This window comes from Balearica regulorum, chromosome 7, assembly GCF_011004875.1.
Source record: "Balearica regulorum gibbericeps isolate bBalReg1 chromosome 7, bBalReg1.pri, whole genome shotgun sequence".
NCBI lineage: Eukaryota > Metazoa > Chordata > Aves > Gruiformes > Gruidae > Balearica > Balearica regulorum.
In genome coordinates, this window is record NC_046190.1 from 7,422,173 (window position 1) to 7,696,398 (window position 274,226).

The window sequence follows — 274,226 nt, forward strand, 5'->3', positions numbered from 1 at the left end:
CATCTCCTTACAGGCACTGCTCTCTTTTTGCTGTACAGATAGATAACTATTCACTAAAGTCCAACCTTTCTGTCACTGAAATAAATGAGCATTTTCGCATTGACTTCATTAGGAAAAGATACGGATCCAGAACCCAGCTGCCAATACTAATATTGCCTCAAAAATACCACTTCATGCATATAGAATTATAGTTAATGAGCAAACTAAAGTAGGTGGGTTCATTTGGTATTCAGAGATAAGCTTCCTAAATGTGTAAATTAAAATAAAAATAAAATTTTGATGAGTATAAGGGAGCTGTTTTCTGTTCTTTTGTGTGGATGTGATTCACGACTTTCCCTTCCCATGCATAAAAATAAAAGAAGATTGAAAATACTTGCCGTTGTTTTAAAAAAGCCTGCCCAATATCAAGAAAAGTAATAGCTGTAATGTTAATTTTGTTGCTATGAGCACAGACCGATATTCCTTGCAAAGTGTATGTGGTCAGTTGTCCGGAAGGTCTCAGCTACGGGCAACGCAGGGACTCACCTGCGCGTACCGAGCTCCGTGCTGAACGTCCTGCTTTCACGTGTTTTAATCAACCCCATTACTGGTTTTAATTAGAGATGCTTAGGAGAATAATCTCTGAGTTTTGATCTGCTCTTTCTAACACGGAACCGGCATCCAAAGGGGTTTTAGTCGTTTCCCCCCCCCCGTAGAAATGATGAGTCAGCATTTCCAGAGGCCCGTTCATGCACTTTCTGCGTACGTGGGAAACAGCAGAAGGGTAACGTTTTCCCGCCCATCCTGCGCAATTCCCTGGAAGGCAGCAGACTGGAAACTAGCGCCGGAGCTCGGCAGCAGCACCGTCGTGCCGGCGCGAGGGGTTGCCCAAGCTCCCCAGTACGCCAGCGTGGAGTGCTGCCAGCTCGGCGCTGGAACGAGTTATGTAGCTGTACCTCGGGATACCTGAAATTAGCCCCATAAGGGCAGACTTTCCAAAATGTTTTAGAAAAGAGCAGCAACATTATCAAAAGAGCTAGGATGTCAAACTTCACTTTTGAAAATCTCCCCAGGAATCCCATCTATCTGCCTTTTTAGTCACTTTGAAGGTTGGTGATTAAATCCATACTTACAGTGTGATTCTCCCACACATGGGGAGCAATGGGAGCTTTGTCATCACCACTAATGGGGACAGGATTGCGAGGAATGAAATATGCAAGGAGTATGCGAGGGGGAAAAAACTAGGCTTGAAAATCATCAAATGAAAAGAGCCAGCGGAGTTTTTAATTTTTCTTCATGCTTTAATTACTGAAAATGATATAAGCACTTTGCCATTTTTTAAATGGTTAAGTTTTAAAATGTCTGGGGTTGTTTGTTTGTTTCTTTTGGGAATGGCTTACAATAACCAAGAGATATAAATCAACCCATGGTTTTGCTTTTCTTTTCTTCTGCAGCCACAGCTTAAACAACCAAACAGCGGGGCAGCTCCTCCGCAGCCTGAATCCACACTGAGCGCTCTGGAAAGGCTGGTGCGGGGCAGGCAGCACTGCTCAGCCCACGGTGTGCGCCGGCACCGGCACGAGGGGCCGCGAGCTTTGCCGTTGCGGAGTTGTCTCACAACATGCTGGATGCCCTCCTGGTTAGGGGGCCCACAGAGCCTCCCTCACCCCCCCAAGAGGCTGATTCCCCTTTGCTATCTTCTTGGCACCTTTCTCTCCTTGGTTTAAAAAGGAATGGTGCTGAAAGTTGAACGATAGCCCAGATTTTGTGATTATTTTGGGTGAAGTTCTTACTCCAATTTAGCAACTCCATAGGGCTTGGCTGAGAAACGTATCGGGTGGTGTACCCAAATCTTCCTCCACCTCCAGAACTCTCTTGCACCTTCTCCCTCTCCCATGTAGGCATCAGATTTTAACCTGCTTCTCCCTCTTTTGGGGTGAGAGCCCGCAGTGCCCCTCGGTCCCTGGGGAAGGAAGACCACAGAGCCATCCCCAAACCTGATCAAAGCAGCTGCCTTGGGTACCGGTGGCAGTGCAGCTGTGCTGGGTGGGACGCTGGTGCAGGCCAGCTGCATGGACACTTACCTGCTGTCATGGATCCTCTAGGATGGCACAGTTGTCTTGCTTCTACTGGCCACAGGGACTGTCACAGTCTGGTTTTTCTCTTGGATCCTCAAAAATGGCTTTCCTCCAACCGCCAGACACAGAGCATCGATGAGCTCTCAGGTGGTGAAAATCCACTTCGTTCTCTGAAGACCACTGAAGTCATGGGACGTGCCACCAGACTCTTCACTCACCCCTTTGTTTCTAAAACCTTCCTTCCATCAACAAAACACACTAGATGATTGGCAAACAAGCCCCTAACGTCTGATACATGAAACCACATCTCACAGAGCCCGGCACTTTGTGCCTGTTTGTAGGAACAAGCCAAGGCAGGACCAGGTTGCGGTTCTCCGGGCAGCTGAGCTTGGGAGGAGGTTTCTGCTGTCGTGTCTGCAGGAGGTCGGCCTGCCGGCTTTCTCCCTCGGTGTTTCAGTTTTCTGTTTGCAAAATGCAAATAGTAGCTCTTCTGTTTCTCACAGGCACACTGTGAGGATAAATGCATTAAAGATGTGCAGTAGTCAGAGTCCACATCAGGGCAAAAAATCTCAGGGAAAATAAATACGCCTGTAGACATCAAGTTGTGTCTTTGATGCTTTAATGCTTTTATGGTCAACAAAGAACCCTTGAGTTTTACAAAGGCTGTCTGGCAGTTCTAATGTTAGCATCCTCACCACAGCTACTTCTCGTTGGTGATGTCGGTATCTCTGGGTGATGCTGATGTTGTTGGTAACATTTTCACGTACGATAAACCAAACTACAAACCTGGTTTGTGCTTGACAGTGAATTGGTTTGCAAAAATGAAGCAAAACACGGTTCAGTCATGTGAGAATGTGAGGAGGAGATGATGCCACCAATATTTCTGTGTTAAATGAAGAGACGTGGAAGTCATTTCTTCATAGGAAGTGATTGAGGGAAAAACCTTATAACTTGGTAAAGGGGTAAATATCATTTAGTTGAAATGCCAGTGGATATTTGTATTTCCCTTGGCTTTGGTTCAACCAAGCTAAGAGCTTCTTGCGATAAATTTAGTGAAAGCCATCACTGGATGAGACTGAGCCGCTGGGGACCCTGTGCTGGGTGGCTGCAGCCCCAGCTCTGTGAGGCAGCCCCCGCTTGCAGCCACTGCACCCACCGCACATGGGAACGGGAGCGCAGCCTCGCCGTGCGAGATGCCACATACCCTTAACTTGGCCATATGCATCTATACTGGAGCATGAGTGATTGTGCAATCAATCAACCACACCAGGGACGAAGTTAAGCTGCATGTACGACTTTACTGTTCTCCTCTCTTGCTTCTGCAGTCTTACCCACGCAATCGCAGCTGCCTCAAAGGAGAGTTTGTGTGGGTTTTTTTTTTTTTTTTTCTTCCCTGGAACATTTGACTAAATCACATTTGCAGGTATTTCAAATTTTTCATTCACGTGACACCTGAGCTTTATTTACTTTTGAAATAAGTCATCTCATTAACAGAATTCATTATCCATTATTACTGTCATGTCATTCTCCTAATAAAAGGAATGACTGTAGAAGCATTCAGTGGCTTAGCTGGTAGCATAGTGAGCTATTATGCTGCAAACCTGCATTCACGCTGTACATTGGTATGCCAAGGCTGGCAGAGACTAGGAGCATCAATGAGGTAATAGTCTTAATCTCTGAGGGGAGGATTATGTTGTGCTGCACTGCAAATACCTCCTACTGTTAGCAGGATAATACTTCAGATGGAGCTATAAATTGTTCAACAAATAAGGACAGGTGCTGGGAAGAGGGTGAAAAAAAACCCTGCCATGTTCCACCATTATCTCCAGATAAGAGGTGGAAAAACTGTTGTTCTCACTGCTAAACTATTATCACTCTTTCTCCATTTAATTTGCCGGCATGGCATGGCCAGCCACTTAAAAGTGAAGTGCATTGATAGTAGTTGAGTCTCTTCTTCCCAAAAATGCTATTTGCTTTTGTTGACTGAACAAGCTGGTTGTAGATATGTGTGGCACAAAGTGATCACAGGCAGCGCGCCCTAGCCACGCTCTCCCACCTCCCTGCGTGAGCCCCCTACTCCAGAGTGCTACAGCACATCTGGCCCTGGCTAGGCTACGCTTTTCACCCTTTTCCTGCTCAGAAAAGAAGTTGGCCGTCATTACTGTCCTTGGCATGATGAAGTTCGTAACCGCTATTTTCATGTTTTATAGACCTGGTACTCTAGGTTCACCTTGACTGGCCTGGGAGGACACAAGCCACCCAGTTGAAGCAGATGTATGTATATCTTTATTTTGGTTTCCTCCTATCTCACAGTAGGTATTAGCATGAGAAAGAGATTTCTCATTTACTAGTGGGGAAAAAAAAAAAAAAAAGTTGGCACACTTTCTACAACATCTTTTGCCATAAGATGTCAATGAATTTCACACAGCTGGCATTACTCCCATTTTACAGAGGACAGTTATGAGATAAACATTAAAAAGTATTTAAGCAGTGCTCGTGCTGGGATAAACTTTGTCCAGTGGCCCCTATAAGATGTTGCTCTGCCAGAAGATAGCAGAAGAGAGGAGAGGACATTTAGTGGCAGCGTACAGATCACCAGCTCAGGGTTAAACATGTTCAGAAATTTGCTCCTGAACACACGTTGAATTTTACAGGTAGCAGTGATTTACCATGGCCCCAGCACTTGTCCCTACCACTATCTTGGTATTCTTCCCATTGCTAGAATTTGTGCTTGACCCACATCCAGCCACGCAACAAATCAGTGGTGGATTTTGAGTGGGAAGCAATGCTTCCAGCCTCATGGGTTATTACTGGAGTGTAGCTGAGAAGCTTTATTCTGGACCAAGTCAGCATTCATTTATATTTGCCTGACTGACTTCTCAAGGAACAGAACCAGATTTCCCCCAGGTGTGCAGCTGTAATTAAGGGACCTCTTCTTTGCCCAGACTACATCTCCCATGGTGCAATGAGGACCTTCTTTCTCTCCATGTGAAACACCTCCTTTTGATTAGAAATATCCAAAGAAACGTTTCCATATCCCTGGATCAACAATTTTTAAAAGGTTTTTGGCCCGTGGAAAATGTCTGCATTTGCAAGCACTGTCCTGTTTGGGGATTACAGCAAATGCTGAAATATTGAACTTGCCCATCAGATTGAAATACCTTTTAAAATTTTATCTAAGGTCAAACTTGTTCAGCCCTGAGAAATGGGAAGAGAGACCTCTTTTGGGCAAACTCTTAGCAACATGTGATTTAAAAGAATGTTCAGACTGTGGCTCTGACTCCACTCCCAGTCGTGCAGATGGAGGCAGTAGGTAACTCCCCCAACACGAGTGGTCTTTCCTACGTGTTGAACCATTAAAGGCTAGAGGAGAATCAAGCACACAAAGTAGTTGAGGATATAACTAAAGAGATTCATCTGCCAGAAGCAATGGAACAAATGCAAATCTTGATGCACTGGTTTAATTTTTTTAATTTTGTGTTGTTGCTTCTTCAGATGTGTGCAGTAGAGTGCAGAGCAGCAAGCAGCTATCACTTTTCCTTGTAGAAGGGTTGACCTGCTGCTCACCGCAAACTGATTTCATCCTTTCCATGTCTGCATCTTCCTTTCCATAAATTTCTCTCACTTTATTCCCCTTCCCCACAGAAATGCCTGTTTTCATCTGTTGGAAAGTTAAACAGTTCTCTTCATAATTGCAAAGACTAGCCAAAAAAAAATTCTATCCGATCTTAAGCTCTTGCCCTGAAGATTTGCCTTAATACCTACTCACCCAGTCATAGCAGCTTCTCGCTACACAACTCAAAGCAAGTGTTTTCTTCAAGAGAGCGTTTTAGCTTGATGTCGTGCAGCTTTGTGGCTGAGCACATCCACTCCAGCACATGAACTCTGACTCCGCAGTTTATGAGGAACTGGGGCCTTTTTTGAAGTAAAGGGGAACTTTCCCCAGGCCAGGCTGCAAGGTCTGGCCTACAACCGATTTGCATTTACACCAGCTTAACCACTGCCGAAGGTGGTGTAAAGGGTCTTTACGGTGGTTGTAAATTTAAAGCCACCTTAGCAGAAGCAAGAGCGGGTTTTGCAAAACTCTAAGCAGAACGGCTTGGCTCAGGTCATCCTGCAGCCAGGTGAGAGAAGCTCAGAGAAAAGCAGGAGCCAGTGAAAGATGCATTAGGACATAAAAACCAATAGCGAAACCCAAACAAAACCTGCTTTACCAACATTGCAAGAAACTACCCAGTGCATCCCTGTCCTTTGGTTGGTTTTCAGCAGTCTTTGTAAGCGTTTTTATCTTTCTGCCACTCTGATTTAAGATACAGTGTTACTTAAAACTCCCTAACAATCAACTATATGTCAAAAGATGAAAAAAAATTTCCGTCAGCCTCTGCTTTTTATAAAAATATATCAATTTAATAACTTGGTTTAAAAGAAAACAGAATGATCATGTTAAAATACTGCCAAATTTATAAACTTTGACAGTCCCACATACGGAGATGAACAGGCAAATTTATTTAATAAGAAATAAAATACATTTTCTCCCTGCATTCATTGAAATAAAAAGACAGAGACATCTGTCCCAAATTTCTTTTAAGGAACAGAATGGCTGCTAGTAACTAGAAAATAGTGCCTTTCTGCTGGCTTACCTCAAGATAAATTTACAGCTTCGCTGTAACAGTATCAGAATTCAAAATGTAATCAGTTCAAGTAGAATAAGATCAAACATTTCTGTCCACATTAACTCTTTGATGTCACGAATCAGTATGTCACAATAAAAGACGGGGATATAAAATGCAAGAAAGTTTATGCAAGTTCTTGTTGTTCTCAAAGTTGAAAAATCTGCAGGGGTTTGTACCTTCCCCTAGAAACGTGTGGTGAGCATTGTAGAAGGTTACCCGACCGCAGGAGTTGCATGCTTTTTGAGAGATACAGTTCTTACCGTTGGCAAGACCTCCCCACATCATCGTCAAGTAGCTGCTTAAAGGCCTAAAACAACAACTAGGAGATGAAAAACATCCCAGGCGTACTTGAGTGCAAGATATTTTTGCAGTTAGAGCACCAACCGATTTCAAAATTATTTCAGGAAAGGGATGATTCTTCTATCATCTGAGCTCAGAGGGGGGACAGCCCACTCTCACCCCAAAACAGTGCCGAAAATGGAAAACACTAATTGCAGCCATACAAAAGAAAGACGGCACATTTTGAAGACAGGTAACAGTCGTCCTTCTCTATCACAACAGGTAGTTATTACACAAAGTGTCCCTACCTCTCCAGAACAAGGGATTTATGCAGTGCCCCACATCAAATGGAAAACCCGTCTTTATGAATTCCTGCTCTCCTCCCAGACCAGAGATTTCTTCTTGATCTAAAGCCTTCAGTCTTCTCTGTTTCCCTTGTGCTTCTCAGATGGCACCAAGGGGATACCAAGAAAAACCAGCAAGGAATTTCCTTATTTATAAAGCTAGAATCAGATCATGCAAACCGAAACTAAACATGCATGTTTAGTTTAATGTGGCATTCCCTCTGTGGGGAAAGAACATATACTGGCCCCGTATTTTGAGGACCTGAGCGCTAAGAACCTGAACTTTAAGAAAAGTTTTAAAGCCTGAAGGCAGGAAAGGTGTGCCAATACCTAGCTACAATGGTGAACCTTCCTAATGGGAACCAAGGAGGGGTTTACTGAGGGTAAATAAGGGTCAGCGTGAGGGGCTGGAGCTCCCCACTAGCACCGCCTGATGAAGTCCGTGTTTGTGGGTTGATAGGACACAGCTGCACCGTGTACGTCCTGGCACACGCTCCGCTTGTGCTGGCCAAAGAGCGCTTTTCTGCTCTAGCCTGAAACAGTTCTGCAAACAAGGCAAGCTGTATGAGCAAAAAATCACTTGATGCCAGTATAAGCTGTTTTCCTGAAAGCTTTTGCCAGTGTGAAGTGTTCTTAAAAACTGTAAAAATAAAAAACAAAAAATGTCACACCCTTGGCTGGCATTGGCATGTGTGCAGACATTTTAAAGATATATTTGGCCCAGGTTTGCTTTTGCTGGATAAAACTGTACCAATGTAATTGAAGAATGTTATGTTAATAATAAATGTCATGTTTATTAACATATTTAACAACATTAATAAACGGGAAGCTGTCAAACTGGTGTTACCCTGAGGAAAGACCGTAATAACACTAAGTGGTAACTCTAGGGGACTACGTGAAAACAAGAACCTTTCTTCTCATGGAGGTGCAAGGCACTCTAACTTAAAAATAAAGCAATCTCTCTCCTACCTTTGTGAAGAGCAACTTTTAGACAGGGAAGGTTACCTTGGGCAGGGTCTAGAATGTACGATGAAAGCAGGGAAGGAAAAAGAATGAGCTTGTACTATAGCAGGTCAAGGTCTTTGGATTCCCAAAGGCTATTTCTTTGCTAATAAAAGTTCTTTGCTGTCTATGAAACAGAGATAGTGTATGTACTTGTCTACTGAGAAGCACCTAAAGTGATTCAACCTGCCACAGTGGAATGAAGACTTCCATGACATAGTCCCAGAGGAAACATTAGTGGCCCTGAATATACCTGCCTGGGACAAAGTACGTGTCCTCCAAGGAATAGACAGACCAGACTCTGCATCTGCCCAAGAAGTCTGAATACAAATCCTTGAAAATGAAAATTAAAAAGTAATTACCTGAATAAGGGTCACAGAATCCTTTACTTTGTAGATAGGGCTTATTAGAACAAGAGAATATCAGACAGCTACAAATATGACCTGCCATAATCCAACTAAACCACAGCTGCACATAAAAATGTACTGGTTTATTCTGCCGAGCTGCCTGATTTTCAGCGCATTGCTAACACTGGAGTATAGCTTTGCTCTATGGCACACAACTCTACTGCAAATTGACTGGCTGTCTTCTTCAGAACTGGCATATACCAGGGGCTATAAACTGGGGAGACTAAACAGTTGTGATTCAGAATAGACCATTTGCCAGTTGAGGTTTGGAGAGGGGAGGATTTAAATATGTTTTAGCACCACAACTTTTCCTATTCAGCATGGACTTTTTTCCATAATTGCTTGCAGGTTAGGAGGACCTTTGGACCCTGACCAGACAAAGCTTGTGAGTATTTCCAAGTCAAGAGCTTGGAAGTCAATAGGCTTACTCACCTATTTGAGAGCTTGAAGGAGCAAGGGAGGCAAGGTTTGTAGGGAGAGGTAATGCATTTTACGAGGAAAACTGATATCACTGGAAAAAATGGACAAGCTCTCATGGACAGGAGTTCAAAGTGTGAGCCCTGTCAAAGGCTTTCACTTCTGGTGTGTATGAATTACTTGGTTCACACCTTCTGTTGCCTTGAAACACCTCAGGGCCAGTTTCCTCCCATTTTCAGGCATTTGGCTGTGATGCCTTTTCCCACAGCCTCGTCAATGAGATCTGAACTGCTCTCTAGATGTACCTTTCTTTTTTTTTTTTCCCAGGGCACCTGAGGCACCTCCTGAATTACGTGCTGATAATTCAGGGGGATTTAGGACACCTGACGTGTCATGTAGTTACACAATTACATCCCAGATCCTGGCTTTCAACATCTAAAATCCAGCAAACCCAGACGAGGTGATTTCAGGCTCTTTCTTTGTGGTTCCATTATGGTTTTTTGGACAATGATTAGCTGTAACATAAAGCAAATCTAAAAAAACCTGGCTCTGAATTCTCTATATACTCAATCCTCTAATCCACCCCCACATAATCTGTTATATCATACAGCCCTTGGTGTAGGTGTGTAGTTCAGATCTGATGACTGATTGCTATTATGTGAACACCCACACAGTGCTAGCAGACGGAGCGATGCTGCAGTTCTTCCTTCTGCACAGCAGTCAAGCTCGAGCATCCTTACTCCCCACACACACCCTTTCACCCCATCTGTGCTCTCTTTAGCACACTTCAGTGCCAGGGAATTGGTTTCTACAGACCAGACTGGTGTCTCTGCTCAATTCCCTGCTCTGAATCTGCTGCAGCAAGATGGAAAAAGGTATGTGTTTGACGTCACCGGAGCAGCAGGCTCCCAGCTCTACAGGTGAGAGTGGAAAGTATGATGTACTGTGCTTTGTATTGCCCAAACCCATGAGCTGAAGGTTAGTCTTTGTGAAGATGAGCAAAAGGAGAAGAGGACAGGGATAGGGATTTCAATTCCTTGCACGTTCCCCAGATATTCCACTGCATTTGACATACAAGGTCTTCATTTAGTTCAGCTACTGCTGGGAGATTTAAATCCTACTAGAAGTTACGCTGGCAAAGTAGCTGCTCTTACAATTTATATACATCAGCATATTCCCATTTCCTGTTTTCAAGAGAAAATCATGCATTTTACTTACAATATAGCTCACAGTCTTAGTTCATTCCTACCTCAGTGTATTTTATTTAACTTAGAACTGCAACTTTGAAACCAAGTGCCTTCGTATATGCATTTATATTTACCAGCCTTCACAATATGTACCAAACACAGTGTTCCTGAAAAACAAAGGCCTGCTGAACAAGTACTACTGCCTACCAATAAAATAAGTTGTGCTGCAGAAACTTAATGGGAAGCTTGTTGAGTGTGTTAAAAAAAATACCAACAACCTACACCCACCCAAGTATTAATTGAACAAATTGGCCAAAAGCCTCATATTCTTACATAAATCTACTTTATCATTAAGAAAAGATGTACTAAGGAAGATTCAGTCACTAGCAGGATGCAGCTTAAGAAATGGGGAAGTAGCAAAAGGGAGCTTAGCAAAAGCAATGTCAGCGAGACATAGGACAATACATCCCATAGATGTTATTTGTCTAAAGGAAACCCTTCTAATTTTGAAAGCTAATTAAAACATGTTAGCAAATATCACATTAACTGATTCCAAAATCTGTTTCATCAGCTCAGAACTTTTTCATATCACTGCGACTGCACAGGTGCATACAAAGGTATAATTTGAATTTGTTTCTTATGAAACAGCTCTTAAGTAAAAAATACCCTGTTTTAGCTATTATCAGACATATTTTTCTAGGTGCCCATAATGGCAAAACTAGCGTAAACCATTCACGTCGTTAAAGCTTTGGGAGCTGACCAGGCTTGATACACAGGCTCTATGAGACCATAAAGAAAATATCTGCAAGCAAATTCCTATCAAGAAAGAATCAAAACTCTGTGTGAAAGGTAATTTCAGCATTTCTGGCCTAGCAAAGTAATGCCAAGTTAATTATATAGGACAGATTGCTTTCCGCTCTTGGCCTAGCTGAGTGTGACTTCTTAGGCAAGAGAGAGGGCTCAGAGCAGGAGTCTGCGTGCACTGAGGAAAGAACAAATCAACCTGTGTCATAAATCAGCTTTATTCTTACAGGAGCCAACCTCAGAGGTTCCTTTGTGAGCTCTGGAAGTAAACCCAAAGCAGTCAAGCTCTTGTTTAGGCAGTTGTTAACCAGGCTGGCGTATTTTGTCCAGCCATGCACCACTGACCCAGAATTCCAGACAAATGACCAAAGCCTTTCTATTCAAATATTTCCAAGCAGAAAAAAAATAGATTATGCTGTAGGAAACCGGGGTGTGTGTGTGTGTGTGTGTGTGTGTGTGTGTGTATTAGTCCTTTTTATTATTATTTTTTTAAGTAATAACACATCCTCATTCTAAAATTCACAATCGTATCATTTAGTGGGTATAACTTGTGCCAGCTCTCTGGATTAGTAAATCAAAATAATGAAATTGTGAAATATCTTCCCACCATCAAGAAAAGAAAAAAAAAAAAAAAAAAAAAGGAGTTTTAGGGCTTTCCCAAGCACTTGCAGTGATGAGCTTGCCAATCAATTCTTGTTGTTTAGTGAGCAGAAAAGAACTAATTAAGTGACTTTTTTTTTTTTTTAAATTTCAGAACAAAGAACATATAATAATTGTTGGTCTTAGAAACTTAAATATAGAATATACTATAATCCAGAGTTCATTATGACTTGAGGGACTGGTAATAATAATAAGGCATTACGCAGTCCTAAGGAGCTTCATATCTAGAAGGTAAATACTTAAAAGCCATGGTACATCAGCAAATCCAGAGGCAGGTATAGAGATTATTATGGTTTTAGGTGGGGGAACATTATAATTCTTGTTTTTAAATCAGCTTTAAATCTGATTGCAGAAGAACTTGATTTCAAAAGGGAGATTTGGTGTTCAACAACATGGGAAGGACCTGCATTTCAGGTACTTTCTACCTCTTCTCTGTTGGTATTCCACAGTAAAATGAGCCTGAAAATCATTAAGAATCAAACAAATGGAAGTTAAAAGCTTTGATCATGTAGTAGAAATAGGAAGCAGATAAGTGTGTTGTACCTTCCTTTATTGTTCTGCCCTCAGACCAGGATGACTGAAATTTAAAGTCCTTGTTTGCTGATTATTTTTTTTTAACATTTTAATCTATAAAGTATAATGTTTTGATCATTTCAGTTTAGTTCTTCATATAGAAGGACCCTCACTGCCAAAAAGCAACCACAAAACGGCCCTTGTTTCGGACAAGCTACAAAAACTGGCTGGTTAGAGTTATTAAATTACCTCCTTATTCTCAAAGCAATGAATAGCATCTGAGCCATAACTCTACGTCGATAATAACATATAATCTATGTAACTCTAGCTATCGACTCTAACTACGGTTACTCTATAACTCTAGTAAATATATTATCGGTAACTAACTAAGGGTTGCAATGGCATGTTCTGTCTCCTGAAAAGCCAGGCTGCCTTTAGTCACCTGCCCTGTGCTTTGCTTTGACCCCAAGTAACGCGAGCCTCGTGGAGGAGAAGGAGAGGTGAGATCACCTTGGGGGCACTCCAAAGTTCTTGGAAGTGTCAGTGGTTTCGTAGTCCTGCTCCAAATAAGACAGAGGATTTCAATCACGGGCTACCCACCTTCCAGCTACATCTGCTAGCCATCGGACTGCAGGAGAGAGGGACTAGGAGAAGACTTTCTCTTTGAAATACAAATTTGGGTTAGAAATTAATCCTACAGAACTGGCTTTCCTATCCGTTGTGTTTCTGAACAGCTGAATTAGCTAGCTTGGCTGCTGCGAATGCTCTCGTTGAGATGGCACCTCTCCACAAATACCAGGAGTAGCACAGGTCGCAGAGCCCATTAGTCAGCATCGATATTCTCTTTCCATAACGCTTGGCATTGGCTGTAAGTTGCTTTCTGGATTTAGCACTGAGGAGCGACAAAGAGTGACCAAAGCGTCTTACAGAAACGAGCCAGCTCCTGCAGCAAGGGACTCTCAGGCAGATGCTCTGTAAAACTAGGGGTGGAAAAGACAAGATGAGAAAAGCATGCTAAAGGAGCCCCTGAATTGAGGGAAAGGTAACAGCTGGATTAATGTTCAACTGCTTCATTTTGGGGTTTGCCATGAATAATTAAGTGCAATTAATAAATAGTGCCCTGAAGATAGGATCAAACTGACTTTGGGTGTGGTGCTTAATCCTTCCTGAGTTGGAGAGTAAGGCCAGCAGCCTATAATGGATTTAACTAATTCTCTTAATTGCAGCTTCATTTGCCTGATCTTTCTAAATGGTATTAATCTAGTGATTTGCAGAATAAGCACTTGGAAAAGACTTACAAAAATCACGTTAGAATCTCAAAGATATATTTCTCTCCTTAGATTTTTTTTCAGTGGGATATTTCATTGACAATGCAAATTCTATTAATTTGGCTAAGCATTCACAGTCTTTGTTGCTATAAAATAAGAATTTAAAATGTCATTAACAAATTCAACCTTTAGAATCAATTTTTGTAATGACAAATTCTGCAAGGCTCCTAATCAGTTAGTTATAGATTAAATATTTTGTAAAAGACAAAACTGCAGCATTTCACTCTCATTTCTGCGCTGGGTACTGAAGCATTGCACAGATTTCTGCGTCTCACAGAAGTATCACAAGAAACACCTCCCGTGTGTTGGCAACGACACTGGGAGACCACGAGATAATCACATTTCTTTATCACCCTTTGCCTGGATGGCAACAAATCTGTACAAGAAGCCTTTAGCTCTGAAAAAATTCCAGCTAACACAAGTTATAGCTCATATCCTCAGGTTTTCCATATCAGATCTGCTCTCTGCTCCCACCACACACCACCACTCAGGTGTTCAGTTCCCTTCTCTGAAGAGCTCCCTAAGTTGAGCCCAGCAGAGCTAAAACAATTAACGAAATTTTGAGATGCAGACTACTGCCAACACTTTCTCTCCTTGGGCACAACAGAACAATTCTTCTCCAACAGGGGTTTGTCTGAGAAAAACATAATGAATTGCAGCTCACGGGAAAGAAGTGAAGCTCAGTGAATGCCGTTGACTTGCCATAGGTGGGTGACTGTGTCAATTTTGACTCTTGAGCCATTTTAGTTTGATCCCGTTCATAACTACTGCAGAGGTAACTTCTGTTCTCCTTGCCTGAAACTCCACACCAACATTTATGCTCTCACCGGTGCAAATGAACAGCGACGTTCCCACTGGCATCTACCAGCTACGTCCAGTTCTGCCGTGTCTTCATCTCACGGGAAGGAGCCTTCTATCTTTTAATTACAATTTACAAATAAGATACATAAAACAACTTAATCAAACACGAGTAACGTGGGCTGTCCAACTGTGGACACAGCTGTGTTGGCTTAATGTAGGTTCACGCTGCTTCTCCTTTTCCTTCGTATGGTTTGCCACATCCATTGCTGTCTTTTGCCTTCAGTTGGGCTGCAAGTTATTAGGAAAGGCTTTTTTTTTTTTTTTACTCTGTGTTTGTACAGCATCAAGCACAGTAAGACTCCAAGGGCCTCTCACCCTACTGTACTATTAATAATTAAGATCAGTCATTATTTTATTCTCATTATCAAATCAAAGAAATAACACAGCTTCGAACCTACACGTGCTGTTGCAAGTAGCAAAGTGCTTGTGATACCCATGGCCCTTTTGCTGCTCTTAGCTAGCCCCTAACTCACTTAATTTTGTGTAGTTTAGCACATTACAAGATTGTTCAAGAGTGCCATAAATGATGTCAGGCACCATCAGAAACCACTTCAGAAAATCATTGCCTGTAGCCAGATCAAAAGGTGAACACCTGGAAACTTGCAGTTCTGGGAAAGCAGAATAAATCTTTTTTTCTTTTTTTTTTTTTTTCCTTTCTCTTCCTCTCGGAGATTTGTTTCTTTTTGCCTTAAAGAATTTGAAAGGTTTATTTACAGCTTTTCAAATGACCCCTAATCTATTTAGAAAAACATAGCATGGCAAATTCATCTCGGGTGTAACTCCATTTGTTGACTTAAGCAGACTTGTGCCAGAAGGGAGCCTGGCCCAGGAGTTTCTCCGCACAGAAAAACAAAGCATTTGAATACAACGCTTAATTGGCTTGTTGAGTCCCATCACAGACTGTCCTGGAATATATTTATTAAAGGTAATTCTCTTATTTTTGTAAGATTGTATCGGTAACTGAAACTCATGCTATAGCTTTAAACCTTGCCTTGTTCCCCAGGCTTTGCTGCTTGAGGCTGATAATTTTTACAGCACCTGACAACATTTAAAGAGACATTGTATTATGTAGTTTAGTGAAATCTAAGACCATAAATAACTGGGGAAGTTGCTTATTCTGTCAGATATCAGCAATATAATTAATTAAACAATCCATCAGGGTCAACTTTTGGGAAGTAATATAAAGAGTTATTTACTGTGGTACTGCAGAATTTAGAGACGTGCTGGGAGCCTGTGGCAAGGACTCACAGAGTCCACAAGCAATATTAAAATGATGCCTGCTATAGACTATCTTTTGATTAAATTATTGGTTTATTTAAGCTTACAAATTGCTGGCATTCTTCTCTTGACCAGGTTTATGTATCAATTCATTATTTTTCTCAGTGAGCCCCAAATTGTGGATACTTTTATGAACACATAAACCCCAGAAAAAGAGTCCAGGGCGCACACAGTCCCATCAAAAATAGTCACTGCCACTTTCCATGTGAAACTGCCCTAAATATACAGCATGAATCCTGCTGTCAGAGCTCTCTCCATATGTTGTATACAGAGCAGGGGCACAGGGGAAGGGATTGGCAAAAAGGATAAGGAAAAGAGACAAAGCAGAAAGCAGGGAGAAAATTAGGAAGGGGGGAAAGATGCCTTGAAAAGCAGAAATAAGCAAATGAGATTGGAAGGTAACAATGAAGCCAAAGCATCAACAAATAACAAACACTGCTCCCCACACAGCTGCTAAGTGGATATACCAATTTATAGCATGAATCCTCCCTGCCCTGTCCCAAAAAACAAGCCCTAATTTCCAAACCAGTGATGAAGTCAATAGAAAACTGGTGAGTAACTTGTGTGTGTTTTGGAAGAATCAGCTGCTTTGCTTTCATTTGGATGCTAACGACATCGTGATTGCATTGGGGTAAGCTGGTTTTTGGTTTTCTCAAGTACAAAAAATTTGGTACAATTTTAATTATATTACTATGAATGGGCTCACTTTAAAGAGCAGCATTTCATGTAGCATTTCCATCCCTTTCTTCTGACTTTAATATACCAATGTGAGAATTGTACTTACTATACTCTTCTGGCCTTTCACCATGGCTTTATTCACATAGTTTAACAATTTACAAGAAAATCCTGAGGCCACAGAGCATAGGCAAACACCTATCAAGCTGAACTGATGGAGACAGCACTAAGAGGGAAATTTGTTTCAGAAATGATAATGACCTTCCATGTCCATGCAAACTGATTTGCAGGAAAAGAACTAATAAAACAGAGTCTTTTGATGAGACATCAAAACAATATTTTTTTACAGACCAACTTCTTGCTAAAGAAGCTGGCCGGGCATGTGCATATGTATTGCTGCTAAAGCCAATTGGTTTACTACATATGCTAATAATACCTATGTATTATCGGCAAGTACATACACTAATAATTCATCCAGGGAAAAAATATTAAAGAAAAAAAAAAGTAGTATTCTGTAGAAGGCTGGTTTGATATATCCAAGAAACCTTTGAATTTTACACTGCGGGAGAACATTTTTTCTCATACGAAACAACAGCAGGTAATTTAAAAGTAACAAATAGAAAGAGTATCAACCTCCAAACAATTCTTCAGTTCTTTTAAGATAGAGTAAATGAAATGCCCAAATTATTTCTGTATCTATATTTGATCCAGCATCATTGGGATTTTAAAACTGACTTCATGAGAGCAAAATCAAGCTCTGTAGCAACAATGATACTGTAGACTCTATTTTGATCTGGAATTACAGTCTGAAAACTTTTGTTTTCGCTCTGGTGAGCTCTCCTGTGTGAACCACACTTACAAGCCTTTCAGTGGTTCCAGGTTACAAACAGCAAACCTAATCTGAAGAGAAACGTTTATATGTTTGATGTTAACTGTAATAACAGCTTTATTCAGTTTGACCTCTTAAACCTTTTAATAAAGCAGATACTTGGCATATATTTTTTTTTTATAATAGATGTATCCCCAAAAAGTCTGAAGTGATAAGTAATCTGAATACAGAGTAATATTTCTCAGTATTTCCCATATAGTTTGTACGTATTACCATTGCATAATAAATAGATGTTTTAAATATTTTTTGTAGAGGTCTTTCCTTGAACTTAAGCATAAGTTATCTAAACAATTGAAAAAAGATTTATAGTTATGAAGAGGCCTATATGTCAAGCAAAGTTTTATGATATGTTCCATAATAAATTAGCAATAAATGGATACAGGTGACTGTGGAATTTATGGCCTTTAATGTTTTAATGCTTCACTAAAGAAAAACCTATTATTAAGGTCCTAAAGGGTAATACAGGAATACCATCTACAAATTGTCAAATTAAATAGTTGTTGCCAGGTATTTGAACAGTGGAACATTTTGGCTTGACCAGCAGCAGAGGTAGACAGCAAAGAAAGTAACAGAAAACTGGATCATTTCAGAAGTACAAATGAAGATTTCACCCTGCAAGCCCCGCTCCAGCCTGTCACCTCTGCTCCAGTCGCACTGAAAATGATGGGCCTGATCCTTAACCATCTCTCTTTCGAAAAATCCGTAATTATCCAGGTAATCTAAATCTACTCATAGGGCTCCAAATTACTCATGGAGATAAAGGTTGCAGGACTCATCCCGGTTTAATTGATGGCTAAAAGCCGGAGAATGAAGCACCGTACCCTGCTTTGCTTGGCAGAGACCTTTTCAAGTGTTTCTATCCACATAAAAACTATTGCTTGAATCCAAGAAATAACACAGTTTGGGAAAGAAATGGATTTCACTGTCCTAACACTGTGGCCTCAGGCAACACTGGAAATTGCACTAAACCAGATTCGGACAAATGCCGAAACTAGATGATGCACCTACCGCAGACGCTTGCAAACCCTTTCTGCTAAGATCTCTTGAGTGGTTAAACCCCATCAAAAGACAAAAATACAGATAGAGCTGATGAGAATCTGACCAGAAGGGAAACCAAACCGAGATGGTATTTGGCGGGGTAGGGAGATTTCTCTTTAAATGGAAATCAGAGCTGGCAGTAAGGAGTTAAGATCCCGGCGCCTGCCCGCTCATGGGAAACAGCCCCCAGAGATGTAACACAGACCCAACCCAGCACTCAAGAAAAGACTGGGTCAAAATTACTTTTTAAGATTAGGCACATCCAAGCCATTAGCACGATGTCTGCACATTAACACATCAGCACAAAGATAGGGCAAGGGGGAAGAGGAAAGAGTTATGCAAAAGTGCTCTGTGACTGCCATTGGGGCAGTTCATCTCTAAAAGGAAACACATGTTATCCAACCCTCTGCCTAATAGGGTTGGACAGTAATTAAAAAATATCTTTTATTTGGAGAGCTGGGTCTTGAAACTACCAACTCACACCATTAATCTTTTTGATCTACTGCAAAGATCTGCAGCAAGGGTCAGTGAGCAAGATCTCTGCCATTTATAGAGGGACAAGCTCACTGACGGGACAGTGAACTGTACAACAGATATAGTCATTACATACGGTTATCGATTAACCGTGGTTGGAAAAGCAATGGTAGGTAACCATTGCCTGATCACATCACCATCTGCTCTCATATCACTGGGCTGCCATTGGTAAATCACCTCAAAAACTACCAGCAGCTCCTCAGAAGTAAAATATAGGTGATGCAACTGCATGGGGAAACTATTTGGATTGAATGGGAAGCGAGAATAGGGCTCAGGGAAAGGCATCGTTACCCCCAGACTGCCTTGCTCTGCTCGTCAGAGATGGCAGAGCAAAACCTACTGCTAGGCTGGGAATCTTGAGATTTGCTCAAGACATTTACACTCCCACTTGCGAATGTGTAAAATGGGTTGTCTAAACGTTGTCTAAACTTCAAGCTACACCACGTTAACTGTGCCTTAACAGTTAAAGCAGTGAACCCAACTTGTCTGTCCCATGCCACACGCTTTCCTCCCAGCACTAGCATAGGTCTGCTCCATCAAATGGTCATGTCCATCCGATTTGCCCCAGCTGGGGAACCCTTCTGGTCTAAAGCACCTTGAGATCCTCTACCAGCAAACCTAAATCCACAGAGGGGCTACTGCTGGTATAACCAGGCAGAGTTTGTGGTCAGGGGAAAATCTATCCATAACCAGAACAGTCACCAAATAACAGTTTCCAGGCAGAGCCTGGAGGGCAATGTTTTCACCAGCCTCCAACATTATCTTGAAGATGTGTCCGTTTAAACCCTGTTGTCATTCAATTAATCTCCAGCATGGCTTCAGTAAAGAGAGAAGCTCTCCACTCCAGATAGCTGGGATAATCATTAATTAACCCATTAGTCTCGCTCACTTCACAGTTCCTTTCCTTTCTCTGCTCTACTGTCATGACACCACTAGATGTTTTTCCTTATTTTGACAGGGCTAAGAACCTCTCTTTGGTTTTTGGGGTTTTTTTGTTTGTTTTTTTTTCCTTGGATTTTGGGGTGTTTTTAAAAAGAATTTGATGAACACCTGCAATTTCATCTGGAAGTTGTTTTGATCCTCATGCTGTGAAGAGCTAACTTCCAGATCACCCTCCCATCCATATGTTTATCAGATGTGTTCTTGTTGTGCTGGGTTGGGCAGGGTGGGGTGCGGGTTTTTTTCACTGTGAACTATGAGTTTAAATGACCCTTAGCAATGACTGCTGCAGGTGAGTTGTAAAGCTGTTCAGATAAAACTCAGCTGCTACATTACAGGTACAGTCTTCTGCTGTGCTCTGTCCAGAGGGCCACCAGCCATCGCTCCCTAGGGAAGGCTCCTTTGCCCTGAGGGAGCCTTACCAGCTGCAGCGGAGTCAAATATTATGGAAACTCTAAATAATTGCTATGTTTCCTTGTACTTTTATTTGTTAGTTATCACTTGCCCTACAAATTCTGTATCACTGTAAAAGATAGATTATTGAGTAAAGATCCCATGGTTATTTCTTTGAATTCTTTCTCCCTCAGGACAGAGCAAACTGAGATGATTGTGTGAGCAAAAGATTAGTTTAGCTTGAGCAAGTGTCCCCAGATCTGGCTCTAGGGCATAATGTTACCTTTCTGTTGTCTCTGAAGTACTTCTACTCAGGAAATATGGGGGAAAAGACACCCTCAGATTTTTATTTTTATTTTTTTTCTCCTTAGACAATAGCAGTTAGAAGACTTAGATCTAATCGTGATCCCTCTTAGGTTAACAGTGTTTTTATGACTGACTGTAGTAGCTGTGATGAAGAGTCCACATACAGAAACACTCTGGAAAGGTCAGTTCACAAAAACACTCAGCTTCTGGAGACAGCGAGTAAAACGACTCTGGTTTAAAGACAGTTGATAGCTTCTTCTAAATAAAGTTGCAAAAAAATTAGGACAGATTTGCTGGTTCAAGCCAACATTTATTTAATTTACATATTTAGCTAGTATACTTGTGCAAATGAGATAAAAAATGCACTACTCCTGCACTGCAGGTAAGGTTCTTCATTATAACTACAGAATTCTAAAATATAGTTTTCAGGCTATTCTGCCTCTATCTACTATTCCACCATGATAAATCTTTAAATATACTATATAGCTATGTTTCTGGAGATTTCCAATGTATGGGTATTTTAATGGCATCTACAGTAGTGTTTAAATGAGTATGAAGAAATAAAATTTATGGATTTCAGATGCTTCCGAGTTTAAAAGCAGACTGAAAAATATGAAGCGATGAGGTATAATGAACTACAATTGCTTTGCATTTGGGATTTTCAAACATGTTTAAACCATTGAAATCTCTTGGTGCATTCAGACATATATCCAAGAGCTTCAAAGATTACTTCTTCATATAGAAGCTGTGCATTGGGAATGGGTGTGAACCAAAGCCCTACTCTGGACGCTCCGGTTCCACTCCAAGGCTCTGCATCACAACCTGCATTTTGCAGCTGAGGTCCCTCCCTGTCATGTCCAGGACTGCCAATTCTTGTAACACTTTGTGTAAGACGCTTTTTCGAGTACTAAAATTACATCAGTGACCTCTGAGGGCTACAGCTGGGAAGGAGGGATGCTGAACTTCAGCTGCGGCCACCAGACTGCTGCTTGGAGACTGGACTGCAGGGACAGACGGTGTTTCCAGTGGTTACCTGTGGAAACCGCAGTATCGCTTCTCACGTCCTGCAAAATATGACTGCTTTTCTCCCTGAGCAGTGCGTACGGAGCTAAAAACCAGTACACGCTGAGGTGAGTAAAGATACAGGAGGTGTGTGGCCTTCATGCCCAGGCTGCTGGAACCACTGTCAGAGACTAACTGGGACGGGAGGGAAAGGGGAGCAAAGTCTGCTTCTAGACACAAAGGTGAAGTGAGCAGGATGCAAACAGGAGGTCTTCTACCTTCAGGTGAAGCAATGGAGCAGGTGATTGAAGGAATACAAGACAAGCCATGTCCAAGTAAAGATGAAGAAATTAAGATGGGGATTTTTGTTCTAGGAAGAAGACAGGGCTACACAAAATCAGAAATAGTGAGAAGAGGTTAAGCCTACCAGAAGGAAGGAGTTGCTGTTTGCAAGATGAGGAGGAAGATGCTGAGATACAGAAGTGTTTGAATGAGTTGCTGTACATGTATCATATTGATGAAAAAAAAAAAAAAAAAGGAAAAAAAAACAGAAGAAAAAAGTGATGTCAGTTCATGTGATTTTAGACATTTCAGGAGTTACTGTAAAGCCTGCATGGGGGGGGGGGAAAAAAAAAAAAAAAAAGCCAGTGATGCTGAAAAAAGGAAAAATAAAACAGGACAGAGAAGTGAATGAGTCAGCCTCAAGATCTGTGATGCTGGTGACACTTTTCACATGCTCAGTAGGGGCTTCCTAAAAAGCAGAGTGTCTTCTAATGCTGAAAGAGAATCAGGTAAGAAAAGCACCAGTAGCTACAACTGTATCTCCATAAAACTTAAGGGTACACTTGCACCTACAGCTTCCCTAAGAGCAACAGTCTGAAAGGTCCGGCTTACTGCCTGACTTCCTGGGTTAATTGATTTCCAGTCTATTTTTTTCATGATAAACATTGGTGATAATGGAGTGTAGTGCTTTTTTTTCCTTCTCCTCTCCTGAAGGTATGCAGCAAGGTGAGTTTTGTACCCAAATATGTGTGTCTCATTTGATACTGGCTTAATGGCTGCTTTCCCGAATAACGCTTAGCCTCAACAGCATTTCTACTGTGATTTATATAACAGCCAAGTTCAGGGCCATTTCTCTTTTTTTGCTTTCACTGACAATATCTCCTCACCCTTTTTTCTTCTTGTTTATTTCAACTCAAGAGGGACTCGGGGGAAAAAAATAAAAGTGGAAGTTATGCTAATGAAATTCTGTGCTTCCCTTTTAAAGATACAAGCATAATCTTTCACTGACATGCTTATTGCAAATTCAAGCATGCAGGATCAAAACTCAAAATTATTCTCACTCTCAAAAATAAAACAAATATATAAAAATCTCTAGAACACAAATTTAAATCACAGAAGAGAATACCATACCTTGAAATCAATAGTCAAGTTCAAATATAGACCTTGAATTCCACCCCTAAAGATACTGCGTGGTGAATCTAGCCCAAGATTTTGTCCGTAGATGCACTTTATCAAACATCTCCACCCTGGGACTGGGAGAATGAAGCGACAGCAGAGAGTCACCTCTCCAGGAACCAAACTGACTGCAGCTCTTCTGGAGCTGGATGTCTGGTTCTGGTTTTATTTCTACAAGGCTGAAGTTAAAATATATATATTCTTGCCCTCTCTCATTTGACAGAAGAACGTACTCAGACCCCTAACATTTGCGCTGTCTGTCTTGCTGCCATCGTTAAGAGAACCTACTGCCTTGTAAAAAATGTAACTACACGTGTTTCATAAAAATCGATATAAAAATAACAACACTAGGGTACTTACATCTTTCTGGAACAATTGAATTCTGAAATAAGCATCTCTGGTTCTTCATCCTGCAAATGGATCAAATTACATTTCATTAGGTAATAAAGCGTGGTACAATAGCCTGCCCAATCTGTTTTCATCTTGTCTTGTACAAAGGCTCAGATATTCTTACTCATTATTCAACCTAATGGGCCTGCCTTTGGCATATATTGAATGTTAGTGCTCTCCTTGGAAGCTGCAGAGGTTAACTGCTCCTAACAGTCTCTTTCCTTCCTCTCCGGGCATGTTTTCACCATGAATAATAGAAACAACAGAACTGAGTGTCACAATACCCTAGAATGAAGGTGCTGGTACAAACCGCAGTGATGAAGTAATGGTAGCATTTTTTTGTCTTAATCCCTGATCATCCCAATGGAACCTTGTTCATACCTGGAAATATTTTGAAATGCATCAGGGAAGGAATCTGCTCCTGACAAAACGCTGGCAGAATTGAAGGGCCACGTTATTAAGTATTATTATCATTCTTTATTCACTTTATTGGTAGTGTTTGCGTGATTGTGGCTATGCATGAGAAGAAAAAAATGCTGTCAGAAGCTGAACTGGAGATGTTACACCCTTCATTCAACTATCATTTCAGAGGAGGAAAAAACCTTTCTAAATACAGATGACCTAATTTAATTTCAACTATGAGCTAAATCATGGTCATTGTAGTCCTGTAAGTGGTCTTGCTGCAGCAAGTTAAAAACAAAATTACTTTTGAAAGCAGAAGCTTGAAAAATATTATTTGTATATATTTGTATATAACTCCTAGGCTCTACAGCAAGAAATGACACAAATTGCTAATCACGCACAAAAATGAATAAACAGTTGATACAGTTGAAATGTTTTCTTTGCTCTCGTTTTGTGCTATAATAGTTTTGTAGTCAAAGTAGATACATCACATTTTGATGTAGTTAGGCTCTTTTCAAGGTGTGAAATTGGTAAGTACCAACAGCAAAGGAAAAAAATTCTTTTAATACTGCGCCGTGCCACTTGAAGCAGTATTACCCTTTGGCTTCCAGCCAGCAAACTCCAGTGAGAACTATTTTATAGCACATGACTATAATAAAAGATATTTAAACATGGCCTAACAATGGATTAAACTAGTAAGACATAGTTTGTGTTAGATCCCAAGGATGAATATCAAAAATAGAGGCAATAGTTTTGAAACAACAGCCAGCAGTGAAAAGTTTACTTCTAATATAAACCAGACAGTCCCCAAAATAATTTGTGGTTTATTTAATTCTTACCGTTCATCTTGTGTTCTTTTGAGTAAGCTAAAGTAAGACACCCGCCTAAAAACACCAGCTGGTTTCGATTTTGATTCTGGATCTCTAGTGAACTGAAAAACTGTAATCTGCATCTGCAAGGGTGGGGAGTCATTTCTGTAAACTGGAAAAATAAGGATTTGCTGGGGGGGGCGGGGAGGGGAAGGGCAGCTTATGAGAAGGTGCATTTTGGGAGAAGAAAGAAAAACCAACCTCGCTAATATATTATAATAAATTACTGTTTTGTCATTATCTGGTTATATTTGCACAAACATCAATTGCATGTGAGCCCTGAAAAAGAATGTCTCATTGCCTTTAATATGCACTGCAGTGTGCACCCATACAAAATCATTACTGCAACAAAACCAGCTGCGTGTAATAGAAAGCAAATGATTTACAATGTTACTATAAGAAACTACTTTATTTCATATTATCATAAAAAGAACAGCACTGAAAATTTGCATGACAAACACAAGAATCCAGGAAATTCCAAATCTAATTCATTTTTAGGTTTTAATAGGTATTAACTTACAGAGGTGAATTGTTAAGAACATTTCTTGAAGAATATTTCCAGAGAGTTTAGCTGCAATATTGGAACTCGTATTTAGTGAAACGCATACTAGTCCAGTAGTTGAAGAAAATTCATAAACCTTAAATAATTTGGATTCATAGCTGGACCTAAGAAAGTACATTTATTTTTATCACCATGCTCTGGCTGAAGGTTCTGGTCTATCAAGGATCTCTCTGAAGTCATTGAGACTTCACTCCCCTGAACAAAACCTGCTGGATTAGATGCTGTTCCTTCCTAAAATTTCAGTTCTTTTATGAACTTGCGCAGTTACTGTTTTCAAGTATTGTGAAATTACCACAAATAAACATAAGCAGTTTCAAATTCATGTTCTGCCCGGTCGTATGGAGTAGCTGGGTTACTCAAGTAGATTATGGAGGATCAAGTCCCAACTCCATCTGATGCAAGTCATGAAACAAGTTTCTGCTGTATCATGGAAGGTAAGCCTATTTTATGTAACTACTAAAGGAGATAACAGCTGTTACCAAAAAGGTGGCAGCCATGTAAAGCAAAAACTAAAGTCTTGAACAAATGAAGCTTTATAAGACCCAGGCAGGACTCAAACAAATGTTCAATGAAAGTCACTTTTATGACTTTACTTTGGTTTATCGCAAGGCAGTAATAAATGTGTCTCATTAAAAGCCAGTAAAAGAACACCACCTACACCACCACTTGCTGTAACTGCAGATATAGCAGATCTGGAATAGTTACCTAAAGACCCTCATTTCCTAGCATTTAATGCTTCCCTGTCCATATAAACTAGCCTTCTATGGATTTAAAGACTGTTGGATGCTAAAAGCAGCAGCTGTTGCTGGGAAAACACCACTTTCAAAGCCCTGTTTCTTTCTCGAGGTGAAGGTAGAGGGAAGTTGAATGAACATGGAGCTCTCCTTGGGTAAAATATTGCCAGAGGAGAACATGCCAACAGAAAGACAAGCAATTCCCTCATTCTGGATAGAGAGTGTTCTGCCTCAGCGTTATTGCTCAGCGGGTCAAATTCATTGCTGGTGAAATGGCAGTTCCCATGGTGAAACTGCAGGAAAATTCTGAATCCTTCTGGCACCTGTCAAGAAATGGGGATGTGAAAGTGGGGGGAGGAACTGGCATGTAGAAGCTGGGATTAAGGGTGGGAGCCACCACATAAAAGGTTATTCTTGTTCTAGTTGTTAGAACTTTTTTATTGCGTAGAATTTACATACATGCTTATTAAGTGGTTTAAAAAAGAAGCCTGACAGATATTAAACAGCATGCCACACTCTTTATGCTGCTGCCATACAGATGTGTCCAAAGCATAAACAGACTTACAGTCAGCACTCGGTTGCTCTATGGGAGAGTATCTCTGCAATTCATTTCTCCAAACTTTTCAGGACAATTAACTTGAGAATTGGAAACTTCCCCCCCCCCCCGCCCCGCCCCCCAGATTTGATCCTTTGCTTGATCTCTCACTGCTTTCCAATTATGCAGGGAAAATATATAGCAAGTGTTTTAATATCCTAGATTGAATTTCCTAGACCTAAGCTAGCAGCAGAATTACTGGGCTAGGGATTCTGGCACAAGAAGTACAGCTGTGTATGAGCTGGTGGGAAAACTACTGGAATATCATGACTAGTCTTGGTGTTCACACTTCAAAGAAGCCATGGAAAATTGAAAATAGATCAGAAAATAATGATTTCAAGATCGGGAATATCTGCCTTGTAGGGATAGATGTATGCAGCCTAATCTGTTTACTTTATCAAAAAAAAGGTTAAGAGACTTGATCATGATATATTAATACCTACATGTGGAGAAGATTTGTAATGGCTCTGTAATTTAGCGCATAAAAATGAATCAAGACCTCAAAGCTGAAAATGGACTAATTCAGATTATGGATAAAGCAGACAGGATTAACAGTGAGGTTAATTAATTACCAGCAAAATTTTTACAAAAGGATTGTGTGTTCTTCACTCCAGAAGAGACTGGTGGCTCTTTGACATCAGAGAAAACATTGTGTTTGACTTGTGAACTGGGCTGGGTGCAGGATTCCCAGGTGAGGCACTCCAGCCAGGGCAAGTTTGTTAATTGTGATGATCCCTATGACCAAGGATGTCCTGAGGCAGGTCTTATTCAGTTGGACTAGTTGGCAAAATCAATGCCAGTATATGAACCACACTAAAACCAACATCTTGAATGGTCCCTTCTTGACAGCAACACTGATGCTCTAGGAAGCCCTGTCACCTGTGCTTGGCTTGGTGCTCAGCTCCCTCTTTCCCTTCCCATGCCCTCCATGCCTGGACTTTTCGGTAGAGAATATAAAAATGGAGCCAAGTAATCTGCTTCACCCAATCCCACTGGTACCATGCACAACCCAGCTGCTCTAATCTTTCTTCTACCTCTCTACCTCTTTTCTCTCACAGACTCTTAAATTTCAGGCTTGCCACTGGGTAGAAAAGTCTGGAAAAAATGTCTTCTTTGGGAACATATGCTGGATACTTAAATGTGGAAGTGAATCTCTGTTCCTGTGATTTAAGTAATTTCAAGGATGAGCCTGAAAAGTGGTATCTTGGCTGGGATGCTATTTAAGTTAGTACTTACAACTGCCTGGGAGTTTTCCTGATAAAGGTTATTTGCACAGTAATGCTAGTCTTGTGCCTCTTCAGTCAGCACTCTCTAGGCACTATCATGCTGCTCAAACCCAGCAATGGTGCAATTATTAACACCTTACCTAAAAATTTCTGTGACCTCTTGATATTGTCACTAGGGATGGAAGGACCCACGTAGTGGCAGGACACTGTGCAAAAGATCCAGAGAGAAATTAGTTAGCAAGAAGACCTGATTGCCAAAGTGGAGCACTTAATTATATAGCCTTTTCTATCACTGAAAATGAAGGTGGAAATGCTGCTGCAGTAGTATGGGGGAGAGAAAAAATGAGATTGAGCAGCAGCAAAGAAACAAAGAAGCTGAAGGAAAACAAAATATGGAGATGATTTAAAATCACTTATGAGACCTGTGCCTGCTAATGTATTTTTTCAAATGATTATGACTTACATAAAATACATTCAGACATCTTCTTCTCATTAGAAATACTGAGTTAAAAAAGATATAACCAGTATCCCAGTGTGTTCCTCTTACATGAGCTTTTGAACCACAGCTACAAAGTCGCATCCAACACTGGTATGCCTTAACATCGTATGTTGCTGGATGATGAGACATCTGTGTTCTTACATGGACAATCATATTTACTCCAACATCAGTGAGAGTGTTTCTAGAGAACACTTTCTGGTGTGTTAGCATGGTTTCTTTTTTTCTACTGAGACTGGGATGCTCCATCTTTGATTTCATATTTTTCTGGCAGATGGGAGTTTCAAAACAGCTGCTATAGTGAGCTTTTACTGTTATTCACTGCTTTTTCACACTTAGACAATGCTGTCAAACATCAATGGAAAAAGAGGGAGCACCATTGGCTTAAGCCATGAAGATGCAGTGAAAACCCTAAGGAAATGGCCTAAGTAAGAAAACAAATAATTTTTGCTAACTTAAGGTCCATTCAAAGTGGTGGGTGAAGAAGTTCAGAGGATGACATCTGTATCCTAACACTGTTAGCATTGACTTTTTCAGCAAGGCTCAAACCAGAGACAGTTCTGGTGGCAAACTTCCACAGCAATTCCTCTTTTAGAAGCAAAGACAAAGGAGCATGAAGAGCAAAGCTATATATCCAACAAGAGATTGTAACACCAGGTAACTGTTTTCATTTTTATTTACTCAGACTCTAAAAAGAACTAAATGTGACTGCCACGCTTTCCTTTCACGAGCAGGTACATTTTCTGAGCACAATTCTAAAGCGATAGTGGACAAAGTGACAGAAGACCCTCAACAGATTTCTAATGTAGGGGAAAGGGCTCCAGAGCTGCAAATAATAGTCGGAGGCAAAATTCTGCGCTCCATCGCACTGGAGAAAATTCAAAGTAATTACCCCACTGACTTCAGTAGAGTGATCCTAGATTTATATTACTGTAAATGACAGCAAAAATTGGACCCAATATAGAAATAATTTATCTAAGGCCCTAAGTATAGTTGCACAATTCAATCTGTAAATAATGCCACTAATGCACATATGGCTAATTTACATCCAGACTATGAGAACATATCCAGTGCTGATTTCCAGGATGCTTGAAGCACTAGGCAGTGCCAAAATAAATTTGCAGTATTCCCATAGCCCTCACAATCTTTCCAACTTTTGGGGTTGGGAAGAAGATGCAGTACAGATATTTTGGAAAAGTGAAATTTTATCTGTTATATGACTAGGTATTGGATAATTCTTACAAAAAAGGCATAGAAGTCTGTCAAGCAGTACGTCACGTCTACTTGCATGAGCTCTGCAAGCTCTCTCCTCTCAATAAGTTGTTTTTATCTAATTTGTCTCTTACTGGGAGCAGAATTTTAGAAGCAGCTTGAGTTTTCTAAGAATAAACCATGCTTCAAAGAAAGGAGGGTTGTAAGTAACATTGGAGAAGAGTGCTTGGAGTACATACATTTAATGCACATAAAACTTAACTATAGCAATTTAATTCAGATTCCTTCTCTAATCACATATTTATATTAAGACCTTGCTGAAGCCAACTTGAAATTTATATTGCTAGGAGGCAAAGATGATATAAAATCTGAATTATTCATCAACTCAGCAAGAGAAAAAAAATTCTCCCAAAATACCAAATATTGTTCCGGGATTTATATCATCAGCTCTGCAATGTGGGATGAAGAGTTAGAAAATCCATGTCTTGGTTTACCAGGGCTTGAAAGGAGACATGTTAAGTTTAAATGTAACAAATACAGCAACCCTCCTTCCTTCCTTCCTAAAATATTTTAATTTATGTTATGTTATTTTGGTTTTGTGTTGTTTGTTTTGTTTTGTTTTGTATCATCAGGGAAGAAGGGTTCTCCTGTTACCAACACACCGGAGGTGTTGAGACCCTGCAGTTAACTGCAGATTAATCACGGCTGACTCAGTGCTGCAGGTGGATTCCATTAGACCCTTCAACAACAGAAGAGACATGGGGTAGTCCTCTCGTAGAAGAAAGTCCCTGGGAAGAAATTTTGGGGGCAGCTAAGCCTGGGAAAAAGTCTTGGGAATGAGCAGAAAGTTTAAATGTCTTGTTTCAGTTAAGAAGACCAAACTTCAAGAAGGACTTTTCAGTCTTTTCAAGGAGCATGCTATGCTTTAAGGTGGGTAGGTATTTCACCTGCTTGCTGTAACTGCTAACTTAGTGCACAAAGGAACAATGTAAGTATAACGATTTCATCTTCTTGCAAGTAATTCCTTTTTGCCTGATCGCATATGGCAGCCTACTGATGTTGAATGTGTATGTCCTGTAAAGCACTTTGAGGTCCTAGAGAGGGAAAAGAAGTAGAGAAGTTTGGAACTTCTACTACTAAGATCTCTTTTTAGGATATAATTTTCTGGTATTTGCTGAGATTCTCCTTAAGAGAGTTGATAACCTTGGGTAATTTCTGAGGTAATGGTCTCTGAGATCCTTGGAGACCTATAAAGAGAGAATAAATGCATGAGTTATTTAAACCCAGGAAAAATACCTCTGAAGAAGCCTCATACTCAGACAATGATAAAAATCTTTCTTTTTTTTTTTTCTTCTCCTAGTTCATTAGGAAACAAGAAAGAAGGTCATAATTTTCAAGTAATTTTTTTCTATTGTTGATGTTTCTTAGTTTCTGTCAAGTATGAAAAAGATTATTCTCTGTAGAAGTGGTAAAATTATCCTTGACTCTCCTTATATTATTTATGTCCATTTCCAATGCATAAAAGTTGTTTGTGACCTTCAAGCATCAGACATGTACTGAAAACAAGAGAAGAATGTGCATATTTAAGTCTGAAAATAGATGTCATATAGCCTATTTCCATTTCTAATGTAACTCTTTAGTCTGAGACCCAGTTTGTGTTTCTATGATTTTTGAACATATTTCTCTAAGGGTCAACTTGGAGGCTCCCATGAAGTTTTAGGACAGCCAACAGCAAATTGGAATCTGGCCCGTAGTGTTCAGTTTTAGAAGAGTCACGCTGGTCGTGTCCCCCGCGGAGGTGTTGCTGAAGACAGGCAGAATCCTACCAGGTCTAGGGCAGGGCTACGATACCTCGGCATGCCTGAGGTATCCCGCGGCTCCTTCAGGTTAGAAGTGCTCAAGGAGTTTGCGTGATGGGGACACTTTGACAGAAGAGCAAAATGGTTTGCTTGCTTACGATTTGTTCAAAAGCTGCTGAGAGTTACGTGTCTTCATGTCTTTAAAAGACTGAATTGAAATCTAACTCAGACACCTGACTAACATCTTGAGACACAGGCAGTTTGGGTCAAATCTGGATGACTGGCAAGTTTAATTATAGCATTTGATGACTGGTTTACAGCATTTAAGCCTCTTTGAACTTCACAACAGATGACAGTGTGGAAAGGCTGTGAAATGAGATCAGCTAAAAATGAACAAAAAAAATGATGCTTCTAACACTGTTAGTGGTACCTGGTGTTTATTTGAAGTCTGACATTGTACAAAATCATAGTGTATCGGTGACTCTGGGTTTCTGGTTGAAAAGTACCAATTTCTGTCAAAGCAATGGACAATTCCATGGGCTTCGTTTCAAGCCCCCACTCTCCTTTTTAGAGAGACATTTCCTTTGCTATTTGTTGTATGATCCTGTTTATTGCAGTAATGCAAGAAAGACAGTGAAAAACGAGGCAGAGGAGACATGAACTGTATCTTAAGCAGAGGGGAGAATAAACCCATAGCTGGCTAAAGAGAACAACGGCGCAGAAGTGATGACAGCGGCAGTACCCGAGAGCTCAGTATGGGTGAGAAAGTGCGTGTAGGGCTGTCAAGTGCTATCAGAGAGGATTCAGCCCTAATGTCGAGGCCAAAGGCAGCTGGAGGATGAGATCGTACTTCTGACAAGATGCTCCATAAGAGTGAGTGTAAAGGGTAAGAGACCATGCAGAGCAGTACAGTGCTGAACTCACCCAGCCTTAGAAAACCTTCAATGATTTGGGATGCAAAATTTGGGTTCAGGACAGAGAAGTGATGAAGATTCATCTAGTTTTTAATATTTACATCAAAATACTTCCCAGCTTAATGAATTCTTTTCAAACCAAGAGAGCAGACAAACAGTAGCTTGAGAAAAACTTTCCGATACACAGCAGTGGGTTTGAGCCCAGCAATTTCATTTCTGCAATCAATTAATTCTAGTGAATTCCTGAAGAAGTCACTAATTGAAAAAATAACGACAGCTAAGATAAAGTTACCAGACAACAATGCTCAGTCTCAAAATTTGCAGTGTCTCCAGAAAATGTGTAATCTGGACAGTTGCAACAGCTACCGAAAGTTAGTCAGATAGGCAGAAAGCAGAAGCTCGTTACATGTCTAGACAAAACGAGCCTGTGCCTCACAACTACATAATGTTCAAAACAAACACATCGCCCAAGATCTGCCAACAAAGAATTATTCAGCAAATAATTTCGAAGAAGAGATAGCATTTTCAAAAACCAACCAAACAAAAATGCTTCCTACTTCATAAACAGAAATCAGGGAGAAATTAAATCACCAAATTATCCGCTACAGTTTACCACTGTAAGCACAACTGCTCTGATCCTCTTTAGCAAGTACGCAACTGGAAATGAGAAGCAGAAGATGGAACCGTCTCAGCAGCAGAGGCGAAAAGATTTTCTTGCATTTTCTTTTGGAAGGGCAGCCAGAATATCAAGCCTGATGTTTAATCAGATGTACTGTTGGCTCAGGAAGGAGAATTGAGAAGGTATTTCAAATTACTGAAATTGAAAAAAATCCATCATAATTCTTGGAATTCCCTCTTTCAAAAACAATGTAGATCTCCTGGGCCAGAAATGCCTGGAAGAACGTGTAATAGAGATAGATGGCACACATGAGGATTAAGGTTCAGTATTAAACATACCATAGATATCCACTGTTGTTCTGTGATAAAGTCATTTTTTAAACTCACTCTCATCACTGTATCATGTTTTCTGTCCAAGTCCACTCACTCTAGCACAAATTTCCCGGTCCTTGGGTTTGTTTCTTTCAGAAGACTTTGAGCTCAAAATGTTACATTTGGAGCTTGCAATCAAAAGTATCTCCCTTGAGCGCTATATCATGATAAAAAGGATTTCTCTCTGAGGATGGCTGGTAGCTCCTGTATTGTTTTCTGCCTTGTCCCTTTTCACCATCTTCCCACCACCTGTGTAGGGTAGCAGAAAGACAGCTGAGAAAAGCAAGCTCATAATCCTTGCTGAAGAAAAAGCCATCAAAGCTGGAACATGTGGCCTCAGAAAACTTTCTACATTTCTGATTTGCAATATCTATCCCATGCTCCTAGTGGCTGCTCCAACATCCCTTCTCCTTGTAGATAACATCCCTCTCTCACACTGTTAGTTCACTTAGCTATTCTTTCCTAAATAAACCACTCAAACTTCTGGGATTAAGGAACAGTTTGATGACGTGAGCTAGCTAGAAGGAGGAATATGGTGACCTTGATACGTAAAAAGTCCTAAGTGCTTTTCACAGAGAAAGTATGAATTACCAGTCTTGCCAAAACCCAATCTAAGAAAAATTCCTCCCTTTACCCAAGAGACATTCCAGTTTTAATTATCTCTTGCAGAGTCCCAAGACTTTCCTTCTCTTGTATCTATTTTTGTCCACGTATTCTAATCAGCGAAGAGACAGTGAAAACAGAATTTGTCCATCACTTCCATCAGCTTCACAGTATCCTTCCCCACGTGAACTATTGTTTAGTTAGTGCCTGCTTCAAATTCAGGCAGAAAAAATGGTTTCTGAAAGATTAGTCATCCTCATTAGCATTCCCACTGTAGTGCTACGGCAAAGTATTTAATATTAATGTCCACTGATATTCCCACATTATTTGTCCTGCATCCACAAAGCTTGATCTCAACACGGGGAGGAAAAGAAAAAGAACAGTATGGTCTTGTAACCAAAAATGGTGCATAGAAAACAAAATGGATTTTCTAATATAATATTCACTAAATCATGGACAGTGATGAGCAAAACCCACAGTGCATGCAGGCGCTGAGCGGTGGCAGTGGTCTAGTAAGCGGGAATCTGAGTTGTTTCTGGATTAATGCTCTAACACAGTGCCAGGGGACACTGTGTTGCTGGAGATATCATTATTTCTCTGAGATGTTTTGTCATTTATATCACACGTTACATTCAAGAAGACGACAATGTCCCTATTCCAAAGAGAACGAAATCAAAAGGCTGGATTGCGACTTGACCCTAGAGGGTCTAAGAGGGAATAAAATATATCTGGTGCACCTTTGAGCAGAATTCACTTCAAGCAGAGGGGTGGGGGAGTTGAGAGGGCATCTCCCCAGTGCCTGCTCCACCAGCCGAGCAGAGAGGAGAGACGCGAGAAAGGGAGAAGGGCTCCACTCCCCTCTTCTCACATGCCAGATTGCGTGTAAGGAGGAGAGGACTAATAATCTGCTAATTTTTGAAAGCCGGAAAGGCAGATTGGGTATTGTATTGATATATTGTATGCAGAGGTACAAAAGCTCTTGCCCTGTTCAGCTGCGTGCATATGTATTCCAGTCAGCCCCTGTTTAGAAAGAGACAATAATAAGAAATTATAGAATAGCAATAAAAGACAAGGAAAAAGCACAAATCCTGCCTGCTGTAAGAACTCATAAAACTTTTCCTAAGACACAGCATGCAAGACATGATGTTTGACTTAAATTTCTGATTAAATAAATACATTCTGCCTACCTAAAATTAATTTCTTGTTTTGATTTGACGAGTGCATCGTGTTTGCTTTCGATTTAGTGCAATGAAGAATATACTATTAAAACAGAATTTGTATGTGGTAAAATTCATTTAAGAAATAAAGCGATGTACATATGTGTCCCCGGTTTCCAACAAGAACCCCGTGGCTTTTCCCCATGGCCTAAGTCTCTTGCAGAACGCTGTCACCATAATCCTTCCTGGCTCTTCCAGCCCAAAATACTGCTGCTCCTTCCCCACGCGCAGCAGTTCACTCTGGGAGCTTCGCTGACAACTCATTGCGAAACTTTTGGGAAAGGTACCCGAGGATGTGGGACACTGGCAGCTGGAGAGGAGGGGAAGCAATTTTCAGGTGAGGGGGATGGCGATTTATCCCAAAGAGTTGACATGCAGCCTTAATTTGACCAGCAATACAAACCACAGCTGATAATCATAGCATTTATAACTCTCTAAGAAATTACTACCCTAGATAATCCATTTATGTGCTTTTGTCTAAATATGGTCCCAAGGCGTGTTCTGAAGTTATCACTTCCAACTGGACCATCTATTTTCCAACATCAACAAAAATCAGATACAATGTGGAAGAGGAAAGAAGTGCCAGCACTGTGTTAATTACCACAGCACGCAGACAAATATCATTCCCAGTCAAAACTTAAGTAGTTATTTAAATTGTGTACAAAGATAACATGAGCTGGGACTCAGACGAATGACTCTGTGTAGACCGGCGATACCCACACTTTTCTGACCCTGGACCATAACTCGCTCAGCATTAGGTGTTGTGGGCAGTATCACACTTTACTCTCCCTAATGGCCTTCAGCTTTAACTTTTTAATTTCCTGTAGGTCTCAGCAGTATGAGAAGGTCTCCCAAGTTTTTTTGTTGCTCACTAACCCATGAGCGGTGGATTGGGGACTCATGAGTGAGGGGTGGTGGATGAAGTATTATCTGATTTGGCTGCCGATTTCCCCCCCTTGTTACGAGCTTTTGGGGGTGGGATACGGAGCCTTGCAACCCTAATTGTGTGTGGGCTTCTCTTCTTTTTCTGTAGAAACAAAGTTAATACCCGTGACTCTGCTTACTGGTGTGCATGTAAACGCAGACATACACACACAGCCTGCAGGTGTACCACCAGCAAAATTATGTGTCCTCGAAACATCTGACAATTATATCCGCTTTGTCATTTGAATCCAACAGGGTTGCCAGGGAGGGCAGATGGGATGGAAAATAAGTTCCCGAAGCGGCTCGCAGCAGGACGGCTCCTCAGCCGCCCCGAGCCCCCGCCAGCCCCCACTGCCAGGCAGGCAGGGACAGACCCTGCGCTCCCCTCCTCTGCCCCTGAATTTAAGGGGGGTTCTTTCCCTTGCTAAATCACTGTATCACTATTACTATATTAATAAATACAATAATAGTATTATCCATGTAACACTGGTTAATGCCTACAGAAGTTCCCTCCTGCCCACAGCTCCAGTAGAGATCTCCCTCCTCTCCAGAAATATAAATATGGTAAATTAACGAGTCGGGGAGCTCAGGCGGGAGGGGACCCCGAGGGCCCACCTCTCCGTTACCCCCGGGGGGACCCCGGCCTCTCCCCGCCCGGTCCCCGGGCAGGGCTGCGGGGAGGGGGGGTCCCTCAGCAGCGCCTGTCCGGGGTGACCGGCCAGGGGAAGCGGCTGCCCGCCCGCCCCGGCGGCGGCGGCGGGGAGGGGGCGAACCCTGCCCTCTGCCCTCTGACCGCCGCGGAGGCCGCCGCCGCCGCTGGCAGCATGGGGAAGGCGGAAGCGGCGGAGCCGGCCCGTCAGGCCGGGCGGCGGCGGGGGGGGGACCGCGGCGAGAGGCTGAGGCAGGCGGGAGGGCAGCGCCGTGACGGCCGCGGCAGCCGGGCCCGACATCCCCGCGAGAAGCGGGGCGGCGGCGAAGCCCCCCCCTCGCCCGCTGCCCTGAGGCACCAAGCTGTGAGGGGCAGGGGGAGGCCGCCGGCGGCCTGCGGGGCCCGCGCCGGGCCGGGCCGCGCTGCGCTGAGGGACCGCGGCGCCCCGGGCCGGGCCGGACGGCGGAGGGGCCCTGCCCGGGGGATGCCCTGGGGGCGGCGGGGAGCCGGGCCGGCGGCAGCGGCGGGTGGGGGGAGGCCGGGGGCAGGAGGGGAGTAGTGTTGGTGCTGCGGGGGGACCCTGCGGCCCCCAGCCATGGAGTCGCAGGTAGGGCTGCGTGGGGAGGGGGGAACCTGAGGACTGGTGAGTGCCACCCGCGGCGAGGAGCGCCGGAGGAAGGACCGCGGCTGAGCCCCTGACAGGTGTCTGCGCTGTAAGTGCCCTTATGCAGTAACTCGAAGACTTACAGACTTTGTTATTGCTGCTGCGATCTTCAAAGATGATGTTGGCAGAGCAAGCCCAGAAGTGGTTCCCAACTCACGTGCAAGTTACGGTCCTTCAAGCCAAAGGTCTGAAGCCAAAAGGTAAAAATGGTAGCAACGACGCCTACACCATCATACAGCTGGGCAAGGAGAAGTATTCCACCTCGGTGGCTGAGAAGACCCTGGATCCCATCTGGAAAGAAGAGGCCTCCTTCGAGCTCCCTGGATTACTCATGCAGGAGAATCCAGAAAAATACATCCTGTACCTGATTGTCATGCACAGGTCGCTGGTGGGGCTGGACAAGTTTTTGGGACAGGTGGCGATAAGTCTGAATGATATATTTGAGGACAAGCAAAGAAGGAAAACAGAGTAAGTGATGGTTGTTGGTTTTTTTAATTATAATTTGTGTTCGTTGTGAGCCTGCACTTGGGGAGGGTGGGAAATAGTAGCCTAACTATCAATGTAGTTTGAAATGAAAGTAGTATCCACCTTTCTGCTGTGGTGTGTTCAGAGCCCCTAACGTATAGAGTTATGGCATAGACAGCCTGATCTCTTCCAAGAGGAATTTACTGTAATCACAGTGGTCGTCCTACGCAGGGAAGGACTGTCAGTAACATTAACATTTTTTGACAAATTCTTGTGTGCAATGTAAACTCATTACAGTCTGTTTTTCTAAATGTTTTCCTTTGTTCTGCTCAGGCCCATATCCCCATTCAACTCCTACCTTGGTTTGAACCATATATGAGACTCGGACTCCCTTGAAGCCTGGTGTCGTTCTCTTTAAAAATGTTTTCCTTCAAGCTGCAACCCAGCATCTTTAAATAGTCTATATGTTTTAGTGGTCAATGAACTGTGTCTTAATGCAGGCTTACCACAGCAGCACAGTGCTTTTCTTATCCTCATTAGTCTTAGGCTGCGGTCGTGCACACTGCTGTGTACAGCAGGCCTCAATGGACAAGACTGAAGAGAAATTTCTGCTATTGTAGTAGCCTCCATCATTACCTACATACGTCTTTGTCAAATAAAATTGCCATTTGCCAGCAAATCCTGGCACTGGAATGCAGAAAAATAAAAAGGGATCACAGCAGTTTATTAGGCTGAACTGTATACATATGTAACTTTCTGGTGTTTTCAACTAAATTAGTAAAATTGTTATAATTTCTAGTGAGGACATGGTTGCACGAAGATATCTGGTACCGGTGTAATCCTCCAAAGTGTATGGGAATGAAGTGTAGGTATAAGCATACTGCAGGCATGCCTGTGACTACATGATTTGTGTTTGGTTTAGCTATGCATGTCCCATGGAAGTAGTCTGAGAGCAGCATGGAGACCTCCAAGGTAGTTTTATGTAGGCAGTGACATATAAGCGCTGACAAATCTTCCGGCCCCAGGTGCCATTCCTCCTCCAGTGTCTCTGCAGTAGAGTAGAAAGGCTCCTGTGCCCAAATCTCAGCTGTTAAAGTCTGGTGTTTCTTCTGTTGGTGATGGTAGGTCTATGGTAAGATGCTGGACTTTGCATCAAAGTGGCTAAGAGGCTGGCATCGTTTGTCTGTTTGTTGAGGTGTGAACCTCCAACAGGGTCGCAACAGACAGTTGGAGGTGGAAATCCGCAACTCCAGCCAGGTCTTGTTGATCAGACAACTGCTGTAGAAACCATCTCAAAACCTGGTCCTGCTGATGTGCAATGGCTGAGGTTGAAGGACCACCAAAGACAAGGCAAAGCTGTCTTTGCCCTGGTGGGTTTGTTGGGTTTTTTTAAAGTAAATTTTTAGCAAAACAGTATGTTCACTAACAATAGAATAGGAAAGAACGTGTCAGTGCAGCATCTCTTGTGGGTTCAGGGTCTGAATTGCTTATCTTTTTAAGGACAAACCCGTTATCTTGATGCAATACATGGTAATGCCTGTAGCCTTAGGGTCTTAATTTCTATTTACACCTGATTCAGGTAGTTTCAGTGCTTTTTAGACATGCATCTTAAATATTCTTTAATCATTAGTTGTAATTATCTTGCAAGTCAGTAGGCAACTGCCTTACTTTAAACACCTAGCTGCTCTACAGAAAAAAAGGTGAATGAGTCAAGTGAACACTAGTAACTGTAAAAACATTGTAAATCCAGGTAGAAATATGTATTCAGAAAGGGGAAGAAAATATATAAATTATTCATGTGAGTAGCAAAACCTCTTCTCCCTTTGGGGAACCATATGCTTTTGCACCAATTTTAGCAAAAGTAGTATTGGAGTCTTACAAAATTATTGCAAAAATTTGTAAGTGGGGTAATTAACATAGTCCTTGTGGTAGTTAAATAAACATTCAGATCTCTTTGGTATTTCTCTGTGAAGTTGTGCTTAGCAGGGCTTCTTAAGTGTTCTTTATTTTTTCATTTCTTTCTCTGAAGTGTGGAGAGAGGAACTCACATGATGTAAATGTGCAGTGGTGCTTCCCTAGGCCACGGCTGAAATTACCAGGGCTCCCCAAGAAAGCTGCGCTCTGCCTGCGAGCTGTACTGCAGACAGTGGGGGCCTATGGGGAAATTTTTTACAAACAGCCTAAGTCCTATTTTCAGAAGTTACTTGAGCATTTAAGATCGCAAATCTTAGTAAAAGTTGATGGGTGTTAGGCTTCTAGAGTCGAACAGCCGTACCTGTAAAAGTCTTATATATGTGTAAAAATGCGGATAGGCGGTTAGTGGGATTTTTGGCAGTACATATTCACTTAATATCAATTTAAATTCTTATGAGATAAGAGCCACTGAAAGTCCAGTTTTCCCATCAGTGTCTTCAGAAGCCTAGAAAATGTCCTTTTTAGAAACCTAGAAAATGTCCTTTTTGAAACTCACTTTTGAAAAAATAATTCAGAGTCCTTAAGTGTTTAGATGTTTTTGAAAAGTTATCATGGCTGTATGCTTCTGTGCCTTCGTGGGATGCATGTGTGTCGTTGCTGTCTCCTTTAAGCTTTAGTTGGAGATGTGGATTCAATATTTGTACATGTATGTGGGAGGAGGGCAAACTTTCAAGAATATATTTGTAAATGCGATCTCAAACAAAACACTCTTTCTTATTCTCCTTTTATTAAATCCTTTTTGATACAAAATATTCCTAGTCCTGTGTTGGCAGTAAACTAAGGGTAATATATTAGGACCCGAAGACCTTCTAGCCGTGACTGTGGTGTGGGAACTGAGATACCCAGTGCCTTTCAAGACCAAGTCCAATGTCTTTATTACCAGAGCATTCTGATGGTTGAAAGCTATAGTCATTGTTTCAGAAACACTAATCTGTTTTATTAAGCAATGTTTTTACTTTCAAATATGTTCAACAGGCTTGTGGTGTTATTAAATCCAGAGTTATTTTCTCATGTTGATGTAACCTTAACATTTCTTGCTTTGTTTGGGGATGAATGAGATCCAGTTATTTGATGAAGTGTCTATTGGTAATATTTCTACTTTTTAATATATTTAATAGCTTCCTCTTTCCAACACAGCTGTACATATGGTGCTGTAAGAGACAGACTCAAGAGTCACCAGGGTATTGCAAAAAAGATATTTAATATTCTGCACAATGCTGAACCCTGTCAGCAATTCCCTAGTGCTTTTTTAGTAAGGAGGTATGAGAAGTGAAGGCTACTAGCTGATTTTGAATTCCCAGGAAGACCGTGGGGTGTGTGACACTCAGCTTTTTGTATATTCTTACTTACTTAATATTTTATAATTTGGAAGAAATAAATTTTAAAATTCACTGCAGCTTCAGAAACATTATATTAGGGAAAAATAATCCTGTTTTCTGGATAGCTTTTTTTCTTACTTGTAACACCTTAAGAAAAATATTGTCTGCAGTGAAGTTTTCAGGCAGAGGCCTCATGATAGGATTTGCGCATCTTGTGTTCTACTAAACTTAATTTCACACAATATTTAATGAAACAAAGCAGTACATTTACTCTAATCTGATAAGGAAAATTTTGTACACAATGTCCTTTCTCTTTCTTTCTGAAACTGATTATTTTCCAAATTCTTAAAAGTGAAAATTCCTGGAACGGTTAGATCCAGATGTGGCTCAGATGGTCTCTTACTAGGTCTCTTCCTGAGACCTCAGCCAAAGCATCTGCAGGATCCTCGTTCGTTTTCTTTCTGTATTGGTGCAAAAGTGCCCATCACACTGTGCTGACTTTGTAAAGTTGTCTCTCTGGCACAGGCCCTTTTTACTTCTTCTGTTCTTTTCTCCAGAAAAGAAACTAGGCTCCAGATGCTGAGAGATTTTACTGAATTGTTGAGGTTTTTTTAAACAGTTCAAAAAGCTTGGGAGATACTGCTTTATTGGAATTATATTTAGCATAACTTTTCAGATCTTGGATTTCTGACATGGTTTTATTTTTTGCTGTAAAATCCTATGGGTTTTTTTAATTCATCCTGAGAAGTACATGACAATTTTTTTGGTCTGCTGTTGCAGAATAAATATGCCTCTTTTGTTCTTACAATTTAAATGTAAATGATGTTCAATGAATGTGTTGTTTTAAAGGATATATACGTTTTTGTAATAATTTCAATTCAGTTATAATTCATAGTTGCCTTAATACTGCTGGTGATCTGACAATGCATAACATCAAAACGAATTTTTGAATTATCATGGAATAAAAAAATACTAATTTACTGACATGTCTTAATTTACTGAAGTATTTTTCAGTAGTTTTTTCTTAATGACTGTGCTTTTTTTTTTTCTCCTGTGTGCTAAACGAACACAGCGATAGAAGAACAAATTTCAGTTAGCTGTCACCATGATGTTACTTATTTTATCGGCATTTGCTTCATCCTTGTTGTTCTTTAATTCCACACTATTTATCGTCCGTTCCTCTATTAGCTTTCCTGGAGAGCTAATTTTATTATACGTTCAGCTGATTTAAGATGCAACACTTGTCTGGAATGTTATAAATTTGAAGGGGGCAGGCGATGGTAGAGTTATTTCTTAGGGAAGTTTTGTTGGAGGAGACATTTTTTATTTGTGACTTAATTCACCTTCTCTCTGGTTTCTATAATATCTCAACACCCTCCCATCCAACCCCCCCATCCAAATTGCAGCAGTGCTGTAAAAAAATGCTTATTTGAGCATAATACAGTAAAGGAATCTTGGCCTTTTCTAAGACATTTCTCATCTGCTTACATTAGTCAAACCCAGCTTCTCAGTAAACAAACAAAAAGAATTAACGATTGACCACAATCGATACCCCTGTGTTGTAAGCACTTACCCTCTAGTGCTGCTGAGCTTCCTGAAAGATAGGAAAATTGTGTGACTTCCTCCAAATTAATGTGAATTCCTTCTTGACAGCCTCCCTCTTGGCTATGGACAGGTTCCCCCTTCGACTGCCTTTGCCCTGTTCTCTCACATCTGTAGCCACATAAGCAAGAGGCAGGCGCTTGAGGAGGTGACTTCAAATGCAACTTGAATTATGAACAAGCAAACAACTGTTAGTAAACAGATAGTATGATTTTTAAGGACTCAGTGGTTGTTAATGAATAGTGCCTTTTTAAAAATAATTCTACAAAACGTAATGCATTATAAACATTATTTACTGTTTTTGAGTCTTAAATTTAGTTTAAATCAGAAAAATGCAATTTAGGTGATAAAACTCAATAGTAGTGGAAATGGCAGGCTGTAACACAAATTATCAAAATGTTGTGGTTAAAGTAAGGGAAGAATCTCGGTCCACTTTAGTCAAAAGTGGGAGGAGTAGTAACTGAGAAATGTGTCAAAGGCACAGAAATAATGAGCAGCCTGGAGGATCCATATGGATTTGTGCTGTTGCCTTCATGGTACCCACTCAGTAAAGGTAAAAAAGTAATGTTAGTGGCGAGGAACAGAAGAGAAAGATGATTATTAGGGAAAACAAAATGTTGAGCCCAGTTGTAGCTTTATGGGATTATAGTAATATTTTGAAATTAACTAGTAATATCCCCAGCATTTACATTTCTACAACAAATGCAAGCACATCCTCTGAACAAGTCGTAATTCTGAGTCAGAGTCTGAGTGCCATCTGGACTGAAATTCTTCTCCATTTTCTGTGCACACACACACATGCTTGCACACGCACTCAACTGAAATAACTGGCCTTAATTCTCATACTTCTAGTTATTTTGTTTCTAAAATAAAAGTTTTCAGACATAGTCTTTAGCCAAAATAATAAACTGAGACCAGTTAATTCCTTTGATTCTAGCTGATGTTCGCTACTCCCTTAGTAAGGGTGTTAGGATATGTGTCAGTTCCCGTATGTTTTGTGATGTTACTGTGTCACTCCGTAGTATTTATTTTTAAACTCTACTTTGTATATCTCATTTCATTTGGCTTCCAGAAAGTAATAGTATTCAACTTTGTGAATGTCATCACTTATTTAAATAAATAATCTATTTTCTTCCTCATTTCCCGTCGTACACAATGTAGTCTGTGCGCAGCCCCTTGCCTTAATTTTCCTACTTGCTGACTTTTAGGGCAGTCTTTCAGTGTGGTATCTGCGTGATTTATCACAAAACATACTTCTACATTTTTTTCAAAGTGCATTTGCTGCTAATGAAAATGTTAAACAGTTCTGGGCTTTGGATGTTGGTTTTTTTATCCATTAGCTGTGAACATTTATGTAAGTGGGAGTTTCTTCAGTGTATCTAGCTTGAACATAGTAATCTAAGATGAAGAAGTACTTTTTTCCCTTGACAGTTGAGGGACATGTTGTATCATTGAGATTTTGATGGTCTTTTAGAGGGGTAGAAGTACCTGCCGGTGTAGAAAATTCTCCTCATCACTGTGTAGCAGATTAAAGTTGCTTAGTAGATCAGGATGCTTGTTTTTACCCGTAAAAGCAAGGTTAGAAGCCTTGTGGATGCCGTGATTGTGTGGCTTTTTTGCAGAATTCCTCCAGTAATTTGTGAATTGAAATCAGGATTTTGCAAAAATCTTTGGGTGCAATCTAATGATTTCAGCAAAGTGAAATTAGATCAGCTCAATAGATATTTACTGGTAGAGTGAAGGCAGAGTGGTGTATTTGAGAAGCAGCGAAATGAGTGGGAAAATTCCTTTGGTAGTTTCTATCTCCGACACTGGCAAGAAGATGGAGTCAGAAGGTTATCTGTCATCCACAGGTTGAATGTGCTGGCTAGAAGACTTCTAATTCCTCTTGAAATTGTTAGACAAGTATCCCAGTGGTTTTGGAGACTGTTAAAGTTTTAATTAAAATGTAATTAAAGTTACATAGGGGTTTTTCTTACCCGTACTGTTGTTATTTTTCTTACCCATACTCTTATGTGCTCACTGTTACATGCTGAGCAGAATAGGTTGAGTGATGCTTCTTCAAAGAAAAGAGAGGGCTAAGACTTGGAACTGTCAAATTCCATGGCAGATTTGGAATATAAGGCACGACGTCAGCTTCCTGCTATTAGGAGAAGAGAAACAAGATACTGGTTTCAAAATATTTGTTGAATGCAGGATGAATGGTGCAATGAGAGAAGTGTAGATAAGGAAAAGTGAGTTGGAAAACCAGGTTCATGGAAAGAAAATGACATCAGAAAAAGGGAAGGAAAAGAACAGTTAAAAAAAGTGTGGAAAATATAAGAATGTTTGTAGATCGCTAGCTATTTAGATGGAACAAGCAAGCCAGAATCTTGTAACTTGCTCATTTACAGTAACTTCAGTTTTATCGTTCACTCTACCTGTCCACTTTTTCTAAGTTAAAGGGTTCAATGCTGCTAATAATACACAATTTATTTTAATAGTATGCAGAAGATGGTTGCTGTCTTTGATAGAAATAAGGGAGTTTGCTTTTTCCACCCCTATTTGTAGATATGGTCAAAATCGACTAATTTTGTCATGGTTAGAAAGTAGCCATGTTTCTTCAGAGAGGAGTTTAGTTTTTCAGGGCTGGCTGGGAAGCAGGGTTTTTCCTATTCAGCCTTGAATCTTGATCTTCAATTTATGTGTTCAAAAAAATTGTCAGCAATACAGAGTGGCAATTGATATAATACTTACAAAACAAAAATGATCAGAAACCTGTGCAAGACAGGCAAAACCCATTAGCGCACTCAAAAACAGATGAGAAAAAGAAGCAAATGCTGTTCTGATGGAAACCATAGGGGAAAAGTCAAAATTAGAGGGTGTACGGAGGACCTTGTCCTACAGAATATTTGAAGGTGAGAGCAAGAAGTATGAATGTGATTCAGAAGGCAATAGGACTTCCTTTGAAGTTGGGAAAATTTGCTAGACTTTGTACAAGGTCTGTTTAAATAAAGATTGTCTGCAAGACTGGATGTAATATTTGGTTATTAAATAAAAGGGCATCTGCTCTCATAAAAGCCACCCTGTTTTGTTCATGTATGTTATTGGCTATTTTCCTGCTTTGTACAGGCTTTCGATAGAATAAGCTCATGGCAGCCTGACAAATGGAGCATTTATTGTGGCTAAAAGTACTGTAAACAAAACCAAAATAGCAAGTTTTATTGGCTTTTATAATACATTACAATTTTTTAAATTGGCAGTGGTATAGTGGAATTTAGTATTTTAGGACCGAAATGTTGTTATCTGAAAACAGTGGACTTCATTTTCCAATTCTTTTTTCTATTATATACAGTGCTGTTTTTTCTATTTGTTGCTCACGCCCATGTGTTGTAGAAACAAATTCTAATAAGAAACATTTACAGACTCAGTTGCTCATTCACGTGCAGCTCCACACAAATGCATTGCCTGCATTTGTTCTCATCTGTTTAAAAAAAAAAGTAATTATTCGCTTTTGAATTTGAGGAAAATCATGATTTGAGTCTGCTTCTCATATTGTTCTGTTACGAGCTGAAGCATATGGAACCTTCATAATAACTAAAACAAGATAAACTCTCTAAGGTAACAAAGAAACCTCCTTGAAATGCCAATGAAAATTAAATATCTGTGTTTTATATAAAGATTTGATGCAGCAATCATTATTCAAATAGAAATTCCATTGAAGTCCAGAGGAATTTTGCTGGAGTAAAGAGTTTATGATTAAATTCTATTGGAATCAGTGGTAGTGTTGAACCTGGTCCCAGCAGGTATGAGGTCCAGTCCCTCCGTGCCAATGTGTTCGCTTCTTAGGGTAAGGAGAGTTCCTTTGTTTTCCCAGCGGAACTTCTTTTTAGTGTCAAGTTCTTCAAAGTCTGCTTTGAAAAATAAATCTGCAAATGCAGCATATCACTTGTGTGCTGGAATTCTCTCCTTCCGACCTGGTGAATGTCAAAATAACGCCGAGGTATGCCCGTAGCAGGTGAGTACTGATAGTGACACAGAGTGGTTGTTGATTCATGATAAGAATGTCAATAATTGAGTTAAATTAAGTTTTAAAAGAAAAGGCTTTCTTCCACACAGCAAAAGCTTAAGAATTTATGTCTTGATATTGTTCTAAAAGAAGTTAGGAAGTGTCATACATCAGTTTAAAGTTTCGCTAATTCCCAAGTAGAACCACAGGAAATTTCAGCCATCTTATTAGAGATAGAGTAATAATGTTTCAGACCTATGAGGGGAGGGGAAGAGGGAGGAGGGGGTATGTTTTCTTCCAGTGCAGGCTGAGCCATTACATTTGCATGTCAAAAAATGAGGTCCTCTCTGCCTATTAAGCCTCTAAAACCAGTCATAAGCCTTATTTATATTTACATTTATGTTTAGTGTTTGTCTAAGGAATCAAGGTGAGGACTTTCTCAGTTTCAGGGTGGGTTTTGGTTTGGGTTTTTTGGTGTATTTTTTTTCTGCACAGACAAGATCTGTCTGAGCAAGGCCTTGCTCATTATGGCTGTGTATTTTTATTTTTTTAAGAGAACATATGAACATACTGTCTTTTAAATAAGAGTTTTAAAGAACATAGGCTATCTCATCTTCCAGTTTTTGCAATATTATATATCGCAAAAAAGATTTACTCATTTCTATTGTGTGTTTTCTGTAATGACTCTACAGATGACTTAAAGTGTTTCTGGAATCAGTTACCAAGACGTGAAACGTTATTAACTAAAAGGAAAAATGATCCATCTTCTTCAGACACATAACATATTTCAGGTTTTGCATTTCAGTAAAAACGCATAAATGAAGTTACCTCCCAACGCAAGAAAAACTTTCTTCCTAAAGGTTTAGTTGTCTGCTTACCAGTTTGAACTTCTGGATCTACTGGTCTGGATTCATATTGTCCAGTGCTGGGACAGAGAAAGTCTGATATTTCTTCATTATTCTGCTTTAATATGAGATACAAAACCTTTCAGACATTACAAAGTAACAAAAAAAGTCGTAATACTCTTTATCCTTTCATTATTTCTTTGGCGGGTCACTTTTAGAAGTACTTTTTCAACTCAAAAGTAGTATCTCTGCCTGAAAATTTGATTTCAGCTGTCATCTTTAAAAATATTTATGAAATCTGAAAGGAAATTGAGGGTTATTTTTCTCCTTTCCTGACCTTGTTTTCTATATTTGGCAGTATTGAATAATGTATGTATAACTGCATAATCAATTTTGCATCTGTGCTGATAGGCAATTTCATTTCTCAGTCTCCAGTTCCAAAGTTACTTCATCGTGATGCTGCGCCATTGTGTTAGCACGTGTGCTTGCATTTCGCCTGACAGTGGGTTTAGAGCACTTCTTTGGAGCTGACAGATCTGAAATACGTCCTTGTACCCTTTCTTAAATAGGAAGAGGCTGTTGATGGTGGGTGTGGAGAAGGGATTGTCTGTCAGTCATTCATTTAGGTGAAGGAAGATTGAGCCATAATTCTGCAGATGTTTCCATGGGAAAATAATGGATCACATTAGGGAATGGATAAGACACTTAGATAATGATAAAGCCTTTGCTGGACCTGGCAAAAAAGCACACTTGGCTTTTTGAAACAGGTGATCACACCTTTGTTCTCTTTTTCAAGGAGTGAGGGTTTATGTCGTGGTTCTAAAGCCTGTGGAAACGTTTCTGAAGTTAATCCTACTGGTGACCTGCCAAAGAAGGGACAGGTGTTAGATACACCTGCACACTCACTGTTCTACCACCAGTACTCATGGAGTTACCATCAACGTTAGTAGGGGTTGCAGTTGCAGAAGTGCTAGTGCAGTTGACATAAATCTTAATCAGTGGGTAGAAGGAAGGGACAGAGAGGAAAAATGTTTGCTAGTGTATAAACCTGAGCAAAATCAAAGAAGGAAGGGTTAGTATATGAAGTATTTGCCACATAGTATATATTCATGTAATATACATCTCTGCTAAATAAAGGCCACTTGAAAAATATCGTGTTCTTTTAAATAGCAAAATAAAATCTATTTGTATTTATAATTAACATTAGATACATCTGCTTACAAAGGAGAATTTGTGAGCCCATTAGCTTTGATGAAGTTTAGTAAGCTTCCATGGAGTTGACACTGGTTCTCGAAACAAGTAAACAGTGCAAAGAGCTTTGTGCTCGCTTAGTTATTAAGTGTTCTCTTCAAATACAGACAAAAAAGTTTTGCAATACAGAAATGTTTTAAATTTTGGTATGGAATTTGTTTTTTGTATTTTAAATTATATTAGCCAGATAGATACATTAACCAACCAACCAGAGTTTTAAGACTAGCCTCCAAAAAACACAACTTAACTTGCTTTTTTTCTCCTTCAAGGTGGTTTCACCTAGAGTCCAGACAAGGGAAGAGAACTAAAGACAGAGGAGAAATAAAGGTCAATATTCAGTTTATGAGGAATAACATGACAGCAAGTATGTTTGATTTGTCAATGAAGGACAAAACTAAATCCCCTTTTGCTAAACTAAAAGACAAAATGAAGGGTCGAAAAAATGATGGGACATTTTCGGATACATCCTCTGCAATCATCCCAAGTACTCACATACCTGATGCAAACATAGAGGTATGTAGTGGTGAAGTACAAATGAAATCAAAACCAAAAAAACCTTTCCTTTTGGGACCTCAGCGGCTATCCTCAGCTCATTCGATGTCAGATTTAACGGGATCGCATGTCTCCTCAGAAAAAATAAAGTCTGGCACAGTTGGCTACTCTCATCTTTTCAAGCGTCAGCTAGAATCTTTTGGCTCAGTTGATGAAGGTGGTAAGTAAATCTCATACTACTTAATCTTGACCATTATAATTACAGCTGACCGCTATTAGAGCGTTCAAAAGTCTATTTCTTTAGTTTATGAAACAATTATAAGGCCAAAAAATTAGGAATTATTGCTGGCCTATTTTTTTTCACGTCCATTAGTTGGTGCTAACTCATAAATGGTGTTTCAGAGCATAAAGAATAACTAACATTGGTCATAATTTAGGATAATTTATAATTTTTCTTCTTATATCCTCATTTGAGAGTATGTTGTAGTGAAGCATTGCATTCTAGAGGGACTTCTAAGCAAAATAACACCTTGTAAAAAATAAAAATCTGTTTAAAAAGTTTAAAACTCTCACCAAAGTTTTAAACCTTATTTATATGAAGAATTGAAAATACTTTGCATTATTCAAAGTTCTTATGCAGCAATAGACTGCTGTTGCTTTCTGGAATGGCACTCTAGTCACAGCTGTCTTCTTTGTAGAACTTAGTTTTCACACAGGAAACAAAAGTTTGCTGTAGTGCCTATCCGTAAACATTTCTGGACTACGAAGTCAAGGGTACAGCTGTTAATTTATTTTTTTTTAAACAGCTTAGTTACTCAGCAGTGTTTTGAACTGCAACTCAATTGCAAAGCTTCTAGACCTAAGCTAAAATGGGGTTTCTGCATGTCATAAACTATGATACAGTGTCTCATTGATAACATACTAATGACAGATTGTTTGCAGGGAGCCTAAAATCTCCACATAGAAGGACATTAAGTGTTGATACTTCTAAAATGAACCAGCTTGACAGCACAGTTGAATCTGCACTTGAAGCACAAAATGACCCATTTACCAATGTGAGTGCTTCGTTACCCCAAAAATTTGCTACACTGCCAAGACAGAAGAATCCATTTGAAGAAAGCCCAACAACATGGGATCAAAACATAAGTCTGTTTTCCAAACCTGTCGAAATCAGAAAAGAAATTAAAAAAGAGAAAAAAGAGAAAGTTAGTCTTTTTGAAAGAGTGACTGGAAAAAAAGATAGCAAGAGGTCAGATAAACTTAGTAATGGGGGATCAGACAGTTCTACTGACTTGAAGTCACCTAGTGCGTTTGGTGAAACTCAACAGCAGAGTTTTGATTATGATTCAACTAATCCATTTATGACAAACTTCAAGCCTACAAGCATGTTGCCATCGTCAAGGTACGTTTTTGTAGTATTTCGATCTGATATCTTGAACATGTTATATAAATGAAAATGTGAAGTGTTGAGGAACACAGTCTTTGTGCTTTACATACATTTATATCATTGCTTATCTGTTTCTGAGTAAAAGTTATGAACATTTATATAGGTTGATCTTTTCTTACTTCATTTTGAAGTTACATTTGTATTACTAGTATGTACTGTGAATGTTCTTGGGTACTTGCGTTTATGGAAGACCTTGTTTGTGCTTCAGAATGGGTTCTTCATGAAAGTCTTCTGCTTTCACTGAACACTCATTGCTAATTATTACACTGCCCTAAGTCAAGGTTTTAGAGGGAAGGGTTTCAAAGTGCTCCAAACTGGAATTTTCAGCTTGTAAAATAAATCAGTTTTAAATGGAAAACATGGTTCTAACAAATTTGCCTTTCCCTGTTAATCCTTAATTAATGACACAGTAGCATTTTCTTTAAAAAAAAAATAATAAAAAAATTGTCTCTTGTTATCTTGTTCTTTAAGGTTTTAGAACAGATTGATCTTCTTATATCCTAACTCAGTTTTATTCGTAGGTTAGAATGAATGCACTCCTGATTTAAACTTATTTTCTCAGCAAAACTAATCATGGATGTGAATTAGATAAATGAACTGAAATGGAACTGCGATAGAAAAGATTCGATTCCTAGAAGCTCATACAGACTTCAGTGAATTATCTTCTTAGCATCTTCTATGAGTCAAGACAGTTCCTAGTGTCTTAAATAACATGTTTACAGAGTCTTAGAATATTATTTATTTAATAAAGGATTTCTCTAGATTAGAGTAAGGTTAGGATGTAGCTTGGTTTGTCAGAAGTTAAACTTCCATTTAAATAAGCTTCTTGAAAGAGAAGTAATTTAAATAACAATTAAAATTACATAGCATTTAATTTTTTTAAAATGAAAAAATGTATTCAGGCAGATGCTAGATATAAGTAGTGAAATCTTTTGAAGTTCTTGAATGCAGCAGATCTTGATAAATATAAATCTTTAACGGTAATCATGATGGACTTTTTTTTCTTTATTTTGTAATTAAAAAGCTCATCACAGTGCCCATTCAGAAGGACCGTAGTCATTTGTTCCCCCTCTTTGTGCGAGTCTCTTTTACTAGTTATTGACTTTTATGTAAACATAAACTTTTGATAAGACAAATAGATATTCTCTTATTTTCAAAAAGCCAAAAATAGTAAACATTTTGACCTTTTCTATAAGACAACTGTTAGGGAATAATGTCTAGCATGCAGTAATTTTAAGTTAGAAGCTCTCGACTTTTATATGCTCCAGTATTATGTTCTGCAAGAATCTTTTAGAATAAGTTCACTTTCTTTCCAATGTATCTTGTACAATGATTTTTCTTTTGAAGTAGAAACTAATACAAAATGTGCATATTTAATAAGTTTACAGTTTAAGTTTACCTTTTATCTGTGGAGGATTTGTTGAATAGAATCCATTTTTAATTTTTCAAACTAGTAATACTGTGAAGAAAGAATTGTATAAATCTGTGGGCACAAAATAAATGAGGTTGAGTAACAAATTCAGTATGCAGAAAGCATACACAGGGAATTTAGACTTTGAGTTGCTTTTTATTTATTCAACATGCTATTAAGCTCTTCTGGATGGCTACCATTTCCGCAAGTAAACCAGGCAGTATCTTTTTATGAAGGTGCATCCAAAATCAGTGTTCTGGTGTGGATGAGGAGTTTGCTTTGCAGGTGGATCTCCCAGTTAACCCCACTTACCTAAGCCTTTGAGTGATGGAACGGTCCTGGGGCAAGTGAACTGGATTCCTGTCTGATGAAACTCAACTGGAGGATGTATTCCAGGAGCACATTGGAGCCACAAAAGGGTGTTCAGTCCATGAAAGCAGGCTGGAGATAGTGCAAAGTAGAATAAAAAAAACCCCACAGCAACTCTCTTCCCTCACCCTCAAAAAAAAATGACCAAACTCCTTCATGTGCAGAGTGTGAAGGTCAGGTTCTTAGCACCGATGGACCTATGTAAAGTTAGTGGGAGTCTTTGCAGTGACTTTGAGCTTTGGGTCTGGCTCAAGTCCATCCTAATTAATTGTGTTTGGTAATACTGACTAAGCAATAATGATGTGCAGGACAGCAGCTCATAACAACACGATGGCTAGGTGAGTTGCAGAACAGAGTTGCTGAATAGCCCTTCACCCAGCCAGTAGTTGTTAACTGCTAACTGGCTGTGTGCATGCTATGTCACTAATTACTCTTATTTACTGATTAAAAGAGTGAAGATAAATACATCTTCCACATGTTTCTCAGCTGCTGATACAGAAAACGTAGAAGTGGTTCTGCAACAGTTACAGGATTATTTTTTTCCTAAAAGCAAGAAACATGCCAGGATTATTTGAAAATTATTATTTATTTTTATTACTGTTATTTATTATTGTTATTTCAAGAAGGTTTAAGAAGTGTTTTGGAAAAGAAGACATAACCTGTTTGTGTATAATACTAGTTGCCAGGAAAACACAAAATATGGACCCCTAATTTCTATTAATGTCTACTCTGGCAAAGGTTTGTTCTGTGCTTTTGGCTAAATCACTTTAGTCTCCTTACTCCTGATATGTACAATGGGGATGATATGTTGTCACCTCTTACAAATGCTGAGTGGATAAATTAGTATTTTTTAATGGTTTTATAGATAAGGTATTACATAAGTGTTAAGATTGGGATGTTTTATTGTCTGGTGTAGGGGTAATATAGATATTTATGAGCTGATTTCTTGACAATTTAAAAATGCTGCAGTCTCGGTGAAACAAGAAACGCTGGTTTTGTATATATTACAAAATCTGTTAGTTCCAGAGGATTTACATCATACAGCCAATGAAGAATTTTTAAGCACAATATGTCTAGTATTTTTAGCCAGCATTTACCAACACTAGTTTTGTCTTCATACTTCTTAATCCACTGCTTTGAAACTTTTACCTAATATTACCTTAAATTGCATTAATTCTTACAATTACTGCTATTGTCATGGCTCTCGAGGTTAATTTGCAGTCAGGAGCCACGTGGATTTTGTATTGAACACAGTTAAAGAAATTGAGGGTACTCCTGGAAAACAAAGCTTGTTTTGTGCCATGACCAAACCTTGTGCATCGTTTCTCTGAAATTGTTTGTGTTTAGGAAAATACACTACAGTAGGCTAATAAACCGATGTGAAAATTTCTCAATTTACACCACTTGACAAGTGCTAAAAGAAAAGCATCTTTAATTTTAATGTGTTATTAGGACCTTTTTAGAGAGATTGTACAAGTTATTAACAAGGTCCTCTGAGACAGGAGACGGGTAATTAACAAGACCTACAGAAAGAGAGTTTAGGTAATTAACAAGATCTTAGGCACTGGACACAGGGAAACAAATAGTCCGATATTTAAAGCTGACAGGTTGTTACTAGTCTGATCAAATTCCAGATCTGGGAAATGAATTGATGGGTGCTTGGGAGCTTTCTAAGAAACATTATATATATTATATATACTTATATGCATACATATAGAGAGATACACATTAAAAAAACCTTTTAAAGTAGTACTTACATGACCTAAGTATTGTTGAACTTAGAGAAAAGAAAATAAAGCTTGTGCCTACATACTGGCCACACTTTATCTCAAGTTCTTGCAGTGAATATGTTACATTCTAAGCACTATGAAAGATGGAATAGTGGAGGAGAAAAACATGTATCTTACTAGGATTCACTGTAACAATTATGAATAGTGCTCATATTTATAACGTTAGTTATTGACCAATTGGAGCATAAATACAAAAATATTATTTCATTTTTTTTCTATGTTCTTTTACTGCTTCAGCCTTTTTTTTTAAAATTGCAACTTAAAAAAAAAAAAAGTCCCAGCCCTTAAACTCATCTCTTTTGCATCTTTCCTCTTTGTCTGTCATTTCTGAACGCGGCTATTCTCTTCAGCATCTCTCCCCTATACTGTCATCACACATAGCTGTTAGAGCTGCTTGCCTCTCCAGTGATGCCTGTTCCAAACAAATCAGTATCTGCAGTTTCATTTTTCCCAACGGATGCCCTGTTTGAAATAAGCAATTTGAAACATTTGATAGGTCCATTATTAGATTGGGGGGGGGGGGGGGGGGGAAGTGAGGTGCCATGAAAACGAACATTGATAACCACGATGTGTTCAGAGCTTATTAAATTAAGCCTAAGAAACAGCTGATGTCTGTTACATTTCAGCAAATATTAAAATTTTGTATGTTTGATGGTCAACTCTAAAGAAAAGCTTTTGCGAAGTCACGATGTTGCTCTGAATCTCTAGTTTACTGCTTGTCAGTTGAGCTATGTTAGCAGACCACATGCCGGACTCTAGTCAGCTGCAATTGCAAAGTAAAACCTGTTAACTTAAACCACAGTGAAGATAAGTTATTAGTGCAATAACTTCAACATCATCAAAGATAAATGACTGTGGAATGGTTTAAATCTCGCCTGTTACCTATGGTGTGCTAGAGGTGTAGTTACTGGCCACAGCTCCGTTGGAATGAACCCCAGAAGTTGCCTGATGAGAGCCAAGGGTTGTAGTGGCTGTGTGTTTCTTCACCAAGGAGGTCATCCTTTTCCGGTGTACAGTACAACTCACTATTTTTAATTTTTGTATGCCTTATTAAAAAATATTGATCTCTAACAAGTTTATTACTGTGCTTGCTTGAGTAGCAAAGTTTGTTCTGACATTTTAAGGTACACTTCTCAGTCAAAAAATTACATCTGGTGAACAATGCTATTTTCAGAATTTTGTTTCCTCTGTCAGTGTTAGCATGTCTTATTTTAAGAACAGTGTACTTTCTGCACTGCTTTTCTTGAAAGCATTTTTTCAGCTCTGCACTGAAATTTGACTAGCTTTATTTCTAGTCAAATGCGATTATCTATAGGTAGAATATTGATTGTCTATGACAGTGTATTAATTATACTGTAGACTACTGATTTTTGTTAATTCAGTGGGGTAAAGATGTCGGTTGAACATTCTTTCAACAAAACAAATACATTACAGATATGTGAGAGGTAAAGGGAAACTACAAAACAAGCAGAAGTCGTGCAAGAGTTCTTGTATGTCCTGCCAAGGCTGCTATCATCCAGTTTCTTTATTAATAAATGCAGAAACTATGTAAAGTTGATGAACTTTTTTTTTTCTTGTTTCATTATAAGAACTAAGAATTAATGCTATTTTTTTAAGCATTCAAAAATAATTCTGAAAGTTTCAATACAAAATTTGACTTTTGGGTTGGTTGGTCTCTTTGGTTGACTTACAGCTCGCTAATAGTAGGGTCTTCTAGTGGAGGTGTTGGCACAGCTTCTAGAGTAAAAGTTCTTTGGTTTTTTAGTCATAGCATAACTGCCTAGTAAAAGAAGGAATATTTAAATACTTAAAAACATTAACTTTTTATGTAAAACTGTTGTTTGTTTCCAGAAACGTAAATTAAAATTCAGTTGAGTACACTGTGTGAGATCACTTTTGATTTTAGAATGTCTTGTAAGTCCTGAATAATAAATGAATTTGCACGAGTAATGTGTCCAGCAAGTGCCATTGCTTTAAGATACTTACATGTTTGGAAGGAGAAAGCTAGCATTCTGGTAGAGCTCATGAATGCAGCTCTGTACGCCTCTGCTTCCCTTGCAGTATCAGACACCTCAGAATTGGTCACCAGCCTATTACGGATCCAAATTCATGTCTGTTTTCAAAATGAAGGTGTTCATACATAAAGCCGAAATACTCTGTTAATGTTTTTGAGTTGTTTTAACTGAGAGTTTCTGTGCTTCTGTATAGTGGCATTGTCATGTTTCTACTGCACTAAATTTGAGAAATACATGAGCTACAACAGCTGCTTCCTTGAACTGACTATTGTTCAGGACCATTATCGAGCACTGTATTCTGAAACTGTAACTTCTTTATCTTATGGAGCTTTCTGCCATCATTAAAGGGCTCCATAGAGTGCAGCAGTATACTCGTCAACAGACCATTTCCAAAGTAGTCTATGTAAAGAATATGTAGCTTGAGAAAAAAAGATTTGCAAAAAAAAGTGTCTTGCATTCAAATTTCAGGGGTTTTGGTCCAGTTTCTTAACTCTTGGCTTGAGATTTTATAGTAATATGAAGAAATGGAGTGATAGCAACAAAACCTGATACTCTTTCCTTGTTCTCCTGGGGTTGCACAAACTCCAGAACGCCTTGGAGCATGGCTTGACAGCAGGACAATTTATATAGTGAAGTGTCTTAAGTGATGTTCCCCAGAATCTGATTGGGAAATAAATGGTAATATGCTTACTCCATACTTGCTTAGCTGCCAAGCGTGACAGTCATTCCTTCCCAGAGTATAAAGTGATGTCTGCATTGCCAGGCACAGCAGGCTAATAATATTCGATGGAAAGCAAAGTTTCTGAAATTCATTAACTGTATCTGATTTTATTAATTTCTTTTATTTTTCTAGTACATTAGTAATAACTTAAACTGCATCCTAATATTTCAAGGTTTTGATATGTGTTGTAAGAATCCAAAGAAAAATGTGTAATCAACATAATAAGGATCAGTCCAAAGACTGAGAAGTAGGAACAGGAATAATATTTTGACTCAAATGGAAAAAGAACATGGTAGAGCTTTGTTAATTACCTGTACATAGATGTTCCATATTAAAGGAAAAAACCTGAAAGCTCACACTGAGCGTATTGGTATAATGGATATTTTACATGATGTCAGGTTAACATAGAAGATTTCAATACTTTGAATAATAATGATTAATGTAAATATCCTAGTTTTAATTTCTAATAGTGTACACTACACCGATCGTATAACTCATATGAATAGCAAAAGATAACTAAAAAGCTTTTGCTCCTTAAGAAAATATGCTTTCCATACAGCATAATCTAGGAGTCTGATTCCCATTCATTATGTTGTCAGAGTAAATGGTTCAGGCACTAAAATGTTTAAATCAGTTATAGGAAAGATATTTTTAAACATTGTTTTAATCTCTAGGCATTTATAAGCTAAATATTTAAGCAGCCACTAGACCTAATGTTTGAATTTTTAACTACCATTAAACTTCAAAAGACAAAATTACAAGCTCCAGTCATAAACTTGAGCTTCTACTACATCCTAAACTCCCCTCCACTGTGTTTAAGTTTCTATACAAACTGCAGATAATCAGCACACAATGTAAATACTTAAGTATCACATAAGAAATAGGTGTTAAGGAGAAAAATTAAGTGTTTCATGTAGTTCTAATGAAATGTATTTAAATAGGGAAAATAGCAAGAAAATATAAAATAATATGCTTGCTATGATTATGAAATAGTCATCCAAAACACTCTAGAGAATCAGCATTGTAGTATAGCATATACTATTTTAATTTCTCATCACTTCTCTCCCCCTGGTACATGGCGATAGGGAAGGGTTCTCATCTCATCTCAGATGAGCTAAAGTTGAAATCCAAGCTAATAAAACCCCAGAAATTCAAACAAACTTTACTATTCAGTAAAAATGTACATGTAAAGCAAAAGTTATATCCCAAGCAATAAAATAATATGATTTAATCTGGTAAAAATATCTGCTATAAAGTATCTGTTAAGGAAACTAATTGAATTCCCACATGTGTGAAATGGAGGACACAACTAATTGCTGTGCTAGATTGAAGAAGTCTATTCTACCTACAGAGGGGTAGGGGCGATGTAGAAACTGGGTGGCTTGCTCGGTCAGTGCCACCAGCATGAGCCTACCGCAGCTGATTTTGAATCCATCTGGTGTGATTTACTTCCCTTTTACTCGTATCTAACTTTCTTGAAGGTGATCGGAGTGAATGAAAGTTTATTAGTTGTAAGAGACAAACTGTCAAAAATCATTATGGGACCTGGGACGTCACCTTGAGGCACGCGAGACCCCACAGTGGTGGAGAGGGGGGCTTCTTGCCCTGTCTGGATAGGTGGAAGAGGTAGAAAATTACTTGATTCCTTCTGTAGGTTTGAAGGTACATCCAGTGAGGAGACATTACTCAGATATAACAACACCTGGGAGTTACACACGGTGTTAACGACAGTTTGCCTGTAGTTCTGAGTGAGTTGGCAGAAAGTGCATTTGTTAGAAAAGAAATGTCATTTTACTTGTAAACTGAGCAAATTTAGTTTGGGCATAATTGAGAGACAATAATTACAGAATCCCACAATGCCAGTGTTTTACAATCACTGTTCACAGTAAACTGCACTCAAAACACCCCTCCAAAACAAAATGAGTCTTCTTTTTCCCAAGCTGTGAACATATTTTTTTCGGGCTTCCATTGCAAAAGTTCCATGCCAATTTATGAACCCCTGGGGAAGAAACAGAGCCGGGACTATAACTACCACTATCACTATGAGCTCTGACTGTAACACAGTCAAAAATGACATTATTTTTTTGTAATTGCTTAGCTCAGTGATTTCAGAATGCTCATAGGAAGTCAAGAAAATGGCTGCTCGAAGGAGGCTCATGATGGTTGTACAGCGTGTGGGCTGTGGTCCTAGGGATGTGTTTTCTGTAAGCTATTACCAGCAATCAAGTGAGATGGTAACTTTAGGACTGTAAAGTTAGGGATGAAATTTAAATTAAAAATAAACGCCCTCATGAATTTCAATCCACCATACACACAACTCCCCCAACTGTATGCACTCATAATTTTACGGTGTTTTCTTTTGAGGTATCACACGGTCCTCGGACAGTGAATTATGTGTACGGCAGCAAGAGCCTGCATCTGCTCACGCTCACCTCGGGATGGAACCGCTGGCAGGAAACCCTGCGGGGCTCCGCGAGGCCGCAGAGCTCCCACTTTACCTAGCAAACAATCTGATGTAAAAAACGTTATGTGCAGTCTCAGCACCTGTTTCTTCCTTGAGAAGCAGTATATTTTCCACATATCTCTTTAAAATATGAGTTTGAGTTTTTATTGGTGAATATTTTGTTCAATAGTTTTTCATTTTTTTGCAAGTATATTCAAATTGCTTCATGTGCAATACACAGATGTGCTCTTTTGTAATTGCTTACAATGTCGGCAATGTTACAGAAATGATTGCAGGTATTTTAGCTTAATTAAAAAAAAAAAAAAAAGTTAATCTGTATTGCCAGGGATTTATATTTCTACTTTTCAAACGCAACTTTTTGTAGTCAGAACTGCTGCTTTTCTTTTAAGCTGCTGCTATGAAAGAAGAGTCCCAGAACTTATTTCACAGAAACTATAAAGTCATTCAAGGCAATGAAAGATCTTGCTTTTTTAACCTTTCAGAAAGTCACTCAGTTGAGCAGTCAGGCCGTATTATTCTATATCTTGTCTAACATGAGGAAACAGTCCCAAAAGAAAGATATCCCAAATTAACGCCACACTTCGTTAAATAGAGACATTCTTGGTTTTCACCAAGCTAATTCGATCCAGTTCAGTTAACTCATTTTTTTTGTACTCGGATCACAAAAGGCAGCCATGAATGAAGCAAGTTCATCATGTGTTTGACACATCAGTGTGAAACTAAAAAGCGGGCTGTGAGGGAGGGTTCCTGCCTTTAGCTTTTTAGACAATACCCGATGAAAGAGGCCCCTCATTCAAAACTGGTCTCCAGCAAACGAGGCAGACTGCTGCGGATCACTGTTACAAACAGGTATAATGGGAATTAGCCAGAATTTGATTCATCAGACACCTCTTGATTTCTAGTTGTGACTGTTTGTGTAATCCAATCTTCGTCTAATATCCTCAGTCCAGCAGATGGTTCACGGGGCTTCTGTATGAGCAAAAGGCTGCCTAATTTAGAAATGAAAAATGATGTGCAGAATAAAAAAATCTAATGTAAAAAAAAAATTGTAATATAAAATTATTTTTTTACAGCAAATCCCCCATTTTTTATGTTTTACATAATTTACATTTGTAAATTTACACTATTTTACACTGTGAAATTTATGGCTTATAAATTCAGATGACAGCGATGGACAGTCACAAAATACATGTTCCTTACTTCAAGCTACCTTTAAAATAAAATAAAAACCCAAAATATTTTTGTAACTTTTTGCATTATTCTGTCAACAAATGTCACCCTGGACAGCCGGTACGTGCAACCTAACCGGATAGTCTGGGATGTGAAAGAATGATGTCTGCTATGATGCTACCAAGTAAGGATTTGTGAGCCATATCCAAATTCTGAACACATTTTCAGAGAGTTAGTCTTCTCTCCAGACTTGCTCTAGCAAGTATATAAGAGCACAGCAGCACTGATTTTTGAAGATATTTGCAAATAATTACATCAACCTGAGAGACCAATGAACCATTTCTTAGGCCTGACACTTTGACAATGGCTGCTTTTATCAATATCAACTGCACTTTTGCAGTTGATGAAGAAAAAAAAAATCTCAACACAAGCAAATCATGAAATAGCTTTGCTTTCTGGACATGTGGGATAATCACTAGGTTTGTAAAATAACGGATTATTTACTCAGTTTGAAGTACGAAACAAATGCTGCTGACAGAAGATGGCTTTTCAGCTCTGACTGAAGCTGGTGATCTCACTGGAATTTCTAAAGGACCTTTTTTCCTCCAGCAGCTGCTGTGAAAACTGGGAATACATGTTAGTGTGTGGGGTTTTGTTGTTCCTTACCAATCTCATCCCAGGGATCTGCTTCCAGAATATTTCATTGAAAGTATCTCTTTTTGCTTAGAAGCTTGAGGTAAGTCTAGAGAGAAGAGCTAGGGAAGCCCAATCTGTAATATCCTTTCTTGCATTTTTTAATTATTCATTCAAATTTTATGACAAAAAGAGTATGAAAAATACAAAACATTGTGAACATATGAAAATTTCCATTAACTTTGAGTATTTTGCTACTTTTCATCAGTTCAACAAATCAAGAAAGTAAATCATATGAAATGTTTTATAGCTATGTACTACTTTTAGTAGATGTTTTGGTCAGATAAGTATGCACTGCTAATATTTGGGGGTTTTGTTTTTTTCCGCCCACAGTTTTAACATGAATCCTCCTGGCATTGAGGACCTCAGGAAAACAATGGTAAGTTACAAAGTGTTATGGAAAGTCATCAGTAAATGCCAACTAATTGGTGCTTGATAAGCTAATAATCTTGTTTAACCACTTAGAAGGAAATGTTGGGGGTTTTTTTGTTTTTAGGATATCTAATTGGAGACTTACAGGCTTAATATAAATTTGGAAATAAAAAAGGGGTTTACGTCTGGTATGATGACGTAGAGAAGGGGAAAATACGATTTTTGCACAGAAAATAAAAAGAAAACTGTTGCTTTGAGGTATTTCAGCTGACTCTAGAGAAGTGATAGTCAGGTGAGGAACTCTGCATTAGGCAGTGACGTATTGGTTGACCTAACAGGAGTTTCCTATCGCTATAGTCAGAGACTTGAGGACAGTCTTTAAATGGTCAATCAAAATGGAATTAATGAACTGATACATGACAGGATTAATAACACAAATGATAAATGAACAGCCTCCCACAAAACACTAAAAATAGAAATACTAGCAGTTATTATTCAAAATAGTCTTTTGACTCTAAAGTACCTAGAATAAATCGTGTACTAAGAAAAGACAAAAAAAGTCCGCAGATTTCCTATGCAGTGTCTTTGAAGGAAAATGTGGTCTTACTAGAATTTGTTCTGTGAACAGATGAAATCTGTAAAAGTGGGTTTGTTTTCAATCTTTAAAATATATAGAAAACAATTTTCACAAGCAAATATGACTTTGTACTGTTTGTTTTTTGCCAGTTTATGTAAATGACTTGTAATAGCATTTGATGTTATTGTAAATGCCCAAGTTTCTATAATGTAAGTAACTGGTGGGAGATGTCAGAGTATGTGAAGGCTGCCTTTGATCAGATAGTAAACTGAATTCTACCAGGCGGTTACTTAATCTCTGACAAAAAGCGACATCAAAAAATTGATTTAACTTAGCAGCTATTGTCTGTAAAGTAACCATAATTACAGTTTCTATGTGCTTGCAAATGTACTACCGCAAATCGTGTAATTTATTGCTGGTAAAAGCATCGGTTTAATTCTTTTAAGAAACAAGATGTGAATTGTTTTATTTAAAGGATTTAAAGGTGATAAAAGAAATCCTTGATGATTTTTCTTTTGGAATACCAGCTATCCTAAATGTCAGTTGTAGGATTATGAGGTGATGCTCATTTAATACAAAATACAAATTAGGAGGAAAAGAAACTATATCTCAGCCATAGTTTTGAATGAAACCATTTGAATATATATTTTTTTTAATATTCAAGATTGCTTTCTAAGGTGTTTGAAGTAATTTATTATTAGGCTCTGCAATAATAGCCCTCACCAAGTTATTATATTTCTTTCTTGTGCATCATATTTAGTAATTATGTTTGTATGTCTTCTACTCTGGTGCCAACACCTGTCTCTGAAAGCGGTGTTTAAATGGGAGCAGTAGCCAGTTGAAAGGGCAGCGTGAGCTCTTTAAGGCCTAATTAAGAACCTAAAGGAAGATGAAGTAAGTAGGACAAAAGATGTGAAAGTAGCTTCAATGATATTCCCAGAGCAGAATTCCTCATTAGAACAATAAAGAGATGATCAGAGATTGCCAGGCCTTCATTTTATCTAACTCCATTCCCTCTGGCTGTCGGCATGTACCCCAATAGTATTTTGTAGCTGCGACAGTCGTTCTTTGCGTAGCTTATTATTTAGAATCTTTTTTTCCTAATAATTCATTATAAGATTAATGTTTTGTGTTAAAGTTTTAGTAGCTGGTTTTGTAAAGATATAATTGTTCCGTATAAATTTAAGTATCACTTACTTGCTCAAACTGAACATTTAAAATCTTACTAGAATTTTGTGTAATTAACGTGATAGGTTATTCCCCCCCCCCCCAAGAGCTATATAGAGCATGTCTATGACAAAGTATCTTTAAAGCATATACATTATACACAATTTCCCATTACATTTTATATAATAATTAAAGTCATCATTGCCTCTTAATTCCTGTTCTTTTGCCAAATCAGAAAATTAGGGAAACCCTGTATTTTAGACATGGAAGTGTTAACGATGTCTTTTTCCAATGTGCACAAAAATTTAGTCCCATAAAGAAAAAATTTTATTTCCTTCTTGTAGAGAAGAATGTGCTAAAAATACAATGACCACAAAGTGAAGTTATTTTCTCTTCTATACTTGTTGGAAATCAGTTACTAACCAATTTATAAATTTCATCAAGTTAGGCATTTTAATAAAGTGGGAGTTTTTGATCACTTACAATATTGTAACTTGATAATGTAGTTTAAAATACTGAATACACATACATAAACGTGACATTAAATATCTCAAATGTAGTGAGAAACCCTTAAAAACACATATTTTCAAGATCTACTATTAGAATATAATTGATGAAGAGAGGCTGATTGATCTGTCATACTTCAGCCTATTTGCAGTACCCCATCACTTTTAATTAGGTTTATTTCAAAACTTCGGCCACCTGCATATTTTAATGATTCGACATGTGCCAATGTGTAAGTATGAAGCTGTATAGAAAGAAAAGGAATGAAGCATGGAAGAGGAATTAATATGACTTTATTATGTGGTGTGCTTCGTAGCTGTGCCAGCTGTATCATTTTTAATGACAAGTGTCTACTGTAAAGAAAAGCTATCTCGTGTTCTCCTGCCGTCATAGAGGTGCAGGATTTGAGAGGTTAGATTATTTTACTTAGTTAGAGGTTCTGTGTCGTTTAAATGTCTCCATTTCTGAATCAAGTAAAACTTACTGCTTTGCATGTCTAACAGCACTAATATTTTTATAAAACAACTCTCGCAATCTTTTTCTCAGTTATACATTCTCAAATATTTCATAATCTGGTTAGTTAAGGTCACAGCTAATTCTTCTTGACACAGAATAAGACGTTCAAGTTTATAGTGTTTTGGATCGCATGTTGCCCTTTGTTAAGGGGACTAATTTGTCCATCTCTGTTAATACCTGCACTTACTGACTCATCAGAATTCATGACAGGAACAGTTCTGGTTTTCCTACTGCTTAAATCTGGGCTCCTTCTGCTTTAAAGCAAGCAAGCAAGATCTTTTAGTAGTACATACTTCTGTCTTAAGTGCTCTAGTGCAAATGAGATGCAGCCTTTTAACTTCACCTGAAATGTAAAATTGAAAGTTTTATTACGTGATTCAGAGGCCAAGGTTTGGAGAACCACCGATGACTAAAAATAGAATATGAAAGACAGATGAGGGCTGATGTCATTTAAAGCTAAGTAAATGTTTTGCTATGATATGCCTAAAAGGTGAGAACTCGGGAAAGTTACAGTAGGACTTGAATTCTTAGAGCTTTCTCTTGTTCTTCTGTAATTAAGGTTACCACATACTCAGTTTCCCAAAATGGCCATGTAACCGTTCTTGTGGTTCCTGCTCATATGGTCATTAACTGTGTACGCATCTCTCTGAGAACAATATTTTTTTTCTGAGATGACAGTGTGGGAAACTTATTTTAAACTGAGCAACCTATTTCTAGTCATCTGCTCCAGTGAGGGTATTGGAGGGAAAAGCTCTAGAGCATATGGAGGTATGTTGTCTAAGAGACGTTGCTTCTGGCAAGATGCACCCGAGAAGCATGAAAAGCTATAACCCATCAGCCTGTTCAGAACACTGAACTGTTTAATAAAATCTAGTGTTTTTTTTAAACTTGTCTGTAGGATGGAAATCCTTTCGACGCCACTGCGGGATACCGTAACCTTACTTATGAAGAGGTTTTGCAGGAGCTGGTGAAACATAAAGAGCAACTTAAGAAGAAGGACACTCATATTCGTGAACTTGAGGATTACATTGATAATCTTCTCGTACGAGTGATGGAAGAAACACCTAGTATTCTCAGAGTGCCATATGAACCTTCTCGAAAAGCTGGCAAATTTTCGAAAAGTTAAGATAGTGATACTTGATGGTACTTTCTGCTGAAGATGTGAGTGGAAGGAAATCACACTTTAACATTTTGACTTCTCTTCATTCCTTTTCTCATAAGAAATTCCAGGAATCAGGGGAGGACAGGAATGTGACGTGGGGGTTTTTGTTTGTTTTTTACTCCAAACACTAGCAGGAACTGCCAAAAGTAATATTCTGTTAGATTACCTAAATATCTTTTTTTTTTTTTTTGAAAAACACCTTTAGGTACAGAATATTTACAGTAAATAATACACATTAAATATGTCCTGCAGTTTATATAATAGCTTAGTGTTCACCATGTGGCACTTTCAGCTGGGACACCTGTGCTGTTATGAATGTTTTCTTGAATGATTATTGGTATTATGCAAATATATCAGTTCTGATGTTACAGCATGCCATCAAGACTGCTGTTTTCAAGCCAGGACAGTACGCTTTACGAAACCTAAGTGTGGTTTGTTGCAGTGGAATGTAGTTTGTTCTACACATATTAGAGGAGAACAGTGATGCACAATCTTTGCAGAGTAAATGCTGTATTCTATATGATGTGCTTTTTGTATAACAATGTAAAAAATACCATGCCATTTCAGTAACGGCACGTGCTGGAATCAGTTATTTTACACTTAAATGCTGAATTTTGTGTATAATGATTGAATTTTGGTAGTGAGCTCATGACATAAGGTTGTTTTGACAATCTTTTTGTATGAAGTTATTGCATGCCTTTTTCTATGTTGAAGTCCTTTGAACAGTGTTAACAGAGTCAGAGGTAGGACTGGAGAAAAGTATGGAATACAGGTAGGAATACTTTGTTCAGTCAAAGTCCTCTACAGTGAAAACGTAGGAAAAATGAGCAGACTGACTTAAATAGACACAACAATTCAAAAAATACGGAACTGACTCAATTTAAGGTTGAGTTTTACATGACAGATATCTATCTTAGGTTTTCTAAATCTTACGACAACAAAGTATATGCCTTTAGAAGTAGGCTATATTGCTTAAACACATATAGAGTACTTAGAAAGGCTTTTCATTTAAAAAAAAAAAAAATCTGTATTCCTGGTAAGTACTTCTAAAAGTTGGTTTTCATTGAGGCAAATTAAAGAAGAATGTAGTAAATGTCTTCCTGATCATTTAATAGTTGTTTGTAAGATGACATATGAAAAAGCTGTCTGTTATTCAATAAATTGGCAAAAATATAATGATGAATGTATAATGGGAAAATATTGTAGGAGAAGAATCCTCACGATATTAACATAAATAGATTTTGATTTTAATTTCCTTCATAAGAGTCTCAGTTGGATTGTCTGTTGCTGTGAAGCAGTAGGATGATATTAAGAAAAAAGTAGAAGATTTTAGATTTGGATTTACAAAAACTGACTGTCCTCTTCTCCACTTCTTTTTCAACACCTGATCTGTTTTTTCCTTAGAGCACCGTGTAATGGCTGTTGCCGGAGGAAGAAAAGTGTGAAATTAAATTCCAATTTTTGTTTGTTATTGTGAAAGATCTAAATATGTTTTCATTTCTAAACCTGCAAAAATTGGTAATATCTTGAATAATTATGATCTGGAAGAGTTGAAAAAGTTCTACTATCTAATTGCTTTTGATGATGTTAGTATTGTCTGACAGGGCAGAATTCTTCTTGTTAGAAAAAAATACTTCTTTGTACAATTGTTCTCAGATTTCATTTACTTATTTTTTTGCTTTTTCATCTTATTTTTGGCTTTTTCTTCTTTCTTCCTTCTTTTTATTATCTTCTTCTGCTTTTTTAGCAACTACCTCCCATGCCCCTAGCTCTATGTCCCTAAAATGTATGCAGTCTGAGTGTTCCCACCCCATTGTTGAGATCCCTTAGCGTAGATCGTTGTGCCTGGATGGAGGTGGAGTGACTGAAGCCCAACCTGAGCGTAGTGCTCTGCATTTAGACGTCTGTAGCACAGGAACGGGCCCATTCCACCAGGTAGTCTCTCTTTCCACAACGTAAGGATTTATCAAGTTCGGTACCTCATAAACCACATGAATGTTCTTTTGACCCACTTAAGATCTAAATGACTGTAAATTTGTTGTAATATATTCCAAGTGCCAAAGGTTATGTACTAAGTTACGGTACGTTTACTGTTGGAAGTTAGGTTTTGCACTCAATTAGATTTTAATTTCCTAATTACACCAAGATGTATTTCAGTTATTCAGTATTTCCATAAAAGTTCTTAAACATTTTCAAATGTTTGGCCGAAGCAAGTGGTTTTCTCTTGTTGTTAATGGGGAAGTGTTGTGCAATTGTTTTGAATTCCACAGTCATTTTCAAACTAACTGGTTTGAGACCATCTGTAGTATCTGCAATGATTAAATCATACACACCAATGGGGTTTAACAAGTAAACCAACCAGAGAATATGCTCCAATGACTTTTCACTTGCAAGCCAACTTATAATTATTAAAATGAAACTCTACTATATTTAGCACCTCTGAAATCACTTCTTTTAGAATGTAAATGTAGAATATCAAACTGCATAATTGACTAAAAGCAGATCATTTGACATATTTGCATACCACGAACGATAAGCAGATTAAAGGTAGCGAAAAGATCAATTTTTGTGCATTAGTGAAGAAATTTAGTGAAGCTTTGAATGTGCTATCTAGTCTTTATCTGATCTGTAAGTGAATAAAAGCACCTTTTGTTTCTAAGAGTTTATCAAGAAAGAGAGGAGAACGACAAATGCAATTTGGGAAAAGGTAAAGTTATGGAGAGAGGCAGAATGGGACATTTACAACTACGAAAATATTATAGAGTTCCTATAGCTAAAGATAGAGGCTGCTTTTGGAGCAGTTCTGGAAAGATTATGTGCACGTCATTTTCTGCTTGGAAAGAATATTTTAACATTTTTCTATGTTTTGAGATTATTTTTGAAAAGCATCTTCACCCCACATGTCTTTTTTGAACCATGCAGCTTTCGAATGAAAACATTTCATATGGAGTAATTTATGTGTTGAAAACAAAGAAAGTGCTGTTTCTCCCATAGGATAAAATCGTAAACTTTCTTGCAGATCATTTTGAAACCATAATAACTTGCCACTTACGGTCAGTCTTTCTTGCCCTTTAAAACATCAGGATGAAAATTTTTTACATCTGCACATTATTTTGATTTTTTTCTCTCAAAAATTAGCGTTAGAGTTCATGAGTTAGCACACACTATACTTTGCAATTATCCTTTGAAACAGTTCTGCTCATAGCCATGTACTTTACTTTAAAGAACAAATATTAAGGCCATACTTTAATGTTGTAAGTAACAAATTTAAACTTTCTGCCATTCAAGAAGGACGTTCAATATTTATATATGTTACCTCTTGCTGCTGTATTTTACGTTTAGCTTGGTTTTCAACCTACTAATGAATGTAGCATTCTCCCTAGGTTATACAAAACTACACTTATTGCTGTTGGCTCTCTATCAAGAACTATTTGTAATTTTCCAGCTGTGAAAATGTTGCCTTGCATTTAGAAAGGTTTCGTGATTTGGGGACCTAATGAAACTCATGCTCATTAGGTAGTAGTCTGCCTTTCTTTCTATACAGGATGCCCTTTCTTAGATGCATCTTAAAACAAACAGAACTGCTGTCTTAATATATTTACTGCTGCACTGGAGGTTTATTTACACTTCCAGCTTTAAAGAAAAATTATTGTCCTACATCAAGTATGTAAAGTAAGCTCATGCTTTTTTGCTCTTTATGTACCCATTCCTGTTGTAGATATGATAGAGGCGTTAGCTGTGGGCTTTTAAAATGGTGATATTTAAAGCATGTTGACTAACTTCCTCTCTTTGAAGTACACGGTGAAGGATTATAGCGCTGCTGAGTTGATGATGCTAGATTTAAGGGTCTGTCAGCACTTTCAGTATGAAACCCTATTTTCAGGGATTTATGACTTATAAATGTAGATACAGTCACTGGAAGATTTTAATATGCAATAGGTAGCACTTTAATCTGTTTATGAAGGGGTTTGAGCTTTGTTTCTGTTGAAAAAGTCATGTTCTCCTGAAGCACGGTGGGCATTTGCTTTATCTTTCATCATTTGTACCTTGAAGAAGCCAGTGTATGTTAGAAACGGTGGAGCCATTCCTATTCATCTTAGAAGCTTCCAGATGTCTTGTATTACAATGTACTATAAAAAGCTGAAGATCCAGGTCGTATAGGAAGTCTGTAAAAGATATGAACATTACTTATAACTTAAGGGTTGATTTTGTCTCGTGCAATCAATGGTAGTTTGTCTACATTTAATAATGGTACAGAATCACAACTATATGCACATGTGAGAACTATAAACTTGGAATGCATGAAAAACTTTATTTTTGTTTCATTATTGCAACTTCAACTCCTTTGATTAAAATGTTATCTTAATACTTTAATTTCTGTTCATGAAATAAAATATTGCATGTCTAACACTAATAAAGCACCACAATGCACACTACCGCAGTATTTCTTGACTTGTGATATTAATCTGTGTTATACAAAGCATGTAACTCCTAAGCTCCGCTCAAGTGCGTGTTTGTAAGAACCATGCTGTTGAGACTCTCAGCCCACAGAGAGGTATTTCCTTAAGGACGGCTCTAAATTAACATCCCAGCTGTTTGCAGGGTAGCCATTGAGGGAAATCTCTTCAGTAGTATCCAAAACTTATAATTAGTGAAAAAAATGGCATGTTCTTAAATGTGCTAATATGTATGTCTTTTTTTTTTTTTTTTTTTTTTAATACGACAGCTGCAATCCCTTTAAATGCACCATTCCTCTGATTCTGTGGTTGGGTAAATATTACTAGGAGATCTGTGGCACTGCAGGCCAGAACTGCATTTAGCATGAGGACAAACACTGCAAATTTTGATATGGAAAACATGATGCATATTTCTCTTCATGCTTGACAGAATAAAACCCAGCCGGAATGACAGAAAACTGGAGCATCCTCCCCCACCTCCCTGCCCCATAGGTATTTTTTTTTTCAATGCTCCCACAAGTTTTTCAACGTGCTTTTCTCAGAAAAAAAAAATACTTTTGCCTTGTCTTCTTTTCCTCTTCCTTGAGGCAGCAAGACAGCAAAGTCTGTCCCCTGACAATAGTAGGTTTTCAGGATGTGAAGGAGATACGAAGAGTGGTCCTGGCTCAGAAGAACATTGTGAGTAGTTCACCTGGTTATTTGGAGGCTTGAATTTCACTGGGATGTGATTCCTTGCAGTTAACTTGCTCCATGACTAGGTCCTTCATCGTACAGCTATGGACTTAAGAAGTTTAGAAAGGGTCGTCTTGGAGGTATCCATGAAATGTGGTGGTTATGGGAAATCGTCGTCGATTTGTGAGATGTACGTGAACTTACGCTTGCTTTGCTATGCAAGTGTCCGTCAGCTTTCACCCCCTGTCTCTCTGGCTTTGCAGCTGTCCCGATGGTGAGTAGATGAGGACTGAGGGCAGAGGAGGAAGGCAGGTTTCTGAAAGCATCATACTGCATATTAAATACCAGTTTCCATCTGTAATTCACATCTGGTAATTAATCTCAGCTCCTATGCCTATTTGAAAATGGAGCCAGCGCAGTTTCCCTACCTCGGAGGCATAATGTTTGTTAGTTGATACCAACCGTAATTCTATTGAGAATGTAAGCGCCCAGCTTGATTAAATAGCTTCCAGTTTCTCCAGCATGGAGTTGGTTTTTAAGTTTTCATTATTTAACATCTCAACCTCGTAATAAAGATTTTCAAGGATATTTTAAATATAGTTTAGCAGTTAAAGAGCTATCGAAATACTTAGATGTAAACTAGAAGGATCATTAAGGACAGTTCTCTCTCCAGTTACATTTATTAAAGTTAATTCTTTATGGAACCATACAGAGTAAAAATCAGGATTTCAATTCCATATTTTAAGTTTACTTTGTTTTTATGGGAGTGTTGTGCAAGCTCTGGCTGCAGCTCACTTGGGATATGTTGCCCTTTTGTGTAACACTGGGCACGTTAGTAAAGTTATAAATAATGATGATGAAAAAGAAATCCCATCTCTTATTCTGCATTAATAAATTAAATGTTGGATTATTTTGTTGGATTATTTTGTAATAGTGCCATTTTAAGAGAGATAGGAATAAGACTATCCTATCTTCAACTCTCTGAGAACATGTCATTTATTTCCTAAAGGAAGCTGTTTTCTCTTGTCTGTACTACTTACTGAGTAATGATGGTAGTAGGCTACCACACTAAGTACAGCCCGATTTGCAAATGGTGTGGTATTGTCTATGTAATGTTTATATAAATACTGGTATATTCAATGCTGGCAGCCAATAGCTATTACATGGAGATTATTGCAATGTATTTATAATGTGTTTTTACAACATTTAGCAACATAGATCAGTCTTTGATAAATGGATGGTGATTTTAGGACAGAAAAGTACCCTCCATGGCTAAATACTGACATGTTTGTACTTTTAAAGTAAGCAGTTTAAAAAGGTTTTGGGGAGATGCACCATTTAGATGAAGCCAAATATTAAAAAGGGGAAATACTTCCTGGGATGGCTTTTTGTTTCAGCCGTAACAGTCTCTGCTGTGTGACATAGAGGGAATGAGTAAAGGCAACGTTGGGAAGATTCCACTGTAAAAAAAAAAAAAAAAACAACAAAAAAAACCCACTAAGAAGCTAATAGGATTGGGATTCAGATTTTAAGGGATCTATTTGCCCAGAATGTGCCAGGTTCTTTTTGTGATAGGAGAAATTAACACAGCATCCTTCATAGCAGGACCAGTGTCAGGGTGAAACCTCCCCCAAAAAGCGGGAGTTTACCAGGAAGATCAGTTCCCAAGGTGTTGGGCAGAAGCAGAGTGCTTTAGCCAGCTGTCACCTCTGCTTTTTTGGTCCCTCTGACACTAGTGTTGACTTTAGGGGATAAAAACGAACCACTTTCATAGGAAAGTTAGGAAATGTCTGAGGAAATTTGGTGTATGCAGCCCATGGCCGGCCAGATTGCCTCTGGTGTTACTCGAAGTAGGTGTCTGGCTCAGGGGCTCGTGGAGTCTAACAAATAAACCACCAAAATGTGTCATATCACCTCCGTCTCTAAATGATTCATTCGGGTGAGGAATGTCTCCTTCTCCGATAACTTGCTGCTTACATTATGAATTCCTTGAAAATTGACTCCCTGGGACATCTTTACAGGAGACATCAAGGGTCTCCATTTAAATTTAATGAATATTATGCAATTTGCCAAGGACTTCTACAATGCATTAAGAAAATCTGCCTCTCTGAGGCCAGAGCTTTGTCAAAAGAATGGCAGCTTGATCGCATCCTTTAAAAGCAGCTGCTGACTCTCCAGCTATGAGTATTTTCTATTTCCTAATAAAATGATTTCCCTATTAAAGCAGCTAATTTAATTAACTTATAATTAATAGCTGAAATATGCTTATATTTTGCTAATTGTAGAATACCTAATACTTATTTTTAAGGAACACGGAAGCACAAAACACAAGATGTCAGGGGGTTTTAAGAGAAGAGTCTTGCCTTCTGCATAGCAATTGCATTTGGATAAGCATTTTTCAATACGCTATTTTTAAGGTGTTTTTACATCCTATTTTAAACTAAATCGTTGAATGTGTATAACAAGAAACAAAGTGTTCATACAATTTATAGTTTTAATTCCTTTAGAGATATGCTCTCCAATATTTTATAGTTACGATTCAAAATCTACCACAATTACATACGTTAAATTGTAAGGTAATATTGTGAGATGCCAAGTTATTCTTTTCCAAAGTATCAGATACACACTTTTGAGTATTATAGAAGTTAAAAATGAGCTCTGGGAGAATTTAAGTTTTCCTAAAAAATTGTACAAACCTTTGTGTGGAACTGCAGTGCAGCTAAACTTGGGCATGTAGCCTCAAGCACTCCTTTATCCAGCAGGCTAGCATCAAATTTGCTTTATTTCTTTATAACTGGAGGACAAGAGAATAGGAATCGCTTTACAACAGGTGCTAGGTACTGCTTTTACGGACCAAGGAAAAAAATGTTCATGTTTTGTGAGATGTGGTCCTGATTTTTTTTTTTTTATTTTTTTTGTGTGTGTGTGTGAAGTATATTGAGTGTCAACACCAGGCTTATGTTTTTCCAGGATCAGATATAGAAAACTTCCTGTTTCTTGTATTTTCACATTTAGAAACCTGAACAAATAACTCTTTATTGTTAAGGGCCAGATTATTGTTGGCTACAATACATGTAACAGTTCACTTGATGAGCGTTACTGCCGTTTGAGACCCTCTTTTAATTGGCCTCCTCGTAATCCACACACAGAATACTGTGAAATAGTGTGAATTTTAAGTTGAGAGACTAAATGAAAGGATCATCCAACAGCAGTGGGGAGAAATAAAATAATCCTAATTAAAAGCAAAAGAATTGTGTGATCTGAATTAAGATTCAGTTGGTGGATACTGAAGAGTATTTTTTCTGGAAAGTATTTTTAGTATAGCTGTCCAGTATAATTGCTTTGGGGAGAACCTCATCCTTTGTGTTTGACGGTATAAACTTTACTAGTTGTTTATAAACCAAATACTAAGTTAAGGACTTGTACTCAACCTTTGTTTCATCAGACATGTTTTCAGAGAGTTGAAGCAGCGTTTTATTGCTGGAATTGATCACGACAGAGTTATATTTACTATTCTTTTATCTGTTTCAGGATTTTCTATGTAGTTTTAAGTTCTGAACATTTCACCACCATCTATTTAGAGCATTATTTAAAACTCGTTCCAGTTCTCTTCATTCTTACGCATGCCGATGTGCTAAACTACTCCAGAAACCAGCTCAGCTTTCACCATATTTGGAGGCTGTTCCTCTTCTTTGCTCTTGGACTGTCTTGGATGGGGACTTACATCTAAAGTAACAAATGAAATATGTGATGAGAGCTGACTGCCAAAACTGGGATCAAAGCAAGTTTCTGAAGGGCTCATTGGAAAACTATCCTGAACTTTGGAAAGATGACTCAAAGCCACAGTCTAAATAGAGCAAAACATAGTGAAATAAACCTTAAGGTGGGAACAGAGTTCTTAAGTATGGGGGTGTGGGGGGGGACCGTCCCTAAAAGGGAAGGGAAGCAAATAAGCAGATAAATTTCCAAATTCATATCAATCAGGATGGGATGGTCAGGGTGTTCTTCCTTTGCAAGCCCACGAAGGTTGGCAGTTCCTGTTTGGGCTTACTACACACAAGTGTGGTAGCTAAAGAGCATTCCAAATAAAAGGTAGCGCTTGATGATAACGTCCTGTGGGACATCATCAACTTGTCTGAAAAGTTGCCAACTTTGGAGATGGTTTCTGTTAAATACATTCAGTGTTTTTCTCATCTAACTTCAAAAGATGAGAACGTTCAGCTTCAATTCATTAGTTTCAGCCAGTTCATCTGAATAAAGAGGAAACTGCGTTTTTTCCCTGTATCCAAGAAAAATGTAGACTTGCAAAAGACAGCTGCTGTAACAGAAAGGAGATAGTTGTACTTTGTGGTTGAATATATGTGTTGAAAAAGAGCTTGCATTGAACAAAAGAGTTTTTCTGTGAAAAACCTAACCAAAGCTCCTGTCATAATCACAGTATCTCTCCAAGTCCCAATATTTTATGGTGTTCAGAAATAAAGAAGTAGGAGAAAACCATTCAGCAATGATGGTCTTTAGCAATTGGGAGTTGTGCATTTAGGTAAAAAGTGAAATGTTAATTTTAGAAGGAGAGGAAGACAGGGTTTTAGATAGTCCCTGTACTGAAGATTGAAGAAATGTTAATATGTAAGGTGGCTGTAGAAGGGAGCAGCATCTCACTCAGAATATAAAAGGTGAAGAATGAGCTTGTTGGGTTTTCCTGTGGTAGGCATGAGAAGCAATAACTGATTCCTTACAGGAGGCAATAACTGACTAGCTACAGTCAGCATCACACTTCAGGAGTGTGCTAGATGCTGTGAACACAAATAGTAACATTTCTCAGATTTTCCTACAGCCTAGAAAAAAGTACACACATTTTCCCCCAAAGTAAGTGGCTTCAATTAAAAGCCTCTGATTTTATTTATTTATTTATTTACTTACTTACTTACTTACTACCCAAAGTACAATTAGCAGATACACAAAATATTAAATCTTTCATGATTTTATTTGATTCCTCCTTTGACTTGTCTTTGAAAGGAAAATTAATGGGGTTTAGTCTGACAAGAGGCTAATGGAGTCAATGCTTTGTTCAAAGACTGACTTATAAATAAGGAGTGATGCAGTTATAAAGGAGATATATCAGGTTAGTAGAGTTCTTTTTACAAACAAAGTCTTTCAGTGAAATGGTGGTCTTCTGGCAGGAGGACTTGTTGCCTTGTCCTGGGAAGCATCCTTCCCTCAGTAAATCCCCACGCAAGGTAGCCGGCATTCCTGCTTGGGAAGGGTTACTAGCGTAATACTGGCCAGTTGAAATAACTCTCGCTGCAATCCCAAATACAAAGTCATACTTTTTCTGAAGTATTTTAGAAGGCAATGCTTTCTTTTTAGAGGACTTAAAAAGACACTGAGGGATAAGATCTTCACTTACAGAATTTCCAGGATTTCATCTTTTTCTCATTGCTAACCTGGGACTGGTACTTGCACAGCTGAGTCAGTGTCTGAAAACCTTTGAGCAAGTTGGTTGTAGCCCTTGTGGTTTGCATGGTGGCAGATCTCAGCCTGACATTTGGCTTATTGTTATCCTTTTGCTGCGGTACCCAGTGGAACCACCGTATATTCTATCAGCTTGTGCATCTCAACTGCTGGATATTAATTATTTAGACCATTGGAAAATGGAACCTCCCCTGCTTCCCACAGGTATAAAATGTGTTTATTTTAGATGTGGCCCTGGAGTTTACACTGTCTGTTGCTGCCTGTGAGAAAAGCTGGCAGCATATCCGCTAAAAGACCCCATGAATCTCTTGTTCTCAGACCCCTTCTCATGAGCAGCAAGACTCAGGAGACTCACTCCTGTTTAAAACTTTTTTTCCCTTTTTTTATCTCTAGACCCTCACTAAGTAGAAAGTTGTGCAATTCTCAATAAGTGTAATTTTTTTTTTCAACATTAATGCCAAAATTTTGCATTATACCAGATTCAAATGAGTTTAAAAGGCAACTAAATTTCAATATTAACAGTTATTCCCACTTTGCAGTGGTTTTGATGCCTATCTTAGATCCAGAGCAGCAGACCCTTACCACACCTGTTTTCAAAGTAGCAATTAGGTGTGCTGACATGGAAGAAAATTTAGGGGTCAGTATAAATCTTGGTGCCTAGGAAGGAAATATTTTGGCTTGTCTTATGGTAAAGTTACACAAAAAATAATGTGTTTGTAGCCCAGGATTTTTGTGAGACGGCAGTAGCATCAGTCTGTTTCTTCCTGAGACCTTTTCTTCCTCTGGCACACAGCTAAGCAATTCAAGACATTGATTTACACAGCTTCAGTTCTGAATATAAGCTTTTTCTTCAGCTATTGAAATACTTTCTCACATGTTGGTGCACCTGTACTTTCAATTTGGCTTCAAATCAGTACAGAGCATGCACTTTGGCAAGTTGTAAAAATTAGTTGAAGAATAATAATAAATAAAATGGCATAGTGCCCAAGCACGTTGTATTTTCTTTACTAATATAATTGCTCATTGAACATATATTCCAGATACAGTTCTGTATATTTAAGTATGTATCTGAATAACTGCACTTTTAAATTCAAGAGTCAAGTAGCTACTTTGTATGCCGTGCTTATCTTTTAAATAGAGTTTGATTTAAAACATTTATCTTCCCCAGTATCATCTCCCATGTCAAAGCACATTTAAATCATGCTCTGTTCCTAATATCGCTCGTGTTTAAAATGGTATCCGAGTACAAAAAAGTTTGATGAGCGCTCTGTTATTTGCCCGCTTTGTAGTTATTAGCTGCTCTGTCATTGTTTTGAATATCACTAAAGTTGAGAAGGAGAAGCTTCAGCGAAGTAAACTTTTAAAAATTAAAGCCAAGGTCAGACTCCAGGGTTAGCAACACTAGAAGACTGCAATTTAAGATGCGCCCAATTATGCAAAATCATGTGTTGAGTTACAGCCTCAAGTCCTCATTGGGATCTGTGAGGCTGCCCAGGTAAAAGTATCAGAGGAATTTCAGGAGGGGTTTTCTTTTGTTTCTCCCTTAATCTTGACAGAGAATGACGCAATTCTGGCAGTACTGATCATTTTAGATCAGTAACTCGAAAGGAAAACTCTTACTCCAGGAACGTGTAGTAGGCACATCACTTTGGTGACGGCAGCAGAGCCAGGACGAGACTTCGAGACTCGGAGGCATTTGGCACCTTATCACGTTTTATTGGTTTGCAAAGGTAGAACGTTCAGGCAACACCTCTGAATCTAGAAATAAATCAGTCAAGGAACAGCAAGGCTGAGCAGGTTTTACTAATTATATTCTTAATATTTAAACCAAACGCCATCTAAGTGGTTTTTTTCCCAAGATCTTAACTTTTCCTTATCCTTAATTTAGCTTTTCCTTCAGATAATTGGAAAGCAGGAGCATGCAGCAGTGCCAAACGGTGGCTCCCAGAAAGGCTGGAATGGAGAGGTCAGGCTCAGTTTACTGGGATGATTTATGCAGAAGTTAGGATAATTAATTTGCCAAAAAAAAATCTACTTTGCTTCTCTATTTCTGGGTGAAAGGAAAACATCATGTGCTATGCTTTTAAAGTACTTATCCTCAAGCCAAAACACTGTGGAGATATTTTGTAGTCTTCCTGCTTCAGAAAACATCAAAACTTACCACCATTACGTTTTCTCAACTTCTGTGTGAATCCGAGGTATACAGTTTCATAATTTTGATCATTTGTATGAAAGCATTCTTAGTAAGAGAAACAGAGAGATTATGTTCAATAAAACCAGAAACACAGTTCTGAATATGTTTAAACAAGTTTTTGCATTAATAAACAAAACTACTGGGTGTTTTTTTCAATCACACAGACATAAAAAAAGTCATCAGTACTTACTAAAGAATTTGTACAGTGCTCAGGGCAAGTTACAGCTGGATCCTCTTACAAACCTCAATCTTTTCTAATAAATGACTCATAAAACTGTTGTAGCTATGAAGCTTTTCAGAAAATTTATATAATTAAAGGGGATTTTCACCATTTCAACAAATGTGAAGTTATTGTAAATATCTTCTTGTAACAGGAGGAAAAAAATACGTGTTGGTTTTGCAAAGCATTTCTCTTTCAAGCAGCCCAGAAATTGAGTTTCTAAACTGACAAACTTACTATGATTGTTCAAATGCTTTTAACAGAGTGACTCTTCCTACTAGTCATGGCTAAGGCACCAGGAAGGAGTCTTGTGCATCTCTCTGTGTAATTAGCTGAGTATATGGGAATTTGCTGTCCAATTAAATCTGTAACAGTTCTACTGAGCCAAACTGACTTTTATTTTCTTATGCAAGGAAAGCGTATGTATTTGTAAATACTACTCAAATTCCATTGAGGCACTGACAAAGGAAGTAAATTCTAAACCCTAACTACTTCTGTCACTCTCCAGGACCTGCTCTCATCCTTTGATGTTGTTTAGCCCCGGAGACATCTCTTCTGCCTTCCACAGGTGAAATCCTGCTTTAAGCTTTTCGTCCCATCAGTAGCTTTTCCTTCCCCTCCAGGATCTGCCACATCAACGGCACTTACCTCTACTACCTGCTCAGCTCTTGGTATCCTTGTGGAGTCAGGAGACCACCTGGTGAGGCATTAGGAAAAGCCACCACTGAGAAGATAGCGACACAGAAAAAGCTGAATTTAAATGTCTATATCTTCTTCATGTCCACTCTGGTAGAAACAATCTGTGCAATAAGGCTGTTGGCAAGTCTAATCAAGATGGCTGAATTATTTCTTTATGACCAAAGCACTAGCGGGAAAGAAATTCCCAGTCAATTTTAAAAATATCTAAGGACTCACTGGGATGGGACGTCTCTTTTAACCAGATGCTGTAGGGACATTTTTATCACAGAATAGCTCCGGTTGGAAGTGACCTCAGATTGGAGCATCTAGTTCAGCTTCCCATATCTTTAGGCAACATCACCTTTCTGTCATAATCTGTGGTAATTAAATAGTTTCTTCACAGGAATGTAACTAACTCTCATGCTTTTGTATCTCAAAATGCAGAACTGATCTGGGAACATCTTTTAATATGTAAAACCAAAAAAACCCTTGCAATCCATTATTCTTCTATGTTGTCCTATTTATGTTAACAGGACTACATTTGTGAGTAATGGTTATGGGATTAGATCATCTTCTACTCTGCTGCATGGTTCGATAATAATTAATTCAAACTAACATTGCAGAACTCCCCAGAGATGTGTAAAGGTAAGTATTGTCTCTATGCTGACATTAAAAGTAAATACTACTTCTTGGAATCCAAGAGCAACCTTTTATAAAAACTAATATGGACTGTAACAACAGGTAATATTAAAATTTATGGGTTTATTCTGATAAAACAAAAAATATTCAAGATATATTAGCAGCAAAATTATTACTGAAGCAAAAAGAACAACCACAAGCTTTATAAAAAATTATTATAATACTGTATGATTATGTATTCTCCAAGGGTCATGTTAGAAAGTGCCAGCTTGTAAAAAGATAAAACTCTATCTAAATATACTGTCAAATAAAGTTCCTATTGACAATGAGGGAGAAAAAATTTAAAATCACTTAGTTGTAGAATAAAACATGGAATACTCAGTCTATTGATTTATCTGCTGATATTAGAGAGATAAAAATGATAATAATCTAGAACTTGGCAAAGAATTTAAAATGTGAAGTTACCATTAAATGGGTATTTACCCAAAAGTCGGAGGAGGTAAAGAGAATTGGGCTGACAGAAATGAGATAACATCTATTTGAACACAGGTGAATAAGTCAATTCAGGAGCCAAGCTGGACAATCATATTCTGGTATCCTGCAAAGCTCTGGATATAATGTCGGTTAAGCGATGCATTAAACTGGGAAAAATCGTAGCCATATAAAATTTATATCAAAAATAATATTACAGAACTTTTATGAACGAAACTCCAAATCTGATGTACCAAATACTCAATAACAAAATCTCTACAGCATAGGTAAGGTATGACAGCAAAAGAGGTTAAGGAGGTAAAAATGGACATTACTGCAACAGGAGCAGAAGCACAATCAAGAGCTTTTTCACACTGAGAGGACCAAGGTTTTTCTAGCCAAATCTTCTGGTAAGAATGGAGACGTGTCATTAACTCGCAATAAAGTCTCGCAATAAAGCCTAGAAAGACCAAGCAAGCAGTTCAGAGATAATACAGCTTTTCTTAATCTCTGCAGCTTTCAATCCATTGTTAGAAGGAAGTGCCTTTCTCTATGCGTGGTCACCACCTGGAACTACCCGTTTCAGGACAGCAAGCATGCTAAGAGACCTCCAAGAGTGAGCAGCTCTAAAGGCAAATTCAGGCTTGCCATAATAATTAATGCAGACAGAGGTATGGTATGGATAAGTAAGTGGATCTATTCAATGCGTACAGAGGTTGAAACCACATGGTAGTTTTGGGGTTTTTTAATGGACTGAAGAGATCCAAGGAAAGGTCAACCTTTTACGAACAAATGCTTTGATCACACTCATCAAGCTCATCCAAGATAACCCAATACTTGTTTTCCCTAAAAAGGAAAATTCTATGAAATTCATCATTTTTACCTAAAGGTCAACAAATACGTACCATAAGATTAGACCAAAGCTACAACCCACAGGGGAAAAAAATGTTTCTGTAAGTGAAATTGAGCTGATTTAAACCAAAATAGTAAAAAAGTAATTTAAATAATAAGCAAGCAGAACACCTTTAAGGCTGCTATAACTTTGTCTTAAGTTTGCTTATATGTAGGGCACACTATATCTTGTATCTATTATTTAGGCACTTGTATAAATTTTTTTACATTTGCATTTATTATGGGTTGGATAATGATTGTATCCTCATTAGTGTAGAAATTATCATTCCAATGGATAAAAAAATCTAGGAATTAATCTTGTTGATGCTACTGAAATAAATCACCCTAAGTAGGCTAGATATATAAGAAAACAATATAATTAATGTAAATTCAATTATTAAACAAAGGGAATATTGTATTTAATTAGAAAATTGAATCAATTTACTTACATTCATCTTTATCCATAATTTTAGAGATGATAGATCTCTTTCTCTTACACAGACAGAAAGAAGAGAATAATCTCTCTTCCATTTTTCAATTCCTGTTTGATTTTTTTCAGCTGTGGATGAACTAATTACTAATTAGAATTAATGGAATAAACTGAGGTCAAAAAAAAATATTCTTATACAATAGAAAAGGATAGTGTTGTCAAAACCTGGCTTAAGACATCAAGAAACTGATACAGATATTTTGCCAGTATTCAACTAGCTCAGTAGCTTGACTTTCTTCAAAATTTGGAGAAAACTTGTGTGAATATTTCTTAATTTTAAATAGTTTAATAGATTATGTTAAGTTTGTAACTAACAAAATTATTGTGAATTTATTGAAACGCAATTATTTTTGAAAGATTTTTCAAAATCTAACTTTTTAAAACTGTTTCTGTTATTCACCCCAATTTATAGTGGATAAGTGGAAAACAAAAAGCAGAATATGAAACTTAAGGTACCTAATCCAGCTGTTGGAGACTTCCAGTGCAATGTCTGCTTGAGCTGAAACCAGAAGATCGAACACAACAACAGCTCAATGGGAGAGATATAAACCAAGCATGAGGAGGACATGATCTGTGCTCTGATTTCCATATAAGCAAAATCACAATTTTCTTAATACTGAATGAAAATGAGTAAAAAGCATTTTATCTTGATTTAAAAGAGTGGAATTCGGCCACAGTACTGATGATGCTCATAAATTATTTTTAATCCTCATATTTTATCACGCATGTATCATTATTTAACCCCTCTAAACTCCCCTAAAGTAAGCTGATACAGGCTTAGGCTGTAACTTGTAACTTGTGTTTGAAATCCCAAGTCACTGGACTGAAGCAAAATTCGTGGTTCAGAAAGGCACGATATTTTCACACAAAGAAAGCAAAATAAAAAGAAAAGAACAAATCTTCTTTTGAAATGGACTTTATTATTTGGGTTTGCTGGACTCATGGTTTTTCTAAGGGAGACTTAGGGTACTTAATGTACAGTAATTAAAAAATTGAGGATTTATTGTGATACTTCAAGGTACCATAAAGGCTTATGCACACCAGAGTTCAAATTGCAATTGGTCTAGTTCCTTCAAGCTGTTTAAGCTAGAAAGAAGTTTTACAGTCTAGGTTTTTATGAAGCGTATTATCCCAAATGGGTCAATCTGAAAATCACCGTAGTAAGAGCTTGTTATATTTGGCTGGGATCTGCAATTGTTAGGAGTCCGTCCAAAATTCAGTGAAGTCATGGATTTTCATCAAGTCAGTATAGATTAAAACGGTCTAGATCTGTCACACTTCAGTTTACAATGACCTTTCTTTACACATATGTGCATTCCCTTTCTGAATTCGATTGCCAAGATATCTATTTCTTAAGCCCTACAAAGTACTTTTCTTGGGAAAAATACCTTGCCTGTCAATTTTTCAACCAGTGATTATAAGTAGTCATGGTAAATCCTGCAAACTACAGTGAGACTAATTCTGGGAGAGAAAGACCTGTGCAAGCATCAAGAGCACAGGTATCCAATTTTTCAAAAGAAATGCAAGAATATTTAAGTATTTAAATCATACATGAATACCAAAAAAAGATGCACCGGTAAGTTTAGGGAGTTTCTTTGCATTACTTTTCTTGAGAAACTATTGGGCTAATTTCCACCTGAATTTATCATCACATACAAAATTGCTGCAGTTAAGAAAATTGCTGTTTGATGTATAAAGGGGTGAATTGTTCTTCTGAAAGCAAGATATTATAGGATTTGGCAGTTGTTATATTAGGGTTTATGAACTGTGAATGTTCTACAATGTTCTCCTGTACCTAGTGGGTTTGAACTGTTGATACATCTCTGAACGAATCTTGTAAATGGTGGTCCCATGGGCACACTCCAATTTTGGAACCTTTGTTACAGCAAATGGAATAAAGGTTTCGATAATCAAGTAACATATATGCTCACTGTAGCATGTAAATTATACCACTTCTGTTTCTCTGGATTCACTTCACAAATATTTGATTGGCACCACACACTTTGTATATGGTTATAGTTTTCTTATGTTCACTGGTATATGTGGAAAAGTTTTTTGCAATGCACTTCAGATTATTAATTGATGCAAGTCAGTCTAAGGATGGTAGTGAGGTATTTGACATTTTGATTGATGGGGCCAAAATAATGTGTAGACTCCACTGAGCTAGATTCTTTTTTGTAATTAAGATGTTTATGTAGTTCCTTTCAAAAATGGAAGCGATAGTGGCCCTTTTAAATTTTATTTTAATGAACGGAGAGTCGAGAGCAGGATAAAGAGCAGGTTAGTGATTAGAGGGCTTGGCCAAGCTGTAAGATATTCAGGTTCTCTGTCCTCTTCTGCATGAATGTATTAGGGTCCAAAGCATCTGCTCTCCAGGAAGATGCTTTTGCCACTGGCTGTAATAGCCTCAGGCACAAGGACACTCCACTTCTGTAGCATTACAGAAAGCACACAAAGTATGGGGCTAGGAAAGGAAGGAGGCAGAATCTCAGTTCTCTAATTCAGTAACGATAGTATTTGGCGCCTTAAAGCTACAAGACCTGTTGATGAACATTCAGTGTTAAAGGCGATGCCAGTTCTGTTTAGGCATAATTATTAGAGCTAGGCACTGAACCCTCGGGGGATCGTGATGGTGCTGGGCTATAAGCATCGAGGAAGTTTCACTGTTGAAAATGCAGGTGCATATGTGACTGGAGGAGTCAGACTTCCGTACCTGAGTGCCTACATTTTATTTTTGTCTTGCATTTTGTGCTTGCGTCCTTTGGCAGGTGATGGCTTTGGTGATTTGCCACAAATCATGCAGAAAGCTCTAACAGAGAAGAAACCTGACCCAAACCAACCCACCCTTCAGGCTGGTGATGTAATCAGCAAATCATTCTCTGGCCTTGCTGCTCTGGATGATCCCTATGAAGAGGATCAGGTTTGTGTGTAAGTTATCCTCTCCATGGCTGATCCTAGGGGGTCCACAATGGAGAACGCTAAAAGGCTTAATCAGGACCCGCTGGTGTGACCAAGCGGCTATTTACAAATAGCTGTGGTAAACCCCACAAGTCCAGCAGAGCAGAGAACCCTGTAGGGACACTGAAAACTGCCCTGAAGTGGTCACATCCACACGGACTGGCAGAAGTCGAAAAAAAATACACAATGGAGACGTGCTCCAAGATCTTAGTTACCTACCTCGAGTCGTACTCTCCCAGTATGACGGAGTCTTCAGTTACAGGTCACACACTTTTCCTTTTCCTGCAAAATCTCTGCTTCATTCATCCCTTCGAAACCGACGGTGGGCTCTGTGCTTCCACCTCCGCTGCTGAAGCATTGGGGTCAGTTCTTCTCGCTCAGATGTTGTAACGTAATTAGTTAACAAGTATGAAACACATCAGATGCAAGACCGCTGAGGGCCTATAAAAGTCTCTAAGAAATGAGTCTTTAAAGCTTGTCTCCTCTCGTTAATTGAGAGGGGGCACAGAGAGAGCAAGAGGTATAGTTTCAGCTCTTAATGTGACCACAGTACATCCTGTGGAAAAAATTAGATGTGAATAATAAGACAACACTAATTCTGTTACTTCTCAGCTTTGGAGCATTTGACTTTATAAACTTATGTTCCTAACATTTCTTAATCTATAATTTGATAAAATTGAAACATAAGGCTATTTTCTGCTGGCACTGGGAGAAGCTATGAACTCACCCTAGCGCAGGTGAATAAGCTTATACCTTTGGAGAGTAAGTGACCTTATCAACGAATTTAAGAGTAATGATGCTGTTCATTGGTGTTCCAACAGACCTCGTGGTGTCAGCAAGGTTGGGGATCTCATGATGTATGCTCTGGAACAGCCTGTTCTTACAGTTTTAAGAGACATGAGCTGGCACGCATATATTTGCCTACGGGGCTTTGGCTTTGTCAGGCTTTCCTCAAACCTACGGGTGCTGCTCCTGGGAGACTCTTCCCCGCACGGGGCGAAGGTGCAGCACCCAGTCGTGCTCTGCTGCATTCCAGGAGTGCTGCATGAGCCCAAAATAGAAACTCCTAACAACCAGAGGTGAGAACTTTGTTTTGTAAATCAAAGAAAAGTGTTAGTTACTAAGCTGGGGGAGGCCACGGGAAAATAGTTATTTAGCAGGTCTATCCTGGAGCGTAAAAAAAATATACAAACAGTTCATAGAGTGTGGATTATAAATTTGCATGTTTTAGATCAAATTCTGTTCTTAACATCAAGAAATTCTGTGCAAGCCCAAGCAACACTGACGAAAGCAGTATTGCTCTGTAGTTCCTCTGATTGAAGGGGTCATAATTTGCCCTCAATTACCTTTAGCTGAGCATGGATCTAAACTAAATCCCTGGAGCTGACCCTCCTCAGATTTGTAAAATGTTCAGATGAGCTCTGCCTTTAAATGTGGCACCCAGCTCCCGTCTCACACTTCAACTGCAGTAAACGTCCCTTTTGAGTTTACCTGTGCATTTGCAGTTGGAGCACTTCAGAAGATAAAAAGTTAATATGATATAAATTTAGGGCCGACATGCTTGCACTGTGAAGGCAGGTTAATCAGCCTCTTAACATCCTGTATTTCCCCTGGCAAGTAATGACATTATGCTTCAATCACATCAACCTTTTTTTAACACTGCCCTCAAGAAAGATTCGGAAAAGATAAACATTTCCCGTAACATTTTTCCCCCCTGACTTGCATCAGCTATATATGATTTATCTTTTAATGTGTTAAGGCCAGCTCAGTGCTCCCTGCCCAAGATAATCTCTCATTGACTCCACCAGGAGATTTTCTCATGGCAAGAACTTTAAACAGAACGCCGATTTTATTTTATTTTTAATGTGCTTCTGACAAATTTTTTAATTTTGTATCTCCCTTTTAATTGTTCATTTCTGTCTCGATGCAGTAGAGATAATTTATTGGGATATAGTTTCTACACTATTGTTTCAGCCCCGCTTTAACACCTGCCGTGGATGATAAATAGACAGCCTGACTACTGGTGTGAATTATGGAAGTGCAAGTATTGCGTTAGTATTTCTAAAACATTGCCGGCCACAAATTACTTAATGGTACCCAAAGTCAATAGGACATTAAGAGTATTATTGTGGCCAGTGAGGAACGTACAATTGAATGTGGGGCAGGTGTTTGCATCACAGGTGTGTAATATGCCATGCACTAGTACATCACGAAATGTGACTCTCCCTCCTATGCTTTGCTTCTAACTTTATTTATTATGGCGGCCTTTGTGCATAGGCACTGAGCTGAGTCATTTTTGGACGGCAGGATTGCTGTTATCAGTGATTTTTTTTCTTCATTCGCATTGGGTCTTACAATATTTTCTGCTAACTTCAAATATTCACCTTTTTTTGCTACAAAGGCCCTTTGATAGTTTAAGAAATTGAAAGCCTACATAAACCTTGCCCTAATATTGTGGTCTGTAGCAGGTAAAAAGTTATTATATTCTTTTCTTTGTGTACTGTGGAGACAGTCCTAAATTTTACCATGTATTTGCTGACTTTAGATCCCACTCTTGAAAATGCTTGTATTCATGATTACCTTTAGCAACAAAAAAGAACACATAAAATCAGTGCTGCTATTTTTGCTATTAAAGTTAGACATGTTTGGCAAATGAGGTCCTGAATTAGGATGCTATAGAGAAATTAGATTTTCATTGGTAATGTTCTTTTATTTTACTCATCAAGGTAGTTGTCATAATTAAATGCTTTAATTGGAAAATATTTTTTGTTTACTTCTTGAGAAGAAGTTTTGATATTTTTGCGTGACTTCTGTATGAGCTTCATTTAAAAATGCCAGGATCAATTTAAAACAGTTCCCCTAATGATTTTATGAGGCTTTTGAACCTTTTTTCCTCATTATGTGTAGTTACTGGCATGTAACCAATTGCAAGATCAAAAGATAGTTTTGCTTACGGTACGTGTTATGAAGCACAGTGACCTTGTCCTCTTTGATTTTTCGCCAAGATGCTTAGAATTTGCATCTCCCGATTTATGCCAGTTCTGATGTGAACTTTGCCATCCAGTGATATTTAACATGAGGAATGGGGGAAAGTGGGGGGAGGGGGTTGTTTTTGTTTTGCTATGGGTTAAACAGACAACCAGAATCTCCATCCAGGCTGACCAGGTTGCAAAGCCCTGCTGTGGAATCGACCCTGCAGAATTTCCTAGCAGAAATGGTTGCCCTACCTTAGAAACTATGGGGCCAGATGTAACTTTTGAAGGATAGCTGGGAAAAGCAAAGTAGACCAGTCTTTGGGATCCCTGCCCATCTTTCAGGAAGCATTGTCTGTCACACACTCAGACCTTAATTATAGTAATAGAAATACAGGAACGCAGCAAGAAGAGATCAGTATCTACTAGCTTCAAGTTCAGAAAAATCACTTTGTCCCTGGGACAATGAATTTCCAGGGATCCTCAGCCAAGAGAGTGGATTTTTTCCACAGTTCGGTACTCTCATGTGTGAGGCTCATCTACAAAGCAGTCATAATTCTGGCCTGCTCAGTGACAGTTACTTTGCATCAACTCTAAATATACTCAAGTGTTACGAACACAGCCAATGCAAAGTGGCAGAAGGTACTAAAATCATGCTTAAATTGCTGCCAGTGTGTTTAGTTCATTCACAGTCATTCCCATGAAGCAGGTGGTTTCTAGAAACATTTGTTTTCTGTGCTTGCACTCATTGCAATGCAGACCGAATGCCTCTGCATAAACAATTAATCTGACTTCTTTGCATCAGGCACCCTTTTGATAAATACTGCTGTTGCAACTTGTTTGCACAGGGTGAAGACCTATCACTTAAAAACATTTACTTGATATATTTACATATAATTCTGCATTCTCTCAAGACCTGTTGGCAGCATTAAGTTATTCTACAATGTCAGCTGTTACAAGGTTGTGAGTTTCTTGGCTCTTCAGTGTTGCATAGAAACAAAGCACTTGCAGATGCTTTGCCATTTGGCTGTAATGTTGCTTTCCACTTAACAAAAAAAGCATTTCTTGGATGTCATATGAGCATCAGTATCAGATTTCCGAGCGATTAGACCGGCGGTACAGGTAGATCTAAAACTGTTGCTACTGCGGGTGTGTACTAAACCTTTAGTAAGGTCTTTGATGTTCTACCTGAGTGCTTACAAACTGTTACCACCTTAGTCTGTCAGCATTTTTGATGTTCCAAAATGTGAAAACGATAACCACATATCATTAGCAACCTGTTGCTGTTCAAAGATAAAAGCCAGTGATGGCAGAAGCAATGTTAATAGCCACGCTGTTATCTTAGAGGTACGTTAGCTGAGCTGTGCCATGCACTAGGATTTGTCTCGCCATCCATTAAAATAATTAATCAGCAAAATGGCATGTTAATGAGGACTGTAGAGATGCCTAGATGGGTCCACAAAAATGATCCTTTATGCCTGAGGCCAGAATCCGTTCTCACTTACAAAAAGGAAAAGGCAAAGAAATTCTGTTGGCTTCGGTTGCATTGTTCTTCTTACAGCAACGTGTGAATAAAATCAGAAGCTGATCCATAAAACTGAGGCAAAGTACGGTATGAACAAATGATTTTTAGACTGATTGTTGGATTCATCTAAGGAAGAAAAAAAATTGTGGAAACTGTGAAATATTGCAAAAATTAGTTTTGTTAGTAAAAAGTAACTTAGATAGGGCTGTGGTTGCAACTAAATCATCTGTCACTGAAATGTATGCAGGCCTGGACGATAGACGGGGAAAGAAAAACCCCCTAAATGTTGATAGGAAAGTGCTTGGAAGCAAAGTGCTTAGTAACAATCAGAAGAGATGACAGATTGTATTATTGCACAACAATAAGTCTTCAAGGTATTAGAGGTATCAGTTTACAGCGCTTTCTATACCATCATTACCTGCCACAGACTGACTCTAATCACGGCAATAGAAAACAGGGTAGCTCCATGGGTGTTTGTGACTTTCTCTGAATATTTATGAAGGTTATAAATTAAATCAGGATCTTGCTCTCTGTTCTTAGCCCATCTGTATAACCATGAAGGCCAAATGAAGCTTTTAGTCATTATACTTAATTGGATGAATGGCCTTCAAAGCTGTCAATAAGTGGTGTGTTCACAGTAAGGTAATTAATAATGCTATTTCCTTTTGGAAGACATATCATTAGCCATTATTTCTCGAGATACAACACTGATGTCTTTATTCAAAGAGGTAATTGCAGGTTACCCACCAATTCCCCACCAGTGACATCATCTTTGCAAACTGAATCTCACAATCTGTCACTTTTGAATCCATAATTAGGATATTTTTCTAATGACAAGTGAATGTTATTGAAAGAAATACCTACTTTGTCGTTACAGGAATAAGCACAGCCGTACTGAAGAGTGAGGGGCTTGTAACACAAATAAGGCTTGTGAGTTGTTAGACCGAACATCTGGGACCTTCAGAATGACTGTATTGATGGATCCAGCAAAAGTCACAAAGGCAAACCGGCAGCTGTATCACAACCAGGGTGTCACCAACAATTTTGATGGCATACTTGAACAGACATGCCGAAAATATTCTCTGCTGCAGAACTTACTTGCTAATTCAGAGTATTTTATAATAACACAAAAAGAGGTTCTGTTAGATTGCCTCTACTCAGAAAATACGTAGTACACAGTGTGAATGTCCTTTTTAACCCCTCTTAATTAGCTAATGTGCTATGCAGCGCAGTTGATTTCTGACCCTATCCTGAGAGGTCAGAAACGTGGATAGCGATGGGATCCTTTGGTGGTTTTTATTATGTTTATTTCTCTGGGCAACCTGTGCCAGTGCCTCACCACCCTCATAGTGAAGAGTTTCTTCCTAATATCTCATCTAAATCTCCCCTCCTTCAGCTTAAAGCCATTCCCCCTGGTCCTATCACTGCTATCCTATTTTAAAATGTATGTGTACAAATAACAAGAATCCTTCACCAAGAGGTGAACAGCTCTTGTTAATGTGGTAAAGTATACAGGTAAATAATATCTGTTTATGTCAGTGTGAACTCCTTAAATACAACCATAGTTTTCAGCTGTCTCAGGGAGTTACTCCTCTTCCTTTTGCATTGGCTGTTCAGGTTTTTCAGTATCTTGAGAGTTTCGTAAAGGTATAAGTGACAGCATGGTTTATGCACTGACTTTGATCTGCAGACTTCAAACAAATATGCTCTGCAAGTATTTGTCACAGACCCAAAAGTCTAGCAGGAGCTGGAGCCTGTTCTATATCCAAACCCAGACATTTTGGTTCTCTTTTTATATCCTCACCAATAGCAGGAACCTATTTAACATGATTTCTGGTTCCCTAATCCTCGCTGTTTATTTCACCTCAAGTTATCTTTCACACCCATCGCCTTCTTGCATCTTGGCTCTCCAAGCTGCCCAAAGCCCCTCGCTGTGGTGGGACAGTGGTGAGGTGCCCGTGGCCGACTCCATGGACCTGCCCCCGCTGAACGTATTGGCTGCTCCAGTCCCACACAGGGTTGAATAAGAAAGTGAAGAGAACCACTGTGCAGGTATGTCTTTGCCATACTCCTGTTATAGCCAGCCTCTCTGCTTGCTGCTCCTCCCCTCCGGTTAGCACGCAGGCAAGCATGGGCTGTAGCTTCAAGGCAACGGCTAAGATCTCAGGTACTGCTTCAGCCGCAGGGTAGTGTCAAGAGCCGTTTCGTATTGCCTCTCAGCTCTTAATTCTGCTCTTCAGCTGAGTTTCTGTCTGCACCCAACTACACAGGTGCTTTGGAAGGGAGCTGGTCTTCAGCTGACCCTATGTCAACTCGTGTACCCCAAAGAATTCGAGATACAGATGAAGGGTAGCAAAGGACTTCATTTAGACAGCTAATGGCACGGCTAATCACCAAGCAAGGTATGCAATTTGGAACAGGTTCTGAGCAAAAACAGTGTTGATGGCCTTGGTATTCTTGACCCAGGATAGGAAGATTCATTCTTATTTTACTGTATAGCTTTGCAACACTAGCAAGAGCTGTCTGTCAGAAAGCTGTAATGTAGTGGAGACTCTCCGGAGTTTCTTTCTTGGTGGTTTAAAGAGATGGTGCTAAGCAGTTTCTTCTGGTAAAATATTTTAAGTAGTGACATAATTTCCTTCAAATAAATATCATTTTCAAGCCCAATAAAAGTGAGAGCTTTAGGGCCTGTATTAACTCAAACAGCCCTTTGGAGAATGTCTGACATTTTATGAATACTTATTGTCTGGTTTTTCTACCTACTCTTAAATAATGAAATACCTAACACCTGGAAATGTGTAATGATGCCAAGAAAGAAGATCTAACACCTAGCGCTGCCTGGAATATCAGGCATCAGAATTTCTCATTTGTAAACAATATTTTTCTTACAGGGCTTGCAGGTATCAGGAAATCTTTATCTCAAAGCCACTGCAGGAAATGTTCAGACCTTCAGTGGGTGGGTGCACTGTGACTGATGGCATACTAAAAAAAAATTACCTCCCTATGTTAGAAATTTAGGCCTTGAAAAACTAGGCAGCATGGTTGTGAATGGCTCTTCCAGAAGCACTGTGTGAAAGATTACATAAAATTCTCTCATGGGAATGAAGAGATGTGGTATTTCAAATTTAATACAATAAAAATTGAGTTCAGTGTCTGATCTCCTTTTTCTTATCTGACTATATTTGCTATCTAACTTGCTATGTGGAAAAGATGACACTTTTCTTCGCCCCAGCGATCTCATCTCTCTTTAATCTTTTCTTTTTTTTCTTGCAAACATCCCAGCGTAGTATTTACCTATTTAAAAATCTAGGGAGAATGCTAGTGCATGGCTGCATTTAAAAGGCAGCATTAAAAATACCACTTCTTGATTTATTAAGCAGAATGAAGGTGGGTTTTCCTCTATGCTAATTCCTCGAATGTATGAGAAATTGTAACGCACGCTTGTGGAACAATTAAGACATCATTATTGAGAAGTGAAAGTCTGGCAATAAAACTTCTTTGAATTTTGCCTTTTAAATACACAGAGTTGAATCCTGGAAATCTTTCTTTAGTAGAAATACTTGTGTGATAAAAGACTGTTCAATACATGGCCCTTTATCCAAATGCATTTCCTAGATGATAGGGTAGATAAAATTATCAAGCCCATAAGTGTTTTATTTGCAAGAATAAAGTGACTGTTGGATGAGGGTAGGTTTCCACAGCTGTACTAGCCAGCAGCTGCAGTCGGTGCTGACTAGGGGCGATGAAACACGAGGCCAGCGTATGCACGCACGCAGGAGCTGGTGCAACTGCTCCTGCAGATACGAGCGGGACACGTTCCTTTCGGTCGTGCCCCAATGCTCCTGCAGGCTTGGTCAATCACTGTAGGACTTGTTCTCCCATTTCTACATTGGGCCTAGTTTACATCACAGACAAAATTCACAGCCAAGACTCTTATGATGCCTTCTCTCCATTTTTTGCCCAGCTGAATTAGCAGGATAACAGTGGGGGTTTGGTGCCTGCCCTAAAGAAGGGGTGGCATTTGGGGCAGCTATGGAAGCTCTTCCGGATTCCTGAAGCAGAGCTTGTCACAGGGCAGTGGAGCACTGCCATGACACACTGTTGAGTTATTCTGGCATGATAGAATTACTTCTTGATAAAGGACCTCAAGGGTTGTCTTAAAATCAAGGTACAGTAACATGTAACAAAGCCTTTTACTTGTTAAAGGCTGCTTAAAAGAATAAACATTAGGGACCATGCCTTTCCCTCCAAATCACAAACATCTTTTTTGTTGGGCTGCACCTTTGGCTAAAGATGTGTGTTTCAGCCCTGCTTCTGTGGCATTTCAATCAGTAGGAAAATCTTATTCTGCCTCACAAGTGATCTGGACATTATTGCTTAATAACTCACACAACTGAAAACACTGGCCCTAAGCAGCATTACTTCACTAAAGTGAAGCAACTGGATGGTTGTTTTGCACAATCTCAGCATGTGCTTGCGGAAGGCTTTGTGGAACAGTAGCTGTCCTAGGATGATAGGCATGATTTGTGTCCTCTACAGCTATCAACATATCAGCAGAAGGCATTATTAATGATCATAAGCCATAATTATCAGCAAACTGCTAGATGCTCAATCCATTGATTATATTAAAGAACCTCTTAGAAAGGTGTAAAGCATGAGTATTATCACTGTTGCATAAGGAAATAATTATGTAATGAATATGTAATTATGTAACACATAAATAATGTTAATGATGCTGCCAAATGTTAACTGTATTAATCACTAGAGGGCAGATTATAATCCATGCTGAGTACTTTCCGCTCGATGTCTGTGTCACAAGGAGGCAACAGCTCTCAGCGGCTTGCTCACTGGCGTGCAGGCAGGTGCAGGCAGGTGGAGGCAGGTGAAGGCAAGTGGAGGCAGGCAGGGTGGGAGCGGAGGGAGCCAACGCTCGGCCCTCCCCTATGCAACCGGCAGCAGAGCTGAGAGAGAGGGCACAGAGAAGCAGTCCAAGTTCAGAAAGTCTGATGGACCTTGCATCCTTCTGTTGAAACAAAGGGGAGCCGTGGACCACACTGACTTTTAGTAGAAATCTGGTTTCTGGAATTATATGAATGTGATTTTTTTACCTTGTTTAAAATTTATGGTAGAGTCAAAGCTCCAGTCCAATAATAAGAGCATTTGTGATAGTATAGCTCATTGTATGCAAAAATGTTTACAAAATCCAGGCATTTATGATTATTTTATAAGGTCATTAGTCTTTAATATGCATCATATCCCCCCCCCCCTTTTTTTGGTCTTTTCAGAATTTATGCAAACATGTATATTTACTGTAAATTTTCCCCAGTAGCAAGTTATAAGAATCTACATTTTAAGCCTACTTAGAGTGTGTACTCCACTTCCAAAACAGACTTTTTGGTGTTAACATAAAGCCATCCTACCTATGTATATCCAGGACAACCATGGGGGATCTGCTGTATGCTATTTAACTTAAACCGAAAGGAGTAGAATGAAGTTTGAGCTCAAGACAGTTCTTGTCTTTTCCTCCAAACTGTGGCATGCTGATAAAATCAGTAACATTTCAATCCTTTGGATTTTTAAAGTAGAGAGAGACTAAATATAGACATGAAGGCCTCTCGCTCAACCTGCTGACCCTGAACCAAGTGGCTGGAGGTTGCGCTGACAAGAGCTCCATTGTCCTTTTCATTAATCAAACCCACTGAGCCAGGTAAATCTTTAAACAAGATGAATGGGCAGCATTTTTAAAAAGTAAAATAATTCACTAGGCTTTGGATGTGTTTCTCTTTAATTAGTTTGATGAGCACAAAGTCTGAAGCCTTGTCAAACACCCAGTATTAACTTCTGATGCTGACCTAGAAAAGGAGCATTGCAGAGGTAAGAGGATGGGCAGGTGAAACTAACTGAATAAGAGATCTTTTCTGTTAAAGCCTTTTGCCAGATGAAAAGAATCATTACCACAATGATACTTCTAATTATACTGTCATTAGGGTACTACTGCAGGTTCCTATGGTGCATGAAGCTCTCCCTCTTTCAACAACTTGATCCAAAAAGGGTAAAATACAGGTATTAACCCTTTCACTGGAAATAAAGTTGAATATTTAGGCAAGCTAAAAAAACACAGTTTAATTTAAAGTCACGTCATAATACTTTTGAGGTTTCTGGAAAATTTATAAGGGTTTTTTTTTAAATTCAAGTAGTAAACAATACTGAAGTGTAAATTACCTGGCCACTGTGCATTCTTGCCAGAGGCCAAAGATGGGGAAATGATGATGTGTGTTTCTCAGGATAGCCAAAAAGGAAAGAAAACATGTTTTATTGTTGATCTGATGGTTGCCTGAGTGGAAAATGTGAGGGGAAGTTTCTGGCACAAAGTTGTTGTCCAAACTATTGAAAAGGAGCCAGGAACAGATAACCCACTGGGCTGCAGAGAACAGTGTTGTTCAAGGTCACTCTCAATGCATGAAGCAGCTGTTTAATCTACAAAGTGAAAAATGCTTCCATTTTTTTATAACTTTCAAGCTGCAGAGGATGCTATAGCATGACTGCAAGGCCTTCTCTTTAGTTTGGAGGCTTGGACATTCAACTCTTGGATCTGAAAAAGGATTAAAAATCACAGGCACGCATGCAGCTATGGCCCAAGGTGCAAAAAATTATGTGCTATTAGATGCTGTCATAATACACCTTCTACCTGGAGCTAAAACGCTTCTAGACTTTGGATTGCAGGTCCAAGTTGACCCAGGACCCTTGTCTAAAACTGACCTGGAGGGGAACACCATTTCGTTGCTCTGTCCAGTGCAAAGAGTGTCTTTTCTTACTGTTCTGGATGGAATCTAGCTCATACTTTGTTCTTCAGGACCAGATGGTGGGACCGTAGGTTGTTCCGGCATATGGAACAAAATCTTGTCATCTTCAGTGTTTCAAGAGCAGGGGACTTGAACCTTGTGGGTTCCACATGTACAGAGTTACTAGAGCATTAAATAGGCTGCAGCTCTCTCATAAGGACCACCTAACTCAGTGGGGGTGTCCCCAGGCAGGGGCTGTTTCAGGCATATAGCTTAGGTTAGTATTTGGGATCCAAAATTAGAAGCCTGTCATCAGAGGAAAGGGAGAGATACCTAGAGGAAGGAGACTTGGAGGACTGAGTTATGCCAGCATGAATGTTGGGATGAAATTACAATCTTTCAGTGGAAGAAACTGAGCAAGGACGGTAGATCAGAGTAACAGATACCACAACAGCCAAATACATAAAGGCAAAAGAAGAAAGGGCAGCTAGGAAGAAAGAGATAAATTTCCACAAAGGGGGAAAAAATAATGGTATTCGTGTACCCCTGTACATCGAGGGAACGGCTTTTTTGTGATGCTCAGCCAGTGACACTGCAGTACCACAACACAGTTTATGGAAGTTTCGAGTGAGGATGTGGCTATGGAGGTTTTGTGAATCCCAGAAGCTTCTCTTTGATGACTAAGTAATTATTAGCTCTTTTGAGACCAAGTACCATTTGGATAATTGGTGAGTGGACTGTGACCTGAAGTACTGATAACTGGAGGGAAATAATTCAAAATTCTTTTCAGTTTTACTCCATACTGCTTTTGTTTCATGTTCACACAACTCAATCTAAAACATGAATCATTATTTTCATAAGAGAAATCATAATTGGCATAATTTGAAGAAAAAAAGTAGTGACACTTGTTAATATGGGCAGAATTCAATTAATGAAACACCAAACCACATACTGTGGCTGATTTGTTTCTAAAATATCCTCTCTTCTACTTTAATAAGCAAATGTATTGTCTGTTGTGGTCAGTCTTTTAAAAAGGCAGCAGGGTTTATCCCTTCTGCCCCATTTTTTTAATCTTTGCTGTTATCCACACTTTGAAAACAAAGGGTCTGTTCCTTTATGCCTGAAACTGGTGGGAGTTCCGACTAAAATCACATGTGACTTCATGCATGATCATAGAGTTGTTCAGATTTAAGTGACATTGCAATGCTGCCTGGCATGTGCAGAAAAGAGACCCTTTCACAGGACATTAAAAGCAAAAAAGCCTGGGAAACTTACTGCAGACTTTAATGCGATGTTGAGGAACGCTTCCAGGTAGCAAAGGAAGCAGCTCGATCGGTCACTACTGCTGCTGAGGAGCTTTTCTGAGCCTGCAGAGCTACCGCGACCTGTGTCTCGCCTTGCTAACACGCTCATGTTCCTGGTGGATTTCCCACACATCCTTTGCAACCCCATAAGCTCTTTTTAGAGAAAACAACTGCACTGGCAAAGACCTAGGGCTTACAGCAGTCCAGCTACCTCATCTCCTTTCGACTCGCACGAGCGGCTGAGCCCGCAAACCCAAAGGAGCGGTTGTGAGCAGCACGTCTCTGAGCAGCAGAAGGCAGTGCAGCTGGAAGAGAACGTGTTGCAATCAAAAATATCTAGGTGCAATAAAACAATAGCTGTATTTTTACCATGAGAGACAGTGTCCAATATAACCCTACTTTGGGCAGCCCTCGGGGAGGGGTGGAGAGAGGAACAACCAGTTGGTGTATGGAGTACTCTGAATTAGCTAGTTAGCCTAGGTCTAACCAAGCCTTTAACTGAGTCCGACTTAGCCTCAGTCCTCCACTGCAGCGAAACCTTGGGGATACACGTTTTCAGCTGAGCTTTACCGTTCATCATACGCCTTTGTAAAGGACCATAAGGTGAGACGCTCAGGCCATGTCACTTATTTTTTGCATAGTATCCAACAATACTTTAAGAAGACCTTTTAGGATCAGTTTTTCTTTTTAAATTTGGAGTGGTGTCAAACTATTTTCAAGTACTTTAAAATATTTTCACTTACCAACTACTGCTTCTTTTCAAAGCAAAATAAATGGTTATAGGCAGCCCTGAAAATACAGCATTCATTTATCCCCATCCGATCCCTATGCAGAATCCTGCTCCGTAATACGCCGAGGTTTGCTTGGCCCCCTCTGCTCCCCTCCCCTCCGCTCTCTGCTGATGGATGTTGATCCCAGTCTGGAATAAAACAGCTATCCTGGTGACTTAGCGAGGCGTTGCTGCCCTTGGAAAAGGAGGGGAAATTGTAGGTGAGTACTTTAAGAAAACAGCCTGATGAGCAGCACCCCGAGATAGCCTGAGCCGGCCTTTTGTTGGCTTTATTGTTATAGTTGTTTGTGAAGTGAAATCACATGACGACATAAATTCGCAGTGTACTTTAAATATATTCTTGCTGGAAGAGTGTCTCACTCTTAACTGCAGCCATAATAAAATGGCTTAGTTCTTAGCTTTTAAAAAAATCTCTTTTTATCCATTTTTTTTAAATCACTTTGGGCTCCAAAGAATTTTTTCTGATATTTTTCTTATGCTCTCACCAGTCCCAGCCTTTAGTAAACTAATTTCCAAGTACAGGAATTGTAATACTGCATTCTTCATGAACTGCAAAATTACCTCAATTATTACCTGTCCAGTCATTTGTTCCTGTTTAGTTAGTAAGTGGAAAATATTTTACAACTTTCTTCAGATAATGTTCCTCTTTTTCAACATTTAGGGGGCCTCTATTGTATAAAATGATTCTGTGATTCTATAATCTCTCCACAAGATAAGAGTTTAATAAAGAACACTCATATTTTTTTAAATTTCTATATGTCTATAACACCTATTTTGCCAATGCTTATACATTTTTAGGTGAGTTTTATTTTTAAACAAAAAGGAGATATGAAACTTATTTCTGATATAATTAGAAACCTAAAATGTAAGTTTGCTCACTGAAAACTGTATCTTGGAGTTCTTTTGCAATACAAGTTAATTAACTGGATTTAGATATTTGCAAGATGATATATTTAATGGGATTACTGCTCATATAATGTTCTCAGTGACTGATTTGGAATCTAAGCTTAGGGAACAGAATACTGAATTTCCAGCTCTTTGAGAGTTAATGTTGTGTTAAAGAAAAGTACAATTTGAACCTCATTGTTGATGAATAGCGAAGTTATTCTAGTGAAATAGAGCCGGTCCGTACAAGGGCTACGTGAGGCAGATGGAGGAGCAGGAGCGCGCAGAAACCGAAATTCCTGCAAGCGCTCGGGGTACAGATACATCCACACCTGAACTCCTGGCAAGTTCAAGGCAATTGCGTATCTCATCAAAACATAATGGCTCTTTATTCAGACCCTGTCTCCCAAGTGGGATCAATTAGATGCTTTGGTCTGTGGGCTTGAAAATAAACACTCATGTTTTCATTTATATTTAGAATGAAAATGAAGACATACGACGGTGTCTTTTCTGCCTGCTCCTGTCATGTTTTGAAATTGCTGTTAATTCATTCTTTCAAAATATTGATTGTCTTTTTAATAGAAAAATGGGGAAAGTTAAAGGATAACTTGCTCTGGGGAAAAATACAGTAGCCCTGACAAAGAATATTTCCATGTGCCAATATATCCCACATTAGCGTCTATCTTCTTTTTAAGGTAAATATATTTCTGTGTGTCAATTTGGTTCACTACAATGTTAGAGTTTCACTCCTAGCACAGGATTTCTCTAATGAATATGATAATTTAAATCTTATGATCAGAGTACTACTTTTAAAAGAAATTTGAACATTTTTTGTTTAAATGCTATTAAGTGTTTCAATATTAGCTCAGTCAAATAACTATTAGATTGGGGAATTTATATTCTCACTTTAGTGGATGGCTGTGTAGTTCTACAGTTCTTCTTTATTGTAATATTTTTTAAAAGTACTTCATAAGTAAAATGATAATTCATGTTTAACCAGCATAGATTTTAAAATTTAACCAGTGTTCAAAAGCTCCAGTGAGTTCAAACGTCTTAACATTTTTATTTGTGAGAGTAATTTTAATTTTAAGCTTTGCTAAAATGAAGTCTAGAAGAATTAACTGGATAAGATCATTCGGTTCACAGTGGTTCACCAGCACGCATGCTGGAATGCAGACGAAAATCCCACAAAGAGAAGGAGATACTTACATACCTGCATGCATCTTCCCAAAATCAGAGCTAAAATACCACTGGAAATGATATTGTTGTTTGGCTTGGGGTGTTTTTAAACCAGTTTTAGGTTATTTTGTATAACGTATTTTGCCTTTAACATGGTTTGCCTTGGTTTGGATGCGATCATGTACTGTGATCAGAGGGTTTTATTGACACGGATGAGAAACAGAGTGAGCTTAGCTGTACGTGCATAGTCAAAAGTGAGCTGTCAATCATCCGAGTTGTGCCAAGGCAACCTTGAAGTCTCATGTTTTACATGATTGTTACATTATAAGTATCTCATTCTAAGTATTTCAGTAATTGAATAAACTGCTCTTATTAAGCTAAATTTAGATCTGTTCTGTTTATGAATGCATAAAAGTATGCCTGTCTGTTTTTCATGATTTGTCTGTAGTCAAGACAACTATGAAATGTGCCCTATAATACAGAGCAATCACTAAATAGACCACAATAGATTAATAGCTTACAGAAACCTCTTAAAATATTCTCAGCTCATATATTTGTGACGAGTTTGTGATGTTAAAGTATGATATCCTGTGATTTACCAGTAAAGGAATTTGAATTGTGCGGTTATATTCCTGTCCTGTAGCATGATGCTCTTATTTCTGGCGGGGATTTCACTGATGCAAACCCAGATAGTGTTTTCCCTGGACTGCACGGCAATGCCACTGTTCGGGGGGGAATTCCAGAGCTGAGAAAGAGGTTTTCCTCGGTTCTTCAATTTGTGCCGTGCATATTATCACTGTATGCACCATAGGAAAAAAATGATCATTTAACAACTTTCTTCCAAAGCGTCAAAGTGAATTTGTGAGTTTACGAAGTCAGGTTTTTGTAACACAGGGATATCATCGTCAAGTCTTTTCAAAACACAGCCAGTTATGGAAATAGCGAGCAGCCATGTATGAGTGCACAGCAATATTGTATGTCTGGGAATGGTGTTTGCAGTGTCAATACGAAATTATAAGGAAGATTTCAGGTAGGCTGCATTCAATGAATCAACGGCCATTTGTCAAGGACTCTGGAACAAGCAGTCGTGAGGCTTTTCTTTTGCTCTCAGTATGTGGAATTAGTGTTCTCCAGGATGCAGTTACAGTCGTAGGCACAGATAGCAGGGAGATAACAAACTAATGCTTGGAAAAAGGAGATTTGATCAAGGCATGTGAATGAACAAGGCCAAGGATAGTACTTCTGATTTAACAGTGTTGATACCGGTTGTACTTGGGGAGTTTCTATCAGCTGAGACTAAGGGTAGTTGTTTGTGCAGTTATAATAGCAGCTAAAAACATATTGCAAGAAAGTCTCATTAATTTGAATAGTCTATAGTTAAAGAGAAATATAAAATGACATCAGACTGGAGGAACTTTGAAGAGACCGTGTACAAGACACACATCGCTTGTCAGAATTGAAATACTTTGTGAAGTCAGGTGTTGCCAGACTGTCTGAAAATGTTTTGACAGTATCAAAATATATCTTTTGGAATGAACTGATGATGCTATTTTGGCTTTTCAATCCAATTTTTAAATTGTTTTTTTTTCACTATTCCTTTCCATTGAAAGTTGAACTGAAGCTAAGTGTAACAAAACATCTGTGTCTAAATTAGTGTAATTTTTCTCCAGTTACAGAAAGAACAGTAGTTACGAGCTTATCTTGACAGATGTATTTTACGACTATCTTCTATCTTACATCTTCTATCCACAGATAAGGGAGAAAAATACACAGTTGTACTATTGAAAAGGCAATATCTGAGAGCACCAAAAAATGTGTTGCTGTATTAATCAAAGAATAATTTAATTCTGTACTAATAACAATTTAGAAAACACAAAATGAAGCTAGAACATTTGTGAAATTATCATCCATTACACATATTAATTGACAGTGCACTCCAGGAATTAATGGATATGAGCACGGGATCTGGCAGTTATGGCAAATAGCGATGCTCTTTGAGAAGAGGGAACATGCAGTGCTAGTGCAAGATGACAGCATTCTCGGGCTCCTCGGTGAGAGGTATGAATTGTTTTTCAAATGCATCATTCACCCTCGCAAAGAGCAGTTGGAGATCCTTGGATCAGGCCCGAGAGCAGTTAGGTATTTGCTGTCTCAATTTCAGCCCAAATATAACATGCAAATGGAGGAGTTCATCGGGAATGCATTTGGCAGCCCTGGGCAACCAGCTTTTCCCAAAATGAGAGCCTGTGGAAAGCTGTTTTCATCTTTCCAAGCCACTGGCCTTATGGGCTTCAGTGCAAATAAGTTTCCAAATAATGAACCTGCAGTTCAGTTTCTGGCCAAGGCGAACGAGCACACGTTAACTCATTCAGAAAGGAGATGAAAAGCTCACATTCAGGATGCATTAATCTGAAAACAAGTGTACTTTTGTGTCTGGGGAGTATTATTTTCATTGCCATCAATTTAGAACATAGATAGACTGTGATTCTAGCTTCACTATCAGGTTGCCCCGCAGGCTGAGACCCCTCCCCAGGCCACTCTATTTAATTTAGACTAATCTAAAGCTAAGTGAAACTTTGTACCCTCTCTGATTTCTCCCTATGATGGGGAACACTCTGATTTCCCCTTCCCCAGTGACCTGCTTGGAGTGGCTGGGGAACCGGGGGAAGGAGAGGTACGCAGGAAAGTGACCCCCAGGTAAGGGGAATCATTATTCTTGCCAGCTGACAACCTATTAACAGATGGCAAAAACATTCAACCAACTTCTTCCCTAGCAGTTATTCTGTTAGTTTGAATTTTCCTTCACTTTTACGCTATTCTTTTGAAGGTAGCTTTTGGTACGTTAATTTTTCAATGCATTGCACATATCTACAGAGATAAATCTCCTGCAGAGAGGAATGAAATCCGGTACTTAATGCTACTCTTACACAATTCTTGTGCTCCTACATTTGCAGTGAAATTTGACGTGGCAAAAATTGGGCTCTGTATTTTTCATCTTGATTTGTTGTGGGTTTGAGTTTTTTTCATGGAATGAAATTCCCAGTAGGGTGAAGGAAGGAGTCAGCAAAGCAGGTCCCTGATTCCCATAGGCAGATGCACCAAGGACAACACGCATCCCTCATTCTCAACCTTCTTTTAGAAGAATGTAACCCTGACAGGAGAGAAGGGGTCTATGTGCGTGTGCGTGACTTTGCATGGACGTGCATAGTACAGAGGTGAGGCTTCATGTTTACTAATAGTTTCGTGAAACATGCCGTGAGCAGGATATGGGTAGGTCTCATAGTTGTTGCAGAGAGGTGATGACAATAACAAATTTAACACCACTTGCAATCTTTTTTCTAGACAAATTTTCATTTACTACAGCTGTGCAGCTCCTTGTGAGATTTAGCGACATCAATATCTACATGAGAATCTGTTTTGGACAGTGTCTAATGTCAAGAAGACTTCAGTGGCTTTGCTACATCTTTCCTTCTTGTCCTTTGAAATTTACAGATTCATCCATACATGAGACCTCACAGAACTCTCTTCAATAGACTTGCTATCATTTCTGATAATTGGGGTTGGTTTGTTTGCTTGCTTTTTTTTCTTTTCTTTTTTTCTTTTTTTTTTTTTTTTTAACCTGCTGTGATTACTTTCTGTGGATAAGCCAAGTGAAGAAAAAAGATTCTGCCCAGTAAAGGTCCTCGACTGGCAAGCAGTCAGCAAGCAAATCAGCAGGTTCCCACACACAAAGAACGAGGTTGTCATTAAGTTTGGGCTCTTAACTTCTTATTTGAAGAAGCAATGAGATGCAACTGCCTGTGACTCTTAATCTTTTACAAAGCAAAATTTTGGGTCTCTGCTCACAGGCGAGAAAAAATGATCTGCAGCAGTACTAAGTTTAAATGTGTTAACCAGTAAATTTTAATTACTCCGTCAATAACCAATGAATAAACAAAAGTGAACAAGAACTGCTAGTCTGAGCAGTGCTTGGAAAATATCTCAAAACACTATTTAAAATGGAACTATTTAGAAATATTCAGCAGGTCTTCAAAAGTACTGCTAAAGTATCAAAATTTTCCTCAAGTCTTTGACTTCAGTGCTTCCTTGAAAAAGGTGTTGTGATGAAATTATTATACTTATTAGTTTTAACTGACCTTGAATTTTCATGACCTTACCCTCTCGTAACAGCAGCTGGAGGAGTTCAGAGGAATGATTTCAAATTTAACAGGTTTCATCGGATTAATGATAGAACTGATGAGCTCCAGGTCAAATCTGGAGGACGGAGGGTTCTGGTTTTCAACAGTGCAAGGGGAAGATATGTTACGGGAAAAGAGGTCTTAAATTTATCTGCTGGGTGCTGCTGGGCTACAGCTTTCCTGGTGATGTTTCTGACCACCTTTTCATAGCAAGAGAAGTACCCGGGGTGCAAATCTCTCGAGGCAGCCTGGATGTAAGGGGCACTTGCAGTTCAGTCATCATTTTCTGATGGTTGTTCAGACACTTTACACAAACTTGCCAGAAACACAGGTATAAAATTGCACACCAGGAATTTTCCTCTTCCCTTCATCGGTTAGAGGACAAATATAATTTTTATTGTTCTGTCTAATGTAACTGTGGGTCAGCTTCTCATTGTCCTCACAGATGATTAATTCACCTATATTCGTTATCTCATTTTGGTCTAATAACAAAGATCACGGACAGACAATTAGCAGCAACCGTGCTGCTAATTGAAATGAAAAGGGCCTGATTATGTTTCTCATAAACAATTGTATTCTTCTGGTTTAGAGATGCAATGCAAAAAAAAAAAAAAAAAAGTCAGAAAAAAAAAATCTTATTTTTGTCTGGTGGCTCACAAAACTTGCACGAACAAGACTTTTATGTGTGTGATACTGCCAAACTGGAGCCAGGGTTGGAATTCTCAAGGGGCTGAATATTGAGCAAAAGAGAGAAATGAAACAGCTGAGTTGTTAGTTACTACACTGAGAAACATATGTGCTGTACTTACACACGTACCAATGTTCAAAATATTTTCTGATATGTAGCTGTGCTCTTGAAAATTATCTACATGGCTGTCTGGAGTTGTAACATGTCTGCAGGAGACAGTTTGGCCTGCCAGGTAAATTATACGGCGTTGCAAAGGAGTGTATAAATGGGTATTTATCCCGTAGCTGGAAACCTCTTCGGAGGAGTTCTACCAGCCCAATGGCTGAATAACAAGCTGTTTGGAAGCTGTTTGTATGTGTATGCCCAGGACAGCAAAGCAGCCTTTCTAAAGTAGAGTATTTTTATTATCCTTCGTATTTTTTTCTTAAAAACCCCAAGAAATTATCTTGAAATGACGATAACATTGTCACACATAGTAAAGACAGGAATTTCAAAGTTATGGCTGACACTGATCCAAATTCATGCAGCTGACAACTCTTAGCCTAATCAACCATTTCACCACTACCATCTCAGTTCTCTGAAATCTTTTATTTCAGTGAGCAACGTGCGCTTAAATTAATCAGGCATGCTACACCGGCAAATCCTCCTGCATGTCCTCTCCACTCTCGTAGAAGTCAACAGACAGACATCAAACAGTCTTTCCTGGGGAAAGATTGGCTTCTTCATGGCAGAAACCATAAATAGTTCCTCCAACTTCAAGAGAACTGGCTGGGGTTTATAGTAGTGTATTTGCAGAATTTTTGGCCTTTTTTCTTGAAATGGAGAGTTCTGCAGTGTGGAAAGTAGCTAGGACTGCTTAACTCCTCTCTCGTTCCATTTTCCCGGGTATATATACCTGACCAGGTTTTCGTATTTATGTATGCAGTGTGTGTTTTATGTTGAGAGAAAACTATGTTATTAAATGATGGTAGAAGAAAAGTAGTGTCAGCAACAAAGGAAACAAATATACTTGAATTGACAGTAAAGAGTATGAAGGGAATGTCTACAGACACACACAGAAATGAGGCTGTCTAAAAAAGTGCATTAAGGGTTAATGAAAACATTGCTGATATCAAAAGAAATTGTTAATGTTGACTTCAGTGAACACTGAATTTGACACTTGTTTTGGAGATTCCAGAAGATGTCCAGAGAGGGCTCTTGCACCTTGATGCCTGTGGAAACCACTCCAGAACCTGCAGATTCAGTGGCAGGTACAAGCAGTGAGGACACCAGCTCCTGTTGGTGATCTCCCTCCCCATCCCTCCTGCTGTCCCCAGCACTGCTGCGGCAGGATTCTCCAGCCTGGCTTGATACCTCAGTGAAATCTGGTTTGTAACAGACAGATGAGGCTCTGGAGCAACTTCTGCAGAGCTCTACTGCTCTGATTCCTGGTGACATCTATGGGGCTTTCCCGGTCTGTAGCAGTGGCAGTTGGTCAGAACCAAGGTTCACTCTTCTGGTAAGTGCTCCAAAGAGGAGCAAATGAGGCTTCCACCTTTGTGGGCCTCCACGCTATTTCCCTGTTCCCTCCTTTTCCACTGACTTTTGTCTGAGGGTCAAGATGACACTCGAACCTTCTCTAATCATGGCCTATCATGTTCCAAATGGACAGTTATGTGTTGTTTCTGTATTCTTCCTATCTGTCCTTTCTACTTTTCTTTCAGGTAGCTCTATTTGTTGCTATCACATGTTTTTTTCCCATAAATATTCTCTTTCAGCTCTTGATACCTCTTTTTGTTACCAGAGTCATACATTCTGCCCCTTCTCACAGTAATCTCATGACCTTGAGGTAATATACAGTACCAAAATAGATGAAGTCCTTTCTCTTTCCTTGGCCAGCACCTAGTTTCCAGCCCTGCTAAAGTTATATGCCTGGGGTCAAGTTAAGATGAGTTCCACAGAAAAGATATTTCTTTTTCTTTGGTAATTTAAGATTGAGTTTGAGAGCCAAGGGTACAATACCTCAAGAATAGCTCTTCATCTAACAAATCCAGTTTGACTGTCAGGAGCACAGAGTAACCTTCTAGAATTTTGTCATAGATTCAAAAGTATACTGAAAGGGTGAAAGTGATGCTTCTACAATCAGACTCTTAAAAGACAAGCAGTTGACTTGTTTTTTCTTTTCTTTAATTTGCTGTCCATGTGGCATGCAAGGGTGCAAATAAATGAAAACTGAGCTTGATGGCTGAATGGTATAACACTACTTCTTGCTTTTAATACTGTTGCAATTAAAACCCAGAGACAAAGTAAAACAGAAGGGTCTGAATCTCACCATCTCATGTCTACAAACATCAGAACTCCCTTGAGGATGAAATTTTCATCACGTGAGAAATCCTGAAATTTCAAAACTCAGTCACATCATTGAAATTCTAGTGTCTGGTGAAAGCAATCTCTGTTCAGGTCCCTCTGGTAAAAATGCCTATGCTGCCACTGCTAAGTCTTTTTCCTGTACACAGGACCTGCTTATCAGGTCCTTTCATGTAGATCGACAGGTCTGTAAGGTGACTGAGCAAGAACTGTACCTGTGATTTATAAACCCATGATATCTAATTTACCTATATGCAAAAAAACAAATTCATTTTGAGAAAAACATGTTTCTCTTCATCATGACATGCAACAGCAGTTGCTTGACAGTCTGCTTGGTTCCCCACCATTCTACAACCCAAATGTGTGGCTGTACCTGGTTTCAGCCAAACTTCGTGTCCAAATTTCTTCCACCGGGAAACAAAAATAATGCTCCATGCAAACAAAAAGATTTTGCCAGTTACACCACTAGAGGATCAGGTCCCCATACATTTACATCTGCTTTACCATTTTAAATAATCCAAAAGTTAGGTCTACCCAAGGGAAAATTTCATTTAAAAGTCCGAGACCAACCTTAAATAATTTTCTACCTGAATAGAGGCATATGGATTTTTTAAAGTCAAATAATATATTTTACCATTTTAGATAAAATGCCAGCTGTTGTGATGAAATAGGACAGTGACAGTTACATTAGGAAGACCTCTTTCTTAGCTGTCTTACCCTTCAAGCTGTTACTACGGTGCTAGCCAGTGCTGTCATGACGGCTCCAAGTGGAAGATGTACCAACGTGTCACAACTGGTGTTGTGTTAGTAAATACCATATGCATGTTATTTTTGATTTCCTACGAAGGTCTAAGGGGAAGGAAAGTATTTGATGGAAATGATGTTTAGTCCTGAACTTAGCTTCACATTGTGGAAGAATGAAAATTAAAGCTTGCTTAAACATAGAAGGAAATGCAGCCAATCACAGCTGAAGGATTAGTAAAAAGTGTTAAAAATATTATATGAAAGTTTTAATTACACAGAAAAATTATAAATTGCCCAGTAATTACAGTATATTGATTCCTTTTTTTTTTCTTGAAATGCTAAAACTATTTCAACACACACAGAATCAATAAACATAATTAAAATATGAGCTCATCAAAACAGTAATTAAATGTACTTAACAGCTTTTGTGGCTTTTCTCCATATGGTTACTGTGGGAGTGTGAATCTGGCTTGCTAGATAAATGTAACAAAATGAAGTGAAAGCCTGGGAAAAGATTACTGTGGTATCATAAGCAAATACAATAAAGTCTAGCTCTATAATAAGTTCCAATAAATCAAAAAGTTGACAAAGGAAGCAGTGTTTACAATTATTAGAGAGAAATTCTGGATGTTTTATATTTTTATGGGATTAACACTATCATGGACTTAATACAGAAGCCAAATCAAATCTTTCTTCCATCATTAAAGCTGTTCTACTAGAAGACTTTCTGTTCAATGAAAAATATTTGGGACCGTTATGGGTTTGCTGGTGTTGGTGACAAATCACTTGACAGCTGTCATTCAGGGCACAACTCAGCTCAAGGACCTAATGCAGCTGCTTCGAGTTGCCCTTTGGGGCAGCAAATCTTTCTTCAGCGATTAGATAAAGCAGCATGACTGCCAAGCAGAAAGTAAATTAGGTGCTTAAAGCGGGGTATGTGAATACCTTTTCTCCACCTTTCTACTTCCCTCTTCCCTGGGTATGTGTGCAGTGTCATAAATAATACGGAAAAATCAATGGACAGTGCTTTTTTTAAAAAAAAAGAACAAAAAACATGCACATCTTTGGAACTGGTTTCCTCGGAACACACCATGGGCATCTATGGGCTATGCAGCTCCTTCTCTGCTGCCTTTTCTGGACTCCTCTCTCTAACACATCTTCTGAGACCCTTGAGACATGTGGCATTTAAATGCCATTTTTGCATCACTGCCATGATGGGCCCATGCAGATCACATGCAGTGCATATATCATCTCAGGTGTTTCCTGGATACAAAAAAATTTGCACGGATGTTAGGGAAACGCTTACTGCCCCGTACTCCCTTGATTGAACCAATGTTGTCACTGATTTAATAAGAAGATATGAAAGTAATCAAGGTAGTTATTGTGTAGTAAAAAAAAATAGAAGCATGAAGATGTGGTGACATATCATGTCTGTAATTAAAAAAATGAGATAGATGTATTTTTCTAGTACCCAATGCACAGCTAGCATTAATGGCATTGGCTGTGTAAATAAAGTTACTGCTACTTCTTGTTTTCCCTAACCACCTCTTGACCTGAGAAAACAAGTACATTTCAAAATGTGATGCATAGCAGTGTATTGCAGAGATATGCACAATTTTCTCAATAGCTTATGGCCACCAGCATACCTCACACCTTAGTGTTTTGAAAATTCGAACATTCATTTTAAAAGCTTTGTTTAAATCCACCCCCAAATCCCTAAAGCCAACTAAACCCAGAGAAAGGAATAAGACAATACATTACAGTTTCTTACACTTTTTTCCAAAAACAATCACTAGAGCTTTCTCTCAACCAGATCAGGCCTCATCCTACAATGAATATATTTCTCCATCACCCCAAAGGCTCAGAAAAAAGTGCTTTAAGATAGTGAAGCAGGGCAACCAGGCAAATAACTCCTTTAAGTCAATAACTCCTTTAAGAAACAGCAAGATTTGGTAACTAATCAGGGGTTGTTAAGGAAGGAATCCTATTATGGTTGCAAATACCCTTTCTCTCCCTTCCTTCTAGACTAAGGCACAGCGAACAGGAACCCGTGACACAGCAGAACGGAATCCCCATCCCATTTTTAAGTATCAGTACGCTTCAGGAGTGCAGGAAGACATTACTGCTTGCGTATTTGCCACCTTCAGTCCTTTCTCACTTACCAGTTTTCTTTCCATTGTTGTCACTATATACAGCTGCTAAAAAAAATCCCTCCGTTTTTTTTCTTGAAATGATTCATCTTTTTTTTTCCTTGTCCTTGAAAGCACGTAATCTTTCTATAAATAGGACCTGGACCATAACTCCTGAAATTCCAGTTGCACTGACGTTTTTAAAGCTTTATATAGGACTCAAATTGTGGGAATAGAGTTCATGATATTCCCTAATGAGAGAATCACATTCTGTTAAATTCCTTTACTTTTATCACATGAGCTAATGAAAAGACCACCTTTTTTTTTTTTTTTTCCCCCCCAAAGGTAGCTAATTGCTCTAAAGATGCAGTTAGAAGTATACAGCTCTCACCCCAGAAGTATTCACACAAAACCAAATTCTTCAAAATCCTGTGAACTTTATGAGAATAAAGCACTAACTCTATTGGCTACTGTTTGAAAATTAGTCAATATGTTTCTGTCTTTAGCAAACTTTAGAAAATTTGAGCTAGTTCTTTTACACCTGAAAAACAGGACACAATAATCTGTTACTGGGCCTTAATATAAATTGTTTCCTGCCTTTAACGGAATATAACATCCTATTGCCTCTTCTGCATGGTGCTACGAATTTATTTGACTCTGCATCCAGTTTCCTCATCTTGTATTATGTTGCCAAGCAGGAGACAAAAAGTCTAGTAATTAAGGCTGCTTTTAAAGTTGAAGATGGCCTTTTAAAAGGCCAAGATTGAAATGGAAGATTGAAGACAAAAATATCTTTAATGAAAATAATCAAAAGGAAAAAAAAATAAAAGGTTTATTTTAGACTTGGCCTGAATATTGAATTACAATGGATTTAAAATATTCAGCAGGCAATAATAGCTAGAAAACAAATATCTGGCAAATTAGGCACTGCAATCTGTAGCAGGGAGCTTCATCACCCTTAGAAATACGTTTTGCAGGCACATTGATTTTTTTTTCTCCTGAATCAGCCAGCTAGATATAAGACTACTTCATCTCAGAAATATACATTGTCATAGGAAAATCTGTTTACTGGTCTGTGTTGTCTGAGTGTGTATGAACAAGTAGTAAGTTTCAGCGTAGGAAGTAAAAAGTTAATTTAAAAAAAACCCAAAACTGTGGTATATTACTGTTTTGTGAGAAGAACGCAGTATGACAGGGTCAACTACCACATTTAGCCATTCATAATTCTGTTTACTTTTGCACAGCCCCAATGACATAGGCTGTGGACGATGCCTTATTTGCAGAAGATCGTGCGTTCCCAGTAAGTTTTCCTGAAGTCCCACAGGGTATGGCCAACGTGATGGAAGACTGTAGCGCACGCATGGCCTGTTTCATCACTGCTACCATTGACATCAGTAGAGTGGTTCTGCCTACAGCATGCTATATTGAATTGGGCCACGTTTTTGAAATTTTAACTCAGGTATCTCATGATCCCATGTTCCTTTGTCAGGTACTTTCTTTGCTAGGGCTACATCTCTTGTGCTGCGGTTTGCTTTCATCCCTGCAGGGATGCGTTTTCTTGGTGGTTGAGAACAAGTTGTAATTCTTTATTTGAGACAAAATGAAGGGTAACTTTGGTATCTTTCATATAACAATTTTTAGTACCTGACTTCTGTCTGTCTCTCAGTGGTGCTGGTGACTGGCATAAACCTGGAAACAAAAGGTTTAAACATAAATTAAGTTTGTGCAGAGCATTTAGAATGGTGGAAAGCAGTAGCTGACACTGGGACAGGAAAGATACAGTTGTAAAATACCCTGCCTTTTTTTCGGGGGGGGGGAATGAAAATTGTTACGGTACACTATTGGCTTTTTATGCTTATTTCCTATTTTCTGACAGTCTGAAGAGAACCTGGTTAGGCATTTCCAAGCCCTATGTTTATATTAAAATATGTATTCTGTGGTTTTGAAACATTAATTTGTTTTATTTTCTCTGAAAAACTGAAACCTGACTCTTCTTAAATCTGGCATATAGGTAAGAAAAAAAATGAAGAACAGCTGCTTATTTTAGAGGGGAAAAAATAATAACATAGCAATAAAGCTCTGATATTTGGAAAAAGTGTAGTGAGCATGTATAGTACATTAATGTCTTATGAATTTGAGCACACACATGCAGCTAAACGCAGGCCTAAGTTTTGAACCTGGAGCTCTTGCAGCAAAGCCCACTCTCCCCAACTTCTATACAAACGTGCGCTCCTCCATGCATGGCTGGTCCCATTGGCTTCAAAGACACTACTCATGGGAGTAAAGTTACTCATGCATTTAAGTGCTTGCTGGATTCAGGCCAAAAGCTTAATCTTTTCCATTTAAAACCCTTTTCCTAAACTGATAACAGTCTTCAAGTTTTCAGTATCATGTGCAGCAGTTTAAATAATGTAGAACCAAAGGGGGGGGGGGGGTAAGTGAAATAACAGTATTGTAATTTAAGGAGTATCATGAGATAAAGAGCATAGCACAGACACGGTTTTATTAGTAGTAAGTAGTTACCTGCAAGGCTGCCGTATGTTGTTGGTCTGAAGGCAATTCATGTCTCTCAATTTCTGAAAAAGCAAGGCAGGGAGGATGGGCAGCTTGAAAAATGCAGGTACAAATTATCAGAGTAAAGCAAAGTGTAAAAGATCATATTTTATCTGAAAGTAAACAAAACTTGTACCGCTCTTGAAACTCAGTACAACAGGGCAAAAAATTTCATTGAAAGTGTACAGACTTTAGGAAACAAAACCACAAATATCCTTTTGGTCGTTGAGATTTTTTAATTGTTTTGATTTTCCATCAATGGTGGAGGCTTCCAATCCATTCCAGTTTTTGCAGTAGTCTCCCTATGCTCTTACCTTCCATTTTATTGTAGATGAGCTCTGAATGACTCTGCTAACCTCCGTTAGAGGTGTTTCATTCTTTCTCCCATTAGGTCCTAAAAAGGGTATTACATACACAAGATGATGTTCCATTTTCTAGGTGTTTGGTTGGGTATCATTATTTATATAAATGCTATTCATATGCATGCTAGAGTAGACAAAATCAAATAAACGTGCTTTATACCTGGAATGGAAAATACGTAGAGTTTATATGGTATTTATTTCCTTTGTCTTGGCTGGTCCTTCATGAGACAAGATGTGGAGGGAGCTGCTCTCTGCGGTATGGGTAAGGTTTGATTAGGAGTTGAAAAGTTTCACTGCCCTTCAGGAGCAGTAGTGCTGATAACATCCTCCTGCAGCTTCCAAAGGTCTTTCAGACACACTCAGTTTCTCCTACCTACCTTCCTACAGACAAAGACCACAAATTTTACTAGATATTTTCTTCGAGAGGAGTTTAGAGAAGGAGAGATTTGATGGGCTCAAAGAAAACTATCTGCAGTAATAGTCAGAGATGGAGCTTCATAAGGACTGATGGCTTTTTGCCCAGAAATGCTTCACTGATGTAGCCCAGACAGGGACTTTTCCCAAGGGAAAAAGAGCAGGAGCGAACAGAGGGGGAGGAAATAGAGAAGAAAAGGAAGAAAAAATCTAGTTCTTTTTGAATTTTTTTAAGAATCAAATTGTATGTCTCTGGGTTTTCCTCAAGGAATAGAGGGAGAAAGTAAGAAATGAAAGTAAGATACTAACTGAAAATGTTATAATATCGATTTTGCAATTTTAGCATCATTATTTATCCGCATTAACAACAACGATATACCTTTGAGAGCAAAGAACTCAAGTAGGTATATTTTGAACATGTGTGAGCTGTAGGAAAATATTCAGGTCTATAATGTACAACATTGATATCTCATCATTTTAAAATATATTTGTGTTATTGTGCTGCATAGTCTTCAAGTAGATTAACTGACTTATTCTTGCACAGTCACATCCTAGAGTATCACGTTAAAGAATTTGTGTATGAGCAGCTTCTCTCTGAACATATATGGAGCTAGTGGAGTCTGAGGATGGTTAGTACAAGCAGCTATGTGAGGAAAAAACGTGGTCAAAAGAGACCATGGAATTTCCACCATCACGGTGAAAGGAATGGATGAAAATCCCAACAGAGCAGGCATGTGGAAGTAGTCTCTGGGGACAAATTCTAACATAAATGTGCCATGTTACTGCACAAGCCAAACTGAATTTAAGTCAACAATATCTCTACTAGGCTTGGTATCAGACCTGCCTGTGTAAGGGAGAAAAGTGCTGAGATCCTGTGATATCCCAAAAGTGTTAGAAAAGGGAAACAATTGGTATAAACATAGAAATTCAACACCAGAAACAAAATACTGACCTAATCAGTGAAATGAGCATCAAAATCAGTCTTCATGCTAAAGATTTAAGGGTTTGGCATATCAAATAAAGCATGAATATCTTCAGGAATATGCCAGAAGCTAATTGGTTTAAGAAATCTGGCTCTATATAGAGACCATTACTCATAGATATCACGTTTTTCTATTGTACAAATTATCTACAGTGCTCATACTGTCTGCTCAAGGGAAAGTTTATTTTCATTCAGTCTTTTCTTCCCCCCTGACCTTAAAGGACTAATTAACAAAGTATTAGCATGTTTCTAAAATATGACTGAATTCATCTGCTTAAGAAAATGTACTGAAGAATGTACCCTATTATTAGAAATGACAGGATGTATATAGGGCCATATGTTTTCAAAGGAGTTTCTGTCAGTGTTAATCAAAACGTTGGAGAACTTATGAACATACTGAGCAGCACGTCAACCATATGGATGATATCTTCCTTTTAATAGTGAGAATTTGAATTAATAATAAACACTGGAGAGTAACCTAAAATGAGACAGAAACAATAATATTAAGACCAGCAAAAGCATAATATCACATCAGCCTGAAGACTCCTGGGCATTTTAAAAAAATTCCTATTGTGTGTTAAATGATGGAACTACATTCATTAATTTTTCTTAGTTTAGCTTGGAAAGGTAACTCTAAAGATGCAGTTTATTTTTACTGGGTTTTGTACAGGACAGAGTTTGGCTCTTATAGCATGCTATAGCATGTATCAGTATCATGTGCTCGTCTGACTGGTAGATGTACATTCATTATCACAGTCTATTTGCTATTGAAAAGGCATTGGGATATCTGTTTGGTGACACATACGTGCACAAATCATTTCATGGGCTATGCAAACAGCTGCAGGAAGAAAACTGAGTCTGTTTCTAAGTTTGCTAACCTGGAAAATGAATTGAGACTACATTATTTTGAAGAAACCTCCAAGGGCTCAACTTCAGAAACTTACCTGCTTTTACAGATGGTGAATTCACTGAATTAGATATTGAGAAATCTGCTTGAGAGAAAATTAATGTTGTAAGTGCAGTTACATGCTTCTATCTCACTTATGGGAGCACATAAGAGATAAAACCATAAAAAATGCAAAAAATTTAGTTATTAGGTACACTAAGAAGTCCTGCCTTTGTGCTCACAGTTGCCTGCAAGCACACAACCACACGCCCTACAATGGTCTTTCAAAATCAAGCCCTTTTGACCGAAGGCAGCTCTGCAGCGGGGGACTGGTCCATGCCCAGGACAGGGCTCGGTTCCCTGCTCTGCTATATGGGAATTCTCCTTCCCCTGTATGGGAATTCTCCTTCCCCTGTATGGGAACTGAGTGCTCGCTCCTTGGCATTGCCCAGAGCTGCTAGGTGCCACTCAACACCAATGCAACACAGGGAATGAACTGCATTGCCAGAAGACACCAGGAGGGTTTAAGCTTGTTGCCCCACCACCTCGGGACCCCCAGCCTTGGTCCCCAGCCCCCAGCTGCTTCCAGAAGTTGCACCTGTGCCTCAGCTGGCGGCAGGATCGTGGTCTTTCTCACCGCCTGATCTCAACTTGGAAGGTTTTATTTTCACTGATACCAGTCCTGGTTTATTTTCTCCTTGGTTAAATACAAAATTCCCTTTAGACATTTGACTACTCGCACCGAGACACAAAGCCTTGAGCTGCTGATAAGCACAATCCAGCCTTGGCAGGGTGAAAACCTGAATCTTCTAACAGAGAGAGGGAGAAGAGGAAATATAACTTTAAGTTTTTGAAGCTATAAATTGAGATCTCCCTATTATATAGTGATGGTTTTTATTGGTAACTATCCATCTGCATCAGTTCCCAGCTCAGGAGTATTTTCTTTTGGCATTTCTTTTCCATTTTCCCCTTGAGTCCATTCCTGCTTTCCAACTTCCTTTTCTGATGCTGGTTGAAAAGCATGTTGTTATGGATAGCACCTTCTGACTGGTACATAGTCTTGCACCTGCTCTTAGCTTTGTTTTTGGAGTAGCCACAGAGGACCCTGTGACAAGGAGCAGAGTTCATCCCTCCTTTCCCCTCTGCACTGTTCCATCAGCTCCTGTAATTTTTCTGCTAGTATTTGTTCTGCTACTTAATAGCCTGTGACTTTCCTGCAGATCTCAGAGGAGTTTCTACTGCACCTGGGAATCAGTATCCACCTGCAATTTATTGGTAGAAAATATATATCAGCTTTAATTTTTTTCCTTTTTCAGATGAAGTACCAGGACCCCTGCACATAACGTGCCAAAAGTCCGCATTTCACAGTGAAACCTCAATTGCCTACCACTGAGACGTGGAGGAAATGCAACCTCTAATCGACCTGCTGAGGACACCATACCTGCAGGGTGCAGCTGCTGTAGTGACTTTTATTAAGCTTGTTCACAGGGCACCCTCCCACCACACTGTGATCCAGCCGCCTGCCCTGCTCTTGAGAGCCTCCTGCAACAATACTGCTCTCCTTATGGCCAGAGATTTTAGCTTTCCAGGCCCTTTTCATTCTTAGTTTCTCCCTTTTACACACTGCTCTTCCTCCAAACATCATGGACTACAGCTTCTCTCTCTGGATGAGCAATATTTTCCTCTTCCAGATGTTCCATCTCTTTCAGACAATCTCTGCACTAAAGTTTTAGGCACAAATTTTGAAGGTCTTTCTTATATCTTTAGAAGACACCTGTCTGGCTCTTCTGCATATCTTCTGCAGCAAGCCAGTCGGCAGCATCAGCTGAATGCTGTAAGATGTCCTGAGGTCAGACCAGCATCCCTGCTTGGCACGAGCCTTTGGCTGGTCTCACCAGGCTGCATCAACGTTGCTGGAGTTTCTGTACAGACAGCTTATGCATCTTCACAGATCCCTGTTCTCTGGTGTGTCCCATGAGTCCTTAAATACTTTAAATACTTCTGCCATACAAACTACGAAAAAGAATCCAAAAACTGGCATGTAGCTTCCACCAGCCTTCTGTCAAGCAGATGTTCAGCTATAGGAGTTGCATGAGGCATTGTACTGATGCTGAAACTAATTCCTCTTGCCTCCAAATCACAAGAGGAGGTGTTAAAACCTAAATAAATAAATAATATATAACTCTGCAGCCAAAAGAGAGAAGTGGGTGCAGGGGAGAGGAAACATGCTTGTTAAAACTTCCAGGCACCTTGGCAATTAGTCTCACCATGGCATAATCCTGATGAGCTTTCACATCTCCTATTACATTTGGTACATAGTGTTTGTTAGCATTTTACTCCATCTGCTTCTGTGCAATCTCCATCAGCTGAAGGAGGATATGGTTACTCCAGTCACTAAATAAATGAGGGAAAAGGATCTTTGCACAGGAGTTAGAAGGGCTCATTGAAAGAGCTTTAAACTAGATTTGAAGGAGGGAGTGATAAAACCAGGCTTGCTGGAGATAAGTCTGGGGGCTGCATGCCAATTTTTTAGGGACAGTGTGCTAGCAAGGTCCTTTAGTCTACCGTCTCAGTGGAGGTAGGGGATGGAGATCCCTGCAGCAGCAAAGACACAGGGGTTATTGATGTGTTAGAAACCACAGAAGTGCCTGAGAATGGTCACATAGGAATTAGGGCTTCTTCGTCCAAAAAAAGGGTGGCTGGAATAATAGCCCGGCTGAAGTGCACCTACAAATGCATGCAGCATGGGCAACAAACAGGAGAAGCTGGAAGCCATTGTTTAGCAAGAAAACTATGATATAGTTGCCATCACGGAAACATGGTGGGATGACTCACCCAACTGTAGTGATGCAGTGGATGGCTATAAACTCTTCAGAAGGGATAGACAAGGAAGGAGAGGTGGGGGGGCCATGTATGTTAGGGAGTGTTCCGATTGTCTAGAGCTTAATGATGATGATGATGGGGTTGAGTGTTTATGGGTAAGAATCAGGGGGAAGGTCAACAAGGCAGATATCATGGTGTGAGTCTGTTATAGACCCAGCCAGGATGAAGAGGCAGATGAAATATTCTATAAGCAGCTGGGATCAGTCTCACAATCGCTAGCACTTGTTTTCATGGGGGACTTCACCCTACCAGACGTCTGCTGGAAATACAATACAGCAGAGAGGAAACAGTCTATGAGGTTCCTGGAGTGTGTGGAAGATAACTGCCTAATACAGATGGTGAGTGAGCCAGCTAGGGAAGGTGCCTACCGGACCTGTTGTTTGCAAACAGAGACAGACTTGTGGGTGGTGTGATGGTTGGAGGCCATCTTGGGCATAATGATCATGAAATGATAGAGTTGTCAATTCTTGGAGAAGTAAGGATGGCGGTTAGCAGAACTGCTACCTTGGACTTCTGGAGGGCAGACTTTGGCCTGTTTAGGAGACTGGTCAACAGAGTCCCTTGGGAGGCAGTCCTGAAGGGCAAAGCTGCCCAGGAAGGCTGGACATTCGTCAAGAAAATCTTAAAGGCATAGGAGCAGGCCGTCCCCATGTGCTGAAAGATGAGCCAGTGGGGAAGAAGACCAGCCTGGCTGAACAGAAAGCTTTGACCGGAACTCAGGGGGAAAAAAAAGGAGAGTTTATGACCTTTGGAAGAACGGGCAGACAACTCAGAGGGACTACAAAGATGTTGTGAGGTTATGCAGGGAGAAAATTAGAAGGGCCAAAGCCCAGCTAGAACTTAATCTGGCTACTGCTGTAAAAGACAATAAAAATGTTTCTAGGAATAGATTAGCAACAAAGGTGGGCTAAGGAGAATCTGCAGCCTTTATTGGATGTGGAGGGTAAACACAGTGACAAAAGCTGAGGAAACAGCTGAGGTAATTAATGCCGCCTTTGCCTCAGTCTTTAATAGTTAGACCACCTCCTGGGCTGGAAGACAGGGACAGGGAGCAGAATCCAAGGGGAAATAGTGACCTGCTACACCACTTAGACTCACAAATCTATGGGGCCAGATGGGATGCACTCAGGGGTTCTGAGGGAGCTGGCTGAAGTGCTCACCAAGCCACTTTCCATCATTTATCAGCAGTCCTGGCTAACCTGGGAGGTCCCAGTTGACTGGAAGTTAGAAAATGTGACACCCATCTACAAGAAGGGCTCGAAGGAGGATCCAAGGAACTACAGGTCTGTCAGTCTCACCTTGGTGCTGGGGAAGGTTGTGAAGCAGATCATCCTGAGTGCCATCACATGGCATGTACAGGACAACCAGGTGATCAGGCCCGGTCAGCATGGGTTTATGAAAGGCAGGTCCTGCTTGACTAACCTGATCTCCTTCTGTGACAAGGTAACTTGCTTAGTGGATGACGGAAAGGCTGTTAATGGTTGGACTTGATGATCTTAAAGGTCTTTTCCAACCTAAATGATTCAATTTGATTCGATTCGATTCAATTCAATTCAATTCTTATGATGATCTCTGTTGCTTGTGGTAAGTATCTGTTACGTTAACTCTTACTTTTCCTCCTCACACTTGGAGGTAATGCTTTTTCCCCCACTAGCACCCAGGCATTTGCTAATAATAAAATTACTGCTCTTTTTATTAAGAGGTCTACACCAGCATGACTTGCAAGTTCAATAAAATATGTTGGCTAGTGTTCATTGCACCTTGCCTGAATGGAATAAACAATTTTTTTCCTAGTGTGATATTCAAATTGTTGAATGCATTAACTTCTGGGATTTACTGATCAACTATCCCTCATTAGAAGGAATATCTCTTGTTTTCAGACCAAATCTACTCTTATTCTTCTAAAAGGAAATAATATGCTTTCATTTTCCTTAAAGCCAGTTAGTAATAGATTTAAGTGGATAAATATATTTGACATTCTTTGCCTCTCCATTTCTCTTTTGCCAGCAATGTCGAACAGACTGTGAAAAGGAGAATTAATTCATTATCCCAAGATATTAATGAAGTTCTCTAAGCTTCTGATTCTTGGACTGCAGGTCATTAGGAATCATTAATTTTTAAAGCTACGGATGATGTCCTCTGAAGCAGATATCATATGAAATAAACAGATCTATTAATGTGGTAGTAGGACGAAGCTTGGGAGGGTGTAATTGTATGGAACAGCAGAATTTTACCTATGCAAACATCTTCACCATAAACTGAGGTGAGTTGGTGAGGCAGTGCTTGGCTTTAGGCAAGCTATACTACTGTATGGCATAACACAACGTATGAGGATTATCATTGTTGACTCTCAGAACTGACAAGGTAGTCTTGTGCATTTTTCCATTTCTGCACTCCAGCAGCCACAAAGTGATAGTTACCTTATATATAGCTTTTGTCCAGTCACATCATGGTCAGAGAGAGCCTACAGCTGTCTGTAAGAGGTCCTGCAGACTGATACATTCATCACCTGAAATCTTTTTTTTTTTTTTCATTATGTTTGAATGTAGAACATATTATGGTTTTTCTTTTTCCTTCCTAAGAAATACACATATCCCTCCCCATTTAAGAGTTAAACATGCCTGGACTACCCCAATAATGACTTTCTTTTTGATGTTTCTATATAATGATTAACTCTTATTAATATGTAGTGCTCCTAACCTGAGAAAAGATATGAGAGCTCAGGATTGTTTGAATGCCGACTAGGATATCTGCGTTAATAGTCAAACCATATGTCCTCCTAGAAGTATGATGTTGTTTGCGACCTCAGAAGAAATCAGGCCTGCTTATGGCAAATATATGGAATTGATTAAATGAATAAATAACCCTATTATTTAGTTTTGCATAAAAATATGTGGGACCCAGGTCAAAGATAATCCCTAATTTTTCTATGCATAATAGATTCCAAAGTGTAAACATTACCAGTAGCATGAACCAGACTAGATGCTTTAAGTCAACAGTCAAAGGTGCGAATGTAAACTCAGAAATATTGATAATGTTTGTGAATAACTTCAGACTAAATTATGCTGGAGTTCCCAAGCTGATACGAGTGCCTCTGTTCTTTTAATACTCCAGTGTCTGTTATACGCATGAGTTCAAAGACTGACCACGGTTTTCATGTTGAAGTTTCTCTGTAATATTTGGCATCTTTACTTAATTTCAGAGCCTCAGCCTCTGTGTCAGAATAGCATAATTTATTGAGGAACTGAGGTAATATTTTCCTTCAGCCCGTACCCAGGCACTCTGTATTTTCTGATCATGATCCTTTCCGCCCTTGATTTTCTTTATTTTTTAGCTTTGGTGCAGAGGTTCTGGACCATAAAGATTACAGTCTGCAGATCTGATCTTTCTTCCTCTGTACAACTCCGTGCTGGGCAGCACGCGGAGAGGAAAACCCTGCTGAGAAGAGCTCACAGAGAGGGACCGGGGGGCAGCAGGGCTACAGGAGGTTAAAGCACCTGCTTAGAAATAGCAGTACAAATGACCGTCTTGTCTGAAAATGCAAGCCAGGCAGAGTGACACGCTGCCTGTTGTGGGCTGCATTGCATTTGCTTGTATTTTGCTCCCCATGCCACAGGCTGAATTATGAATAAAACATGAAACTTTGCTTTTGCTATGAAGCCACTAAGAGATCTTCAGTCAAATTCTCCACTTCTCAGATTAATTATGAGCAGAATAGGTGTAAGACTAGCAAAGCACCTACAAGTTATCCTGCTTGGAAGAAATTTTTTGCTAAGCTGTGCATGCTGCAAATGGCCTTCATCCCCAGACCCTGCTGTGCTCTGCTGAATCTGAGACACAAATCCAAACTGCCCAGCTGCTTCCTACATGTGTAATGATTTCAAAGTCAACCCTCGCACTGCCATGTTGTGTTTGATGAAGTTCAGGTTTGAATTCTGAACGGAACAGCTCTTCGCAGTTGGATCTTTTATCTGCTGAATGCACAGGGGTGAAAAGAGAGCAGTGTATCTGGTAACGCACAGAAAGCAGACCTTATCTAATAACATATGGGCTCACAATTCACCTGTGTATAGAATGCAACCCAATGTGCCCCTGGTATGGGAGGCATCCAAAGTCCACTGAAACCACTGGGAGCCTCTCCATTGTCTTCAACTGAATTTTAGATCAGCTCCATAATGTACTGGGCTGTCTCTGATAATGAAGGCAGAATATAGGAGTTGACAGGTCAAGGGCATCACTCGTGTGCTGATAACAAGTTCAACTAACAGGCACAGCATAATGTAAAATGATGCCTAACTGCGTGAGAAGGCAATAGGAGCAGCTCTGCCCCCCCATTAAATTTGAATTTAGGAAATGTCAAAAAGTTACTGTGTTCTAAACATTCTTCCTAGCAAATAATTTTTTTATTAGAATCGATGTTCAAGAATTTGGATTGACTGATGAATAGCTATTTTGGTTATTCAGCAGTTTCTTTAAATTTGTTGTTTAAATATGATTTCATTTTTGTCTCCCTCCAGCACAACTTCAGGCAATATTTTTAAACTATAATTTAATGCATGCAAATATAATCATTATTTTCAGTAGACATTTGGGTTGTTTTATTTTATGCAGTTCTCTAATTAGCATACTCATCCTGTATTCTGTAGGTACCCATGGTTTAGTTTTTGCAGCATCTCCTAGAAAATTATGGTATGGTATTTGGTCTGAAAAATTATATGATTTGAATTATGTATTTACAGTTCCCCAAAATCTGCACTGTGTGCTTTACAAACAAAAAAAGAAGAAAAGAATCCAGGGTAATAGCTGAGAAATTCTTTTTGCTATCAGCAAAAATGAGCATTGCTTTGATAAATTAATTCAGCCACTCCTCCACAAAGACAGGACGTATACTTACATAGTATCTACATAAATACAATTTGTGTGTGTGAAATACAACTCAACGTATTTGTGAGATGGACCAGATCCAAAACCCACTGAAGGTAATGAGAGAATGTAGTACATATTTTATGCATACAACTATGTAAATAAGTGCTGTGTAGGCATAGAGGTGTGGGAGCGTAGGCAGGAGCACGCATCCTACCTGCACATCTGCATATGCGTGCACACATACACAGCTATGCTATATCTTGCTTTTTCCTGTGCATGCAGTTTGTACACAGGGCTGGCATGATGTCATTGGAAGATACTTAAGCTTCGTTTGAATTTAACCCACTGCCTGACGCATTTAGAGCCTGTTTGTCATGATGCCTGGCACAGAGAAGGAAATGTGGAAGTTATCAGTTTGGTGTTAGGTGGTTTGTGCTCTGGTGGGGAGAGGAGGTTGGTGATCCCAAGTGGGGCTGCTTAAAGTCCACCAGAGAAGGGGACAGGGCAAGAAGTCACCATCTTGTTTGTTTTCCTTTTTCAGAAGTCCCCAAGCCTGAAGGAACCACATTCCCTTGAAGCCACCGCACAGTCATGAAAAGCAGCTGAAAACATAACTCAGCTTCCTCAGTTACACAGAATTTGTAACCCTGCCTCACCTGTTTTTTTAAGCCAAAAGCCTAGAAAACAAGTATACGGATGAATGGAAGGTTTCTTTCTCATCAGTGAGTCATTGCTTGAAGCAAATTTTGTCTACCTGGTTCCATGGCATACTTGGTAGTTACCTGGGAGTTGCCCACATATAACTCATCTGTTGTTCTCAGCCCTGACGAATATATTTAAAATGCAGCTGCACAAATGAATCAGAAAGACTCGTAAAATCATGTGAGTCTGGAAACTTCTGTTGCTTCCAAGGTTTTGGTTTGTTTTTTTTTTTAATGACAACCTCTAATTTGAGAGCTAAATCACTGACATAATAGCTTATGGTGCAAACAGATAGTTTCTCCAAATGACTTTGCTATGAGACAGTAAAAAGTCCTTGTTATAAATAGGCTTTTCTAGGTGGGATGACATAATATCCAGTATAAGATATTAAACCACAACTGATTGCATTCTTTGTTGTGTTATCCTGCATATAAATCACCAATGTTCCAAATGCAATGCATTAGAAGCTAAGAATAGATCTAATCAATAATCTACTACATTATTGATGGTTTTTATAGTGCAAACTTAATCTTTTGAAGTGATGCCATTAAGATATTTGAACAACCAGTCTGCACAGAGGATAAAAACCCACTGCTGTAACCTTCATAAAGTGCCAGACGTCTTTGCTTAGAGAGCACTGGAACTTCTGCAGATGATGGATGTGAGCAACCAGCCCCCAGAGCTCCTTCTGAGCACCTCAAGACCTGCTGAATATCTGCACATTTTCTGTGGCATCTATCCCCTTGCCACAGAGGAGGATGAACATCCAGGCTACCCCTCCGTGATGGCAAAGGAGTATATTCGTATATATACTCAGGGTAAATGAAATCTTAGTGTAGCATTTGTCTCTGTGCGGGGGTCTGGGGGAGGAAGTGCACTTGGCACTGGTAACAAGGGAGCCGTAGTTTGTTTGACCGAGCTCCTGTTGTAGCGGGGGTAGAAGGTGGAGGCACCAGCCATGGTTGCCTCAGAGCTGCACTGTTTTCAATATGCAATTATACCATCCCTAAAGGTAAATAGAAGGTTTGTGTGTGAGAAATATTTCTGTAAAATAGTTTGCAGCTGAAAAGATAACACTATTCCCTGCTTCCTACTTGGCTGTACAATTTTAATTATGTCAGGGAATCTCTCCTATTTTATATTCCATATATATTTATGGAATAAGCTGTTGGCAAATAGGACATTATTTCAAATAATTTAATGTATTTATTAAAAGAGATTACAAATCTATCCAGGCTATAGTCATTGCACTTAGGGCAACTATTATGGTTATATTATTGTTCCATTTATTTCAAAATATCTTTGGCAAGGACTGCTCCTCCGCGAACAGTGTGAGAAAGAGACTCTGTCTGATGATCTGCCCTTCTGTATGGCAGAGGGCTCTGCCATCCCCTTTTCCCTCCTAGCCCTGTCCAGATAACTACGCTCTGTAGATTCAGAGTAAGGCCAGGGCAGAAGGGGAAAAGCCTGATACACCCTGGCTTTATTTATTTATGCTACTCGATTTTAGCCCCAAGTGGAACAGAGATACGGAGACACAGTCAGCAAGAAGCTGCAGAGCTGCTGAGGGATGTGGGAGTCCTTGTACATCCCTTCCCTGACTGGGGATCTCCCAGGGGAAGCAGTAATGGGCTACAAAGCCCACTGCACTAACACACCCCAGACCAAGGCGAGAGAACATAAATGAGTCTGTGTTTCCATCTGCCCCAAATAGAAGGGCTGGTCTACATGCATCATTATCATCATTATTGCTGTTATTATTGTTGATATGATTATTTCTGCAGCCTTTTTACTCTGTTGGTGCAAAGAGTTGGCATTCCTAATGTGCAGCCTCCACATAGCAACTGGCATGAACTGTTATAAAGCTGCTCATATACCTAAGGGTACCTCACTGGTGATACAAGCACATTTACCTATGAGGGAGTAAGAGAGAGGACCATATCCACTGTTAAATGAGTGCAAAACGTTGTTTTGGGTCCTTTCAAAAACCAAAGGATGAATGTGACCAGTGTCTGATATGTCTCTAGAGCAGCACCTGAAGCATCCCACGCTGAAATACAATTACTGCTGCTCAGGTATCATGTGCTGCTGTTTAATCAGTATCTAGAGCTTTCTAATATTTTTCACAGGTTTAACATGGTATGGTCAAATAAATAACTGTATGTGATGGTTTTATTTAATAGATTCTGGGTAATAAGTTCATCTTGGTTAAGTAAACCCCACATATATGAGACTAACAATACATCCCACTGCCATACTCCAGAGTCGCTGCGCTCTGTAGCCATCACAGCCTCTCCAAAACGCTTGCTCTCTCAACGGATATGGCCCCAGCCCCATGAGTGCTTACACACCCATTCACGTGCACTACACCTCCACTGGTTTCACTGGTCAAGGTCATAAATTTAAACATCTTTATAACTGTTAGTAAGATTAGAGCTGTAACAACATTTTGGGTGCTTCCTACCTTCCTGAATTGCTGCCACTGCTCCTTGTTTGCCATAACATAACGCATAACATATTTTATAGGTTTCCAACCTTTGAGCACAACGGATTAGAAAGGAGGCTAATTATGCATAAGATAGACAGTGTCGTGGTTTAACCCAGCAGGCAGCTAAAACCACCACACAGCCATTCACTTACTTCCCCCCTCACAGGTGGGATGGGGGAGAGAATCAAAAGGAAAAAACTAAAACTCGTGGGTTGAGATAAAGACAGTTTAATAGGACAGAAAAGGAAGGTGGTGATAGTAGTAGTAGTAGTAATAATTAATAATAATAATAATAGAATATACAAAACAAGTGATGCACAGCATAATTGCTGACCGCCCAGACCCGATGCTCAGCTACTTCCTGAGCTGCACACCCCCAGGCCAGCTGTCCCAGTTATATACTGAGCATGACATTATACGGTATGGAATATCCCTTTGGCCAGTTTGGGTCAGCTGTCCTGGCTGTGTCCCCTCCCAGCTCCTTGGGGACCCCCTGCCTTCTGAGAAGCTGAAAAGTCCTGGACTGCTTGGCAACAACTAAAACATTAGTGTGTTATCAACATTATTCTCATCCTAAATCCAAACCACAGCACTATACCAGCTGCTAGGAAGAAAATTAACTCTATCCCTGCTGAAACCAAGAGAGATAGAAAGATTTATGTAAATATAAACCCAATATAATGTATTATTTACATACAGCCTATATCTACCCTCAGTAACTTCTAGACCAATCTTGGCTATCATGAATAGCTTGCACCTCATTTCTGAATCTTAGTCCAGAAAAGAGTGGAGGATTCTGGCTACCTTAAATGGCTGCTAATATTTTCTAGACTAGTGCATATTTGTATAAGAACATAACTCGACATAACTCAACACAGATGGACAACAAACAGGATAAATCTCTATCATTTATTACATTTGCCTAGCGATCAAAGGTGTCTAACTAGACATTTTTCCTCATTGGTTGTTTGCATTATATATGCAAATCTTTTTTCTTGCAGAGCCATTTCCGAATATATTTGCAAGGCTATTGATGTCCATTACTTCACTTAAATATAGATCAGAAATACTGACAAATATTTTCATTCAAAGAGTTTGATCATTTTCAGATTACTCTCCATGCTAGTAATTAACCTCAGTCAACACCCTTGCATAGCACTTTCAAACACAGTTCCTAGCAAACATAAAGTTTCATAAATATGTACTAAATAACCTTAAAGCCCTTTATGAATAATTATGAGTTTTTAAGTTTTTGTGAATCTGCATATTAATTCCATTCCATAAATAATACATGAAGCAAAAATCCAGCTTGTTTGGTGTCTGGGGACAGAGGAAGAAAAGAAGGGGATAATTATCAGTTTAATGTGGGAAAATACTTAACCTAAAAGATTATCTTCAAAACTGATGACTCCATAGGTTTGTACATATGTGTGTATAAACACACACATATAAAAAAGATATATATATAAAGATGTGTATATCTGCAGACAGAGTAGAGACGTGCATCCACTCTGAAAGAATGCTTTCGTTTGAAGCATGTTATGCTTCTGCCTCTGCTGTGCCATGCTGAGCTCTTTAACTGTGATGAGCTTAGCCTCCATATAGTCCCTCTTTCTATAAATGCATGTTCCCCCAAAGGTAGAAAATTAATGAGAGGCTGCTGACTAAAATTACTACATTTTCCTTTCTGTGGGACATTATGGATTTAAAAGATAAGAGAGAGTGCAGCGAGTCCAAAAACAATTTCATTTCATTAATCCCTTAAGTGCCTCGGGATGAGCAGCCCATGTCCAGCAAAGGTGATGTTACACCAGCTTTTGCAGCCTATTGCACGGCATCCGAGCGCAGTACCTCGGCGTCTTGTGTGCTCTGCTTCTCGTCTCTGGATGGAAGACGTCCAATGAAAAGATGGAGTGGGAATGATATATGGCTGAATGGTCTTAGACTGACACTTCCTGGATGCACGCTGACAATAATAGGAAACGTAAGGGGTTTGCAGAGCCAGCTCTCCGCTGATGCAGTGCCTGGGTGTTTTACAGAGTTTACAGTAAAGAAAAGGTATTTTCTGGTCAACTGTTTTTTCCACATAACAAAATGGAAACTATTATTTTTAAAAGCAGAACTCAAGAAGATATTAAATGTTTGCCTTTGTCACAGGACTGTAACTGTGTGTATTTGGTAGAAGTGTATTGATTACTGCATCTTTCATAGCTGTAATTGTTTAAGAATATAAACACAGCAAGATTTGTCAGATAAAGTACAGCAGATGTGGCTGGAAAATGCATAGAAGTTTTGTGCACTTGAAACAGAATTTGCATGTGTGAAACCCTGTCTGTACACCACTGCTGTTTATAGTTCGTAGAGTATTTTGAGAGAAAATTATAACATTCAAATTTTATATTTTTAAATGAAGAATTCCATTTGGTTTTTATGTATTAATCCACCTATAAAATGAAAATAGATTTCACTTTTCCTTTCAAGTCTTTTAGATCTATTATTTCATTTCATGGTCCTGTTCAGCGGCTGGTTTGAAGCAATGAAGGTAGTATTAAAACATTTTAATAAAGACAAGCAAATAAATAGCAAGCCTGTTCTCTTGGGCTTAACACAAACAGAAAGAAAAAAAAAGAAAAATTAAATTTACACAAGAATTTTGAGAGATGCAAGTGCTCCATTGCTGCTATTGATATTTTCTAGCACTGCAGCATCACTGGAGGAATGCCTCATTTTGCTGTGCGGGTGGCAGAGAAGCTGCCCAGGAAGGCGTGTTATACACAAGGTGATGGGAGCTGGTACCACCAGCGGTTGAACAACAGCCTCAGGAGAGTGGTACAAGTCTATCCCAGCTGAAGGGCTATCCCAGGCCATGGATGAGTCCTCCTACAAATCACTGCACTTCTTTCCCCAGGCAGGAGCATCCTGCAGGCAGCATGAGGAGAGCCCTTGGCACCTGGGTGACTGCGGTCACTGAAACGGAGCAGTGTGAACGCTCTCTACTCCTCACTCAAAGTGACCTGTGGTAGCAAAGCTCTGCTATTTGACCTGGTTAAACCTATTTCACCAGCTCGACTCACACAGTCAGTAATAAAAGCAATTAGGTGAGTGGCTCTATCACCGTATCAGAAAGGTTGATAACCTCTGGCAGGAGAGTGGTGAGAAATAGGAGAATTTAGCCCACCCTGCAGCCACAGCAGGACGTGTACACACATAGGAAATCTCTGTATTTTACTCTTACACCAGCCCTTGCTTTTGTGTGTACGGGGAAGAAGCAGAAGGAAAAGGACCCCGCAGAAGTGGTTGAAACAAAAGCTCGACCTGAAGCCACTCTAAAAGTTTCTGGGAGTGAGAGAGAGACTTGCAGAGGTTTTGGTAGTACTACGTCTCTTCACTGAAAGCCTGTTAATTAATTATAAAGACTCAACTGGAAATAGTTTCTGGAAAATAAAAAAAAAAACCCCCAAACAAAAAACCAGAGCACCCCAAATTTGTTTTCTACTAGAAATGGGACACAGAGTTTAATGAACTATTTTTAAAAGCCAGTATTACAGTTATTTGGGAATCTGTCTCCCTTGTAAATTGAGAGGTCATCAGGAATTTGTAATTTAACTATTTTTATTGCAGAGGAAAAAAAAAAGAAAAAAACAACCCATAAAATATTTAATTGTAGTTGCTGTGTCTCACGGAAGGCAAGACTTCTTGCCTCTGAAATGCTTTATGTGGATACAAACCTGTTGATGAGTGGTTTAAGCTAATTCTTATGTGTGCAGGACTCATAAATTCATAGACTTTAGTATGAACTCAGCTGCAGCCTATGTTATTGGTTAAACTGTTTTCATCTCAAACCCACTCTGAATCCCCAACAAAAATAGTAGGCCAGATGCCCAGACTGCAGCTAGAGACCCTCATTAGGCATCATTTGCATCCTATTAACCACTGAGCTGTGGGTCATTCGCTGCCTGTCAACCATTCAAGTCATTCCTTTTGTGTTAATTAGTAGAGAAATAAGGAGTTAATGAAGATCTTATGATCTGTGATGATTCATCTTTGTTGTTTCAAACGAATCCCTGCTCTCTGAGCACTCCAATGAGCTCCTACACACCGAATAATAGAGAAATAGTCAGAGGGAGCTTACAGCGGCCTTTGGAGTGTTGTTCTCCAGGGACCTTTTGCATGGTGGGCTTTGTTAGCTAAAGATTAGAAGGAGTTAATTGCTTCAAGATTGCTAGCAGATTAGGTTACAGGGTGTGTTGTATCTATGTAAGCATATGTCAGGTCTAGTTAAAAGATAGAAGATGCTTATTTTAATAAAATTATGAAAGAAAGAATTAATTTGTCATTATAGCGAAAATCTTATTTCTACTCTTAATTTGAGCACTTACAGATAAATGCAGCGCTGGTTTTGCTCTCGCTTTCCTTCCCAAAACGGGAGCGCACGGCTCTTCGCTGGGCAGCACGGCTCCCTAGGCTGGTCCCAAGCTCACCTCTGACTTGCCATCCCTGTTTGAGGAGGGCAGAGCAGGGCTGGGCTGCGCGGGGGGCTGCAGGCCCCATCTCCTGGGGCTCCTCTTCCTCTCGCTCCGAGGGGATGAGGGCTCATGGGCCGAGCGGTCAGGGGGAACGCAGAAAAATCCCACAGCCTGCGTTCCCGAACACCTGGAACCTGAAGCCTCACCTGCCCTCACCAGGATGGTGAGATCGCTTCCGTGGGGCAGGAGTTGCTCTGGCTCCAGCAAAGAGAAGCAGCTCCTACAAGCTGCAGTGCTCACCTTCAGGTTTGCTCTTTCTTGAGTGCCTGCTGATCCCTGTCGCTCCAGGGAGCCGCCAGCACGAGACCTTTCCCAGGCAGCACCAGCCAGCAGATGCCTTTGGGCCTAGAGATGGCTGGAAACTCCTTTTTTCAGACTCTTAATTTCAAAAATAACCCACAAAAAACAAACAAAACCCCCACAGTCCCCTTCCCCAAAGCGATTTCCTCAAGGCTTAGAGCAGAAATTGTTTCTACATCCACAATACCTGTGATGCTTAAGTCTATTTATTTTTACAGCAGGCAAATGAAGTTGAAAGTTTTGTTTCTTCATTTCCTATTTGCTTCCTCTGGAGCAGAGACGGTGGCTGGGGAACCAGGCTGGCATGGCTGGAGAGGTTAATGCCTCTTTTTTTCCCCACTATCATGCTGCAGGCTGCTGCTTCCAACAGCAGGAAGGTTGGAACATGCATGGACGTTCATCAGCTATGACCTGGATATGTACTAAAATAAACCCCAAATTTAATATTTTGGGCTGTGAACCAAAGTAGGTCAATAAAGAACAGCTTCTTGATGTGGAGGATAGTTCCTGCTTTTCTTGCCGTGGTGGCAATAACTTCTGGAGAGAAGCTGCAGTGCTCCGCAAATTGGGCTCCTTATGCAGAGGCTCTGCTGAATTCTCAGAAACTTTCTGAGTTCCCATAACTGGGGGTACATGGACCAAGGGCATCAGGAGCTGCTTCAGGACAAGAAATAGCTGCTCCTCTTCTTCCTCCTTGCTGGATTTGTGAATGGTACTTTAGTCCTTTTAGGAAACTAGTGTCTTGCTTCTATTTAAAAAGAAAAAAAAAAGCCAAGAACTGAAATTAATTATTTAGGTTTCCCAAATATTGTGAAAGTTTTTATTTAGACTTTTTTTTTTCCCTGTATGTCTATCAGGTGGAAAATAAAATTAATTATTTGTTCAGCGCTATATTAAAGTGTCTGTGAATGTTGAGGTGTGTTTTAGCAATGAACAATATCCTAAAAGAGCTGAAGATTTGTCTGAAAAATGTGCCACTCACTCTTCACCATTTTAGCTCTCACAAATAGCACGGCAGTTAGAAATAGCTATTTTCTTGTTTGTGAAGAAACGCTGTGTAAATTGCAAAGATATATCTGATGAACACTTTTTTACATCCTATTGTGAAAATTGTATGTGGTTCATGTCTTCCTGGCTGTATTTAAAAAAAAAAAAAAAAAAGTCAGATATTTGGCTCCTCGTAAATAGTATTTTCCTCATTTCATGGGTAAAGGTGTGGGGACAGGCTTGGTGAGGCAGGAGAGCAGCCCAGGTTAGTCCCATCCCCTATGGCTTGTACTGGTCCTTTGCACTGGGATGCTTTGCCTGGGCTTAGGGTGATGCAGCCCAGCAACCTCCACAGCAGTTAGTAAATAACTCCCTGGCTGGTTCATTATGTTAGAGTCCCTCTCAACTTTAATTGCTGTAAATGAAGAGAGGCTTCACGCCACTTAGATGTTAAAGGGAAAAAACCCTGCCCTGCCCCTGCACACGCAGGCACAAGAGGAAAAAAGGGAGGTCAGTCCAAGTGATAAGGGAAAGGTGGCCATGACTCTCATGCGACTTCAGAGAGCTGGAGGAGATGGGAATGTAACTGGAGGTGGATCAGGCGCCGGAGGAATCACAGAGAGCGGGCAGGGGATGGGGTGGGAGCGGGGACGCAGCCTGCGACGCACAGCCCAGCTCCTCTTCAAATCACCAAAGCTACAGCCGAGCCAGAGCAGGGCCACTCCTTGAGCATCGCCTGAAGTCGAGCCCGGGTTTCACTGCCGGCAGTACCAGAGCAGCAGCTATAGATATTTTTATTTCTTCTCCTGCGACATCAGTCAGAACGAGCCAGCTATTGCGTGGGGGTGGGAGGGAGGGAAGAGGCAGAGAGAGAGAGAGAAGAGGGGAAAAAAAAAATAAGCAGAAGTAATTTATTCGGGATCTTTGAGAGGATAATAGCCAATTATTTGTTTATAACACTGGTTAAATTTTCATTAGGCAGATTAATGGAATATCATGTACTGTCAACATTGGACTGAGGGGTGGTCTGTAAGAGATAAACGGGCAAACAGTCGATGTGTCTCCCTGAGTAAATTAGTTTTTGCTTTCCTGTTTTTCATATGAAAATGGAAAGGTGGACAAGGTGGTGCATTTTAAAACAGGTCTCAAGATGGGCCAAATCAGTTAAATATGAAAGCAATTCCGGTAATAAATACATTATAATAACTTAGCATCGTGCCTATCATTTTGATTTCATGAAAGTCTGGGATAATGTAGATTTTTAACCTGCTCTCTTAATACACATTTCCTCTTCCTGAACTTCAGCGTTTCTTGCTGTGAGGTGAAAGCATATTACTTTTTTTTGCCTGATTTTTCTGTGTAATCTGTTCAGTATTACAGCTGGTAAGTGCTAGAGGCTCACAGCTCTTTCTTGTGAATTCTGGTATTATCATACTGGATAGCATGAGCAGTCCCCTCTAAGTACTGTATTATCAGCATCAGAACCCCTGAGTGGTTATGGTTGCATATCCTCCTCTTTTGAAGTCAGAATATTTCTTAACGTATTAGCCTGGGATTTTCAGACAAGCCACGGAGAGGCAGACACCCAAATTTCAGGGGGAGTCGGGTCCATAAGTCCACTTAACCTCTTTGAAAATCTCAAGACATTTTATAGATGAGCAAAGCTGTGCAGAGAGTCTCGTCAACCTCATCACCTTAATTTGACTTCACAGCGCTGCTGCTGTCGGCGCTGTGCGGGCAGGTGGAGAAGGGAGGTCCTCTCCAGTGAACACAGCTCTGGAGTACACAGCAGGTGTAAAACAGCCCCAAGACATTTCATTCAGACTTGACCACTAATAATTACAGGGCACAAAAATGGCCTCTTGATATTAGGAATGGCAAAATATTTATTTCTGTTAATATATTATTATGGCAGTGCCATGTAGGTTTCCATTTACAGACAGCACTTGCTGACGTTTGCTCTTTTAGGTCACAAGTCTGCTCCATTTTGAAGCTATATAATGCTTCCAAGAATAATATTAATTTTTATGCTTCTTAAAATTGCGATTTTAATATCCATCTCTACAAAAATGATCTGATATTTTCTTTACAAAATCCCCAAGTACTTACACAACGTGTTAATAAAAATTCTTAGACATGGTAAGGGGACAACTCATACTTCTGATGTGTTACCCTGACCTCATCAGAACATCTGTAAAGAACGCAGAGCTGAGAATTAAGTAATGATGAATGACACTGCTCTGAAACCATATTCCTTTGTTGTTGCAGCCTCCTTAAAAGTCCCCCTCTCGCGTGATCATAGACCCACCTTTGGATGTCAATTTTCTCTATTTTCATCAACCAGGAGGCTCACTACGCTCTTCTTCTGCCACACCACATGGTACCTTGCCATGTGTCAACAGAAGGAGCAGCAGCGGCAGCCTGGCTCCAGTGTCTTCATACTGATCTCGAGGGATAAGAAAGTTCATTCCAGATCCTTAAATTCATTTATGTCTTAAGTATTGTATTGTAGACTGGTTTTTTTCCCAAGTAGAAGGTGTCTATTGGTACGTATAAGGTGTTTCTTGACACGTGTAAGGTGTTTCTCATCTATAAATGGTTTCGACATGCTTGATAGCTTTAACTGTGGCTTATTCTCTTCCTGAAAATGTACTGGTCCAGTGAGGCAGGGACCAGTACACATGAGTTGTCAGGTCCATGTTCATAAATCGGTCTGAAATCAACCTGAAATATCGAAAGCTGGTGATAAACACCAGACATTGAGTTACATGTATGACAAAAAGACACAGCTCATGTCTTTGACTTTCAAAACTGAAAAGAAATCTTGTTTTCAAAGTAACCAAGGTTTTAGCTGAGATTTTTAGGTTGGATCTTACTCATATAAATCCAGTTGCCCTGGTCCTGCAGGTGTATGATGTATGGAAATGGTTTTCACTTTAAACAGGGACAAAGGTAAAAAGTGATATATATTCAGGAATTTAATTTTTAAAAATGTTTTCTAAGACAATGAAATGGCCATTTTCAAACCTTCCATTTTTGTTATGTCAGAATGTTACAATAAAAGCAGACATATTTTAAAATTTCTCGTAAGAAATGGAATTGAATGAAAACAAACCCAGAAATGGGTAGTGAAACATTCCTCTTGAACGTGAACCTGTTTTTCTCAAAATCAAGACATCCTTGAAAAAAACCCAGCCATTTTATGATAGGAAAGTCACTCTGAAAACAAATACCAGCAAATGTTACTGAATCGTTGGGTGGCTGAAAGTTGTTGCTGTGATGCAGGATCTACGCTGGGACATTTAAGGAGTTAAAATATTTGCTAACAAAGTTATGGACAGCTATAATAAATGGGATTACCTGTACTACTCATCAGTGCAGAAAGAATAGCACTAATAATGCAAGTAAATTCTCATCTTGCAGATGTTTTTTTGTTTCATCTTGGAAGTGAATCTGTTCACTCATAAATCTTGCTTTGGTTTAAAAAAAAAAAAAAAAAGAAGAAAGAATTAGTATTCTAGCAAGTCCTCTCCATGGAATGACACTCATCATTGTCAGTGTAAATGAATTGTTGCAAGAACTGATAGGCTCTATTTTTCTTGTACGGATTTAAAAGATATGTGAATTTTGGAGGGGAAAAAAAAATAATTAGGATGTACTTGATTTAAAATGCTGTGAAGTATGAAGTCCATCTGGCAAACAATTCCTAAGAGGCATGGTAGCAACTAGCAAAGGTGTTACTCCAAAAATGCCAGCAGCAGTTTTGTTATAGTTCCACTGAAGAAAAATATTCACTAAGAAAGGAATTAATTCTTTCCCTGTATCCATCCAAGATTCTCCATTTGTGTGAATGGAAGATATATGTGTGTATATGGAAGTATCTTTTTTCCTAATAGTCCATATGATAAGCTCATAAGGGTTTTGTTGAATATTTATATTTCCCTTGCTTGCTGTGAGCCAGGCTTCTCTCACAAGGGATATAATTAGGAAAAGCAACAAAGCAGACATATTTTTAGCAAGTATCCTTCATTTCCACAGCATTCTTCCGAAATGTTCCATTGGGGGGGGGGGGGGAGAAAAATTAAAAATCCCACCCGTAAGGATGAGGCAAAATGTGAGATTTAATTTGTGCACACAGATATCTGCCATTTCAGAGGATGGCAAGTTTCCACTTCCCTAAATGAACAGGTCTGCTTTCACTGAAGAACTAATGAAGTCTGACCCTCTATTAACTATAAAAGGAGCCTCAGTTTAGTTGGGTTTTTTAATCATGTTAATGCAGTTTATCTACCACATTGGGAGACTAATCTCCACTTTTCAATACAGTAGTTAAAATGAGGTGGTCTCTATACTATTTTGGGATTAGTAAATCTACTAGAAACTTGTCTTTTTCCCGGGATGTAATTTTTTCTTTTCAGGCCATCATCATTAGTGCCCCTTACCTGCAGTCCTCAAAATAACCAGCAACAAGCTGTATGCAAGCTCAGGCTTTTAAAGGAGACTACATCAGTTAGGCTCCCAAATCCTATCAAAGGACAGTTGTGCTTGGTCCCTCATCAATCTGAAATCCCTTTGGAAATCCCAACATTAATTCATGCTAAAGGATCAAATATGTGCTATAAAGCAAGGGGTTCAGTGGCTGCTCTGTTAGCAGCACAGAGAATAAAGTCGCTCTCTGGTGACTCCCAAAAACACCTTCCTTCGGAAATGGCCTTGTGAGATCTCCTGGCGTGCTATCATACATTAGTTTCATTTGAAACAACTGATAATATCCTGAGGCTCACAGATATGATCTCTGCTTCCAGCTATATTCGAGCCTCTGATGGCAAAATTCGGCCAACTCGGTTTTAAATACAACACCTAGGATGTTAACAAAATATGTTTCACGTGGCTGGTAAAGTGGCTGCTTTTTATTTCAAAGCCATTGACTTCAAAGGCTGCTTGGATTGTGCGTGTGTGTGTGTGTTTTCTTTTAAAAATCTTCATACTGTTTCTGTCTTTTTTTCTCACTATCAAATAGATCATTACATTTTCAACACTTAAGGACAAAAATTCTTCTCTCAGATCTGCACAGCAGATCTTGACAGTAATATTCAGCTCTTCCCCACATGCAGGGAACTCCTGTTGACATCAAGGAGAGAAATGGAGACATGTGCAGGTAGGTCTAAGGAGAATGCCGGCACCGAGACCCTCCAGCCGAGGTCTGGTGGGAAATCTGACCCCCACTTTCCAAATGCCCTAGGGCCTTGGGATTTTGGGGCCCAGTTTCCCCTACATTTTCAGCAGCTGATCTTGAGGAGCCATTGAACACCCGTTTTCTGGCACCACCTGCACCCAGAATTTCAGCTGCGGTGTGCAGGGCCGTATTGACGCTCCTTCCCCTTCACCTGCATGTTATTGCCCTCCTGCCAGGGTTATTTCTGATAAACAGCAGATTTGATCACCCCTGTCACCCAGTTAGCTGGCTGTGCATTTAGGAGCAACCCCCTATTTTTGCTTGTCTGTCTTAGCACTAAATACTGTCCTGCATGTTTGCTGTGAACCCTGGCATCATCGGGAAGTTAATGTTTGGAGTCGTGTTTATTCCTATCCCACAAACTCATTAATAACCTGAACTCCATAGCAAGTGTCAGTCGATGGCCAAGGGAGGGGATGTTTGTTTGTTTATTGGTTTTGTTTGGGCTTTTTGGGGAGCTTCACTTCATCTTTGGTAATATTAACAAAGTATTTGTGAAACAAAAGAAACTTGGACAGACAGCTGCCAATTACAGTTCAAAATGCCAGCAGGTTGGTGCTGCTCTCCATGAACGTGTAAGGCTTTGTTTCATTTCTCTTTCGACTTTTACCATGAATGTATTCCCAGAACTTTTCTAAGCATCTTCTTTTCCCATCTCTTCAAACAATGAAAACAAATCCAATGCCAAAAAAGGCCAAGTGTGAAAAGGAATAGCTCAGCCATGTTAAAATGTCTTCCCCCAAAACCCAGCTACCATGGAGAAGGATTAGCCATTTAAATGGGCATATTTAAAAAAAAAAAAAAAGCCATTAGGATAGATTTGTTCCTTCACTTCTCATTTCAGTCTTCCATTGTATACGTTTAATGAATAGCACAAGGAGGGTGAATAAGTTAAATAAGGCAAATAAGGCCATGGTTAACTTAACTGGTTATATGATTAATTCTTTGCTCTAGCTATTTTACTCATGTGGGAGTGTTTGTGTGTGTTATGAAATGTATATTCAAAATCAGTAGTTCAGTTATTTAAAGTTGTAAGGTTTTTATTTATATAAATGTACATCTGTTGTCAAATAAAGCAGCTTAAAGGGAATCTTACTGTGAACAAAATTGAGATCAAGATCCAGGATGATGGAGAATCAGTCCTTAAATAACCAGAGGTTTTTATAGTGCCGGTGCAAACATTTCTCAGACATACCCCAGCTGACCTCTGTAAAGGACTTTTGTGGAGAACAGCTCTACAGAACATTGCCTTCTGTACCATCATCTCTCTGTTGCAGCCATCCCCTCTTGATGGGTTTATCCGTGGTCTCCTCTGCACATTGAAGGCAGAACAGAGCACACTCATGGGAAAGTTCATCGCTGTCCTCCAGTGAACACAAAACCCTCTCTGAAGCTTTGCAAGAGCCACTCCTGAGCAACAGGTCCATGCCAGAGCCGTTGTCCCATCAGTAGAAGTGTAAATCACAAAGTATGGGCACTGATTTCTCCCTACAGTCAGCGACAGGCACATATGGGAGGTGATTTTGATCTTCAGCCCACCAGAGGGTGATTCAGCTGTCTATCCCTCCATTGACTGTGAAAGATCCTGGGAAGATTTTACTGCCAGGTTAGGATATTAGTTTCTAAAGGGAGATGAATCTAAGCAATACTGAAGAGGTACAGCCCTTGTGGATCAAGAGGAAATATAGATGGGAGTGAGAGCGTGGGGTAAGCAACAATCCCTTAGGAGATTTCTCATCCCTGCTGCTGCTGGCTGGTCTGGAATCATGTACAGGAGCTTGGTTCAAAAATTCGAAATTCGGAGAACACTTTCGCTGGGACACAGGGTCTCGTGGTGCTCCCTCCTGGCACGAGCAATGCTTTTACCACCATGCCAGCTTCCAGTACCTGTATCATGGGTTCCAGTTCTGCTGGAATCTTTCTTAAACATTTGCCCAAAACTCGCTAGTCTACAATAAAAAGAAAATAACAGAGAGTGAATACAAAAGTTACGTGAGTAAATGTGCCTGAAGTTTCAAATTATGCGTCTGTTGGCCATTTATTTCATTCACTGTCATCCAGCAGAATCCAGTGCTTGAACTGTCCCGGCACTCTGCCTCGCCAGCCCCTGCTATTTCAAACCCCGCTTAGGTCCCCTCCGACCAGGTCTAAATACAGAAGCTGAATGGACACCGGCTATAATGATTTCACATGGGTCTTTCCAATCTTTGCCATAGCAGCCAGCAACATGGGAGGAATAGGATTCAGCCTGTTAAACTGCTTGTGGCCCAGCTCAGGAAAAGAAAATTTAGCACATTCTGTCAAATTCTTGTATTAATATTTGCGTAAACAGAGGGAGGAAACTCATGATGTGTAATTCAGCCACGTAAGATGAAGGTGGTTTTCTGCCTTTTTGCTGGATAATGAGAAGATTCATGATAACCTGTGCCCTTCCAAAAGTGTCTGAAGGGCATATCTGACCCTCAGCAAAGAAACATTTCCCCAAACTTGCCAAATTATGCATAAAAAGAAATACATTCCTGTGCTGCAAATCAATGTATGTCTTTCAACAGAGACTAGTTTGCATTCCAAATTTTTAACAATGCCTGATGATTTATTTACACAGAAACTTTCAAAATATTAGTAGCAAAAAGCCCCTGACCTGATGGGTTTTTCTTCCAGATTAGGAGAATTCTTGGAATTGTACCTCTGTCTTACCCCATATCCTCTGTTTTCTCTGCGTGCTCATGACAAGCTAACAATGAGGATTGACATTTCCTTATATTTTAGAGCTGACATGAAAACTTACCCAAACTTTGCATCCTTAACCTTCAGAATAACAGCAGGAACAATGAATTAGGTCTGATATCACTCTTACCGCTGGACAAACATTGCTGAACTGTGCAGAGGCTCACTGGCCTTCATGCCCAGCTCACACCAGCTACAGGGGTACCACTGGTGCTTGGGGGATATCCATTTTGGGGACTGTGAATTGCCTGTGGATTTAAGGCTGCCCTGCACAAAGGTGAGGGAAGGGACTCTTGCAGAGCCGGGGCTGGCTTGGGATGTGCTGTCTGGGGGTGCAGCCCGCTGTTTGCAACAGGCATCCCACAAGGACATGGGATGTGGGGCCCGCTATCGCACCCAGCTGCCTTCGGGATGTCCTTTCCCAACAGGGTCAAGGTGGGCTCTGCATGGAAGGAGCTATACCTCCAACGGGCCGTGATGTCCCTTCCCAGGGAGGGCATACGGGACTCTCAATCTCAGAGGTTATTGGTTTTATTTTAATTTTGGAACTCGGCTGTATTTTTTATTGTTACTGTTGCCTGTCACAAGTTTTCAGAAATGCACATGCACCCCAGAGCTTTAGGATCAAATGGAAAACTGAATAAATCAACGTATTATTGATGATGGATTAAAACTATTTCCGGCAGCGTAATCTCCCCTCACTGTGCATCTGTTGAGGAGGACTCTGTTATCCTTTTGGGCATCTTTTAGGTGTATTAATTAGTACCAGCTGTAACTGGTACCAGCTGCAACTGCTTCAACCCCTGGAGCTGCTGAAGGAAGCCCCTCTGGCATCCGCACAGCCCCTTGGGGTGAATGTGCTCTCCCCAGCGGGTGTTAGGGATGCAGGAGGAGGACACGTGCTGGGATGATCAAACGCTCCATGTGACTGCAGACTGGGTGTGTGAGGTGGGATGTGGCCGTAATCCCTTTCATAACATACGTGCTATCATACCCTATTAAAGTATACATTACCACTAAACATAAGTAACATCGCTTTCCATGTTAGTGTTTCATGCATTCCATTTATAATTTAAGCCTGTTATGGACTAGACTGATAATGTCAGAGTTCTTGAATTGAACTGTTGCAAAACCAAAATTACAGGATTATTTCAACTTGGTCAGATACTGTCTTCCTGCGTACAGCTGGTACTGCCTTTACATTCTGCAGCAAAGTGTCTGAGGTCAGGGAGTGCCTTCCTCTTTGCCTGGTCTCTATTAACTCTCTCTGGAAAAAGTTGTCCTCTAACAGATTTTTTCCCCCAGCATGCCTTTTTGGGACTGATCCTTTAAATTTCATAGAAACAAGCTGCTACAGCTTTTGAATGAACTTGCTGCTATTTGCTCTCACTCTCTCCCTTTTCCAGCTGGTAAGTGTTAACTCACATTGCCTTTCCTTGCAGGTTTTCATTTCTTATTCCTGGGAAGTACATTTTCACATAGGGAAAAAAAAAATCCCATAAGTCCTAGCAAATCCATTTAAACACAGATGTAGCCATTTTACGGTTGTTGCTATGACAGTTTGGCAAAGGTTACGCATACTGTGAAACCTATCTTCCGAGGAGAGAGAGATCCACGTACGAGCAAAGGCGGAAGGTGGAATCCGGCCTCAGCCATGCCGTTGGGTTGGTAGGGAAAGGAAAAATGTGGAAGGAAACTCTGCCCATCCTGACAGCTCTTCCATTACACCCACCAGCATAGAAATGGAGCTCAAGGTCAGTGAATCAATAGAAGCAGAAGATTGGTCACGGGAATGGGAAGATGAAAAGGAGACACTTTCTTTTTTCCTGGTTATTCAAGGAGAATTTAGCCCCGACAAGTCAAGAGGGACAAGGCTTCCAGAGAACATCTCCTGCCTGCAAGTAATATGTTTTAATCCAAGTAATGCGTCACATGGTTCAGCCCTTAATGTGGACATGGATATGGCGTCTTTAAAAATATTTTTGTGTATCTCATAGCACTGCTAACAAACCTTATTCCTTAAGAGTAAAGCCATATTTAGTGTACTGTGAGATAACCCCTGCTAGCTAATTCATTTTCTAATATGATGTATTTCTCAGTGTAAATAAAGCCCAAGAGGAGTCAAAGGTCTCTTTCAGAATTCCTAGGGAAGCACCATTAATACCCTAAGAAATCTTCACTGAAAATCAAAAGTGATATACACAACAACAAAAAAAAATCTATAAAAGAGTCATAAAAGTAGGGTAAATGTGCTTCAAGCTCATTGCAATAAATTCATCTACCACGATTACTTTGCTCCGTGGGGAACAAGTCTGTTAATTTTTTACTCTTAAAATGGATTTAAGTTAAATCTCATCTTGACATAAATTCTAAATTTTAGTTAAAAGCTGAATAAATGTAAATCAAAGTAACCACTAAAATATGAGTTGGAACCAAATTAAATGTTTAGTTAATTTTTTTAAGGTACCTTAGGGGATAGTCACTGGATATAAATTTATCTGAGTATTATTTACAATATAGAAAATATTTAAATATAGAGGATAAATTCATGCTCCTTGTTTAAATTAAGTTATTCCAGGAGTGAATTTGGCCCAGCAGGGTTTAAGCTATTCTTAACACAATCAGAATATCAGAAAGTCTTTTTTTAGCAGCATTCATCTCATAAATGGACAATTTTGATACTGTAGGATTTATAATTACTTTGTACATTTCATACATATAGCACAAAAGATCCAAATGCAGCATTTCCTTTGATAGCCTATTACGCCTGACATGAATTCCCTATCACATCTTGTTAAGGAAATTTATCTCATGTGGGAGATTTTCAAATTACATTTGCAAAATATATAAACACCAAATGAGTCTGTAGCTTAAAAATAAACTAAGGAACAGATATTTAAAGACAATTACGATTGTTCTGAACGGTATTTGACAGTATTTCCGGATATGCAGCCTGGAATTAGTCCTTTCCCTGCACGGGCGGCATTGCTTTGCCCCGGTGCAAGAGATTCATGTCCCCGCGCTGAGGAGCAAAGCACAGCCCCGAGGCAACGCGATGGACGCAGTGATGGTGTTTTAAAGTGTATTTAACGTGGCATGAAAAATTGTGGGGATAAGGGAGGGGCAACATCACCTTTACAGCAGCCATCCCTTGGTCACCAGCTTCTCAGAGTTGTTCTGGTCCCTGCACCCACCCGTGTCCCTGTGCATCTACCAGCATCCCGGGACATCCTGGGTGGACAGGACAGGGGTAGCAGGACATCTTTCTTCTCCTGCCTGGGAGGAACATCTTCAGTACCTCAAACCCCTCACCACCCCTTGACCCCCTTCCCCATCCAGATGTGTTGAGGAATGGGAAGAAATGGAGGAATCACCTGATTGCTGACAGGTGAAGGGATGAAGTTACCAAACAAACCCCCGTAACTCCCCCAAAAGCTCCTTTGGGACTGTCGGGTCTAGGGAGGACCAGGAACACCTTAACCCCAGTCCTCCCTGGTGTGAGTCTCCCCCTGGTAAGAGTGGAGGCCAGAGAGAGGTGGTGCGGAAAGCGGCGCTGGTACCTGCCGCCCAGGTGTAGCCCTGCATCTCTGCCTCTCCCTCTCCCCGCGCCGCCAGCGGTATCGCTCCTTTCAAAGGCAGCGTAGCTCCAGGCAAATCTGCTCTGCAGATTGTTTCCATCCTGTGTTCCCCACGGTTCTGGCTCTGTCTGTGCCTTGTAGATATAGTAACTTTGCAGCTTGTAAAGATTTGTCTGCTCTTTCACCCCCTCCCCCCACTCACTCCTTAAATGAGTGACTGGGAGAAGTCCGGTCATGTTATAGGTACTGGGGAACGGAGTTACACACCAAAGACTTCAGTGTGCCACGTCCTCCAGCAAGACAGAGTACGAGACCCCATCCTCCGGACGGTGAGCTCTAGCAACCAGACCGGGCCACGGGAAGCCATGGGGAAGTCCAGACATCCAAAGGTTGCCTGTTCCTGATGTTCAGTCATCGAGGGGCTCAGCTGAGACGAGTGATGGAGAAACAGCCAGTACCTGGCTGACACCTCCAGACGTTACCGTTGCACTAATGGTTACTAATGATAAATAGTAATAATGAGATTTTATGACTTCCTGACTCCTAGTCTTACCTACAGTCCCCCAAGAATAAAGCCATGCGTCTTGGAAAAGCTCCAGTGGGAAACACAGCGCAGCTGCTAAGCAGAGGGTCCCTTGGAGCCCATCACCTGCTGTACCAACCTCTGCAGTGGCTTGCGTTAAGCACAGGCTCCAGTTTAATGCATCTATTTTGCGACTTCTCATGCCCCAGCTGTCTGAAAAGAAGCTAAAAAAAAAAAAAAAAAATCCCTTCTCCCTCTCCCACCACGCACTTGCACAGCAGCTGTATTTCCCTGTGCTCCCCAGGCTTGGAGAGCACATTGCGGCAGAACCAGTCTGAAACTCCGTGTTGTGAGAAACCAGGCTGCTCCCCCCACCGTCAGCTCTCTGTGAATCTAATTTCTTTCTGCAGTTTTTCCTGCTTGATTTCTCCCATTTTTTTCTCAAACATGCAGTCCTGCAAAATGTGCATTTTTGTGTTACTGCGAGTAATTTCACACCTAGCCTGTGAAGGAATGAAGGTGGGTTTGGGGTTGGTTTTAGAAAAATGCCTGGCACGTACATCTCCTGGTACCCAACTCTATGCTCAGTTCCCTGGTTACCCTTCTCCAGGACATCTGCAGACAGATAGAGAATTGGAACTAGACTTTGGTCTACCATATCTGGGATCGTCAGATCCCTTATGCATGCCCATGTTGGCTTTCCAGAATGAATTTCAGCGAACACCTACAAGCAAGGAAACAAACCCTTTCTTCCTACAGCAGAGAGGGAATTTTAAAGCTCAAGGGCTGCAGCTCTCCGGCTGATACCTTGTTATGCCAAGTTGGAGCACAGAGTAAATTTCTTACAGCCGAGTTATAAACCCCCTGAAAATAGGTTTTATTATGGAAATGCAAACACAAGCATGGCTATAGCAACATGAAAGGCTCTGCTATAATAACGCTTAGATCCAACTCTTTGTGGACAATTGGCATGGAAAAGTATTTGATTTTTGTCCGTTTTTTGCTGGTACATGTCAGTGTCACTTCACAGTCAGTCTCAGTTTATAACAAAATGCATAAAAATTGTTAGTAATCCTCATTTATAGCTAGGGACTGAGAAGCACCATCTCAGACATTACTTTACCTATCAAACATGGCTAAAACAGCTATTGACATTTGGAACCATTATTCCTGGAAAGAAAGATGTGATGTTCGCAGTTAACTAAGCAGTGTCTATTGAGTTTAGTGTCTCTCACACACTGTAAAGCATTAGGCTCACTGACCGAGCTTTGATAATCAGTTTGTTTCAGACAAGAAGGGAAAAAAAGACAGGAGAAGGGGTGGCAAATCATGAAGAACTTGAGTCTGAGATACTCTCCATTGCTGCAAGTTCAAATGCTCTGCATATTTTCAGAATCCTGAGATTTCCCTAAAAATATCCTCATGTTTATATTTCTGGGTTTTAGTCAAAAAGAAGAAGAATTTAAAAAAAAAAAAAAAAAAAAAGGAAGAGGGATTTCATTGCGCTCCCTACAGTTTCCACCGTATAAAGAAAGTCCAGCTCTTATGAAAAGCTGTGGCCTACGCTAATCCATTGGGTGGAGGGGACAAGCCAAATTATAATGAGGAAACATGTTGCAAATGAGAGGAAAAAACCCACTGTCCTCCAATTTTTTAGTGCATTGTGTTGAGTCATCCTGCCCTAAAATTCCCAAATGTAACAATTCCATTTTTATGGAAAGTGCTTTTAAAGGGCCGTGTTTTGCTTAAATTACTCAAACAAGTAGTTCTGCTCGGTTCAGTACATTGAGCCCTATTGTGAGAGTAAGGTTACCACTAGTCAGCCACACGCCTTCACCATGAAAGCAATCCCTCACCTGTGCCTATCCATTTTCCCAAAGTATTTTTAATGATCAGATGTATGAATCTCTATTTCACTGGGTCAGACACATCCCTGGCACTCAGCCATCCTTCCCCCCATTTCTCTGTAGCAACTTTAGGAAATTTATTTTGACTGCCATGGTCCTGGTACTTTAATATGCTAAGCATCAGCATTCCAAAAATGGGTAAGATAACAGAATGCTTAAAGAGCAGGGTTTTTTTTCTTTGTTCTTAACCTGAATACCCCTTCTGCTCAATAGCGTAATTAATGATTGTATGTCAATGAAACAACTTTAAATGGACCATTTACAGATGAGGTAGTTTGGTGCGGCAAAGGAAAAATGTAGCACATTCCAAAATACCTAAATAAATGTGAAAATGTACCCTTTTAAGTTTTCAAATATCTTTCTTCATTTTTCCCCATACACCTCAGGATGTATCTCCAGCTGGAGAAAGCCAGGCAAGTGCCATGTGTTTGTAATACACATATAGCTGTACTGGCTCTTCTGCTGCTGTTGTGGTGCTCTTGGAGATACTCAGCATAAAATATCAGCCTCTATAGAGGAACATAAAGTTCAAATGTAAACTTTGTGGTGAGATCATATTGCCCAGGCCAATTTAGATTACCTTTTCATTTTGATGCTCTGATTCCATAAGAGCGCTCTAGGAACAACTACTAAATTTTATCCAGTTTTTAAAACTTCACATTTACAGTATTATTACCTTTGCATATATGCTGGTTGGACCAAGAGGCATCATTGTCTCAGTCTCCTGATCGGAGAGAGAAAAACTAAGGTCTCGCATTTTCCGAAGGGAATAACATTAACTGGGTATAAAACGCACAGCTATAGCGAAGCTAAAAAAATCAGGATTTGCCTCTGGTGGGTGTCTGGCCCTCAACCAGCCTCACTCAAAGCTATTTACAGAGGCTTAGAGGAATTTCCAGCAGTCTTTTCACACATAGATAGTTTGTAATAGTTTGTTGTTTGGGATCCTGGATTGTGTATTCATCAGTTTCCAATGATTTGTTGTGACAGTACTTAAAGGACTCATGAGTGATACTCTCCAGGCAACTAAATGAATAGCATATTGCTCTGAGCAAAGGTATTTTTACTGTTCTTTTACTGACTTTTATGTTTACTCTACAACTGTGTTATTTAATATGCAGATTCTTTTTCTTCTTTTTTTTTTTTTTTTAATTGGAATAACTGGTTATGTCAATTATTGAACCCTCCCAAAGGAAGGTGATAATGTGGAGCCTAAGTGGGAACAGTGTTTCATATGGTGTTGGAATTTTTGTCTGCTTGTGATCTACAGGGATTTGCCTATTGTGGACCTTTTTTTTTTTTTAACTTTCCATTATTTGACTCATTTCAATGGTGAAGCAATTAATTTTTGTCTGAAAACTTTCCACCAAAATTGTCCCTTTTTTTCATTCCTAACATTTTCTAGACACTCAGCCAGTCTGTTTCCTGATTTTTATAGTCTAGTTTATTGCCATTCACCTAAGAATCTGTCAATTGTTTTTCGATGCTTATTGGTCGCTGATCATTTTTAATTTATTGCCACTTCCTCATTTTTTCATCATATTTGTCAATGTAATTATGGGTGGAGTTATATGCACACAATCAGTAACACAGTTAGGGAATACTTTGTCTTTTGGCTAACTGAAAAAGTCACTTTGAATGATTAATAGATGAAATGTAGAAAGTGTAGCATTTCAAAGTTGCCAAAACTTGTGGAATATTTTACATTTCAGTGGAGTCATCTGTTTAACAGCCCTTGTTTTGTTTTGTGTATTACTCTCCCGTACATATGCTTTTGGTTTTGAATCTTTATTGGTTTTGTCCTTTATTTCCACTCTTTCCTTAGTACAGACACATAGGAAATCATAACTGAAATAATATTCATAGTTTGGTGTATGGTGTGAATAGAAGCAAATACTCTCTGTTTCCATCTGAGAAGCAGACCAGGATTTAAAAAAAAAAAAAAAAAAAATAAATTTGTATCAGACCTGGGGCAGTGATGCTTAAACTGGAAGCAGGATCAAGTCTTTATCATTTTTAATAAAAGAAATAGGTTAGGCCTCAGAAGAAAAAACAAATACAACTAGCTGAAATGTTCTTGTAGTGAATTATTATCAAATCCTTGAAGCTGTTTAGCCCATTACATTGTCAGGTAAAGCTCCCCAGGGGACTTGAAAGTGTATTTATTTATTTTAAGAAATATATTTGGAAGTTTTAAAAGTATAGATCAAATTCTGGTTTATGCAGAGTATTAAATTTATACTACTGGAACTGGGAGTAAAATACGGTCCATGCTTTGTAAACCCTAAAGCATTTTTGGCACTTTGGGAGGAAGTGAAGAACGACTGTTTAAAATCTATTTCCTTTTAGCCTCATCACTATATGTTATCTGTTAGCAAATATCCACTAGCACTATTAATAGCTAAGGGAAATATAGATTTTAAGACTTTGTTTCTGGGCAGGTTAAAAATCCACAAAATCAGTGTTTTCCGAGCTGATACTAACTGTAATTAATAGCATAGTGGTTCTCGGATTTTTAATCCTATCTGAAGGAAAAAAATATATCAATGTAAAAAATATAAGAATATGCATAAGAATTAATTGCATCAACTGTATAACAAGATGTCACATGTCAGTATACTGATAGGGGAATATCCTCAACTGAACAACGAGACTATTTAATTAGCTCCAAAACTAGCAAACAAAATTTGCACTCCGTGAGGTAACAAATGCTCGTTGCGTTAATAAACATCAAGAACGGAGGTAGTACCTGAGCTGTGAAATATTGGCTGAACTCCTCATCTCAGCGAGATTCATAAGCCCATTTGTAATTTTCAACATAAAAGTGAGCGCCAGGAAGGGGACACTTCGATGCTCAGCACACATCTGCTTAGACGCTTTGCTGACTCGGGGCCTTAAAACGTGCCTCTGCTGCTGCTTAAATCCTGGAGCATTTTTTAACCGATGGCAGGATTTCTGCTGGCTGCTGGAGACAGAGCAGGGATGCAAGTGAATCATTTATACCGGGGAAAACACAATCTACAGCCAACGCTGTCTTATTCGGGAGCAGCGGCCAGGGCTCGGGTGAGGAAGGCTAGCAGGGAAAGGGGGAAAAGAGAAAGAAAAGATTGCCTCATCCATATACCCAGAACAACTTTATCACTCATTATCTAAGGGAGGAAACTGTTGCTTGGCTCTTGATAAGTTTAATCACAGTGTTTCACAGGTGTTTTTCTTGAATCTGCAGCCCCTGGAGTCATGTGATTATGGGAGACTTCCCAGTTTTATTGAAGATTAACTTTGTCTGCAACCAGCAGAGCTAGAATCTTGGACATTAAAAGCCCCAAACACAGAAAAACAAAATAAAAGGATTCCTGAATTTGTTATTAAAAAAAGAATCAAGGGTCTGACTCATAATGTTCATAGTCCAAAGGAGAGGACTCTGTTTAAACGCATGGTACACTCATACTCACCTGACCCAAGAGAACACAGTCAAAGCCCAAGTATGTGAGCTGCAGGGGCCAACAAATACCAACTGCAAAAGCACGCAATCCACCTTTGAAACGTCTTCTCTTCCCTGCTCGCCCGCCCTGCTGCCTCTTTTCCTCCTGCCTGGCACTGGCTGAACATCTCTGCACCACAGCGGCCAAATTCCTCCGTCCACCCTGAAAGGATGGGGTATGAAGAGCAAGATGGATCCTTGGTTCACAGAAGATGACAGCGGCGAAACGAAGTTATCCAGAATTGATGAATTGCTCCTGTGCCTCCCCATATCTCACTGAACATTTTCCTTTGCCGAGACGAACAACAGCTTTCTGCCATGCAACCTACAGCACATCACATCATCTGCCAAATTGTCGTGGTGTCTTCATGTCTGCGTCTTAGATTGCAAGCCCCTGGATGCAAGCGCTGTCTGCATGTGAGAGAAGCACCAAACACTTTAAAGGCTTGGTACTGTAAATAAATTTAAATGTGGTAAAAGGAAGAAAGCTTAGTTAAGGTGTTTTTCAAACTTATAAGCCTTGCTGCCAAAAGCATATGCAGGTTGCCTGTGCCTTTAAAAAAAACAAACAAACAAACAAAAGAAAAAACCCCAAAACAACACAAAATCAAATCACTTTAAAAAAAAAAATCTTGACACAGGACTTTATGTCAGCCAGCCTCATCCAGAGGTCTGGGTATGGAATGAGGCAGGACAGGCTCTGAGCTTTTCAGTATTTGAAAGCAGGTGTGCATATTTCTGGCTGGCATTTTGGATTTGCTACTCTCTAGAAAAAAAAAAAAAAATCCTATTAAATCCTTTTAAACATTTTGAAGCAGCTGGGCAGATTTGACCATCTTTCTCCAACCCCCTGCTTTTATTTAAAAAAAAAAAAAAAAAAAAATCAACAAACCCAACAACCTGAACTCTCCCAAGCTCCCCAAGGAAATTAACTACAAAAAACTATGCTAATGGAACATTAAAGTTGTAATGTAAAACCATAAAAGTCAGGAAATTCAGAGTTAGGGCTCCCATGGTACCTCTAAGTCTGTCACCTCATGCACATGCACTATGATAGGACCCTCAGAAACGAACAACTGGGGTAAATGCAAGTATCTCGCTGTCTGCTCAGGTATTTTATTTATTCCTAAGGTTGTTTTGCTCCATCATTGCACTAACACAAGCGGTGCTCAGCACGGGACCACGACAACTGAGCACTCCCAGAACAACATCACTGCACAGGCAGAGGTAGCCAGTGATTCAGGCTGCTCGTCTAAACTTAAAAAGCAGCAGAGATGCACAGATTTGTATTTCTTTTAAGTGTAACTTTAACATACGGTTAGTTAATCTCAAGCAGCAGCCATATAAGAGCTGCAGTTTTGTTCGGGCAGGAGATCAAGTTCTTCATAGAACGATTTTAGAATGGGGAAAAAAAAAAAAAAAAAAGGAGAAGAAAGAGGAGGGGGAACTGGGGCAGCTGTGCACGAGCGATGGCAGATACCTTATTCTGTGATTCTGTAAAAATAATATTGTAGCGATAGCATTTATGAGAGGGATTTATAGGACAATTTTGCAGCCCACATGTGTATAAGAGTCACCAAAGCAATTCATATTGAGGAAAGAGGGCAACACATTTCAGCAAAGCAATTTTTAACAAATATCCTTCCCGATATGCAATATATACATTTATATAATCGAAGGTCTGTGCACAATAAACCAAGCAGATCGGTATCTTTCCCAAGTTTTACCTTCTGACACCCTCCTCAGCCCCGAGCACAAACAATGAGCCACAACTCAATAAGCACAACTGACCGGAAGAATCAAAACAATTCTTGGAAAAAAAATTAGGTTATCATTCATTAGCTCTCTATCATTTGGCCACCAGTAGGCTGCAGGATATGAGGGCCATTTAATTAGGCCCTGCACTACTCTCTGGTGTGAAAAAGGCTCTCAAAAGCTTTGATTCCCCACAGCTTCACAGCAGGAAGTTGTTGGCGATAATTGACACAGGATTTCCTTGTTAACCAGCAGCAGACATGCTGGATTAAAGCGACAGAGATCTAGAGAAGAAAGTGAAAAGAGATAAGAAGCTCGGAAAGACTTCTGCTTATTTTGCACTTGAGGATGATGAGCAAATAGCAATAACAAACTGGAGTGCTGCTCCCTGTGAGTAAGGCCTCCACTTATCAGACCCATTTCAGCTTGACTGATCAAAGATTGACTTCCCTTAAAATAACATAGGCCTGGGGTTTGTTAGTTTATTAAGCTGCAGGTTTTATGAATTATCACAGTTTTAAAGATGGATTGCAGTTTATGTGAAGGAGTAGAGGATTATCGGGTTTTCATCTAAACAATTATAAAATATCACAGCTGAAAGCTTGCTTGCAAATGACATAATTTTCTCCTGCAAACTAAACAGGTCATTGTATGCCTTCATGTAAGTATTTCCAGCAAGTGCACAAATACAGTAAAATTAACTCTGCAGCTGAGATGATAACCTGGTAAAATATCTATTTTAACTTCCAAAGAGGATGCAAACCCCGCATTCCCTTATGCTGTTCCAAAGGTAATTGTATTTAATTTTTGACCAGGGCCTTTTAGGTCTAGTTACGTTAAAGAAAGGAAAGAGAGAAATGGCCCATTGAAATGTTTCTTAAAATGTGGTCATGATAAATGGTACTGAAACAGATCCACATGAGTATAGTTAAATGAAACGTCCACTTTAGAGCAGAGACAATTATTGGATATCACTTAATAACTTAACCTTACAACAGCACATGTGGCATTAATAAAGAACTGAGAGTAATAAAAGCTACTACTACTACTATGTTCGGTGCATGCAGACAGACGTGTGTACGTATGGGTAGGAGCCAGGGGAAAACCAGGGCACTCGGGGGGCAGAAGGAGGAGGGAAAGGACAGAGGACCGAGGCAGGACATAACGCGCTAGTGGTGGTGGTGGATGAGGTGGAAAGGGAGAGGCAGGTGCAGTTGGGGGTGGGACGCTGGCAGGCAGGGTCAGGACCTGTTATTCTGAGCCATATCTACAGCTCCTTGCTGGGTGCCTGCAAACCCCCTCATCCCAGCAGAGCCCCATCTCCTTCTCCCTTGAGGCAGCCTGGCAGCGAACTGCACAGTCTTGGGCCACCAGTGGAGTTACCACAAAAACCAAATTAATTCCCAAGGTGTAGTCCCTCTTTTGGGAAGGGGAAGGGATTGCGTGGTTGCTGCTATGCCCAGGATTCTGCAGCTGAGCTCTGCAATCCCTGGAAATCTCTACAGGGTGGAAAGATCCAGGAAAACCCTGTCCATGTGGGTACATGCTACACTAAAACATCAAGAGCCTTAGGTAGTTTTGGCTGGAAAGTAGCTGTTCAACTGTGTGAAAAAGTGGAGGTATCAGTAATTATTTTTATTCCAGTGCACAAGCTGCTGTTAATATTTTAAAGCAATAGCAAAATGCTTCCATTCTCCCACCTCTGTTTTTAAGGTCTTGAATAACTAATTTTGACCATTTTAATAGGTTCTGAGCCCAGAAACTTTTGTCCTTGCAACTGAAGCCAGAAGAACAGGAAAACAGACATTAAAACAGTCTCATTAGTGTGGGGTTTTTTAAATCCTGTTCTCTGCAATGAACGTAACACATGCACCATGCAGAACTGCTGTGCCTCAGCGCCACTATGTTTAGGTTCACCATTGACTTCAACACATCTGAGTAATGTCACCATCCCAAATTCACAGCAGGAAATTCTCCTGGAAACCCCGTCATGATGTACGAGGCACTTCCACACACAATCTCACAGTCCAATGGTTTCCTTAGGAGTATTTAAGAAGCATTAGCCGAGAATTATCATTTACTGTACAGCAGCTTCTCCTAGCATGACCAAATTGGCAAATCATTTTTATGATTGCATCTTCTCCTGCCTGAAGTTGCGATTCTGCTCAGTGAAGCAACGGAGCCAAGGCATCCAGTGATGCACACTGGACACCAGTGAAGCTGCTCAGGCCGCAATCAACCTCAGTGTCTTTTTAGTCTTAACATTCCTTTTCCATAGTGAATTATGTTTCGTGAAGTGGTGGGCTGTTACAATGTAGACTCTATAACATAAACTGATGAACTAAAGGCTGGTTGTGTTGAACTTAGGTGAGTATTCACTGGAGATGAACTGGAACCAAAGATCTGGTTATCAACAATCCTATGTTTCAGTGGGAGAGGCCAAAACCCAGATCCACACTTCTCACCTGCTTCAAATCTCTGTCATGAACTCCGTTAAATTTTAAGGTTAGAACACCTTAGACAAGACTGAAAGATGTCCTCCCTTCCAGTCCTGTGTATCCATTGCCCTTCAACAAATGAAGTTATAAATCTGTATCTTAATCATGTGGTTTGCCACATCCTTCTTTTTATTTCCTTTCTGACATGCTTTGTAATTCCCCCTATCATGCTTACTTCTCCTTATTTTAAATTGATTGCATATGAATTAATTAGCATGTTCTCCTCTGTACTAGCAGCATCCTTTTCAGCAGGGACGCCCAGCTGGTAAATTACCATTTGTTTTAACCAGGACGATATAGCACCGATGCCAGGGGCACTGCAACTGTAGGAGTTTTTTAAGTTCAGTGGCAGTTTTACACATGGATGATCTGCTGAATTAGGCCCAGAGTGCGGTATCTGTTCAAAGACAGTAAGAATTTCTTTTCGTTGGCAGACAGAACTTAGTTCTGCAGTTCCTTTGCATTTGTACTAAGATAACTAACACACACACACACACCCCACACACCCATTTACTGTTGCATGATCAAAATAAATAGTATTTCTTCTCATTTAACATCATTTCTAGCTTAGAGTGAAACCATTGTCTTAAGCTACTTCCTGAGAGCCTGATACAAATCTCACTGTAACCATTGACAGGCTTCATGACGACTCTAGCGAGTTGTGTGCCATATTGCTCTGTCCCATCACAAAAAAATACGGTCAACAGGAAAAAATGAGGCTCTGGTTCAGTATTTCAGGGTGCTTGGGCAACCTGGCCTTCCTCTACACAGAGCAGGGAGAGTTGTCAGTGAAAACCATCACAGCATTGGACCCCATGATGCCAGGCAATATTTTTTGTTTTGAAATATAGAATGCCATCATATATCAAAAAAAGCCAGTTTTGCACATTTTGAAGTGAGAAATATGGATTAATGAGTTTCTTGCTTTTTAAACATTTATTGCTATTGATAGTTCTTGCAGTTTTTAATGGTAAAGAACAGAATTAATTTACAACTAAACTTCTTTAAGTTCCTTTAGTTTCAATGTTGAATGCATTTTTTTCAAAGCTAGAATTACTTCAGTGGACATATAAACAGAATGGAAACTACTTCTTTTTTATATAATGTAAACAAAGACTCTATTCTATTTTAGTTTTGACACAGCAGATCGAGATTTGTGGTCAGCTAGTAACCAGCTTCATGGACTAATCCATCTTAATGCTAGCAAAAGAGTTTGTTAATTTTCCTGGGAAAGAAGGTTTCTTTAATTCACATATCTACATATGGTAGATATGATTCTTTCATTTACAATGGCATTTGATAAAATCCTACTTTTATAAATGATGCATCTGCTTTTAATGTCTTAAATCCTGTGATTGAATAGACAAATCTTCCCCCTTGTCTTGGGTTTTTTTTTAATATTTAAAAGGCCTTACTGCCTTAAAACATACATCAAGCAACATTGTAATAGAGAAATACACTTTTAAGATAAAGTGACAGATTTACATATCTGTGTGATGTGACTCTCTTGACAACCAATAAATGTATTATATTGATGAAGTGAATATGTCCTCTATCTGGTCATTTTCAACTGGAAACTAATAACCAGCATCACCGTATCAGGCATGCAATAACCTGGGTTAAAACTAGGTTCATCAAATAAATCACTCAGGAATTTTTCTATTTCTTTCCCAAGACACGTTGCACATCTGCTTAGTGAAAGGAGGAAAGAAGCAATATTTCTTTGATCAAAGTCTTTTTTAATATCCTTGTATCTGTCCTTTGGGAATGCTATCTCTGGACTTAGGCCTGGGAGAGACGCTCAGCATCTCCTGAAAGGTGCTAAGCACCCTTTTACTGCCATTGACTGCGGCAAGAATATTCCGTTCCATACAAGATGGGGCTCCTTCAGAACAGTTGCTGATGCTACATCACTTTCTAATGATCCAGGGAATGACAGAAATTCAACATGTCTAAAAACAAAACACAAGGTGTTTTTAATGAGTCCCAGTTTATATCAACAGCTTTCAGGAGGCAAAAATAAATAAAAAATTGCTAGGCAGAAAAGTATACTGCATTAAATTTACCTCAAGCCTCTATCTCATAGACATGAAACACCTATGCATATGTAGAGATCTCTAAGAAACACTTTGAAAAGCTACATTGTGCTTTTAACTTTTTATAAAGTCTTATTAATATCATTTAGAGTTGCCATGTGGCTGGCTTCCTGCCTGGCCTCTTTTACTATAGACTTGGCAGTTGTTATCCCGAGCACCGCACATGTGCGGACGAAGCTGAGCGTGGGTAGCAGCCATTTGTCTGAGGCGGCTGGATTTTGTCATATTTCAAACTGGCAACCCTAATGCATGTTCTTACGGGATACAAATCTGGTATGAAATTCCCAGAGTCGAGTCAAGGCCTGGCTTGGCACACGCGAATCAGTTTTTTTCATGTGAGGATGGCTGTAAGAGCGTTTTTCCTCTGCTTCCACGTCTGCCAGAGCCTTGGTGGAGCCACTGAGAGTTGGGGCAGGACTTGAGGATTTGCAGGATCAAGCTGTTAAAATGCACCCCCCTCAGACTTCTGGCTGTGGATATAGGCCTCTTCCTTAGTTAGGAGGCAGCAGACATAAACATGGCATCCATAGCCCAGACTTGCCCTAGTTCCAGGTCAGAAGCATGCTGAAAAGGTGGGGATAAAATAGAGAAGGGAAAGTGGCAGCTACATTGCTTTTATTTATCCAGGAGCTTGCTAGCTGGTAAGTGTGGCAGAGAAGGACCTGGAAGTGGCTCAGAGAGCAGCCTTTCAATCCTGATGTACCCTGGACCCACAGCCCCTCCAGGGACCTGGACCCCTTCTACCCCTCCACGCTGCCACAGAAGAGGTGAAGCCTGGCAGGAAGCACAGGTCAAGTCTGGTGGAGACTTCTGGGTTTCTACAATCTATTTGCCATTTTATGGTGGGGCAGACACAAGCCAAAAAAGTGTGGATAGGAGTTGGTTTCACATGCTTGAGACCAAATACTGTAACTTTTAAATTAGACAGTATGGGCTTGGTGTCACTTTCTTGCCTGTTCCCTAGGTGCTACCCAAGAATCAGGTCTCTCATGCAAACTACAGTGAGATGCGTCACAGACACATTTCTAGGCAGGGCCTGTGGCCCTAACATCCACCAGCACTTTTCATTATAAAGCACCATTTCCATCAACTGCATGGGCAGGCTTTTTTCCACGTTGCATGTCTGTCTTGGGCTTGGATTTTTGGGTAAGACTACAGTAGAAAATATTCAAGAGGGATTTCTTTCTATACTGAGGGATGTGCCACCTGCAATTTTGTGTAAATCCATGTCCATTCAGCTTTGGCGTAGCTGTAAACCTCTTTGCTCTTCCTGTATAGTATCTCGCTTACAGCTGGACCATGTGATGAAATAAGGAGAGTACTATAAGGAGAAGGGGAGATGCTAGGGGACAGAAGCAGACAGATCTATAACCATCTTTCTGCTAGATCCTGCCTTTGTATGTAGGAATAAACTGGCAGATCTACTCTGCTGGCAATAAATAGGTGGGAAACCCACCTGCTGATGTCTCAGCCCTCTCTAAAGGCTGCGCCATAGATGGGATAACAATCTACTAGTGCGAAGTATTGTTCTAGTTACAAAGCATATAATGTAAAATAACAGTAAAACCGCTCAGTTTGTGTTGAAATGATAATATATATAGGATACAAATAATACACAAAAAATACAATTACCAAAAAATCCCAGTAATCTGTGTTTTCACTTAAACAGTACTTAAATGTGAGCATTTTAATGACAGTAAAATTCCCCAAATGAACTGTTAGATAACATATCCAAGGCAAAGCAGACATGCATTTCTGCAAATGTGTGTACGACCATGACTTTTTTTGTCTTGCATCTGTATGTGTTTCATGCTTGCTCACCAGAAATCTATCACTTAAGGCACCAATACCAAAGTGTAAGGTGTTCGGGTGAGTTGGTTGGAATAATTTGTGATACCGCGTTTATTTCCACAAAATGAAATTCAGCGTGGTGCTCACTAGAAGATTTCCACTCCATCTAAGATCGGAAGTTAAATCCCAGTGCTACTGATTCCACAGGGCTTCTATCTTTGCTCAGGAGATAAGTGGGATTGAAAAGCTCCTGACAACTTGACATGGGCCCAGCAGACTTGAATTAATTTCACTCAAAGATTTTTCCCTAACTGGATGTCATACAACTTTTAAGAAGTCATTTGCTACCAAAAAAGGTGTACAGGATTGCTGAACTAACGTGACATTTAAAAGAAAAGGAGAAAAAGCTACTTTTTCTGCCCTGGAAGCAAAAGCTGGTTGTTTTGGCCTCATGGTGAAAATATCTGCATGCATCGGCATAAGTAGGAGAATTCTCTGCTCAGAGCTGTCTTTGAAGACAATGCACCTGCCTAAACATGTCTAGCATGTAAGGTTTGTGTCCTGTGGAAGAGCAGTCCCAGCATTGCACTACTCTGTTGTTTGCATTGTCAGTCAGTGTGGAATGGTTAAAAAGGCAACTCTGGACCAGCTGTCACCAGGCAGGTGGTTCTGGATGCAGGTATACAAAGGTGAAGTCACTGCAGGTCTGTATATCTCCCTTCCTCCAGAGCAGAAGTAGTGGTGAGGAAAGCTGAATGTGATGGAAGGTCCCCTTCCTCCATACTTCCTCCAGTAGCAAGGAAGAAACAGCGATGGGTGGAAGGCATCACTGAGGAGCAGTGGCTCCAAAGGCAATGGGGTGGATGGAGAGTGTGCAGTTTACGCATCACCCCATGTTAGAGCTACACCTGAAATTACAAATATTGTCTTACATAGTGAAACTCTGAATTCTGAACTGCACTTATGTAAGGAGTGAAAAAATGTGAATGTTTGCCTATCTTTTGATAGCAATATCTCATGACAGAGGCAGCTTTCGTCAGTGCTCCGAGCTTATGTTGTCTTTATTAAAAAATAGTAGTTGTACTAGTAGCTTGCTTTGTTTTTTAGTTCCTGAACGTGAAAAGCAAATGTGAATCAGCCTCTTTAAATTAAATATGAGAAACAATTACATTTTGACAGTTTAATTGCATTCTTCCTCCACCATGGCATTCTAAACAAGATACCACATGTATTTAGCATGCTGATTATATTTTTAGATTGTTTTGCAATTAAGAAAGTATCCCTAAAAGAGATAAAATAATTGGTTGACTAAATCACTATTTCTTGAGGGAACAATATTAAGAAATGAATGTTGAATGGCTATATCCATAATAATTAGCTTTTAAATCACTGCTTAAAGGTTTTAGGTTTTTAGCCTCCAAAATTGTATCTGTCATTCAATTTGCTGCATATTATTCAAATTTGCTTATATAAAAAAAGAAAAAAAACCAACCACTGCCAACAGTGTAACTGACGGGATCTCATGACTTTCAGAAAAACCGCAAGCACCCAAAATACCTCATTGGGACACTCCTAGTCCACATGTCTGATGGGCATTGTGCTATTGATATTGCAAATAAAGAAAAAGGTACTAACTTATTTCAAAATCACTGAGTATTCAACCACAGTCCAGCTTCCCAGGAGTGCTGGATGACCTTTACGTTGCTTTTATTACTTTGCACAAAGCTGTTTCTTACTTTTCTTGAGAAAAAATAAAGATTGAATACCCAAAAGTTTCATGCGTTTCTGCTATTTTCCTCAACAGTTGATTGAAACGGGGTGGTGGGGTCTGAGTTTGAAAAAGAACACGTCCATTCCCCAGGTTAAAACCACCTCTGGATAACCATCTTCTAAAATTTTATTTTAAAAATAAAATAATCTATTTAAAATATGCAAGTTGGAATCAAACTTTCAATTCTGCTGCAACAAAATTGTGATTTTAATTATCATTTCCATCCACACACATCTCCCAAACTTTTTTTTTATTTTGACAAAATATTTTCATTTGACTCTTCATACCAACAACAAACTAAAAAAAAAATCTCAACTTCTTCCAGTGAAGTCAATGCAAGTTTTTATTCTGATCATTTTCTGTGTAAATTTGTGCAAAGCCAAGCCAGTATCCAGTGAAGAGACACAGTAGGCTTATGATTCACAACAAGACCAAATGGAATTTCCTGGAACTTGTTTTTAGGATACCAAATAAAATCATGTTTAGAAGGTAGAAAGTGAGAGGCTGAACTGCAGCTGAGTCTGAAGCAACATAGTTAAGACTTTTCATTAGGAATATAAAGTTTGACCTGGTTGCGATGCTCTTTAAGGTATGTTGATTTCATATATTTCCTACTGAGGTGCATACAAAAATCTGTGGGTAGAGATGCCAGTAGTTCACATAGGAATGATTTGTAAGGGGAAAGGAAGGTTAGCCCAAACACATGGGACAAAGTGAAGAAGACGTGCTGGTGAGAACTAGAGTGCAACAATGCTGAATGGTCTAATCAGCTGAAAATGTTCCCAGGCCCCAGCAGCAGTGCTAGCACAGAGAGGGCCTGCTTGAGCAGGTTTAAGAACAGGACCAGATAGGTAGGGAGAGAGAACTGGGAATCTCCATTAGACACAGCTGGAATAAGCACGCAGACATTTCAACACACAAGCTCACAGCATCACACTTTACCTAGTCTTCTATAAAAGGCCTGAGAATGCATCATCCACACTAGTTGTTGAAATAAATGCCTTTTAATATTGTAATGCAATGTAGTTCTATAAAATAACCAGCAAACATAGGGTAGTAAGAGATCTTTATTTAATGCACAGTCCCGAGTGCAAGGTCCCAGAGAAACAACAGGGTAACAAGATGTACCTCATCATGTGCAGGAAGCGGTCTCAGAATGGTTTCCAAAGTGGGGTTTGGAAAGAAAGCAGTGGTGGCAAGGTATAGCCATGAAATCTTTCCACTCAGCATTCCTGAACTGTGAAGATCATGAAGAAAGTCAGGATAGGAACCTGAAGGAAGGCTGCATGCCTTGTAGATGTTGCTGTTTTTTCAACAGTAACTTGTACCAGTAAAGGTTACTGCTTCCCCACACACCTTGCCATGCTGAAGACAATGCTTCTGTGTTTCACAGGGTGAGAGCTGACCCGTCTCCCTTTGAAGTCAATGGCTGTCTCCCGATTGTAAGTTGTCAAAAACAGCACCAACATCACAGCGCCTGGAGCTGGAATAGTTACACCCAAAGGAGCTTTTAGCTAACAGGTTTTGATAGCAGCTTATCAATAGCTGGCAGCTGGTGTATCGATAGAAAGGAGCTGAGCAGAGATAGCTTCTCACATGGTGACAGCGCAGACATCTAATTCACATGGAGCTATATGGCTAGCAAACCCCAAAGTCATCTGATTTAGCAGTGGCTTAGGTATGTCTGCCAGTAAAGGAGCCAATGTCTCAATTCGCCATCACTGAAGAGGGAAGTCCCATCTCTCCCTTGCCCTTGCCTGCTCCTGTCTCCAAGCTCCTCCAGCTATGCTGCTTCAGCCTTGCTGGTCTTTCTACCAGGTTCCCAGGCTGCATGAGGCCAGCAAAGGCCTGAAAAACCTTAGTGCAGGGATGGGGAGACCCATCACGCTGGGAGCACAACAGAAGAGTAGGGAAGGGGAGGAGTGAGAATTCCCCATTTCAGCAACAGTGAAGTGTTAGATCAGCTCAGCAACTCCTACCTCATCCTACATAAGCTGTGTCCACTGCAACATGGACTCTAAGTCAGAAGGTATTATTTCTATTAAAAGATAGGAGTATAGATAGGAGAGCGGCAGGTTCAACTTATGTCAGTTGCTGAAGAGACTTCTATACCTCTTTTATATGAAGAAGCATTACTGCCACTTGCACATTTTTTGTAAAGACACAGTGGTCACTCCTAGCATGTCGCTTGCTAATCGCATGTCCCTACCAAAGCAGCTAAGTTGGCCCAATTATTTGTGAATATATTTAGCTGAGTGTGGCAGAGAGACAAAGATCAAACATTTGTCACAAATACACCTATATACGTGATAACTGCTGTGAATGAGTCTTGTGCTCCTGAGGGCCTGCTAACCATCTCCAGACAGCAGAGTATCAGACAAAACATTCAGCACAGTTCGGATGAGATAGTTATGCCAAATTTGTAGATGCAGTGACATGCATAACTGCATAGAAGTCAAGTTCCAACTGTTTCTGGGATACTCAGTCCAATAGGTTGATTGGTGGACAAATTTATTTCTTATGATAAACAGTCAACGTTCATAAACCAGATCCCAGCATCTCAAGAGTTCTCTCACCAAGCTCCCTCTATGGAGTGGAGACAGGGAGGCAGCTCTATCTGTGTGCGTTGCCTACAGGAACCAGGCTACCAGTTTCCTAACACAGGTGCTTAAGTTAAGGGTCTAAAGCAAGGGGGAATGAGCTTGGGCCCCAGTGGCCACTCGGAGATGCAGAAACAGCAAGCTGCTGCTTTCATAGACCTGCTCCTTCCTACTGCAGCAATAAAATGGAATAAATTTATGGATCTGCAGCATGTTGCTGAGATTCCTTCCCCATCTGTCTTAGTACAACAGATCTGATCCAACCTAGGCATGCTGATGATACTAAGAAGAAGACACGGGCAACCTCTAGTTCAGAATGAGATTTTGGACTTGAACGATAGCCAGTTTTTGGCACAGGGGACAGACTTTAAATGAGCACAAATTGGTGAGCTAGAGATTTAGAAAGGGGGAGAATTATTTAGATTCAGGCCAGACATTTGGGGGGGAAACAGACCAAAAGTAATATCTATTCTAAGGAGAAATAGTGATATGCTGTGGAATTACAGGCCAGCTCTTTCTTCTTTTCCCTTACAGTCTGGAGTATGCCTTATAGCTCATCATATTTTTGCCTTCTGGCACATATTTTATTAACTTCCATTATATATAGAAACAAAACAGACCACTATTTAAAAAAAAATGCTGTGAGTAAAAAAGAGAAATGTAATGGTGTATTCAAAGAGTAATTAAAGACTCTCTTATGAAAGTTAAAAGCCAAGAAGAGTTTGAGAGACTTTCACACACAAAATATTGCACAAAAATTATATGAACCCATTTGCATCCACATTTGTGAGCCATGTGACTTCCCCTGAGATTTAGTTTGGCTTCTCTGTTTAAAGCATTACAGATATTGAAAACTGAGGACTAAAAATTTGGCTTGCTATCAAATCTAAGCTTCAGTTTAGATGATGCAGGAGAAACCGACAGAATCGGACCTCACTTAACTCATTCCAGTCTGCTCAATTACTGTCACCATTAGAAATTACTTCATATGCCAAAACCCTTTAAGCCCAACAGAGCCTGATAAAGATGCCTGCAAAGCTAAAAAACTGTAAAACTATCAGCATACTGTGCATAGGCTGAATGCCATGAAGGACGAAAGATATCCAGGAATACAGGTTTGTTTTTCTTTTCTGTTCTTGCTGTTCCAGAGATCTGGTCTTATCTCAGATACTTGTAAGTGGCATGAAGATCACAAAAAGCATTAGCATGAAATATGCTATCAGCTGCCTTGTGATCATGAAGCTAGACTACAGGCAAGGTAAAGCCTGATAGCTGTTGGCATCGGTGTTGCTACTCCTGTTGTTCTTTCATAGTGAGCATTTTGCTGCACACAAAAAGCCCTATCTGCTCCTCACTTTAGGTGTAATATAGGCTTAGGATATTCTGGAGAATATGCAAGAGAGCCCCCAGTAATTTTAGCCATGTTCTGTGGAAGAAATTTGCCCAAAGGAAAAGGCCTATTTTTAGATTTTTCATTGTTTCATGGAGATTAATGAAAAAGATGGAGAGGCTGCTCAGGAGTTTCCTCATTCCCCCTGTGCACTGCAGAAATGGGCATCACAGCAGCTCCAAAGACTTCTCCTCTGCTGCAACAACTGTAGACCAACAGGCAAAAGCTGCAGCTGGAAGAAAATGGTCCATAGAAATCACAGGTAGGTATTTTTGTAACTATCATAAAAGCACCTTAAATTAGTTAGGTGGTGAAGAGGAGCATGAATGCAGGCTAAATGGTTATTAAGTTGAACTTCCCTGAAAAACACAGTTTATAATTACACCTGAATGAAACTTGCTGTGAAATCTGCAATGACACTGAACTGACCTGTAACTGATTTCGTGATGTGCTGAGGTTCAGTTTCCAGATCAAATTGTCAGCTGATGTAAACAGATGGAGTTTCCATGAAGTAAATGGGCCTCTGGCAACTCATCCCTGCTAAATGTTGGGCCTAATATTTGTTAAAAAAATTTCTAAATCTGCAGGTCTTTTAAATGAACACACACCTTGTCCCTAACAAAATCTGACATCAATAATTCTGCTGCAAACTCCCTGAAAACCTTTCCTTTTTAATGTGGTTTTCACCTGAAACTTTTTGTACTTTCCAGAATTTTTTCGATTGAGACTTAGTGCTCATTTGAACTTAAGAATCAAAGTGGAAGCTTAAAAGGAGGGGAAACCACAGGAACCAAAAATAAAAATGCAGGTATAACCAGGTATGAATCCAGATCCTAATCGAGGGTCCTGACCCCATCCCAGCACTGGGACCCACCATACCCAAGCCCCTCTGCCTGGGCCAGCATCAAACTCTGGTTTTTTGGTGTATTGACCCACCTAGTTATTTTTGTAAGATTTTCTCACATATTTGTCCTCTACCTCATAGCTCCGGGCTGCTGGGAAGTTATTAAATAACGTGACATAAGACTTTATCTGGATGATGTGGCGAGAGGGTGACTGGTTTTCCTCCTGTCTCTCCCCAGTTCATTCCAGTGTGCAAGATAAAGGAGGACCAGACCCAAACCTGAAAGCATATTACATAAATAAAGGCACGATATAATACCTCATAGAAATAAATTATCTTTTCATATAAAAATCTTCTAAAGCCCATTTCCAGAAGAGTAATAGAGCTGCCAGTCCAACACCTGCAGGGTTGGAAATAATTTACTTAGCCTCGCTGACTTTTAGGCAGGTTCTTCCTTTGACGAATGGCCCAATTAAACATCTGTTAATCACAACGTTATCTCATCTCGAGGTGGAATACCGACTTCTATCCTATCTTTCTGCCAGATAACATCAGATAGCCCCTGCTCCCCAAGGCAAGATGCCCCTTAGGGCCCAAAGAGGCTGGTGGGGTGCAGGGCCTGGGGCCTGCCCGCCCTGGGGAAGCGGCTGGGAGGCCTGTGCCTTGCGCCGCCCTCCCTCCCCCTCACACAACCTTCCCGTAACCTCGGGCTCCTGAACCCTCGTGTACGTTTTAGGCCTTGATAATAAAGCAACATCTGCAAACTTACAAGTGCTTTACTCGAGTTAATTGAGTAAATTGAAGCAAGATGCGGTGCAGGGGTGATCTATGATCCCAGGTTGCGGGCCTAGAAGGGAGACAACAGATTTACTGCAAAGACAGTGGGCGGCCTTTTGTTCAGGCCCTGGTTCACGGGAAGTTTGAGGTCATGAGGGATTAAAATATCTTCAGAAACAAATGGAATAATTTGGCTGAAATATAAGGCACACAGTGCCAGCTCATGCCAGGAAACCAGGGGTGATTTATGCGCCTTCAATCCAACACATTTTTCTGATATCTGCCCCATTAGGTTGAATTTATAGATTATTCGGAGAATATGTGTCCTCGTCTCTCCTTTTCTGACATGTTTGTGCTCTGGGGAGCAGTTCCAAGTATTGCAAAATAAATAAAACAGCGCGTTACTTTGCGTACACGAGGGTGGAGGCCCGCTCCACTAAAAACTCCAGGAGGAAAATAAAAAAAAATTGTAAAAGAAGAAAAAGAAACAAACCAAAACAAAACCCCAGCCTCCAATTTACTATACTTGTTTGGGAATTACTTATTAAAAACGACATTAAACAGGTAATGCTCTTTCTCCTATAATCTGTACAAGTCATTAAGTTTAAGCACAATTCGCCACCTTGAAGCAATTGGATACATTGTAATTTGTTTTATGGTCTCACAGATGCAAGGTATTTGCGGAGCTATAAATACATAAAAGTGGTTTATATGAGCAGCCCGTACCCCGCATGAGTTAGGAAGGGAGAACCTCTCCTGGTTTCCCTATTCGCATGCACACACACACGCGCACGCGCGCGCTCATGCACTATATCTGTTTATATTATTTTTTTAAAGCCTGGCTCACTTTTAGTGGGATATATTGTCCCTTTTGTAGTTTCTCTGCTGCTTTATTAAATCCCAAATTCCTTACAAAACTGTACAATTTTAATAACACAAATCCATGCAGGTCATAAAGCTGTCGAAATGTACATAGCACCAGCCGTGATCAGCTGCAGTGATATCATCAACCCTGATTAGCTAGAGCCGGTCACACGACAAGGTTTTATTACAAGTGTCATTTACATTTTTGACAGTTTTACAAGGCTTAATGGCTTTGTATTAAATACATTGTGTTTCAAGGAAACTGACAGTTCAGGGATTCTTGTAAATACAATGCTATGGCATTTCCTCAGAAGCAATACTCGGGGAAAAATGAAACATCTAGTATTCTTATGGTAAACAGGGACATTTCATCCAAAAAAAAGCTTACCTAAGCCAAAGTTTAAGTCCAAGAATCAAAAAAAAGCTAAGAAAAAATATTTTCTTTTGTCAAGAGGTGTTTTGTGGGGGCTTTTTTTATATATCAAGCTACATATGTCTTGTAATATACTGAAAATTTTTGTAGCAAAAGCATTAGCAATCACTGAAAAACCCGAGGCATGTTCCCCACAGAAATTAAGGGAAAAATGCTCTTTGTAAAAATTTCCTATGAAAACCCGGTTTATTGCTTAGTTTTCTTACAAACAACAAGCACTGCCTGGGAGCATTGAAATATTCCTGAACTTCTTTACCAGGCTGGTATCTATTTTTAATCTCATGAAGAGACCTTGCTTAAACTGATCATTTCTGACTTGGTTTTAATCAGAAATGGGGATGAAATTGGCAACATTATCTCTGTTTCTACTTGGACTTTGGGCTTCTTTGGGCCTAAGATCCCGTACTTTGCATGGCAGTAAGTCAAAATCTAAATCTGAATCTGTGCTTTTTGATATAGGCCAGTTATTTCAGAAATTTCAGAGATTCAGAAATTAAGATTAATTCCCCAACCTGAAAACCACCTTGACTTGAAACAAATAGGCATTTTCACAACAAAATCCAGAGCAGACTGACCATTTGAGTCCTGTGCATCACATCTCAGTTTTCCCCCTCAACAGAGTATCTACTTATGCAAGTAATAGTTCTCCAACTGATTAAATTTGTGCAACCTATTATTTACTATATGAATTAGGTTCTTATTCCCAGATGTATTTCATTCACTGCTGTTCCTGTGCCAGTTTTTCAACAACACAGCGCTAATATCCCTTATCATTTACACACACAAGTTTTATTATTTTGATTATATCAGCATAATAAAAATGGTACAGTCTCTTTATGCTACAGCTTTTCTTTATGTGGTGACCAGTATGGATTTACTCACACCAGTAAAAATTCTACTATTACCAGTGGAAGGAAGACTTTTGCTGATACAGCTGAAGACAGACTAGAGATTAACTATTTAGGTTAAAAAAATGAACAGTGGCAAAACAGACAGTACTCCCAAATGAAATTGTAACACCAGCATAAAAAATTATTTTACCCTGGGCCTTAAATATTAAAAGACTTGCTTCTTTCTCCAGCTTGATCTGAGTAAAACATTAGAGCTACTCTGATGCTTTTTGAGTGTATAGTTCCTTTAAGTCTTAATTCATGATGAAAAAATAATTCAATGTATGATAATTTAGAATTTTTGCTGATATCAAAAAGCAGTAAGGGAGCTGCTGTCTTGTTTTGCCACATACACACACATTAGTTTAAACTTTAGATAGTTTCTAGAGATGATTCTGGTATGTCCCTGCATTTATTACCATGGGCTTTTCAACCACCGTACTGATTACTTAAAAGAGGGCCATCCATTTGATTCACCCTAACTCTACGTACATTATTTCAATGGTGTCTGTAGCCCAGATGCAGGTGATCTACTGAACAGATAGTTCCCAATGCAAAAGTGCTACGGTGTCCATAGAAATCCCCAAATGCTGTAGAAGTACAAGAAGGAGACAGGTATTTGGGATAAATCATGGTAGAGCACTTTTAGTAAAGTAAATCTGTCATCGCTTGCCCACTGGAGGTTGCAGGCTGTTGTCTCCTGTTCCTTCTTTCCAGGCAGTGCTTTCTCCTAGTAGTGATCACAGAAAGGCTGAATGTAAATTCTGTGATTCTCGACAGCTCTTTTCTCATGCCGCACGCTCCATGGAGCCCTCTACCACTCATCCTCTTCCCAAGGGACCTCCTTCCTAGCTGATGTCTGGCCAGTCACAGGACAGCTAAGGGGCGTTCACCTTTCCAATCTGTCTCTGAATCCTTTGTTGGTGCTGTAAAAAAGTCACTTCGACCTAATACCGGTGTTTTTCTCAGTGGAGACCTGCCTGCTGTAGAGAAGTTACTGGCATAGGTTCTTTCAGCCCAATGCCTATGGTAGCTCCATCACTTTTAGGTTGGTGAGAGAGAAGGGAGCAGCCAGACCCAAACCTTGTTGGGTGGCTTATGGGATGGAGAGGAACCGTCTGCAAGAGCATGTTCTCTTCCCACTCCTACCTCCTCTGCCAGCACGTTGCCATTGTGCCTGAGGGACCCCTGCCGTGGGCTGCCCCCCATGCAGAAAGACAGTCCTTCCTCCCGCCCATGGCCGCACAACCCAGAGCCGGCATCCATGGCCGCCGCTGCCTCGGCAGCAGGTTGTGGATGGGCTGTTCTGTATTAAAGCTTGGAAATGAAAGTGAAAGCACATGTGAGACCTGCTGAACAGAACAGCAGAACCGGAGACTTAGCTGCATGCCAGAAGCCACAACCAGATAGAAATCACAGGTTAGTCAGGAAATTACTTGCATTTAATTTGGGGCCATGTCTCCTGGGAGGAGGCTGGCCCTTTCCTGTTGTGCAGCAATGTTGCCCCTGGGTATAATTTGCCTTTTTCATAAGCAAGGGTGCTATCTCCTCCTTCCTCAAAGAGACCTTTCAAAGCCAGCTGAGGAGAATCAAATGTGGCACATTAGCAACAGGACAATGGCAAAGTCATTATAAATTGACTTCCTTACAGTGAGCTTCAGTAATCTGGCTGCATTACTAGCATGATTCTGCAATAAAACTGAAGCAGCTAGTTCCTCCACTTGGATTAAAACACCCTCTCCCTACCACTTCAGAGAATTAAGATGTACTCCCATCTTCTGGCGATGAGGTGAGGTGCCCAGTGGATGAGTCTTCTGCTCCTTATGCATGTGCCCAAGCAAAGGATCCTTTCCAAGCAGGTGTGGACGTGGCCACAGCACATAGACTGCTCTGCAAGTCTCACAAGAAGAAGCAACAAACTCTTGTCTTCCTTCCTCCCACCTCTGCGTCCCCAGCAGGTTGCAGTAAGTGATGGCAGTACAACTGCCACCGCACTGCATTTCCCTCCTTCTCAAAAGGAGCCTGCCTCAGCGATTAAAGAGGCCATTGCTGAAAGCTGTAATTAAGAACTGCAGCAAAAGTTGATGCCCTGCTCCGGCCCCCAAACTTCCCAAATGCTGCAGCCTGAGGTCCTTAGTTAGATATGTTTACTGCAGTCAGCAACACTGCTTGTGCCAGTGACTCCTTACTGGAGCCAGGGCTGGGGAAGACATCTTAAGAATGGCTAGGATGCTGTAAGGTAAAGCATCTGCCAATTTTTCCTCTTGTTTTTGGTTTTGTTTTGTTTGGGTTTTTTTTATCCCACTTTCCAAACAAATGATGGCAGCTTTTACAAGCATGTGTCTGTCATAAACTGAGGACTCACTGTAAAAATAACATTTCATTCAGAGCAAATAGGTTTTTAAAAGTGCATTTTCTGCAGGGCAAGGTTTTTTAACAGTTCTTGGCTCACGCTTCCAGAGAGAATTCATTAAGAATGTTGCTCTGGATCAAAAGAACAAATTCTTAATATAGTTATGAGTTTCCCCCCCTTCTTAAATTTAAAAATTAATGGTTGTGCTTAAGTATAATTGCTGTTCCTATTCAAGATGTTTTGCTACCACATCTGTATTCTCTGTACAATTTGTTATGACCAATTATTCAGTGTCAGCAACTTCATCTTTTGCAGCCTTTAACAACTCCCAGTTAATGACTCTCAGTGTCCCTTGCGTAGAGCATCACTACTTCACATCAGCTGTGTATGATGTACGTACAGTGTTCCCTTGCTGGAACAGCCAGAACTCAAAGATCTGATACTGATACCTCCCTCTCCATAGACTGTGGTAAGACTCCACATGATCATCACATTACCAAAATAAGAGCAGGATTAGTCACATGGGATGTGTCCAAAATTAGTGACTTGTGTCACATCCGCAATGTTGGTGGTTTTTTTCAAGCTTTCCGGTAGCACTGATTGCGGGCACCAGCTCTTTCCATTTTGCACAACCTGAGCTATCCAGCAGCTAAGCCTCATGGACACAGCATGTCCACCCCAAAGTGTCAGCGTTCCTCTGTAGCCAGGACTTGTCAGAGTATCAGTAGATAACTAACTAATGAAATAAATGAAACAGAAGCAAATAAAGCGAACCCACCAGTGCAGGAACTGCAGCCTGGCCTGCCTTGAAGGGGTTAATGAATTCCAGTTTGGTACAAGTTTGGATAACTAAGACTTTCCCATGGCAATAAAAGTTCATATTAAACTCAACAGGTCTTGGTTCCTCAGGCCTCACACAATCTCTTTTTCAAGCGAAACTATGGGATGCTGGTGTGAATTTTGCCACAGAGAGGGAGTATGGAGAGCCCCCAATGGATGCGATCCCATCTCAGGGGACAGGCAGTCTCCCTGCCAGAGCCAGCTGCAGGACCAGACCTGCCTTGGCTCTCCGGGATTGGGCTCAGGTACCTTGAGCCAGACAGGTTGGCAAGAAAAATGTGCTCCTTCTTGTATTTCCTAAGTTGTATTTTTCACATATGCTTAAGAAAATCTATTCACGATATTAAAACAATGTAGACCATAAAAATGGTTTAGTGGGCTACCAAAAGATTTAGTTAAGCCCTCATCTAATTAAAAATATCCTGTTAGCTGTGAAACTGTGGGGGGCAATTTAAAATAATTCTGGAAAGTAGTGTTTCCTGGGGTTATAATGTGGAGTTTTTATTTTCCTTTTCTTTTTTCCTTTACCATTTCTTTTCTTTTTTGCTTTTGTTTTATTTAAAGGGTGAATTAACATCTGACTGCAGGCTTCAGCATTGACTTGCTTTTAATACAGTATACTGTCACTTCTATTAAAAAGGAAAAAAAAAAGATTCCGATGTTTTTTTATTTTCCCCCTTTGTCTACAATGTGTGTAAAGAAAAGTGACCGAAAGGAGAGGTTAAGAATAGTTCCTTTTTTCAAATCTATGTTGATTGAATTAAAATGTTTGAATTTTATTGAACAGGGAAAAAGAGATTTTTAAAAGCCTATCTGTAGCCCCCATAAAAGCATTTTTTTTAATAAAACTTCTGTTTAAAAAGTATGTTATTAGCAGTATATCCTGTGCCGCATATTAATAAAACAATGGAATTTTGTATTTCTTTTTCTCATAAATTACATAATTCAAACCTTAAAACACCTTTAATGAACACTGACTCGGCATGTGGCACTTAATAAAACTGGGCTAAACTCGTTTTCTGCCTGACAGGCTACCAGTGGAGAATGTGCCCTACAAGTAAATGATTAAGAGGCAGAAATCTTTTCTGGACTACTATTAAACACTTCAAAGATTTTCAAAGTCAGATAAAATGAAAAGCAAATGTGTTTCACTGCCTCTCAAATACCTCAAATGTTTTAGCAGGTGCAAGCAATGAAACCTTCTGTAGTGACAGCACTTTAGGGTCTGCAAAGTGCACCCTACTGAATTATGGGAAAGCAGGGCTTACTTCATAAAAATTCATGATTTTAGATGAGGGGAGATGCATGTCCTTAATACCCATCTACATATGTAGCACAGAAGGAAAGTCCCGTTGTGTGTCCCGGTGTCACAGGCTTGGCTTAACCCTTGCTGGAACTGCTGAACTGTTTCGTGTTGAGTTTCCCATCCTTTAACCCGCGCAAGCTTGGCCTTGCTTTTAATGCACCAACGGCAGAGCAGGCAGATGGTTCTGTCCTCTGCATTGTTTGTGCCCCAGCAGATATTGCAGGAGAGGACAGTCCAGCCAACTGGCAAGAGCAGTCCCTGGGAACCAGGCTGACCTGGATGCTTGTCCTTACAGCAAAGCACAACTAACTGTCGTGTAGCTTTAGCTGAATCGTTCAACCTTCCCGTGCCCCAGTTTCCCCCATGCACTGTATGAGCAACGATACTTCTTGCCTCATGGGGTGTTACATGTACTTAGTGCCATGAAGCCTGCAAGTATTAAGAAACCAGAGCTGATAGTCTGGCTGGATTCTTAAATGGCACTTGCAGACTAAGAAGACTAAGGAAATTTCTTTAGTATTAATTTCTCTGGCATATAAAGGAAAGTCTACACATATTAAATAGTTGTAGCTGCTTTGAACTTTCTCTTCTAGAAAACTGTAAATGAAAGTAGGGCTTATAAAAGCAAAGATAGGTACCATCTGGGCAGGTGCTGGTAACTGTTCTCAGGCTCTGCCAATTTACCAGACCATATACCGCAATCTCAGTCTGTAACTACTTGAATTTGGATTCAGGAGGATTTTATCAGATGATTGCGTGGGCTTGGGGAGTCAGACCAATACTGTCTTTCTTGTGCAAGTTTGTTACACTTCCTTTGATCATGCCTTATTTTAACATTTAACTGACAAATAGTTTGTTGAGGATTAATAAATGACTAACACAAGCTAAACATGCTACGGACCAGAATGTTATGGGCTACACATAATCAAAGAAAAAGCAAGAGAAAGTGGTAGGATGGTTTTAACCAAACTATTGTTGAATTCTGCAATGATTCTGCATTTATTAGAATGCATATTAGTCACAAATCAATTCTTTATATAGTCTCTATAAATGTAATGTAAATATGTTGTATTTGCTTACACCCTAAATGGGTTCGTGTAGCTGGAAAGATGGATCGCTTTTTCCTGGGCTGCTGAGAGCATATCTCCCTGCCTGCACCCCTGGACACCCCGTGCCAAGCCTGGCTGCACGGTGCGTGTCCTGTCCCGCACAGGCTCTGTGGAGGTGGCTGCACACCTGCCTGCCACATCCCAGAGGCTTAGCGATGAAAAGCCTGAGTGTATTCGCTAACCCATAATAAACCCAAGCCCTGTGCATTGTACTTAGGAGACAGAGCTATTGTAAACAAAATACTGCACAGAAAAGGGGACCTGCAGTAAGTGCCGTTACAAGAGGGGAAGATCACAGATTTAATAAAATCTCATTATCCCACTATTCAGCATCCATGGAATCTATTTACCTTTGTGTCAGTGCTAAGTGAAGTGTCCAGCATAAACTCCCTGATGAATAATAACATGCATGATTAACTTTAAAACCCCACTAACATAAATACATGCAAAGAACTACACTTACCGTGGTGTTATGGTGGAAATTTCTACATGACCAAGAGCTTGACATTCAGTGCTATGTTTCCCACAGCAGCTGCAGCTTCACCCTTTCGCACCAATATATGACTTCCTAAGGACAGATGGAGTGATAGTAATTCTTCCGTTAGGATGTCTGTGAGCATGTAGATGGGAGGATGTGCAGTGAAATCATGTTACGAGCACAAATGTATTCAGTTGTGCAATACTAGAACCACACGAATGGTCTCACATTAAAATAAATTCACAGAGCCTGACATTATGGAAGCTGAGAACAAATGTTTTGCCGTGTAATCCATAAAGAAAATTCATATTATATATAAAATAATCCAGATCAACTGAAAATATTTATGGGCCAGCCATGCAGCTGGTGTAAATCAGCATAGCTCCACTGAAGTCAATGGAGCGGCACTGGTTTTAGGCATATGAAGATTTGGCACCCAAGTAATTTGGATTTTCAGCAAGAAAACCCAGAGCTACTTCTCCTGTGGATTTGATGATTGAACCTCTGTTTAAAAGGTTGTGTTTTGAAATTTGGAATCAAGAAAATCATATATTACATTTTGGGGTTTGAATAGCTTTTGCTGGCTGTGGAAACGTTAATTCATCACAGTTGGCACCGAGTATTATCTGAGATAGTGTAATGGAAACTTTTAAGGATTGATGAGTTTTTTAACATTTTACATGTGTATTTACCCTTTCCATTTTTTAATACATGAACAGGATTGTAGGGCATTGGACTCTGATCCATATTCCATTACATTCAGGAACAGTCTTTTCATTGGCGTCCAAGTGCTCTGGGTCATTCTCTTGATCAGCCAGACACTTCTAAGCTGTACATATATGTATATCTCATGTATTGTCTATATTTATTTTGTGAGACGGGAAAAAATTAACATGCCTACCATTTACTGAGATGTTTGCACATGAACATTACATCACACATTTAAATAAATACAGATGCATTTGTTTCAGCATGTGGATATCCAGACATCTATGCTTGCCTGGCATACATCTGGATAACTGAAGCGTACTATTTCCACTTGTTTATAGCTCCTTTCTTTCTGAACCAATTTTTTTTCCCAACTTATCCAAGCCCACATTTCTCACTGGAGACTACATGCCAAGTTTGAACTGTTTTCAGTTACCCAAGCACAAGTTAAACATCTGAAACAATTCTTTAAGCATGCTGAAAACCAACCATGTGGATTTTTACCAAACTTTCCAAAAGCTACAAAAGTATCAGCCTAAAGGAGTAATTTTTTCTTTTGGAAACTCATAAAGGGGCTTAGAAAGGAAGTACCTCTTTAACTAGAAAGGAACAGTCAACTACCAAAGAATTATATTTAAGAAGTTCTAAAAGGCTGTTTCTGGGCAAACACATGTCCTATGCTGTCCTCTATGTCAGCCAGGTTGGGTTAATTGTGAGTTCAGTCCCAACACAGGTAAGATCCATAAGACTGCCTTTTAAAGCATATGTTGAAACTATAAGTTGAGAATTTGGTCTCAACTTTTGCCACTCTCTCAGAAATGTCTTTCTACCTGGGAGACCCCACCAGTCAGTTCAGTGATGTGCCCAGATGTGCTCCTGAAGGAGCAAAGTTAGGACACATGGGCTTCCAGTCTGGTTGAAATCATAGAATCGTGGAATCATAGAATGGTTTGGGTTGGAAGGACCTTAAAGATCATCTAGTTCCAGCCCCCCTGCCATGGGCAGGGACACCCTCCACTAGACCTCGTTGCCCAAAGCCCCATCCAACCTGGCCTTGAACACTTCCAGGGAAATCCGGAAAGAGAGATCAGATCTACTGCAGCAGCAAATTTTGGGACTGGCTCGGAATTCCCACCTCAGTGTTACAGGCTGGTGCAACAATATCTTCCAGCGTGGCGGGAAAAAGTAGTTTGTGTTCAGGCTCAGCTATGAGGGAGAGCACAGAGGATCCTGAGCAGGCAAGCCTGTTAACCTAAGCACATCCGCCAGACCCTGACAGATGCAATGTAGGTAATTTCCATATGGTACATTCCTATTCTAACAGGCTTCGAGCGTCAAATTTTTGGAGCTCTCTTTTCTTTTGAGATATGAGACTTTTTTTTAATCAAGTAGTAGAAATTAGGTTCTCTCTCTCTCTTTAACAGCAGCAAATAGTGGAAAGTTGTTAGGAAGCACTAGTGCAGAGCACTTTATAACCAGAGTCAGGGCTGCACCACTGCTCCTGTCCAAACAGCCTGCATACCAAAAATCAGTGGGGTTTGGGCTGCTGAGCATGAGGAGGGATGGCACGCAGTACCCCCTTGTTGAAGCGTACCCTGAACTGGTGATGATCAAGCAAGGTAACGGTACGTCAGGGCTCTGCTCTCAGCCCAGCTTTTGCTGGCTTTGCTTTTGTGAGCCTTAAGTTGTCAGTGTTCCCATGAGAAACTACACAGACAGCAAATGTAATGGCAAGCGTAAGCAGTATTTTAAGGACATAGGTGACGGTGAAACAGTATCCTGGCTTTCCTCCCCATTTAGTCATGCTTTTCATTCCACCCTTGCTTGCAGGTGACATGAATTTGATTATCCCAGCTACTCAGCCACCCAATGAAAAACAGCAGCTCCCATCCAGAAACAAATCAGCATGAAATCAGACAGTTGACAGTGGTTTCTCAGAACCTCCCTTTAAGACAGTTACACTGGGGACTGGGTTACCTATTCAAACCAAGCTGAACTGACACCTCTGACCCAACCGAGCTGTCTCTGCGTTCATCCCATCCAGTCCTTTCACGTTTTCAGATTACAGCGACGGTGGGAGGGAAACCTGAGGTGTTTAACAAATACTATTATTTTATAAGCTTCTGTTAAATAGTTAGACAAATATTCTGTAATCCTTCAGGCTCATCTTAGGTCAACCACATAGTTAATGAACAATGATAACAAATGAGTAAGTTGAAATTGAAGCTTTGGGGAAAATGCCCCATCCCTTCATCACACGCCTGTGTGCACATATGCACAGAGTCTGTTAAGCATTTACATTTTGGTTCAAACTTACTTGCCACACTCAAGAAAAATAAATTTGCTGCTTTTAATAAGAGGATTGAAACCAAAGGGCATTTAATCTTTTATGATCCACAATAATATTTAAATGCTAGAATATATTAGATCTACTTATAGCAATCCCTCATTATATGGGCTGTGTTTTCTTTGCTAATGAATTGCGTGTTTAAAAATACATTGTTACAAAAATGTTTGTAAAAATCTGCTTTACTTTTCAAATGTTTCACAGTATAAACTGCAGACATTTAACATTTTTTACAATTCAAGCTTTAAAATTATGCAAATATGTCTTAGCTGAAACACAGAATTCTTGCATTTGGAATTACAATACAATAGCAGAGCAGTCCCTGTTTTGCTATAACCATTGTTTTTCCCACCAAAGGCTAAAATTTCTATCAAAGTATGCAAGCACAGTACTGTGGAGACACAAATAGTCTACATCTTAATGTATTGATTAAACAGAATACCTGGAAAATGCAAATGACTGGATTTCCATGCTAGAATTGTAATGATTGGTTCTTGTTTTATACCATGCTCAAAAGAATGACAGGCACCATACAGAAGAAGAAATACAAGCCTCTGTCATGAACATCTTCTGAACGCCGCAGTCCTGCAGATGCAGGTCAAAATCGTGCAACTTTACTCAGGTGAGTCCCGTCATGTGTTGCCTTCCAAAAAAAACCTGCAGGTAGATCCTGATAGCAGAAGCAAGAGAAAAACCTGTGGGGTCATCATTCAAAAACTTTTTTTCCCTTCCTTTTAAATATTTCCTTCTTCATTTCTGCGTATTGACTTGGTATCCTTTTATGCAGATGGGGTCATTTTTTTCCTAGGATTGTGTAGGATTTTAGGCACCTAAACTGTTGCCATCTTCCTGTCATCTTTTCATTGTCAAGAGACAAAGCCCTGTGCGGCCCTGGAGAAATTTAAGGGAAATATTTCTCAGCGAGGTCCTGATGCTGTAAGGTGCTTAGCATCAGATAGGACTGGGCCCTCAGACAGAACCTATTCTGTTTTTAAGTGGTCTGCGAGGGACGCACTTTGCCTGAAATTCATTCCAGCCCAAGATTGTGAACATAGCGTACAATAGATGGATTGGTGTAAAACTATCCCAGATAACTGCTCATACATCTTTCCTCTGTCAGTGAAATTTGCCATGATGTGTTCAAAGCCAAGAGGCATTATTTGTGCTGTCCTGGATCTGTTAAGGAATGGCAGGGGGAGGACAGAGATACTTAGGGATTTAAAAGCAGAGAGAACTCTATGAAAGAGATAAAAGGAGTCAAATGCACAAACCCTATTTGAAGTCCTTAAAGCATAAGAAAAGAAAGTATTAGACTTACCACATAGGGAGAGCTGGAATTTGTGTAGCTCTGGCCCCTGTGAACTGTAGCTGCTATTTTAGGGGTGGTCTGAATGTTTGAAAAGACAGCCTGAATTCACAAAACTTTTCCCTAGTACTTATAATGATCTTTTTTTTTTTTCCTACAAAAGTTGGTTCTTTTTACTGTTGTTGTATTTATGAACTACATCCTAGCTGATATATCTCTTGTCATGTTAGATATCAAAACAAGGAGAGAACTCTATGGAAGATGGGCAATAGAAAGGCGTGAAATAGATTTATACTGTAGCTGTATGCATCTAGAAGTATTTTCCTTCTCCATCATGCCAACACACTAGGTCTCGGATAGCAATGTTTGACTAATAATTTTCCCTGCAAGTATTCACTGCATCTTTATTACCTCCTCTTGCATACAATATATTTCTATTGTGAAAGCTGCTTTCTGCTCTTTTTTTCCCATTTTCTCTCCTAGGCAAAACCAAGCCCAATACAGATCAAGTCAGTTTTCAAAACCAATGGGTTCTGGTGAGTTTTTTCTTTGATATCATATATTTCTCCTTTATTCAGTGTATCTAACATTTGAAGGATCTTTTCTGATTTAATATCCCTCTGAGGTCCTCACAACACTATTATTCATTTCAGGTTGCCATCATTATAGATCAGGAAAGAGCTCAAAATATGTTGTTTGCTGAGCTACCTTTCAGAGGCTTGTCTTAACCCTACTACTGTATAATAAGGCAAATCCAAATTACTCTGTTCCCTGGACTTTACAACATTGTGCTGAAAATCTGACAATAAGATGATGACCAAGGAGATTCTGCATGTTTGCTATCTCCTGTTGGCTATAAACGTGTTGAGGAAAGACCTTTTATTTACAGTAGTTTGTCAAATGTACTGTGTGTCCCAGTCCGCAGTGTTGGAAAACCTGCAGAGATGAAAATAAGAGATAAGAGAGGGTTACTCAGACTTTTCAGGCAATCCATGTATTCCCATCTCTCTGAGCCAGTTTCCCAGTTCCCTGCCACAAATGTATTAAAAGATTTATACAAATGAGAGTATCTCTAAGTGTCAGAAGGGTGGTGTTGTGACCATCTTCTAAGGGGAAAAATCAATGTCTGTTCTTTATAGGTACTGACTGTGTAGCCATACTAACATAAAACCATCTATATTTCCAGAATCAATGTAAATTCCTTTTTTTTTTTTTTGGAGGAGGAGGAGAGGGAGGATTCTGAATAAATTTTGTCCTAGTCCTAGTAATGTTCCACGTTCAATACACATTGTATGGAGTTCACTTAGTTTCCTACTTCTTCAGTATTTTAATTTATTAATCAAATTTTGAATCTAAAATTGGATTAAAATATACCTGAGGTTTTCACTGGTGAACAGTCTGGTGCACAAGTCTGATGAGGAGCAGCTGAGGGACCTGGGGTTGTTTAGCCTGGAGAAAAGGAGGCTGAGGGGAGACCTGATCGCTCTCTGCAACTACCTGAACGGAGGTTGTAGCCAGGTGGGGGTTGGTCTCTTCTCCCAGGTAACAAGCGATAGGACAAGGGGAAATGGCCTCAAGTTGTGCCAGGGGAGGTTTAGACTGGACATTAGGAAAAATATCTTCACCAAAAGGGTTGTCAGGCATTGGAACAGGCTGCCCAGGGAAGTGGTGGAGTCACCATCCCTGGAGGTATTTACAACATGTGTAGACCTGGTGCTTAGGGACATGGTTTAGTGGTGGACTTGGCAGTGTTACATTAGTGGTTGGACTCGATGATCTTAAGGATCTTTTCCAACCTAAATGATTCTACGATTCTATCAATTATGCCTTTCAGTATTGCACAGAAAAAGAGCCAAGTTCACAAGGTTCATTTCCAAAACAGAACAGCCAGTTCCTAAGATAATTCACACTGGTAGTCCATTCACAATCATCTCTCGCATGCCTGTTGTGTCTCAATACCAGAAGATTTTTGTATGAAGTTGATATTACTTTGAATATTACTTTGCTCCTGCATTGAGTGTGTAGGGTTGAGCATTTGAGTGTTTGGCTCCTAGAGTTACTGTCTCAATGCTGCACACAACTTCTTCCTCAGGACTGTGAGTTTAATATGTTCTTTGCCTCATCAGAAGCTCTTCTCTGTAGAGTTATCTTAAAGAAAAATAGCATGTGGCTTGCATCCACCGTTGGGTATGGTGAATCTCTTCTTCAATGTAATATCTGTGACTCACAGGTATTTTTAATATCATCCAAAGAATGCAGGTATCCCTCTTATATTATATGCCACAGGGAAGCACTGATACTATAAAGTAATGTTGGTTTGACATTGGAGATTTATATAGGTTAATTCTTAACAGTGAGAATATTAAAAGCAAAATATTTGTTTATAGTTTTGCTGGACTTTATTTCTAAATTAAATGAGCACTGGGAGTATAACGTCATTCTTCAACCAGTGTAAAAACCTCAACGAAAAGTCTGCGCATACTCAGGTGTGCCCTCCTATAAAGGAGGCAGAGCAACGTAATTATTTTGCACTTTTCATGATCTATCATGATGGCCCTTTTGCTGAATCTCAGGAAATACATTTATATGTATATTTGTATATTCGTAACTCCACAGCAGTATTAAAAAGCAAATGTGCATAGAAAAGTAGACCCATTGGGAGGTGTGATAAGTCTGCTGCTGGAAAGAATTTCTGGTACGCTGAAGGCAGTCTGTCATATTTGGGTGATTTTGCAAAATCTCTTTCCAACGCTTTTCCAAACAACCAGTGTGTTCACTGTACGAGCTACTGAAGTGACATTTAAGCAATAGTCCATCTTTTGCAGAAGTTATTTCGGTAGCAATCAAGTTGACTGATGCACAGTCTCTAATGCACAGATCTCTCTATACTTCAAGTACGGCCGATAGCAAAAGAGTCAAGGGAACCCTTAGCTGCTTTCTTATAGCACATAACTGAATGGATAGAAAGAACAGTGAAAGGGCAAGAGTACCAGACTGTGTTGCTGGACTAGTGTTAGGAATATAGTTTTAGCACATACACCAGCAAATCAGGTGCAGTAGGCAGATCTTCATGACTGTGACTCCCATAATAAGACAAGTATCTTTCAGGAGAGATGGCCTTCCAGTAGTCACCTTGCAGACACATCATCTGAACCCTGCATCTGCATCTTCCGTGACTCAGGATGAGCATAACAGATAGCTGAGAGCTTTGTTAGTGGCTCCAAATGCTCATCTGTACCTGAACACATTGCGGCTAAAGGACTGCCCATGATCAGAGCAAGCTCTGCAACTCCCAACCAGAACTGTTTGCAATTACTGACATGTGAGGATACTTTCCTTTGGGAAAGCTTGTTGGTTTCGAGGAGGTTGCTCATGAAGCTCAGTGCTATCAATCTAAGTGACGGTCTAAGAGTCAGACCCGTAAGTTCTTAGCACACCTTTAAAAAGAGACTTATTGGATCATTTGAGTAATTGAACCATGTGAATAAAAAAAAATCAAATAAAGAGCAGGGCCATTCTTCTTTAACACCTACTTTATATTTCTTACAATATTTTTGTGTTGAAAATCCATTAGGGCTGTAAATCCAGCTATATCCTTATGCAGCTACAGTGGTGAATAGGGTTGCCCCTAGGAGAACCAAACAAAAGAGCACTTGTCTATCAAGCCCACCACAAAGCAAAGGTACCACAAGAGATACCACGAAGAAGTCACCACCCTTAACTGTCACCTGCTGGTCCTCAGCCAAAGGTTCCCATGGCCCAGATGCAATGTCAGAACTGAGCGGTTGATTGCATGCAGTCCATTCAGAGACACTTGCTTAAATGACATCTAGAGATCTTGTTTAATGTGGCTAAGCAGGTAATTACCATGAGTTTGAAGTAGCTTCTCTTCAGTCCATAGTCAAATTTATAATAATGTTTAGAGATGAAATCGCTGGATGAATACAAGTCTATGCTTAGAGAGGAAAATAGTCTTTATTTTTCTGAGCTTTAGCACTTCTGTACATGCTCAGTTGTATCTCAGCTTCATTGACCCCTAGGATTCATAGAAACTCTGTTTTAATGATTAATCCAATATCAAGTCATTTTTAAAAGAGGGAATTCTATTTAATTTCCGGGAACATGATGTTCACAGGAAAGTCTTGATTCTGAAACTCACAATTTCATTGAGTGATCACACTGGAATCTCACCCGGGTGGTATTTGTCAAGAAGCATAGCTGTGGTCACAGATGTAATCAGGCAGGTTCCTTACATACAGTTTAAGTTCCAGCTCTGTCTCCTTCACTTACCAGAGACTGTATTGTCTGAAAGTCAATGCACAGGGACAACTAGCGAATAAACACTATATCCAAGTAAATCTGCCACGTAAGTCTTTTGAAATTCAATCTCATAGTGTTTTTCTAACATGAGTGAGTGCTGCTCAACAGGTATCACAAGTCAAGCTTGAGTCTTTGCCCTTTTGGTTTCCATGAGCAGGATCAATAAAACGTTCTGCAAAACACTAGATTATAGGCTGAGTAGCCTGGATGCAGAAGCCAAATTAACAACCTGCCATGGTGTAGAAAGCTGCAGATTTGCTCTGATGAATGGAGCTCATAGTAATTTTTTTTTTTTTTTTTTTTTTTTTTTTGGAGTGCGAATTGAAACATTATTGTACAACTATTAGTTTCCAGGAAAAAAATGTAATTGCTTCTAGATGCTGCTTGCTGTTTTCAAGAGCTCTTTAACCTTTAACTTTTTCAGTACAAAGGAAGCCTTGCTGTGCAGTGAATCTAACAAGACCATCATTTATAGTTGGCAGAGTTCATTAGTCAGTCGTAACAGTTTAATTATTAGCATTTTAATGCATGAGTGTTTAACTAGACAGAACAACGGTCTTTTAGGTACGGCATGAGCCTTCTTAAAAGAAAACGAATTAATTGGTGCTGCTGTTTATACTGTAGCTCATTACTAAAATTAGACAACTAAAATTCAAGAAATTTTGAGTCAGATTTTGTTACCCATTAAATTAACATTATATTTGATGGTCTTTTCAGTACATTTCAGCTTTAATGAAAATATTTCTCTTTATAGGAATAAAAACCCTTCCACATTTTGTGTTTTAAAAAATAGTTGTGGTGAACCAGGCAAAGCCAATTTCCTTAGTTCAATCCCTGTCTTAGAATCTGGATTTGCTGTAAATTGATCTCTCTGACTTACCTCCGCTTCAGAACTGGTTGTGAAACTACAGTGTCAGCCATGAGACAGGTTACTAGGTATCTGAGGTAAATAAATAGTCTGAAAATTAAAAAGCTGCATATATTTTAAAACCTCAATATTTTACAAAGAATAGAATTTTTTTCATTAAAAAGTTTATATCAGTCAATTTCCCATTTTTTAGAAAAGTTTTGATGAAACTTTCTCCTCTACAATTTAAAATAATTCTTTCAGATGTTATTTATTTTCTAGATTACACTCTTGACTTAATCCTTGCAGGAGCTCTTTTTTTTCCCCTTTTTTATGTATTGCTGGAAATAACAGTTGTGTGGGAGCTAGAGGTCTGAAGGGGGATCTTTGGGAACAGGTTAGATTGCTTGGGAGATCAAAGGAAGAGAATAAGAAAATGTGGATGCTTATCAGAACAGCGCTTCCGGACTGGCAAAGAATCTCATTTCTAACTGTGGACCAAAGGAAAATATGTGAACGTGGGTTATCTTCATTATCTTGGCATGGCAGGTTAATGGTGCTGGCAGAATATGCACTAAGAAATCCTACAGTATTGTATCATCCCAAGGTGATGATGCCACTAAACAGTGTCCCTGACATACTCTTTATGGCTTTTATAGTCTGCGTATGTTGAGGGATAACTTCTATTAGTCCTTTTCAACCTCTGCTGCACCGTGACCAACAAATGAGGTATGACACAGTTCCCTCCTTTCATCCACCCTTGTTCTGCTTCCCCTGTGATCCTGCCTTCCTCCTTCCCCTCCCTCCCCATCCCCCTCTCCTCCTTCTGGAGCATGATGTCCTTCGTGGATTACGGCAAGGCATGGACTAAAAACCTCGAGCAGCATTGGTTTACAGCATTTTGATGGGGAAGAAGCAGGCAGACAGATTGGCTGATTTTTTTTTAAATCCTGGAGTACCAAACTGGTTTAGATTAGTGGTCCTACACTTGCATAGACCACGATTTGGTCCCTGATGCATCTGCCCGTGATCTGACAGCATGTCTTACCCTGAGGGCAGTGACTGGCTTCTGCAAATTATGGGGTGCCTTGAGTGCTGGTAAATTAGGTGATTTCAAGAGCTGACTCCTCAGCCACTTACTTCTCCATGATCTGACAGGAGATGGTGCATGGCAAGAAAAGTTTTGCCGAGTCTTTGTGGAACGGTGGGGCGATGCCACCGGCAAATAATTTTTTTTTTCAAGATTTCCTGATAAACTGACTGTCTCTGTGTGGCATTCCTGTGTTTTGTGGATGATGAAATGTGTTGCAACAAGACTTCAGGATCATTTAAAAAACTGTCCCTTCTTACAATTTATTGCAGACAAAAGTATTACATCATATTTACAATGTTAAATTAGAAGCTCCAGGTTCTACAGAAGGAAGAAATACCTATTCAGTTCTAGCATATAATGACACCTATCCAGTTTCACTGATGTTTTATTAGTACTCATTAATTTTAGCAGGATATTTATAATAAGAAATAAACATTTGCTGTGGAAATACCTTTTCCTCAACATTTCCAGACGTAATGTGTCTTTAGTCAGACAAAGGGTTTTTATTTTCAAGGAATGGTATTTCAGAGCTGGAAATGCCAGCTCCCCGGTGCTGAGATGTAGTTTCTGGAAGTCTCTTCCAGATGTGAAGCTTTAAGGAATTAAGTTATATTGGGAAAATGGATTATCCCTAGTGGAGAGCATTTTATCACCTCGTTAGGTTTAGGAAGCCCAGGTGATAGAGAAGACTGGGAGAAAGAAGTGTTAGTACAAAATGCTTGAAATCACAAAACAACAGGGAAAGACTGTCACCGATAATATACCACTGTAAAGGCGCCCTCTAAGTTACTGTATGGTTGATATGTTATCATTTAATCATGTGATTGTATGAAGAAGAACAAAAAGACAGAGCAAGGCTGGATTGTCCCTGTACAGCATGCTAGGAGAGTCGCTAAGCAAACGATACTGTTTTGATGGAAGAGTGACTCCATCTAACCAGCCAGCTCGCTGACAAAGGAATGCCACCTGATCTCTCAGACACTGTTTCTGCAGTTGTTTTTCTTGATTTCTGCTTCCACTGTCTGTCTGATTACATTTTGCCTCTGTGTGTGTGAGAGAGAGAGAGAGGAGAGTGTGTGTTTTGTACATATCATCAGATTTGAGCTCGCCCTCTGAGGATATCAGTGCCCTAATTAGCACATCAGTATTATGCAAAAGGTAGAAGCATTTCTGGTTCCCTTTAGACACAGAGGGCTTGCTTATCCTATGCGGTCTTGTCTCAGAACAAGGGGAGTTTGTTCCTGGTGTATCTGGTTGGTGTCCCCTCCCTGCGAACGGGACACTTGTTCCTCTTGGGAATTCCTCTTGAGTTTCATATAAAGTGGCAGCCTGGTTTTCTATAACCCTATTTACGTCTGTGTCATCATTTGCTTGCTGCTGGAGTCAAGGCTGCAGGTAACACAGGAAAACAGAGTCTGGTGCACAAAGATTTGTAAAATACACTGCTTTTCCGTAGTTTTTACCTGTGTGCAAGGGAGAACTCAGGGTGTCTGTCTCTGTGCTGGAGCTCCAGATGTTGAAACATGGTTAAAAGCTTGTTAGGGTTGTAAAGGAAAGCACTCAGAAATCACAAAATGTTAAAGCTAAGGCTCATTTATAAATTCATCCTTCTTTAAAATATGAATAACAGTGTAGGCAGCTTTTAATTACATAGCCATGTTCTTGTTTTCCTAGATTTACGTGTGAGTGAGAGTAACTCGGTGTGCACATACACAGAGCTACGCAATCTGGAAGAGCATATATTAAACCCCTTTTTCTTACCCATAAATAGAGACGATTCCAAACCAAAGCCCTAGCTTCAAGCTAGCTACGGACCTTAGGGAGTTCAAAATCAGAATCTGGATTTGGATCTGAATTTAGCAGCTTAGGCCCATCTGCAATAAATACATACAGGATGAAATGTAGATAACTGAGATATAAGGCTATATAGACTTCAAAGTGGCTCTGATAAAATCATGATAACCACAAGAAAGAAGTGGTGTGTGATCTCAGATGAGATATCCCCAAGATGTCTATACAGCTTAATTTTCCCACATTGTGTCCTTTTATCTTCAATGGATAAAAGGTGAATTATTATTATTATAGGCAGTAGAGTAGTAACGCCTGTTATTCAGGTTGTCTAACACTTTCCATTGTTCCCCCTCTAGTCACTCACTTATAACTTTTGCAGACTTTAACCTTTCGAGCTGAAGTTTCCCATACTTGGTGTTTGCCTCGGGTTGAATTTGATCGAGAATAGGTATTCCGCTTTCAAGACTGTAGCAATAGTGCCAGCAATAAATCATGTCAGCATTTGCTTCTGCATTTGTAAACTGTCATTTTAAGATAGCTGGAGAGAGGACAAGGGAGCGAGCAAACGGACAACTTAAAAAGCCTGCACCGTCATACTCACCTTATCAAAAGAGCGATCATGTTAAATCTCGAACGACAGAAAGTCAGACAGCAGGTGGGTGGGAGATGAAGGAGAAAATGGCATTTCTCACATGATGGCACCTGTGCTTTCCTTCTCATAGGAGCAGCCCCTGCCTCAATAGAGTAATCCACCTGCTTTAATATCCGTAGGATTCAGTTTTCACATAGCAATGGAAAAAATAAAAGAGGTCTAAGTCTGTGAAATCTGCACAGCCTGAGAGCTGTCCCACATTCCCCACACAATCAGCAGATAGGAGCTCTGCTCAGCCAACCTGCCATGGTAGCTGATAATTATTGTTGTATTAATTGGTGCTGTCCAGACTAGACAGAATGTAAAAGATCCCACTGTGTCCAATAATTAATGTTTTTCCCTCACTGCAATGTCATTAATAAGGGGTTCCTCCAAGAAACAAGTAATTGGATGGTTCAGCTTCATTAGGGTATTTTTAGATAAGGTTTGGTCTAGAGACATATACGAAAGCTTATTATGTTTATTTAGACTGTATTATCTATTGCTAATGTGTTACACTGATTTTGTATCATCCACATTCTCGGGGATTGTAATGATAAAAGGAATGCACAAATTATGATTTAAATGAACAGAAATACTGCCTTTAATTTAGTTATATTAAAATGATGAAAAAATGCCATCTCAAAATAAATATCACCACTATCCTATAAATCTCCCCTCTTCTCAGAGACACACAAAGCTATTGTCACAGGAAGACAAAAGTCAGATTTTACTAATTAGAGATGAGTGTAGTGGAGCGCTCGTGTTTTGGCAATTATCTGAGCAGCTTTTGAAACTGGAATGTGTAAATCTGGTTTTGGAAATAACTTTGAAAAGAAGACTAAGGGGCTTTTTCAGGGGTATCGTTTACATGGTCATGTATGACTTTATTATTCTGCAAAGATGCCTTGGGAATCTGACTCACATGAAAACTTGATATGCAAGTGAGCTATAGACCAGGATGTGGCGGATTTACACAGGAAACATATATGGCTAGTCAAAACAGCTCTGTTTTACCACAAAGGAGCTTTGCACATGCTTTGCAAGGATTTTATGTGGGAGCTTATTCCTGAATATAGCGCATAGCCAGTTTTTCACAACCCAAAGTTACTCTAGTTAAATTTTTAGGGCAACTTAGCCAAACTGGTCCCATTCACAGCTGCATCCTTCTTAATCTCATCACAAGACACAGATCTCCCACTAGGAAATGATAATCCACAGTTTAGTGTCTGTATTATGCTTAGTTCAAACACAAGAGACCACATTCATCCCAAAGTAATTCTCTAAATATGAGAGATCTTGTTACAACAGGGATGCACTTGGCCCACAGGGTGTCAGATAGTGAAACGGACTCGTCACACAGTGCTAAATAAAAGCAGAGAAAAACATCGTCAGGGAAAGTACTCAGAGACTTAGGTGATTTTAGTTGATCCTTATTCAGTTACTCTGTCAGTCAGCATTGTCACGAAGTTCTAGCTGTAGAAGGGATACTGAGCCAGAATCTAATCTCAGGTATTTACAAATCCAGAGTAATTCCATTAACTTCTCATGGGGGCAAATGAAAAAAGAATTTGCCTCCTCCCTCCCTGCCGGATACTTCTTTGCCAAGAATCCTGCATATTGACAGCTCTATGCAAACTGTTAACATCAGTACTATTTTAAAAACAAGAATTCTTATACACAATATGCAGGACATGTCCGGACAAATATCTAGACCTGCCACACTAAGTTCACCTCACGCAGAAGTGAATACAGCTCCAGGAAAGTCACCATATCGTAATCTTCTTTCATAATAGAATATGATTTTAACAAACATATTTCATTAGTATAAATGATCGTAAAAAGGCACAAAATTTTGTTTCCTATTCGTGTGCTACCCCAATGTCTCTGGACCCCTCTCTGCTTTAGGATGGTATAGAGAAAATCACACGTAATTCTGCTGAAGTCAGGGGTGTTACACCAACATAAATCATAGCACAGTAATGTCCTCGGTGTCCCAGGTTCCTCAACGAGATTCACAAAAGTAAATTCCATTAGTATGTGTAGAAATATGTCTTTCTCATAATGATATGACTATAAACTTTTGTATTTGAGAACGGTAGCAGAGAGACCCCTTGAAAGCCAGATATTGATAGCTCGCTTTATGTTTAAAGATGTCAACAGAATACAATGGTTCTCAGCATCCCTATTAGTTATCTTTAGTAAGAGAGAAGAAGATTTAAAGTAAGGGAATGAGGTTTGCAATGTACCAAGATAAAGTCATCTCCTGCAGCCTAGAGGATTTCTTTAATCTTATTTTTAGAGAAGAGCTGAGGAGCTTTTGCAAAACCGGCTTGTTTGGATTCAGTTTCTATTTTATCTCATCCATGAAAGTTTAGAGTTGAAGGCGGAAACAGATAAAAGTTTTGAGCAAACTGGGGTGGTTTTACACTGCTCTCATCAACCTTCTTAATCTGGGTTTGGGTTTGTAAAACCGGTCTTAATCCAGATCTCTCCTTATCCAGCCTACAAAAACACGAGGAATTCTTAGAAAAGTTTGAAATTAAAAGACATCTTTTAAAAAAAGTCATATTTTCTTCTAGTTTGCCTCTAGAAAATTGTCAATTATTTTTTTTCCATTGACAGTACTGTGTGTCCACGACAAGGGTTTGACAGTCATAGGTAGAAATATTTCATTTAGGTTTGTTCATGAGGAAATTTCCCCCAAAATTAACTTTGCCCAACAAAAACTTGAGCATTAGACAAGGCCCTCTTTTTCTTTACAGGTTTTTTTAGTACTTCGGCCAATCTGAATACTTTTAAGTCAAACAAGAAAGGTAATTTTCGAGATTCAGGAGTGCGTCTGCATTTTGTTTTTCAGGCCCGTGATTTTAATCTTCTCTGTATCTGGAGTGATTTTAGGTATCACTAGGAACAGGGAGGAGTGGGGATCAGAAATAAAATATCTTCTTTTTAATCATACAGGATACAACCAGGATATGTTCTTTTGACTCCGTTTTCTCCCCTTCCAACATGATAAAAGATTGATCACTGAAGACCTCTGCTAGGAACATCTCTTGCATAAGGGAATCAGTTATCTGCTCTGAAATATGCAATAGTCCAATCAACAGGGAAAAAAAAATCATTTGAGATTAAGTTTTTCTAAATTGGCAGTTCCTGGTTACCATTGTGATGGTTCCCGCTGAACATGATTCCAAGCTCCCAGAGCTGTCAAAGAATCACCAAACCTCTACATTTCTCATCAACCATCGCAACAGCTACAGAAAACATGAAAGTTGATACATTTTACTGCAGTCATTCACCATGGCCTTTGATCAAGAAAAACAACATCTCATTTCTCTTGCGTGTCCCCTCCTTCTCTCCAGGGAGAAACAGGTAAATCAACACTCATCTTTCTGGATTGCATTGCAGTATCTGATTCATTCAATACTGCCAAATATTTTTGTCTTGTCTCCAAAAGCTTCCGGGGATAAACATTGAAGTCCTGAAGGACCTCAGGCCTTTCTCTAAAGCCTGAGCATTCTTACCATTTGTTCCTACATCTCTAAAGTTCCTGCAGGCAAAGATTTACAAGCTCTGTCCTTTGCCTGATGTTGCTCAACAAGGAGGCTGCTGGAAGAACAAGAAATACAGAGTGGTTTGAAATGCCAGGAGTGAGAAGATCATACCTACTTGTACATCTCCTTGCTATCAAATACAGCATCTTACAGATTTGTCAATGCTTAGCTGCAACGAACATGTGGATTCACATCTACTGGAACCCACTGGCTGGCAGTCAGAAGAGGGTGTGCTTGGTGAGGCTTGGTTCCTTTATGGTCAAGGGACCTTGAACTGCAAAGTCAGTCTTGGCATACTTTCAATGTACTTGCATAGACACACACTTGGCTTGTAGAGCCACATAGCAATGATGACCAAAATCAACTGTGTCTGTCAGTGCCAGCCCCAAAGGGCGTGATCAACTCTAGCAGACTTGGATCTAGCCATAGTGATTCAGAAGCTGATGAGCTCCAGCCAATATTGCTATAATTTGTAAAGAGGAATAAAGCCACAAATGCCAGTAAGAACCATAATTCAACAATCTGCTTAACAGGACAGGTCAGCTCTCAAGACCAGGTGCATAGAGCAGTCCAGTTTAAGGTTCTGTCTCACTATTCAAAATTACCTGCCTTTAATTCTTCGTGAAGCCATTAACTTCCATGACAACCGACTCACCAGAAAGTAGTGATCAAGCAAAAATCTAAAAAAAACAAAACTAATGAAGTGATTTCTCACACAAGGATTTTGTTTCTATTCTCCTTACATACTTGGGATGCTCTCTAGCTCTACCCACAGGGTCTGGGTACCTGGACCAGCAGTAATTCTACAGCATCACTCATTAACTGCTCTAAAAACAGAAAGCCTGTGTAAACAGGTTCTTCTTTTCTCTCTGCCATGCTGACCTGCTGTGTTAGCATGAGGAAAAGGCATTTTGATTATCAATGGAATATATGTATGTATGTCCAGCATTTTTTATTGTTTGTTTGTTGCAGCTTAAACTGAAAGGGGGAGAGACAACCCTTCTACGGCTATCACACAACCAGACTGCTTTGAAAATTTCTTTAAAAACAAATCCTCAGTGCCTTGGGCAATCTGGACACCAACACCAACGGTTAGGAGGAAAGAAAGAAACTTAGGAGGGAACGTCTCCTTGTGCGTACTGCCAGCCCTTGAATTACCGGGAAGGCATTCCTAGAAAAAGGGCCTCCAGTCAAGTCGGTGAATGGAAGAGCTGCCTCCAGAAAAATCAATTCTGTGTGGTAAGAACCCAGTGCCTCTGTTCTGGAGGCCTTCCTTCTTTGAAGCCGAAAAATCAAATGAAGCTTCAAAACTTCATCTCAGCTCTAAATTGTCATAAATCTTATTTGTGCTATGAAAGGAAACAAAGTAGACTGAATGGGTAATCAATCAGCTGGTGTGCCCTGGAAGTCCTGCAGCTTCCGAGTACAAGGAAAATCCCTTCCCTTGCCTCCAGAAGGTATTTTATTTTTTGCATTGCTCGGGGTGCTCCCAGTTTTGCACAAAGAGGGGGATATCACATGCTGACACTTGTGGAATCATACTCATTTACACATGACTTGATTGGAAAATGAGCCAGTTTTATTTAAAGGGGATAGGCAACACCAGGAGGAAAAAGAAAGCGGGAATAAAACCCACACTGATTGCAAATACAATAAATGACACACACACGCGCACACACAAAAAGGAAATTGAAGAATGGAATCTGACCCTCCTTGAAATGTAAACTGTGTACAGATTTACTTTTAAAAATGAACAGATGTTTCTGAGATTAGGGGAAACTACTGTACAAAACCTCTGCTGGGTGCCCAATATTTTAGATTCCATAGCCTATGGTTTCTTAAAGCCGATGTTTCAGAACTCTCTACTTTCTAGTAAATTATGAAACAGTCCAAAAGATGCATAATTTCTGCATCTCTCCAGCTGCTGATTTTATATTTAGTTCTCAGCATTATCAGAGATCACTTACTGGCATGAGACCCAGCGATCTGTCATCTTGCTCTGTAAAGTTGCATAACATTATTGTTGGCAGTCCTGGAAAGGAGACAAACGTATTTGATAAATAACGCACATTTTTCCTCCAGCAAAATATGCAGTTGAATCCTTCATGAGACATCAAACGTAGTTGCAGTTCATGCATGTTTCTAGACTGATTTTTTTTATTTTTTTTTTTTTAATGTTAACTGCAGTGGATAAAGAAACTACAGAAGGGAACATGCAAGATTTTATCTTGCCACCTACCTTTAGAATGGCAGCAGGCTGGAAGCTGCAGCCCTAAACCCCTTACTGACACACTGGTAAAGAGGGCTTATAATACATCTTACCCATGTCATACATGTCCAGTGCCTGAGAGAGGCACTTCAGTGTAAATTTTGCATCTGCTGCTCAATTCTCAAGTACCCACTCAGGGAAATGAAAGTACTTGATGATTTTTGGTTTTTAAAGGGATATTTCCAAATAGAGCATTATTATAGTACCTTTCAACTACAATGGCTGTGTGAAAAGGTTTCAGTTAGTAAAATATATGTTAGAGTGATGTGTCAGGGGACTTGGGAGATAGCTGTTGGGATGCACTTTTGTGTTTATTCAGTGCCTGATGATACAGCAGTAAGTAACACTTCTATATTCCTGTTTCTAGCGGTCAGAAAGGTCTTAGCCTCATCGGTTCACACACGCTGCGTGCATTACGAAAATACTGTATTTTGGCATAATTGGAGACGTCAGGCGTTGTGTTCTGTCCTATGCCATGATGTGAAACAATTGTTTTCAGAAGTAGCAGAATGTACCGGTCCTATCTTCACAAGGTCCCTATCTTCAGAGAACTGCAAATTTCAGTTAGCCTTTTACAGTTTCCACGCTTAGCATCTTTCAGAGCAATATAGAACACATGCTCATCCAGATGTGTGTGTGTATATATATACATCTACATACATATATATTTATACACACATGCACACAAAAGAGTCAAACTTTTTTGCTGAATTGGCTCACTCTTAAAATGGCTTTTTTAATTAAATGAAACAAGTCAATTTGGGAGCTATCAAATGCAATTTAGAATTTTTCACACACCTCAGATGTGTAGTACTGACTCCAAAGAATATCAGCCATGCCTGGGAAATGTGTCTGTAATATTTATGCAACAACGCTGGCCGCTGTTGTGGTGGCTAATGAAGAGATAAGCCATGAAATACAATGCTCCGTGGAGTCCTGCAAAAATTAAACTGTGAATCTGTGATGAGTCCAGAGTACACAAAAAAGATACTTCTCCATGCCTATGGTGAACTGACTTTTTAAATATTGCTTTTTTTCTTTTTACACTAGCTGATTTCTGAGAAGTAACTGAGTTTTGCGTCATATTTACAACACTGTTGAATGCAACTGTTATTTTTATCTACACTCTGTTTGACAAGTTGATTCTGTGACTAAAGGATATGGTTTCGTGGATGATGATTTATATAGCTAAATAATTTCACTTCCCTATATATTTGTATCTGAATAACATCTTCAGCTAGCATGATTACACTGAAGCTGACACACCAGCTGAAAACTGGGTGGTCCAAAGTATGTAGAGTTAATAGAGCTACACATGTGAGCCAAAGATCACAAAAGATTACTTCAAGGGGTTTTGGATCAGGCCAGGAATGGATGGATAGAACTTCATCTCAAATTATTTTAGGGACTCTTTCTTATTCCCCTCTCCTCTTTCTCCCCTAGGACTCTTTGAAATCAGTAGGTAGTTAAAAAATAGGGCCAGAAAATGAAAATTATGAACAAAAGGGTGTTTGGGGTATTTAGAAATCAAAACAGTGGTCTAAAACTTATATAAGAACAAAGAGTACCTGCACACATCAATACTACAAGGCAGGTACCTAATGAAAATTATATTGTGTTGCTAATTTACTCTGAAGCTTCTTGTCTATTTATAGCCTTCAAAGTACTTCCATTACGAAGACGCGAGGCACCGCAGTTTGATTACATTCTTATGTGCATTACATATGCAGTGCAAAATGATGTAATTGCTTGATTGTTCTTATTAGACTTTTACAATATATATGCATATATGGTATTAGACATGAATCTAACAGGCAAAACAATTGACATTAGAACCTTTAATTCACAAATGAATCCAGTGCAAAGGTGGTGCCTACACGGGTTATTGTCTCACGATGTGATTTACATTGTCCACGCTGTGCCTGGTGTATACGAGTAGGGGCAAAATGGCCGACGTTTGTAAATGCCCGAAAAGCTAATAAAGAGCACCCTGCTCCCAGCATGCTCTCTGCTGTCAGAAACCAGCAATTAACTTAATAGGGTTCCTGAAACGCGGTAGATCCATGAGATGTGGCATGTGTTGACATTCTCCGGCTGATCTAAACAACCTCCCATCGTTGAGTAGAAGGATATGTTTGCTATTTGAATTATTTAGGAGCTTGTTATGTGAATTAGAAAGCAGCACTTTGCAGTATTAAGTCTAATATTTTATGATCTTCAATTGATTAGGTAGGCTTTTGGGATTACCTATAAAGGTTAGGATAAAACAATACAGATTCTGGCAATTTGTGTGCCAAGCTGGAATTTCAAGCTATAGGCAGCAAAAGGTGGGAAAAATAAGTTATCATCTCTTAGCTTTTCTTCTAAAAACACTAGGCTGCTTTACTTTTTTACACGCAAACTAGCAAAAGAGGTTTGTCTTGCAATGTCCAAAGGCAACAGGGGAAGTAACTCATTCAGCGAACTTGAGCAGCGTTGATATTTTTATGAGTTTTCACAGGTATTTTTGCAGCGAGATGTTTATGTGAGGAAGAGAATGGCAAAGTCTTGCATATGGCAAGGACTAAGGAAGAGGCAGAAACAAAGCACATTGGATTTGCACAGGAGGAATCCATCAGGCCTGAGATAGAGTCAACCAAAGGTAGTGGATGATAAATAAGATGATGCGGAAGAAAGCGTAAAAGCAAGAGCGAAAGAAACACAGAGGGAGAAGAGACAAAGGAGCAAATCTAAGACAAGGTGCAGAGGGAGGTTGAAAAAGAAAATACAAGAAAAGGAAAAAAAAAACCAAAGCAAGATTTTCAAAGGAATTGAGAATAACCAATAAGACCTCACAAAGTTTATGTTTGGTCCTGCTTATTTATTCTTTCTCCCTGCTTCGCTATTCTGTGATACTGGCCATTGCTTGTAACAAAAGATGTAGGAATATTGGCTCACTTTAAACATAATTACCAGATTTAATGCTTCTGCCACTGCGGGGAAGGACAAGAATCTCTCATCTTTTCTGACTGGCCTTTTAGTGGAGCATGGGAATGAAATCCATCAGGCCTTCAGAAGGTGTGTGGCTCCCATTAGAAGCCACACTTGCATTTGCTTTAAGACATGAGGCCCAATCGAGTAGCGCTTTCTTGGACCTTGTGATGGTCACCATTTTGAGATAATCACGCTATACGTATCTCAAGATTACATAAGACTATATGTCCCTCTACGAACGTGGCTTCCATGTAATGAGCTGCTGGGTCCCAGCAAAGGCTAGTGAGCAGAAGTTGGGTAATAAAAAGGTACAGATACATTTATTTGTGATTGATTTTTGTCTGTCAGGCCAAACATTGAATAAATATGGCAAAGGAAAAAACTCCTCAATGTTGTGGATCAGAGCTGTACAGAGCGGCAGAAATTGGTACCCTGGCCGTAGCATGAGTGCACGCATTCCTTGGAGTTAAGCAGACAACTTTCTGTCAGACTGATGCAAGTTCTGTAAATCCTGCAAACAAATCTGTCTCCCTTACCCCAAGCCAAATTCAGCATCATCCCTGCACCTACAAACCACTAAAGTCAACCTTCAAACAAATTCTCCTTTTAAACCTGGAAAGAGCCTCACATCGCGCTCCACGATCAACACAGGGTGAGCAATCCAGCCAAGCAGTTATACAGCTGTTCGTCTCACCCCAAAAAATCAGTAGTTTGCATTTACACCTGCCATGTGGCGTGCCAGTCCGGGCGCTCGGGGCCGGTCCCGTGAATCCTCACGGCACGCTGGCGGCAGCTGCCCCCCTCCCACCGAGTCGCCGAATCCCCTTTAAACTAGATGCATTGAGACTTTCCGGTTACTCCTTTATACGGTCGAAACCGGAAGGGTGTCGGGGACACCCCCTGCCCACGTTGGAGCGTTGTGGTCATGTAAGAGGCCAGCCCTCAACTCCACCCTCAGCAGTCCCCCGCCGGCACGGGCTGCCAGCTGGAAACCACGCACGCCTCGCCTCGCCATGGGAAGAGGGAAGGAAGGACCGGAGCCTCTTCCTGCTCTTGTTTTCTTTTGCACACCAAAATGTATCCGTCTTATAATTTCTGAAGAACGAAATTGTAAATGTCAGCATCTTATCTTTGCTCAGCAAACAGTTTACTAAACGCAGCTCGTCATGTTTATGGAGCGCGCTAATCTTGTCGCCAGCAATAGGGATCGAGGCGCGTTGAATCTGGGAGCGGTGGCATTATAAAAGGGAGAATAAAATAAGGCAGAATAGTACAGAACTACATTAATTTATAACACTCACTGTATTACAACCAGCAGCCTTAGATTAACGTGATGTAAATTATTGCACGCTACTCCTTTGGCGTATGTGTGGGTTTTTCCAAGCAGTTATTTATTTTTCACTACTCCCCACTGTTCTGAAAGCAGTTATTGACAAGTAACAAGGTATGGATTGTTATTGCTTTTCTTGTCATAAATCCCTGTAGACATTTACTTAGCACAAATTAAATCACAATCATGTGTCATTTATTTTGCATAAAATGAGACATAAGTAGTCTTAATCATATAGCTGTAGAAAGAACAACCACGCCATTGTTTTCTATATTTGAACAATAATTCTATATTTAAACTTAAATATTGTAATTAGCAGCTTTGTTTGCCTTGCTTAGAAGTAAGATAGGTAAGATTGACACCTCACTTTTGACACCAGACATTAGATTTAATAAGCATAATTTTCATTTATTTGAGTCTAGACTGATTTTTTATCAATGTATTTATTGTAGAAAGCAAATGTACATAAAGAAAGTTGGCATATTTATGAAGAAAGCTGAAATGACTTTTATGTGTTGCTTTGTCCAACTGATAAAATACCTACTGGCATGAAAATACCTATAACAAGAGCGGAAATCACACCAAACTGTAATTGACATGTGATTTTAAAAAATGCTCAAAGTAATAATATACTATCTCCTAAGTAAAGATTCTTCTGTTCAGTCTTTATCCATTTCCAAGAATCTTTTTGTCATGTAAATTTGCATTGATTAGTTTTTAATTTGAGTTTCTAAAAATGTGCTCTGAATACTTAATTCCAGCAAAAGTACATCTTTTTTCTTTTTTTTTTGCTAGTATTAATAACAATAATTGCAGTCCACGAATGGGGAGCCTTGATGGGTATTTTTTTTAATACACATAAACTTCAGCTGCTTCAATGATCTTTAGTTTCTCTGAAAGATTTATATTAGTTTACCTGTGCTGGTAAACTCAAATTTCGGGGAAAAAAGGAACAAAGCTATTTAAGTCCCAATCCTGCTCTGCTCATGCAAGCAAACCTGCCGGTTGCTAGGCCAAAAATTGCAGTGCGACACACGAGTAAATGAGAATTTTGTCAAAAGTACAATCTGCGAGGACGAATTCACTACGAACCTGACGATGGCAAGCCCGTTGCTGGCACGGGGAACCTGCTCTGGCCGAGGAAGGATCCGGCTTTGTGTAGAGAAGGGAATTTCCTAAGAGTCAGGGGCCAAAAATTGATAGGGAGTAGCTCTTCCCCCAGCCAAAGTGAACCTGAAAGCAAGGTGAGCTCTGCTGCGGCATCCTTGCAGAATGACAGGGGCTTTGCTGCGACCAAGCGCCTTGCCGAAGCCGGGCACTGCCCCAGCAGCTGCCATGGGAGGAATGCAAATCTAGGCGATGGCGGGGCGAGAGGTGGCTGTTCAGCCGCAAACAAAATCACCGACGGCAGAGTGCGTTTCCAAAATTAATAAATCTGAGAAGAGAAACTCTGTTGTCAGACCAGAGAGGCCAGGGGCAATAAAATAAATAAAAAGCAGTGAGCTTTAAGACTTAGCGAGGTGGGGGGGGAAGAGGTAAAATGAATTAATATTTTAGCTGAGTATAGAAATACAGGCATTTGTGCAAAGTTTGGGGGGTTCTCCAACAATACCTTAATAATACAGGTTCATTTTTTTTTATTTCTGTTTAAGATCTTGAAAGATGCTTCACAAAGAATATTAGGGTTTGATGTCTTCTTTTTTTTTAAATCAAGGTAGACAATTTCCTCTTTCTGGATATCTAAAACCTTACACATTTTTATAAAATTATATTCATAGCCGTATTTTTTTGTTGTTCATACTTTTGAAGCAAGCTTTTTATTTCTTTCCTCCTCTAAAGCAAAAACATATCAAATATTACAATATAGGCATAAAAACAAATCATGTTTGAAATAATCTAAAGATTAAACTTTATTTTTCTTAGCTGATTGTATTAGTTGAACAATAATATTTTCAAAAAAAATTATTCATCTGCCTGATGAAAGAAAGTACCTGATACATATTTTTATTCAAATATTACTCCCGTGGAATATTGGCAACATTTTATGTTTCAGCCTAAGCTACAAATTCCTTCAGAACAAATCAAATGTCTTTAAAGAATATTTCTGTTTGAAAAGGAATTAAGCTTTCCTGAAAGAATTTTAAAGGTTGTGATATTCGCAGTCTGATAAAGCAGCACCTTTAATGAAATTCTAATTAGCAATTTCATGCACTTTGCTATTAGTCATATCAGATTAGTGCACATTTTCACAGCCTCCCTTTAATTAAGTGCACTTATTCCAAGTTTCAAACACTTTCCTTATAAGATGAAAACTGTGCTGAAATGTTATTTAGTAAACAGCAGACGTGTGAAAGTAAAGGTGCGTATCTGCGCGCTGATGGACATTTTTAAAGTGTCCACGGATGTATACATTTCTAGTTGCTGCCAGCTGCTTTATGTGCTTTGTTTTCTGCTATTTGTTTGTATGCATTTGCACACGCCTTTAAAAAAATGCAGAGAGATAAAGTCCAATTTTTCAAATGGCTCCAAAGATTTTGAAAAGTTTTTGGTGGCAGACTCATCCACACATTGCAGATTCAGACAATAAAAGCCAAATTTGTATTAAGAAAAAATAAAATAAAAAAAAAAATAGTCAGTCCAGCCTGAAGTACCTGTGTTTGCTTACCTGGCTGTCATCTTCAATCACATCACCTTGCATCGTCGCAGCAGAGGACCTCGGTGTAGATACTGCATGTGGACCCGCTGTTTTACCCACCCAAATCCTCAGCAAAATTCCCGTATGCCTTAGTGGGAGTAGGTTTGGCCTTATCTCTCGTATGAGGATATTACATTGTAAAGGCAAATACTTCTAAAATACTGTACATAACACTCATCTCTCCGCAAGCTGATTAACTTATGGTCAGCATTGTAAAAGGTGAGAGATTACAAATACTGCATTAATTCACAGTGCACCTTGTTTTGCATGATAGGAGCAACACAGGGAGTGAGTTAACACACATAATGATAAACAAGCCTATTATGTACGTGTAGATAAGGATAGAACACATTTCTTCCTCTTTCCACAATGCACAGCTCTAAACACACCAACGCGATCATTTTTCACGTTTCCTCTATTTTTAAAAATATATATGAATGGTTTTTTATTCTCCAGAGAAGAATATTTGGGATAGTTTTTAAATGCTCCTTGCCAGGTACTGCTCCTCGGGTCTGTCGTGTTCCAGGATTTGCATTTTATTGTATTAGCTAATTGCACATGTTTTTAAACACATGTTCTCTTGCTGATGTCATTCATTTAGACTGTAACATTTCTGACATTTTTAGGTAGTCCCCCAGGCCTCGTAGCCCTCTTAGCAGGGTCCTTTCAGTGAGGGGTGTTTGCTTTATGATTACTGACTGACATCTCAATAACTTGGAACATATTGAGCAGTGCATGTCTAGTGAGCAGCTTTTTTAAATGCATGGTCCACTTTGTCAAGTCATGTGCAAGCCATAATTTAGGCTAATAATTACCAGACATGAATGCTATGAAACATTGATGTCTACACTTTTTTCCCCCTCTAAGTACTGAATTTTAATACATTCAGAAAAGGTTTTCCTAAGGCCAAGATAAGCCCCCCAAAAAGCTCATATGGAAGCACTTTAAAAGTGATAAATGATTTGGAATCTACGCTGTCTACTGATGTACGTCTCAGGAAAGAAAATTAGAGCTAACAGGTGTTAGATAGGGAATGGTGAAGCATTTTAATAGAATTGTCAAAATGTTGGTCCCAGATGCTGACATTAATGTGTGCAACAAGGAATGTAATGCTGCACTGCCATTAAATGATTATTTGTTTAAATTTCAAGTCGATGGCAGGAAATCCTAACTTTGTCCACTACTTCTCTGTACAGGCCATCCCTCCTGTGCTTTCCTCTATGATTTGCATCAAAGTCTAATGGTTATATGGCTCACATCTGCATGCTTTAAATAATCCATGCCTGTCGAATTTCATTTTTTCCTCTCAGATCAGAACCATCATAACCCCTTCTCTGCCAGCCTTGAAGTCGCTACAAATATATTTGTACATTTGGGGGAAAATAATTTAAATACTGCGAGTTAAGGGATGATTAATCTTTGAACTATTTTCTTACTTCAAATGTATTTACTAAGTAATCCGCATGAACTTGTGATTATAATGTATTTGTAAGGTATTTTCCATGTAATCACAAAGTAGTTACATGGTCATATGAATCCTGTAAATTTTAATGATACTGGGGGGAAGGGGTATGAGGAGGGGAGCTCTGCTGCCTACATTAAAAAGCTTTTCCAGAAATCTTTGGAATTCTCTTCAGTGAGGTAGCCTGAGAAGGCAGAAAAAGCACGTCCTTTAGAGATTAGTAGAATTTCTGCCAACAAAAGAGATCCAATATCCATGTACAGTTCAGCTGGGTGAAGGGGGAGAGGGAAGAGCAGATAGTGGCATAATTTTTTTATCTCTTGTTCTAATAGTAAATCGTTAATTTAAAAGTTGCTGTTATTTTTCAGGGGAATTGCCGCAGTTTACAGAGTGCTGAAAGCTCAGCATCCATTGATGCTTCAAAGACAAAAGGGAGATTTCTCTTCCTAATCTTTGCAGAAGCCTAAATAGGATGTAGCCTGTAGTCAGACCATCTCCGGCTGTAATCTCGTCAGAGCTGAGCACACATGCATAGGCGTGCTCACACACACGCAGCATTACAGTCACAGCATTAATAAACTCATTTCTCCGGCACGGTTGAAAGCAAGCAAGCAAGCTGTGTGATTATTGCCATTTTTAAAATACTTGGGAGGCAATAAACAGATATTAGGACAAAAGAACTGATTAGCAGCGGGCAGTACGGTGGGTCAGATCAGAAACGTGGGATGGAAGAGCCTTGGATATGCAGTCACCGGGGGAAACCTCCTGTGCTGGAAGAGCAGGGCTGGTTCGTCCATAACTGGCGTCTTATCTCTCTGTAGTGTCCGCGTTTAAAATCCAATGCCTTTTTGGAAGCTTTTCCTTACAGATCAGATATAAAACCAACACCTGCCTAACCACTTATGTACATTAATGATCCCACGGTGCTTTCCAAAAGAGGAGAATATTAACCCAGGCACAGCAATAATGTTCTGCTTACTTATAACCCCCATACAATTTAAATTCAATCTGGTGTTACGTTATTTTTGACTTCCTGACCCAAATTGGTGTGCTTGTAGCTCTGAGCTGTTAAGCAGATGATCACTCCATTCCATCTCTCTGGTGCCTTGGAAGAGATTTCTCAGCCTGCGTTTCAGCGAGCCTCTCCTGGAAAATGTGTCTTATGTAAAACCATTGGCTGAACACGACGCGGCATCCACAGGGCCATTTTTACTATGCACACACATCCGTAGTTTCCTTTGGCTACATCATTGCCAGACACTGCAGATGGAGAAAGGCTCTCAAATCCCTCTGTTGGTAAAAAGGCGAAAATGCTCCAGAAAGATTTTCCTCTGCTTTTCTGTCTACCCGCAGCTCCCTTAGGCAGTGCCCAGCGTATGTGCAAAAGTGAAGTGCATTCCTCTGAATGTCAGAGCTGGGAAACACGCTCTCATTTTACAACCAGGCACTTGGGAGCTGAAGGGACAGATGCTCTCTTGGTTCTCATCCTGCCCAGATTTTCCTGGGAGAGTCCCGGTGCCCGGGGAACTATCACCCCCCGGACGGAGCTGCTCCATCACGGAGGGGGGTCCCCTCGGACCCTGCCTGCTCTGCAAATGAGCAGAGTCAAAGCAGATGCTGAACACGGTCAGTGAAACAAAACAGACAGCTCACTGGCAGCTGCAAAAATGTCACCCCGGACTCACCGGCATGGTGAGTGGGTCTCAGTGGTCGGGGACGGTGTGGTGGTGGTGCTCCTGTGGCAGCTGCCCTGGGGCGGCCGGATAAAAGACGCTGGAAGCTAAAGTTCCTGGAAGAGCAGACTATCTGAATTGCTTTCTGCACCTCTTTCTATTGCGGTGCCCCCTGAGCGTGTCATCACCTTCCCTTGCTTGAAGATAATCCCGAGTGCTTGAAAATGAGGAAGTTCAGCCCGAGAAGGCCTCCTGAGGAAGGGGGATTTGGTGTACCCAGATCTCAGGGCAAAGACTGGAGCCAATTTAGTTACTAGCCAAGTAAAACTTGTGCCACGCTTAAACCAGCCCTCCTTGCTGTCACCAGCCACCTGGCAGAGGGTTGCTGGTACAATTGCATGCAAACACACCACATACCGGCTCTGCACTTCTCCTTGTGATGTGCTGGTGTTGTCTAGAGGGCTGAACAAAACAGAAGGTATGCATGAGCCACTCCATGTATCTGCTAGGGCATGAAAGAGACATCTATTTGTCATGTCCTCATCAGCGATTGCACTTCAATGGGGAGTTCCACTAAAAATGGATGGCATGAAGTATCTTGTCATCATTCCTTTGGAAAGTGGCGTGGCCCTCCCCAGCCTGTGGTCCCAAGCAGGTATAGGAGCCTGCTTGCTGTCACATGATTGTGTGAAATCAAATGAGCTCCAATTTCCATTTACGAGCTTTTACAATCAACGATACGGTGAAAGATTGCTTGATAACTACGCCTGCAAATTTCTGTTTCTGACTGTCCTAACAAGCAGCCATGAGATCTTTTTAATTGCACATATTTTACAATACAATGCTGGGCTTGTAGATTTTATTTCAGTATCATTAGTGCAGGTGGCTGCTATCATTTTAGAAACTTTTTTGTGGTATTTGCAGCCAATTATTTTTTCCATGTTATTTTTCCTTCCTCTTTATCATGAAAGTGTAGCTCTTGTTATAATTCATGTTAACTAGAAATGAGCCCAGACAGGGATCAGATTTCAGATCCCTCAAGCCCATTGATGTGACATTCCATAATCGGCCCATTGTGGAGAAAAATTTGGAGTCTGTATCCTCTCTTGTCAAAGTCCCTGGGGTTTTGTTCAGATCCATTGCTAAAATTAACTCAAGTGGGTAGTGTTTTCAGTGGCCTGCTCAACTCTGCAGTCACAGCCCCCTTACCCAGCCAAGACCTATTCCTATCTAAATAATAAGTTCTATGTAATGAACAGTCAAATATCAAAGGTGGGGCCATTGGACACCTTGTATAAGAAACACCAATTCAAGCTGGAATTAGTCAGAGAAGGATTACTCAGATGCTTCTCTGATATGGAGCATGTCTTATGATAGAAGATGAAAATTTTATTTGCCCAGCTTTGGAAAAAATGAGGTTGAGCATATATGACTGCTGCCTGAAGTACTGCAGGATGACCTAGACAACAATGTTTAAAGATAAAGAAATTAGTATAAAACTAGTCATGAATAAATAAGTGGAGGCTTAGAACCGGCAGGTACCTAGCTCCAACAGGAGCAAGGCTCTGTAGCAGTCTCCCAACTATCGGTTGCAAAGAAATGCAATCACTTCCAACATTGAGCATTAATGCACTGGGAGGCAATGAAACGCTTGATCCCCAGTATGAAAACACACAGGTGTGTTTTCCTGTAGGGAGTGATTTACAAAGGTCATATATAAGTAAACAGCAGAAAAATTGGCTTGATGAGTACCCTGAGGTCCCGTGTGACCAGCACTAGAGGCAGACATCTCGGTTTGCATGCTCTCCCCTGAGCTGGCATGGAGCACATGTTGTGATTTATTTCCCCATTCTTGCAGCAAGACAGAATCCCCCTCTCAGCCCTTTACTGGTAGGGACAACTGTTGGATGACAGAATGAGAAACTGTCGTGTCTCTGAAAAAAAAAAATCTCACTGGGACTGGGCAGGATAATCATGCCAGAGAACCACAAGATAATACTACTAAAGAAGTAGAGGAAGTCTTGTTTTCATTTCTGCTCCAGAACCAATTCAAAACATCGGAAATTTTCCACAAACGTAATGGGAGAGGGAAGAATGTGTATGTAGGGAGTAGAAGATTCAAACATTTTGATTAGTTCATCACATTTGTGAGAATTTTGACTTTTTTATTATTATTATTTGAATGCATAATACACAGTGGCTGAAATAAAATGTCTTTTAGAAAATCAAAATACTTCTGAGCCCAAAAGACTTTCTAGGAATGCTCCAATCTGATATTTCACAGCATCTGCGTAAATCACTTCTGTGAAGCTTTTACATTTGAAGGAAACAGCCTACTGTGACAGAAAAATGTTACCTCAAACCTTCTGCCCCTGTCAGCGTGCTCTACCAGGAGCATGTTTCCACACGGGGTGGTCCTTTCCCCGTGTACACCGGTATGGGTGATGCTGGCTGCACCTCCCAGATGATGCTGTATCGAGGAAATGCAATTATTTGGTGCCCCCTCAAATAGTACTGGGGACCGTGTCAAATTTCCCTGGTGAAATAAAAAATTGACAGGGAAAGACCACTTCCCCACAGTCCATATTGCATTGACCATCCACTGACCATCCACTTCTTCCCGCAGTTAACCCTGTAGCTCTGACACTCAGCCTAAAGCTTATAGGGACGGTCATCAGCGGGACTAGGAGCAGGCGGAGCAGCAGCAGGAGCTAAGCTCCACTGTCTCCAGCGGGAGCGGGGATGCCGCAGAGCAGCCCCGTTTAGCTGGTTGACCCACCGGTAATACCCCCATAGCCTGTCACAGGCGGCTTGCCCCTCTGTTAGCAGGCAGCAATGGCTTGAGCTTGGGTTCAAAGAGTGGTTTTACTGCTGACAACAGCCTTGGCAGTGAATTCCTTGCTAACTAAAGCCCACCTGATGCAGTAACCCCTATAGCTGTTGATGGGGTCAGCTGGGAACATTTCTGAGGGTCTGTCCTTACCTGCTGAGTAACTGGTGGGGCGTGAAGGATTTGTTCACAGGGAGAACTAAACACTGTTGGATGAGTGGAAGAAAAGGTGATTAAGTTGGCAAGACATCCGTCTACAGACAGGCAGATCATCAGGGGAAACTCGGTGACCTTAGAGGCCATGAGAATATATCACAAGTGTCTCCGCTTGTGTAGGAGAAGACACGGACCTGGGGCAGACCTTCAGCTGATGCGAAAGGAGCTCTGACAGTTTACATCGGCCCGGGAACGCTCCCCTCGTCCCCCTCGTGCAGCAGCAGTGCTGCTCCCTGCGTGGAGCTGAATAATCTTTCTCACAGCAGCTGTCTTTTCCGCCAATATTGAAGCCTGCCCTGACCCCAAGATCGTTCCTGCACCAGCAGCGTAACCTCCCTCCGCTCAGCCGAGGAACGTGCACATGAGCCTTACATAAAAGAAGTATTTCACCCAGACAATATTTCTTGCTTAAAGTAGTCGTTCTCCCCACAGCATTGCCACTTACCCGGTATGTGAATGCTTTTCATTAAACGCAAATAACATATTTTCTATCGACTCGAGCCTACGCTCTTTGTGCCATTCATCATTATGCATACCTAATATATTTTGCAAACCCCCAATTCTCCTGCTTGCTGCCTTTTGAGGCATTTCTGAAATCAAATAAAAATATTACACCCCTGTTTACTTTTAGACATGTATTTTTTTCAAAGCAAATGCATTCTGTGTTTTAAGTAAGATACCACCATGTATTTATGGGAGTTTAATAAGTTCTTCCATTAATAACATAGACAAACTAATTTACCAGAACGTGTCTGTTTTAAACTTTGGGAACAAAGAGTGGGAGTATGAAAATCAATCTTTCCTTTGTACTTGAGCCACTGACCCATTAAAGCTTTGAAGATCATTTCTTTAAGAAATTGTGAGGAGTTATTTAACTACAAACAGCAGCTACCTTCCCATTCCAGCTGCGTAATCAAGCGTAATAAATTAGAGGAAAAAAATAAAGGTTCACTCCATTTTTTTTTTTTTTTTATAACTGAAAATTCTTAATAGCAGTTTGACGAATCGGCCCACAGCAGAAAGGAACCGGCATTCTTCCTGAGACTGCTGTTTACCACAAGCTAAAACACTGCTTAAAAGGTATTTTTTTGTCTTTAATGATGGTTCAAAAATGTCCTTAACTGGCCAGGCTTAATTATTTAACTCAAATTAATTGTAAAAGTTACCCATCACTGGAAAAAGTTAGCAAACCTGTGAACTACAACATTGTTAATGGCTGCATGCATGAAAATGTACAGCAATTCCTTTTTGCTTCAGAACTGAACTCTTGACGGCATTACTTATTGTTGGTTATCATTAATAACTATTTCACAGTTTAACGCTGATAATATGCTCAGTTATGTAAGAGTGGAAATTTAAAATAATCTTCATCTTAAACTGCTTAAGCAATCTACATGCTAAACAATTATAATGATGTTCTAGTTATCAGAAACTCAAACGGAAGAAGTCTATTTGGGATGTCACTAAAACCTCTCTGTGTAAGGCAGAAAAGTGACAGCCTTTTTAAAAAAAAAAGCTAACATATGGATAGTGTAAAGATGACTTTTTAAAAACACATGTTGGTTCCATGTTGACAGGCTCTACTTATGATAAATACACACCAGTTTTCAAAGGTTTCAGATAACCTGACATAGCATTAGCAGAAGAAAGGAACTCTGGTCAGGAGCAGAGTGCGGTGCTCTGTGACAGAATATGGGAGGTTAACCCTGCAGCCTTTCCCAATCACAAGGCTGGAAGGATCACATGAAAGAGGTAAAACTCAGATTTATTTTTTTTTTACCCTGGTTTTTTTTAAATAATTTTTGCTAAATCTACAGGGGTTGATACCTTTTCCAAACCAGGGCATCAGAAGTCCCTTCCCCTGCCCACGCAAGACATGCAGGAAATACTGTGAGAGAAGAAGAGCTTAATAAATATTTTGCAGTTTTATAATGTAGGATATACTGCAATTCACATTTTCAGAAACAGACACATGAGACTTTGGCACAAAACGTAAGTGCAGTTTATACCTGGGAGTTCAGTCACCGCCCGCACAATACCTGGATGCGTACCTCACTGCTGATTTGTCTGCACAAGGTTATGGGTAATTCTAGGCAAACTTGCAGGTATTTGCTGCCTTTTTTTGGCCCTCAAAGTGTTCAGACATTAAGATTCAGTTAACATATTGAGTAATATTTTACGTTTATATACTTCAGTCAGTTTTTCAATTAGAATTGCCACTTGATTTCTCTTTTTATATATATATATATATATATTTCAGACCATTCATATTTGTTTATCAGGCAGGTCTGTTTATTTGTCTGAGAGATACTCAGTCCAGCTGCAACAGTTTGCAAGTTTGTAGAAGGTTCTTCTTTATAAAGTATCTGAAAATGCATATCCTAAGCAGGTGTTAACACATCATGTGGATCAAGGTCCAAGTTCCAAGGTCCAGTTCCTCAGGGATATTTAGAGGAGTATATTTTATTGATTGAAGGATTAAGTTGCTTTGAGGATCTGAGCTGATATCCTTAGCTTCACAGGCTTCAGAGAAACGATGCCATTTATTACTGCTATGGGTCAAGTTCTTGCCTCCAGGGCCAGTTTTGACCAGTCTTCCCTTTCTAGGTTGCTCTAAAACCTTTTCATTAATGCCAGCCACACCTGGAATTCTCATGAGAACAGCTTCTCCCAAAGTATTTCACTGATTTCTCCTACTGGAGCTGGTTGGATGTATCTGCTTGAATCTTATTAATTATTAATTTTTTTACTGCTTTTGGCTAAACGAGCATCTTGAACTTGGTAAAAGAGTCTAGGCACGTAATATTCAGACAACTGGTTGCCTGTGAACTCTTTGCTTTTAACTATTTGCTAATCATTATTCATGATATATACCTTAGTCACCCTGGAGCATGTGTCCATCCTGTGGGGAGTGAGTGTCGTCTTCAGCAGGAGCTCGGTGGAATTCGGTGGAATTCATCCTGCAAGTAAAGGAATCGTGTACATTCTTCACAGCTGAGCCACTGTGGGTTTATTGGGTCTGCAGGGGATTCCCTTACTTGCAGGATGAATTTTGTCCTGGTTTCTCTAAGGCAAGAAACGGGAGGGGGGAAACTCTGATGGAGAAATTTTAGTTCAGTCAGATGCTGAAAATGGGGAAAGGTTCATTAAGTGAAGTTCAGAACTTCAAAATTCCACCTGGAGTGTTTCTTCCCTTTGTTAGTACCAGAGACGAGAAAGTGCCAGGAACAGTTTAAAATACAGTGCATGGGAGTTTCAAGAGCATCTAAGTCATTGAGGAGCTCATGCCCCTGGACATACACACCTGAATCCCTAAGATGCTTCCGAATAAAGGTCCACGGTAGAAATATCTTTGTTCTCCTTGTTTCCATTGTTGAGAAATTAATCACACGCTAAAAACTTGCATTTAGACTTCCTTTTTTTTCAAATCGCTGTCATTTCTCTTAAATTATCCTTCTGATTTAGCTGGGATTCAGTTCATAACATCATTAGAACAACACGTTTTTGTGTCAATTGTTAATGTACTACGAGGTCTGCCCTAGCAACTATGTCAACATATTCTTCACCAATGGAGATCATGAAATACAGACGGCAATAGTGCTAAAAAACAAGCTTTTAGATCCATTTTACTTTGTTGCAACACTGCTTTGCTGATACTGAATTAGAGCCCATTTAAACCATTCAAGCATATAATCAAATTTCAGTAATGAGTTATTAATTAAGCAGGGGCATCCAATTCTGTGCTAACTGCCTCATAAACAATCGACAGGAGATTTGTGAATTTTGACTTCCTGACACTATTAAACAAATCAATATTAGGTTTCAGACACAGCAATTCAGACAGTTTTCCCTGTTATTTGGCAATCGTCTGCCTGGAATACTAATGAAAGAATTAAGAGCTGTAGATTTTGCATGTGTTCCATCAAAAAGATCCTTATCTGTGGGGAATTGGGGCCTGATTTGCATGGCAGAAGACTTTTCTTTTGTAGGTACAATTTTTCTCAATATGTCACTCATTAGTATTTATAAACTACAGAGCAGTGAAGCCTTCAGCCCCTATTCATAATGAACAGTCATATCCCTGTTGGAGATACAACTGAACAAAGCCATTTATTTATATATTTAGTGGTCCTTTTCGTTTATAGCTAACCTAACCTGCAGAAAACTTGCATCTAGGGAGATCCCTGGGCAACTTACATTTGATTTATTTTTCAGAAGGCAATATATATATATGTCTGTGCATGTGTTTGTGTGCATCTATATATGTATGTGCATATATACACAATTAGCTGATTAGCAACTAGCTGTATAAGCAGTACATTTATTTACAAGCAGCAATTCAGTGCCTAACAATCCCTTCTGAAAAATTTCAATATCTTTCATAGATTTATCTTTTCTTTCATTCTCCCTTCTCTCAAAATGAATTCAGGCCCCAGTTCAGCCAAGCTTCGGAGTTAAGCAGGGGCTTCGGTGTTTTGCTGAATTAGGGATTAGTGCTGTGAAAAGTGCTGGGTTAACAGTACTGCAGGATGAAGTCCGGAGAGCAAGTACAATGGTGATGCCTCCTCCGCCGGCCACCCTTTGCCGTTGTAACCGAGTTGAACTTCACCTAGGGATAAGTGAGTGTTTAGTTTTCATAATCACATAGTCTTTGGCCCCTTAATGAAGAAGACAGCAGGGGCTACGAGCACCTGTTAAGGCAGCGGCTTTTGTAAGGAGGATTATCTGGCTGCTGAGAACTGGGCTGAGATGGCACGTGTCTGGTTCTCGGGGTGCTCAGGATGTGCTTATCCCAGTGCTTTGGATGGTTTTACTGGACGTTTCTGGCTGCTCTCTCCAGTATTGGCTGAAGCAAAACTATGACCCAACACCCCGCTCTAAAATTTCTTCTCCACTTTTATCTGTGATTGAATATTTTGCTCAAACTGTGGCTTAGAGATTGTTTTCTCATGTCAGTTTGCTATTTCCCAGGCTGTAAATACTTTTTTCCTTCGTTTCAGCATCTCCATCTCAGTCCCAGCTGCAATAAAAATGCAGAAACATATATTAGACTTAAAATGAAGTTAATATTTCTATTATGTACACCTCAGTTTCTAACACAAAAACACTCTCTTGCCAACAAAAACACTGAATCTTGTTTGGTTAGCAAAATTTGTGCTGTATTTACATAAACAAGTATCCAATGATTTAAAGGATAAAAGCCTCACTAGCACAGAAATCAGTGTGAAAATAGGTCAGAGACCAAGATTTTTAAAAACAACATTGGCAAGGAAGGATAAAAGTACCATAGAGTGATCACTTCCAAAGTGGGTCAGGATTTCGTCTGCATTATTTCTCCCGTAGAGTACTAATGTGCAAGCTCTACCTCAGGACTTGTTCTGCACGCAGAGGGAAAAAGATTGTCTCTGCCCCGAATGGCTCATAGTCAAAAATACAAGTAAATGACAATGGATGCACATAGTTGGGAAATGTTGTCAAAGGACAATAGAAGGAAATTAAGCTGCCTACTAAATGGCAGGGGGAATGTGGAACTGAATGCATCTTAGGTCTGAGTTTTGTTTTATTCGGCTATTCTACCAGCCTCTCTCTCCCTTTATTTCCTTCTCTCTAGGATCTTAAGACATCTAACTCATTAAAAATCTTCTTTTTAATTATCTGCCAGGGGAAAAAATTAGCATAATTAAGGACATTTAAATTTAGATTAACAACTAACCTAATATATGGCACTGCTTCCAAGAAGAGAACATTTCTTTTAAATGGCCATAGACTACCCAAAGATTTCATTTTGCTTCCTGTCTAGATTTCTGTTCAATAGAGCACTGAGAACATATTTCACTGCATTGAACATATGCGTTGATCTGTTCAGCAGCGTGCTCTCATTTTCATGTTGTGTTCAGCCCCTTTTTAAAATACTTGCCTAAACACTGTTCCCCATGCTGGGACCCATTTTAATGGGATGACTTCAGCATGAAATGCAAGAAGGTCTGCAGTTGTGAAACTGGTGGATGTAATATTCCCTTAAAAATTAACCTTCAAATCAACAAAATAAATTCAGTTTCCAAAATTGGTTTAAAAATAGGTTCAGGCACGACAGTTTGCCTCTCTTTGTGTTTGCACTTTGGGGGAGAGCAGGATTGTCTGGTTTTGCTTTTTTCTTCCCCTATTAAGAAAGAGCCTGAGCAGATGGAGGTCCACGTTTCGTACGTGACATGGTCAGAGACCTCCACCTGCTCAGGTCCTCACAGCAACAGCTAGTGCTGAGTGACACTGGCCATCAGCATGGCTATTCGTGATGGCTCCCCATAAAATATGAAAGGACTAGCATCCCGCCTAATGCCTGCAAGAACAGGGTCTCACTGACCTTAGGTAAAGCAGGGGGGGGGTCACCCCCTTAACAAAGGATGCTGAATCCCAGTGCTGCTGGTAGGTGAATGGACTTCAAAGGCTCCCTGTATCATCAGTGATGAAATGACTGGGTTTCAAGCGTTTAACTGTAGGCAGTCTGAGTACCTCAAAATGCTATTGAACGTACAAAATAAATAAACCTGGCATAAATAAGATAGGAAAGTATATTTCCTTATCTCAGTTGTAAAACCAGAGGTATGTTCTTAGTTTGGCTTACACACAAAAAAGTGATTTCCTGAGCTCTCTGTGTTCCCTTCTTGCCTCTCTTTCAATGATCCCTTGGAAATTGTGAAGTCACTAGTCGGTTCAAACCCACCTGTCAGCAGAGTAGAAGTGACATGGAAACTATGTCCTGCTAGCTGAGGGATCCAGAGGATGCAAACCGTACAGGGTGGGATGCAGACCAGCCTGAACACCATGGTAGTGCTTGGTGGAGGAATGTGCTGGTAGGGCTCCCCTCTTGCTATGTAGGAAATACCAGAAAAAATCATGGGACAAGCACCACCAGAAACTGGCTGGGGGTTCTTGTGCTGCATTTGCATCTAGTAAAATAATAGACACATTCTGCTGTGAAACACTTCTGCCAGTGGCAGTGTGTAAAATGCCCTGAAAATCCAGTAAGTCTCTGCATCCAGAGCAGGTCAGACCTTCCATACATCTTGTGCGTATCTGGTCTGCACCCATTCAGCAAGGTCTGCATTTCTAGGTGTCCAGAAACCCTCAACGAACACAATTCCCCAAGCAGCAGAGACAAAACACCCTTAGCACCGTCTCAGTCAATCCCCACTCCGCTGTCAGTGCCCCACAGCAGGGAAGGCTGCAGCACGAGTACCCTCCCCACAGATGCTCCACAGTCCCCAGGGCTGAGCTCAGCCCACGGTCACAAATCTTAGAGGAAACCAGGTTTCATCAGCTCTGCCGCTCACTGAGCTGCTTTGCTCTTAAGGTGAGAATATCCCTTCAGTGAGGAAAAATATGAAGCCTGAATAAATTAAAAAACGGGAGCTATGTTACACATTACTGTCATTTAATTAACATCTCATAATGTGTTGGTTGCTTAAGGAATCAAGGCTCTGTCAGGATGAAGCCTATAAGCATTTTCCCTGTTTAATCAAAAATGTAGATCACATCACATTTTATTTCTTTAAAAAAATTACACACTTATTGAAAAAGCTATGATTAAATTTTATATTAAGAGCCATTTCTCCGATTTAATTCTCCTCCTAAAAATTCAGTGTCAAAGACGAACATGGAAATTAGCGTATAAAATTTGGAAATCTGTAAGTATAGATGGATGGGTTCATTTGACTTTATTAAATTTCATTCATTGTACACTGATAATGGCTTGACAGTATTTATCCCTGTAACACTATATATGTGCATATTCTGACATTGTAGTTTGGGCTAGACATCTCTTGTTTAGACAACCTGGCAATTCCTAATGTAAGAAACTCTTTTCTAGGTTTCCTATCTTCTTCTTCTCTTTTCTTTCTTTCTTTTTTTTTTTTTTAATTTTAACTTTGGTGGATTTGAACTATTTGGACTGAAATTGTGTGCACTATGTGCCTGCTTCTAGATAATAACCTATTTATTTCATCCACCACCATTCAGATCAGAGGGAGAACAAGGATGCTCTCATATGGTTTAAGGCAGAGCATGAAATTTAGATAAAATGAGGGGAAGGAAGCAAAGCATCTTTAACTGTCCTTGAGAAAAGACATGCCTATTTGGGACAAATTTCAAGCCTTCAAAAAGCCATAAACACTTAGTGCAGATTTAGATTTTAATAGCTATGTGTTTCACCTGTGCAAGGTGTCTTCCATCCCACCACTGAGCAGAACATCCCCTCGCTTGTTGGCTCTGAGGTGCCAAAAAATGTGCTGGGACCCAGCGCTGGAGATCAGACCGCAGAGCCAGTTCTCCCGCATGCTTCACCATTGAGTGCTCGGCCCAAGCACGTTGAAAGTCAAGACATAACTTTCAGAGCCACAAAGGAAAGGGGAAAGAGGTGGGAAGTGCAGACACAGGGACAGACAGTTGGAGAAAGCTGTACAAGGATGAGAGCATAGTCCTTAAAACAAAGGTGACTGAGGAAGAGACAGGGCTTTGACAATTTCTGGATTTTTTTTCTCTTTTAACCTTAATAAGAAAATAAGAATATGCATGCCAAGAATCTGTGATGGAATATGAAGTAAATGTAAGCTTTCTAATGTTGAGAAATGTCAGGATTAAAGTTTCCAGGGAGGTGTGATATCATAGACAGCACAACACAATCTTTAACTAAGTGATGTTATTTTTTCCTGAAGACCCCTGCCTTACTCAGAGGACAAACTGGGACTGTTTGCTGAAGGAAGGAGGAATGTGCCTGGTTGCAGGGCAAGGAACGAGGCAGGAAGAGGAGCAATGGTCTTAGAATTAATGCAAGGGAGGTACCCAGGAAAATGGGATGCTCTCCTTGCTGTCCTCTACAGCATCCCCATCAGATACTAGATAACTGAGCTTTAGTTGTCCAAGGTGGTCACTGTGTGTGATTCCTCATTTTCTGGGTGCTCAACATGGGACCAAGCCCAACCTTCAAAACTGCAGAGCACCCTTATTTGGAGCTGGCATAAGGAGGAGCACCAAACATATCATGTAATTCTGTTCCCTTCTGAAAATTCAGATCTTTTGGACTAGTAACCCAAATTAGTGGACTTTAGCACTTCAGTTCATATCTGTGAAACACCTTCTCCTCTCACGGGTGCACTCTGCAAATAAATTCATTGACGTTTGTGAAGCAATTACCAGAGTGAGCATGAATGCCACAGACTCTCCTCCAAGGATGTTCATCAGTCACTTCTCAGAGGATAATATCTGAACAGGGTACAGTAAATAAGGTATGGAACCCATATTCAGTAAGGAAAATATAGTACTTAATAACTACTTAATAGGTGCCCTGAATAAGGCCAGAGGCTTGTGAAAAAGAATTGTGTGTGGCTATGTAGTTACAGGCTGTGCCACCATGGGGATGCACAAGGGGCTGAAATACACTTCAGAGCACTTGATTACAACCCTGCTGTCACTTTTACATGTGTAGAAGGAGTTGGTGTGTAATCTTATGCGAGCTGGGTAATGCCCTTTCTGCTGTTGTAAAGTAGAGCTTGAAAGGTCAGGACAATGCTCCAGTGATGCCGGGGTTCGTGTTTTCTGATGCTCTCTTTTCCCCATGTGGCATCAGCAGCAAAATTGTGTGCCACACAGTTTCACCTGGGGAAGTAATGCAAGTAGCTTTTATTACCCTGTTCACTGAAAGGAAAGGACAAGTTGGCCTGAAACACATAGTAGAAGGCTAGGCTGATCATTTTCTAAGGGCTTAACTAAGTTATACTAATCTGAATTTGTAGGGAGTTGTGACTGACCTTATTAAATCATTAAGTGTAATGAAAATACATTAAACCTTTGCCCTCTACCTGGCCAGACAGCACAGAACAACATGAATTATCTCAAAATAGCTCTACATATGTACTGTTGATTACACATGTCTAATATATAATAGAAGTAATAATAAGAATAAAGAAGAAGAGGCCTCCAGTCTAAAAAAACAATCCTTGCTTTAGCTATTTTATTTTACAAAAATAAATTAGCCAGTTAAACAGGGCTTGATTTTGAGCATCATGTAAGCTTTTCTTGTAAAGTCAGTCCAGGCAAAAATAAGACATTTGAAATCTAAATTATAGGGAAACAGCAGATCTTTTGGGTAGAAAATAATCAATCTTCTCAGTGATAACACCTCCTTTCAAGGCTTGCTGGCATTCCCTCCGAACTGTGTGATGTGTCTGTTTGCATAAGAGAAGGTATGGCTGTAGGAGGTATTGTGCCTGGAGCTAGAGAAACAGGCATCTCCCTTGTGAGCTGTCTCAGAAGCAGCCTGTGAGGGACCTGGTTACTATACTGGTCCTTGCCTGGACTCTGATGGTGGAGAGCCTCTTCCAACAAGCTTCCTGACACTTCCTCTTGTAGCTCTTGGCAGGTCCCTCAAATCTATCCGTGCCTCTGGCCACTGACTGCGATGTAGGAATATTGATGTTTGCCCATCTGGGGCTAATCTTGTGCAGATGTGTTCATGCACGTCTGAAATGGGCTCAGTCATCCCAATTTTTGAAAAAAAGAGACCGAACAGGCATGTCTCGTCCTAACTGATGGCACGTATTCTCATCTTAACTGATGTATGGAATGACATTGATATGATTGTCATTTTGTGCATATGATGAAGAAAAAATACCTTTCCATATTTCAGTACAGTTGTTTTACTCCAGAAGCTGCTTTTCAGTAGCTGCCACCTCAGTGTCTTTGGTAGGACACCTTGGAGTCCACCACCTGACTATCAAGGCAACTGCTGGCCTATGCTCTTGTGATTCCAGACAACACCCGTGTGTGCGGTTCACCAAGCAGTCCTGGAGACATCCTGCTCAGCAGGATCAGCGAGTTTCTCTGAAGGTTCAGCGAGTTTCTCTGAAGGTTCCCTGAGCTCTAGGAACTCAGCAGAATTACTGCTGGTCTGAGGCTAGACATGAACAATTCTGAGGTCAAAAGTCAGAGGCCTGAGAAATTTAAATTAAAATGTACAGCATGGACTTACTGCAAAAGTTCATCATGGATAAATATCTGGTTAAATAGTTTCAGTCCAATGAGGAAAAAATACAGAAAATCTCCCATGAGTTGCCTTAGCCTGCACAGTGCCTTTAATGTTGTGTGTTTCATATTTGGTTTTAGGTGCCTAGTGGACTGAGGTCTAGGAAGAAAAGAGAGAAGCAGAATCCTGTATTCTGTAGGGATAAAGGGAAAAAACTGTATAAACAATGGTAATAGTTATGTGCAATACATGTACACCTAGAAAGCTTGCAAAGATCTCATTTCATAATCACTGTGTAACATATCAGAGCCCAGTGGGCACCGTTGCAATGAAAAGTTTTCAATCCTCTCTTAAATCATTAGCTGTTATTGTATTCAGGGAAAGGAATTGGAGACAAGGTGCCGGTAACTATATTTTTTTTTTAGAAATTACTGCCTATATCAGGTGAAGGAAATTAATCGATTTGATGATCACATCTGACAGAATGACAAAGGTCACTTAATACCTTTCGAGCTTTTTATGTTTTTGATATCATATCTCGTTTTCAGCATGAATGGAAAACAATTGATTTAAAGAAAACTGTGCTTTAATTTACAGCAGATGAAGCTTAGCTCATCAGATATCCACGTTTCCAACAATCATTAAAATTGTATAGTTGCAGACTTGGCATGTAAACACATGAAGAGTGCAGATTTCTGGGTGTTTGGCCATTAATTTAATTCTAAACCATGGGCTTGGCTGCCTGCACAGAGGGGGACAGTGTTCAGGTGGAGCAAGAGATAAACTTCAAATTTATGTTCCAGTCTGCACATGCCCATCCACCCAAATATATCTCAGTAGAAGTAATATGGAGCCAAACCCTATGGATGGAAAGAGTAATATTACACAGCTTTTGGTAAGATGCTCCGTTTCAGTACTGTACTCTGTTTCCCTACAAAAGAGCAGTTGTTGCTTTTCATCATATAATGCCCAATTTAGTAGTAACTTGGGTATACCTGTTGGTACTCATAGCTATTTTGGACAGCTGGAGACCATAATGATTTCTATTCAAATATTCCAAACCATGGAATGGCAAATCCAAGGCAAGTCAAGCTGCCAGACTTTAAACAAGATCTGGACATACGGGATCACCCCTAAAAGTAATTTATTATTGTTTGAACAGTGACAAACCTTCTCCTGGGTGAATCAGAGATGTGTTTGTCCCAATTTCCACCATTTACCTTTCAAAATACTTCCCATGCCTTTTTCATTCATTCCAATGTACAAGCCCTTCCCCTGGATGCAGCTGCCCCTGCCCCAGTTTCACTCCTCAAGCTTTTCTTTGTCATAACAGAGCGCCTCATCCTCACACGCTGCCTCACTATTCCTCTATGCCAGTTCATGATTTACAGCTGAGAAACTAAGAAACTGCAAAGTGACTCCCTGGAAGGGCACCTAATGCTGCCCTGAGCTCATAGACTCCTAGACCGAACTACTGTCCTAGCTCTGGGCAATGATTTGAAGCCATCTCTGTGTCTATTGCTTCCACCAAATATTCATGTTAGTAACAATATTCTGGGCGAGGATATCACAGAAGTGGGAGAACTGGAGAATCCTGGACATGAGCATTTTTGAGCTGGAAGGTTAGTAGTTAATGGTAGAACAGGCACCAGCACGTCAAGAAAGTCACAAAATCCCAGCATAACTTACATAAACAGTTTAAATTGCATATGAAATACTGTAGGTTTACGTGCTTGAAAGTCCTTTCTGCTTGCATTCACCTACTGTTGGAAAGAACTAGTGTCCTGTGTGAAAACCCTTAATCGTACCCAAAAAAAACTCCAGCGCCAAAATTGTCCTATGCCCTAAAGGCCATGCAAAGCCCAGGGATTTCCTTGGGCACCTGGAAAAGGAAAGGAGTTCTGAAGTTCTCCTCTAAGTTCCTCATATCTTCTACATTTGTCTTCATTTTTCTTATTATTATGAGGGGAGAAACGGATAGGTCTGTGCAGCTGATCTCTGCTTACTCTGATGACTGAGTGGGTGTCACTACTACACAATGAAGTATCATGCAATCAAGAAGTAGCCTAGGTCGTAACTGACTGATTTGCACAGCAGCAGCCTAAGTCCAGTGCAGAATTTGTCCTAACTGCCTATACATCTCTTTCGAAGTCTCACATTGGATGTATTCCTCACCTTCTGAATTTCTTTCCTTCTTGGTCATAAGACTTTCTGCATCATATAAAATATTTAGTTGTTATGGGAAGGGCTGTTAAAATCTGGTTTGGGAAAACAAAAGATTAGTTAAGTGGAAAGGTTTGTAATATGGTCTCAAGAGTAGTCACATTCTGGATTTGTATAATCTCCTTTTGAACTTTGCACCAATGCTGGGCCATAGGACCTCCTTTGTTCATTACTTTGTTTTCTTGTATTCTGCAAATTCTGTTCATAAAATGTCTTTGAAAGCCGAGAGAGAGATTCTAGAAACAGAGATCTCAAGAGGGCAGTCTTAAAATTTAAGCTGTTCTATATCTCCCAATAACTGATTCTTTGGTTTAAACCTCAGACTTTGGTTACAGGGCTATGCTTATTACAATGTTATTTACATACCAATACAAATGTGGGCAAGGTTTTGCAGATGACTAAAGATAAATTCCTTAGGGAGGAGGTGGTTTAAATATAAGCAAAAGTCAATATAAATTCAACCTTTCTATAGCTAATGACAGTTTTTAAATGAATACCTCATTTGCTAAAAGGATGACAGTTAACCACACTAGGTATTGAATTTTGTTGATAGCATTCTCCTTGGCTAATAAACATATGTCTCATAGTGGAAGGGTGTGCACATGCATTAAAATGTTGGGAATATTCTGGCTTACCCAGTTCTGACAGAGCATTCGACTCGCTAGGAATGTTATGCTTTGCATGAGAAAGGCACATCTTTTGTGGAGCTTCAGATATTGCCTTGTTTTAACAACATTTGCAGAAACAAATCATGATAACGATCACGCCTTTTTGTGCATGAATAACTGCACTTTTCACGCTTTCATGGGAGTCTGGGAAAGGAAGAGGATGATCGTAGCTGAATGAGAGGCATCCACCCATGTGTTCTGCAGGAATATGAGCATCAGCCACACGGCTTATGTGTTCACAGCAGGACCTAGGTAAAACAGAAACAAGTCCAAAATTGTGACAAGAAAGACAACTTATCCAGTGCCTGCCTAAACCTGGAAGTACCTGAACTCTCAACGTGCCTTGCAATTGATCTCAGCCCTCACACATGCTTTGGGCTGTCACTCTGGGCAGAACAGCCCCACAGCCCCTATAGCCCAGGCTGAACCCAGATATGGCTGCAAAATTGTGTTGTGGCCCCTTGTGTTTACAACGGTTGTGTCTGCTGCCCCCTCACACCAGCTCTTGGCACAATAGCCTGGTGGTTAGAGAGGGCAGGAGTGGGAGAAGACTCTTAGGTCCTGCTCCCAGGCTTTCGTATAGATCACATTTGGTAAGACCTTACCATAAACCACAGGGGCCGAGGACACAACCAAAGTGTCTGTCCCTCCCACCAGACGTGTTCTCTGTACTAGCCCAGCTAATCATACTCTCTCTGCCTCATCCCGATGAAGTTAATTTTACCCATCTTTCTGCACGGTTCTGCCCTGGCAGCCCCATCTCAACCTGTAAGCAGACAGGGAGAGCACTTTTAGGGCTGGATGGACATCCATATTGAACTGCACTTACCTGTGCAGCCACCACCCAACCTCTGTTCACGCCACTCTGAAAAAAATAAAGGTCCTTTCACTTCTGGTAAAGTCTGCTTGAGAATTGAGACTTATTAGGCTGTGGTAATATAGGTGATTTTATGCCTCAAGATACAAACCCAGGAGGAGATTTTTTAGAGGCAGAGGGGAGTTAGCCTCCCAGTAGCATTTAACTTTTCATAGGATATGAGGGCTAGCTTCTAATGCGCCTTGGAATAGCATCCTCTTTGGTATTGTTTATTTGACTCATGCCCCTTTCAGGAAGAAGGGAAACAATTCTGATCATTTAGAAAAACATAATTCTAAATGGATTCTGAAGTTTTGCTAAGCATCAAACTTTAAGAGAAAATCATATTACTTTGCAGTATTTCTCGAGACTATATTAATTCCAGACTCTTTGCCATTGTGCCATAGGTCTGGAAAACAATTCAGAAATGTTAAAACAATCTAACAGAAATAAGCAAAGTAAGGATGAAAAAGAGTAGTGTTGGACTGGGGAGGGTTCTGCCACAGCTCCCATCTCCCTCTTGCTGTCGTATGTGGCTCCTGATTAGCATTTGGCTGTGCGTTTTGTTAGTATTTTCAGCGCAGTAGTAGAGTGAGCAATAATTGGGCTAATTATTGTGAGCTATAATTTAACTCAGTAATCACACTCATAAACCAAGCATTATCAAATTTATAAACTCAGCATGCTCAAGTGTCCTTAGTGATAACGAACTTGCTGAGTCAGATTATTCCCTTACAATTGTTGATAATGTCAGAAATAGATTTGGACTGTCTTGCATTTAGTATTTCCCACTGCTGTATTACATGGACAAGAAAAATTGGCAATACTTGAGAACAGAATCCTCAATGTGCTTAATTTTTTTAACGTAAAGCAGAAACCACTTCAATTTTTGTTTGCTTGTTTTAACTCTGCAAGACGGGGTTGTTTTCAGTCTTACTCCAATGGCAGTGAAACCTTTCATTTCTTTGCGTACCTCAGTCCCTTCCTCATAATCATCTTTGGGTAAGACAAACAAGTATCTGGTATCTACAAAACTTCATTTCTACAGATTCAGAATATTTTGGCCTCTTTACATAGGTCAAATGTTGTGCCAACAGAAGCAGGGCTGACTTCCTAACATTGTTGTATTAACATACCTCAGTTTTAGCCTGGGGGAGAGGGAAATTATGTTGTTTGGAATGAGATGGTAATTTACTTTCCATGCTTTCTCAGTCCTAAGGCATCTTTTCAGGATGAGACAGCCAGCTGTGTAAATTGAAATTGGTGAACAATTGTCCACTGGAGGCTCTAACATCTGAAAAGCAGAGTTATACGCTCTTCTCTGTCCATGTAGAATATGGTGTTTTCATTTTACAGGGGTAAGGGATTTACTGTTAAATTAATGGACATTTCAAACTGCAGTGGCAACACATGTTACCGCCTGCATTACTGGGAAATAACTTGCATCTGTGCAAGTTATCGCTTGGAAAGAAAGGCTTCCGGTTACTGTGTGATGGCATGAGAAAATAACACTTTCTACCCATGTGCCAGGGGAAATGAGGTCACAGGCGCTCACCACATGCCTTGCAAGTGGATATCTCATGTACAAGTTCGGACAGGCATTAAATTGGTTATGCTTCAACTTCTGATTTTTGTTTTCATTAACATCTGCACTCTTATGTAGCCTGGAGGGTTTTGTCCTTTTTATAGCCTTCCTCAGTAAAGCCGTGGAAAGCTGATCTCAAATTCACATTAATGGTCTTGGATTTTCAGGTCATTCCTTACAGCAAAGACTCTGTTCTGCTGCTTTTCTCATGGCGTGACACCTGTACCCCAGTGGATATCCTCACCTTCACAGTCTGTCTTCACATCAGTGTGTTTAATTGTACTTGGCTAAGTCACGAGATCAGTCCCCAGAGTAACTTAGACCTAAGTGCTTCTTGACCAAAAGGATCAGAAAGCCACCAAACTGCAAGCCACACAGCTCTGCGGATTAGTGGGAATTTACCCTACGCACCACAAAAAGCTGAAGTCTACACACAGCCTTCAAGGTTTACGTGTGATCGTACACCCCGATCCCTGAGCTTATTCCCTGTCTTCCTGAGCTGAGAGCAGGATAAATAATAGGTCTTGTTCTCTTGCAGCAAGACAGTGTAATTTTCAGAGGGTAATCACAGTGGTTATGTGTATAACTAAGGCAAAGTTTAAAGAAAAAAAAAAAAAAGTGCCTTGCTTCAAGTGTTTTAACCCACATGGCGAGACAACCTGGTAGAAATCACAGTGGTGCTACCACCAGTGCAGCTGTGTAATTGCAAGTTGTTGGTATAAGGACAAAAATGTATTGAATGTAGATGAAAAAAAAGGGAAAATACCTGTGAGGCCAAACAACTCTGGTTCTTAATTTGTTATTAGAAATAGCACACACGTGACAGCGAGTCAGCCCTCTTGCCCTTCAGAGAAGCAGTGGTGTCTTCTGTGTAGCAAAGCCGAGGGGTGCATTCCTGCAAGCCAGGCTAGGAGGAACTTGCCCTGAGAAGAGAGAAATTTTGCTGTGTAGCAAGTGAAGCTTTCCTATAAAAGGATTTCTTTTAAAGTACATTGATATCACTGAAGCAATTCAGAACTTCTGCTCCAGCTCAGGGTAAGCAAACACTGGTCTAGAAGTATGTTCACTACAAGTCATTTTAACCTCAGCATAAATGTTTATTTTTCCCTCCTCTTTCTTTTTGTGTCTTTCTGGGTTTAAGAAAAGACCATGTGGTAACACTGATACCTTGTCAATCAGATGACAGGCTGTCTTTTTCTATTTAGACATGGTAGTAGGTCATTCGGAGGAGTAAAAGATAGATTATGTCCCTGAAACTTGGCAAAGCGTTGAAAAGTAGTACCCACGCATTAGAAATTTCTTCTAAGTAGCACTAAAAATGACAAATCCTAATTTTCTCAGGCCTAATCCTGCGATATATTTTGTACACATAACCACCAAGGTCAAAGGAAGATAAAAGACCTGGAAAATACCCTAAGTCCATTGCATAGAATGTTGTCTATTCCTTCTTTAATAAAGGAGTTTCAAGAAGAAAAACATATCATTATGACTTAACTGATGCTCTTATAATAACTGCTTTTGATTTAGGAGATAAAATTAAATTAGCAGATCAAGTCTTTTATTTCAGCTCAGCCACTAGCGTATTCAAATAGGGTGTAACTTGTCCCTTGAAAAGGCACAGTAACAAAAACAAACTGGAAAGCAGTCACTTATTAATCTATGTTTTTGTATAGCTATCTGGAAACTCTGTTTTGCCGCCATTATTTAAAGCCCATAAACAAGGCGTGCTGTCAGTGATTCTTGAGATTGGAATTCATGGGAATTGTCTAAACAAAACGTATTCACTCCTCTTATGTGTAACCAAATGCATAAATGTTGTTGCCTCTTTATTCTTTACAGATGGTTTGTATCTCCAGAGATTTATAGAAGAATTCATAAATTGGCATCACTGGTATGTAAGAAATGTGAAGCAGCCTCTGCTCCCATTGTTCCCTGACTGTGAACCTGCCACTGGCTGAAAGACTTTGCTTAAAATATCAAACCTGCAGCACAGCTCCAGCATGATTACGAAGCCAACCCTCCACTGTTTTGGGGACTCCTCAGGACTAAATATGCAGCTTGATAAATACAAATTGTCATCTCTTTCGCTCATCTATTTCTGTATCTTTTCATTCTCCTGCCCTGGCAGTGCAGCCTAAGTAGACAGCAGATACTGATTAAGTAATTCAAAGGAAATTATTATAACCAAATGCTCTGCTGAGTGAACCCTCCAAGAGCTCCAAAGTCGTAAGTGAGCTGGTGCACTTGTCGTCAGGAGCAGCATATTCATCCAACAGCGACCTGTCAAATTGACTTGTTAGCATGGCTGATAATACTCCCGCATTTTCACTGCTAGAGAAGAGCAGGGAACATCACATATGCTTTTGAATATCTTAGGAAGAGCATCAGGAAAAAAAAGTGCGTTATTTGTACTTTCACGGAAGATTTGTGGAAAGGCTGGGAATTGAATCCAGATTGCCTGATTGGTTATGCGGGGCCTTATGTACAAGACCAGCTCCTCTTTTGAAGCTTGACATTCTGGACTTTCTCTATTTGACAGTCCTTTCCCTTGTTCTCATTTGTCTTTTGTATGTGCTGAGTTGCTCATGTGAAGATTGCTAAAGTCACGGCACACAAGATTTTGCCAGATAGGATTTTTTCAAAACCTGTGTTGCATATATGTCATATCATGCAGGTACGATGTAGATACATACTCTAGGAGTAGATTGCTATGAGACTGCCCATAGGAAACTCACTTGTGGAAGAAGAGCAGCTCACTCGCAATGTATCCAAGTAAGACCAAAAGAAAGCTAGTTCTGAGAAATTCCCAAAACGCGTTATACACCACTGTGGTATCATAGTGCTTTCCCTGCAGAATTAATTATGACATACATTTCCTCTTCCCTCAAGAAATACAGCAGCAATGTGGAGAAAGGGAGGTAAACGCAGTCTTTTTTGGAAGGATTAGAGGGACATTCAGTACTGTGCCAACCATTTACAATAAAAATATCTTCTGAAAAAGGAAAGTCCTGAAATATTTTCCAAAAATGTTTGAAATTCGGACTTCCTTGATTTTTTTAATGAATTTGACCCATAAATTTGACCTCTTAGAAAGCATGGTCCCCAGATCTCAGGTGCTTCATGATTTGTTTTGTCTCCAAAGAGATAAATTTGTCAAAATGATTACATGATTTTGGGATGATTTACTGAGACCTTAAGAGATTAGGACCACAGCCTAAAACTGGAATCCACTGGACAGTGACCTTGTACTTGTGAAGGGGCATAGGGACTATAGCCTAGAGCAGGATAAATACCCATTTCATGCGCAGCCAAAGACCATAATCCAGACTGGATGCAACAAATACCTGGATTTCTGTGGCCAGTAGATGGGATGGCATTTTCTCATACTCTAGTGGTGAAACAGCACTTGTCTTGGGAAGTGAAGATACCTAGCCATCCAAGTTTAGAGACAAGTCAAGGCAGGTCCACAAACTTCGCTCTACTTGGATCTTAGATGTCTATGTCCGAAAGGAGGCAGAAAGAGCCCTTCATTTTTCCCGTTTTGTTCAGCATTACTGGGGCTTAAAGACTTTTTTTTCTGAATTCACTAATTCCCCATAGACACTCTGATATTTTAGTTATGGCAACATGTGCAACAGTCAAGAATCCACTTTAATTGAGCATCCCCAAGAATTAGGAGGAATCTGAGCAGCTGTGAGGGAGTCCATGGGACCAGGAAAGAGCCAAATCCCAATTTCATCTATGGGATTCCAGGGAGCAGGGATGTAGCTTGATTTATGGGGAGGCGCAAACTCTCCACAGGAGAATGCAGAAGGAAGAGCCTCGGGGGAATCTTTGATGAGAGAAAACAATCTAGACATAAATAAAGACTTCAATGGATTTGTCCCTTCATTATTTTGGAGCCTGATCCAAAGCCCTGTTAAGTCAATAGAAGAACTCCAGCTGGGGTTTAGGTGAAGAACTGAAGGTGCAATTTACACGCAACTCATGTCACTCGGGAACATTTCTGTATTGTAGGGAAATACGCTTGTTAAAGTACTGAGCTGACACTGAGAAGCGTTCAGCTATTACAGGATATTCTTTCATTGAGTTACTTGTTGCTGTCCAATAAAATAAAATAAAATATAGGAAACCCTTTAGTGTTTCATCAAATTCTTGCTCATTTCAAAGAGCACCAATATTTCTGCGTCTGGCTCACATATTAAAAACTTTGCCTGCATATTAAGTTTCATTTTTTTTGTCATAGGCTTAGCTTCAGATCTTTCTATGACTTTTACTAGGGGCTATTTTTGAAGGATTCAAGTCTGTTTTGCCAGTATAACCTTCAATTTCTAATGAGTGTTATTTCAAACGAGACTTTTCCATTGGTAGGTAACAGAAAATAAAGTTACCTTGAAATTTAATAAGTGTTATTTACTCTGTATCTACTAATAAATCCCATCATACATCCTGCTTTCTAAAATGCTAGAGGTTATGATCTCTTCCTATTTGACATCCAGAAGTTAAAGAAACATTTATTCATTTCACTTGGAGGAATCTTAGGCTTTTCTTTTTCTACCTTTTGATTTTTTTCATTCGTACAGGCAGGTAACATTTTTACTATCACCAATTTTAAGAAAGTTTTTTAAAAAAATATTGTATTTGTTCTTTCTTTTCAGTCAAACATTCTCCTTCCAACATTATGGTGATATAATCATATTTTAATCACAACATACAAATGTTTCATTCACTCTTCACTTCCCATTTCTTCAAGGCCCAGTACAAACCCAATAACAATTATTGCAGAGGCTTTCCTTGGACATTAGTAGGTTCCAGACAAGGAATAAAGCATGCCATAAATTCACTTACATATGCATTTTGTGAGTATGCGTGTCTATATAAATCACTTGTAAACAATGTTAGGTTTCTTGGTAAACATACGCTACTATAATGATATGTTCCTTTTAACAACATATGTATATGTCCATACATGCTGCAGTAGCCCATTCACACCAATAGGCTTTTTTAAATCAATAGCAGATATAAATCTGTATCTGTAGTTCCAGTGACCCAAATACGTTGCTATTATCCATATTGGGGGGGAGGGGTTGTTGAATTATATTATAACAGACCTTCTGGGTTGTATTTTTTACATTCAAATATGTTATAATAATTGCCCTGCAATACCTGGGAGACAATTGAAATGAAATGAGCACATGGAGTTCTGCACATGAAATATTTTTCCCCTTGAACTGCAGGGATCCTTTTAGTGCTGTTTTACTGTTAATGAATACATAAGAAGCTTTGTCAGTTTAAGGATTTTTTTTTAATTTTCTTTTAAATCATGCAAATTGGGTATCTTTGGGGAGGTTGAAATGTGTTTGAAGAACTAATTAAAAGGCTGTTACAAACAATAATAACTAGTATTTGCCAAATTATTTTCCGTTCATTAATGCAACTTGAACCATTTTTATTTGCTTAAAAATAGAAAAAATATGTTTCAGCCCAAAGTTTCTTCTTCTCCCTTACATCATTAGTCAGATATTAAATATATTACACACATAAAAATGTAAACATCAACATACTGGACCTTTCTCTTTCAATCATTTTAAATTTTGCTATTAATACTTTAATTTTCCTCACTCTGTGTGTGTGTATATGCGTATGAGTGCACGCATGTGCCTCTGATCTGGCTTATACACTGTACTAAATTGTTCAGTAAATACACTGCAGCAGGATAAGGTCTAACTGGAAGAAAATTGTTGTGAGTTACAGGAAATTAAAAAATTCCTGCAATACCAACCCACTACTCAAAGTCAATCTGTGGTATCCCACAATCCACTCGGCTCTGAAGTCAAGCCAGAATGATTTTTGAAGAGTAATTTCAAGCCTTATAAAGGGTCACATCATGTATTAAAGCCATATTTGCTTCTGTGTTTTGTAAATTTTGAACTCATTACTAAACCTTTGTCTCTTATACTGTACGTCTGGCTCTGAACTCTCCTTCATCAATCTGATCCTTAAAACTCCAACAAAAAACATGCAACACATTTTGCATGTGAAAAAGTGGTAAAACATAAATAGTTACAATCTCAAGGTGCCAGCATTTAAGGAAGGCTCTAAGAAGCTTATCTTTTTCTTTTTCTTTTCTTTTCTTTTTTTTTTTTTTTTTTTTTTTTTTGGTACTTTAGGTAGGAAAAACTCAAGCAAGAGGTTGCCCAAAACTGATATTTTCTGACCACCTTTGGGAAGTGCTGAGTGCCCTCAACTCCTGTTGACTTCACAAGAGATTAAGAGAGCTCAGCACCTCCCAGTATCAGTCGCACAGATATATATCTATATCTATTCACATACACATACATACATATATAATGAACTGCTAACAAATAGTGGATCATCTACTCTTTTCCTTGGCCAAATTCTTTGCGAAAGGATCAGACTCAAGGTTAGAGGTAAAACCATATGCAATTTACAATAAGCAAAACGTGTCTATAAACAAAATACAATTGGAAATCTGGGAATCATTTATATAGAGTGCTGGCAAAGTGCAGGCATATGTGTACAAAACAGTGCAGCACCTCTACAGATTTCAACAGTTCCTGAAGTTGCTAAACTAAGCCTTTATCATAACTTGGGACTGAGAAACAACACACTGTTAGTTAAAGACAAGGGTTTTACCCCCACAACATGTTCAGAACTGGGGTGGGATGGCACATCTTAAAACCCAACAAAGCTGTATGCACAGCTTGGGCTTTGATTCTTCTAAGCTCTCTTCTCCTGAAAGATATTGTCATTGATCTGCTCTCACTCAAGGATCCCCACAGTATTTCATTATGTGCCTACATCACATATTTACACCAACTGCTCTAAATTCCTCCTGTTTTCCCTGAATACTTTCTTTTTTCCATGATAATAGTCCTGGAGTGAGTCAGCCAGAAGAATCTGGAACAATCTAAACAGTCATTCAAGGAAGATATCCAGGAAAGTGGTTGCAAAATTAAGATGAGATGCAGCTTGGGCAGGGACTGCGGTCCGCAGCAGCACGTACGATGAACCACATGGGAAAACACCCCATCATGCACCTTTCCCTCTCTCTCTGTCGGGTGGATGGTCCAGCCAGGTCTGACGTGAGTGGGAAGCAAGGAGAAGGACGTGTTTTGGCCCTGCTTTCTGCCCTGTAAAACACAGTGATATGGTCAGAGCTGGCCAGGTAGTCAGCAGAGGAATACCCACTTGTGGTCTGGAAGTCATGTAGACTTTCCTGAGCTGCCAAGATGTGCTAGGATAGCTACACAGACACCAGGCTGGGTCTGGATGAATCTCCAGGCTCTACTGACACTCCAACATGCCTGCGTGCACTATAGCTGTAAGCTCCAAGAGACACTGGAGACTTAGTCCTGTGGAAACACAGGAGCAAAGGCAAGAAGGTAAAGACAAACAAGCCAGAAGAACAAGAGGAGAGGATTATTTTAATGTGCAAGAGGTCACTGAGATGGAGGGAAGAAGAATCAATCACTGTATTTCAGCATCAGGAAGTGGTTTCACTGTCTGAAGAGTTGGTACAACAGCTATGATACCACCCTGAGACTTGTGAGTTCTTGGTTCAATTGCTCTTTCTGCCATGGAGGCCCCAGACAGCTCATTCTAGCTACATCTTCACTGAAGAGACGCCTCTACTTGTGGGAGAGCAGCTTGGCTGCTCAGTGGCACTCAAGGGACAGTGGATGACAGGAATAAGGACAGAGCAATGCTATCTCAAACCTTCTGGCACGCTGGAGAAGTGAAGTTAGAAGTCCCACTGCATTTAAGTGTTTGGGGGTTCAGTGTTTGGTACAAAGACAGACATTTCATCTCTGTAACCCCTAGTCAGCCTGCAGCACTCTCAGACATCTATCTTGGTTCAAGAGAGCATTGAGTTATTTAGACCACACAGTCTCCAGTGCTGCCAAATTCTGGTTCTCTCTACAGTCAATGGACAGTAGTCTTGGTACTTATTTCAACTTGAATAGGAAGCTTAAGTACAACCTTAGTTTCCCAATTGTAAAACTGGGACAATAGTACTCGTTAGAGCAAGTGGTATTCCATAGGTGCGGAGAGGAGAAATATTTTGAGAAAGACTATGGGATTATCTTGCACTATTATGACGTGGCACATTTTCATGACAGAAATCAAGAGAACTGAGAATAAACCAGAACTGGACAAAATTAAAGGATTATGGAGGCTGCAGAGGAATTCTGCTGCAACTTGTGAGATGCTAACTTTGCTCTGAGACAAATGAGACACAAATTCTTGTGTCTGATAATAAAAGACAGGTGAGGATGTGTGTGATCTCCATGAATCACTGGCCATCTGAGGCAGGAAATGGTACAATATTAACAAGTTTTCTACCTGAAGAGAGAAATGAATACAAGGCATTAGAGGTGAAAGAACAACTGGCAAAAAACATATATGAAATATATTTCAGTGAACATTGGTGTAGCGATATAATGTCTGGTTAAATATATAGCGGAAAAAAACTCTAGAAAAGGAGAAGAAAAGTGAAAGATTATTTTTATTCCAAGTAAAACATATTGTGTAGAAAATAGCATGTTGGCGTTACAGTACTTAAAGTATTTAAACATATCAATCGTTGATCTCCATTTCTCAACACAGACATACTCGCAAAGCGTATTACATACTATCCGACTCTACCTGTACTTATCGGAATAGTTCTGCTTCTAATGGAACAAAGAATCCTCTAAGACTCAATAAGATGTAGGCTAAATGACAGAAAACAGTTAATGCAACTCCGCCTACGCTGTGACTATACATGTGGTTGTTATAAAATGATGTTGATAAATTTCTCTAAAACTGTACAACTCACATTTGGGGGTTTGGTTTGAGGTAACGTGCATCAGAACCACAAAACGAAGGAAGAGGCATGCTTGGAAGTACTGTGTGTCTAATTTAGAAATGTATTCAGCCAAAAGATGTCTCTTTAGAGGCTGATAGAGAGAGGTCCTGCAAATTTCCTCTGCAGGAGCGTATACATATGTCAGGAAAGTCATCGCTCCGGTGTGATCATTACAGCCCCTTGAGCACTCCATGTTAATTTGATTGCAGACCAGGTGACTCCACCCACATACAGGAATGAGTTCTTTAAAGCAGTTTTAAGATATCAGTTTTAACAAACGCAGCATCCCAGTGGAGTCAGTTCTTTCGGAAATCAAACGGCTGGGAAGATTCTAAGGATGTCTTGAAGAAGCAAATATACAATCAGTTTGGATTAAAAATCAGACCTTCAGCCTGCTATACACAGGAAAATAAGGGTCTCCAAATCTTCCCCAAATTACACATTTGTTTCTGTACACATCCCCTTCTCCTTTCCTGGGGGGGGGAAAAAAAAAAAAGGAAAACAAATGTGATTGATAGAATATAATTATTATACTCTCCTTGTACATTATATAACATCTCTTCAGGAGAGAGTAATATATAACTCACAGGAGCAGTTTTAGGATATTTTGTAGTGGCACCCAATGCTTACGTATTATGGAGATGGGCATTGCAGAAAACCCAAATTAAACTGATGGAAAGAAACTTAGCTTATTGAAATATTTGCACAACTGATGCAGATGTGATTTTTTTCCGGTGAATATAGGGTGCAAAAAGAAAAGCAAAAATTAACATGGAAAAAAATGGCAGTTTGTAAAGGGACAGTGGCAGCTCTACCATAACTGTGGTTAGGATTGTTTCCATTATAAATCCAGGCTTCCACTCCCACTGCTACAAATCACAATAAAATATTTTCAGCTTCAAATATGGCATATATGGCCTGTGGCCAGGAAATTGTTTGGGCAAATTTTAGATCATATGTCAGATGTCAAATATTTTTTTGAAAGTGAGTCATAGTTTGTGCATTTCTATTCTCACTATTTAGTCACACCTTAAATAGCTGCTGTGCTGTGTGGCTCATCCAGAAAACATAAAACAAGGCTAATTAAAAATATATTCCTGCACCTAAGATCAAGTCTGAGATGTGAAAAGCATCTCAGCATATTTTAAAATTTGTATTATGACAAATTCAGAAATACAATGTTAATGTATAGATCTTTGAGATTTACAGCAAATGGGAAATTTGCCATGCTGATGAGATACATGAAAATAAGTTTTATCAGAAATGTCAGTCTATAGATCTGCGATATCACTGCGATATGTGTCTGTCTCAGGACTGAATGAGTGAGGACTGTCTTTGGATAACTGTTTGAAGAAGCATGAGAAAATGAGAGTCACATCTACTAAAACAGTAGTTCCTTGTATGTAAGCTACTGTATGTATTAGTACTGGCAAACAGGCAGTTTGGTTCTCTTTGGACGGTGTGTATAGAAATGATATCCTTCTCAGTCAGATGTATAGTGGCAGAATATTGAATTATATTAATCAACAGCCTTACGCCAAGTGATCAAATGTCCTTGGGGGGCTGGGTCTATTGTGGTAGTTTTAAAATGAGAGTGCCTAGTTCAAGAAAATCAGTTCTTGGACAAAACCCTGGCCTCCGTTGAAGTTAATGAGAACATTGCCACTGAATCCATTCCGCACAACATTTACTACCTGCCAGTTTGGTTGTGCCTATGCTACATGGTTGTGCCCACCCCCTGGAGCCCGGACCCACTGTTGTGCACTGTGTCCAGCTGCTCGCTGCATGGCAAAGAAATCTTGGGCTGTGCCATTTATCTTGGAGAAATTCATGCACAAGGACAGAGGGAGCTTCAGCAAAATCCAGTGGATGTTCTGATTCAGGACAACTGGGAGGCCAGCACTGGATACAGCTCCAGAAAACATGTCCAGGACAGTCCTGGAGGGCATTTATGGTTTCCAGTTTTCCATTCTGCATTGAGTGTGTTTCCTCTTTCTTATGAAACCGAACTGTAGAGGGGACTAGATTTTTATAAACCCTATCTCTGCCACCTGTGTATAATAGCTTTTTTCTTTAAAAGAATTCCTCTTTTCAGCATGCCTGTGGGTCAATGTGTAATTCAATGTGCTTTAAGCATGACCATGGAGAAGTATTCATGACCAAAGTTAAATTTTTCTTCACAATGGAACATATGTATATCATCATATGGAATGTGGGCATCGCTATAGTGACTAACATACTTGTGGTACTGTTCCTCCAGGAATTTGATTCCTAGCAATATAAGATCAGGTTCATTTGATGTTTATATTGAATCTTGCCATTGGTTTTGCCATAATTGAGCTGCTTTTGATAATCCGTTAAACAGTTTCTGGAAAGTATTCAAGCGCTAAAATATCTTTTTATTAAGCTAATGAAAATCACTAGCCTGATATAAAGAGATGCAATTATGAAATCCACCCTGGAATAGCTTAACATCTTTCATTTCATCCTGGTAAAATCACAATGCAGTCATACTTTTAAATAGGAGCTATCCTTTCAAAGGGTTATGACTGAATGTTTTAGGTTAGCTGTAAATTTTGGTATTACCTTAGGGAAGTCCCAAATACAAACTGATATTTGATACAAAAATACCAAACCTCCAAAGATGCATTAAAAGTTCCTTCAAAAAAATAGCAACCAAATTAATATATAATAAAATTATGATGTTCCTATATGAAATGTGAAGACACATAAATGGTCAATCTCCATTTCTTAAAAGCCCTTACAAAAATTCTCTGCTTTTATCTTACTGGAGATAATATAGTTCTAGTCTAGCCTGAAAGTCTGTACTATGAGGCAAGTCTGACAAGCAACAAGATGTATTCTTTTCCCTTGTCTTTCTTAAATACCCATTTATAATAACTTTATACTCAGCTTCATTGAAATCATGGGCTACAGGTTTTGATGCCAAATGCTGCGAATTAGTTCAGCTAAAGATGAGTTTGATCAAAATTCCCATGGACTTCAGGAAGCCAGGAATTTAGTCCCAGACTCAAGTACCACTGGAATGAAAGATGTTAGAAACATACATTGAGATCCAAATGCCAAAAGCAGTCCATGCTCCACTTTGAACGATGCAGAATTTACACTGTTGGCCCACCAATCAGAGCATAACCTAAACTCCTGTGATCCAATTCCTTCATTGTTTCACATTTTGAGTACACGGAACTGACATAATCCAAGATTCAAAGCCAAATAAACTCACATACTCAAGCAACACATCACACTAACCTCTACATTAAATGGGGTAGCCATCTCCTTCTGCTTTCTAAAGGTTATTTATCTAATTACCTGATGTTAGAGAAAATAGAGATTTTCCAGGAGCATGAAAGGATAGAGGATGGAAAGCTGAATTAGCCTCTTACAGAATAGATGTCTCCATCACCAAGTTGACATAACATATGTCCTTGAGGTGCACATTTATGGCCACTTTCTCTACAGCGTGACTGTGAAGCTTGAACACACTCATGGGGCAAAGCTGGACCTCCAGGTGAGAGCTGCTATCTGTATAACACTGTGTTTATTTGCTGAATTTATGAGAGACCTAATTCACCATGATGATTATCTGGCCGCTTTCTGAAGGCCTTAGCCAAAGCACATACCTGTCAACAAAGGCCTCCCTATTAATTTCAGTAGTATTTGGATTAGGCCCCAACTATTTATGTTTTAAACCTCGATGGGCAGGGGCTTGCACTACCCCTACGAAAAGTGCATGGCAACACAAGAAACTTGGGGGAAAGGGCTTCAAACCTTTGCAGCCCCAGCACCCTAAGCTGCCCAATGTATACACTGGTATAAATTAAACTATCTTCTAAGTGACTGTGGCTCTGCTAGCATCTCCTGCCTGTCCTTAGCAGACTCTCCATCCCTTTTTCACTTACCCTGCCATGTCACCCATGATACCAAGCACTGGAATGGAATAAAAGGAATCTGCCTGTCTCCTGTATACCAATAAAGCCAGAATAAATTACGTTTTTTGAAGCTTTGCTTTATTATTCAAGGTAAAGAGGCAGGGATAGAGACATGTAAAAATTTTGTTCTTTTTCACTAAAGTCTTCATGTGAAAAAAATGTATTTGAAAAAGTCCAATTTATTGTAACATCTTCCAGAATGACAGTTTGGATGTTTTTCTGTTTGAATCCATTTTTAATTGCAACATTTTCTTCACTTTTATTGCAAAATAAGTGTTGAAATTCAGTATGAAAAACCTCGTGTGCATCCAGAATAATTGTGTTCCATCTGGCCAAGTGAAATACTTTTATCCATAAAGACTCTGGGTTTTCAATCTCTCAGAACTTCAGGAAAAAAACTCAGAATATCCTTTTATTTACACAGTTTTTAAACAATGATTTTGGCTTGTTTGTTTTGGAGTTGCCGGCAGATCAGTCTTGTTCTTGGTGATCTCCCCACTGATAGTGGGGCAAGAAGTAGAGGCAAGAAACAGGGAAAACAAGGTTATTTCTTTTCATGCTCTGGACTTCTGTCTCTTGCTGACCTGGTAGGGTGCATCCAAGGAGTCTTCCAGTGTGGAGGATAGTGAAACTAGCTAAGAGCCCAGATCCAAAGGGTAAATGGTAGTACAAAGCCCCCAGCGACAAATATAAATGACAGTACATCATTTTTAAACAGAGTTTGGATCTGGAGAGTAGAGGGATGTTCAATTTTTCAAGAAGGCAAAATTCCATGCAAAGTAGATATTGCTGGGGGCAGAGGGGGTGGAGAAGTTAAAGGGACATCATTCAACCAAGTCCAGTTTTCTGCCAAAAAAAACCTTGTTGAAAAATATTCAATCAATCTTGCTTAAGGCATATTCTTAAACTTGAGACCATGCACATTTGTTAAATCTCGGCATTCCCTCCTCCCTCTTTGATATAAATCTTGAAGCTCAGTTAAATCTGTATTCTTCCAAATTGTAAGTGTGCTCTTAGAGTAGTAAGAGGTGGGTTTAACATGGAAGTTAGAGCTGGGGTTTCATATGAAAGGAGGTAGAGTCTGTGAATAGGTTACATCAGTTATAATGGGCAACATAAAGTATATTGTCAGACTATATACATGCCTATATTTGAATATGATCACAGAATAAAATTATCATTGAATAAATCATAAATAAATACATAAATACTATTTTCCTTCTTACGTAGTTTTTTAGCCTGTAAGCAATGTTTTTATTTGCACAGAAATATCTTGCACCTGTACATTTAAAGATAATTAACCAGCCAGACAATGCCTCTTTTGTTCCTGAATTTTAGATGCAAGTTCACAGTGCAATAAGTTAGCACAGGCTAACGGCGGGGGGGAGGAAATCTCAATTTCACAGCTGGTGTGGTCACCTTCCAACTGACACTTCATAATGTTTTGCCTCCTGACAGAATCAAGTGGTCTCCTTATGCCTGCATTGTCTAGGACCTTACCAGCTGGATCATTGCCACTTTTTCTGAAAGCTGGGAAGCAGACAAGATCAGACCATTTTTAATTGCAAACTCTACAATGCCTCCTTGTCCAATAGCTTTACAACACTAAAGCCAGGCATTAGTCATCTGTCCAGATTTCTGCACTGGTTTTGGACGTCCTTGCTCTCTGAGTGCAGGTAGAGGATCCCAGAGGTGCTCATCAAGACCTGTTGGCCATAACCAAGCTACTCAGCAAAGCCACGTCCTTCCATACCATGAGAATCAGGATTGGGCTTTGACTTCTAGCATCAGTTCAGAGTCCAGTTTTGTTGAGGAGTGTACAGAGAACATTAAATATGTTACTAATTTCAGTATCAATGACTCGAGGGGAGGGAGACATCTTTTCAGCACAAATAAGAGATGCAAGCTGCAGAAATACCAGCATGGATTTATAGCCTCACAGCTGCAGGGATCTGAGCTGTAATTTCTGTCTCTATTGGGGTAAACTGCTACTAGACACAGGAAAGTTTTTATTTGGAACTGATGGATTCAGTTGTCCCAGGTAGAAGTAAACTGGTAGTTGTTCTGAGTTCTCCACAGTCCATCTCTTCAGATTCATGGCATAGCACAGAAATGCCAAAGTTTAAATTCTGTGTCTGCCTTCTCTTCCCCACTGCCTGTTATATCCAGGCCATCTCTTCCCCATGAGGATCTCCCTTCAGCGGTGTAGACTCATTTGCTAAAATCTTCTCTGGAATCTAGGCATCATCCAAATGCATTTGCCTTGCAGTTTGAGCAGAGCCCTCTTTGAGCACGTAGGTTGCAGGACAGGTAGTGAAGAACATTTCACAGCCTGGTGTCTCAGCTCCATAGCTGGTATATTGTTTCACAGAGTTTTATCACAGCACTACAACAGGTGCATTTCATAGCTTTCTGTCAAGGAATTTCATCTAGTGCAAAGCATAACAACTTGGCAATAGGCAAAAATCTTTCTGGGGAATATTTTATTGCATGCACATGGAAAGGCATCAAGAGAGTAAACACCAATTAGGGGAAAGGCTAAGAACACTGTTAACCCCTAAGGTTCTAAGTAATCATCGCCAAAGTTTGTTTATTCAACCATGGAATTTGTGTACTACCACAGGGGATATAAAATAGAATTGAAATCGGAGAAAGGGCTTGACTATGACTCCAACATAACAAGGCAGAGCTACTTTGTTCACTCTAGCAAAGGTATCGGTGCCCCATGCATCACACAGCATAGCAGCATTTCGGTGCGTGACACTACCAGGTGTCTTGCTAGATTTCTCTTTGCCTTTTTAAATTAACTCACAGTAAACTCTGTGTGCTGAACCTGCTCACAGAACAACGGCACATCTTCAGAAATAAGGGCTATCTGAAGAGGGGGAACATGGCGCCTGTAACCTGCCCCTGCAAACATGGGCAACTGAGAACCCACAGTGACTCTCTAATCCTTCACCATCAGTCAGAAAGCCCTGGGAGAGTGCACAGATAGACTCATTGAACAGGAAGGGCAAAATGAGAAAGTGTGCAGTCTCCACTCTCTGTGCAGTGCCAGCTATGGCGAGGGCATCTCACACTTGAGGAGAGAAAAAGCCTTGTCTTTCAGGCAAAGTGAGCAAAGACCATCAGTCTCTTGCTAGTGACCTCCTAGAGCCTCTGTACCTCACCTGGCAGGACTTCAGAGCTAGGATCTACACCAGCCTCCCTCTGCCTGGCAAATGGCAGAGGGAACGGGGGCTGCTGTGCAGGAAATGGGGCATGAGCCTGACCCCTGCAGGTCCTCACCTCGGAGCTAACCACACAGAGCCCATCAGAAACCTAAAGACACCTAAAACAAACACGGTAACTTTGGGGAAGGAAAATGAAGAATGCAGTGAGCTTCTCATGTCCGTCTTACAACCAAGTTTTTTCTTACTCTACCTCCACAAAAAGCGTAGACACTGAGAGCAGGGCTCCCACCCCAGCAGACCACAGCTCCTTCCCCACATAAGAGCCCCAGGCACGTCAAACGGCAGCTCCGGTGGGACCCACTTTTCTCCCTTGCTCAGGCAGCGCCTGGGGCACAGGCAGGCCATGGCTGCGCTCAGGTGGGGAAAGATGTGAGTCTTGGTGGGGCTGGCAGAGCCCAGAGCTAGGGTCCAGCAGCAGCACAGCAGGTCAGCTATACGTTGTTTGCCCTGTCGCGCTCACCAAGGGTGGCAGGAAAGGGCAGACACTATTCGTTTGGGGACAGAGTCGTGCCAGCATCGCTGCGCAGCGCTCAGATCAGGTATCTGCCAGAGGACGCTGACTGTCTGTAAACAACCCAGAGCTGTAAACAAGTGCGAGCATTTGCATAGCATCAAAATATGGACACTCTTGTTGATTTTGTTTTTACACCATTGCACTACTCATTTTAAGCTTCTGAATTTTTTAATGGCTACTGTTGATTCAAAAGTTTGTGTATCTTCTGTGTCTGTTAAAGTGTTGATGTCCACACCTTTCCAGTCTCTATTAATTTCTATTCTTTTAGAATAAAGTTTTTAATGAAAATTTGAAAACAAAAATTCCATGACAGCACACTTCCTAACCATGGAAACACATTTCTGAACCGCAAAGATGTGTATGATGTAGCATAAGAATATGTATAGGAACTTTAAAGCAATATTCCCTGGCAATCTTGGGGTTTAGACTTATTTATACAATATTATAAAACATTAAATATCACAAGTTCAATCAGAATACAATTTTTGTCCAAAATCACTAACCTTCATCTCTGTCTATACATCCTTACGCAACATTTTATGACCTATTTCTTGAAAATACTTTGGTATACCAAGATGTATTCCATTAATTATTTATCTATGAAGGTTCTTCTATTTTCAAGTTCTCCTTATTTCTAGTTTATTTTTGTCTGCAGAATCAGTAACATGAACACAAGTTCAACTCAATCCTATTGAAAACAATACATTTCTCCTAGATATATGCTGAGCCACAGTCACCTCTCTGTAAGTTCATTAAGTTCCACAGAGAGCTACCAGCAGTTCATTTCATCCAGAGACAGAGACAAGATGAAGCAGTTCAGCAGTTTGTGGGCTGTGAAGTGTTAACCAGTGACATCATTGCTCACAGCTGAGGACTGCTGTTAGCAGAATCAGCTGCTTCAAAATTGGTGTGCTTAAAAAGCCGGTTTATGGGCTGCCCCGTAGCTTTTGGGGAAGGTGGATGGGGAAAGAAATAAGAGGTTTTATAGTGCTTCAGCTGCCTTTGATCCTGTGGTTTAGGGTGTGTTTGCTAAAGAAATCAATTTCTTTTGATTTAAAACAAAAAGTAGGGTTAAACTCATGCCTGATGTAACTCTTACGGGGTTACACTAGTGATTAATTTTTTTGGGCAGTGGTGCAAGCTATTTTAGGTGCTGTGCTTTCTTTCAAGCACCTTTGAATGTATATATGAAATTCAAGGCTACCATAAACAAAACAATATTAGGAGTTGTAAATGCAGTCTGTGAAAACAGTGTAAGAATCTAGTAACAAAAAAAAAAAGGTGTTTTAGTCAGGAATGAATCTCATATTGTTCAGGATAGAAAGATGTCACCATTGCTGAAAAGGCCTTCTTCATAAGGATAACAGGAAAAAGAATTAGAAAAGGCACAGTAAAGGCACAGATGATGGGATGCCTTTTTTTATGACTCTGGAAAACATCCAGAACCTAAGTTGAGTAATATATTGAGCTTTCTTTTCTATGTAGATGGATCCCTGCAAAGTGTAACCTATACCTCTGCTGCGCTGTGTGCAATGGATTTCCAAGGGGACTCTTTGGAAAGAGCACGAGGTTATTTGCTGAACTGAAAGCAGATTTCTAGTTTGAGAGGTGTCTAAATGAAACATGGGGGAAGCATTTCTAAACTGGATGTTCTCCTAATATTAAGGAAATACCTTTTAAAAAGTTCACTTTTCCTCCTATACTAATCTTTTACTTGGAGAAGCATGGCGTAGAGACTATTGCTATTTTTGCAAAGAGGTGAAGCTGCTACAGGTTGTATAATGCAGTGCACCTGAAGGATATTGTAAAACTGAATCACATCTTTTCTTATCTTTTCTTATCTCTTCACTGTATCAAATCAGACAACTAAAAAGATTCCTCTTTCCATGAGTATTAAAAATGTGATGTTTGGTGTTCTGATGGTATAACTTTTTAGAAATGCAATTTTGTAAAATACATATAATTAGAACCAGCGGTATTCCTTTGGAAGAGAAATAGGTCTGGGTAGAGTTCTTCAGAAAAATCAATCTGCATTCACCAGCAATTCCAAAGAATTTTTTCAATCTAGCAACTTTTTCAAGCAATAAATCATCATTACTTTATATTACTTTACATAAGGAGATAACTTATACTCTGGCTGATCGACAACTTTCTTATTCAGCCTTTGACATCAATTATCTATTATCTATTCTTCTGTCAATATCTGCTGTCTAAATCTCATGCAAAAGAATTACACCTTTAGAGAGGAAAAAGTGCCTTTACTAACTGTCCAACATTTAAATGACTACATTTATTCAGCGTTCAATAGGGCTAGGCAAATAATTTAATCAGCACAAAGCCACCCCAAATTTGTTGGAGTTAATGAGTTTTTTCAAGTCAAAACTTGAACATCTTTACTATTCCCTTGGGAAGCAGGGTCCCTGGGCGGGAACATCTCCGACATGCATCTCTCCCCAGGCTGCTTTGCAGGGGAAGGAAATCACTGGAACATGTTCCTGTGCCTTGCAAAAGCCCAGCTGCTGTTGCAGCCCCTTGGAAACAGGGCCGGCTGTATAAGCAGGGTTGAGGCTACGGTAAATAGGTTGTGTGGTGTTATGTTTGCAAAGAATCACTTACTTAGCCATTGGTTTGGCCATAACTCTTCAGAAAATCACTAAAGTGTTCAAGCCCTCGTGGACACTGTTCCCCAGTTCAAGAAAGACAGGGTACTACTGGAGAGAGTCCAGCGGAGGGCTACAAAGATGATGAGGGGACTTGAACATCTCTCATATGAGGAAAGGCTGAGAGAGCTGGGGCTGTTTAGTCTGGAGAAGCAAAGATCAATCCTTATAAATATCTAAAGGGCAGAAGTCTAGAGGATGGGGCCAGACTCTTCTCAATGATGCCCAGTGATAGGACAAGGGGCAATGGGTACATGGGCAATGGGCAAATGGGCACACAGGAAGTGAACACAGGAAGTTCCATCTCAATATAGGGAAAAACTTCTTCACTTTGAGGGTGACCGAGCACTGGAACAGGCTGCCCAGAGAGGTTGTGGAGTCTCCTCTACAGAGATTCAAAACCCATCTGGACACATTCCTGTGCAATCTGCTCTAGGTGATCCTGCTTTAGCAGGGTGGTTGGACTAGGTGATCTCCAGAGGTCCTTTCCAACCCCTGCCATTCTGTAATCCTGTGACACTGGATGGGTTGGGCAGAGGGACATGAGCATGCACAAACCCACTGCCATGGCTGTACACGGCTCACCCCACACACAGCCTGAGCACCTGGGGCCTGAGCAACAGTCAGGGACATGCCAAGAGACCTCCAAACCTCACAAGGTTTAGGCCAACTCTCAAATGCTGTCCTCATGTCAGTTACCTTGGCTGGACCAGAGGTTCAGTCTGTTCTTTGATCTAGTGTTGCACAGACCGTTAGGAATGGCAATAGGGCAGCCCAAGCTGAGTTACCATATGGTGAGTTCAGGTCTACTGAGCATATAATTTGCACTTAAAAGGACCAACTAATCACATCTCTTCCTAATCTTCCACAGAGCTTTCCAGTCTTTGGAACATTAATAGTGTTGCACACTCTTGAAAGAGGGCACATACTTAAGGTGGAGCTGAGGCTTGTACTCGACTCAAATTTTCTAACATCTTTTCTTTGGAAAGACTTTTCTTTAAAAAATTAATGGCTTTTTTTGGTTGAAAAATTGAAGTAGTATCAGTGTCTCTATTCCACATTTCTTAAACATTCACAGAATGGCTGAGATGCTTTAGGTGCTCAGCATCAGGTTTACTTTTGTCAGGGAAACAAAAAACTGCCAGCAAATTCTCAGTTAAAGCAGCCACCACTCCCCATGTTTTTTTCTTCAGGCTGACACGAGCTCAGGTCGGAGTGTCCCAGCTTTGTCATTGTGTGTTTTAAAGCATAATTCAATCATAATTTTCTCTAGTGTCATTGTTTCCACTTTATTTTCCAGCATTGTTATTTGAACACAGTGACGTGCTTCCATAAATCTGGAAGGACAGAAATTGGCAACTTGGATTTTGCACAACTGTCTTATGAAATAACAAAGGAAAAGGTGAAAGTAATCAAAAGCCAAGGCACACACCACAGCAAATGTTGAAGTAGGCTGTATTAGGACTTCTTGGCAGCCATTTAAAGGGCCATTGTGATTTGTAGCAAGACAGGTCTATTCGTTAAAGTTATTTTGGTTCTCACCAGGAGTGTCCAAACGGCTGTTCTGGAGACTGGGAGCTCCATTCTGCACTCTGGTGACATTGTCCTTTGTGCAGTGGAGGAGGAAGGTGCTTCTGGGCTACTTTTCCACTGTGTCCAGCTGTGACCACTGAGTCCAACCAAGAAGCTGCCAAGGTAGAAAATGGGCCCTGGGTCCTAGGGCACTTGTCATGTACCCTATCTGCAGAGGCTGGGACACCAAGCTGTGCATCCTCCTGCCCAGCATCCTGCCACTCCAGGCAAATCCTCATCTGTGCCCAATTTTGGACATCTTTCTGAGGCAGCCACTGCCAAAAGTAAGGTTTTTTCCCTGGTTTCTGCATGAAGCTGATGTAACCTGTGCATTTCTCAAGATGCTAGTAAAGACAGCATTAATGCTGATAAAGGACCATTGGAAATTCTTTCCACGTAGTATGGATAATCATCTACTGTCAACTCGCATTTTGCAAGGGCCACGGCAAGCTTTTACGAGGTGCATATTTACTGCTGACCAGCCTCACATTAAATTGGTCTGTTCTCTGTGTATTATACATATTTATACGAAGAGAAAGTACAAAGTTTTCTAGGAAAAAACTCTTTCTTCTTTGTCTGCAGCATCTATGAGCTGGTGCCCTGATCTTCACTGAGTTCTTCAGGTGTTAATAAGTAAAAATATGAACTGATAATAGCTAAAACTCAAATATTATTGGTATAGTTGCAAGTAAGTCCCTTCACAATGCTTACTAGAATTTTGGAAAGACCCCTCCAGCCTTTATATGTTCTGACTTTGAGATGGAAAACCCCATTAATTGCTGTGCAAATATCCAGGTTCATGTTCTGGCTCATTTTATCTCCCATGGCAGGTTAGATCTAAATTTTATGTTTCTGTCAAACTTTCTGCAGTTTTCTGGAGACACTTGTTCCACAGCTTTGGAGAATTTTTAATATAGATTTTTATTAAATTTAATACAGAGTATTTGCTAATAAGTATCATAACTTCTATACTACTTTGTTTGGTAGTATGTTCAGTTTAGTATGCACAATCCAAACATTTTCAAGACACAATATGTTAGCTCATTATCTTTGGTCATCACAGCTCAAAATGATCAGAAGGGCCAATGCTGGACTGGTTTCTATTCCTTGTGTGTTAGTTAAATGCTGAGATTCTGAGTGAGAATTAGCAGGAGGGTGAATTTCATTGCAAATGTTGCAATCACAGAACACGGAGGCAGAACTACTCACTTCTCCATCGTATCTGAGTGGGTTGCTTCTGAAAAACTCTTGGTAACTGAGAACAGAAGAGCCCATCCTTGAGACTGAACTCTGTCCTGTTTTCACAACAGCAGCCAGATCCTGAGATGAATAGCTGGGACTTAAAGCTCGTTTAGAAAATGAAAAATCCTGTCAATTCTAATATTTGCTACCAGCTCAGAAATAACGTTCTGTAAGATTTTTTCAGCGCTTTTAGCTTCCAGTCCTTCAAGGAAGGTTTGTGTTTCACACAGACAAAGACACTGTATATCTCTAAAAGGGAAGGAGTTCCCCATAAAGCCAGCCGGTTTGAGGTTTGATGGGTGATGGCTTCACTTCTTTCATGTTTTTTCTTCTAAATATTGGCCTGATCATAATATTCAAGTCAAGAAAAGGCAAAAATAATCTCAGCCCCTGGGAATAAGATTAGTGGTTGTTTACCTGTGAGTTTTCTTCTAATGGATGGCAGGAATGAAAAGCCTCTTTGTTCAAAAGCAGTTAAATAAAACCCCATATGCTGTAGACATGAGAGACTATATGTATCTATACACTATACAGAACTCTGCCATTAGCTAATAATAGCATTAACAGTTCAGAATTAAAAAAAAAAAAAAAAAAAAAAAAAAAGTCTCTAATACTTAGTCTTAGCAGCTGATAATGTAAAATAGGGTGGCATTTGGAAGCATAGGATGATGCCAGTCCCTGGGGAGAGAAAGGTGTTAACTTCTAATAGCTTTTCAGTAATAGCCAAGCATCTGCAGTCCCCCATAAAAAAGGGTTTTTAAAAATTAATAGAGCTGAATGTGCTTCACACTGAGGAGAATGCCAGATTAATAAGCGCATTAAGGACCGCTTTGGATTGGAAATAATTATGGAAGATGACAAGGAGCAGAGGTGGCATTGGTGGTGCTTTCAGGAATGCATTTTAAAAAGCAGTTTAAAGAGCCTTCAGATGTTGGTATTATCCTGCGTGACCAAATTAAGAGCAAATGAGAAAAGTTTATCTGGCATTTTGGAGTATTGAAAGGGCTTAGTGTTATAAATTATACAGTATGAGGATAGGCAGTGGTGAGTGAATTCATGTTAAACATTATTGGCAGTTTAAATAGCAACTGCTTTATAAAGCACTAAATATTTTAATTTGGAAGTAAAAGTATATTCACTCCCCTTCCAAAAAAGTGTGTTTGACTTATTTATTTGCCAGCACCATCATTAGACATTTTCTCAGTGATGAATTAGTGTATATTGTTCCCAATAGGCTGTTGTAAATGTAGAATAATAGACATGGGTTATAGGTTTAGAATTGATTTAGAGCTTTACTGATGAAAAAGTTGAAAGCCACAATGACATCTTAATCTTTAGCTGCAGGCTAGGCTTTACGCATTCAAGGCTATTTCCAAATGGGTCTAGTGTTTATCAATATTTAATCGTCTTGTTTCAGCTCCTTTTTTACTACTTGCTCTTTCAGCCCTTACAGAACAGAGATCTTCACACCACGTTTCTTGATGTTATTGATACAAACCAAATCAGGCTTCGTTTCTTGATGATGTTAATACAAACCAAGGCTTGCAAGTTTTACTCTCTATATGGTTCTCTGACACAGCAAAGACTTTGTGCATCCATTAGAACTGTTGCAGTCCTATCTGATGGGTGGTTAGTACAAAGACTGATATCCACAAACCACACTAGGCAGGCCACAGTGCTTCCATAGCAAATGAAGCAACAACAAACTGCTATTTCATGTCTGCATAAGGATCAGTTTCTCTAAATAAAAAAAATAAAATTAATGAAAATAAGCTTTTACATGAAGACAAAAGTTTGTGCAGACTTCCAAATTGTTTTTAAGACTTTTGCCTCTTAGTCTAAATGTGAGTCACTTTTTTCTTTTACCCAATTAAGTATTTGCAAGAAGTTGCAAAAAATAATGCCATTAATATCCAATTTTCTAATGATTACTTTCAGAAAAAAAGCAAAACTAATACTGAAATATCTTCTAGGTGAGTGATGCTTGTAGAGAGGCAAACCCCATAATTATAGCAGCATCTTCCATTAAACAGTTCTAAGTACCGTATATGCAACATGCGGGAGACTCATTATTTCAAATCCAACTTCTCAAAGATTTATTTTTCTTTTGAAACAATTTCTGACAGCTTTTGATCTTCTAAACTGAAAAAAATCAAAGAAATCTGTTTCTCTGGCATATTAATAGCAAAGGAATTTCTGGATGCTGCAAAGTAGGAACTGAATATAATAGCATCTCAGTTTTATTCATCTTCAAAGAAAACCAAATATATTTTTGAGACTAAAAAAATAGGATACCCTACAGATTTTGAAGGGATGGGATAAACCTCTTTTCACAAGAAAAGATGACAAGAAATTCATCTTGAAGGACGTTCACTATGCCTCTGTCCATTTAATACATTTACAAGCCAGCTGCCATGAGTTAATCTGGCTTTTACATCTGAAGCGAAATTATTCTATAATTTGGGGCTCATATGCCTGAGAGATTTTTCTTTTCCCAAATTCTCTGGATATTGTAGATCAGCCTGCCAACAGATGTGGCACTAGTGTACATTGTTGCCTAAAATTTATGCAAGGGGTTCATTAAAAATCATTTTGTTAGAGTTATATATAAGAATCTTAAAATCTTTCATTCATGGCTTCCTCACTCCAACTCTGCAGGTGTAAAAATGAAATAATTAATAACAATTGATTAGACAATTATCAGGACGTATGTACTGTACGTGCACACACATATCTATATTACCACAATAAACCTAATATACATTCAAACCCTTAAGAAAGAAATACTTTAAAACCCACATTTTAGAAAGATTCACAAATTTTGGTAAACTTGTAGAGTTTTTCTTGTACAGCTGACTGGTCAAATATTATCTTTTCTTAATACCATTCTGCTAGCTGAGTACGTCCTTTGGACATACAGTCACGAGCTTAGCTATGGCTGCCATAGGAAGTTGCAATCCTGTGAGTAATGTGTTACTTACAGTGCCAAGCTTGTCAAGAGGAGGTCAAAGTGATATCTTAAAGAAGCGGCTGGCCATTAAAAATTGGTAGGGGATGCTGATTTCCAGAGATAAATTATATCAAACCAAGAGATAATTTAGACTGTAAACAGTGAAGGGAAGTTAGGCAATGCAAAGACACTGCAAACTGTGATAGGGCTGAAAAACTCTTGCTGTGGAAACTGTTTGATTACAGTTTATATGTAATGAAAATCAGAACAATTGCATGTCAATAATATCCAAAAAAAAAAAGAACAAAATAAGGAATTAAGCACATTAATGTACATGAAGTGAATTGTGAAACCTGTAGCCGCTCTGATAGTCCAGAGGATTTTATGTGCATTAACCAATTGAACGGCATATCTTTCTATGTTTAGTAGAGGTAATTCGTGGATAGCATAAATACTGCTTTTCAAAACACCTTGTCTTTACATGTATAAAGAAAAGGCTGATAGGTTTGATTTTTATCCTAAATAAAAGAAAGAAACAAACCTTTATGCTTAGCTAGCATAAATTGCCATTGTTTAGTTATCTATGGCAAATTATGCCAGGTGAGATTCAAATGATTCCAAAGATGGCACTGCTCTCTGTATGGTTAGGCTTGAAGTCACAGTAAAGTTTATCATAGTAAAATGATGACATTTGAAAGGCCATGTTTTAAGAAAAAATAAATGAAAACAGACATTTTAAAAGTCACATTTAGGAAAAAAAAAGAAGACCAAAAACATTTGACTCTGCATGAAATGGATTCCAAATTCACATAAACCACTACCAGTTATGCTTTCTCATGTCTTATTTTTCCCCAGAAAGTTTTCTTCTAAATATCAGTTTTACAAAAAAAAAAATCACAGTATCTTGTGGTAGCCATGCATACTGCACTATAACCATTAAATCGGTCACTTCTACATGAGTAGTTCTAACACTTGTTTGGTGGGTTTCATTATAGAAAGAAATATTACTTCTCATAAGTTATGAAGCACATAAACATGGGATGGTAGAAGAACATTGTTTCCTTCAATCCAAAGATCTGAGGCACTGAAATTTGTATTGGAAATTAAAGAAAGATTATATAATTCCTGTGAAAATATATATTAGCAACGGTTGTTGTAGAATAAGTCTAAATTTCCATGAATCACCCAGCATGATTAAAATAAGGAGGAATTAGAATGTCAAGTCTTGACCTAAATGCCGATCTTTTGAAATATTCCAAGGTTACAACTTCACAGTTTTCATCAGGCAGCTGCAGAAGATAGATTTAAAATTTTCTCTGAGTTTACAGTTGGAATTTTTGTTTGGAGCTTCTTCTGACTTCACCACAAATTACGTCTCTGTGTAGGATGGATAACAAGCACTGCTAAATAAATGAATTCCTTGAAAGTTCACACAGTTCTAAAGCTATAAAATGCATCCCAAAACTTGGTTTAAAAAGAAGAAATAGATACAGAAAAGTGAGATCTAGTCTACCAAGAGTTTTAATATGGTCTTCAACAAGATTTTTGGTAGATTCCTCAGCAACAAGCTATTCACTCAATGACTTTTGTTTTCTAATTCATCTGGAAGAACTCTTCTCTGTACTGACGCAATTTATTAACTAGGATTCTATGATTAAAAGAATGTGACAGTGAAGATCCCCTACAAATCAACAAGGCTTTAAAAATGCAGCAACCATTTATGAAGTCTAGAAAGTCAGTATATGAAAGTCACTGTTCTTCATAAAAAACCAGGAACGTTGGAGATATATGGACTATTATAGCTCACTTCATATCAGGAAAAACTGATAAATAACCTGCTTTGAAATGGCATAAATCAGCAGCTGTATCCATGCAACCTGATGGTGAACTGGGAAAATTTTGCAAAATATAGAAACTCGGTCAACATAATTTCATACGATTATTCGTAAATGCTAATACAGAATACCTAGTTTTCTTGACTCTACCTTGAACTTAATTTATTTGTAAATTCTTTGGAGAAGGACTGTCTGCTCCTCTGTCTTTGAATAAGGCCTAAAATTACTTTTATTTGGTTTGCAGTCATAACTACAGTGTTAACAAGAATAAAAAATTTCAAAACTTCTGTAGTAAGATTTATAAAAGTATTAGCAGAGGTGGCACCAGACTCAGGGTATATATCCCAACCAAAAATAAGCATCTCTGCATTTCCAGTGTGTTTGAATATAAGGTGTAGATTAAAGCCCATTCTTGACATAAAGGGAAATAAGGAAGTAGTTAAACAACTGGTCAAAAATTTGACTGCTGTAGTTCAAAACTATTGTGCAGAATTAGAGAGGTTAAAAATTAGTGTCCCAACCTTTGAAGTTATGACAGGCTTAGATTCTTGCTTCCAAAGAAGCTAGGTAGTTGTTCTTGACATATAATATTTCAGATTATTAACTCTGTGCTATAAAGAAAATCCAGGGGGTTTTAACTCTACTTGAGGAAGCCTATGTTCTTGTAAAATCATTGTTCCTAACTCTGAAAACCTCTATACCACCTAAAATATGTTGAGACACGCAATCAAATGTATTCTTTTTAACAATCATATAGAAGGAACTAGACAAAAAAGAGGGAGAAAGATATTGAAGTTGTGCCTGTGTCTACTTAATCTCTTCGGATTTGTAGTTGTATATCAATAATACCCGTGTGTAGGATATGAAAAAGTTCATGCATTGAATAAACTTCAGCTTAACTTCAAAATCTACAGTACTAGAAGTTTTGTCTTAATATTCCACATAATTCCATTGCTTTACATAGGAGTATAAAAAGTAACCATAATATGTGTTAAATGGCATTGAAAAAAATAGGTAGTTTTTCTCCCTCTTTTTTTGCAACAGAGTAGTTTCCACGAGGAATGTGCATAACTGCCCGAAGGGAGGTATACAAGAGTTTGAGAATCATGTCTGCTTGCTTTAGTTTTCAACTGGCATCTGTCTACAGTAAAATTGACAGCTCCATCTGAAGGACCTACCCTGAAATGGAAAATTATCTGGTTTTAATACAGTTCTTCTGAATTTTATTAAATTACTGTTGGGTAAATAGCTGCCACTTAAAAAAACCTCTTATGGGATCTTGCTAACATGAACTAAAGTGAGATAGTTTCTGGCAAACCTAAATGTCTCCCACCTTTGGGCCAACATTCCTGTCCAAATCGGATACACCAGTGTGTTAAATGAATGCAAATGTTCATTGACAGATAGACTGAAATAAGGGGAAACTTTGCTGTATCTTCAGGGATGAGAACAATTTACAAGCTGGCCAAGAAGTAGTTAGGGATAGGACCTTATTTCTGACAGCAGCAAAGAAAATGAAGACCAGTTGTGTCTGCGTGCGTGCATGTGTGTGTGCACATGCGTGTTCTGGACCTGGAGTCTGAGTTAAAAACACCCAAAAGGGGAGGATGCCAGAGGCAATCACAACTTCTGCTGACTCGGAGACCCTCACATCCTGAGCCTCCTCTAGCTCCCCAGCACTGAGATCCCAAAACTTCTGTCAGCCCCGAATCCAATATATTTCAATTGTCCTGTCCCCAAGCCCTAAAGCACCCCATTTTAGAAGAGTTACCTTTCTCCTCGCTAATGCACCCTTTCACCTCATTCTCCTTAAAAGTATAAAACCTCAGCTTCTTTCTAAATTGACTCTAGCCTGACCAGAAATGTATTAGGCAAAGCTCTGAAGGTAAGAAAGGAAAACATATCCGTGAACAGGCAGGTGTTTCTAGGCAAGGGACAGGAAAAATTGTAAAGTACCTAAATGCAGTCAGTGTCCTCTCTGCTGTGATTCTTGCTGATATCATGAGCCATGTCAACAATACTGTAAGACCAGTCAATGGAAATGAAATCTCTGGATGAGTGCCTTGCCCACAGAAAGCTCAGAGGCAGATTTAATACCGTGTGAATGCAGAATCAGAAGCAACCACGCAGGATGCACATAAGTATTCCTATGCTCACCACCACGACAATCTTCCATCAGGTCTCCACCAGCTCCCTGCTAGCAGAGGATCTACCTAAAACAAGGATCTGTGCTCTGTGGCTTTTCATCTGTGGTCCCTAAGAGTCGAAGGGACTGCTGCTGAGGGGTTTGAGAAAGATGACTAAGAAATATACTTTCCATAGAGACAGCTCAGTATGGAATGGTCCAAAAGACTCCATATCTAAGGAAACCCTATGGCACTGACAAGCTCCTCAGCTATTCAGAATTCTTTGCCTGAAAGTTTCCAAATATTTCCAAAAGCTGCATCAAATTCTCAGCTGGGTGTGGAGCCAAGCAAAGCAAGGCCAGATGCGAGTGCATTAGCAGTTTCCTGCTTCTGTTGCTGTCCTCTCATTTCCAGGCTCAGATGCACATGGAGCATCTGGGTGCTTATAATGCTTAAATTCTATTAATTCTGGCTGTTCACACTGTTTTCAAGCTGGCACTGATGTGGTGTGGGGAAGAACAGGACATTCCCTCTGCACCCATGTTGTCTTGGCCATTGCATAATAATATTTTACAATGGTATTAACAGTTTTTCACCAGTCACGTGTTTTCTCTTCCAGACCGGCTGCTGTTTCAGGCGTGGCAGTGGGTTTGTAACTTTAGACGGAAAGTGTGAAGCCTGAGCTCAAACACAATTGCAAGGTGAAAAAATGCTTTAGTATCATTCAGCAATGACAAATTGCCAACACATACTGAACAGAGATAGGCAGGCGATGCCTGTACAACTCGCTTTCCCACAAGGAAACTAAAAGCAAACCTGTAGGAGATCTGGAAAAGAGACAGGGTAGATATAGCCCAAGTTCAAGTGAAATTAATTCAGATTAAGTTGTTAATGATTTTGTGCCTCATGTTACAAAGTCTTCTCATAATCTTACGATCATCTTTACTAGATTGAATCATTTCAAAGAGAAAAAAGCATTAGGTCAGTAAGCTGATGATGAAAAAGGAAAGTATTTGGCCACTTAAGTGAATGCTGTAATATTTAAAGTGTCTTATTTGGTTTACCATATTGCTGAAGCCAGAAAATTTTGCTTTGTCACAAAACATTTGTTTGTACCTGCAAGGAAAAACAGTCAGCAAAACTGAATGGAAAGTCAGGCAAGAAACCTGATTTAATACAACCCTCAGACAACGCCACTCTCACTGGATTCAGAAAATGATTCAAAATGTTCAAAATAAGCTTCCACCTTGCAGTGAGACAAGTCTGCTGTCACTGCTGCTGTTACCAACTTGCCTGTATGTGTGATAAGCATTTAAAAGTGAGGTGCTGGAAGATGTTTTGTTTTGTTACTGCTTACCAAGCTGGCAGCAGGCAGAGCATATGTCAATGCGCTTGAAGATAGAGGGAAATTGCGTGAAGCGTGGAAAGTACATCACGGTTTACATAGATGGTGCACCCTCAATGACAGGAAGTTTGCTTACTTGATAGGACACTTCTCCAAAGCAGCTCATAATGACCACTGGAAACATCATAGTAGTCACTCGGAAGCTCTAGCAGCCAACATGAAAAGCATCCTGGATGATTTTATCAGAGCTTTACCAGTAGAGTCACGTCTATTTTCAGATCCATGTAATGAAATGATTGGCAAACATGTGAGTAATGGTTGTCAAGAGCAAAGTACTTGCTTAGTGCTTTGAACTCCAAAAATTTCTTTCATGATGATCCATTTGAACATCATCTTGAAATCTAAGCATGGCTTTGCTGGATTGTTTTCTCTCTGGTTGTTTTCATGACTAAAGATTTCAGCTTACATTTGCAAGTAAAGAGACTAATGGCTTTGAATATGCATGCTAAAACTGAGATCTCATCAAAAAAATTCAGTTTGGAATGTAAATAAGAGTTGCCCTTCATCATTTTTTGGCTCATAGTGATATAGGAAGTGAAGCAGAGGGACACTTCTTAGTGTTCAAATGTAATTTTCTCTAATACTTCCCTGAAGTGAGCAAAGAGAGTGATTAGATAGGAAATGGTAGTACTGCTCTGGTTGCAACCTGGCTGCTACAGAGAAACAACAAATTACTTGAATTACCCAGCAAAGGTGATCTGGTGCTTGAATTCAAGCAAGACCCTCTTACCTGATTACAGTAAAAAAGGAAGAAAGACAACCCTGACTTGCAGAGAGTACATTATATTATTGGTGCTGTTCACAGCTGTAGACTTTTGAGAATTTTGTTTTCAGTATAGTGTTAGGGAAAATATACTGTCATTATAAAATAGATGTAAAGAGAGATCTCCGTTTAAAACTGCCATCCATCCTATCAAACCTTCACTTTCTCTCTGCCAAAAACCAATCTCAACAATCTCAAATTACAAGTACACAGAAGTGTATCAGTTTCTCCTTTGTTTTAACAACCAGTTTAACCATTTCTAGTTAAAATAGTTCGTTACAGGTACATTACAAATCAGTTTACGTAAATAATACTTCTCTGGATTCCATACGTCTAAGGAATGACAAAACACGAAAGGGTCAAAAAAGGGTTGTTTTTTTTTTTGTCAGATGTAGAACTTATCCTGGAATAGGTCCACTTGTTTTGAAGGCTTTATTAAGAGAAGGACTTCTGACCAGCACCAAGGTTCACAAAGCTTCCGTGATAACACTGGTTCTTCTAGTTTTTGGAAATTAAGACATTTCCATTAGGATATCCATCTAAGAAAAGGACCTAGTTAGTCTCGTCTCTACATCTTGATACACGTTATTAATGCTTGAAAAGCACATTAACACCTCCATGTGTAAAGCACCAGGGAAGGAGATGCTGCAAGAGGCAAGAGAAACAGGGAGCTGAAACAAAGTCCTAAACTTTGAGAATTTTCCAGTCTGGAGCAGAATCTCACAATTCTCATCCCTTTCATTTGTTACCCATTTCTTGTTATTTGCAGACTCCTAACCATTGAAAATATGAAGAAATACTTTCCAAAGCTTTAATTAAAAACTTCTACTCTCTAGTCACTTAGGCTGTCATTTAATTCATATTAACTGTAATTTTGAGGCAAAACATTTTTTTCTTCATATTTGGAAGCTTAATAAACCAGGTAACAATGGAAATATTCTGTCTCCTGTTTTAAATAAATTGTTAAGGAACGATGTTATCCTGAAACCTGAACACTCACGTTTAAAGGGGAGAGCAAATTTCATTACGTGATCCATCTATTTATTTTAATCTGCTCATTCTTTGAAAAAAATGAATGAGAATTTAAACACACACAGCAGTTTTACAAGGAGCAACTTTTTTTCTAATTATGTATTCTTTACTTATTAATCAGTGCTACAATTTCCTGTGACATTTAACACAGACACAAGTTATTTTCATTCCAAAAGTTAGCAGTTCACTGTATCACTATACACATGGCACAAGCATTGCAAATGTAAATAAATGTAGGCGTCTGGGGTTTAACCACTGGTCTCAGAGAAATGTCTTTTTTAATGTGGTATAACTTGCAATCACACTGAATGTCATCACAGCTTTTGAGAACGGGCAAGTCTTCATGCAAACTTAATTTTTCACAGAAAAAAATCCTGGCATTTGTGCAAAAATAATGAAGCCCATAAAAGAGGAAAGAGAGGAATGTAGCTAATAATCCTATTTATGTTCTTATGCACTCATTTCATTTACTAGAAATAGCATGACTAAATTCTAATAAATAAATACACTAATTGGTCATTGGAAATGCAAATTTCAACAACAATCTTTAATGCAGTATAATAAAACCCATTACAAGCACCAGCTTTGTAGATGCTTTGATTGTAAATAAGAGATTAGTTTTAAATTCAAATGTGCTGAACAGGTTGGCATAATTTCAGGTAGCAGTGGATTTAGGCTGCTTGCCAATCTGTAGGAAGAGCAGATATATTAATATCTGCACTGTTTCTACTCTCATATATTCAGTCTGAGTATTTGCTATTTGCTACATTAAATTATATTGAGTGGCAGACAGAAATATGGTTTTCGTCTTCCAGTTTCTTGCAGATCACTTTTTTCAGTTTTAGTAGATTCCATGGGGCCACATTGTCTCAGAACTTGTTTCGCTTTTCCATCACATCCAAATACCCTATCTTGATGACCACAGCATAAGACACCTTCTGTCTGAAAATGAAAAAATAGTATGTAATTTCCCTTGCAGCTGGGATATCGCAAATGTGTGCCTTCACCATCCTTCATTTTCTCTTTCTATGGTATTGTCCATCCCAATTTCCATGAAATCAATGAGCAAATTTCTCCCTTGGAAAATCTGCAGATGGTCTCAGCTATGCTAACTGCATGCCAGTTTACATTGGCCAAAGGTGTATTCCTTGCCTGACATGACCTAAATTACCACTGAGAAAGGATATATGTGTGACATCACATCAGTAGACAAAGATCTTGGTCCTACACCATGCAAGACAGTAGAAGTTTTGGCCCCAGTGCCAGAGGGAGAAAATTAAACACTTAATTTTGGATAGGGCCACAACAATGCTATTTATAGTAACGTTCCTCACTGAGCTTTACTGTTTTCAAGGCTTGTGTCCTTCAAGGCTGTATTCCCATCACTCAACTTTTACCCAAGCATCCATTGGAGAAGAGTATCTTACAGAGTTGTTAACCAAAAGTATCTTATTAGCCTGCACAGTGCTGCCCTGCTGACAGTTTATCAGATGATACTGGAGCCCTTTGAGCTTTCCCAGCCTCAACCACCTGTCTTCCTAAGATGAAGAATTCAGCTGACACTTGGGTAAACATAATTGATGAGTTTTGCAAGCCACACCTTTCAGATTTTTTAAAGGACGTGACAGCCTAAGCTCTAAATCACGATTGTATCTATTTTATTTGTTTATATCTCAATATTAAAAAAAAAAATTTGCAGCTGTCTCTAAGCCACTAGCCTGTGTGAAGCTAATCAATGTGACCACATGTTGCTACTACTGGTTTCCTTTCCAATCCCCTCACCTTAATTACTGTCTCACATACCCACTTGTTGCATCATGCCTTAAATTAATTGTAAATTCTTTGGTACTGGGAGTGTTTCCAGTTCTGCTTTAGCACACCCCCAAGCACAGCAGTCTGAGTAGGACCTGAGGGACTTTTGTAATAGGAATAATTAGTACTGAAATTGGGATGCTTTGGCCTGAAGGGGAAAAGACACAACAGGGAAACTGATGTCTAAAATGTCTGTTTTCCTAAAAAAAGGCCTGAGTGGCATCTCTGAGGGATGATATAACACAGTGACAGATCTTTTTGATATACCGAGTAAGCACAGTACCTAAGGTAGACAACTTTGACATGTGCTGCAAACACTTTGGGGCGAACCATCCCTTCTCGTCTTCAATAGCAGACAGCTACCTTCTTTACTTTGAATTTTCCCTCACATTCCTTGATGACATGCAAGTTTCCTCGGGAATTTTCACAGCCAAGTCTCAACAAAAGTCTGGGCACCTTGAGGAAATCCTGGTCTACACACCCAGTATTTTTCCTCTCTCTACTATGAAAGGACATTAAGCCTTCGACAGCACCCTAGGTTGTGTAAGAAACACATTTTGAGAATATCGAGGTTGTTTTTTCATAGGAAGGAATGGTAAGTTTTAACTGGCTTGTGGTAAACTTTCATACCCATGGGATCCAAAGGACAGGTTCCAGTTTTACAGACATCGGACATTTGCGTTTAATGCTTTTATTATAACCCATTGCAAACTGATCAACACTCCTGCATTTTTTATAACTGAATACTGTGTGAAGTGGTTGTATAGTTTGGTTAATCACCTAGATCTCCCTGCAGGGCATTTTTCATTCTGCAGCATTGTCTTTACCAATCCAAAGATCTTTATACAAATTTATCAATTATTTATAAAAAGAGTACTTAACTGTAGTACAACAGATCCAGAGACCAAAATTCATCACTCATGAAAGTAAGCCGAGCTGTATGTACCTCTGTGAAGACCTGCCTCCTTATGCTACTGCTGCATGGGTTTAAGCTGAAGGAGGGGAGATTTAGATTAGATGTTAGAAAGAAATTCTTTACTGTTAGAGTGGTGAGACACTGGCACAGGTTGCCCAGAGAAGCTGTGGAGGCCCCATCCCTGGAAGTGTTCAAGGCCAGGTTGGATGGGGCTTTGGGCAACCTGGGCTAGTGGAGGGTGTCCCTGCCCGTGGCAGGGAGGCTGGAACTAGATGATCTTTAAGGTCCCTTCCAACCCAAACCATTCTGTGATTCTATGATTTGACTGCCAGCCTTGAATATGCTGAACTGTTATTAATAAATTATCTTAATGATTGTTTTTAGCTAAAACAATAATTTGCAAATTTCCTGAACACACACACAAAATTTCCAAGAGCTTTTACATTTAGATCTTTTATTTCACATATCCTGTTGAATGCCCTACATAAATTATTCATCTCTAGCCTTGCTATGTTTCTTTCTCTTAGTTATGACTTGCTGATGCCAAAGAATAAAATGTGATTCAGCCCTTCCCTGCGTGAAGAGGGCCCACTGGGTCTGGCTTTAGTCCACTCCCTGTCATTGCAACCTGCTGGGTTTGCACAAATAATTTAGCTTTGGGGCTAAACCAGCTAGACTAGGTATTTCCAGGGCAGTACCACATTAATGATCATAAAACACACTTCCCGACTCTGTCCCAAGAGACCTTTTCAAAGTTGTTTTATGAGAGACTAGGGAGATCTATTAATGAGTGAAGTAATTGTTACCTGTGGGCACAGATTTAGAACGACTTCATGCTTCAGATTCCAAAAGCATAGATGTCTTTGTTACAACCATGTTGTGTGCAGCAAACAAAAGGGATGCTCACAGAATCAGAGATATGGATGTTAGACTGCACAATACATATTTTTTTTACATTAAAAAAAATCACTCAGATAAACAGAAGATTTTGTGTCATAAGCTCTTGTAATAAAATAAAATCAAAACAATAAGTGGAGTGATTTTCTATAAAATGAGCATGATGAAATCTACAATATGTTGTTTATTTGCAAGCATACACATTAAATTAAACTACATTTCCTGTTTAATTTACAGTATTAAACAAAGGCACAATATCAGATCCTGATACCACTGTGCTAATTCAGGATGTGCTCACTTTTGTTTTATTTCCAATATTTAGTTCTTAAAGTAATCTTATGTGCTAATCTGGTATATTTATATTTACACACATATTCGTGAGATGATATTATATAATTATAGCATAATCTATTTCAATGTAGCCTTTTTGCACCAGCAGCATAGAAGAAACTTAAAAATCTCAAAAGGCCACATGGCCACATGGCCATCTTGTGCGGTGAACTTTTTAGTTCTTTGGGATTCCTTAAAGAGTTCAGTAGTGCCCCTGCTCCATCGCTGGGCAGACGAGAGGACAGGCAGGGGTATGAGGGCTGTGGATAGCATGGCTTGCACTGTTTGTGTTCTCTATTTTCGACAGTCCTCAGGGGGCAAATATAGCTCCAAGGCAGTCTTGGACCTGCTGTTACTCCAGGAGCCAGGTGTTGTCCTGAACATACTAAGAAGCCGTGAAGCACAGAGGTAGCTCAGAGGTTTGTGAGTCAGGATCTGGTCCCCAAAATCACATAAAGAGAGGAAAAACATCAGATTGACAAAGATTCTTGCTTTTCTTTTCAGCTTCTCTCTGTGTTTAGGGGGATTTTCTGAAATGATGGGGCTATCAAGAAATGATATAACACAACAAGCATATGTATGAACATGCATGCAAACGCTTTCTTTCCAGATTGTGAGTGTGAAAATGAGACATCTCTCATTGTCTGTGAGAGGTGGCATCACCACTCCACCCAAACTTCTCCACAATCCCTCAAAGATCCGTGGTTTCACATCACCCTCACTGCACTCGGTGCTTTCCCCCCAGTTCAGTTGAACTTCTCGCTCTCCAACAACTACTCATTCCTGAAGGACCTGTGTCAAGTATCCCGACTGCCTATGATTTTTTGCTCAAAATCAGACTGTTTCTTTGTGTCACCTCTTACCCTGTTGCACTGGCACTGCACTATAATGGCTGAAAGCTCTGGAGATCAGCAGCTCTGCAGCACTATGTAGGTGGGAACAGACGACATCTACAGGAAACTTACTGTCTTCTCTACAAGCATGTATTGTTTGTGCCTCCAGCTTGTAAGCAGATACCATTTTATAACTGTTTTTCATGCCATTATGGCCAACACACCAGTTAAACATGAGCGGTATGGCCAAGGCACTGGATCCACAGCAGAAGAGATGATTCAGAGAGTGAATTCTTTCAAAGATTGAACAAGTCTTTTCTCCTCTGCCCCCACTTGCCCAAATCCCCCAATAGCCATGAGATGATGAAGGAAGGGGAAGGAAGCACCTGGCTTCATGTAGCCCACTGCTGTCTCTCTCAGGAAGAGCTTTTAGGGGCCTCTGCTGTGCTCCCTTAGTGGAGAAACTCAGGTATCAGCTTCTCTAGCAAGCAGAGGCTCTTGCACAGGGGCCAGGCAGACTCGAGCAAATCGAGTGGGGAAATGGGTATTCACACAGCAGAAAAACATTTTTTTTCACAAGTCATTTTCCGTATTCCCTTTTGGTTTCACTTCAGCTGCTTGTGGGTCTATAATGGTCCCTCCTCAAGAGCCAGTTTTATCTTCTGGTGGTTTGAACAATTTAATCATCATTTGAAAGCCATTACGATGGGTTTCATCACCTCCAGGTACACATGGCCATTACACTCCTTCTGGGGTATCCAGAGGGTAGAACACAAGGAGATGAGTCAGGAAGGAAAAGCTCTTATTTCAGACTAAATGACTTCAGAAGTTAGTGACAATGATCTAAAAAGGTTTAAAAAAATAACTGTAAGTGTCACAGCTTAAGGTTCATTATAGAATACATTTAAAGGGCTGAAGAGCTCTGGGTACCTGCTTGCAAGTACTCAATGGTTACAGTAGTCAAGACAGGTAGGGACGTCATTTAAAGTGTAGTTTAATGCCATCAAAAAGAAAAAAGATTTCTATTCACAAGGGGAAGATGACTAAAATAACACCCAGAAAACTGATATAATGGATATCAGATTCTCACCCAAAGCAGCAAGAAAGGTAATTACCAGATTCATGTCATACAGGAAACACATGGTGTAAATTTTGCTTTTTGATAGAGCTCAAGTCCTCTGTGAGGTTCTACCCCAACCGTTGCTTTTTGCTGTTTTGTGGATTTCTGATGAGTTAATGGAAGACGAGGTCAGGGCTGGCTTATGGCCAGGCATGCGACAAACAAAAGATTTTCTCAGTGTTCTTCAATACAAAATGCACTATCAGTAAATGTGTTCTTGGTGTAAAGCCACTGAAATCAGGTATTGTGCAATAAATCAATTTGATTTTACAATCTACAGTTGTGCAATTGATATTCAACTGACCTAAACTGGATCTCATCTAACTAGCTATTTCACTTTCTAGAAGATTTTTCTTCCTCAAACAGTATTTCTTACTTTTGCTGTGGAGTTTGTATTTTATACCAAAAAAAAAAAGTCATGTAAAGATATACCCTAGACCCAGCTGGGTCCTATGTATCTGTTTACTGAAAACATGAAATTATGCAAGCCTTGATAAAACTGCTCCTGTGGTTGTATTTTGAAATCTTCAGAAATACAGAACACAGTGAGCACATGGACAAGGTTTGCAATCCTTTTAAAGGAGAACTACCACCTACACTATGAGACAATTTTTAAAGCATTTTCGTTCCTAAAGTCATAGATTATCACTATGTGTTTTTGCAAAACCCATTACACATTTAGCTGTGTCTTGAGTACCTAAATAGGATAAAAATATAATTTTTCTTCTTCCATTTTTTTATTTTTATTTTATATTCCTTGGTTTGGGTTTATATCACAACCACTTGTCTCAAATAGGAATGAAACCTATTTTTTTTCTTTTCTTTTTTTTTTTTTTTTTCCTGCTGAGAGGTATGAATTCCTGAATGGCAATTTAGCATGTACACTTTGGGGAAACACGGCATGACTTTTCATATGATTTACATTAACCTTTCATTAAAAATGAGCGTGATTTGGATCCTACTGCATAAGAGCAGCAAAAAGTAAATCATAGTCTCCAGAAACTGGAGCCTTTTTTATCTAACTGGAGAGGCTGAGAATTGCATTATTATTTGAAATTTTATCCCTCCTTTTCATATGTTAAGAATACTAAGGTAGCTGTTGGGAGTAACAGAAAAAAGCTGGGGATCGGTATCAGTTTGGGGAGGTGGAGTCATAGGGAGTGAGCTGGTCACATCTAATAAAATATCTGAGATTCTAGTAGGAGAAGGGTTAACTTTTAGAGCAGATCCATTTGAACCAGTTTACCCATTAGCCTGCGTACAATCAGGAGTATGGGGCTAGAAGATATGTTCTTGCCTGTTGGATTCAACACCAGCATCACTGCCTAAAATTTATAATATACTCATGCAGAAATCCAGAGTAAATAGGGATATTGGTCCCTGCTGGCTTTAAAAATCTATGAATATATGTCCAATATACCCACTTCCAAATGAAGATCATCTACCATGTAATTTTCAGAGATTGGAGCCATAGCAAGGGTGGGACAAGAATAGCATCAAATAAAGGCAAATATTCCTGAAATCTGCATGCTATTATTTCTGCCCAGAAAAAGGGTCTGCAGGTCCAGGATGGTGGTAGTGGGAAAGAACATCTGGTGGTTGGAAGGTAACCAGAAATAAGGAACATATGGAAAAGGGGCTGCGGAGAGGCGGGGATGGGGTTGTTTCCAATACCCTGTGTCATAATGCCTAACCCCAGATTTAGTAGGGGCCACTGAGCGGGTTTGTGTGGTGTTTGCCAGTGCTTTGTGTAGCATTATTGTTGCTTTGTTTTGTTTCTAAGGAGAATTACAATCTGTTACTGTATTAAATATGGGGTTTTGTACGTGTGTTTCTCTTCTGCTTTAAGACATGGTTTTCAGATTCAGAAATAATTTTCAGATTCAGAAAGAGTGGGAGAGCCAAGGAAATGTGGATTGTTTGTCTACATTATCTGGGAAGTACATGACTTGCTGTTTCCTAGGGAAAGCTCTATAATTTGATTGCAGATCTATATTTAAATGTGGGAGAGAGTCTAAAGGGGACCTGACACCTCCACTGTAAAAACTCAGATAATACAGACTTCAGGAGTTTAGAGTTCAAGGTATTTACATATTGATGTTTTCCAGCAGTGGTGCAAGCAATCTGACAGCACAGGATTTACTACCAAACGACTGGTTTGGGTTGGGGGTTTTTCAACTCTCATTTAAGTGCGAATTCCTAGACATCTGAATTTACAAAGGCAGGTCCACTGGATTTCCATTTGCATATTTTTGGCAGCAGTCCACCTCATTAATGCAGGAGAGACTCAGCCAATATAAGAAAAACACATATGACACTCAAGGGAATTAGAAATATATTGTTAATGTGACGGAGTGTTAATAGGCCCCCTAATGTCACCAGTTTTTCCTAGCAGTTGTCTGCAATGTTTATTTCTTGTTGGATCAACAAAATCTTGGTTCATATTGTGGACGTGAGCTCCGTGGTGATGGTGGCTCTTTAATAGAGATGTGTTCTCCAGGAGGTTTTCAGCATTTAGTACTCCTCTTCATTTTAATCAAAGAAAAGTCAAAGGAGGGAGGAAACCAAACTCTAACTTAAATCTCTCATGTAAAAGTAGATATTATTTTTGAATGATGCCTCCTGAGAAACTTTTCATTGACCTCTAAAGCAGAAAGTCTGCAATGGAGCAGTTATCAGGTTTAACTTTTGTGACCCACAGCTGAAATCACTGTAGGCTAGTGGCTGGAGGGAGATTAAATTCAGAATGTCTTGTAAGCTGAAAGAAATATGAATCTAAGCAGCACTCTTTAAGAAGCATTAAAGTGTGTATAGAGACTTAAAATTCCTCTCTGTTAAGTTATTTGGTATTCCTTTGCCGTTCCTCATAGATTTATAAAGAACTACACCATTATTTTTGACCTTTTGCTGCTAAGGGCCAGGAGGTTACAAGTTTTGCTCTGGTAATTACCTATCAGTCTAACAAAGTAACCTTAATTAGTGGGATTTTTTTCATACCATATATAGGAATGGGGCATGGTGTGAACACATGTTATTATGATTTAACACCTTGCTCAGATCTCATGTATATCCTTTGTCTTCTGCTGTCACCACTGTAATTAGGCAGCAGAGGTGCAATATATTCAGATTTTTGTCAATACCTGCCCAAAGCTCTAAATGCACGTGTGATAGAAACGAAGGCTAATATGCAAAGAAAAGCTATAATGACCATTGGACACAACTGAGCTCCATTTAGCTGACTCTAGTGCACATGCTTCATTCATGTGATCACTCTGGTTTCATCAGGATGGATTATTGCTTAGAAAGAGTGGGATTTTGTCTTTCATTTTAGTGCAAATCTGGTTTATATTCCCTCAACCTGACTTTTGATTAGGACAGGTTCATGAGTGCTGCAGACAACACTAGTACCTCATAGTCTGTGCATTTTCAATTCAATTTGCACTGATTAATTAACTTCATTATGTGTAAATCCCAAGCAGGCAATCCCAAGCATCTCCATCCCATGTTTCCCTCCCTGCATACCTCCAGTGTACGAGGGCTTGAGGAAAGATCTTCTTACTGAACACCAGGCAAAATGTATTCCATCTTTCCCTGTCCCTATACACTGGGACAACATACACCCAGGTATTTTGTTTAAAGGTTATAGGAAAAAAATTAATTTAATCTGCACCGATAAGTATTGCTAGAAATGCTCCTTAGGTAAAGATTGCTTGTAGCCTAAGCATTGGTTGGTACATGGTTTCCTAAAACGTTCCAGTTCCTTCTCATTTGTTTCCTGTCTAGCAATGAGATCTCAGTCCCCAGAGGTTTTCTCCTCCTGATCCCAAGAGCAAAATTTATTCACTCAAGGATTAAAAAAACATGTTGTATGGTATAGGTAACTAATCACAACTAACCACATAGCTCAGGCATTGACTATCAAATCATTTCAGTGAAATCTGTTCACCAAAAAAAGAAAGAAGCACAAAAGCTTTTATGAAGGAAGTAGGATTTTTTTTTAAGTCTACCAAGAGACAGTCAGAAAGCAGGAAAAAGGCTAATTTCACTGAATGAGTTATTTATTGTATATAACATGATGTTACCTGCTTTCTTCATGAAACATACATTGTTCAGCAGATACCACAAGCAATATCCTTAGTATATGAGTGACCTGCTTTTATTATTAATTGTACTTTTCCCTCACTCTATTATTTGGAACTATCACCAACATTTTACAATTGCTGCGACAGTAAATAACTGATTTCTGAGGATCCCCATTGCAATTTTTGTTGTGATAAAATAGCACTTGTGCCCAGTGAAATTTGTGCCCAGTTTCTAAAAGAACTTTTCTTATCTCTTACTTTTTTTCACAACCTCATGAGAAATCTTCCTCCAAGCCACCTTAGGATATAGTTCATTAATGCTGTGTACATGATGAAGAGCCATCTGGGAGGGAAGGGATGCTTCTACAATGCATAGTAGGAGGATGGATGCGGAATACACAGGATGTGCATGGTGGGGGAGGGATGAAAAAGGATGAACATGGCATATGGGAATGTAATCTAAATACTGGAAAATATAAATTATTACAAAGGCATACATTAGGCTTTAAATTAAGTTGAACAAGTCCTCCCATTAAAGTCCCTGGGACTTCTTGAAAGTAAATAAGTAATTAATTAAGAAATACAGTACCTATTTTACAAATAAGCCAAGAAATTGCATAAACTAGGTAGTTAAAAGTAGACATCTAGATTCAACTGAATTGTCTAACTTTTCCTTATAATTGGGGGGGGGAAATAGGCACCACAAGGGCAATTCATCCTATCAGAGAAATCTAAAACAGTCAGATTAATTTCCCTTATTCTTCCCTGTTGGCTGTGATAGTCACGGAGGAGTCCAGATTCCACCCAGACAAATAGCTCAGATGAAGATCTCTGTATTTCTAACAGCTAAAACTAGGTGAGAGGAGCTTTACCCCATGCATGTGCATGTTCCATCACACTCAGAGGAGAAATAAGCAACAGAGGGAATAAACAAATTTTTGTATTAATAAAAGACACATCCTCACATAACTCTCTGTGGTTTTCGTTTTTTGTGATATAATATTTATGCTGCCCAGATAGCTGACTGAAAAGTGAAAACTCTTCACACTGCGAAGTATCCTTTAATGTCATTAAAAAATTGTAATTGTAAACAAAGCATCAGGACTTATTAAATACTTCTTTAGTTATGTCTTTCAGTTTTAATATATAAAAATATGAAAAGCCATCTATCCCAGAGGTATATCTTACCCTTTACTAGATGCGTAAGAGTCAATGTTCTGTAAATATCTGCTTTACACATTTTTGTCTAATGAAGACACAGCAAGAATCTCTCATTAGGTTAATGTCTCAATATATTCAAGTTACATCATCAGCATAGTTTAACAAAATAAATGTATCAACATAGGTACCTATGCTTATTACTTTTATTACAGAGACTTTATGTTTAAAACACAGAGCTAAGAAAAGAAGTATTGGAGCTTGCAAATCTAAGGCAATAAACCATCTCTGAAGGTACATATGCAAGATGATTTCTTGTTTTCCGCTCGTTCCTGTGCAAGTAGCAATGTATTTATTTTCCCCAATAGGCTTTCTTGCCAGAAAGCAAGATACATGGCTAAAAAACTGCACAGGAGGAAAGGCTTTCACAGATTTACTCCTTTACCAGTCATCTGTATGTAACAGGGCTTTAAAAATATTTTCATTTTTATGTACATTTTCATAGTATCCACCAATACAATATCTCAATACTGTGCACAGACTAATGTACGCTTAGGCACGGCTCAATTCTTACTCTGATTTCTCCCAGTGCAACATTGACTTCAATGTGCTTATTTCAGACTTTCACTAAAGGAACTGAAATTGGAGGCAGATTTCTCTTTGAGCAGCACTCAGCATTATGTAGTTCAGCAGAATTTGCTCAGTTTCCATTAGCACTTATTCAAAGTTGGCAACAAGTGTCAAATGAAGCTCCCATTTATAGAAATCAAGGTACTTAATTAAAATCTTACCAATAAAAAAGGGATTTTCCATTGTGTAATTGGTAGTCCAGATACTTAATCCTACTTAAAAATAACAAGTACTCACACTTTTAAATAAAGCAGTGCCCTTTTTATTTTACTTTCAATAGTGTGTGAACAGTAAGCTCCCTATGGTTTAAAACGTTGAATTTATAATTTAAACTTATAATTTAAATGTTTTTGAACTTCTGGTAAATGTTCATATTTGTTTTTTACTTTGAATTTTATTATGTCATTTTATACTGTGAAGTTCCCTACAGCCTTGTCAGGCTACGGAAGTTTCCTTTAGAAATCGAGTTTTCATGAGGATTAATAAAAGAAAGTAGGTTGTATTTTTTTTTTTTTTTAAACTAATGTTAAGAAATATCTAGTATGCTGAGTCAGTTCAGCAATTCAAGATCAAATCCAAAGGGTTTGACAATGATTTTCTACTTGACCATGCAAGAGAAGTGATGAGTTAAATGTTGTGTAAAGATTATTTAGAGTCTGTGTAACAGCAGCTATCTAGCCTTACGAAGATCCTCTCCTCTACAGAATTCAGGATTTTACAAGGGACATCTACATCTCACGCCCTAGTCTGACAGATGGAGAACCTGAGGTACAGAGGATGGTGTAAGATGTAGCCCAGATCCAACAGGACAGCGGCAGGGCTCTGAGAAGCTCCCAGTGCTACATCCAGTAGGTCAGGCTGCCTGAAGAATAAATTGTCAGGGCTTCAAGACTCCACAGCTCCCTGTCAGGAAGCAGACAAAACACTGAAAAATTAATCTTGAATGTGGAAGACACATATTTTGAATCAACACATCTTTTTGACCAGTGGGAGCTCCAAATGCAGAAAGACCAGCACAGCACTGTGTTATAACAATTACACCATTCATTTCCAAACTTACATCCATGAGCGTGCTCACTGAGTTTCTCGAGGCGCTATAGCAACTTATGAAAGGATCGGGAAAGTATTTATTTAGACATTGTTTAAACAGGACCATCTGGGAATTCTTTTTAATTCAAGCAGAAACTAATGGAGAACTTCTCCACTTGGAGGGATACTGTGCAGGGACTGGTGTGTGCTTACATGTTCAAATTAAATTGCCTTTTTGCTTGTTCTGCATACTAGACAAGTTATGAATCATTGTCTTTGAATAGCTTTATCTACATTGTGCTGTGCTGGATTACTGTGGACAAAGTATTTTTAATCATTGCTGAAGTGCAGGTGGAGCAGCAGAAGGCATCTGAGGAGTCTTGTAACATTCGCCTTCTTGCAACTGAAGGCAAAACAAAACTGTGAGGTTCCTCTTTGTAGAGAACCTCCTCCTCTCCAGAAATCAGCATAGGTTTTGGCAGAATTACGTGCCATTTGGCAAGCTTTGTGAGGGCTTGACAGTTGCCAGACCTTCTTTTGCCAGGGGAGAAAGCTGATCCAAAGCTTAAAGGAGTCAATTGAGAGCGTTCCATGGACTCAATGAGCTTTGGAGCAAGCCTAGGTCAGAGATGATACACCTTAACAAAGCATTTCTAAGAAAGAAGCGTGACTCCATACCCGCTACACCCTGTAGAAGCCAGTTTGGTTACATTCAGTTAGATTCAAAAGACTGGCAGTGACCACTGTGGTGTCCTGGCCTTTCTCTCTCTGGGGTGTTTTGGGTTTTAGCATCATCTGGGCATTTCACTTGACATGGGAACAGGAACACGCCTACAGCTGAGTGCAGTTGTAGGGACCTCAGATATTTGTGTAGCCCTTTCTGGGACGCAGAACAATAAAAGGTCAAAGCTGCAGCTTCTGGGGTCCGTTGGAGAATGCTGGGAACCCGGCTGTCTACAACAGCCAGCACTGGTTCCAGTGACTCACATGAGCTCCTCTAGGCCTGTTTATTCTTCTACTGATGCACAGACCCAGTCAAAATGGACACTGGGATATCTCTGCGCTGGTGAAACCTGTTACCTGTGTGAGTGGGAATGATGCGCTGTACACCATCCTCCACGGCCTGGTGAACAGCACAGGTTCAACAACAGTATGATGTGTTTCTGAGAGAAACAAACTTTTAGAGGTGTGATTTAAGGGCTATGGAGATGTCCAGTCCTAGTTACCATTGACATATTTGTTCAATTTTTAATTATTCTCATGACTAGAGCAGTTAACATATTACAGCTCAAAACACTGTTCATCCTCTATACTTCCTTTGATGAGTATGACATACTCAATACCTAGAGACTTAACTAAAACAAAAATTATGAGAGTCCTTGTCAACTATCCAGAATATAAGCACCTAAATACAGTGCTTCTTTTCAGATTCCTTTGAAATGGATAGACAGTCATCCACAGAGATGAGTCTTGTAAATATGCTTAATTTTCCTGAAATTAGGCAGCATTAAACCCGTGGTGAGAGTTAAAACCACTCTCACTGCCTATTCATAACCCAAGCTGTGTGCCTTATTCTTAGCCTAGAAGCTTACTCCAAGTGGAGTCTGTTTACAACAGATATAACACAAACCATAACCACCATTTAGTTGATAGGATCAAAACTGCGAATATAAGAATATCTGTTGTGCTCTTATTCTAATTATTATCCACTTTCTCTAGTTTTCTCCAGAGATTTGAGACTTGTTTGTTGCAGCAGACATATCTATTCTTAATCTTTAGGTAGTTAGCAGAATAATTTGCAACATTCATTAACAAGTATCACCTTATGGATTACTAAAAAGCATCTATGCTTTTGCTAATGAGCCCCAGTAGTGCAATACTTTACATATTTTATAGCCAGACAATTATGTGATGCCTTGCTTTTATAGTCAATCTGAAAATAAATTGTTTTGGACGTAAAGATAGATAGCCAACACAAGAGTAGTTAGCACTGGGAAATCTTGCCTCCTGAGCTGTTGAGTTATAACTGTGAAGAGATGACACATTTCCAAAGCATTCTTTTATTATTTCTAAAATCCTGCAGCCCACAAAAAATGCATGTTATTCACACTTAGGATAAATCATCATAAATGCAAAGAAAAAGGAACCAGGGAATTTCAGAACTAAACTGTTCCTCCATGGAATGTTTTGCTACTTTGATTTTAAACAGGTTCCATCTAAAAATAATAGAGATATTTAACACTTGACCATTTAAGGTGATAATAAAATCTGTATTACATTGATAAGTAGCTGGTGAAATCATCCAGCTCTCAAAAAAGGGCAGTATTTAATATTAAGCTGTCCATTTACAGGAACTGGTTACCTCCATGAAGTCAAGACATTCACCAATTTATGTATGTGAAGAATTCATCTGTTTTGCCTCACATTAATCCAGGAAAAAATAATTGTTACAATTCCAGGGTGTCCTTGAGAAACAACATGGTTTTATTTTCCCTGGTATTCTAGGTTTTTCATTTCTCCCTTTTGTCTGTGTGCTCTTTAAAAACATCGGTAAGGCGAATCCATCACAAATGGTGTCAGTTCAGGCGTCTAGCACCGGCCTGCCTGTATGTCTCGGCACAGCTCTGGAGGGACCACCTTGAGGCATATGGGAATAATTGACTCTCAATGCCCATTAAATCTTTAGCGTCCCCTTTGAGACTGCAACAAGGGTGCCAATTAATGTCAGTTGTCGTGGTGGTTTATGTGACTGGGACACCTGCCCACGAGGAGCTGAACAGAGATCACCAGCTGAGACATCACTTGTCTGTGATGCTCCAGTGTAGAAATAATTTCACAGGCGATGAAGCAGCATTGACTCATCACAACTTTCATTCATTTCCAACATGAGTGTCACAGGAGCTGGAGTTTGACTGGAAGGGAACGTTCTGTAGCACAGTTGTTCTGCTGTGGTCTTTTCCTCTTTCCATGGCCTCTCTCTTGCAGCAGGGTTGAAGTTCTCTATTTTGTTCTTTGCAAACTGACAAGAAGCAATGCTTCATTGATAGCTGTTGCTCACACAGCTTTGTGTGCCAGCAGGTATAGACCAAGCCTGTGAAAAAGAAGCAGCAAAAAAGACATCTATTCTGTGTAAAACCAGCTGAAAAACAAGTTCTGCAACAAGTGAAACATCTGGCTTTTTGCCTCCAGCTTGTTAGGCTCTCATGATGACAAGGTCAAATTATTTAGGCTGAAACATCCTTAAAAAATACTTACTGCCCACCACCACTCCATATCACAAGAAGTATGTGATGTCCTTCCCATCACCATAGATTAGCCTTTCTATGCACTGCAGAAAAAACCTCCCAAGTCAGTAAGGCCAGTCCAGTTCCATGACAGCCCCCCAAAACCCTGCAACAACTCTACAGCGGGCTGGTAAACACCATCCACAGTGATTTTCCTGCTCAGCCTGCTCCAGCCGATGGAGAGATACTTACATGGGGCAGCACTACAGTTATAGTCACGATGCGTGGGGCAGAAGGTAGAAATTATTGCAATTTTTTAATTAAGGTAGTGTAACACTTAACAGGTGCACAAGGTATTTAAAAAGTTCCCAGATTCCTTGGTCCAGACATCATCTGCTCTGACAGGCAATGGACAGGAAAATTCAGCATGAAGATGTCCTCATCTTTTTGTCCCTTCCTGACCTTCTGTGGACTATATTGGTAGACTGAGTCCACAGGCACTAAAGCTATAGATCTGATTAAAAAGGAATCACAGTGTATTTTAAAGACAGTAGTATATTTAAACTGGATTTTGACAAGTATGTAATGGTGTGCTGGTTTGTTTTGTTTTTTTTCCCCTTGGGACACATTTGTGATAGGTGTGAAACAGGTAGCTGGGTCTGTAAGACAAAAATTCTCAACGTCAGTAATGTCATCTATGTGTCTCCCAGTGCACCAGGTTCCCTAACTAAGTGCACCAAATCCCACAGAACTCTATCAGGCAGGGCTGAATTCTGTCCTTAGAGCACGGGCTCCTCTCCTTGCCTTGGTCTCCAGTTGCTAGGCATGAGAAAGGCAAGGGGAAATAATAGTGGTTAGATAAAAAACTGTGAGGCCAAATCCTACCTTTAATTACATGAATGAAACTGGCACTACCAGCGTGAAGGAGAGAAAACCTGAGCTAATGTGTGCATCCCACAGGATCCTCAGACTGTAGGTCAAACCCAGAGAAGATATTGTCAGCAGGATTGGCATTTCCATGGGGTGTAAGGGATGGAGTTTCCCATTGGTATCATTGCGTTATCCTCCATCACGCAAGAGCGCCAAGAAAAAACTGAAGCTAGTTTGCTGGCACAAAGGGCTGTTATAAACAGTTCTAAAAACTGTTTGTTTGCAGAAGTCATTTCAGCCCAAACCTAGGTGGATTTCAGCAGTGCAGAGAATGCTCTCATAACTGCGCAGGTTAAGAGGATGCTTTGGGATCCCCAGACCAGAAGCCATTAAGTCACTATGCAAATCTACCATTGTGTATAGAAGGCATGTAGTCTACACAGTGGTTCCAAATACCTCCACTTATGAATTGCCTGAATCTGAAGTATTTTTTACAAAGTTCTGACCATTTAATCTTTTTTTCTATGAAACTATTCCCTTTTTCCATGAAAAATATATTTTTTGTGATTAGGAGTAGGACTTTTTTCTTCCCCTTTACTAGTTGTTTCTTTTTTCAGTGTTCTTGTGGCCTTTATTTATTTTGTTTGCTTTGTCACCAAAAATTATTTGAAAAACAAATCAGAATAGAAAAGACAAAAAATGGAGGGAATTAACTATTTAATTAAAAACATAAAATGTCTGGGGGAAATCTCACTTAAGCTTTCAGAAAAACAAAACATTTTAACCAACTATGGTATCAATAGATAATACATATTTATGTATGCGTGCATGTGTTTATATAACATTTGAGGTGGCAACTTCTTTGGGAAGTGAATTTACAAATGAAATACAACTTATATCCATTTCTCTTCAAATCTCGCTTCTTTATGGAATAGCTGTTGTGCCAGTTGCAAGTTATTTAAGTAGTGTTTGTTCTATACCTCCACGAAAGCAGGCTAGAAATATTCTAGGTTATCAATTATTGTATTTTCAATTATCAATTATTGTAATTTACCATTCTTCAGAGGTTTCTTAACTTATTAAAAAGAAAGCAGAGCATTAATCAGAAAACATCTCCTGTAAGCTTCGACTCTCCACAGTGTTGTGGGAATAACTGCCCACATCTTACCCTTGGGTTTCAAAAATCCATCTTTCGGCAGTAGGCAGCTAATTTTGAGACTAAATATGGCAAAATAAACTAGTTGGTTTATGAGTGGAGGGACTAATAAACCTTTGACTTCCCCCAGCCAGACTTGTGCACCCTGTCCTGCCTACAGACCATACTTTAAATTTGCCTTTCTGCCTCATACATTTATATATTTCCCCTTTCTTTTTCCCAAATGTAACCCCTCACTGATTTTCACTGGAATAATATTTGGTCTTGTTCCTTAATTTTCAGTGGAGCCTCTGTTCAAATTAATTGGTCCCCCGGGACTAACAACATTTGTCGATATCACCAATAACCTGTTACACACAGAAGCGGACTCTGCCCGCCCAGGGGAATAATTAGGGAGAAAATTCCATGGGGAAAACTTCATGGAGGTTTTTTTTACTCTTTTCCTCACTGGCATGGGCTTTACTGGTGAACTGATATGTATGACTGAACAGCTGTCACCACGTATTTGAACTCGTTGCCAACAAGTTCAGTGGGGTCTTATATTGTGCCACAGTACGAGATGGACAATTTTCCCCTTTTCTTCCAATGTGTCCAGCTATTCCTCAGTTATATTCTGTTTTTAAACTGGCCTCACCACCTTGGAATCTGAATCACCCATCTGCCAGTATTCTATGGAAACTGCAGAGTGGTAATGCCACCCAGCAATTAGTTGTACAATATAATTAGTGTATTTTCCAGGATTTCTGAGTCGTGTCTTTCCAACATTCTGCAGTGAGAATTACAGAGGTGTTTCAGGCTTTGGTGTCCATGGGAATGAAATTCCTTTTGTGAGAAGCTCCTGAAACATTAAAGACTGCTCAGAGCAAAATTAAATTATACTGAGATATTATTATGCCGGATTTGAGAACTGATGCTGGATTGCACACATATAGGCACATAATTGTACACACTGGAATAAAAAAAGAATAAAAAGCAACTTCTGAATATTAAACTTTGATTGTACGTATGTCAAGGCAATGTCTTTATCTTCTTACAAATCTAGATGTCATTGCATCCCTAAAAAAGCACAGAATAAATATTAAAAATCAGATGTATTAATTACATCTCCAGTCCCTCCAGATCTTTCCCATGCATAGTGCAAAGGGTAGAGCCCACACATTATGCATTTGCATCCTTTTTTTGACAACCAGAAGAATTTCCCTGGGATCAGAAAACTGCAGGCAACATGGAGAAGTTTTCATCCGAGCTTCCATTTTCTTATCCTGTTGATGTCAGACTCACAGTAAATGAAAATGGCCATCCAAACATTCACTTTGACTTGAGAGGGAGGTTCAGTTGCCACCCCAGCAGCCAAACATTAGATGGATCCCGCGGAGCTGTGCGAGGGGTGGCAGAGACGGATGCTCATGTTTATTCTGTACCGAGCACGGTGTGATCGTCTGAGTGCTGAACCCTGCACATTTACTGATGCATAACCACAGTTTTTCTCATTTAGCCAGTTGCCCTGCACTCTGGCTGTGGGTGTGTAATTTGCATAATCATTGCCCAGGTACAGAGCAGTGTGTGCATCCCCCTGCTCTGGCAATCAGCCACCGCTCACCCAATCAGGGATTTGCATAATCCCTTTGCAGCTCTTCCCCAGCAGCTTCACTCTGGATATGCAAATCCCTCCATTCTCGTTGGCTGCTGCAATTCCTCTGTGCTGATTGGTTTCTCTGCTGCTTCATTTTTCAGATGTTTTCCAGCAATAAAGGCATTTCTTTTGCTCCTGACGCCCTTTTCCATGAATAGAAGAGAGAAACCACACTGAAATCTCCACACAGATTGGTCTCTCCAGTAACTTCCTCTTCTGTTCCCTTTTGATCTTCCCTGTCCCATCATCCCACCCAGGACAAGGTTCCCAAGCAATCTGTCCTGATTGCAGTTCCACCAGGAGATCCATGTCCCAATTTCCACTCAAGCTTCGGAAGATGACCAGTACAGCCAGGCCAGGTCCTGTGGGAAGGAGAAGGGGAAAGGAGGGGAAGCAGGGGGCAACATGGAAGAACTTACAAATGGATAGTTCACTTACAGAGATACAGGTCCCAATTACCTTGCTGTACTTAGCCTATATAATTTCCACTGCTATTTCTGGCCTTTCTGATCTTGGACCAT

General features: G+C 39.7%; 1 protein-coding gene and 1 long non-coding RNA gene across 5 annotated transcripts; both read left to right on the top strand.

Moving 5' to 3' along the window:
- The first annotated feature begins 36,680 nt into the window (after positions 1-36,680).
- RAB11FIP2 (RAB11 family interacting protein 2) lies at positions 36,681-189,054 on the top strand. Of its 4 annotated transcripts, XR_012836297.1 has the most exons (6): positions 36,682-37,758; positions 49,004-49,446; positions 50,169-50,628; positions 61,640-61,685; positions 65,341-67,045; positions 189,043-189,054. XR_012836297.1 is itself a non-coding variant. In XM_010313527.2 (5 exons), exons 1-5 carry the CDS (start codon positions 37,406-37,408, stop codon positions 65,566-65,568), a joined length of 1,530 nt encoding a protein of 509 aa, XP_010311829.1. In that variant the 5' UTR covers positions 36,682-37,405; the 3' UTR covers positions 65,569-70,045. The 4 variants fall into 4 exon arrangements, 3 of the variants coding, with proteins under 3 accessions (XP_075613916.1, XP_010311829.1, XP_075613917.1); XM_010313527.2 differs by lacking the exon at positions 189,043-189,054 and having other exon boundaries at positions 65,341-70,045; XM_075757802.1 differs by lacking the exons at positions 36,682-37,758; positions 189,043-189,054 and adding an exon at positions 46,303-46,647 and having other exon boundaries at positions 65,341-70,045.
- On the top strand, positions 98,191-106,547 carry LOC142602487 (uncharacterized). The gene is made up of 3 exons (XR_012836235.1): positions 98,191-98,319; positions 102,114-102,241; positions 106,220-106,547. It is a non-coding gene; the product is annotated as an uncharacterized LOC142602487 (long non-coding RNA).
- Positions 189,055-274,226: the final 85,172 nt, after the last annotated feature.

What these genes read in the sequence shown, in the direction of transcription:
- RAB11FIP2 (XM_010313527.2), top strand. Translation starts at nt 37,406, where the DNA reads ATGATGTTGGCAGAGCAAGCCCAGAAGTGGTTCCCAACTCACGTGCAA. An exon ending in AGCATGTTGCCATCGTCAAG is followed by an intron (nt 50,629 to 61,639) that starts GTACGTTTTTGT and finishes TTCCGCCCACAG; the next exon opens with TTTTAACATGAATCCTCCTG. An exon ending in AGGACCTCAGGAAAACAATG is followed by an intron (nt 61,686 to 65,340) that starts GTAAGTTACAAA and finishes ACTTGTCTGTAG; the next exon opens with GATGGAAATCCTTTCGACGC.